The sequence below is a fragment of the Nematostella vectensis genome, chromosome 6 (assembly GCF_932526225.1).
Source record: "Nematostella vectensis chromosome 6, jaNemVect1.1, whole genome shotgun sequence".
NCBI classification, from domain to species: Eukaryota; Metazoa; Cnidaria; class Anthozoa; order Actiniaria; family Edwardsiidae; genus Nematostella; species Nematostella vectensis.
This window is the reverse complement of record NC_064039.1, coordinates 14822588-15110945: the sequence shown is the minus strand read 5'-3', so window position 1 is coordinate 15110945 and position 288358 is coordinate 14822588. Positions and strand designations below refer to the sequence as shown.

General features: G+C 40.4%; 17 protein-coding genes, 5 long non-coding RNA genes and 1 pseudogene across 33 annotated transcripts in view; 17 read left to right on the top strand and 6 right to left on the bottom strand.

The window, feature by feature from the left end:
• The window catches only part of LOC116619730 (ectonucleoside triphosphate diphosphohydrolase 8), a 15886-nt gene extending 14670 nt beyond the window's left edge, over positions 1-1216 (top strand). The window contains exon 10 of the mRNA XM_032384801.2: positions 64-1216. Within this exon, the coding sequence (XP_032240692.2) occupies positions 64-282 (219 nt within the window). The 3' untranslated portion in view covers positions 283-1216. The remainder of the gene's footprint in view (positions 1-63) is intronic.
• Positions 1217-1931: 715 nt separating this feature from the next.
• LOC116619718 (early growth response protein 1) lies at positions 1932-9979 on the top strand. The gene is made up of 2 exons (XM_032384768.2): positions 1932-1979; positions 7787-9979. Exon 2 carries the CDS (start codon positions 7877-7879, stop codon positions 9782-9784), a length of 1908 nt encoding a protein of 635 aa, XP_032240659.2. The 5' UTR covers positions 1932-1979; positions 7787-7876; the 3' UTR covers positions 9785-9979.
• Positions 9980-10666: 687 nt separating this feature from the next.
• Positions 10667-13858, top strand: LOC5515104 (isopentenyl phosphate kinase). Of its 2 annotated transcripts, XM_001635195.3 has the most exons (6): positions 10667-10899; positions 11059-11167; positions 11295-11354; positions 12099-12260; positions 12527-12611; positions 13156-13858. In XM_001635195.3, the coding sequence occupies exons 1-6, from the start codon at positions 10754-10756 to the stop codon at positions 13428-13430; spliced, it is 837 nt and encodes a 278-aa protein (XP_001635245.2). In that variant the 5' UTR covers positions 10667-10753; the 3' UTR covers positions 13431-13858. The 2 variants fall into 2 exon arrangements, with proteins under 2 accessions (XP_001635245.2, XP_048585011.1); XM_048729054.1 differs by lacking the exon at positions 12099-12260.
• Positions 13859-14381: 523 nt separating this feature from the next.
• Positions 14382-28776, bottom strand: LOC5515115 (UHRF1-binding protein 1-like). The gene is made up of 12 exons (XM_032384841.2): positions 28615-28776; positions 28317-28479; positions 25341-25379; positions 24899-24999; positions 24455-24722; positions 23512-24168; positions 22698-23040; positions 22240-22346; positions 21630-21710; positions 19376-19540; positions 18567-18737; positions 14382-18020 (listed from the first exon to the last, which is right to left on the bottom strand). Exons 1-12 carry the CDS (start codon positions 28656-28658, stop codon positions 15621-15623), a joined length of 4539 nt encoding a protein of 1512 aa, XP_032240732.2. The 5' UTR covers positions 28659-28776; the 3' UTR covers positions 14382-15620.
• Positions 28777-30567: 1791 nt separating this feature from the next.
• LOC125567949 lies at positions 30568-31671 on the bottom strand. The gene is made up of 2 exons (XR_007311924.1): positions 31369-31671; positions 30568-30781 (listed from the first exon to the last, which is right to left on the bottom strand). It is a non-coding gene; the product is annotated as an uncharacterized LOC125567949 (long non-coding RNA).
• A 2946-nt stretch (positions 31672-34617) lies between these two features.
• LOC5515108 (octopamine receptor beta-1R) lies at positions 34618-36671 on the top strand. The gene is made up of 2 exons (XM_001635196.3): positions 34618-34932; positions 35621-36671. Exons 1-2 carry the CDS (start codon positions 34618-34620, stop codon positions 36329-36331), a joined length of 1026 nt encoding a protein of 341 aa, XP_001635246.2. The 3' UTR covers positions 36332-36671.
• Positions 36672-37081: 410 nt separating this feature from the next.
• Positions 37082-45748, bottom strand: LOC5515116 (choline/ethanolamine kinase). The gene is made up of 9 exons (XM_032384844.2): positions 45606-45748; positions 43469-43703; positions 43245-43378; positions 41349-41456; positions 41185-41243; positions 40269-40474; positions 39930-40027; positions 38865-38946; positions 37082-38720 (listed from the first exon to the last, which is right to left on the bottom strand). Exons 1-9 carry the CDS (start codon positions 45746-45748, stop codon positions 38658-38660), a joined length of 1128 nt encoding a protein of 375 aa, XP_032240735.2. The 3' UTR covers positions 37082-38657.
• A 103-nt stretch (positions 45749-45851) lies between these two features.
• Positions 45852-53978, top strand: LOC5515153 (uroporphyrinogen-III synthase). The gene is made up of 9 exons (XM_032384846.2): positions 45852-46425; positions 47347-47455; positions 48687-48758; positions 49831-49905; positions 49986-50063; positions 52706-52789; positions 52957-53042; positions 53115-53210; positions 53575-53978. Exons 1-9 carry the CDS (start codon positions 46351-46353, stop codon positions 53692-53694), a joined length of 795 nt encoding a protein of 264 aa, XP_032240737.1. The 5' UTR covers positions 45852-46350; the 3' UTR covers positions 53695-53978.
• A 1315-nt stretch (positions 53979-55293) lies between these two features.
• On the top strand, positions 55294-104243 carry LOC5515157. Of its 3 annotated transcripts, XM_048728991.1 has the most exons (53): positions 55294-55435; positions 57237-57337; positions 57728-57786; positions 60961-61080; positions 70699-71010; positions 71273-71584; positions 72588-72932; positions 73108-73419; positions 73598-73921; positions 74283-74594; positions 76361-76464; positions 76859-77147; positions 77550-77746; positions 78684-78847; positions 79124-79296; positions 79488-79571; positions 80226-80422; positions 80727-80796; positions 80899-80991; positions 81108-81358; positions 81769-81880; positions 82029-82253; positions 82839-82958; positions 83439-83597; positions 84206-84328; positions 84718-84959; positions 85521-85617; positions 85878-85967; positions 86873-87135; positions 87598-87688; positions 87765-87944; positions 88113-88310; positions 88750-88884; positions 89422-89635; positions 89801-89943; positions 90611-90871; positions 91220-91485; positions 91694-91796; positions 92047-92391; positions 92893-92916; positions 93631-93736; positions 93880-93951; positions 94048-94119; positions 94202-94273; positions 94504-94569; positions 97531-97602; positions 98104-98175; positions 101034-101105; positions 101354-101431; positions 101835-102725; positions 102883-103037; positions 103461-103540; positions 103847-104243. In XM_048728991.1, the coding sequence occupies exons 4-53, from the start codon at positions 60984-60986 to the stop codon at positions 103907-103909; spliced, it is 8898 nt and encodes a 2965-aa protein (XP_048584948.1). In that variant the 5' UTR covers positions 55294-55435; positions 57237-57337; positions 57728-57786; positions 60961-60983; the 3' UTR covers positions 103910-104243. The 3 variants fall into 3 exon arrangements, with proteins under 3 accessions (XP_048584948.1, XP_048584950.1, XP_048584949.1); XM_048728993.1 differs by lacking the exon at positions 55294-55435 and having other exon boundaries at positions 56819-57337; positions 82839-82946; positions 83439-83522; XM_048728992.1 differs by lacking the exon at positions 55294-55435 and having other exon boundaries at positions 56819-57337; positions 83439-83522.
• On the bottom strand, positions 95636-97730 carry LOC116619745. The gene is made up of 3 exons (XR_004296828.2): positions 97632-97730; positions 96174-96347; positions 95636-96111 (listed from the first exon to the last, which is right to left on the bottom strand). It is a non-coding gene; the product is annotated as an uncharacterized LOC116619745 (long non-coding RNA).
• A 5757-nt stretch (positions 104244-110000) lies between the features above and the next one.
• On the top strand, positions 110001-145141 carry LOC5515158. 6 transcript variants are annotated; one of them, XM_048728493.1, is made up of 41 exons: positions 110003-110150; positions 112206-112369; positions 112751-112861; positions 112956-113016; positions 116188-116451; positions 117442-117843; positions 119537-119658; positions 119923-119981; positions 120054-120196; positions 120773-121072; positions 121817-121935; positions 122007-122065; positions 122521-122660; positions 123051-123332; positions 123704-123798; positions 123879-123937; positions 124298-124440; positions 124781-125074; positions 125546-125655; positions 125733-125791; positions 126313-126449; positions 126519-126818; positions 127060-127353; positions 128424-128723; positions 128868-129164; positions 129701-129994; positions 130376-130669; positions 131091-131531; positions 132154-132450; positions 132906-133205; positions 133527-133783; positions 134627-134872; positions 135265-135359; positions 141180-141336; positions 141621-141687; positions 142287-142466; positions 142799-142899; positions 143160-143346; positions 143919-144095; positions 144545-144580; positions 144980-145141. In XM_048728493.1, exons 3-41 carry the CDS (start codon positions 112841-112843, stop codon positions 145087-145089), a joined length of 7299 nt encoding a protein of 2432 aa, XP_048584450.1. In that variant the 5' UTR covers positions 110003-110150; positions 112206-112369; positions 112751-112840; the 3' UTR covers positions 145090-145141. The 6 variants fall into 6 exon arrangements, 5 of the variants coding, with proteins under 5 accessions (XP_048584450.1, XP_048584451.1, XP_048584447.1 ...); XM_048728494.1 differs by having other exon boundaries at positions 112206-112420; positions 117460-117843; XM_048728490.1 differs by having other exon boundaries at positions 112206-112420.
• On the bottom strand, positions 137106-139003 carry LOC5515159 (GTP-binding protein Di-Ras1). Its single transcript, XM_032384838.2, has one exon. It carries the CDS (start codon positions 138321-138323, stop codon positions 137694-137696), a length of 630 nt encoding a protein of 209 aa, XP_032240729.2. The 5' UTR covers positions 138324-139003; the 3' UTR covers positions 137106-137693.
• Positions 145142-146934: 1793 nt separating the features above from the next.
• Positions 146935-157685, top strand: LOC5515118 (gelsolin-like protein 1). Its single transcript, XM_048728496.1, has 15 exons — positions 146935-147084; positions 150299-150388; positions 150719-150811; positions 151971-152066; positions 152532-152626; positions 153059-153131; positions 153501-153593; positions 154004-154069; positions 154486-154522; positions 154589-154662; positions 154874-154908; positions 155038-155123; positions 155636-155727; positions 156037-156139; positions 156774-157685. The coding sequence occupies exons 1-14, from the start codon at positions 147004-147006 to the stop codon at positions 156124-156126; spliced, it is 1101 nt and encodes a 366-aa protein (XP_048584453.1). The 5' UTR covers positions 146935-147003; the 3' UTR covers positions 156127-156139; positions 156774-157685.
• Positions 157529-165480, top strand: LOC5515160 (gelsolin-like protein 2). The gene is made up of 14 exons (XM_048728495.1): positions 157529-157686; positions 159011-159100; positions 159403-159492; positions 160187-160282; positions 160497-160591; positions 161857-161929; positions 162664-162756; positions 162921-162986; positions 163154-163193; positions 163463-163536; positions 164029-164063; positions 164371-164456; positions 164962-165053; positions 165275-165480. The coding sequence occupies exons 1-14, from the start codon at positions 157606-157608 to the stop codon at positions 165362-165364; spliced, it is 1101 nt and encodes a 366-aa protein (XP_048584452.1). The 5' UTR covers positions 157529-157605; the 3' UTR covers positions 165365-165480.
• Positions 165481-172947: 7467 nt separating this feature from the next.
• On the top strand, positions 172948-174861 carry LOC116616249. The gene is made up of 3 exons (XR_007312023.1): positions 172948-173145; positions 173937-174017; positions 174817-174861. It is a non-coding gene; the product is annotated as an uncharacterized LOC116616249 (long non-coding RNA).
• A 440-nt stretch (positions 174862-175301) lies between these two features.
• LOC125567936 (neuropilin-2-like) lies at positions 175302-180057 on the top strand. Its single transcript, XM_048728986.1, has 7 exons — positions 175302-175329; positions 175379-175536; positions 176034-176174; positions 176651-176792; positions 177417-177690; positions 179291-179335; positions 179441-180057. Exons 1-7 carry the CDS (start codon positions 175302-175304, stop codon positions 179619-179621), a joined length of 969 nt encoding a protein of 322 aa, XP_048584943.1. The 3' UTR covers positions 179622-180057.
• A 2752-nt stretch (positions 180058-182809) lies between these two features.
• LOC5515162 lies at positions 182810-231105 on the top strand. Its single transcript, XM_048728985.1, has 50 exons — positions 182810-182836; positions 183099-183234; positions 184144-184454; positions 185056-185197; positions 188522-188823; positions 189105-189246; positions 189567-189724; positions 191579-191725; positions 192044-192182; positions 192287-192648; positions 194251-194389; positions 195698-195996; positions 196222-196360; positions 196781-197094; positions 199194-199338; positions 199631-199956; positions 200323-200452; positions 200812-201255; positions 201472-201635; positions 201959-202105; positions 203544-203682; positions 204105-204421; positions 205340-205478; positions 205793-205981; positions 207798-207904; positions 208072-208210; positions 208746-209047; positions 209854-209995; positions 210506-210801; positions 211762-211900; positions 212166-212470; positions 212989-213148; positions 213812-214110; positions 214358-214469; positions 214866-215209; positions 215336-215474; positions 215647-215966; positions 216756-216894; positions 217683-217877; positions 218200-220282; positions 220736-221327; positions 221566-221775; positions 222273-222398; positions 222832-223044; positions 224565-224816; positions 224976-225725; positions 225894-226124; positions 226400-227788; positions 228475-228643; positions 229024-231105. The coding sequence occupies exons 1-50, from the start codon at positions 182810-182812 to the stop codon at positions 230490-230492; spliced, it is 15519 nt and encodes a 5172-aa protein (XP_048584942.1). The 3' UTR covers positions 230493-231105.
• Positions 231106-233947: 2842 nt separating this feature from the next.
• Positions 233948-236522, top strand: LOC125568106. Its single transcript, XR_007312101.1, has 2 exons — positions 233948-234696; positions 235207-236522. It is a non-coding gene; the product is annotated as an uncharacterized LOC125568106 (long non-coding RNA).
• A 33-nt stretch (positions 236523-236555) lies between these two features.
• Positions 236556-237563, top strand: LOC125567935 (germ cell nuclear acidic protein-like). Its single transcript, XM_048728984.1, has 2 exons — positions 236556-236568; positions 236762-237563. The coding sequence occupies exons 1-2, from the start codon at positions 236556-236558 to the stop codon at positions 237382-237384; spliced, it is 636 nt and encodes a 211-aa protein (XP_048584941.1). The 3' UTR covers positions 237385-237563.
• Positions 237564-239160: 1597 nt separating this feature from the next.
• On the top strand, positions 239161-261242 carry LOC5515121 (tetratricopeptide repeat protein 17). The gene is made up of 15 exons (XM_048728836.1): positions 239161-239338; positions 241853-242154; positions 243949-244168; positions 244450-244559; positions 244755-244902; positions 245523-245662; positions 246102-246267; positions 246544-247418; positions 247948-248053; positions 248922-248975; positions 249090-249170; positions 249544-249663; positions 258883-258969; positions 259036-259092; positions 259810-261242. The coding sequence occupies exons 1-15, from the start codon at positions 239204-239206 to the stop codon at positions 259975-259977; spliced, it is 2769 nt and encodes a 922-aa protein (XP_048584793.1). The 5' UTR covers positions 239161-239203; the 3' UTR covers positions 259978-261242.
• A 1170-nt stretch (positions 261243-262412) lies between these two features.
• LOC5515122 (actin-binding LIM protein 2) lies at positions 262413-277641 on the top strand. Of its 4 annotated transcripts, XM_001635214.3 has the most exons (15): positions 262413-262572; positions 262718-262816; positions 264649-264832; positions 265213-265328; positions 266134-266175; positions 266312-266438; positions 266821-266914; positions 267181-267268; positions 267442-267560; positions 273788-273845; positions 273930-273943; positions 274573-274665; positions 275182-275226; positions 275588-275662; positions 276407-277641. In XM_001635214.3, the coding sequence occupies exons 1-15, from the start codon at positions 262569-262571 to the stop codon at positions 276518-276520; spliced, it is 1272 nt and encodes a 423-aa protein (XP_001635264.3). In that variant the 5' UTR covers positions 262413-262568; the 3' UTR covers positions 276521-277641. The 4 variants fall into 4 exon arrangements, with proteins under 4 accessions (XP_001635264.3, XP_048584794.1, XP_048584795.1 ...); XM_048728837.1 differs by lacking the exon at positions 266134-266175; XM_048728838.1 differs by lacking the exon at positions 274573-274665.
• On the top strand, positions 267806-272459 carry LOC116619707 (annotated as a pseudogene).
• Positions 274212-274604, bottom strand: LOC125567896. The gene is made up of 2 exons (XR_007311888.1): positions 274491-274604; positions 274212-274280 (listed from the first exon to the last, which is right to left on the bottom strand). It is a non-coding gene; the product is annotated as an uncharacterized LOC125567896 (long non-coding RNA).
• Positions 277642-288358: the final 10717 nt, after the last annotated feature.

The following is a 288358-nucleotide window of genomic DNA, read 5'->3' as shown; positions in this document are numbered from 1 at the left end:
ACATCATTTCTATTGTTTTGATTAAAATAAAGAAAAACTACTTCTACATGATTTCTCTTTCAGATCCACGGAAGGTCGTTAGGCTGGGCCCTGGGTTTCATGATCAATGCAACAAATCTACTCCCCATAAATGAACCAACCTATCGAGTGCAGACAGAAGCTTTTATGGCAGTAGTCATAGTTGCTGCAATTCTGATCAGTTTAGGAGTTCTCCTTGCTATCACGGCAACACGAAGGGCTGTCAATCGCAAAAAGATGTCCCCACGTGGCCTAGCAATTTAATTAACTTAAGTGATTAGGAAAACTAGTAAATTAATAATTGTGTCTTTGACAGCGGCATGGCCAGGATTTTTAACAGGAGGGGGCACAAAAGGGACTTTTACAGATAATGTCCCATACATTTACTGTATTTTTAGCTGCTTAAACGGAGGGGTAGGGGGGAGGGCCCCCGGCTACGCCCCTGGGTTTTGTGAGGTTATATCTTTGTACATCTTGATATAAAAAAAAATTTTGTTTCATAGATTTTATATAGTGCATCATCAATTTATTACACCTTTTTAATTGGATGGATTCCCAACGTAACCAACTTATTATAGCAGAAGGTTTTATAGAATATCATAAAATAGCATCAGATAGTAAAAGGTGGAGAAATATTGTTCTATGTAAGAACCAAGTAAGGTTAATATATTTGATATATTTAGCATCAAAATACTGTAGAAACATCATACACGGACATTAAAAAAAAATTAGAAATTGGAGGAAGCCACACCCCTACTGATCATTTCCTTAAAATTTGAGAAAATGTGAAATGGCCTCCTTGCCTGGGCCGTTATAAGTGATACAGCATTGATTAGGAACTGGTTTGTAGGCCAGTGGTGGCCTGTATTTGCGACCTTGACTGGACTCTCATCACATAATAGTTGTCTTTCATTACAACTGTTTATTTTTTTATTGTATAGGGTGAAAGCCCCTTAATAATTGTCTGCAGAGGACATTTCACCCCCCTTGAATTCCAAATGGAGTCCCAGATTTTTTTGGCATATGGCATTTTTTCCCTCCAGTAAATTATGGCTATGCACAAATTTTGGGTTCAAACTTTATTTCATGAATATGCTGTATCTGATCACCAGTAATCATTAACCATAATTTATAAAACTTCTTGTACTTACTTTAACTAGTTCTTTATTTTACAAAATGAATACTATCTACACCTGTATATTTTGTATTGATTTGTATGAACATGGAATAGGTTCCCCTCTTCCTTACAAATAACTAAATACAATTGTAGGAGAAAGTCAGAAATGGTTAACACAACTAAACGGCGGTTGTGATGGTGGTGTTTGGTTTGGGGTTTCGTGGGAGGGGTGTAACAATTTTGAAGAAACAAAGGAATTTTGAATGCGCTTTTGAAAGCTTTTCATATGAAAAATAAAACTCTAAAATAAGTTAGACATTTTTTTTTACATTCTACCTCCTGTGAGTCGTACAGAAATTGGTAGTTGTTTTTCTCGCTCACTGACAATCAACGATGGGAAATGGAATTAATTTGAATTCACTTATCACTAAAAAAGAACAAACATGCAAACAGTACACTAAGTGTACGTAACAGCAAACTGTACTAAAGACCCTTTGTTTTCCCTCATGGTGATGTCTCGAGTCGCGATCAGTGTAAATTCTTCCATTCACTGCCAACTCAATGCGTGGAACATGCGCTTCAAAAATGACCTAAGTCATAACAGATATGTTTTTCACTGGGACCTTTGTCCTTTTTTTGTCTCTTTTCTTGTTTCAATTCAGATCTTGAAGACGAAGGCGTTATGTTTAGAGCGGAGTACATTTTGTTAGGAAGGCGTGCGTGATGTCACGTGTCTGAACAATTGACAAGTCATTTTTGACCAATAAGATTGCCGCATGTAATGCAGACATGCTTTGCCTTCTTGAGGCCCTTGAAGTTTTAGAGACCGACGACGGACTTTGGGGTAAGTAGATTCTGTATCTTTAGTTTGTGTTCTCTTATTCTACCTATCTTTGCCGCTCTTGCCATACAAGAAGTCTAAGATCACTGGTGCAGCAAAGTCCCAATACATTTTCGACTCAGAACGACAACCCGAGATTTTCCTAAACTGATGCAATTCTAGCTCTCGTTTTCTTTCATCGTCAAAAAATCAGTGTTTCCCGTCCACGATTTCTTCGTACCCAGAGGTATAGATTTGTAATAGTTCTTGTTATAGATAGTCATTATAGTATCACAGAAAAAAACTTTTAGTAAAATTGATTAGTCGAGGTGACACGTTTGGTTTGCTGCAGTCAGCAAAGAAATGGTTTCTTAATAGCGAATTCTTGTTTGTAGCATTTTATAACATTTTACATTTTCCCACTAGATATATGGCCCTAGTTTCTTTGGTTTAAACGAGAGCTGTTCTGAGAAATTATCCGGCTGATTAAAAAACAAACCAGTAAACCCTCCGAGATCCGAGGCTCCTACAGCTCCTAGTCAAAAACACAAGTTGCACTTACATGGTCGACACGTTTCGACCCATTTTTCTCGAACTGTGTCTAATTTTCAGGTTTTGTGTCAGATAATTACAATATTTCCGCGTATGGCATGGTTCTGTGTGCAGAAGAGTTAAAGAAATATTGTACTATTGATTATGACTGTAGTATCATAGAACGAAAAAGGCCAACGTAGGTTTTGATCCCGCTTTTTTTCTTCTTCACCTGAGCTTTATTTTTGGTTGTTATTGGTAAACTTGATAATAGATAACCAAGTCCCGTGAAATATGTATAATAAGGGTGTAAATCTAGAATCTTTACAAAAATATACTAGCGTGTGTTTTGTGGAAAGTGCGCAATTTCAGATTAGAGAAAGAAGACAATTTCTTACAATGAACATCATTACAATGAACATCTCTTTTATTCCGGGATGATTTCCAAAACAGAAATAACGTGAGACCGAAATGCACATATACCCAGATTTTAGCTTTTTAATATTTTTTTCCCTTGATCATCCTTGCACTATGTATGGGCTCAGGGACGAAAAGCTCTATTTTCAATGAAAATGTCTATTTTCAATTTAGTCGCATTTGATATTTTGTTCACTATTACTGACTAAAAATTTTCCACCTTATTAGATGTGAAATGAGCTTATTTGAAGCGTCATGTTATGTTTTTCCGTCGTGTGGGTATGAATGTAAGTCATAGGGCGGGTCTCGTTACTAGTTTACTCACATGGATTTAAAATTGCTTGTTAGTAGTTTCTATTTTGTTATATTATATTCGTACTTTTTTCTTGTTAGAAAAAAGCATTAAAAGCATCTCCATATAATCGAATTTGAAAATAACCATTTTCCAGTCAACGCCCTCTGCGAGACTAAAACGCAAGACTTGTTCCAGTACCGCGCGGTTAAACCAGCCTGTATGTTTTAAAATGGCGGGCTTTTTACCGGCGAACTCTCACATTTTGGCGAATGCTAAGAAAACTGGCGCTTTTCTTTATGACTTCCTAATTATCAAACAAATCTGTCATCTTTTGTACAGTGTGGTTTTAGTGCTGTACAGTTAGTCAAAACAGCGACTGAAGTCAGTCAGCAGGCGCGTACACAGGGGGGTGCGCAGGGTGCGCGCGCACCCCCCCTTGGTGGCCAAAAAGTGGGTCATTTCTTATTATAAGGAATCCTCAAATGCTATGCATTGTCCATAGGATACCTATGACTGCGCACCCCCCCCCCCCCCCCATAGTCAATCCTGGGGTACTAGGCATGTTTAGATTGTGCTATTAAATTTGCTTGAAAAAAGTTGCTTGAAAATATAGCCAAAAGTTGCTCTAAAATTGCTAATATATCCAAAAGCTGCCGACAGAAATTAGAAAAGTTGCTCGCTCTTTAGAGTCGTTTGCTCTCGCTACAAGAATTGCAACGCAAACTATTACCTTTCTCCGCTACAAAATGCTAGGTGTATGGACCGCTTTTTCGTTGCCTGTTTTTTTCCTTCATTCTCGCGAATTTTACGTTTTCTAGAGATCGATGCGCTTGTGATGGGTTTAATGAGAGTTGCCCCAGCGTCCCTTGCAACCTCGATATAACCGCTGGATATTTAAACGCCCGTTATAATAGCCGCTGTCAAGGACAGCAGCTATTAAGGGGACTGTCCAGGGCCATTTTTAGATGAAATAACGAACTTTTTGATGGTTTGGATCGATTTTATACCAATTTGTTGCTCAAAAGTTCCAAGGAAGGCAAAAGTTGCCGCTGCTGGTCCTACGAAAAGTTGTCCAAAACGCCAAAAGTTGCTCAAAAGCCGAGCACAATCTAAATACGCCTACTGGGTACGCGCCTGTTTCGTAACTTGACTCGAACGATTCAACACAAACACTATGATTGTGTTTGTTTCCGCCATACCACGCGCATGCGCCTGCGTTATTCACCACTAATACAAAATAACAATCCTCGATTGTACTCGATTCGTGACCGTTGTGTTGACCGGTGTGGTTATAGAGAAGAGGGTGGATTCAGATTCCCTCAAAAGGTGAATATATAAGACATGGCAGGAGGTTAATCTGTGGGTTTTAGCTCCTAAAGGGGGTAAGGTGAGGGAGGCGGGGGGGGGGGGGGGGGGGGCAACCCCTCCTTACGACAGCTCACCAAATTCTAGTCCTGTCTGCATAGCATAATCATCACGGAAACCTGTGCAACTGCACCTCCTGAAAAAAAAAAAAAACAACGCCCAGAGTCAAGAGAAGCCATATTTCACAGGATACAAACTATAGTGAAACAGCATGACTTGCGCTAAGAGATTACGTGACTTTATGGGTGACAATTGCAACTGTACTAAATTCTGGACCTGTTTAATAGCAGAATCATCTCAGAAACCTGTGCAACTGTACTGAAAAAACGGCCAGAGTCACGAGAAGCCATAGTTCACGATACAAACTACGTAACAACTCTTTTCTGCTTGTCGCAGCATCTGCCTCATTTAACTTCTCGAATCGTAATTTTATTTCGCTAGATGATGCATGAGTTAGATGATATTTAAAAGATATAATTGTTGTTTAAATTCATACTATAAATACTCTTTCACCATAAAAAAATATTTAAAAACAGATCGTTACACAATATCATCGTGAAACAAGTTGATTGCTTTTATGTCATTACTGATGATAGAGAAATCAATGTTTTTTTAAATTGACAAAATTTCCCCTTCCTCCTGTTCGCAGATTCGAACGTCTCTCTATTTCGTGGCAAATAAATAGACGTTCGAGGCTCTGGAACCAGGGTATATGGTATAACTAGAAAAACTAGATGGTCTTCGTAGGCGTGGTGTAGACAAGGTATGAATGAACACAAGGTTGAAAAGGTATGTTAAACGCCTCTGTGAAACAGAGTGGTTGCGCTGACGTTTCGAGCGTTAGCCTTTCGTCGGAGCAAAAGATCCTACGAAGGGCTAACGCTCGAAACGTCAGCGCAACCACTCTGTTTCAGAGAGGCGTTTAACATACTTTTTCAACCTTGTGTTGATTCATAGCAGGGTATATGGTGTCTCCGGCGCGCGACGAAAACCTGCCCCAGGCGTCTGAAGTCTAAATAGTTTTCGAATCCGTTTTTGATGTGATGATACAAAAAGGACAGGGAATATGGATTTCTTAAACAATTTCCTCGAGCCTCGATCTTGAACAGGGCTGCACGTTTAACGAGTTTCAAAAATCGGAAATCACGTTTCACGATAAACTGACGACAACGATCAATCATTAATCGGAAATCACGATTCACGATTTTTAAAGAGCAACGATTCACGTTGATCAAATCTCGCCATTCACGAATACGTCGAAGGTAGCAATCACGGTTCAATATTTTAATTTGTCCTTTTCACGATTCACGATAAACAAAAACGGCCATTCACGGATCACGAATAACCCTTACCGCCCCTGCTTGAGTCAAGAAACGGCTAGAAGCGATAAAAATGAATCGAAACCATGTAACTGTACTATTTATGACATAGACGTGTTTAGCCACGTTTGGACCACAAAATCCTGCAACAATAGCAAATCCCGGGAAAGAAATATTATCAAAAAAAAAAGAGAATCTTTCTAAGAACGTCCAGCCTGAGATTTCACCATGTTAAGAACATGCCGATGCTCAGATAGTAGCCAAATTTTGCTTTATCAGTCCAGGCCCAGGGGGGGGGGGGGGGGGGGGGGGGGTGCAGGGGGAGCGAACGCATCCCCCCATAACAACCGAAGGTCCACTTTTGGTTCTCAATAGACATGTTATTTGCAGACAAAAATCAAAATCATAAGCTAGATCACTCTGGTATGTAGCCAGATCCGACAATAAACGTCCCGTAGAGATACTGCAAAGGCATAAAAAAAATCCTTTTTTGTTCTTTCGGAGGTGGTTAGATTTTTATCAGAGATTTCTCTCCTCGCCCTCCCCCCCCCCCCCCCCCGGGAAAAATTAGGTTCACTTTTTTGGATTTCGATAAATCCTGGGTATGGGCCTGCAGTTTGATGCGTTCTATAATTCAGAATCGAATTGTGTTTTAATAATAACAACCTTTTTTAAACGTTGATATACTGATATTGACCTTTTGTGTAAGTGTCTAATAATTCATAGGTGTAATATTTTATATATATACATTAAACATTAATCGACTGCTCCAAAAATAAGAACGACCCAGCCTCAACTGAAATTAGACTTTCTTATAAAAATGGTATAATTTTCCTCCATTTACCGAGTTTCCTTGTATCACTATTAATACACAATAGGTATAATGGGCTTGCTCTGCCATTCTCAGGCCACTTTCCCGGGACTATAAATAGCGTACATAGCACAATCACAGTGAAACAGGTCACGTAAGGTAAGACTAGCTTTATTGATGTGAAATCTTCTCGTATGAGCAATAAGCTATGAGATGCGAACAAAGAACGATATAATAGCACCTAATCATTGGGTTTGTGCTTTGCTAAAAAAAATAAACACACTAAGCATTTGCATAGTATCACTCTGTTTTTGACTTTTTGATGATCGTTGATGTTGCCATTTTGTGGTCGTAGCTGAAAGTAGAGCGTTATGAATGAGTATCATGCTCGGTTTCTGCTATAAATTCGCTTCGCATGCAGGAATGTGAATTTACTGATCTCCAAGCGTTGTTGGGCGAGGTTTAAAATTGCGTCATTTTAAAAGCTTTTCTTACGGTCTCTGTTCTGCTTGGTATGTCACCAACAGAAAGCCATTTATCTGCTTTGCAAAGTGTTTTGCTATCATTTTTTGAGCTTCTTTTTACATTTTAGCTTCTTTTTACATTTCTTATGATAAAAAAACTGGTATGTCGGCAATGTGCTTACGGTTACTCCATACTGAAATCCATTGCGTCAATATTTTTTTACTGTCGCGTTTTTAACAGTCGATAATATGTTTGAAACAATTCATGTTTGTTTGAATCGGGATTCCTTAAAAACACCAAAGACGCTTTGATATGGCCAGAGAACACGTAAAATGTGAAAATAAACACAATACTAAACTACATTTTTATTTTCAGTATTTTTTTCATTTTTCACTTTTTGTGTGTTTCGTAAAATGTTTACCGTAAGATCAATAGACACAAATACGGAGCTTTGGCTACCTGTGGTTATTTTAAAATCCATAAATCTTGTGTATTCTTTTCGAATTTTCCCTCTAACTGAATAACTTTGTTTTCTGAGTATTTCTTGGAAAAGGACGTATTAATTTGCTAATGCTATGATAAGTACTTAACAATACACCTTTTATTATCATTTTTAATTATTTTTCAGATTTTCAAGATCCTAAGCAACAGAGTTTAGCTGGTTAGACGTCATTTTTCGTGAGACGACTAGTTGGATAATATCGCACTCTTCCTAGAGATGAAGCCCAGCTTCAATGGCGTACCTGGGAGCCCCTTCTCTACCAAAGACCCCCTCCCCCCAGTTCTCTACAATCCCTGGGTTATACCCTTTCAAAACTCATCGAGCCAGGAAAACACCTTTTCACCAAAGGATGAAGAGACAGCTAATTCTACGGAATCTCTGATTGCTGGCCAGGAAGCGAGTGGTGGAGATGACGCTAAGGCGTCACCGGTGCTAGAAAGTCAACCTTTCTTTACCAAGTACACGTTTTCTCCAGACTCAAGCCCGCTGGTGACGCGCAGGTACCTAGAGATGAGTCAGGCTTCTAATGAATTCAAGATTCCACGGTATAAGTTCATCACTGAGGATCAAGCTAAGAGATGTAAAGACAAGACGGCAAGAGAAACCTATGCTCAAAGTCAAAGAAGCGATGAACTAAGTGGGCCTATTAAAGACCAAAAGAAGAAAATCAAGGACGCTGAGTTACCACTGAACTCCTTTACAGGATTTCAATGTGATCCAAGACTCACAACTACTTCCTGTGTGGATGTCGCTCATGCTCAGAGATTCAACCCGTTTAATATGTGGCAGCCAGACCTTTACGATGGTCGCCAAGGCTTGAAGCCCGGGGCCTCGTACTCTCCGGACGCTTACGTCTCTTCAGACACAACAAGCCAAGACACCAACGAGAAGGCACCCATGCACTACGGGCATGCGAACGCGAACGGTTCAACAGAAACCTACGTCATTCAAAAACCAACAACAAGTGTAACGGCACCTTACCCATCCGGGGCCATGGGGATGCAACGGCAAATACCATTTCTACCGTACCCGCTATACAATGGAGTCCTTGATCCTTACACAGCGGCCGTACATGGAGTCATCCCAACCCTCCCAAATCATCCATTGGGGCCTAATCCATATTACTGGATGAGAGACTCTAATCCAGCACAGATCGCCTCAATGCACCCTACTGCCATCCGCCCTAAGCCAATGCTGGATGTACATTCCTACTCCAGTCAAGGGTGTGGTTACATGTGGGCGTACCCCAGCGTCACGGCCATGTTCCGGGCGGCCAAACTCATCCCCTTTTCTAATGGAGAGGAGTACGAGATATGTAACCCGCCCACGGAGTATAAGAGATACGACAGTTTGAGTACTGAGGTGCACATGGGATCATCATTCGACCACAAGCAGAGGTATCATCCTCTTACCCACCCGGCCGACCCTCAATACTATACCGCGGAGCATACCTTGGCTAACGGCTTTACGCCAATAACCAATGGTCAGATGGAAAACGGAGGATACAGCTCTGAAGTGGGCGAGGCAGTGGTTGACGGTAGAATACTGGGCGATGGTCTTCCGATTCAGACTGTCGACGTGGATGAAATTGTAGATGTTGTGGGAAGTTCACGTGCACCTTCTGAGACCATGGAAAGTGCACCGCCTGTAAAGCCTTCGTCTGTGCATTCAGAATCAAACCGAGAGAATATCTGCGGTGTATGCGGTAAGAAGTATGCGCGCGCATTCACACTCAAAACCCACCAAAGAGTACATACTGGAGAAAAGCCATTCAAGTGTCCTATATGCGGGCGGCCTTTTGCACAGTCAAGCGGTCTGGAGTCACACAAACGCGTCCACACTGGACAGAAGCCTTACAAGTGCGAGGTATGCGAACGCGGTTTCTCTCATTCTTCAGCGGTAAAGAACCACATGCGCACGCACACAGGAGAGAAGCCCTTTCAGTGCCCCATTTGCAACAAGAAATTCGCTGATCAATCAACGGTCAAAAAGCACGAGCGTACACACACCGGCATCAAGCCGTTCACGTGCCCCGAGTGCGGGCTCAAGTTCACGCAGATCGGTAACATGAACAAGCACTTGAGGAAAAAGCATGAGGCCAAGGATGCCCTCAAAGAAAAATAAACACTAAAACACATAGGAACTCTCGTTGACGTTTTTAGCTGTTGCGTTTGTAAAGCGTCTTTAAATTCGGGATTTTCTTTTAATTACCCGGAGGGCAAGGTAATATTTTACACGCAGTTGTATTTTGCAAGCACATTTCTTTGGTGTAAATAGTTGTAAACAAAAAAGATTAAAGATTGAGTTTTTAAAAATGCATAAATATGCGATTCAATAACACAAATAAAAAAATAAATAAATGTCAGGCGCCCCCCCCCCCCCCCCCTCCACCCTTGGAGGCCAAAAAGTGGGTCATTTCTTATTAAGGAATCTTCGAAACTATTCTTTATCCATAAGACTGCGCACCTCTCCCCCTTCCTTTCCCCCTCGTACCAATGTTCTGGTATATATGTATATATATATATATATATATATATATATATATATATATATATATATATATATATATATAGTGTTGGTTTGAGAAAAATACAAACTACATAGGTTTCCCTACAGGTCTGTTTCGTGGTTGCCCACTCATCAGGGAAATCCCCTGATGAGTGGGCAACCACGAAACAGACCTGTAGGGAAACCTATGTAGTTTGTATTTTTCTCAAACCAACACTATACACCGCTCTACTTTCGAGTATTGAGCACTTTCTATGAAAGCCTTCAACCATCATTTATATATATATATATATATATATATATATATATATATATATATATATATATATATATATATATATATATATATATATATATATATATATTATTTTTTTTTCTTACTAGAATCGGTTTATCCATTTAATCGGTTTATTCATTTCACTTCTTCACGTTACTTTATTCCATCCTGATCTTTTTTGTCAGCCAGCGGCCTTACTTAGTCTTGGCCAGCGGAGTTACTCAAAAACAAACAAACAAACTGATCAAAACCACACTTGTTAGAGTTTGTTGCATCCATTGCAAAACTGCTGTAGATGAGCTGTTCTAATGCCGTTAGAGGTCGCCATCAAGCTAGGAGGATGTGCAATTACTGATAAGAATACATTTGAAACATTTGATCTTTCTTCTATCGAGGCAGCCGCCAAAGTCGTCTCGAAGCTAGTCGGGAAATGTGTACTCATTCATGGAGCCGGGTAAGTACGTTTTTCTAAGATACCCGAAGCCGGGGAGTAACGTATGCCCAAAACGGCTACCATTTATCAATCCAAAACAAAGAATAATTGTTAAGAACTTGGAAGGATTCTGATAAGCTTTAGAGCGACGCGCAATGGCCGGTTGTCTTCTGTTTGCAGGTCGTTCGGTCATTTCCAGGCCCATAAGTATGGGATAGCCAAAGGTCTTGGAGATGACCCCATACGCGGGAAAGCTGGTTTTGTGAAGACAAGGCTTTCTGTAACAAAGGTAAGCTCTTAATTTTACACTGCCCATTCTCATCTGCAATTCAGTTTCAACTTTTGTTATTTATTTTAAGACTTGAGTTTTCATTCATTTAGAATTGGCACAAATTGTACTATTGTTTTTTTAAAAGCTGTTGCATAAAGTGTGTGAGGTGTTCGTAGAGCAAGGGATTCCAGCAGTGGCTCTTTCTGTAAGTCATGTGATTTTATTCAGATGTAGCCAATAATTGATATCAATCTCTAAATGATTATCAGTTGATTGATATAAAAGGCCATTCCAGCTATAAGCATGCACACACTCACCATGGAAACCTACCTCAACTACTGGCATGCAGTGCACGCTTTGTTTGGTGCAAGCTTAAAAACGCGCGCGCTGCATTCTGGTAGTTGAGGTAGGTTTCTATGGTAATGTGTGCACAAACTAGCTGGAATAGCCTATTGATAATCAATATTCAGGTGAGTGAATTGATGGAAGAATCGATAGAATTAATAGAAATTAATAGCATTTATCAATTCATAACAATTGATAATCGAAATTCTAATTGAAAGAAATTGATTTTAGTGATCTAATAACATATAATCTAATAATCATATAACTTAATTGAAATAAAACGATAAGTAATTTATGTCTGGGATGCACCAAATGAATTGATAGTAATTGATAACAATTGATAACATGATACATGAAAGAGATGAAAAAAAAAAATGACTGGGGCAATTATATTATCTGAAATGGAATATATCCCACACAATAAATGCATTGCAATTTTATTATTGTCCTCAATCAGTGCCTGAATATAGCAATGAATAGCAGCTTTTGCTTAATACAAGCATCAATTATGCATTTGATTAGTGCTGATAGATCAATTTGATCGCCTTACAGAGCAATTTTTTGAGATACATGACCATATGTCTAAATGGTTTATATATTATAGCCATGTGGCTCTTGGAGGACATCTGGTGGTCATGTCACTTCATCAGCTGTCAATCAAATGATTGATTTACTGGAAGCTGGCTTTGTGCCAGTGATTCATGGTGATTGTGTGCTTGATAATCAAATTGGATGCTTCATTCTAAGTGGAGACAAAATTATAGAGGTAAACAATTTGTTGAAATGCATACTTAATGAAGACAATCTTGGCCTATCAACTTTGTAGTGAAATTTATTTAAATTTGTTCCTTATTCTTAGCAATTATTCATCTGACCAGATTTTTTTGGTGGGGTGGAGGGGGGGTTGGGGTTGATATATCGATGTCTAGCTCCTCTAACCTACCCCATTGTAAGAATGTTGGATCCACATCTGCATAAACAAAACATTTGGCTGTTATCATTAGGCTGATATGTACTGTGTTATTTTGTAAGCAAATTGTCAAGGAACAGAGACCCAACAGAGTAGTGTTCCTTACCAATGTTGATGGAGTATTCGACAGACCTCCCGAAAAACAAGGTAAAAACATATGGATGGGTGAAAAATAACCTACTTAACTTGTAGCTATGTTATATTGTGATACTAATCTAGAAAAACAATAAACAAAATAGGCAAAGTTAAAATAGTTGGAGGGAAAATGAGCGAAGTGAAAATAGGCGGAGTGCAGCCGCACCCCCAGCCCTGCAGTGATGAGGGGGGGCTCCCTGTATTTTCTCCATATTTTTTACAAACGTATTTCACCTCATATACCTCTGGGTGTGTACAAAATGAAGCCCCTCCCCCCCCCAAAAAAAAAAGAACAAACAAACAAAAATAAAACAAATTGGAATCTGAGCAAAATAATAATATGAAAAATTATCCTTTTTCACATTATTTGTCTTTGACAAGGGTCATGTTTTACCATTCCATGAGGTAAGAAAAATGAAGACCCTAATAACGAAGACACGCCCTTTTCAGACAGTGCCTCAGCCACTAATACAATATTAGCTTTGTCTGTGAGTAACATTTGCATGGGGCATTATGTTTTTTGTGTAACAACAGGTAAAATCCTTTACAATTACAGGTGCAAAGCTCCTTGATCATATTGGAATACTGGAGACGGGTGAGGTCAATGCATCGATAGGAACAAGCCTCGCCTTTCATGATGTGACAGGAGGGATAATGGGGAAGATTCAAACTGCAGTGAATATCATAAAGTCCACAAAGGGGCAAACTGGGGTATTTGTTACAAAAATAGGCTCACAAGGTTCTCATGATGCATGTATCAATGGAAGTGTTGAAAAAGGACAAGGGACCTCAATTGGTTTATGTGAAACAGCACAGGGGAAAAACAAGTAAAAATCTACTAAAAAAATTATGGGTTTTGCTACGAGAAGGTCATCAAAAGATGGGACATTAGATTTTGTGATTGCCAATAAGAATCTACTGACCAACTGGAAGTTGCTGTGTTTTACTGGGCCAGGTTACCAGATGATCTTAGTGAATGGGTTTACATGATTCATACTGGATGTATTTTTACCGCTTCTGGGGCAGAGGCTTGGAGGGTGGGGGGTTTCTGAACTGATTTGTATTTTTTTTACACAAACGCGCCATGTACATTTACCAAAATATGTCATGCATTACATGTATAAATTGATTGCTTGATAAAGGACAATATAATACTTTTTTAAACACAGGTACTCCCCTCCCCCCTTTCTCTCACTTCTGCCCCCCACAGGTACCCCAAGCTCACTGTGTGTATAAATAAATTATAGTTGTTCATGTTACGTTGTGTGTCATTGTTTACAGTAAACATGGGATTGAAATAAGCCGTTCACTTTACTACGAAATAAAATCCTAAAACTCTCAAAAATATTCTGACCTGACAGTGGAGTCCTAAATATGGTTTGGGTAAAGTTTCAAGCCATTTGGGCCGGCATTTCGAGAGTTACATCGTTCTGTTTCAACATGCAAGTTACAAATTTTGTTAAAAATTTAAAACAGCACTTTTCCAAAATGCAGTAGGCAAGATGCGAATTTAAGTGAGAAGTGTAGAAATCCGCTTGTAAGGCCTAACAGGATTGGCTAGATTATCTCATTGTTCCATTGTATTCTTCTCATTTTTTGTCTGTGTTGCATCAATCCAATGTGATATAATCTTCTGATAGCTTCTACATGACCCATTTAAGCTCAAACGGGTACTGCCACACCCCTAGATTCACTAAAGCATAACAATAGAGGGGGGGGGGGGGGGGGCTAGTATTTCACAGCAAGCAACCATTCCCACTCCCAAGTCAACAGTACTCTAAGCACAATAACCTGACTTTAATTCTCTTATAAATTTTTACAAACTATTTTGTTATCCCAATTGAACAGTAATTCCTAAGCTTAATATTTTATTCACAAACTAGAATCTTCTTTAATACAAAAATGACCACCTTTAAATAAAATATTGCTGTACCCTCTGTATTTCATTAAACTATGTAAAAATGATACCATACTCCTGTGATCCGTGATAACTTATTTCTTTGGGTCACATGACAGTCTATTTAAAATATTTGACTTTTCTTTATACAGCATTCTGCACCATGCAATCAAATATTCTAAGAATCTTTATCGAAAAATTGTATAGAGAGCGTAATGAAAATAATGACTCTAACAGGGGACTCTTGGTATGTTATCGGGGCCACAGGCAGGGGGCCTCATGACACCCCACTACATGGGAAGGTCATCTCTAATGAAGGAATATTGTGTATGATTGCAAGCTTGGACGAGCTACCTAAGAGAAATTGTTCAAGTGTTGACATACAGCCTGTCTCATTAAGCCTTTTTATATATATAAACAAATTTACAAAGTTCTGAAAAAGTCACTTGTCTCATTTTCAACTATTTAATTATTAATTAACATGCATAAGGAATTGTTTCACAGACATACACGTGACTAAAGTCTTGCATTAACACATTGAAAATTAAAGTAGTAAAATAACTTCCTTTATGGACAACGCTTTTATGAGGCCGACTGTATGCCTGAACAACAATAACAACAACAACAACAACAAAAAAACATCTGCTCTACTAAACAGAATAAACTTAAAGTTAACAAAAGCCAAGGACTGTGTTGTTACAGTTTTTCTCTTTACAAACGTAACCCTCAAAATTGACTGTTTTCCCAATTGGCGACCTTAAAAATGGTATTCTAAACTACATAGCCTGCGAAGCGGCTCAAGGGAATGGCCGTTACGCAGGCTATTCTAAATACGAGACACAACTAACGAATCTATCGTCAAAGTTTGGCTTAGTTAATTCCATTATGATTGACCAAATAAAAAAAAATCGCAAATGGCATGAATAGTTTTTTGGGTGTTGGCTTTCAAGAGGTAAGGTATTGGGATATCATTTCTTTGAAATTTGGGTGAAGGAGTGTAAAATCACTGTCCTGGGCACAAAAGCCATTCTACATGTTTCACTGAACATATTGGGTTAAAGGGTTCCTCATTTCATGTATAGTATGCTGTTTAAATGAAGCCAGACCACTAATGAACATCATGATCACCTCAGCGACTTATTTCTAGGTCCACCCCTACCGCTCTCATAAGCCTGCAATCTGGTGTGGAGTCGGTCTGTCTCGCGATTGGACAACGTGAGTTCCATCTGCAGCCTCTCTATTGTCTTCAGCAAAGCCTGCCTCTCCTCTTGTACTGCATGTAACGCAGCGCGCGACACAGACAACTGCGCCTTGACACTCTCACGCTCACTATCAACATCAGACCGAGAGGACACAGACTCGGCGATACTGGACTCGCTGGCAGTGCGGGATAACTGTCGGGACGACGGCTTCGGAGAGTTGCCCCGGAAACCCGTGACGGGGCCGGAAGATTCACGAATGTCTGCCGAACTAGTACTCAGTCCTCTCAAGTTGACGATGCCCTCGTGATTCCTGAAGATTGTCAAGTTCTCGATGTTGACGTTTATTGGAAGAGGCGGTAGGGCGGACAGAAGTCGCGGTGGCTTATCGTCACGTAGACTAACGCATGAGTTCTTCAGCTCAACATACAGAGGCATTTTAGGTGTGAGAACCTCGTCGTCAAAGCAGTCGCTTAAACTCTCAAGGTTGCTCATCAAGAATGAAGTGTTGATGTTCCCTGCTTGCACATGCGCAAAGCCGCGCTCACCAGCGGACTGGGCGAAACGCTCAGCCGCAGGCCCGAACTCCGCCCTTAGGGCAAGCACGGGATGACCTAATAGGGAGTGGTGAGTCGGGATTGAGTTTTCTCTGGCGGGTGACTTGGTGGACTTTTGATTCAGAAACTTCTCTATGTTCGCGTTTCCCCGTTCGTCGATTTTCAGCTCTTGTGCGATGAGTTTTACGGCCATATCTTCACCATCTAAATGAATCCCCAATTGAATATCCCCGCCCTCTGCGCTGAAAATCGACACGATTCGACCAGACCTAGCACTGCGGGCGCTGCTCTTCGCACTTGATTCAACGCTTGTTCCTAACTGACTACTTGCACTGCTTACGTCACTGTCCCTACGCCCGCGTGAAGTCCTGCCGCCAGAGGCCTCCGGGCCGGCATCTTCGCCCACCACTTCCTGGCCATCTTCTGGTGATACCTTTACAGCTGCACTTTCGAGTTTTCCAGGAATCACGACACCATCTGGCGACATGGTGTTATTCTCAAGATCTTGGTTTATTTCAGGTGTTATAGACCCTCCATCGGATACAAACCCAGGGTCAAGATAACTACTCAAACTGCTATCTGCCCTGGAAGGCCCATTAATCCCCGAGTCCGGACAAGGAGGGAGAATGAGGTTTAAACGTGCGCTCTTCGTGAGCAGGGAAAACGTGAGGCTTGTTTCGGGAGCGTCGTTAGTATCAGTAGGCGAGCTGTTTTTCTGACATTCGTACAAGAGCTGTTCCTTGAGTTTTTCTAGCATTTCCTGGAGACGAAATAGAAAAATGAGATGGAAATGTTCAAGTTGAATGACTACATTTGTTGGAATGTACGCTAGCACGCTCATATCTGCCATCTTAACCGCCTCGGACGGGTCATCGCTTAGACTCTCTTCGTCATATATGGACGGCCCCATTGGGTCACCTGGGGTCTGATCCGTGAAGTATCTGGGCTGGTCATTCGGAGGCAGTACACCTGCATCTTCGATCAGGACCCCGCCAATGAACCCCCCTTGAGTAGGAGTCAGTGGTGAGTCATCGACTGGAGTCAGCGCCTCGCAAAGCTGACCGTTCTGATTAGCAAAGTCCTGTTCGGGCTTGTTTGCACAGAGCGACAACTCTTCCCGAGAATCAATTGTATTGTCAGAGTTCTGGATGAAAATGTAGTCTTCCTGGCTGCTAGACGCTTGGGAGCTCAGAGATATGCTATCTGCTGGGTCTGACTTAACACTTGGCACAGATTCCGAGCTTCCAAGCCTTGTGAGGCCAACATCTTCAGGATGAGACCTCGGCGAGGACGGCAAGGAGTGGCTTTCACCATTAACAACGGCCCCTAAAGGGTCAATGTCAACAGATGTACCCTTTCTCTGAGCCAACTCTCGCTTGAGATTCGGACTCGAGTTGGACCATATGAAGTGGGGGGTTGTCAGAGGATCATGCGCGCGCTTGCAGCCAGGTGAGGAAGCCGCTGAATGAGGCTCTGACAACTGGCGCCGTTTCCCAGGATCCAGCTCGTGAGCGAGGGGAAAAGAGCTCGTCCTAGTTGCTACACTCATTTGCTTCGTCCCCGAAGCATTAAGAGGCTGGCGATTGGCTTGCTGGGCCGGGATTGGCCCGTTAGTCCGTGACGTCACATCGCCTGTTGGGCTGCCAGGTAACGGGGTACATATCCATAGTCTTACGGGCATAGCGTCTATAAAAGGCATTGGCCTATCCTTGTAGGAAGCGATGCCGAGGAAGTCAGCCCAAACTTGGTCCGCCGACATGCACCATACCTGAGAAAAACAAATATTCTGGTCAGATAATTATTGATTTGCATAATGGCTGGCTCTCAGACTCAAGCATCAAGTGTTGTCGTGGAAATTCGTTTCCCCGTGTAATCAATTTCCTTCGGTACTTTTTGCGTTTACTAGCACTTCATGCTACGTACAATCAATGCAACTCTCAACGATCAACGTTTTACAATCAAGTGACTATCAAGCGAATACGAATCAATTCATGCTAAACTATACAATCGTCTCCCTATTTATACCCTAATTTTACGCCCTTACAATCAATGGATAATACAGCGCTTTCTTTCATCTACCCACAAACGGGTATTTACTAAATAGTTTACATTCATTTCTTACTACGATCCATCGTGGTATTCACGTTCACAAGATTAAATCACTTCTTAATTCCCAGATAAGATAGGACAATAACACCTAATAATAACATACGTAATTTCCCTCACGCTATCTTGAGTCACGTAAAACTAATAAACTCTTAATCCCCGACAAGTATGTACGCAATCTCACTAAATAAAGTCGACGTGTGTGTACCTGGGAAGACCGGCAGTGGTCCGCGTGGTGCGAGTCGGTCTGCATCCCTTTCAGAAGACGCGCTATCTTCACTGGGTCATCTACTACGCCTGAGTCCTTGAGCCACGCCAGGTTGGGCAGCGGTCGCACGTCGTCCATATCGTTTGGGAAGCTGCCGTAGTCAGAGTACAGCTGAAAGTAGAAAACAAGCTTAATAAAAAAATCAATAAATTGCGAATATGTACTGATCAGCTGATTGGCAAGAGATGAAAAAGCAAAAGAGTGAAAACATCCGTTACCGTTTAGGTGTTAGTGACATTTAAGTTTAGCCTGAAAAAAATATGCTCTCCAAATGATAGGTGAAATCAAGAATAGCACACTAACAAACAGTGGTCGCAGTAAGGACGGGATACAGGGGGAGGGGTACTCCCTATATCCATTGGGGACGTATCTTTTAGGGTGTAAATTTGGAGCCTTGGGTATCTTTTAGGGGTGAAAATGAGAATGGCCAGATTTTTTTTTACCTCGGTATCTTTTAGGGTGCTGTTGTAGTCATCGCTCATCTAACATGTAGCTCATGAAAGAGCGTTAAAAGCTGTCAATCGGTGTTTTTAGATCACTAATTATTTACGTTTGTTTGAGGTATCGTTTAGGGGGTAAATTTATGTCTAACCACGCCCACTTTAGTATCTTTTAGGATTAAAATATAACCAGACCACGCCCACTTTAGCATCTTTTAGGGTTGTTTTCACCAATCCCGACGATGATCCCCTTCCGTTTGATATCGGAGACCCCCCACCCCCAGGGTATGTAGATGGGATGCTATTCACCTTAGATGCCGAAAACTTCTGTAGAATCATGAGGAGTTCGGTTTGCGAAGAATTCGCTCCAATGCGACTGTTAGTGAAGAACACTTGAGACATCTGTATCTGTAAGGCTTGTGGTCTGAGCTCACGGTACAGAGAGCAAGGGTCGGACGGGCATGGCAATATAATCTACAAGGTAATACACATGTTCCATGGACAAAACATTGTTAGGTTCACAGTATAGAGCAAGAGTCGGATGGAAATTGCAAGATTAAGAACACTTGAGGCATTTGTATCTGTTAGGCTTGTGTTTTGAGCTCATGATAAAGAGAGCAAGTATCTGATGGGTATGGCAACATTATGTACACTGCAATACTAATAGTCAGCGGACAGATAACAGGGCGGACAGAACAGGGTCGGGGTACAGGGAGCAAGGATTGGATGGGTATGGAAAAAATTATCTTCAGCGCAATACACATGGGCAAGTTAGCATACACACAGCTGACATAGCCTGGTGAGTAGCGAGCGTTTCTGTGGGGTTTCAGGGAAATGTAAGCTGAGCAAAAATTATAGCTGTGCTGAGAATGGGGATGAAGAGTGGGAAGGGAGGCAAAAGACACCTTTCTCTTTCTTCTCATTCTTCACGCGGACATACTCTTTGCTCGATTTTTACTTCTGTTGCTGCTTGGTATCTTTTCCGCTGAAACCTCACAGACTATTTGCTACGAAGGCTACAGACAGGAGTGTGTGGAGTTTAGGTGCAGCTAGAACAGGACTGAAACCCCTCCCACTTGGCTACCAAAAAGCATTTATTCATTATTGAAGATGTGCCAAATTGAAGACTTTTTCATGTAAAATCAATGCCCCTCATATGTTAAGGGTGTACTGACATTAGTGTTGCTCAGTAACGACGTTGCTACGCTGGTGGCGTTGAGCGCGCGCATATACATAACACGGAATTCGTCATTTCAAGCTTTCCTGAAGTAAAAGAAATAAAAATATGCGTTTCAAGTTCTCAAAAATTGACTTTAAGTTGATCTCATCCTTTCGGGTGATAATATTTCCAATATTTTGTAAAAACGAAGATTCAGCGAAGATTTAGTTAAGCCAACCTTTTTGAAGCCTAAGTTTTCAATTTTCACTACCTGCGCGCGCTGCAAACACCGAACGCTCGCGCACGCACTGAAAATTTTATTTCAAAGTAGCGCGCGCTGTATCAGAATTTTTAAAATACTTTCTCAATTTTCATCATGACATGACGGATATCGTTTCTTTGAAGTGTAAATACCACGAAACACTATTGGAATTTATTTTTAAACTTCACTTCAATTTCATAATGTGAGATATCAGTTTGTCTGAGCAGGCCGAATGAGCACGCGCGGGCTTTGTTTCCGGTTCTGCGTTTCCTAAAAAAAGCTTTTTTGTTATTTCAAAACGCAATATTCTTTCTGTATTCCTTTTTGTTAAATTCTCCTTCATATAGCCAAGCATGGATTAAGCGTTAATCTAACAGAAACCAAAATTATATCAAATAATCTGGATTTCAGGACCTTTGAAAAATCATAAAAAAACAATTACTCGATCATTTCTAAAACGCATGCTTGGCTTAATGTGCCCATCCCTCAAGATTCATAAAACCTATTCAATATTTGTTTTCGAGCAATTTCACTTAAAATATTTGCTTTTATCTGTATCTACGACGTCACATTATGATGTCACGGGGTAACGTCATCATAATAGTCAACTTGGCAAATATAAGACCCTTATGACTTTCTACAAGGCTTTTATGCTATATTCAATTTCCCTTAGCAACAGATGTCAGAACACCCTTAATTTATGTTTTATGTTGAGTACCATGCATAGAAAAGGATCAGGGGATGGCATTTCCCAGAGTGTGGCAACAGTGCTTTATTTAAAGAAATTACAAATGCACAGCAAGCACAGCACATCACAGCACACCTTAGATGGGGGGAAACTGTAATAGAGGTCAACCACATGTCCTAAAACATGACAATAAAGTCATGACCTGGGTGGTAGAAGAAACAAGCAATGTGAGAGACGTGTGTACAAGGTCAGTGGGGAATCTAGGCGAGGCAGGGTTGGCGACTTGGGAATTAGTGCAGGCAGGGGACAAAGGCTCAAGGAGGCAAGGCAGGGGGTAACAGCACAAGCTGTATAGCAGTCCGAGTAAGACCCTGTGTAATGTAATTTAGCTTATAGCTGAAATTCTGGATAAAGTCGGCCCAGCTTCCTTGTCGTCCTCCCCTCTTCTACTCACCCTTGGCATCAAGGCTTCAAAGCGGATATCCACATGACGAGGCTGGGTTGTCGGCTGCTGCTTCATACAGTCTGGTGTCTCCTGTCAAAAAGGCAGCTTATAAGCTCACACAACTCTGCCAAGTTATTATACTAACTAATTAAATATGTTAACAGGCCCGTACCCAGGGGGGGTCTGAACGCACCCCCCACAATGGCCGAAGGTCCACTTTCGGTTCTCAATAGACGTGCTATTTGTAGACAAAACTATAAAGCATGAGCTAGATCAGTCTGGTATATAGCCAAATCTGACAATGAACATCCCATAGCAATACTGCATAAAAAGGCATAAAAAGATCCTTTTTTGTTTTTGTTTTTCGGGGGTGTTCAGATTTTTATCAGAGAACTCCCCCCCCCTTCCCAGGAACAATTAGGTCCATTTATTTGGTTTTGGCACCCCCCAAGAAAAATCCTGGGTACGGGCCTGGTTAATTAACATATTGCATCATAAAAAATGTTTAATTTAATTGTTTATTTCTGTATATACTGTGACTTAACTATAAGCATAATTGTAATGATTAATAATAATAAAAAATAACACCTGTATGTGTAGTTAAAAGATAACAACTCACCCCTCCTCCAAGAATTGTAGTCATAAACCTGTTAAACCAGATACATGTTGTGACGTCCAGAGTTAGCTGAACTGGATTCATCTGGACAAACAGGTTTGGTGGGGGAACTATAACAATTCAAAATATAAGAAAATTCAGTATTGTTATGGTAATGCTAAGACAAAGGAAAGCCCTTCCATAATACAGTTAAATGTGTTAAATTTTTATTATGTGTTAAATCTTTATTTGAAAGCTGTGTCATTTACTAAGGCTAAAAACCTATATTCTTCCACATGATTTTTTTAGTAATTTTCTTTCAGCCCTGTAGCCAGAATCTTTCAGACCCATAGCCAAAAAAAATCAAAATCAGAAAATGCCACCTTCTGTGCCAACCCCTAGCTACTTCCTTGTGTTTGACCCCACAAATTAAGATAAACCATTGCATATTGTGAAATTATCCCATTTATCATGCTGCATACCTGGTGAGGTGATCTCTCCTGGGTAGTAATACTGGGTGTAGTCTATCTGGAATGCAGGCATATCAGTGGGGAGGTACAAAGCCTTCTTGTCTGATGACAGGAATGGATTTCCCTCATTGTGCTGGTTATATGTAGTCACTGGCATTACAGCAAACTCATCACAACGAATCAACATGCATGTTTCATACATGAACACAGGTCTCCTATGACCTGGGGTGGGTGCAATGCGCTGTGGACTCGAGGGCGGCGGTTGACGGGATGGTTTAGGACTGGGTGGGCCAGTTTGTCTTCGAGGGGATGGGGAACTTGGTGGCTTGAGTTGACCATCTACAGATGCTTGTCCCTAAATCATTGAAGAAAGAGAATGGATGTTTGTGTGCGAGTCAAAACATAGCTTAAGTTTTATTCTGCAGACACCCTTTCATTCATTTATTTTACAATCACAGTTAAATCCCAGTAATTTGATGCTTTGTGAGTAAATGATTGGTGGAGTAGAATTGGACGGCTCACGGATTGATGCTGCATTTCAGAACAACCATTATTTACATCAAATACACCTATTTCATAAAAAGTGTTTTCAGCAGGAAAGGCGAATGTCGATTGGCAAATGGCATTTCTACAGTATAACAGGAGAATCTGGATAAATTACACGATAGTCCAATAAAGACCAACAATTTATGGCTCTGCCATCCCTGGAGTTAATTTAAACCTTTGCACTTGGAAATAAATAATTCCTACAAGCACGCCTTGAGGTCCTCCAATTTGCAATTTGCACTTGTTACATTTTTTACTCATCAGATTGAATACCACTTACATTAGTACTTGGCTTGGGTGGTCTTGGAGGCATGGAGTCTTTCCTGTTCCTAATATTATTTCTAAATGTATTTAACAACTGATTGACCCAATAGGCACGGGAGAGAGATGCCTCATTATGGCACTCCCAGCTAGTCCTTGATGTGCCCGCTAAATGGTATGGGTAATAGTCTGTTGCTAGTTTGTTAATCCGTATTTGCATGGCCCCTCCGGACAAGGGATCAGATGGTGTAACTTCTGAAGAGTCGTCACTTAGATGAAGATCAATTCTTCCAGTTCTAAGGTGGTAAGAAGTTTCAAGTAAATCATGTTTTGAGAAAGGTGTAGTACTCTCTTTTTTATCAGGTCCATTTTGCAGATTGGATGACGAGTATTGAGCATGTGTGTGCTGTTGAGAGGCTTGGCTTGTGGGTGTGGTACTAGATGCCGGTTCTATTTGAGTCCTCCTGTTTTCTTCGATGGTTTTATTCACAGAGTTCATGAATTTCATCAGTGCTTGTAGCTGTGTCTGTGTCAACACCCATAAGATATCATCCAATAGAAGCTTCAAGCAAGCTGACAACACCGAACAATCCTCAATACGTTTCTTGATGGTGATGTGAAGTGATGATTGACTGGTTATTAACCGAATGGGAGCTGAATTTGTATTGCTGTTGTCCTGTTGACAAAAAAGGTATAATATGCACTCGAGGCTGTGTATCAAATTTCATCGGTCCAAGGCTGGACAGTAAACTCAACAAAGCACCAGTTCCTGTGAGAGCCATGTGGTTGTTTATACACAAACACAAACGGAAAACCCCAGTTTCCAAACCTGGATAATACACTTATTTGATTATCTAAAAATGGTAAACATAAAGCACTGAGATTAGTTCAAAGGAAATCTCACAGTGCAATCTTTCCTAAAAATGCTGGAAATAAAAGGCTAAAATTTCAGACATACACACCTGTTCTCGGGCGAAAGCATCAATTCTAAGTGTAGACCAAGTAATTTCTTTGAATGTGAGCACCTCCCCTTTAGTCTCATCCTTTAGGCGAGTATTTCTGAGATCATCTGGCTTCCAGTCTGGTGTTGTGCTCTGGACTATAAGCCTGGACATCTGAAAGTTTGCTGAGAACTCTGGGGCTTTGAATGAGACCAAGACTGAGTTGATTTGGACGTACATGCCATCCACAACTTTCTCAACAAAGCCATATTGGTTAGTGGCCTTCTCTCTGAAAGGTAACATATGGTTGTTTATTAATAAAAATCCAGTGAAAGATTTGTCAACAGAAAATTTTTTTTTGGCAATTATTAGTCAATTTTTTGGTGGAAAAAAAATTGACCAACATCATGTAAAAAGGGCTTGGATCATAAAGTCAAGGAAATTACTTTTTAAGCTGTCACTCACTTGTTTGGCTGAGGTGGTTGTTGAGTTGATGACTGGTTTGGAGAATGCTTTGATTCAGCAACAACAACTTGCTCTATATCTATCTGCACGCAGTCTAAGAACTAGAATGAAAACAGCACTCACAATATATACAGTGGGATCTTCATATTATGGACATCACTTATAAGTACAATAGACACTTTCCTAAGTCTGGATTTTAAGATTTCAAAGCAAACACTATACTGTAATAGCAACTCCAATAAGTAGATACCTCTTTTATTAAAATAACATTCTCACACATTGTCAATACGGAGGGAAGCCATTTGTTTACAGGTTCCAGATAGTAATTACAGTAGTTTTGATAAGGATAAAAGCTGAGTAGCAAATAATGGATAATGGATATAATGGATTAATGGATATCCTTTTACAAGGATTTTACGTTTTGCTTTAACCTTCCACCTACCAGGCATATAGGATCTGTTTTGAGTTTAGTCCAATGTATCTGCAGCAAAAAAAAAAAAAAAAAGAAATTAAAATTAGGAGAGAAATTGAATATTGCTGACATTACTATGGCTTATTGCAGGGGTGGATGGAGGAGTTCCAAAAAGGGGGGGCGAAGCAAGGTTTTCATGAAAGGGGGCAGATTCATTGCTCTGCTATGGATTTCCTTATATTTATATCTTATTATTTTTCAGTCAAACATCTGAAAATAGGGAGGGCTGGGACTCGCATGGCCCACCCCTAGATCAGCCCCTGCATTCTCTGGGAGCCGAGGCTCCTTGAGTATACTTGGGTATAAAAGCAAAGGAGGAGGATCTGAGAAAGTCTTAAATTCCATGCCCTTGAGTAACAAACCAAAATTTAACCAAGATCAACCCTGCACCCCAAAAAACATTCTATTTTCTTTTTCAAAGAACCAAAGTATACAGCAAAAAGAAGTGCAGAGATGAAAGTTTTTCATCCTCTCTCAAGTATAAATAAATACTTAGGGATCATGCAATTGCTACAGAGGTGTTTTTTTTTTTAAATATGGATAATATACAATTTGAACTTTATCAATGATACGTATGGCACTGTTTCCTAAACAGTCTGAGGTGGTAGGATTTGAGCTGATAACAAGAACAGGGCCCAACACTTTGTAAGAAAAGTTTTTGAGTAATTCTAAGGACATATCCTAGTCAATCTCTGCTAACAGTACTTTTGAGATTTGATTCTATAATAAGACAAACATTATTATTTTTTCTTTACAGTTAGAGCTGCCACCTCCAGAGGTCCATCTTTATCAAAACCTGTCAATATACATATAAATACATTTATAAAATAACACCTGAGTATCTTGCACGCTGATTGGTTGAGAGCTTCAAATGAGCTTGTCTGTTAAAAACAGTACAGACTGGCTTTTGACAGCAAGTAATGCTGGTAACTTGCCGACTTTTACAGACTCTTTTTTTTTTAAGTCCTCAGGGCAAGTGCAATTTGAGAATTTCGGAAAATGAACGAGTACAAAAAAATCTCAAATTGAACCAGAGAACTGTATGACAACTTATTAATAATTCACAGGTACAATAAAGGAAAATCAAGTTTTTGTTTAAAAAACAAACTCCATCCTCTGATCACAAGTCAGATTCGTATGTCACGAGAATTAGATTTTGACAATAAAATGAACACATCTCTTGATCTCTTTGATCATGGTATGTTGTGTCTTATAGTTTTTCTATAAAAGCAATAAAACACACATCCCGTGTCTTTCTAGGTCTTTTACAGACACTTGGGGAATGTTGGTCGAATTGATAAAAAACTTGAAAGTCAAGTTTTTTATCAATTTTCACAACATCCCCACATGGGATATGCGTTTTATCACTTAAATATAGCACAGTTTTGAGTTTTCAGAATATTTTTCGGGGTTTTCTGAATGTTTGTCAGTGTTTTTGATAATAGTGCCTGCAAGAATTATCGTTCTAAGTTGATGCAAAGCAGGTTGATGACGTCATAACCTTCAAGACTAATCAAAACATTCACCAAACAGATGTAGTAGCACCTTTAAAAGTATAGACAGCTTGAAAACAAAATTCAGAATTAAGCAAAACCTTTCCAGATTATTTGAATATTCAGCAAAAAAGGGAGTGTACAGGGAAGATAAAAACAAAACTACATACTGTATAATGTACTTTGTAATTATACAAATTTTCGGAAACACAAACAATTATCACATTGCAGGTGTACACATGCATTAGGGGTTAATGGTATACCAATATGTGCCCAGACAAGAAACACAATAATCAAGGTTCATTGGATAGTTTTGTTGAGATTCTATCATTGTCAAAAAAATATAATAATTTTCACTATACATACGAACTGAGAGAGGCAGGTGGATGGCTGGTGTTGGCTAGTTATCTTATCTGAGCTGTCACCAATTGTCAGATGTGACTTATTAACTTGAATAAAACACTGAATTCCTTTGCAAAGATTTTGTTATTTTTTGCCAATCATTTTCATACAAAAACAATTAAAGTACAGTCAAGTGAAACATACACTTAATAAAATAATACTAACAGTTTCGTAGACAAACATGTAATTGAAGTAAGCTAAGAGAAATATGCTTTTTTTTAGCAAGCAAGTGATCGGAGAAGTTCAAAATTACGGACTCTGGAATATTGCTAGCGTGACAGAGAGGAGTCGAGTTTGTAAACAAAAGCTATCTTTAGCAAACTCGTGATACACAAACTGGCAACAATTGAAATGTATGTGCACATAAACACAAGCAGTCTTTACAAACCATTGAATGAAACTTCGTGAATCATGAATAAAAAAAAAAGCCACGATTTCATTACAATTCATTTGATCACACGAAATATGAATGTGGTTTGCTTGACAGAGTAGAACACTCAGAATTATTTAAGTAAGTTACTTAGACAGAACATGTAAAAAAACGAAAATGTAAAAAAAGAGTAAGCTTATAATAAAATAGAATATTCAATGACACGGGTATACTCCCTACGTAGCATGATTCATAAATAGGGAGAAAAATTTGTGGAAAGCTTTCTTCAAGCCGATTAGTAAAACCCAAAGAGGGTCATCTTGACAAGTAACTTATTATAAGAGTACTAAAGTTCTTCAAGAAAAGGTTAAAACACTATGATATTACAAAGGCCAAAGCCGAGAAAATAAGGCAATATTTCGTCACCTAGGCAATGTTGAAGCCTTCCATTTAGAATGGAAACCAGTTCTTTTATTCTAAAGCAGAATATAACAGAATTATAATGAGACGTAAGCACTGAACAACTTTGCGGCGAAAACGCCACTACGGGAGCTGTCGAAAATAAATTAGTCGGAAAACCCCATGTTTCATATTTCAGTTGTTTTAGCCCTATATTCTAAAGAACAGGGCTATAATTCAATTTTAAAGAACGGTTTCATCTAAAATAAAATGTATACAAACCTTTGCTGAAATTTTATTACAATCGGCTTTGGTGATGCGAAGCCACGGGGGTAATTCTAACAAGTCGGAGAGAATCTTCTCGTCTAACTCAAGGTTGTGAAGCTCGCCTTCGCCCTTGAGGAACTTGACGCTAATCTTGTTGGGCGATAGGTTCTTCGTAAACCTTAAAATAAAGCAATCGTGGGTTTGAGAGGGCAAACTTAGCGCGAAACCATTTGACAACAAACATCAGGTTCATGTTACATATGGCATCGCATAACCATTTGTTGCAAACGGAATTATTTCACAGTGTTCAGACCTTGCAAGCTGTTTCGCGATCTGGTTCTTCACCAAACCAGACATTGTAAACTCCTATGAAATACGAGAATTGCCTTTGAATCTACACAAGGGAAGGATCGCCATTTTTCTACCGTGAACCCGTTGTTAATGAGATGCAAGTGCGCATGCGTGAATGATCAGGTTTGGACCCGGGACAATGATATCATTTTATGAGGGCGTCGCAAATTGACCTTGGTCACAATTCCCCCGCTTGTAATAGCTATAACTTTTAATTTAGATGGCAAAAGCTGCCATAAAGTAGTAAAAGGACTAATAATACGCCTTTTTGAGCGAGGGAATAGAAGTGTTCTTAAAATTGTACAGCAAAAATGGGCGCGGTTGAAAATTACGCCATTCTCTGGCCGGATTAACAGAGACATGAAACAGGCAAAAATAATCAGGACCCGAAATAAGCGACGCTTTCTGCTGGTTCTTATTAGGGGAGAGCTAACACGCCCTACCGGCTATCAAATTCTGAATTGTAAGGTGTTATTGAATAATGATATGTCTAAACGGGGTATGTTGTTTGTAAATCATTTGAAAACATCTACAAACAAAACTTTCGGATCAGTATATTCAGTATTCCCTAAATAAAAATCATTAAAAAGCTGTTGTTTATTTTTGGGTTTTCTTTATTTGCCATTCTTCTTTATTCGAGATCTAATTTATTTGACTCATTTTGCAACCTACAATTATACTGGGAGGAAGGCAATTCATAAATCGAGGTAATTAAATTGAATAATTGGCTTGTTTATCGATGGCTAATCAAAGGACAAGAAAACTTAGCGACATTTTTATAAGTAAATAGGTTTAGCTGGTTATCAATAAAGGGCGGATCGCAAGCAATATATTGAACTATATATTACCATTACGGGAAGTGGAGGGGGGGGGGGGAGGGGCAAGTGGGGAAAAATAATAAAGATAACGAGGAAAGCCGTCAGAACATATTAATCTCCACGCTAAAACAATAATTTATTTTGAACAACTCCTACCGTTACAACAATCACATTTTTTTTATAATAACAAAAAAATACTGAAATGATGGCTACGATGAATAATGATATACAATAGATAATGACAATGATGAAAGTGGACGGATGATTTAGATGATGATGACAATGATGACGATTATAATAAACAACAACTTTTTAATGGTTCTTAATTAGGGAATACTGAATATACTGATCCAAAGGTTTTGTTTTTAGATGATTTCAAATAATTTACAAACAACATACCCCGTTTAGACATATCATTATTCAATAACACCTTACAATTCAGAATTTAATAGCCGGTAGGGCGTGTTAGCTCTCCCCTAATTAGAACCAGCAAAAAGCGTCGCTTATTTCGGGTCCTGATTATTTTTGCCTGTTTCATGTCTCTGTTAATCCGGCCAGAGAATGGCGTAATTTTCAACCGCGCCGCGCGAACTGAGCAACTCAAGGATATTTCAACTCTAACTCGCCCTTTCAAATCTAGGCAAATGTATTACCGAATAAATCCTCTACAAATACTGCAACGCAAAAATAGATAATTTGCTGTTGTTAAGTATTGCCAGTGTCGTCTGAAATCTAATAACCTGTTAGCCGCGAATTATTGAGAATTCATAAAAAGGGGAATAAAACACATTGCGTAAAAAGAAAAGATGTGCGTCGTTGGGGAATTAAGGTATTTCAACCTAAATCAATCACAATTCTACCACCCTTGTCTTGTATTGCAAAATTTTATCGTTTCAATTTTTGTTAAATTTGAGGAAAAAAACGGCCAGGGCCATGGCAAGGGGTGGGGCACTGGGGGCACCTGCCTTTTCCAATATTTTTTAAAAATTATTAAGAAATAACCAAGTAGGGGCGTGGCTGTGCCCCCAATTGAATGTTTCTGTATTGTGCCCCCCCCTCAATCTTTCGAGGTCTACACGGCTATGAGTTCATAAAAATATGTAATAATTAATATTTAATATGTAATATTATAACAATATGACTCTAGACGAGTTTTTTTTAAAGCAATTCAAAAGGTTTTTGATACGCTACTCAATTATCAGCAGTGATAAACGATTGAGGCAGCTTTCCAATTGGGCGAAACTCAATAGAACCAATAAGGGCGGAAGTAAGCAAATTTGCGATATACAGATATAGACTTGTTTTCATAGACTGAAAATTAAATAAGAATTTTCGATTAGTAAATTGTATGTTGGATTTATTTAATGAAATTCGTTCAAGTTTAATAGACTGTCAGCGAAGAGAAAGGGGAAAAATTATAGATATTTGTTTATTATTTACATTGAATATTGTAACCGGATTCACCGTCGTATGAAACGTCCAGCCTGAAATTTCACGGATTTTAAGAACATGACGAGGCTCAGTTAGCAAATTTTTTTTTAGTTTTTAGTCCCTCTGCGGGTCTAAAATGCAGAATCAAATTGTGCTCACAGTAACAACCTTTTTATTGCTATTGATCATTAGCGTAATTCTCTTCCTAATAATTCATTTTTTTTTCTTATATACACTAAAATTTAAGAACATCGTTAAGAACCTATTCAGCCTTAAAATGTCCCAAAAATAAGAACGGCCCAGCCGTCAACTGAAAATTAGACGTTCTTATAAAAAAGTGTACTCGTTTTCCATAGTACAGTGCATGCTCGAAAAAAAAAAAAACATTGCGAATCCTCCTTGCCAATAACAGCACAGAAATCCCACAAAAAAATCAATCTTCTCTCACCAATGTACCAGATACTCACCCGAACAGCGCATGGAGCACTTGTAGTTTTTTCGAAATGTTTAAATTCATTGTTTTCCTCCAGCAACGTATTCCGAGTTTCTCATGTTGTTCGGTGATAATTGAATGAAATCCAACAAGGGCTTCTTGTTATAGCGGTGTGCAGATGCCGTGCCTTTCAAGCTCGCAGGCATTTATACTATCTACCAAAGCGAAGTAGCTGGGCTTGATGAAGAAATGGTGATAAATCGAGTGTTTCTGCCGAAAATGCAGACTTCCAATCTGTGGCGTGCTGTGGACAGGATTTCAATCTGCAGCTCTCCGATAGGAGGTTGTATTGCTAACCAAACCACTGTATGAATTATTAATAACATTCGTCCCGTTTGTAATCTGAGCGGGAATTCCTTGCAAAGCAAGGAGAGAAAGAGTTATTCACCCTACAGAAAGACAAAGTCAAGTGAAAAAAAAAATGTTTGCAACACCACATTTTCGGGCTTCTTGAAATTTTTTATACTTGTTCAAAATTTTGAAATTGATGTTGATATTGGGAATTGTAGTTAACTAAACTTAAAACTTCCTCTAGCGAGCCGCGAGTCACTTAAAACAAATTGAGATATTTAGATAAAGATCTTTTAAAGGCATAAGTCGTTAAAAAAAACCACCTCTTCCTTCAAACAAGAAAGGTATTGTCCTATTAAGCATAATTTCTACCTAAATATCAAACGCATCTACGCAAAACAATAAAGCAATATAAATATGTTACGGGGTAGAACCGGCAGGGGACAGACTACAGTAGATATGATAAAAAATAAAAAAAACAATAATAAAAAAAAAATGATTTTTTTTTAATCTATGCATGTTTTCGTGAGCATAATTGATCATTCGATTCTGTATTTGTCCGAAATAATATATGGCCTGTACGTGCCTTCGAGATAAAGTAAGAAAACTATCATAATTTTGATTTCATCATTATCATCACCACCATCATCACAATCATCTTCAATCATCGTTGTCGTCATCATCGCCACTACCACATCGTCGTTGCCCGTACCCAGGATTTTTCTTGGATGGGGACGAAATCCGAAAAAGTGGACCTAATTTTTCTGGGTGGGGAGGGGGGGGGGGGAGAGTGAGTTTTCTTATAAAAATCTGACCACCTCCGAATTAACAAAAAGGGATTTTTTTTATGCCTTTGCAGTATCTCCACAGATCGTTTATTGTCGGATTTGGCTACAAAAGTGTCTGACTTATGGATTAATGACATACCAATGTGATCTAGCTTATGCTTTATAGTTTTGTCGACAAATAGCACGTCTATTGAGAACCGACAGTGGACTTTCGGCCGTTGTAGTGGGGGGGCTGTTTGCACCCCCCCCCCCCCCCCCCTGAAAACGGGCCTGCTCGCCCCCATATCAATAGTGGGGTGACCTTCAACCCCGCTCGGTCAGTCTCTGGAGGCCTGGGTGAAAGGGCTTTTCGAGATAATCCGTTGGGACAATGTTTTATATGAACAAATACAAAGGAAAGAGCGATCCTTGCCTCCCGCCCGCCAGGAAAAGACCAACTAGCCAATGGCAATACCTTGTCATTATTATTAATCATCGTTGACATTGTATCCACGTTTATTGGACAACCATGCTGCGAAATGAGTCCGCCCACGTATTATTTTTTATATCTAATCGTCAAGAGGTGACATGCTAAGACAAGGAGTATGTATGGATAAAGCCTCCCCCGCAGGCGTCTCGGGTGTATTCAAGAAAGAGTGGGGCCTGGGTTAGTGAAAAAAGCCCCCTCTACTCTTCCTGTTCCGTTTTAACTCGCCACAGGAACCCCAATTCATAAAAAAATACAAAAACACTCGAGATGCCTGCGGGGAGGCTAGTGTGACATGACGGCGATTTGTCTATTTGTGGCACAACAGCAATTTAATGCCTGCCTAGCCATGAACAAGTGGCGGTACGTTACCGGTGATGTAACGGTGTGTCACGCACGTCACAGCATGTCGTAAATAATGTGATGCCAAAGACTGTCACGACTGTGTGATGTCTCATCACGGAAGTCTAATGATATGTCACGTCACGCCATGTCAATACATTTTGTATCACGTCACGGAAATCCAATGATATGTCGCTTCACATGTCTTTGCTGTTATGTGACGCATCACGCACATTTAAGCATGACACGCCACGTCATGTCAAAGCCAAGAGTTTGCACGTATTTTCTGGATTTCGGAGCCTGCTCAAATCTTTTTTTTTTTTAATTTTGTGCACGCTCCAACCCCCTCCCCCCCCGGCGCATCTGATAACGTCACGGGCATTATGCAACATCAGCACCGACCAAACCTCAAGACGATAATGCCTGGTGCACACTAGTGACATAATGGCATAAGCGCGTGCACCCTTATGTTCATATGTTTACCTGTGAATGGTTCGACATTTCGACATAAGCCCAACATAACGACAGGAACATTACGACATAAGAGAAAAAAAAAACAGGTTTTTCTATTATGTCATTATGTCCATGTCGTTATGTAGGGCTTAAAAGAGTGCGTGCGCCTATGTTGTTATGTCGTTATGCCACTAGTGTGCACTAGACATAAGCATGAACGTTATGAAGCTATCAATCGCGGCCCTCATCAGGTGTAAAGACCTGTTTTTGTTTGACATAAGTGAAAGCCCCATTGACCACAGACCACGGGGAGGATTATGCTCGTTTGACGGGGCTGAGAAGAGAACCCGAGAGTTTAAATTATGCGTAGACGCTACATGAACATCGATAGAGGCAACAAGTAGCGATACAAGATACAAGAAGGTAAGACGCAACGCGGGCATGCTAAGGAGTCTTTCTCTTATTCAATTTTTATTTCACAAGTCAAATAGCCCGATCTTTTCAACAAAAAAGTCTCATTGGAGGAGAAAATAGAGTTCTGAAGTAAGTATAAGGACCAAAGATTCGGTCAAGCTTTTAACTCGGGTGTTCATGTGTAACCCTCGGTGCTACCAAATGAAATGAGAATAAAACGTTCCCGGAAATATTTGGAGAATTGACGCAAAGAATCCACATGGGGCCAAACGGCTTTCAGAACCATAATTTTGCATTTTTGAAATAATACCAAGAATGTGTAATAGTGATTTATTCAATCAGCAGTATACCATGGCATATATTGGCACTCTTTAATCCACCCACAAGGTTCCTATTCCGCTCAGGCTAAGGTTAGTAGCTAACTGCCTAAATCCTCCATTTCATTTTTTGTTTCTTTTCAAGCACAGCCATGGACTACTCCTACAACTCATTAGACAACTCTTCTCATGTTGTATTCCTTGTTCGTCGCTCCAATGTAACGTTGAGGCCTGGAACCGACTCACAGTATTGGCTGCTGTCAATCTTCGTCCCCGAAGCTGTTGCCATAGTAGCGGGGAATATCCTGGTGCTAATGGCATTCCTGGGCTCACCCATACTGCGCAAGCGCAAGAATTTCCTACTCGTCAATCTTGCAGTGGCTGATGGGCTTGTTGGAATGGTTTCTATGGTGATTTTCCTGACAATCAACTTTGCGGGGAGTCGCAGCTTTTCAAGTTTTATGCTGGTGAGTAGAAAAAGCTAATAGAGTGGTTTTCAAAATCCCGTGCAACAAAATGTAATTCTTAAAGTGTAATAGTCAAGCCAGAACAAAAGAGAACAACTAAAAAAACTTAATAGCATTTCACGGGGTTTTGAAAAGCACTCTATATCCGCTTAGTTCGATCCTAAGTCTTGTACACGAACGATGAATACACACTTGTTTTCTCAAACTCTGAAAAATTTGCATTTATGAAGTAGGGCTTTTCGTGTGTTGGAAATACCTATTAAAAGGAACCAGGTATGCCGTGATACGGAAGCAGTTAAAGAAAATTACGGTTGGTCTCGCTATAGTCAATTAGAGAGAAGGCCCACAACGTCGGTGAGCTCCCTGTGGTCAGACCAGGCTAAAACACACAGATGGGGTCCCAAGTGGCCATTACTAGCTAGGCTACAAGGGCCATTTGATTACGCGCGCATGCATTTCTGGCCGGCTTTGCGTCCTGTTGGGGGCCGCATTTTATGCTATTTCACGTCCTAGTCAGGGCGCTACGCCGGCAAAAATCAGCGTGCGCGCGTTATAGAACGTGCTAGGCGGCGTCCTCTTTCCTGCGTCGTGGATGTGAAACGCCCTTATATATTCCCTTTCCTTTTTCTGTGTTCACTAGGTCTATAATCTGTTTACGCGGCAAGACGTGTTTTTTTGTGTTCACTAGGTATATAATCTGTTTACGGGGCAAGACGTGTTGTTTGGCAGCGCTTCCATCTTCGCCTTGACATCTGTAGCTTTGGAGCGTATGTACGCCACCATGTACCCGCTGAAGCATCGCGTGCTCAGTAGAAGAGCGTACTTCGCGTGTATAGCTGCAGTCTGGAGTCAAGCTTTATTATTATCTCTATTTGCTGTATTTACCAGCATGGAACTCTTCATGGCCTTCATGTTACCTTCAATTCTACTCTCACTTTTCACCGTATCAGTTTGCTATTCCCTTATATGGTATAGAATTGTACAAGCAGGCTCAATTAAAGGGCAGAACAGACAAACAGATGTCACGCAAGTGGTATCTCGTGAGCGTGACCGAAGATTGACTGTCACGCTAGTTATTATAACAGTGCTCAGTTTAATCACGTGGCTACCTTTTCAACTTCTGAATATTTTGTTAGGAGCTGGTTGCCAGTGCCCAGTATCCCACGTTGTTTTGTGGGTCACCAAGTTCTTGCAGTATGGAAATTCGATCGTCAACCCTGTTGTCTACGCGCTAAGAATGGCGGGATTTCGCAAAGTTTTACGGAAGCAGTTTGCCTGGGCAGCGGCTAAAAACGATATGCAAGTTCAGAGCCCGACCAGGCGCGAAGACAGGACTTCGACTACTGCCGTGCCAAGGGGAAGTAGGAAGGAGTCTGTGACGCAGGAACACGCCCTTTAACCAGCTAAGAACAGTTGGGTTGAAGTAGCGCGGTTTACGAGGTATCTAGAAAATGGGAGGTGAAGTAAGCGCCCCCCCCCACCCCCTGCGCCTCCCCGTCCACCGTCGACAAACGGCTTTGCGACTACGCAACAAGCCCGCATGTAAACATGGGTAAAAACCACTAAAGCGCACACCAAAATCATGTCTAATAAACAAGGTTTTTCTTTGCCTGATAACTTTCTCATTGTGTTGAATTCTTACTAGCTAAATAATCACTTAGTGACATGTACAGCACAGTGTGTTCAGTTTTGTTCTTGGTTTTGGGAGACTTGGGAGATTAAGATTTAAAACAGTTTAATTAAACCACCTTTAAACTGGTTAAAGTGCTGATGTGAATGCGGTATTAGACGCTCTACAGTGGCTAATATATGGAGCTAGGCGCTTCAGTGGGTTTTACCCATGCTTACATGCGAGCGTAGTCGCAAAGCCGGTTGACGACAACCTTTTGTCAAACGACTATATGTGAGTGCTTAGGGACACTCTCCTATCCCTAATAAGGGCATCCATTCTTTACTGAAACACATTTAGATAAGAACCACGGGTGCTGGAACCTCTCTGACACGGACACTCGGAAACTCATTCCATGAAGCAATGAGCAGTAGTCTCCAACGAATTCGTTGTGACCTCGTTCTGTTAGACATTTCGGGGGTAGAAGATCTCCATCAATCATCTAACTTTGGCTAAAGGTAACAACACACGAGATTAAATAACGTTATTTTCTTACTATAAAATTTGTTTTCACAAGTTTACATATAGCCTATCACGACTACAATTGCCGGTAAATAGTGTGTATTAAAGACATCCTCGCAAAACGTATTTATCATCTATTAAATGGTATTTAATTAAAATCCTTTAGAACCAGAACCCCCTACTTAGTTCCCACAAATCCATATATAATGTACCATGACTATGTATTATGTGTCAGTAACTCATGCATATAAAAACTCGGTTATACAAATTTACCATCTGCTACTACTGCCAATGCGCTTTATAGCGAAGAACAGCGAGACCATGAGAAGCGCGCAGAGAAGCTTGGGTAATAGTAAGAAGGGGGGGGGGTGACCCTTCTCTTGGACCATGGCCCTTTGCGCCATTTTCCTGTTTATTATAGTCTTCAGTAGCGGTTATAGGGGGAGGGTTTATGCCCCCCTTTACGCTGCTAAAGGAAATAGTTATGTTAAATAGATGGTGAGTGTTCTTCTAAATTGCACACCCCTACACATCTATTTTGCTGCGATTTTTTTTAACAACATGACCAATAAATGGTGAAGTTAGAGTAGCATTAAGTTGAAAAAGTATTTCTTGTTTTAGAAAAACCCTGATTAGTGCACATGCTCTTTTTAAAGCCAAATGTTAAAAGCCAAAAAAATAATCCCCACCCTTTGTCATTGAGAGCCCCTCCCTTCAGCGAAAAGCTAGATCCGTCCCTGGTCTTTTCTTTGTCCTTTATACTTAAGATGCCTGTGGCCCGGTATGTGCTACTATACTTGATATAAATGGTATTCTAAAGATTCTGGAACAGACTTGTACGTGATTCAGTTTGTCACTGATACCCCCTCCCTTCAGCGAAAAGCTAGATCCGTCCCTGGTCTTTTCTTTGTCCTTTATACTTAAGATACCTGTGGCCCGGTATGTGCTACTATACTTGATATAAATGGTATTCTAAAGATTCTGGAACAGACTTGTGCGTGATTCAGTGTGTCACTGTTGGCTACATCCTGAAAATTGAAATATCTTATCGTATTGAGAAACATAATTATCCATGGACTATTTTACAATTTAGCAATGAAATGGAAACATATTGTAGAATTTCACAATGGTTTAACAGGATGTAGTTCGTTATTGAAGAGTACGCCTTACGTGCATGAGTTTTTGCGGTACTAAAAGATCCTTGACAAAAGTCGGCTCCAGAACCGATGTTCTTTTTAAATATTTGTAAATATTTCTATCCCCTTAAAAAAGGTTCAATCTGCTAAAAGATTGTGTACGATTATGATGAACACATGGGTACACTGAATTGATAACTGAATTGTTTTTCGTGTGTCAGGGTTAAACAAAATTATAATATGGTTTAAATACTGTGATAAATATGTATTTCTCGGATAGTCACTCTCCCGGAAACTCTGGTTAAGGGGATTCCCAACCCCTGGAAATAAGACCATAACTTTCCCCATCCCCAACACCAGGATTTTCAATTTTCTCCATGTGGGGAAGTATGTGTGCTTTTTTCCCTTGGAATACCTGCCTAATCAAGTCGGATTATCTATATAATTCGAAGTATTAATTATTCCAAACCAAGTTTTTTCTTTTGTCTTCTGTATGAGTCGAATCTTGTGAAAGCGTATTCCTGAGCAAAAAAGGAAGACATTTCCATTAAACAACCTTAAAAAAACGGGTGGCCCAGTTGTGACATGATCAATTGCAGCCTTAAAACTATTACGTAGAAAGAGTCTATGTTCCCCTCCCCACAATTACGACATAACGAACTTACAAGATATCCAAATTCAATGTTCGACATCTTTGCTTGAACTACTGACCACATGCCCCAGAAAAAGTTCGATACCAAAGCAAATCTATGAAAAAAGGCATTCAAAATCATTAACATTAATAATTTGACTAAGTTAATTTCCCTCCCATGATACGCCTATCCCGTAACCATCAGTTGGAAGATAATAAAGATGATAACAACAGCACACATCTAGGCAGAGCCCTTCCACTGTAGTGGCAACCGAAAAAGGTTGACTGTTCGTTTTTTTCAGGAACCGGGAGATTTTATCTATTCCTTGAGTAACCCCACCCATCTCTTAGCAAAATCCGACTGTTATTAACATTGCATTTCATCAAACACTTCCAACAATTAGTAAAGTACGGTATCTTTGTATTTTATCAAGTACTGCCATCAGTGAGAATTCTATGATACCTTTGTACCTCAACAAGTACTGTCAACAGTGAGAATAGCACGCAGGAAGGAATGCTGACAATGAGTATTGCATGTTACCTTTGTACTTCATCAACTACTGTCAAGAGTGAGAATACTTCGTTACCTTTGTACTTCATCAAGTACTGCCACGAGTGAGAATACAACGTTACATCTGGACTTCATCAAGTACTGCCAACAGTGAGAATAGTACGTTACCTTTGTATTTCATAAAGTACTGCCAAGGGTGAGAATAGTACGTTACCTTTGTACTTCATCAAGTACTGCCAAGGGTGAGAATACTGCGTTACCTTTGTACTTCATCAAGTACTGCCAACAGTGAGATTACTACGTTACCTTTTTAATTTTTAAAGTACTGCCAACAGTGAGTATTGTACGTAACCTTTGTACTTCATCAAGCACTGCCTGCAGTGAGAATACTACGCTACCTTTATAATTTTTAAAGTACTGCCAACAGTGAGTACTGTACGTAACCTTTGTACTTCATCAAGCACTGCCAGCAGTGAGAATACTACGCTACCTTTATAATTTTTAAAGTACTGCCAACAGTGAGTACTGTGCGTTACCTTTTGTATTTCATTAAGTACTGCTAGCAGTGAGTAGGGCATACAGTATTACCTTTGTACTTCATCAAGTAACTCTTGTTCTTTAGGCGATATCTTATCCTGGCTGTGGCAATTCGTCTGCTCTCCTAGATACGTTCTTATGAATAGCAACTACACAAAGTAAAAGGTTAGAAAATTAAAAGGAAACCGTCTGGGACAAACGCCCTATCATTTGATATTATCATATCTCGCAAAAAAAACTAGCAGTACACTTAACTAAGGCCCAATCAAAATTAATACAGTAGTCTTCTAATGACCAATTAGCTGTAAGAACGACATATGTATGGTCTTTTAACTTATCCATTTTCCTTATCATTTCCTTTCATTTATCAGGTTTTCTACTGATACATACCTGCTGTTCTAAAGAGGGAAATAGCTCGGGATTATACAAGTAGTAGGGCGCCTCTTCGTGTTTGTAGTCCCACATCCATTCATTAAAATGGTTAGCGAGATCAAAGCCTCTGTAGTTGTACCCACAGTACTCATAGTCAATAAATAGCAAGTCATACTGCTGCTGTCCCTCATTATCCACGTCTCTTGGCACAGACAGAATATTACCTGAAAAAGTAGACAACTTTGGGTTAAGTCAGTATTGAGAAAATATGAGTTGATAGAGAAAAAGATGTTCACATGATTTTAACTCCCGTCTTCTTTGCATGCATGTTCAATTACAAAAACAGGGGGGAGGGGATTTAGTGAAATTATCATCTTTCGATAATGGGGATTTTATGTTGAGATTGGAAAATGGTTTACAAGAGGAAATAAACAAAATAAGAAACAATGTGACGGGAGAAGAAAATTCAATTGAAATTCTTTCCCAACAAATTACAAACAATAAAAATTCTAAAACGAAAATAAAAATTGAATTATTAAGTTTTTGCCTTTGCTTCAAATAACCAACCAAAAAATGGCTAAAAGGGATTGTCTAAAAAATTAGTTAGGCCACATTGTCACCAGTTTACTTCCGGAGGTCCGACGGAAACCTCAAAAGTCAAAAGACAAAATAATCTATTAGAATCCGAGATATTAAACAGGCCATCCGCTCTAAATTTTCAGTTACATCATCAAAGAAACTTCCAATAGACACACTGCTTTCAATTTTGTGAAATATTTTTCGTGTTTTCCGTTAAAAATCATAGGATATTGTTAAGTAATCGACCGGAAGTAAACTGGTGACAATGCGGCTTTAAGGCAGGTACACCCCTGCATGAACACTAAAAAACAGAAAGAAACAGATAAAAACAAACAAAACATTGTTGGTGTTATACCTTCCTGGATGTCTTGGTGGCAAAAGAGGATGGGTCCTGCTTTAGACTCTGCTATATTTCTATAACAAATAAAACAAGCAGATAAATGTGATGTGCAGAGAAGCGACCACAACTTATCTGACTTAACTTATTCATCTTATCTTAACATATTATGTTATCCATACCTCATAATCTTGTACTCATTATCTGCATCAAAGGTTTTAAAGAATTTCTTCAGCCTCAAAGCATCCTCACTATTTTCATTTGAAAATATTTCAGCATCTCTCATAAGGCTAGAAATAATAAAGAATGCTTACATTATTTATTACAATACATTGAAAATACATGATAATTTACCATTAACTAGGGTTTCACTAAATATCTGAGATGTAGACAGTAACAAGTGACTGTTGATTGAAGGCAAAATTATTGTGCTTGGGTTTCATTAGGTCCCAGAATCAGGTAGAACTGCCGACTTTCCACCGATTTAGTTGATCTAAATTTTATTTCAACTAATAAAATAAGATAACTTCCATCCCCTACTTAATCAATATCCACTGCCTCCTCTGAAACTTAATGAAACCCCTGTGTTGAAATGGAGAAAAAGTGTGTTTGTTACCATAAGAAAGAAATGGATGGCATTCCAAAAAAAACAATCTGATGGATTTTAAGGAGGCAACCTCACCAGTTTACTTCCAGTTGATTACGTAACAATCTTGTTTGTTTATTGTTTATTTATTTTACTATAATAATAATAATTGTTGTCATATACATATATTCTTATTTCAATTGGTAGGAGGACTAGACAAAACCTAACAGGCTTTTACAAGTAGTCCACCTTTCTAAAAGGATCATATAATTTTCATTAAAGGTATCAAATTAGCTACATGTACAATCATATAATTTCATGACAAATAAGTTTAAGTTATCTCGTATCACTGCACATATGCCAATGATTTTTAACTGGAAATGCAAAAGATATTTCAAAATTGTAAAAGCAATGTGTCTTATGGAAGTTAGGGCGGCTGGAATTTAGAGCGGATAGCCTGTTAAATTGGATTCTAATAGATTATTTTGTCTCTTGTCAGTTGAGGTTTCTGTTGGCCCTCTGGAAGCAAACTGGTGTGATTGCCACTTTAAGTGCAATCTCCAGGCATCGCGCATGCCAAAACAATACCCTTACTGTATATCTAAAGAAGATACATTTATTCTCCTACTTGGGCCAATTTATGTTGAACATTGAACTCAGCGAATAAAATATTTCTAACCTTAAAATTCAAAATTTTTAAAATGTTTCTACAGACCGTTGTGTTTTTTCATCAAAAAAGTTAAATGGCAGGCGATGATCAGCTAATAATTTGATTTGCTCTATCCCCTTTCTCCACTTAAAAAACACTTTGACCTCTGTCGAAACTTGCAGAATTTTCTGTTGCTACAGGTAAAAATTCATGTGGCAGTTATATACGTCTTTTGATATTTGAGCAGGAAAACATTGCTTTTTCCTGCCTAGACAAAATTAGCCCCGATCCCAGCACTTGTCTAATGCCCGGGCGTGTGTCAGCAGCGAGATAAGTTCAAAGAGAAGGTGAGCTGTCAATCAATCATGTCTCATACCAACATCACAAAATTGGCCGTAACTAGGCAGGTTTTGAACAATGGAATCGAGCGTTGTTTCACTCCCTTCTTATTTTATATAGAACCTAAATACGAAGATAGGGCTCTGGCTTGTCACGAACACTAAAGAGGCTATGGTTACACGGTACCGTTGTTCGAGACTTGAACTGTTGAAAACAACGATCGCTAGGGTTTTTAGACAAGAGAATAGAAATATAACAAGAGGCAACTAAAAGGATTTCGTTGACTCAGAGGGCAGGGGACATTTTGGATTATAAAGTTAGAAATATTTTATTCGCTAAGTTCAATGTTCAACATAAATTGGCCCAAATTGGGAATTTATTTTGTTTATTTTATAAAGAAATCGCTGACAAAGTATCCTAATTCCCTCGCTTAAGTCTAAAAAATTGTGGCCTGTGCTGTCTTTACTGTATTTGTTAGGGGTTGTATATGCATATGCATTGTACCTTTCACATCTTTCCCAAAACCACTTAGGATTTTTCCCCAGTGGTAAACTCAGACCATGAAATTCCCTCAACTTTCTTGCAATCTTAACAGAATTTTCTGCAGATCTTATCTCAGCTACAGTTAAAGATTTTGCCTAAAAAAGAATGTACGAGTTGAGAATAAGCAATAATGGGAGCAATCTACAGTTCAAGGACATCATATCATCATTTTCAAGGAAACTTACTTGTAAAAATTCTTCAAGCCGTCCTTCGGGAAAAATAGCATAAAGTTTAGGTGCAATCTTTTTCTCAGCAAGGAGAGCAAACACAACATTCTCTGCTACTAAAGAATGGATGTTACTTATTAGTTTTCCAACCAATCTTCCATATATTCTAAACAGAACTTTGCGAACTTCTTGTTTATTCTCAGCGAAGTGTTCTGGAAGGTTACAGATGAAAATCTCATTGGAGAGGCCACCACTGGAAAAAGAAAGGACACACAGAACTTGCTTAGAAATTTAATTGAGTTGCCACTGAGAATTGTTAATGAGAAAATATTGGCAGACCAATGACAGACCATGGTTACCATCTTACAACTACAGATAGCACAGCAAAATGTGGTAATCCATGCAAGTAAAATCCAGGAAAAAACAATTCTATATTGACAATACACCAAAAACTGGTATTGCCAAATTTTCGTCTCTATTAAGATTTCTTCAGGGCAGACTGAAAAAAAAAATCACTACAAAAAGCAGTTTTTTTTTACAAGAACAAAATGTGAATGCTATGGCCACCAATGCATTGTTGTCGTTTTTTTAAGAGTTCTGCAATAACAATCCCAAATCCCTTTTAATTAAAGTTAGCCAGCTAATGATTCAGCTATTGTTAATCTGCCGTTTTATTAATCATCCCATAGCATATACTGATATAACAATCACAGTTTCAGTAATTATTTTAATATAGAATAATATTTTATCAAGCGCTAAACAATATCAAGGAGGTTGACTTTAAAATGAAATTCTTTATTCAGCAGAATGACTGAAATAAAATTAGAATTTATCCTGAAATGCAAAAGAAAAAAACAATGACAAAAAACTTCACAACAGCAGATGAGAAATGGTCCTTAAAATTTCACAGTTTCCCTCGAAGCTTCATTTCTCGGCCAACTGTTTATTTTTCGTACCATTTCTCATCTTTGGACATTTTCCGCTGATGCCAGTGGCCAGAAGGGGTTATTTACTAAATAACAACAACCTCCGGGAAGCACCAAAAACTAAAAGCAATGAAATTGAAAATATCACATTAAGCCAGGAAAAAACCCACACAGGAGCAACTATAGAATACAACGCCAATTGGACTTTGCAACTTGATTTCTATAGAACGGCACAATAAATACAATACACATTAACAGATATATTTCTTCTAAGCATTCGTATAAAAATTAGGACACTTTTGTTAAAGGCCCATAAGCAACCAAGCCTTTATCAGATTGAGGCTCTATTTTAGTGCTACGCTAATATAGAAAGTCTACAAATTGTTTGAAACTTTTAAGAAACCACTTCTATTGTTGTTAAAATCGTGTCAAAATTGTCAATATGCGGCTCAATGTTTTAAATAGTTATTACTTTTACAATAAAATCTGGCAAATAATTTATCTAAGATTTATCTATATGCTGGCATTTATGCGATGTCATATGGAAGAAGTCTCACCACCAGGTAACCGGAAATTAAAGTATGTAAAAAGTTTGTGAAACTTGTATTAATCGTTCACTGACGTCCAAGAACAATACAGAATTCCTTTTGCATTTTATGAGTATATTTAACACAAGATAAGAACAATCTTCGCTTTTTTGCGTTTGCGTTTGTGTTGGTGCCAGTATCGGGAATCTTGTGCGTTTTGCGAGATAACAATCACAACGACTACAATGGAATTTGGGTTTAGTTTTCATGGAAGTCAAAGTTTTTCAGACTCTGAGGAACTCATTCACATATAGAGGGAATGAAAATATCAGGTTCGATTCAAAGGTAAGCCTCGATGTAACCCTGAAAATGCAACAGGAACAAAAAATATGTAGTAGTTTTGCAGTGAGTCGAATTTGCAAATCATAGCAACGAAATATACAATGTGGATTTCTTCACCAGCGAAAACAAGATGAAACACGTACCTTGAGTGTCGGTAGTGAATAATTATGCGTATTATAGTCCTCCAATCAAATCGCTCGCAAGACAATAGCGCTGTTTCAAAACAACAACTATCGCTTTGGTTGCCAATGGGGCTTTAAAGGAGGCATTAGCCTTTGTATGTGGCGTTGAATTTCTACAGTTTAGCCTTCTACTGTACTTACGATTTGCTTAGCCGGTATTTAAGAATATCCTACTTACGTGAGCACTTTAAAACCAAATTCATTCAGAGACACTTCACTCCAGCTTCCTCCAAGATATTCACCACAAAGTTTATGGGCCTGGATCTTACGTTCTTCCAAAGAAAAGACTTTACTTTTAGAAGAAGAAGGACTAGCCGCCATTGTTATGGTGTGCGCCTTGTACTTTGAACCAGGCCACCTATGCTGCACAGGAAACCCGTGACACATTCGGGTGCAAAGGTCGACAAGTAAGAGCGATAGTTAAAACAGAGACTTCTTGAGAAAAAAGAAGGAACGGAAATGATAACTTATCGGCAATATAAAAAACAGTTATGGATAGCTAAATGACATGCGTTTTGAACCAGTCGAATATACTACACAGGAATCCCATGAAACGAATTCCATGGAGAGTTGAGTAGCCGCGTGGTTAATATGACTATGATTACCGATTTCTAGCAAATGTATCCAGGAGATAAGATATTAATGTTTTGCGTTCCTTATCCTATACGACTCATGTTGTTTTAGGTCTTTGCCTTTGCCCCCTTTGCCCTTTCCTCCGGGAGCACCGGGTGCCCTGTGTATTCTCCCAGTCTTTGAGCCCGTTGTTGTCATTTGATTCAATTCATTTGATACTCCAATTATGTTGTCGTCCGCGAGTCGATATACCTCCAAGCAAGCATGAAACACAGTACAATGTAGAAGCAGTAAATCTTTCTGCTATTTGCTTTATATCCAAAGAGGATTGGTAAATTTGTTAGATCAGCATGGCGACCGAGTGTCCGTCCGTTCTCCTCTTGCGCTCATCTTCTGATGACCCTAAACAGGACAGGTACCACATGGTAAGTTCTGTCTATATTACGTTTTCCAGGTTTTATGAGGTGTTGTTTTGAGTTCGCGATTTATTAACAAAGATCCACGTAATAACCATTTCTAAAGAAGAAGAAGAAAAACCTTTCTGGCTCTATTTGTAAGGGACGGACCATACTTTCATCTGGGCTGAAAACAACCAGTCCAGGGGTGGGCGGTTTTTTGTTTGCTCGAATTTGTTTCGGTAGCTTCAGGTTTGCATGATGTTTGTTTCTTGCTGCACAAAGCTTTGTGGATGTAAGATCGGCCTGCACAAATTTTCTTTTTATATTTTTTCCTTGCAAGAATCTTTTTTGCTTTTGGGCACCCATCACTTTTCTACTGGGTCCATCCCTAAGTGCTAAATAAGTTTTTTTTTTTGCTGTTTATTTTGCTGCTAAAATCCTGATAGTGCACTATCAATAAAGTCACATGATCTCTCAGCACAAGTCCCCTATTGGTGGTAAAAAAATGGTTTCAGTTGATTATATTCACTCATGATCTTGTATGGGAAATAAAAGGCTGGTAAAAGTTTTGTTAGTTAGGGGTCGTCCACAACACAGATTCAAAAGTATCCGGATTAGTTTCGCTGAAAAGGCATCACTTGGTTCGGGTCCACACTATCGTTTTTGCAGCATTTTCGCCTGGATCCAGCCGTCCACACTAACACGGATTAAAACGTTTGAAAACACTGAAAGGTACATACAGGGTGACATCATTTCTATGGGTATGTGCATGCTCAAAGCAGCGGGCACCTGCGATATGACGCCATCGTTTTCATTTTGATACAGATTCGATGGTCCACTACCCCCCGCTATGTAGCAAATGACATAAAAGGTGTATGTGATCTTGAATTAATGATTTAGGATTTGGTATTAATCAAGATCACAAACATGTTTCTCTTTTTCAAACAGGAACTGAGAAGCCATGGTTTCCAGTGCACTTCAATCCCAGTGCTCTCTTTTGAATTTGAAAATCTTGACAAATTGGAGAAAATGCTGTCAGAGCCCACAGAATATGGAGGTACAGCTCTAATAAAGTATTTTTCCCTTTTTTCTTCACCACAAAAGGAAATCTATTTTTTAACCAAACCCCAAGGCACAGTAAAAGGGCGTAAGTGCTTCCCCCATTTTTCAAATAAATAGGAAATTGATTGTAACAGCAATTACCAATTACCATATTACTAGACAAGAAGAAAAAAACATTATCAGGTACCCCTAATTGCACAGGGAGCAGCAGTTTAGTTACCTTGATTTTGAGAAAAGCTCTGCAGAACTGTCCCAGCAACATATGTAACAAATACTATTTGTCTGTTTAAGGAAGTGTGGTACACATTTTGTGCTAAACAAGGGAGTGGTGAACAATTTTGTTTGAATATTTTTTTTATTAATGCACCACTGTTTCACAGAAACAGCGAATCATCTGTGTACAATGTCTCAGCTTGTTTAGCTTTCTATTTGCTGTTTCTAGTTGTTTAAGCATTAGGCTAGCATTGGCTTAGGTATTGGTGTTAGCATTGTCATTTTCTAACATTTAGCAAACTGTGCTTGCATGATTTCTATAGAACAGCGCAATAAATACAATGGAATTGCAAATAAATACAATGGATGCATAAATAAATACAATACAATGCTGGAATTCCACATACCCAATACCCAAGCCAATGCTAGCCCTAATGCTTAACTGTCAGGGACGGAGAATTCCAATGGAGAGAGGGGGGCAAAGGTTTCAAAAAAGGAGGTGGGGATAGTTTGATTGTTCTTCTGTGAATTTCGTTATATTTCTTGTTAATTTTAAGCCAAATATCTGAAAAAAGTGTGGAAGGGGTGGAGGTGATCTGTGTCTGACCTCCAAGCAAGGTGCCACAAGAAATCTGTTTAAAGTATAGAAGATATAAAAGATGTGGGGTAGATAAGCAGATAAGTAAGGAGAAGAGGAAAAGGGGCATGGAGAAAAGAAATGAGATAATACTTTTTGGTTCCTGAAAATACCTAACCCCATTTTTATAATGAAGCCCCTAAAAGAGAAATCCCCTCTGACATTGACACATACACCTGTCCTCAATGTTTTACTAGCCCATTTTTATTTTGGACTGACATTTATTTTCAATACATATACCCACTCCTCAGGCATTTTATGCCTCAACTATTGTCTATGTACAGCCATTTCTAGTTGCATGTCTCATGTAGCAAGGGCTGTCAGAATTTCTTTTTAGAACATAAAAACTGGTGGTGATAATTGCCATCATTTTTAGGCATCATCCTTACAAGTGCTAGAGGGGTTGAAGCCATGGAGAAGTGCATTGAAGAAAAGATATCCCTGTCTGGTGAGTTTTCTAGGCCTCCAATAATTTCTGCCCACTCTTAAAATCTTCAATCATTACATACCTAAAAAGTAACTATTACAAGGGCACCCAACGACCATTTTCAAATATCTGTTCGTAAGCAAGGTCACCTACGGATTTCAGGGTCGGCCTATAAAAGTCTACTTTTTTTGGAATTTGTATTTCTAGATCACCTATGTTTCTCCGGAAGAGAGCTGGATCACCTATGTTTTTTCAGAGTTGCTTTTGTTACCACCATCACCAATTTCGGGTACGAGATTCTTACGTCTGACATGCTTTAAAAAAAGGAACCCTCTAGTATTCTCGGGAGCAAGTATACAAGGGACATTAAATTTCCCTTAAGAATCTTAAAATCGCTAGGAGTTTCGAATGCCTTGGGATGAGTAACTAGATTTTTCGGATGGCTGTAATTTTGCCTAGAAAATCAGAACAGATAAAAAATATCTAGGAAAGCTCTATATTGTATAAAAATGACTGAAAACAAATAAAAACGGTATCTTAACTTATTTTAGGCTGGTTGTGAAATTATCGTCGTTGGGTGCCCTTGCTATTAGTTTTTATTTTTTAGCAGTCTGAGTGTACTGACTATGGCATCTAAAAAAAATTAAAAAAAAAATGGTGCAACATGTGAGATATAGTAGTTTGAGTAAAGACTTGATTGGTGAAACTTATTATAAGTTGCAAATTGCTGTCAATGGCCTCAATGAATTGTTATAAATTATGATCTCATGCATGAGCTCATTCAGTCATGTGCGATCTCATTTGAAATAGATAGGAGTGAGTGAGTGGGTGGGTGGGTTAGTGGGCGAGTGAGTGGGTGTGTGGGCGAGTAAGTGGGTGGGCGGGCGGATGAGCGAGTCAGTGAGTAAGTAAAATAAAGCTGGCCGTAAAAGGCCTGCGCCTCGAAAGCAGGTTAGCACTTATCCATGGATAAATATGGTTATCGAGACATTTGATTGGATAAGAACTTTTTTTATCTCTGGGTTAGCGTTAACCTGCTTTCTAGGAGCCTGGCCCTCGTCTTTTGTAGTAATTGAGTTTATTTTTACTCTAGTTTGGCAGGAATCATTCCAATTTCTATGGCAGAGGCTGCCTGTGTTTGTTGTGGGTCCAGCAACTTCTCAAGCAGGTACTGATTGTGTAATCTTTTATTTATGAAATCTTCTAATAACATGATTAATGACATTTATTTTACCATATCTTTATCAGCGAAGAAGAAGCTAGGCCTTGAGAGTGTTGGTCATCAGGCAGGAAGTGCAGAAATGCTAGCCCCCATGATACTAGAAGGTGAAGTGACTTTGTACAGTTAGAGAAATCTCATCATCCCTATTATCAGCATCTTTGGCATCATTGTTGCCTTAATCATTGTCACTGTAACCATTATCATCATTAACATTATACTGTCAATGAAATATAATGATGATGACATTGATATATCTTAGTTGTCATCATGACCTCACCTATCATTATCATTATATTCAACACCATCACCATCACCATGAATTTTGTAGGTCATTAAATGCCATCATTGCAGTGCTGGAACCAAAAGCATGGACATTTCTTAAGTGATTGCATACTTTCGAGGCCCTTCATCATCACTGCAACGAGTAGAATATTCAAAATATCTCCTGAATATGTTGTACAAATGAACTTGTTCTGTTCCTTTTTTTTTTCTAGACCTTAATACTTTAACCAACAACAACAGCAGTTTATTCGAACATTTGATAAACCAAACTCATATTTGCATTTGTATAGCATAAGCGCAGACATAACCACAAGGGGGTTATTTAGCTGTGAAAACCAGTCAACACAGCAATAAGCGCAAGCCAAAGTGAAAACGAAACACAAGGAAAATAAAAGAATAGCAAATTGATTATTCATGTTATGTGACTAAACTGGTCAATGAAATCCCGAACTTCTTGCTGGACCTTCAACCTTCATCCTTAACCCATTGACTCCTGACTATTTTTGAGCTGAATTTACAAAAAAACAGACTGAAAACAGTTTTATACATCCCGTCAAAGTCAAACACAGCTGCACCTAGTCAGCGGTATCCAAGCTTTCCAACAGTGCTTTGCGGTCCCCACTTTTAATCCCTCGTCGTTGTGCTGAAGCGAGCACAAGTTGATGGTTGCTTGTATTTTTCATGAAAAATACAGCTGTGAGCATATTAGGAGAGTGTCTCAGGACATCATGAAGCCTATTAGGGCATAATTGAGTGCTTTGCTTATGAATATTTGCAAGCAAAGGTGGATTCATGATGATTTTTTTCTTGTTTGGCTTTGCCTGGATGAGAAAATAATTTTCTAATGAATCACCACAGCTCTCCTAAATGCTGTCTTTTCTGAAATCAAATTGATTCCAGAATTGTTTACACTGCTATTCTGGGTCTGTATGACCTGGAATTGATTTGTTTGGCTTTGGGGTGAAAAGACTTAAAAACATCTGACTTTGGGGAGAGAAGTGTTGATTGGCCCTCCCCTCATGATTTTTTCCCTGGATCTCCCAGAATGCTTTGCAATCCGTAAAGGCATCCAAGTGGTCTTACAAGCCTTCAAGGAGTAGACATTGTGTTTTGATGCCATGGAAATGAACCTGGAGGATCAGAATAAAGGTATCTTTATACCTATATTTGTATATTTTTGTCTTGAACTGTGTTTGCTGATCTCTCTCCCTTGTGTGGTATTTTGAGCGTTTTATTGAGAGGGGTGATTCTGCTTTTCTTTCCTTGTTCGATTTGAAATTTGTCAAAGAACCTGTGCTATTATTTGGCTTAAGAGAAGTTGCCAACACCTTGGTTGGATGCATATCTTCAAGACCATTTATCCCTTAGACTGATGCCTGAGTATCTTCATCTTGTTGTGTTTATTTTGCATTTATGAATTTTTTGGGTTGTGGGTACTTCTCAAAGCCGGTACAGGCCGGTTGAGGGTTCAATGTGTTAAGATGGCGACCGAGTTTGAGGAAAAGTTTAGCGAAATAGTTAGAGCGTATCCAGTTCTTTATACCAAGAAATGCAAGGATTTCCAAGACCGCTAAAAGAAACGAAAAGCTTGAGAAGAGGTTACCCAAGAAAGGGGATAAAACAAGGTAAATTATTCTAGTTTTTATAAGTTTTTTTTACTCCTTGTTCTCCTAGAGAAGTTGCATTTGTTTGAATACATCCTTTTTATAAGAAGAAAAATCAGCTTTTCTAAGTCCGCCATATTGGATCAACTCACGTTATGGCATGGCACACAACTCGTTTTCTCTAAAAACAAAGCCCTTGTCCTTACGCTTATGCTTGCGCCACTAGTGAACACTAGCGAGACAGATTCATTTCAATGTAAGTTTCTGTCTGTCTCAGAAACTCAAACTTGATTCGATGCATCAAGTCTCTAAACTAAATCGGGGTCTGGGAAGAAAAATCTCATGTATGAAATAAAAGCTTTTGAAAGTGGAAAATGAGTAAGTACGCAGCTGCTTTGTCTCCTATTATCTTTGTTCTACAAAGGAGTTCTTTTGTCTCTATTCTTCTCGTTCTTTGTGTCGAGGTGCGGATATTGTTCATTTGCCCAGTCAACTTGCAGCTTGTAAGAGCTGCGTACTGACCCGAAAATGCTTGGAGACCCGCTCGTTTGTTATTTGATGCCTCGCTTGAATTCTCTAGTTGACCGATACTCGTCGGTAATTGTTGGAGTCCCTTGAAAGTATGCAAATACATTAGAACTGTCCATACTTTTAGTTCCAGCGCTGTAAATCCTTCTGCAAAATGAATTACTTTACAGCTGCCACGACTGACTTATCATAATTGTCATCATCCATTATTTAATTAGCAAACAAAGAAATAAACAATCAATATGTGGTGCAATCTATGTATGCCACAATAAGGCAATACTATGGCCATTCCCTGTTACTGTTCTAAACTTACCTGTCATTTCCACTTTAAGGTGCGCATCCCCAGACCAAGCCTTTTCTCTTTCCATGTGGTAACCTCAGAAAAGAAACCATTCCTACAGAAATGCAAAACGCAGGTGAGACCCAACACTGCTGGCTACGATATCGATAGTCAGGGACTGCATTGGTTTTCTGAGATGTCATGGTACCTCTTACTTCCTTAGTGCTGCAAAAAATGCATCATTATATAAGACATGCTAATGTTTACATGGTCTCATCCCTCTTTGGTACTCCTTGCTTTTAGGTGTCCCGTTGAAAGGCTTACAAGTCTATAAGACATGCAAGCACACAGAACTTGCTCAGAACCTCACATCTCACGTAGAGGAAAAGGTACTTAATATGTGATAACCTTTTATCGAGTATTACCAGTTTCCTAAACCTCAAACGTTTAATGGTTTGCAGGGTGTGCCATCAGTCATAGTATTTTTCAGCCCATCTGGTGTCCAATTTGTGCTATCATTGCTGACAGAAATATTTGGAGACTTTTCTGCTTTGAAGGTACGGTTTGCTGTGAATAAACACACCCTGAGAAAAAAGGCCACACCCTGAGAAAAAAGGCCACACTTCTGAAAAAAAATCTGGTCATCTTTTAGCCAGTCGGGGCCTTTATACCCCCCTTGGCCACCAAAACTTGGTGCTGTCGATAATATATGTCGATAATCGGTAGATAATATACCTATAAAATATAACATCTATTAGCATCTCGCTAGAAAATGCTTTGGCCATATCCATAATCACGGTACAAGACACTGCCAAGCATTAACACGCTGAGAAACTGTAAAGTTTGTTTACATTGTTTTAATGGTTAAAAAGTGCCATGTTATTCCCTTCTATCAACGTACACTTGACTTTCTGCCGTCAGCTTGTTGCGATTGGAGCGACTACGTCAGCAGCTATGATAAAGCACGGTCTTTCTGTGGCAGCAGTTGCCAAGCAACCATCTCCCAAGTCTTTGGCAGAGTGCATTAGTCAGTGCTTTTAGCCTCCTTCCATCCCCCTCTATTATCATGGTCTGTCTGTAGACTGATAATTAAAAGGAAACAATGATGTAGTGCGAAGCAGGTTAACAGAATAAGATGCATCATTTTAGTGTGCAGTATTTAGAAATATAATTGGTGAATACATTATTTAGTGGGATAGGTATAAGATTATTGTTTCATGTAGGGTTGACCTCGAATTAACCAACTTATTACATATATTATCATTAAGGGAAAGTAAAATGAAGTGAAATATGTAGCAACGCAAATAAATCTTTACTCGCTTGTACATTTGTTATTGTCGTATTGTAGTAATGGTATTTCTAGTTTTTTTCCCACTGTGATGTTAAAACTCAAATTCAAGTCTGAAGGTGGTGTTGGAAAGATTAATGTCTGATCGTTTTCTTGGACTAGAGATAAAAAAAAAGCCTTTAGCATATATGGGAGGGTGGATAAAAATGCAGTCTTTAAAATAAGTCTTTATACAAAAGGGTCAAGGAAATCCAATATAGCAATGAAAACATTATTTTTAATGCAAAGATATCTGGTGGCAGAGAGCTCATTTTTCCGAAAATTGTTCTCTTCGTTCTCTGTGCTTCACAAACAAGAAGATGATTTCATATGGCACTCGATACCCATTTGCGTCAAGAGGTAAAAAGATATTTTAACAATGTATAATACTAAGTATAACTACTTTCATAGTCACAACAATTAGATTTTTGCGTTTCAAAAAGAGATAGCATAGTTGACATCGGAAAACACTTTTAGAACATTGTTAGCTTAAAACTATTAAAAGAAAAAACGAACAAGATTTCAGATTTTTAAATTAGAATAACGCCCAATATACCACAATTTTGATAAATATTCAAAGAAAAGACGATAAAGAGATGAAAGGCCTGGAATAGTTGTACGTCTATTTTAACAGTGATAGACTATCTTATAAAAGAGTCTTGTCTGCTGCCTCACCTATCACAATAAACGTTAGTGCATTATCATACTCCGTACCCTTGAAGGAAGAAGCACTTTTCATTTTTCTGCTATAATTTAGTCTCTTACACTGCCGTAGTCCTAATTAGGCAGTCTCGTTTCTGATACCCGTATAGAGCGCCTGAAACATTACCATGGCGATGTTTCTCCTATTGTCTGTCGTCATTTATGTCTTTCGTTTTTGTTTCCAAATCTTTTAGTAAAGTGATTCAAAACGTTTTAGTGCAGTGTACTACGGTCCTGCGGTTTTTGCAGTCTGCATATCTATTCTCTACTATGATTTTGAGGAATTATACGCCTTCAAATAAGAATAAATAAGAATTGTCTTGTTCGTTTACCAGAGTATAAATATGGTTCACCAAAAACTGGTAGTCGACTCTGGAGTCGACTTCCGGATTTTGTTGAACCCTATTTTTAAATATGGTTGCACTCGGAGAATCCATGCATCGTAACACGCAGTGCTACATGGATATCAAATAAATTACCAAATAAGCGCAAAAATCTGGTTTTGTAAGCTGAAGCATTTATGTTTTTGTGCCTGTAGACATTAATAATTTTCAAAGACCAAAATTCAACCATTTATACGTTACCCATGAGCCACTGCTGGCTACGACACATGAGTTCTCGCGTGCAAAACATTATTTACAACAGGTGCATACAATTTTTTCCTAAAGGCAAAGCAATGTGCTTTTAGATTTACCGGGTTTCCTTGGCTGCTCGGACAGAACGCCAGGACGCCGTACGAATTGATCTTTTGAGGTAAAACTCGGTTTGACCCGGCAGCTATTCAAGGCCGTTCATCTCTTCATATTTTTTAATATTTATCCAAGTTATGGAGGTGGTTGTTCTAATTTGACAATCTCACAAATACCCCAGAAATCATCAACATCGGGTTGAAGGCTTATGCTGGCATTTTTCGTTGTTCTTGTTTTCGGCATCCGAGCGCATATTCCAGAGACGGGGTTGAACATGTAACTGCAACCCCGTGATAATTTATTTCTTTTTTCCACGACGCCTACGCAGACCACCAAGATTTTTTTCTGCAGCTTGTTTGACAATAATTTTACAGGTAAAACTAGGATTATATAAAAACACTTCTCACACATTAAAAAATATGAAATGGAAGTCAATTAATATACGTGATTAATATGAAAAAGATATTTTTGTTTATAATAACTGACTTCCTCTTATACCTGTGAGTAGTTGTTTTAGTATTCTGGTTTTACCTGTCCAATTACCATTATGACTTATTTTTTATTGGTTTTCTTTGTTTAAACTCCTTTTTGTCAAAATACTGTACTCTATTCCGGTTGCAACACTATTTTATTCCTATCTACCCATTTCTGTCCCCCTATTATCTCCCTTTACACGCATGACTCTCTCTATTCTCTTTGCTATAACAGCCGGTTTTACTCAAACTTATTGAATCACCATGTTTCGCTATGGTACTTGAATCATTTTACTATTCTGTTTATTGTGTTTCCCTTGCTTTAGTGTAGTCTACTGCGTCGTCGTTCGCGTCTCTATATAATATATTGTACCGTTCTTTGCCTCTGGCTTTGCTGAGCTTGTCGCTAAGTGACTATCACGAAATCGAGCCATAAGTACTTGTTTTGGTTTAAGCTAAAAGTGCATCGTTATTATGCTCGATATTGAAAGTGCCCGATAGGGAAAAAAAGGAACAAAATAAAACCTAAACGTTCAAAACGATCTTTGTAGCATCTTTCTTTGTTGATCTTCGATTCTACTTCATTATTCTTGGCATTTTCACATTTAATCTTAATTCTGCTTTCTGAAATTGATCAATAGGTTTACTCATTTTATAATTGTTATTTCTTTCACTTCCGTTTAACACCTCGCATATCGTTTTTCTTCTTTTTAATATTTCAACTGATCAAAATTAACTCTCCAGCGCATATTTGTGAAAATGGTTTGGTAAGACATTTCAAAATGATAACCATTTTAAATCAAACTTTATGTTTATGGATCAAACATTGGGCTGAGTCTGTTCTGAATTATTTCGATTGCATAACCACAAACAGGCGCGTACACAGGGGGGTCTTCAAAGTCTATGCTTTTTCTATACGATACCTACGACTACGCACCCCCCCCCCCCCCCCCCCCCCCTTAGCCAATCCTGGGTACGCACCTGACAAAGTAAAAGTGATTATTCTCTTCTATTTAAACATAGCAAAACTGGCTATCTTACCCTCCCCTCCCTCCCTATCCGAACCAGTAGTTTTATACGATCGTGCTATACAGATTTCTCACACTCCACGATAGAATTATGACAGGATGTTTCAATTAAGTTGTCATCTCTCAGCAATCCTGTTCTACTTGTTTTCCCAGGTGCGGAATTCCCTTAATATTTTAAGACTCTTATTTCCAATTCTTCCTAGTTCTTGATCTCAACAAATTTTATGAATAGCTCTAACGTCACCTCTTATTGACTGATGACTAAACATTTCATTGCTATCGAAACGCGCCAATTATAAATTGTGCGAGCAATCATTTTATTCCCTCCTGGGAAAAACGTTCTTTCCTACTGACTATGAGGCAGATATAAAGAAGTGATCGCAATAGATCGGTGTTTCAAGACAAACACATCGGTGTTTCTGCTGGTTGCAAGGCGACGTTGCGCTTTTCAGATCTTCGGTGTAGGTGAGTTTTTCTATTGCTTGTTTTTACTTATATTGGTGGTTATAGAAAATCTGTTGCCGACGTAATTCCGCGTGGTAAATGTGTGCATAGATCATGTTTCAAAGTCAGAAATGGGGTTTCACGTTTCACGGCTTCAAGAGCAATAGCAATCAGACTAACGCTTTGAGAGTTTCTTTAAATAAAGTTCCACAGCGTGCTAGTTTCGTTTGGTGCAAGGAAATGGAAAACTCCCCTTCGTTTCGCGAAGCATGGTAATAACGCGAGTCATGTTTAGATAATCCGTTAACAATATCATATCCCCATCCATCACAAACGAACAATATATCCACTCGATTATTCTTCTATACTTTAAATTGTAGTAATTTATTATTGTCATTTTGCCTTTTCAAGGTTGATACGGAAACTTGAAATCTTTTGCATAAATCCGTCAAGTGGCTTTTCCCTTTAAGGTAAGATTTGATTTGGTTTAACGCGAGTCGCTGTTCAAAAACTATACCACGATAGACATGATGTCTTTTTGCATATCGAATGGACTGGATAAAGAAGTGAACTGAGTGAACCAGAATTCCTTTTACACATTTTAATTTTTTTGACCCTATAAACTCTATTTTTATATCTACTTGATATTTGTCGCATTTCGAAATATTTAGTAAAAAGAAAGCGATTCACCGTTTTTTTTTTTCATAGAACCCTTTTTAAAAATTTATCTACCCTTACCTGACTGAGACAACTTTCTTTATGTCTGTTCGCAAGGAGCGGTGTCTCAGACCAAATCTGCTGATAACCAGCTCTTAAAGCTCACAAGACAATAATATAAAGAATATTGGATTTCCTGTTTTACTTCATTTCTCATTGCATCTACATTAGACCCAACTTCACCCTTTCTATTTATTTTTGATATAAAGATAAATGTGAGTACGGCTTAATTTAATTTCTCTTTTTGACATATTTTCTAAAAAAAAAGTTTAATTTAATCTTTAAATGAGCACTCAGAGAGTGGAGCTAAGTTAAATTTACACAAGCACGATAACTACAGCTTAGGAGAATACATATTGATATTTCGCTTTCAAGTTACAGTTTTATTGCTTATTCTTGTTCCTCCAACAAAGTTACCCATCTGTTTGAGGTCTGCGGTATAAAAGTCAATCTAGATATCTCATTGCCTGTGTACATTTTCATAGGAAACAAGGCTAGTCTTACAGTAGTTAGTGTAATAGCTAGGCTATAGCAATGGTGCTAGGGTTTTCCAAAGGTATCAACGCATGTCATTTTTTTCTTATCACCTGTCAGGCCCGTACCCTGGGGGGGGGGGGGGGGGGGGAAGGGTTCAGGGGGCTGCGTTCGTACCCGCTCAACGGCCGAAAGTCCAACCCGAACCCTCCCCTCAACGGCCGAAAGTCCAACCCGAACCCTCCCCTCAACGGCCGAAAGTCCAACCCGAACCCTCCCCTCAACGGCCGAAAGTCCAACCCGAACCCTCCCCACAACGGCCGAAAGTCCAACCCGAACCCTCCCCACAACGGCCGAAAGTCCAACCCGAACCCTCCCCACAATGGTCGAAAGTCCAACCCGAACCCTCCCCACAATGGCCGAAACTTCATCCCCAACCCTCCCCACAATAGCCGAAAGTCCAACCCGAACCCTCCCCACAACGGCCGAAAGTCCAACCCGAACCCTCCCCACAATGGCCGAAAGTCCATCCCCAACCCTCCCCACAATGGCCGAAAGTCCATCCCCAACCCTCTCCCCCCCCGGAAAAATTTGGTCCACTTTTTCGAATTTCGCACACCCAAGAAAAATCCGGGGTACGGGCTTGTCTATATCAAATGCCTGACCTTCGAAAATGACAAATTTGTCATGACTCTTTTTTCTGAAAATCGATAATAGTCGCAAAGCCACTAAGTCATTAAGGCAAGAAAACTCTAATAAAAAAAAAGCAAAGCTGCTTTCTTGGAACGTTCCTACAGAGTGCCATATGTTGTATGTCAAAATATATTTTTTATTAAGTCGAGTTATCACTCTGCGTGTCTTGGATTTGATCGAATATTTCAGTTGCCAATCAAGACAAATATAAGCGGCGAGGTGGTCCATATTGCCAAATCAACAACAATCAAATAGAAAATTCATTCAAATATGGATTTCAAGCTGTCATATAAAATAATTTGTCTACAAATTGTATATCGTGTGAATTTTGACCACAATTTGGGGTTTGGGCCGTTAACGTAAATCTGAAAGTCGAGTAGACCGACCATAAATGTCCTACAGAAATCCAAAACAAACTTCTAGTCTATAAGACATTACAGAAAGAGTACTTTTGCCGTTCCTCTTCACCTGTCTTTTATTTCATTCACTTTTTCAAAAAAGGCTAAACTGTGATGATTCACTCGTATTGCTCGAAACTGTAGGATCATAAATGAATAAATGCTAAATATTCTTTGATGATTTACATTTATTGGACATTAATGCAATACTCAGGGCAAGACGGGTTACAGACAGTTAACAGAGTGTTGCAGGTCAACCTTACTTGAAATAGTTTGATAATTATCTATTCCAGATAACGGCTGTACTGGAAAATCCATTTTTTGTGACCCGCATTGGCTCATGGGTAACGTATAAAATGGCTGAATCCATGCTCGAAGACCTCGGACTTCGAGCATGGGCTGAATCCTGGTCTCTGAAAGCCATGCCAGTGTTTACAGGCATATAAACAAGAATGCTTTCTGAGCCTGAATTTGTTTTTATTTATCCGCGTGCTTATATTTTTTATACCAGAAAAAAATGCTGATTACGGCAAATCTCCTACATATCGTATTTGAAATGGGTGCTCACCGCACCCACACTTAATTGTCACGTATTGTCAAAATGTTTATATTAAGCGCTTGTCGCATAATTAACACTTAAAAGGAAACTCTTTGGGTAACTTTGGAAAGTGTGGCGAAAAAAAGAATAGGAAACAGCTAGAGCAGAGTATCAGGGGATTTTATTTTTCGAAGCTGGTGATGGGGGGGGGGGGGGGGGGGGAGGGGCAAATAAAACTCTTTATCGCTTCATGGTATTGAAAGGGGACGATAAGAGGGCCTGAAACTTGGACTGAATTGGGAAGGGAACGAGTAAAAAAAAAAACAGAAAATCGAGTCACAAAAGTCACATTTTTGTGTTTGTTTCCAGAAATAGCAAGAGACAATAAGAGGCATTGAAGTTTAGTACAAAGCGTTTTGAATTGAAATCGTTGCATCATCTCTATTCTAATTTGATTCCATGTTCATAGTATATCTAGTAGCTATAAATATTTCATAGAAATATTTCATAAGTAAGTAGCTTCTATCAAGTAAGGGATTAGGTAGGTTTCTCACGTACACCAAGGTTAATTCTTACAGATCAAACTAACGGTGTCTTTGCCGGGAACCACTGCATGGCCAAAGAAATCTTAACCATACTGTTTAATCTTAACGAAAGTGTTTAAGATATTAGACCTCCCGTTATCACTTTTTCACAGCTAAACGTTAGAACTTCGATGGTAAACGTTTTCAATTAGTTATTGTCTAGAGTTTGGCTTGCATTATTAAGACTTTTTTTTCTATCATTATCCCCTCTCAAAATTGCTCACATCTGTGCGGTTTCAGGTCGGCGGTGGACTTGTCAAGCAATGACGGTCTTTCGCAAGTGTACGGCAGCTGCTCTTCTGGTCTTTGCCATTTTATCAACTTATTCATCAGCAACATCAAATATCTCTGATCTTAAAGGTAAACACTATTTTACTTATTGCTGCCTTCCTAAATTGTGCGGCAAGGCTTTATCCATGGTTGACAAAGCGTTCTCGCTTCTAGGCAATGGCGATGCCCTTGGGATGTATGAAATATAATCATCGCCTGTTTCGTCCTCTGTTTTAGAGAATCACCTTTGAATTTACCGACTTATATCTCGCAGAGATAGAATCTCTAAGCACCAAACAAGGAAAATTAGCGGTTTTTAAAATCAACAACCTTGATAAGAAACGAAAAAAAAAAAAAAGATGAAAAAGAAATTTGTCATTATTAATGTATTACTATTTTGATAGCATTGATCGTTTATTGACATACTGATTATACAGTCTTTGGTTTACCGGGTGTTTTCTAGGTTCGTCGTTTTTGAAAATAGCAAAAGAGTTTATTTTAAATAATGTCAATTTTCGAGTTATTTTCGAATACGGAATTTTGTAAACCGTCTTCTCGAGCTCCCAGTGATAACTGTCCTTGTGGTCGATTCCCAGCGTAATTATGATGATGATGATGTGTTTTTGTATGATGCATATAGTGGGGCTTTCGTTGTTTTCATATAGAGAAAGCCGATACCCATGTAGTTAATGTTGTATTTTGCCATATGGATTTGAGCAAAATATAATAATGTTTGTATTCCCTGATAGCAGACTGATTAAAACAAAGGTCTAAGGGTTTAAAGAGACTCCATTTATTTTAGCATATTAAAAGCATAGACACAGAGAGCCGAACATTTTGTTTTATATGAGTGTTTTTGTATTCTTACCGCATTTTTTTTGTTTTAAAGATTTAAACGGAATGGAAATGAAAGTCAATCCATCAAGATTTAAATGATTGGTGTCTGTTCATAACTAATGAGAAATCTAAAAAGACATTTAAGTGTCTTTGGAATTCAGTCTGTAGAATTACAAAATCTTCTGACATAAAAGTCCATATAAAAAGTATTTTGAAAATATTTGTGAAAAAAGGCTGCACCGACTTTTAAACACGGGCATTTTCAACATTACAAATGTTTTGTTTGTGAAAGATTTTGTAGATCCTTGGTCAGTTCATACGATTTCTGTGCTAAAACATGGTGATTCACATCTCAACCCGTTTAACAATCATAAAGTTTAGAATAGAAATGTCAAATAGAGTCAATTTCAAACAAACTTGCCTTACCAGATTTACTTAAATTCTTCTAAGCATATTATTTTAAATTGACTGCACAGAAAAAATCTATTTATTTAATTTTGGTTTTGTGCTTTTTATGTTCAGCTTGAAATGTTTAAATAGAAATCTTCCAAGATAAAGGCCAGGAAAGCCTGGTGATCACGGAAATCTGAAGGATAAAAGCAAAGCTGCCCATGAGTGTTTCAGTCTGTTTAGGTCATATTCTCCGGAGGAGCCCTGGCGTGCTTGTTCCAAATCAACCAGAAAATTTCTATGGCCAAGTGTGATGATTATTTTAATCCAAAAATAATTAAAACCTGGTTGGGGATATTTCCAACTGTCTAGTGCTGCTATTTTGATAAGTTTTTCTAATTGTCTTCTATTCTCGTCACAAGGCTGGCACACTCGTTTTTACTAATTTGCTTATCTTAACTTTCTCTCCATCTCTAAATATTTAACAATAAAGAACTAATAAATTATTCAAAAGCCAATCAGGTGATCGGATTTGATCACGAGGACTTTTATACAGCAGGAAACAGAGGCTTCGCAATACCTGGGCCTCTAACGCTGCATCAACTTAGCAGTCCTCCGATGAAAAGAAATATTTTGAATTCGCTCACTGTACAGAGCAGACGTTGTACACCAATTTCCAGGAAACCCTTACTCACTTTGTCGCATATTGTTGAAGTTGAAGTTGTGTTATATTTGCAAGTCGATTTTCTGATTGAACTCCACAAAATTAGTTTTTCAAATGAAGTTGTGTTATATTTGCAAGTCGATTTTCTGATTGAACTCCACAAAATTAGTTTTTCGAGCGAAGCGAGAGCCCATTCGAACCCCCCCCCCCCCCCCTGGGTATCTTCGAGAAGAATCCCAAGGCAAATGAAGTTGTGTTATATTTGCAAGTCGATTTTCTGATTGAACTCCACAAAATTGAACTCCACAAAATTAGTTTTTCGAGCGAAGCGAGAGCCCATTCGAACCCCCCCCCCCCCCCCCCCCTGGGTATCTTCGAGAAGAATCCCAAGGCAAATGAAGTTGTGTTATATTTGCAAGTCGATTTTCTGATTGAACTCCACAAAATTAGTTTTTCGAGCGAAGCGAGAGCCCATTCGAACCCCCCCCCCCCCCCCCCCCCCTGGGTATCTTCGAGAAGAATCCCAAGGCAAATGAAGTTGTGTTATATTTGCAAGTCGATTTTCTGATTGAACTCCACAAAATTAGTTTTTCGAGCGAAGCGAGAGCCCATTCGAACCCCCCCCCCCCCCCCCCCCTGGGTATCTTCGAGAAGAATCCCAAGGCAAATGAAGTTGTGTTATATTTGCAAGTCGATTTTCTGATTGAACTCCACAAAATTAGTTTTTCGAGCGAAGCGAGAGCCCATTTGAACCCCCCCCCCCCCCCCTGGGTATTGTGGCTGCTGCCCTGATGAGTGTAGGCACCCCCCCCCCCCCCCCCCTGGGTATTGTGACTACGGCCCTGGTGGCGGGGGGGACCCTCCAAGGGTTTGCGCGTGCATCCCTGGTACAGGTCCTCCCACAAGGAGGACAATCCCTCCTCTATTCTAGCTTTGACCTGCAAGTGTGGAGCTCTTCATTTCCAAACACATTACCCCACACTCACTTTGTTGTGAATTTTCTGGATTGGGAACATTAATACAGCAGAAACTACACCAGATCCTAAAAGCATGGCGAGGGAATTTAATTCTAGCAGGATTGAAAGGAATTTACTTTGTTAGAGTGATTTAAATAAAATTTCTCACAGTGTTTTATATATGAATACTAATGAAGACAAACAGAGCAAAAATAAGTCCAGAAATACACCGTAAAACAAGCAATCGATAAACGGACAATAATTTTCAAAAAATACCTGGGTATGCTTTCTCCGTTGGAGAAATAACGAAAATCCAAAAATGTATAGTTGTGTGTATCTTCGAGAAGAATCCCAAGGCAAATGAAGTTGTGTTATATTTGCAAGTCGATTTTCTGACATAGCGTGGGCTCACCAGGGATGGAGTCGTTGCGCTTTTTCGGTTGAAAAGAATTGCTATTGAATGATTTATAAGCTTTGAAGTACTGTTTAATAAACTCGCTACTGTTTTTATCGGTATTAAGTCCCTCCGGACTTTCGCCCCTTAGTGATCTTATAGAAACCAGATAAAAGCCAATAGCTCGTTTATTACACTGCACTTAAAGTCCTTATAACCTTTCACTTATAGCAATCTTAAAAAAAGCATAGATAAGCTTTCAAATGCTGAAAAGGAAGCAAGTTTGGTCGAAATTTGAATTTTCTAGCTTTGAACATTGTCGCTCTTTTTCATGGACGCGCAAAAGAGATTGGATCGAGGTTATCATTTCCTGTTTTGGCGGGAAAATATAAAACAACACACTTCACCGAAGTTTGTTAAAGTGCTTACAAGCAATACCATAAAATATTGACTAAGAGTTTTGAGAAGAAATGCTAAACATCATAAAAATCATTCAGTCACGTTACGCTATTCCCTGCTAGCAGAGGCTGGTCACTCCAGCCCAGCGAAATACAGAGAAAAGAGGCCTCTGCTAGCAGGGAAGTTACGCTAAGAAGCGACGAATAAAATTATTATCGCATGTCTTTGGTTTTTCCACTTAATACTCAAATTTTACATTGCGATTGTAGGTGCATTAACAATATCCCTGCAAGTACACACTCTTACAGATAGCTCACATATTATTCTATATTCTATATTCTAAATAATTTCTATCGGATTTACCCGTGATCATCTGATCATTTTCTCACAACATGCATGGAAAAAAATATGTCTAAAGTAAACTAAAAATAGGTACCCCATATAAAGACATCTTTGATATGCCGCGGCTTCTTGCAATTGTTTCAAACGTGTTGTTTTAGTAGCGGAGCTACTAAAACAACACGTTTGGAGCTCCGCTTTTAGGCAATGCCTAAATCTATTATTATCGAATGTATTAAACGGACATATCCCTACCCAAACCCCTGCAGCAACGTGTTAATTTCTCTCGCAATCCATTTCATTTTGTTTATTACAAAGGCTTTAGACAAAAGGCTTGGTATAGGAAATAAGCGTTGAAAAGAGTTGGCGCATTAGTGCCCACATTAAAAATCACTGCACGTAGTCTCGGGGAACCTTTTTTTTTCTGTTATAATTGTTAACTTAAAGCCGATTCATTGAAAAAGCCGTAAACCCTATAAATTAAAAGAAATTTAAAATAGTCAATTTGGTTCGTTGCCTGCAATGATAAAGGAGATATATCCTTCAAATAACTAAGGTGGCCTCTTCTTTTTAATGTTATTTTTCTTTTACGTATAAAATTGCAGAATAAACCATCCAAAACATAGCTTATTTTTTTATTTAACAACTTAAATAGTTGAAATTGACGCAATAATTGTAGGAAACTAATGCAAATAGAATTTGTTCTTGTTTTAAAGTTGCTAGGAGGACAAAATGATGGCTAGCGAAACTGTTTTATTAACCTAGTCACGAAATAAAAAAGGAAACACAGTTTGGGCAACAGTGTATATATGTATCTCAAGAACTATGCAAAATGTTCAACGTTCTATGCTAGCTAGCTTTTATTATTTTCTGTTTATTTTGTCTGTTTAAAATGCGATGATTGTTTGAGATTGTTTTGATACACATAGGTATCGCCACTTCGAAACACGTGACACATCTACGGTGTCACGTGCTTAAGTTTATTTACCATTTTATGTGTGTGAAATGTGCGCTACGTGCCAACTTTAATAACAGTAACTGCTTATTAAATCAGATCTCACAAAATAAGTGGGTTGTCTTCCCGATGTTTTATGAGCCAACAAAGCGCCCATAAAAAAGGCTTTTGGCCTCGAGCAGATAAGCGAATGAAATCGATCAGACGTTTGACATCAGCGACTGGTCAATGGGCTAAGACAAGTGGAGACTCATTAGTCGGCATCGGTTCTTTTACTACTCAAGGATTAATGTCCGCTTTTAACACATTTTTTTCACCAAGACCAGTATCACTGACCCTACGACAACAACTTACCATCTGCTTTTGTTATTTTTATAACAACCAGGGTATATATTTTTTTCACTTTGACCATCTAGTTGGTAGGCTCATTTGACTATGATTTGAAGGCAAAATGTTCTACCTAAAATCATACAAGTACATTTTTTGGGACGATATATTTCATTTTCATCATTGTTATTTTCTGGTTTGCTTACGCGCGCTAGTTCGTGAGCAGCGCGCCCTAATGGCTGTGTCGTCAGAAGCTTAAACTTTCTTCAAAACTTGCGTTTCGTTTGGCCAACCATGCCGCCATTTTAAGCTCCCGCACAATACCTATTCACTCAAAGAATCAATTCATCGGCTAATTCAAGAAAGTAATTGAGATGATTACAATTCTGCTTACAATAAAATATTACAAATAACCGATTGATTATCAATTGTAAACGATAATAAATTGTTGATCTAAATTCTTTAATGCATAGAAAATGGAACAATTTTGGACAATCTATTTCTACTGAGCCAAGATCATGGAGGTATATGTCTGAGAGTGATTCAGACTAGGTAGGAAAACTAGGCTGACAACCCCTCTCCGCTCAAGCAGTTGTGTCTATCCGCCCACATTTTCATATAAGCCGATTGTTACACATGTCTTGGAAATACGACAAATCGACAAGTTTACTTCTCACTACAAATGGTCGACCTGCGATATGTCCTTAGATTTCGTTTTGTCAATAAAGCCTATCTTCGGGTCTTTGTAGTGAATTTTAAAGGCATTTTAAATTTGGCAATTGCAAAATGTTTTTTACTCTGTAATTTTGAGGGGCTGGGAAACATAAAATATCCACTAAGTATATTGATTGAAAATTGCACAAATTTTTGTAATGTACAATAATACCTCCGCAATTTCTTTTGGGAGACCCTTAAAGCGCCGAGAGGGAGTTTACTTTGATCACAATAATCAAAAGTAATATATAGATTTAGGCACTGCCTAAAAGCGGAGCCAGCGTACAATCTATTTAAGCCATATTATAATAATCAATCAATCTTTTATTGAAAAGGAAAAGCCGAAGCCAGAGGCTTGTTAGGCTTAATACATATATGTATGTATATATGTAATGTGTGAGTGAAGCCATTCATAGAAGAGTTCGTGATGCACAGGTGTAGAGTTGGATATGTATAGGTATATTTTTTGTTGTTTAACCCGGGAAAACTTGTTTGGGTGTATTTTGAGGTATCATCGATTACGGAACATTGAAGAATTGAAAATGAATTATAGTTTTTATTTACAGCAAAATGGGTGCTTTTTTATTCTCTTTAACATTTAAAACCATATCAGCACACAACGCGTTTCTATACATTATCCTATTATTTTTGCCAGTAAATGTGGTCCATATTTGCCTACACTGTCCAAATTCCCTTTCTTCATTTCACATTGCACTACTTCTAGATTTTCTTGATTTTTATAATTTTCTCTCAGTTGAAGGGTAATAAAAGTTATTTGGTAGAAATTACAAATATTGGATAAACAGTTTTATCAACCTTCTTTACTCATGGCTTCTGGAATTACGCGCTTGTGCGGAAGCGCGTAATTTGGCTTTTTCCGCGTAATCCGCGTAATCCACAAATTTCCGCGTAATCCCGCGTAATTTGGCTAAATTTTGAAAGACAAAACATTTAGTTGCACAGCTGATGTGTTTTTTTAGGGTTCTTACCTCTATTTCTCGTAAAAAAAGAGAGATATTCTTCGTAAGAGTGCGATATTTCGAACTGAATTTCGAAAACAAATAAAATGACTAGGCGTTCTTTGCTAAACCGCGAAGGTCTAGGACTAATAATAAAATACCTTTTTAATTGGCTGGTGGCTATAGGTGGCTATATACTTTTTCAAGTTATTTTGTGCTTTCCTTCGGTACAAAATGTAGTTTGGGCGTAACAGTTGGTATTCCGTGTAATTTAGCGCGTAATTCAGTAAAGAATCCCGCAAAATTGTGATTTTTAAAGAAAAATGTATTGCAAAACCCCGCGTAGTTTAGCGCGTAATGATTGATTCTCCGCGTAATTTAGCAAAGAATCCCGCGTAATTTTGAGTTATTTTCCGCGTAATTCCAGAAGCCCTGTTTACTGGGTTGTTTTGGCTAATACTTTTTGAATTGACACTTTGTCTTGGGTGGATTGTACAAAACACTGACCCTCGATGAGGAGGTCCATGGACCCACTAGACCCCATATTGAAACATCATGGTTTCAAGGGTATGTTCACCTGGTATTTTTGTGTTAAAACATAAAATAGGGCTTGGTGTGGCATTACAAAAAGATGCAGTTTGTTAAAAAAAGGTAGCTATATTTTCATTTCACATCACTTCCATGTACAGTGCTAAATTATCTTTGAAATAATTGCATGAAAGGTCAAATGGTATTGCTGTTGATTTTTGCAAATATCATCTCAGATTCCTATGTATTGAGCTGTATTCATATCAGCTATTTGAAAAGTAGATTGCTCACAAAACCCTGTGCAGTTAATTAGTTCAAATTGAAACTTGATTTTTTTACTAGAAAACCCATTTAGTCCATTTGCAATAAGGGCCAATGTTGGTCAGTGTTTTGTACCAGCCACTTTGTCAAAGGGTGAACGAAATAAACCAATCTAACTTGTTTTCAAAGTTTCTGACTACTTTTAGTTTATTTTATTAGCCTGGTTCATTTTTTTTATAACAAGTTTTCATTTGTAACTATTATCTATCTTTTTGTTACTTAGCTGTATTAATGAATACATCCTGCCCTAGCATCATGCCTTTAAAGCTGGCAGCTGCTTGAGTTGGGATTCGACTGAAAAAAATTGGAGAACAGTGACAAAACGCTACGGAAGAATACTAATGATATAAATGTTATGCTGCACAAAACCTAATTGATAAACCTAAAATTAGAAGGTTCTTTAAAATATAACCTTGAATAGAAAATTAATATATGAAGTCTGTTTTTTAGGGGCTAATGAACCAGAGGTTGAATTGCCTTTTGACCTTTTTCTTAGGAAAAGCTGTAAGAGAAAAACTATAGGTATCGAACTAAATGCTCCCAACAAAAAGCTGTCTTTAGTTTTCTATGAAAATTGAAGAGATGGGGGTTTTGAGATGTTGTATGAAAACGTCATAAAAGAGCTGACAGAACTTAAATGTGATGAAAAATCTCCAGATAAGAAATCGTTTTTTATTTACAATTAAAAAGTTATCCCATAAAAAGCTTGATTAGTTCACTTCTTGAATGAATTAAAAGCAAAGAAATAACAACATTTTCTAAAACAAACGCGACGGTTGTTTACGAACAATCAATCGCACACTTTCTATCCTTTTTATGGGATAATGTATTGAAAAACTATCTGAATTACTAGTTAGGAACTAGGGAAAATAAAACATCAACATCCCATCACGGCTTTAACTGTTTGAGTGCTAGAAATATATCAATACACAAGAGTTTTTCATAGCCCTCGACGAAGTTTATAAAATTGACGTCTTACTTACCTTCTTTTTCCAAACCCATCCTTTGTCCTTCCGTCCATCATTTGTACGTCTTTTTATTATAAAAGTGTTAAGATGTGTCGGATTTCTTTCTTGGCTTTAGCCAAAACAAAAATAATGCAAAAACTTTATCAATTCACGGTGTCGGCCGCGAGTTAGAAGAGCAAAACGGGGGGAAAATTAGACGCAGGGTTGTGAGTGTAAATACACAAACACTAAAAACTAAATAATTGTAATTTTTGATGCAACTTTCGGGGTTTTATTAAGTATGTAGCATTCTCGGATAGTGCTAAAATATATTCTTGTATAATTATTTCACTGAGGTGGCGTTTTGCTAAGTTATTGCAAATCGTGCTGGCTCCACGGGCAGGCGGGCGACACCACAAAAAAACTGAGTCGCATAGTTATATATACCATTTCTCTATACATATAGAGCTTCGCGCGCGGCCTGCGGCCGAGCTGGCTCCGCTACAATTTCTTTATACCTATGTGTCGCCGCGCTGGCTCTGCTACTAACTCTTTAAAAAAGGCGAACTATATCCAGCTATAACAGAAGGATGGGTTGTTATGGGCTTCAAGTAATATATTTGAATTTTGCGTATTGTGCGATTCCGCTAGGCCCTGGCGCGTTTTGACTAGCTTTCCCTCTCTCGACTTTGTCTCGAGTCACCTTAACTTCAAATCTACAATCTGACGTCACGTTCTTAAAATCCTCCGCTTAAAATGCGGATTTTCATCAATTCAAAACTGTTACCTGAATCTTCTTCTATTCTTCTGTCTATTCTTCTGTCTATTCTTTTTTCTATCAGACTGAAATGTTATGGTCTAAAGTATTTTTATAGCTACAGAAAGGGATAATCTTTAATTGAAATAATCTTATTTTGTCAATCGCAGTCATGTTTTTAATTGCTATTATAGGTTATATTATAACACTTTTATTTTCAGGTATTATTCGTTTAGCTAGTAGTCATCGTACCCAAGGACGTTTAGAGCTTCTAGTAAACGGGACCTGGGGCACAGTCAGCGGCAATGTATCATGGGGCATCAAGGAAGCACGTGTTGCATGCCGGATGCTAGATTTGCCCAATGCTACACAAGCTGTAAGAGGGGGATTATTCGGACCAGGCGAAGGTCCTGTGTTGTTTAGTGAATTCCAGTGTACCGGGACCGAGCAATCTTTGTTAGACTGCCCTCGAGAAGATTCGATTGGTTGTGCCCATGCGCAAGATGCTGGTGTCGTTTGCGGGGATCCTAAAGGTGAATGCGTTTTTTTCGACGAAATATTAGCATTTCACAGCCCACAAAACTGCGAGAGTTTTAGCGAAATTAACTGAACTGAGATAGAAAAAAAATGTTGCCTAGAAGGTTTAGATGACTAGGAAATTTGGTAACGAAGAACGCTGTTCAGCAACAACGACAACGACAACAACTGGAACTTAATATGTTACATAAAGCGGGAATTTTGTAATTTTGTATGCATTTTATCATTCGGCATCTGAGTCTGGCCTTTACTCAACAGATGACGTTTTTCTGGTCGGGGGCCTCACGCCTAACCAGGGTAATGTCATTGTTCTATTAAATGGAACGTTCGGTGCTATCCATGGCGTCGGATGGGACAGAGAAGATGCTGACGTCGTTTGTAGGATGAAGGGTCTCCCACGTGCTAGCAATATCGTAAAAGAGGCGTTCTTTGGTGTGCAATATGGCATGCGCACACTACTGAACGATGTTCAGTGTTTGGGGAATGAAAGTTCCTTATTCGACTGCCCGATGAAGACAGAGGTCATTGAACACGGGCTTCCGGCGGGAGTGGTTTGCGGAAATCTGGAGGGTAGGTGTCGTTTGTTTTGCAGCGATTTACTAACTTAAAAATCCACAGACAAAAGCATCGGCTCACTGGGATTCAGAATCGTAATGCCTGGTGCACACTAGTGACATAACAACATAGGCGCGCGCACTGTTATGTTCATATGTTCAAGTGTAAATTGTTCGACATAAAGACATAAGCCCGACATAACGACATGGACATAACGACATAAGAAAAAAAAAACGTGTATTTTCTTTTATGTCATCATGTCCATGTCTTTATGTCGAAGTTAAAAGAGTGCGCGGCTATGTCGTAACACTAGTGTGCAGCAGGCTTAATCGTAATTCAACAAGCATTGGTACCGCGCTCTGGCTCTTCAAAGCTCTGGCCCGAGTTCGAATCACGACACTGATCCCGGGGTGTTTCCTATCTTCAGGGGCTCGTTTCTCGAAACACCCGAGAATTCTCGGGCCCGAAAACGATTTATTTCTTAAATTTGAAAAGCTGGCTAATCCTATAAAGTTTATGGTATGGTAAATGTGTTAAAATATCGTCAACCATCTTATTTTGCCACATAGATTCATGTGAAGGATGATTCTTTTTATAGATTTATAGATTTTGACTTTTCCCGAACTACTCGGGCCCGAAATTCACATGGCTTAAATATTAAGAAAGTTCTCGGGACTTTTCGGGTAACTTTTTGGCTCCAGCAAAATCTCAAAAATAGCCCTATGGAATACGAACCAAAGGAAGTTCAAACTGTTCTAAAACACGAAAGCGGTTCTCCAAAAGGAAAACATGCGAAATTTTTAGCAAAAATACAAAATAAAGTTTTCGGGCCCGAGAATTCTTGGGAGTTTCGAGAAACGGGCGCCAGGTCCTGATGCAATCTGGCGCAACTAGTGAGTCAGCTGACACTAAGGAAAATCGGAACAATAATGACTCGAAAATACGGGGGGAAGGATGCACGTCAGTATAACTTTGAGTTGATATTGTTCACCAGGCTGATTTTTTTTTCTTTTAACAGTGAAGCTCCAACTAGTCGGTGGTCGTACCCCTAGTGAGGGTGTGGTTGAAGTGGCTTTTGGACACACCCACGGATCTTACAACAAGACCTGGACCAGCCTCGCCATCACCAGCAGCTGGTCAATTAACAGCGCCCGGGTTGTCTGCCGAATGCTTGGATTCGCTGATGCATCTTTTGCTGTTGATGGAAGGATGTTTAACGACACCAGTGAAGGATATAATGCGATGATAACAGACGTCGATTGCACTGGAACAGAGACAGCAATTGGCGAATGTACATATCGGCTGGGCTTTCAAGCACTTAGCCGGAAGGTTGGCGTGATATGCGGTCAACGGAATAATACAGGTCTGTTGGCTAGTAGCTTTTTGTATCGTTGTTTAGTGTTACATATGAACTTCATAAGGGATAAGGCTACTTCGGCATTTGTGGTGCAGCCTCTTTAGTACATCCTTTGCACTCAAGTTTCTTACTGTTAAAAATACAGTGTAACATGTACTCAGTTATCATGTATAAATTCTAGTTCCAGTCCGTCTCATCAACGGCACATTACCTAGCTCTGGTCTCGTTCAGCTCAAGGTGTCTGGCACATGGGGTCCTGTTTGCGATATTACCTGGAATGTAAAACATGCGCGTGTTGTGTGCCGATTACTTGGATATCCGGACGCTTTTTCGGCCACTGTAGGGTCCGTTTTCGGACAAAGTTCTGGTATTGCAGTACTTGGGATTGTGAGGTGTCGCGGGGATGAGAGATCCCTTTTCGACTGTGATGGGTATGGCTTCACACCTTGTGACGGACGTGCCAATGCTGGAGTGTTTTGTGAAGAACCGGCAGGTAAAAATAGACTTTCTAACCATTCTTTTAGCTTAACCAATAATTATAGACGTTACTATATATGAGTGCCCGTTTCAAGCTTCTGACATCATATTGAGTTATTGTGTCTGCTGATTTGAGCGTTTTCTCGACTAGAGAGATTTATATTTTAGTAAAGTATTTCGATTGATTTTTTCAGTTCATCTTCGCCTAGTTGGCCGAGGCTCAACGGCGAACCAAGGACGACTAGAACTTTCCATTGCTGGAATAAATGGCACCGTTTGCAATTTAGGCTGGGATAGCCTGGATGCTAGTGTTGTATGTAGGATGCTGGGAAGAGGCAGCACAGGGTACCCGGTCAAAAATACTGCATTTGGGCCCGGAGATGGCGCGATTCTGCTGAGAAATGTGCGATGTGAAGGAAATGAGGTGAACTTGTTGTCATGCCTACATGACGTCATGGGGCGAGATACAGACTGCAATCACGATACTGATGTTGGTGTTGTATGTGGAGATACCGCTGGTAAGTTGTTCGCCGTCTTATTTTTCCTATTGAATTGAATGCAAATAGATCATAAAAGTCAATTTATGTTAGCCATGATACACGAGACAGGAAACGTGTAAAGGTTTTGTGTTAAACGCCTCTTGCTTTGCGTTTTATTGCGTATTCGTTTTCAGCCTTAATACTAGCTTCCCCCATTACCCCGCAATACCCCCCCACCCCACCCTCCTCCCGGAATTTCGAATTCCTCAAGTTCTCAAGATGGGTTGAAGGTGTGGGTCTTTTTCTGTTAACACAGAACAATTAAAAAGAAAAAAGATATAGCGATGGAAGGAAGGGTGAGTGCATTTTCCTCTTGTATCCACATTTTCTTTTTGTCTAGTGCGGCTTCTAAATGGGTCATCATGGAATAACGGACGGGTGCAAGTGCAAATAGATGGGATCTGGGGCGCTGCAATAGGTCCAAACTCTGCCTTAGCAAGCTTGACAGTGTGCCGCTGGCTTGGTGTACCAGGATTTTCTAATCCCGTTTTCGATCACGTGTATGGAGAAGATCCACGAACAGTGGGGCTTCTGGGAAACGTGTCATGTGACAACACTCAATTTCCCCCGACTTTGTTGGATTGTAGTTTTGAATATAAACCGCAAAATCGAGAACAAGCTGATATGTGTGTGGCTTGCGGACCTCCTACAGGTTTGTTTAATAAAGGCTATGGATTTCCCTGCTAGCAAAGGCCTCTTTTCTCTGTATTTCGCTGGGCTGGCGTTCGCGAGGAAAAGAGACCTCTGCCATGGGTCGAAACTGTTTTCGTTGCGCATGCGTGAGCGTTCCTAAGCGACCGCATGACGTGCCAAAACCCGTACCATCGCGCGAAAGCTGTCAAATGCTAATATTCTTTGCATGGGTTTAGTCGCAAATTATGAATCAAAATCCGGTTAGTTCTCCTCTTCGAAAAAAAGAAAACAACTGTTCAATTTCAGTCACCTAAAACGTCAATAAAATGATTGAACAGCAAACGCAGCAAAGACAAGTTTTGTCTTGTTTGTGGGATTAATTTCAAGACATCTGAGCAGGCGAGTTTCTTCAATGTAAATATCGCACAGTTGGACTCGAGGAAAATGTTACAAAACTTTTTGGTATACTTAGATTAGCTAATTCCAGAAGAATATGCAAAAGCTGTTAACGGAAGATTGACTAGTTAGCCAAAAGAGAGAAAATTCTGAATGATGATATGGCATTGAATGGCTTCTTTAAAAATTCGTCGCGTGATATTTCTACGGAGGACGGGGTTATTATCCCGCAGCGGATATACGCTTCACGCATGCGCTAGTCATGGTAGGCTCAAATAGTGGCCAGCAATTAATGAACGGAGCATGCTCTCTTGATCTCCCGTCCACGATCGTGGACGGCGGTTTGATCAAACGAACTTGCGACCTATGGCAGTGGCCTCTTTTCCTCGGAAACGCCAGCCCAGCGAAATACAAAGAATAGAGGCCTCTGCTAGCATGGAAACTATGGACTAGATTTAATATGCACTCTTACTTTTGTTTTTATATTAATTTAAAATCTATTAAAATATCTTTATCCATACATTATGTTTTGCATGCTCGAAGATCCAGCGTACTTTGCAGGCGCTCCCAAAGGTCAACTCTGCGTAATAGCTGCTGGAAAAGTTTGTAACAATTTTGAATTTCAGGAGATGCACTGCTGTGATTGGGTATGAAAAAGGCCCAATCACAGCAAAGCAGTGTTAACTTATAAATCTTAATTAACAAATGCTTTGCCTGTTGGATAGATCAAGTTACTTTGTTTTGCGCGAAATAAAAAACTCTGCCAGAACAATTGCTTGTGATTCAGTCGCGTTTAGTATATTTAGTATACTGAGACGAATATTTCTTGTGAAAAGTCGCCTGCTGAATCGACGGGTTGCAGCATGAAAAAACGTAAACAAAGGTTCAATTTTCCATATTTTGTCTACAACAGTGCTTCTTCCCAAAAGTTTAAACCAATTCAAACAAGACAACGATTTAGTGTGTACTGACCGAAGAAAAACATATTTCCCAATGTGGTATTTAAAGAAAGAAACTGTATTAATTTTACAACATCGACTGTCAGTTTCAAATTGGCTTAAGCTTCTGACTTGTCACGCCCCCTGAACTAGTCTTAATAGGACACTTTTCCAGCTGCTTTTACGCGGGTATGACCTGGGAGCTCCCGCAAAGTACGCTGGATCTTCGAGCATGTATTTTTATGCTATAGCTAGATTTTGCAAAGCTTTGGTCCCTCGAGCAAAGGCGTTGCTACTGCTACTGTTGTTGTTGTTGTTGTTGTTGTTGTTGTTGTTGTTGTTGTTGTTGTTGTTGTTGTTGTTGTTATTATTACTTCCCGCGAGGTGATGTAGCTATATTTTAACTTATTTTATTTAGTGTAAGATCACGAGAATCTTCTTATAATTTCAGCAAATGTGACAATCCTCGAATTGTCTGCGTCGTCGCCATTGAGTGCGGCTTCTATTGGGGTTCTGTTTGATAACAGCGAAAACACATGCTTCATTTTAGAAAGGGTAAGACTCAACCAAATGAATTAGATTATTTTAAATAAACATATTTCTCCCTTTTTTGTACCAGTAACTATAAGTAGGGAAATACACAACAAGGGAAGTGTCTCCAGCACCGCAACTACCACAGAACAGAAATGAGAAGAAGATTTAACCAACAGCAACATCTTCAACAACAGAGACAATAGCAACAACAACAACTGTACATACTGTACTGCACATAAAATAAGACAACAACAACATCAAAAACAACCACAGCAATAACCACAACAGTAACAACAACAAAACAGACAGCAGTTACAATAAAAATTACAACGCCAACAGCAGAGACAACAAACACAACTACAACAGCAACAGCAGCAGGTTAACTAAGATATTTCTTTTTTCGTTCCTTTCACAGCAAACAGACCCTTCAATTAACGTTCGCCTAGGGCGAGAGGTTTACATCCATAGTGTTTCGGTAACCTTTCCTTCTAAGAGTGACATAACGCCTGTGTTGCGTGTGCGCGCGCATCCATCGCACGGGGAAGACGCGCCCAGTGTATGCTACAGTGGTGTCAGTAGATTCTTTGTTACTGGTGGAATGCTGTATGTTTGTGATCCGCCTGTCTTTGGCCGGAATGTCTCGATTGAGATGTCTGGACATAACAAGGTTTTGTCTCTGTGTAGCCTGAACGTCTTTACGTTTGGTAAGTAACTAATAAAGCCACCTAGAATATTTGAGTCCCGTCGTACATTTGATATCTGACGGGTTGTTAAGGGAAACCCCTAATGTCCCAAATCCCTCGAGAAAGCCAAAATCTATAAAAAAAAAGGAACATGCAAGCCTTTGCTTAATGCCACTTCTAAATGTCACGCAGCAACTGGCAGCGAAAAAAAGTGTGCTACATAAACGCATATATGTGTCATGACCATAAAAGCTTTACAATGTAGTAATATCGTCAAAACCATTTTCACCACAAAGAAATTGCACACAAAGAGAGGCCAAGGTGAGTTTTAGACGTGGCGACCAAAAACTAAGGGGTACAACCCCTATCCTTTCCCCGGATCTTTATTTCTGAAAATTTGTAACGTTTTTTTTTTTGTTTCAGATAAAATCCGCGAATCACTAGGTGTCCTTCAGGAGCGATGGCCAAAGCAGTTGATTGACAGATCTGAAGGCCAGTTATTAAAGTACAACACTTTCCTGATCAGGAATCGGCCTGTGTCTGTGTTCATCACAAATGGATTTCCTGCACTCGCTCGTGATTACGATCTTGTGCCAATACGTGCGACAGCATACTTTCAGGTAGTATGGCAATGATGATGGTAATTTAGTTAACTTACGATGGTAATTTAGTTAAGTGACGATGTCAATAGCATAAATTCCGGTAGTATGGTAATTAAGTGACAATGTCAATAGCATCCTTTCAGGTAGTATGGTAATTAAATGGCGATGGCAATAGCGTACTTTCAGATAGTATTGTATTAAGTGACGATGTCAATAGCATACTTTAAGGTTGTATGGTAATTAAATGGCGATGGCAATAGCGTACTTTCAGATAGTATTGTATTAAGTGACGATGTCAATAGCATACTTTCAGTTAGTATGGTAATGTTTAAGTGACGATGTCAATAGCATACTTTCAGGTAGTATGGTTATTACTAAATGACGATGTCAATAGCATACATTCATGTAGTATGGTAATTTCTAAGTGACGACGTGATACTTTCAGGTATCATGGTAATCAAGTAACGATGTTAATAGGGTAAGCTTAGGGAGTGGTGATAGCGGTATTGTGTCAATAGCGTGCTTTCAGGTAATCATAGCTTACTCATATCACTCGAGCAATTTATCCTGGCAAGGTTTTGGTTCTTTAAACGTTATGAGCCCGATTTACGTAACGAATTTTTTAGTGCCGCAATAAAGTCTGTGCAAGTGAGTTTCAGTGTTGCAAATTGGAGCAGGAAAGAATGAGTCCGCATTGTCACCAGTTCACTTCCGGAGGTCGGACGGAAACCTCGACCATTAAAAGACAAAAGAATCTATTAGAATCCGAGATATTTAACATGCCATCCGCTCAAAATTATCAATCACATCCTCGAAGAAACTTGCAATAGATACACTGCTTTCAATATTTTGAAATATTTTTTTTGCGTTTTCCGTTAAAAATCGTCGGAGATTGTTGTGTAATCGGAACCGGAAGTAAACTGGTGACAATGCGGCTTTAAACTCTTTTCGACAGATTTCTGGCATGGAGGCTGGCCGTTATCATTTCCTGGTGAGTTGTGATGACGAGTGTGAAATGTGGCTTAGTGAGGTATCGGAAGAGGAGTTCCATTCTGATGTCACTTACGTGGATTACATCATCAAGGCTCAGCGCAGGTCTCCATTCAATGTGTTCAACAAGTAAGCCTCTCTATGCTTCACGTTAATGCTGTTTCGTATGATGATGAACGTTCAATACACGTTGTCGATACAGCTATTGGCATAAATGAATGTCATTTTAGCGTTAATGAACAACAAATGTACTAACTAGTAAGGTTTTTCTACTATATATTTAGTTAATAAGTTAATGACGTTATTAGCATATTTTATAAGAGACTGATGTCTCAACACTTATACTTGATATACTTTCCAGTAAATTATTTACGAGTCTTATTATTAACAATGATCTTTCCTTAGGTATCCAGAACAGACATCTAAAGCACAGTATCTTAGTCCTTGTCGGCTGTACTATCTGGAGGCATACCTTCTGCGAAGCCAGGAATCACACATGTCAATCAGAATTGCTCCAGAGTTTAGCGTGAGCGACCTGAGAGAGATACCGGCTCAACGCTTGTTTTGGACTGCTCCAGGTATATTAAACGTGGTCTATTATTACTCTCTTACCCCCGCAGTTAGTTTCTAAGAGTAAAGTTTGATGCATTTAAAAGTTTGACCGCTCAAGCAATTGCATGTGCGCAAAAAAGAAAAATTCAGCAGAACATGTTTGGAATCCTTTCACAACTGTTCCACTTACAGGGTTCTTTTGTAATTATCATTCAAGGGAAACGGGAGTTGCTCTTTCAGCTTAAGAATGTCACAGCTGGAGAAATTCAAGCTGAACTAGGATCCCCTATTGAACTGTCAGGTAAATCCATGGAAAGCACGTTAATCTATGCCATGCCTTTAACTGTCGTTAAGATTTATGGGATGTTTGGTCTGTGTTACTCGTGCAGTCGGTGTCCGTCGGGCTGTGTTGGTTGGGAAGCCTGTGTCGATTGGGCTTTGTCGGTCGGGCAGTAGTGTTAGTTGGGCTGTGTTGGTCGTACAGTCGGTATCAGTTGGACTGTGTCCGTCTGGCAGTCGGTGTCAGTTGGGTTGTGTTGGTTGGGAAGCCTGTGTCGATTGGGCTTTGTCGGTCGGGCAGTAGTGTCTGTTGGGCTGTGTTGGTCGTGCAGCCGGTATCAGTTGGGCTGTGTCAGTCATAGCAGTCGGTGTCAGTTGGGTTGTGTTGGTTGGGAATCCTGTGTCGATTGGGCTGTGTCGATCGGGCAGTAGTGTCAGTTGGGCTGTGTTGGTCGTGCAGTCGGTATCAGTTGGGCTGGGTCGGTCATTCAGTCGGTGTCAGTTGGACTGTGTTGGTTGGGAATCCTGTGTCGATTGGGCTGTATCGATCGGGCAGTAGTGTCAGTTGGGCTGTGTTGGTCGTGCAGTCGGTGTCAGTTGGGTTGTGTCGGTCCGGCTGGTGGTCGCTGACAGTTGGTTTCATCGTTACCATTATTTTACCTTTTTGCATTTTCAGCTTCGTATAGGTTTTGTTGTAAAGGCCTTTTCTGCCCGGAGTACGGCATCCATCTGTCGCTAACAGTGGGTCGTGATTATGGTGGCTCGTACTACCAGCAAGTCGTAGTGAACGAGAACTTGACCATCTCGTGTGAAACACGAGCGCTCCATGTCACGCTACCAGCTGTCTTCCTGCCAAGGGACTATGCCATTAGGGTAAGTATCACAGGGAATACTTCAATTATCAAGTTTTCTAATGAAAGTGAAATACAATATCTGTAAAACTATATGGATTGAAAGAAAGGATAAACTGAAAAAACAAAATCAGGAAACAGGTGAGTGCAACAGAACAGATAAAATTAATAGAATTTGAAATTGCCCGATGACGATGTCATGGCATTAAAGCAAATAATCAGGGAAGTTTGCTAGGAACCTTGTTTATATCAGGTATATATACATACACGTACGTACACGTATCTATATGATAAACATAAAACATTACTGTGTTCTACCTTCTTAGATTGTGTACAGCTTTCCCGCGGAGCTAAAAAGATCTCATCAACGTCATTTAGGGAATTTGAGAATATTGGGTGAGCGAAGGTTTTCTATCGTGACTTTACATTATATAACAACAGGATCCACTACCAGCATCAACCCCGAATTGACGTTTTTGGTGCATTTTTCTCTTACAGAACGAACTCTAACAGAGTGTAACTTTAGCAATGGTTTATGCGAGGGTTGGTTCATAAATGACAACCCAAGTTTTTGGGCACTAAACTCCACTGGTAAGATGCTTCTGTAGTAGTACAGGAATTCCCCTACAATTGAATTTTTCGTTCTGCGATAGGGTAAAACTGCCCAAGAACTTGCGTTTCTTACCTCGATTTTATCCTTTTTCCAGAAAAAGCTCTATATATGGAACGTGCAGGGACCGCAACATTGGGCTCTGGGACCATTCCTTGGATGCCATCAGACCAGGATGTGCAGATATGCCTAAACTTCGACTACAAACTCGCCAGCGATGATCATTCGAGTATTGAGGTGCTGTTAGTGAGATCTAGTAACGAAAGGGTGTTGTGGTCACTGCATGGTTTTCATGGAAACATGTGGAAACGCGGAAACGTTTCATGGCTGCAACAGAGAAACTCGCAGGTAACTGACTAGACCTTGCAGTAGGGATTCTCTAAAGGAAACAAAGGAACGAGGTTAAGGGGATTTGGGAGAAGAATCCTTGAAGGTAGAGGAAGAGGAAGTAAAAGAGAAGGTGAACGAGGGTGGAAGTAGTAGAGAATGGTGCTTTGAGGAGGAGTATGCGGTAGTGAAGGATCACCTGAAGTGGTAGAGGCGAGAAAATAAGAAAGAAAATGATATGGGTACACGTTCATTGGATTTAAGGAAAAGTTGACAAAAAGGACTAGAAATACTAGATATATGAGATATCCAGATTTGAATTTTTAGAGTCAGTACCTGAATATTTTATTATAGTACAATTTCTCATGTTAATTTTTTCTGTTATTCCAAACTGAAATTGAAGATCTATATGTGTTTTATTTTATTTACAGGTTGTGTTTTCTGGGAAAGCTGCAAGTAATGCCTCAGCGACCGGTATTGCAATACGTGATATCCAGATCACTACTGAGGATTGCCTCTGTACCCCGGTAATAGCAGAGCCAGGTGAGACACCGATTGCCAATAAGCTCGTAATAACTAGATATCTGCATTGGGATTTATCACCTATAGCAACAAATAACTGCCCTCTTTCGAAATAGCCCCCACCCTGTCGAGCATCTTCTAGATTTTGTTTCCTTTTTTTCTCGTACAGGCTACAAATGTTTAGACCATCTCTTCACGTGCAATAACGGAGAGTGCGTTACAAAGACGTCACGGTGTAATGGTATGCGTGACTCGTGTGTGGATGGATCAGACGAGAGCGGTTGCACATGTGGTCTGCATGAGTTCCAGTGCAGCTCCGGAGAATGCATAGAGGTTGCAACATTCTGTGACGGGAAGAAAGATTGTGGCGATAGATTTGACGAAACACATTGTGGTAAGTGAGCTTGGTATTTCTTAGTATTTCTTTTTGAGAAGGGACATTTTTACATCATTAACATTAAACGGATATCAGATCACAAAGTTCCACTGGTGTCTTGTTTATACGCCCTTCTTTTAATGTGCCGTTACAAATGCAAATGCATGAAACAGCCGACATTGAATATTTGCGCTTTCATGTGTGTTTAGGGCTAAGCTGTTTCCGATACCTAGTAGTAGCTTACATCCGGTAAAGTACAGTACTGGCTTAGATTGTCTATTTTTGTACTGCTTTTCCGTTGTATGTTTTTGTAAGCACGAGTAAACATTTGTTGTTGTTGTTTGTGTTTGCATGCATACGCGTTTGGAACAGCGCATTAAAATAATGGCATCAAAACTATGCCTTTATTTGTTCAGTATTTCCTTGCCTCATTTCCATTCCCTGTTCTTTCAACTTAGAAGCAGCTCGCGCTCATTTAAACATTCTCAAACAGTTTGTCCGGGATAATAATGTTACCGTGCTCAACTGATCCGGCCTGGAATTCTAAACACCTGTTTTAGCAAGGCGTAGAAGTCATCAAACTTTTTTTTATATATTTTCAAGGTTCTCCATGTCCGGAGGTCTCGTGCCCAGATGGAACTTGTATGACGTGGTCAGAGGCATGCTCCAATTCTGGGCGTGTTGCTTTCGACGACGACGACAACAACAATGGTGATGTTAAACGTATGGTGATGTTTAAAATGGGGAAAAACAGCCAGTAAAGATAAAAAACTAACTGATATAGATCACTAGGTAACAAATAATATGATCTCGGCTTAGTGCGTAACTAATCTTATGTTGGTCAGCTGACTCTTAATAATTGACGGGACTGCTTACGTCATTTTTCCAAAAGGGTTTTGCAGTCCCTAAGGTAAAGAGTCAGCAACAGCCGAAGCCTGGACTTGGCAGCTCTTGCCTGAGAAGTTAAACCCATACAACTAAGCTGCCTAAGCTATTGTTTATACTGCAGGTTTAATTTTCGATAATAGATGGTAGTTATTGATAAAACCACAGCATCTTGCTTTATTTCGGAGACTAAAAAATGATTTGGGCTTGGCGCTCATTTCCAAGCTATTTTCCAATTGAATAAACGAATCATTAAGCCTTCCCCACAGTTCTTTGAGCATTCATGATATTGTTTTATTCGTCCTTTTTTTGGTTCAGGAAGCTGCCCCGTGTCAAGTGTTGTTTGCGAGACACAGGGTCGGGACTCCGCGGAATCTCAGTCTTGCAACACCGCCAGAATACGTAAGCTCAGAATACGTAAGCTCAGGATACGTAAATCCAGAATACGTAATTTCAGAATACGTAAGTCCAGAACACGTAAGTCCAGAATACGTAAGTCCAGAATACTTAAGTCCAGAATACGTAAGTCCAGAATACTTAAGTCCAGAATACGTAAGTCCAGAATACTTAAGTCCAGAATACGTAAGCCCAGAATACTTAAGTCCAGAATACTTAAGTCCAGAATACGTAAGTCCAGAATACGTAAGTCCAGAATACGTAAGTCCAGAATACTTAAGTCCAGAATACGTAAGCCCAGAATACGTAATTTCAGAATACGTAAGTTCAGAATACGTAAGCCCAGAATACTTAAGTCAAGAATACGTAAGCCCAGAATACTTAAGTTCAGAATACTTAAGTCCAGAATACGTAAGTCCAGAATACGTAAGTCCAGAATACTTAAGTCCAGAATACGTTAGCCCAGAATATGTTAGTCCAAAAAACATAAGTCCAGAATACGCAAGTCTAAAATACGTAAGTCCAAGATGACTCAAGAACTATTATTGCGTCCAAGCTTATTGCGTCCAAGCTTAGCCAAGCTTATGTTGAATAACTAAAATATTCATCAAGGTTTACACACTCCTTGTCTTCCAAATGAAATTTGTATCTTAGATCAAACGGTTTGAAAAGCCTTTTATTTATTTCAGGTCACTGTGGGTTCGAAGATGCCCTTTGTGGGTTAAACAACCAGGGATGGACTCGAAAAGTCGCAAAGTTTTCTGCTTTGCATAAAATAGTCCCAGAGGACCACACTTTACTAACCCCTGAAGGTAAGCAGACCCTGTGACAGGGTTACATAGCGGGAAGAGCTTTTTTTAATGTTGGAAATATGCAATTTAGACCCTGAAACCGCTTGGCTGCCATTGCTAAATCCAAAGCCGCCAAGATTTTCTTAGTTGCTTTTGATAACTGAAAGCAGGATCATATTTATCGTAGTTGCTTTTGTTTACTGTATACAAGGTCATATTTATCTTAGTTGCTTTTGTTTACTGTATACAAGGTCATATTTATCTTAGTTGCTTTTGTTTACTGCATGCAGAGTCATGTTTATCTTAGTCGCTTCTGTTTGCTGCATGCAGAGTAATGTTTACCTTAGTTGCTTTTGTTTACTGCATGCAGAGTAATGTTTATCTTAGTTGCTTCTGTTTACTGCATGCAGGATCATATTTATTTTTGTGGTCAACGGACGGGCGAACCACGGGAAACCTAACGACTCGCTGGAGCTCTCGGTCCCAGTCCCTCTGTCTGCAGTTCTGGTATAAGCTGCGCGGGGACTCGTCTATCGCCGTCTACAAAGCTACAAACAACACCAAGAGCCTCGTTGCTGTGTGGTCCGAGGAGGCCTGGGGCTCTTGGAGATTTGCGCAGACGTCGCTTAATGATGATTTGTATATGTTCCAGGTATGTCAAGCGTATTTATATGATTTGTATATGTTCAGGGTTTGTCAAGGGTACTATTTATATGGTTTGTATATGTTCAGGGTTTGTCAAGGGTACTATCGATATTATTTTTATATGTTCAGAATTTGTCAAGGGTACTATTTATATGATTTGTATATGTTCACGGTATGTCAAGCGTAATATTTATATGATTTGTATAAGCTCAGGGTATGTTAAGCGTACTGTTGATATGATTTGTCTATGTTCAGAATATGTCAAAGGTACTATTGATAAAACCCCAATCTTTCTTCCTAGATGGCATGGTGAGGACAAATGCAACACTGGAATTTATATATTGGCAATATTTTCAACCGAAAAGGATGTCTTGCTGCTAGCTCTACTAGATCAGCTTTGAAGTCTTGCGTTAAGATATTCCCTTCGTATTCCTTCGTTAGCTCTCCGAAAGGATATTCCTGCCCAATTTTTAGTTTGAAAAGTTATCTTGAAATTTGAACGTTGTTTTCCTCTAAATTAAAAATAATAAAGGATTGACTGATCAACATTTTTAATAATATTCGGCAGGCGGTCATCGACGGAAGTGCGCTTGGCGACGAGTCAGTAATCGCTCTAGATGACCTTAACATTGCACATGGCAACTGCTCTACAATTATCAAGCAACGTTAGTCATTTAATTTTGTATTCAAGGTTAAATCGGTGTGAATTTCCTTTAAATTTTCAAATATCAAATCCCATGTAGCTCGGTTGATATTGAACCTTATCCAGAGATATTCTTTGTAAAGTGGTCGTTTCTTTTCGGCTCATACCACTGGTTTGTTGTTTGAAAGAGATAGAGTTTGGGTATTATCATCAACCGTCATCATTGCCGCTGATTTTCCAGATTTCTTGAATTAATCCAGAAATTTTATTGGCCATGTGTAGGATATCCCGGATGTTCTTTTAGTGACGACACTTGTGAGTGGAAAATGGGCCAAAACTGGAAGATCTACAAAGATTGGAAGAAACCACAAGGTATTGCCACATACAGGGCTGTTGTTAAAGTGCTTGGTTCATAAAGGTTGAAGGTACAGTAGAACCCCACCCCACCCCCCTGATGCGATCTCTGAAGGAAATCAAAATTTGCTCGTGTTAGCGGGGTCTCGAGTTAACGGATGCTCGTAGCTTAAAGTTTAATTAAAATCATGAACAAGTTATTGTTTTATTATAAAGGATGAGTAGCAGTATTCACTCAGAAATAGTAATAGTAAACCATCGAAATGAGAATTATCACCGATCGAGGCTTTTCAAAGAGAACAGAGAAAATATTCGATAACCGGGAACAAAAAAAAAAAAAGAAAAAAAGAAAAGAATGGTTTTAAGTTTGTGAAGAAGAAGAGATGACTCAAAGCCGCATTGTCACCAGTTTACTTCCGGAGGCGGGTGGGAAACCTCAACGGATTCGGACGCTATTTACGCTATTTAACAGGTCATCCGCTATAAATTATCAGTCACAGCCTCATTTCAATAGACGCATTGCTTTTATATTTTTGAAATATTTTTCGCGTTTTCCGTTTAAAATCATCGGAGATTGTTACGTTATCGACCGGAAGTTAACTGGTGACTGCGGCTTTAAAACTGGGAACGAATCTAATGGAAATCAATCTCCTCTCCAGTAAACGAAGAATTTGTTGCATTTGTTGTCGAAGTAACTTGGTTCTACCTTATCACTTTAATAACGCTTTATGTATTCTATTAATATGGCATCCAGTTGCACCACTAAATTTAACGTATAATCCTAACTGAACATATCATATTCGCTCATTTTATAGTATATAGCTTTCCTCTTCATAGTCGCATTTTAGTCTATTACCTGTAATATACATTATTTTTATTCCTTTTTTTTCTATTTTACTCGATGTAAATTGTCTATCTAATAGACCGTAATTCGTCCTACCTGTACTACGACGGCGCCAGCGAAAACGAATCCAACATAACCAGTCCGCAGTTCAATCCATTGGTCGATGGGTGGCGGTGCTTTGGAGTGTGGTTCTGGAGCGATCAGAAGTACTACAAGCGCTTGATTACCGTTCGACTGGTTTATAGTGACTCTGTGATTGCATCTTTGTGGAGCTATCGCTCTGTGGTTAATAACGGTGTATACGTGCAGTTGCCGATCCCGCACATTGACACTCTCGTTAAGGTAAGGCTTCTATTTATACAGATCATTAACATTTGTTTAAGTCTACTTGTGCATCTACGTTTTAACTTAATGGTAAAGCTTAATTTCTATATATTCGTACCACTATCACAGAAGTTCTCTAAACAATCGAAATTACAGATACTAATACCCCCAAAGCTACTGGTTGTTTGACAGTCGTCTAGAAACATATATTGCTGTTCTCAGTTCTACAGGTCTCTTTGAATCCTAGATTTATTTCTGAAGTCTTGCCGTTAAAGTTTGTTTGAACCATCTTTGTTGGATTGCTGGCAGAGCCAGTTCCCTTGACTACCAGACGAAGGATATTGTACTTAGGAAAAGTACCTCGCAGCATCATTGACCATTGTTAGGATGGATAGTCATTCCAATGTTGTTGCAATTTGCACGAGGCCTCGAATACTATACATTTCTTACGCGGACACTCTATATCTTCTCTTTCCTCAGATTTCCATAGTTGTACAGAAAAGTCAGGTTGGTCCAAAGATTGCCTTCAAGAATGCAACATTTACTAAGGAGGCGTGCAAACCCATCACACGTAAGTTGTTTCCCAAGCCTTCAGATTTGATCATTGCTTTTTTCTAAGCTCGAGTTCTTTCCGTTGCCGTCATTAGCTATCGCCGAGTGCTACGACTATGCGCTTCTAGACTCCGTTGAGCGGCGAGTCAACAATACAAACGGTACCAACTGTGACGATGACTTGAACGGCCACACCACGTGGTACCGGATCACAGGGGATGCCGGGAATCAAATGCCAACCGACTGTGTACCCAGAGGCCATTGTGGCTCAGCAGGTATTAGCCCCATTAAAAATGTTTATCTACTGAAATATTTTTTTTTGCCTGGTAAAATTTTGATTCTGGCTATAGCCTGCACAGCATTAGTTATCTTCATTAGTTATCATCATGAGTCATCATTATTTTAACCATCACCGTCACCATTTTGATCTGTGATACGCCAAGGCACAATCCATCTTGACGGAGAGCATCCTCGTGGTCTCTACGAGTTGTCGAAATTGGACTACTGCTTGTCCACCAATTCATGCTGTAGTGCCAGGGAAAATGTTATGGTCCGGAACTGTGGCTCCTATTTCGTCTACAAGGGCATCGTCATCGCAAAGAACGACTGCCCAGCTCAAGTGTGCACTGTTTTTAAGGAAAGTGAGTATTGCTTGTTAGATACTTGTTACCTTTACATCTGAACCTATGAACTAGAATGAAAAGATGTTTAAAGTGAGGCGCTGAACACTAGAAAAAGGTGAACTACCTCCATCTAGAGATCCTAAATCCTGACCCTTTTTGGCTTTTTGGCGATGGTCGATCTTCAAAGCTGTCGTCTTAAGAATCGGATCTCGAACAAATTCAAGATGCCAAGATGGTTTAAATTGTTAGGCGAAGATCATAGCATTATTGAAAGAAATGAGCAGCGCAGAACATAAAATGATCAACAACTAAGGTCTTTAGGGGGTCTAGTCTGCCTCTGGTTTTGCTTTTTACTTTGATATTTTTTTGTAGTTAGAGACGATTTTCCTTTAGTATGACGTTATACTAAATTAAAAAAAAAAAAACAAAAAAAACAATAGAACTCGTTCATTTTCAGTTACCCCTGTCCAAGACAGGTCCAGTGAATGGGAATCTTGGATGAGGGTGAACGATAGCACATTGTGGAGAACAAGGAGCGAGAACGATCTTACAGATTCCAGCAATCAAGATCTTGAGAATTGGACAGCCTCAAGTTAGTCACGCTACGTATACAATATTTGTATACAGTCGTTTGACAAAAGGTTGTCATCAACCGGCTTTGCGACTACGCGACAAGCGCGCATGTAAGCATGGGTAAAAACCACTGAAGCGCTTAGCTGCATATATTAGCCACTGCATAACTTCAGACTTAGACGGTGTAGCGGTGGCTAATATATGCAACTAGGCGCTTCAGTGGTTTTTACCCATGCTTACATGCGGGCTTGTTGCGTAGTCGCAAATCCGGTTGATGACAACCTTTTGTCAAACGACTGTATAAACACCTCTTTTATATGAACGCTCTGCCAGGTGCTGTGATGTACATTAAATAAAATAAGATGAAATAAGATTTGAATTTTGAGTATAGTAATAGTTTTATGTTTAGGGGCTCTAGATCAATAAAATAAGACAAAAACGTATTTAAAACATTTTTAAATTTGAAAGACCGAAGACTAGTAATCAGAGTATTTCAGTGTCGATTGTTGAGTTATCATCATTTCTCTCCAAGCGCGTTTTGAATTGCTTCCAACAGACTCTTCGCAAGTAGAGCTCCTTCCGGGTAGCAGTATTTACGTATCTTTTAAATGCTATCGAGCTGAAGTTGAAGAGATGACATTATGTCTTTGGGTGAAGATTTCTAACGTGACGCTCGATGTGGAATCCTATTCGCCAGTCAGTCACTTGGGCAACTATGGCCTTCGGATCATAGAGAACAGTTTAACTGTGCTCATAGCAAACGTTAGCAGGTAAATTTGCCCCTCTCCCCCTCTTTCCCAGAAAATGGCGTGCTTGTGGTAATTGAACGCGAAGGCGCTTTACCTCGGATTAGGCCCTTCCCCCCCCGGTCATTTGCCTACCCAATATAGAATGGGATGGACATTGATAAAGAAAGTTTTTTTGGTCTTTAATAGGTCGGTCAATGTTTCTCTGACTGGGGACACATGGTATCACGTGTGTTTCACGTGGAAGTCCTCCTGGGGCTTATGGCACTTGTTTCTTGACGGACAAATCGTTGGTCATGGCCAGCACCTCGCCGACATGGTCAAAGTTCATGGTAACTTTACTGTAAATTTACATAAGTACATAAGTTACATAACTACAAAAGTGTTTGCTCCCACTTGGGGTTGCAAAGTAACAGATTTAGTAGATACCTAGTTGAGATAAGGTTGCACTAAAAATATTGTGTGTCGTAACACAATATGCCTCAGTTTTTTATGAGGCTTTGAGCTTCAAGGCTTTCAGCAACAAGGATTTAGAACCATATATTTGTTTATGTTTTTTTATTGTAACCCTATTTGGAATCAGCGTATTATGGAATATAGCTGGATATGAGTTCAGCTGAAGTTTTTTTTATCTATTAAACTTGAATTTTATCATTCGACATTCATCTAGTGCTAATGAATTGTAACCGTAACTAAAACAATCGGCGCGGCTCATCTGCATTCATTGGCACCAGAAAATCATGGTTTATACGAATTTTTAACATAAATACACAGTAGAATCACAAAAACTCCCCGTATTGACGTGTGATATTATTAAGCAGTTACAATAACAATTTGGAGTAATTTACATTAGGAAAACTGTTATTATTATGAGGTGTTCTTGTGCTCGGTTATCCTTAGAGTTTAGTCCGACTGCACTTTCACTCTTGGCATGGTTCTAACTTTTCCCCGTCTTACGTAATTGCGTGGCAATATTCATACTATAGTTGATTTTGATAGAAGGCTATTCATCCATTGAAGGAAGAGGGAGCATGTCTCTGGTCACAAGATCCACTAACGGCATCCTAATACCGAAGGCTTCTGTGAAACTGACCGGGTTCAACATATGGCCAGTGGCTCTATCTGGGGATTTGATCGGCGCCATGTCGTACGCTTGCTTGGATGAGCATGGAACGTTTGTCTCTTGGTCATCGCTTTACGAGCAGCTTCAATCAAAGGAGGAAGTCAAAACCGAACCAGTAACCTGTCTACAACATGCAGGTGAGAACCGGTTCGATGACACGAAACGTCATGTTCCAGTGTTGTAAGCGAGGTAATACGGACTTTGTGCTACGACGACCGCTACGCCAAAACACATTGGAATAAGCATTGGAATATTCATAATCTTCTGTATAGATGATTATGAATATTCACATCATAATCATCTATATAGATGATTATGATGGTGATTAAGGTGATAATAAGACAACGGCTATACACGATAAAACATGACCGAAACCAAAACCAGGGTCAAATAATTGAGGAATTATTCAACAATGGCGAATATAGTCAAATTTTATTCTAGTGTTAACTCCTTTCCTGTGACTTTTTTATCCATTTATTATTCAGGTCCCTCCTTGTCGTTAATCAGCAAGATAAACACCAATGTTTCGGATTCTTTCGAGAGCCTGTGGTTCAATCGAACCCAAGGCACGAACGCTCAATGCTTGGCCTTCAAGTACAGGATCGTGTCAAATGAAAGAAGCAGCCTGATTCTGTACCAGACGATAGATTACCCTGGCATACCTGAACGCCCCGTCTGGATAGACTACGGGAATAACGACAAAGTTTGGAGAACTGGGAAAGTTTGGATACCGACTTCATCTGCGTACAAGGTGAGCCGACGGATGTCCACCAAAGGGGGGACGACCTGAGATAATTTTTAGAAATCAAAGAATTTTGTGATCTCTTCAATACATAAAAAACGAACAACAACAAAAACAACAAAACGTCCGTACCATATCCCATCATTTATCAGCAAAGCACCACAGTAATTAAAAACACTAAAATCATTTATAATGAAATGATGTATTTTGTTTTTAGATACGCGTTCAAGGCAATCTCTTCGATGACGGATTTGTGTCCATTTCTGGGATGTATTACAGCTCTGATTACTGCGACTTAACACCATCAACAGCCATGAAAGGTACTTTGGGTAGTACAAACTGCAAAAATACTCCATTACACTGACTGTTGGCGAACTTATGTAATTTATAAAGAAAAAGATTATCTTTGGAGCGTACAATGCCAAAGTTGTTCTTGCTCTTTATTTTTGAAGCAAAGCTACCCATTCCATTTATTTCTATACCGGAAACTCATGTTTAAGGCTAAAAAAAGGGTAATACTTACTACTCCCTCACAATGGCGTATCTAATGCAACCATTTCTCATTCACAGCCTGCAGAATTATAATGACTACACCTAGCGGAGAGATATTCTCGCCAAATTACCCCGGATATTACCCAGGATTCATGTCGTGCACATGGCGAATCAGTGTACCTGTTGGTAACGTGATCAGACTCACTTTTATCATGTTTGACCTTGAGGATGACCCCTTGTGCGCCCGCGATTTCTTAGAGCTCATGGACGGCGGCCAAGATTCGCGCATGAGCATTGGGCGGTTCTGCGGGAACCGTTATCCGCTGTCCATAATGACTGCTACCTCCAGGCTCAAGATTGTGTTTACATCTACCGCATTCTCAGGCCGCCAAGGATTCAGGCTACGCTATGATGCGGTTGTAGGTAACAAGGCATTATTTTTTTACAGCAATTTTCAAAAGAAATTCCCTTCCTTGGCCCTTTTCCTCGTTTTACAACGAGCCTCTCACGCATTTAGACCGAACAATATCAAAATCTCAACTCAGGATGTGAGGTATAGCGCAACGGCGTTCTTTTCATGTTCCGTTCTAAATGGAAATGCATGGAAGTGAAGAAACAATACACTTCCTTTTTTATTTGCACGTTGTATTTGCATTTGGAACGGAACATGAAAAGAATGGCGTATACCCTAGGCCTTACGGACTAAACGCACGAGGTGGGATTTCGTTAGAGCTTTTAGGTTAAAAAAAGAGAGTTCAGTGATACGAATGAGAGAGAGAAATAATAAAAATATGTTCCGTTTGCTCGGATCGGGCGCCATTTTGGATCGCAGTAAACACGTTTTCTGGGTATTCGAGCATGTCTTTTGTCATTCCATTATCCGAGAACACATTTATTTTCTTATCAAAATATTTGTTTTCTCAGATCACAAGCTGCACTGCATTGCAGGTATGTATGTCGTTCCGACTGTCATAGCGTAGAGAGGAGAGAGAGGCAGGGGATGCCGTCAGAATCAAGTATACCAAATATACAGACATTATTCAAATTTTTATTATTGTTTTTTAATTAATATGAGAAAACATGGATAACATGAATCATATACTTACATTGCTGGAGAGTTTATTTTTAAAATTCTTTAACCGTTCTTCAAAAAAAGCCTGATTCTTTCATGTAATATTTGATCTAGGAAGATTACTGGTGTATCTTATGATATAGATTTAGATATGACATAGATCTGGGACTATAGCTTAGATATTGGGCTATAGCTTAGATATTGGGCTATAGCTTAGATCTGGGAAGGGCGAGAACAAGGTAGTTATGATCGGATAACGGTCTTGAGAGTTCACTCCGAGCTTATGCTGATATCTGAACGCTAAACCTGCTTGCAGCCATATACCTATTTTTGCTATGGTTGCCATTTTGTTTTATGCTGGCCGCACGGGCAAGCTGGGTTGAGATGAAATTTCTTATGCTTAAAATCAAAGAGTGAATTCCTGCGAGCAGGCAGGATGACGCTCTGATGCATAATTAACCCTAAGTTTAGGCCATTATTGACAATATGTGATGACACTTCACGTTATTTGTTTCGGTCTTCAAGGACTAGTTGAATAGGGTAGTTAAATAAAGTTACAGTTTAGATCTCATGTCACTGCTTTCCAACAGACTGCCCACCAGAGATCACGTGTTATAGATCTACTAGCGGAGTCGTTGTCTACGGAACCACTTTGTTCGCGATCCCTAAGAGATTACCTGAGAGCACCGCGGTCGTGTAAGTACAGCTATGGTCTGTCTTCTGTTAAGTTCTGTTCCCCCCTCCCGCATCCCTCCTCCCCTTTTCCTTTCTTGGGGCCAGATCCTTTTTTGTTTAAACATGTAAATGTGTGAAGCTGTTAAACCCTTTTTTCTAAACAGCTTGTTTGCCAAAAACGACATTAATGACCTAAAGGCGACGGACTTTAGTGGCCTTCGAGAGATCAAATACCTGTAAGTAAATTATACAGATAATCATTTTCTTTGTCATCATTATCATTATTATCGCCGACCGCTATTTCATATATTTTTTCTTCTTATATTTTATAGTGATTTGAGCTGGAATAAGATACTTCGAGTCGACAAGAACGCTTTCAAATTGGCTTCAAATCTTCGTGTATTGTGAGCGAGAGTTGTTCTTATTTTTTCTTAGCAGCAAACCATTTTGAAAATTACGTAAGTTCTCTTCTGTTTGTGATTTTAGAAAACTGAACCACAATCCCATCAAGTTTATCGACCCTGAAGTCTTCCAATTCATGCCAAACCTACAGAAATTGTAAGTGGATGCGTGTCTCATAGCATGATCATTCATGATACATTAACTTCGTATAAATACTATTTTTGTCAGAGATATTGTTACATGCATTGTATAGGGGGAGGATGATCAGCAAAGTTTATATTATATTTCCTTTGAAGCATGATGTTTTTAATCCGTTTAATAAAATATTTTGTCACATATTGTATGACCATACAGGCTTAGTGCTATGTTTACCCTTTTGCTTTCAGAGATCTTGGGGAGATGGCGCTTTCTGCAGTCCCTAATGTCTCGTTCTTGATTAACCTTACAGTCCTGTATGTATTGTTTCCATAATAGTGATCCGTTGATCAATGTAACGTACTGTTCTGTCGGGACCTCATAGAGTATATCCAGTCGAATCTATTGTTTTGGAAATAGGTACATGAAAGGTACAAGATATGCCGCGAATCAGTTCGAGCGTGGTTAATATATTCATTCGAGTTCGAGTCGCCGAGTCGAATCGTGTCTTGAAATATATTATGTAAATAAGATAATAATTCACCCTTTCGGCGCTGGAAAGTCACGTGCGTTTTTACGGGGAACAACCCGCGAAAATTCAGACAAGTCAAGAAGCGTGTGCTTTCGTACGAACAAAATGGTGACAACAAAGCATTGTGCTCATGGCACCTGTAGAAATGAATTTAGATTCCTGCAGTTATGAAAGAAAAATTGCAATTGGGACCCTGTACTATTCTTCCATTTTGCCAGGAGAGAAAAGAAAAACAGGATATTTTATATATGCAGCTGGCATTTTGTCTACGAAAATGTCACCACAAAAGATGATCCTGATCCTATACCTTGCAGATGTCAATAAGGGAAGGGTAAGTTATTTATTTTTGGTTTAATTAGTTCCCGACGGCTAAGACTGATATTATTTTCATAAGTTGAACAAAAGAAATTTCAAGCGAAAGATGTGTTTGAGTGTAGGACAAAGAGAATTCACAAAACAGCAGCGAAAACCCTGAGGACACCCTGCAACGCTATTTGTCACCCTGCAACGCTATTTGTCACCAGATGCATGCTGTCGGTTAAGCGACACGCTGATTGGTTCATTCAAGCCACGCTGTCAAATTGAATTCGAATGTTGCATCTACGGATTCCTCTATCATCTCTCTGTTGCCGAAATGTGTAAAAACTTAGCCTTTTCTGGTAGAAAGAGTTTGTTTGGGAGGCCGAAAATCGCTGGGGACATGGATATATTTATATTCTGATCGCATGTCTCCGAAGCCTGCCTGCCTTTACTTCTTTTTATAGGTCAAGTAACGCGGAATCCCTCAACTGCTCAAACGTTAGAAACACCGCTTTTTCTTAATAAATACATCACAAAGCAATGAGAGTTTATTGTGACCTTTATTCTAAGATATAAGACAATTATAGGACAATTACAGGAGGTGATCAATAGTGAAAATATTCGAGCTAGTTACTGGGGTTTACTGGAGACTGACTGAGAGGTTGGTAAGCCTGTGGTGACACTCATTGCCAGACGTGTAAAAAAACATGCATCGGCTAGGGCATTATTAGATTTCAGGCCGTTGGTAGTTGAAGATTGCGACGATTTAATTTTTTCCCGCCGAGAACGTTGCCCGAACTACTGAATGATGTGTTTTCCGGGTGGAGAAAACTGTCCTTGCCGCACTTGAATGAGCCTTGAATGAGATCTTCAACCACTGATTACCTCTAATCTATCAAGGCTGCATTTTCTTGTTCAGATTTATCCGACTGGCGATGAAGCCGGTTTTCGCTGCTGTTTTGTGAAGGCAATTTATCTCTGTCCAACGCTCAAACACGCCTTTCGCTTGAAATTTCGTTCGTTCAACCTATGAAAATAACACTAGTGTTAGCCGTCGGGAACTAATTAAACCAAAAATAAATAACTTACCCTTCCCTTACTGACATCTGCAGGTATAGGATCAGGATTATCTTCTGTGGTGACATTTTCGTAGACAAAATGCCAGCTGCAAATATAAATATCCTTGCCACACTTGAATGAATTTCCGTCGTGTTTCCACCTCTTTATTCATTCTATTTATATTTCTCTGTTTCTTTTATTCTCCTGGAAAATGAAAGAATAGTACAGTGTCCCCATTACCATTTGTCTTTCATAACTCCAGGAATCTAGATTTATTTCTACAGGTGCCATGATACAATACGTTGTTGCCACCATTTTATTCGTACGAAGCACCCGCTTCTTGACTTGTCCGAACTTTCGCGGGTTGTTTACGATTTGTTGGACTTTGACCCCGTAAAACGCACGTGACTTTCTAGTGCCGAAAGGGTGAATTGATTCAAATTCAAACTTGTGCACAAAATCTGTAAGTGCGCCGTCTCACCCACAAAAAGCCGGGTCTCCTCTTAAAGAGCATGCGCTTTACGTACTGACCAACAATATGGCGAAGTTACAGAAGGCAAGACAAAATGACTTTTTGTTTGCTGGCCACAACGTGCCTGAAACGCGAATTTGTGCAACAAATGTGCCTATTTTAGGCTAAGCTCAAACGTTGTATTATCCATTAGCCGTATTCAATGCAAATGAATAAAGTCGATTGTTTAATCTTCATTTGCATGCATTTGCATTGAATACGGCTCATGGATGATACGACGTTTGAACTAAGCCTTAAATGTAACGGTAATTATTATATTTCCCTAGCTGCTCCCAGCAGCATTTATTATTTTTCAAAACGCACGCTCGCACGGGAAAATACATATCCCCGTGTTTTTTGTTCTGAGACAATAATGAAATATTATCAATAACTGGCAATCACTTCTTTCGTGCAAATTGCCAAAAAAAATTATGTAATTAATCACTTAAAAAGTATTGTCTCCTGAAAAATAGGCTCCGCCGCCACTGGAAATAAGCTCGAGTCGGACACGCGTTAGTTATTAAATTGATTCGGTCCAAGCTTGGTTCGACGTATGTATACGTAGCACTGTTGTTGGTTGAATTAAATGCCTTTTCTATGTAAGTGCAACCCAACAACTGCAATTTGAGAACGTTCTAGCCTAAGAAAAGAAAATATACATGAAGTTGCTTACGTCAGGGTTTATTCATCCCTTATAGTAAAAAAATAATAATTTATTTTACAACATAAAAAGTATATCAACAAAATTTAGAACAGTAAACCTCCAACATCAGCACAACATTTTAAGGGGGAGGTTTATGTTGCTATCTGCTTTTAAAAGATAATTTGTGCTTTCACAATTTGTAAGTGGCAGATCTTTGCATTTCTATGTCACAGGAGCCTTCGGCAGAATCTCATCTCGAACCTTCCAGAGAGTGCTCTGCAGACAAATGTGAACTTGACCTTTCTGTAAGTTATTGCTACTTTATTGTCTTTACCTTGATCTTTTTGTAAGCCTAACTCTGCAAAGGTCAGTGCGTAGATAAAGACGCGTTCGTCGTTATTGCTTTCCACCACATTGAAGTTTTGGTCTGACTGTTTGCGACAGAATTTGGCACGCTCCGACGCTTGAGTGACACATATGTCAAATTCAGCCAATCACGGCGCTGCGTTTGTGGGCGAACGCAGAGGATTCAAAAAGAGGGAGTTTTATTGCTTGCTCGCGTTTCTTCGCACCCTCGCCCCAGGCACCTCGGCCTTCGCGCGCACCACAGAACTCACAATATTAAAAAAAAAAAAAAAAACATTTACGAAGAAGCCCGAATGAGAGCCGGTTAGCATGCTACTGTTGACATGATTGTGGACATTCTTCCAATGCATATATGAGATGCTTTTATAAACTTTTGAGTTTGTGGGGAAAAATTGTTTTTTTCAGTCTTCAGTCGGAATAATAAATTTCCTATTCTTTAGGTATTTGCAAGACAATAGCATCAAAGAGATTCCTGATGGATTTTTTAAGAGTCTTAAGAAACTACGCGTTCTGTAAGTAGCTATGCTATAAATAGTTATGTACTAGTGAGATAAATCGTAATCCTATTATGATAATACTTTGGTATAAACACACCACATGATATTATTCTGGAATGGCAGTTATTCATCTGGCTGGAGTGGTATCTATTCTGCGATATGCGTCAATACATATCAAAGTATTTAAGTATAAAATAGTTTGAATTCAGTAAAACCAAAAGAGAAAACGATATCCTAAAGAAAACGCAAACAGAGTTTGTCTGAAAAAAAGCTAAAAAAGCGGCAATTGTCAATCTTCTATATTGTGTTACTTGAAGCCGCATTGTCACCAGTTTTCTTCCGGTCGATTACGTAACAATCTCCGATGATTTTTAACGGAAAACGCGAAAAATATTTCAAAATATTTAAAGCAGTGTGTTTATTGAAAGTTTCTTTGAGGATGCGGTTGATAATGTAGAGCGGATGGCCTATTTAACATCTCGTCTTTTAATCGATTTTTTGTTGAGGTTTCTGTCGGACCTCCGGAAGTAAACTGGTGACAATGCGGCTTTAACCCTATTCAGACCGGGCATTTTGGGGCTTCCTCTGACCAGAGGGAGGGCTCTTCCCCCCTGACAAAGAGGAACAAAATGATATATCGTGTTGCCATAGCAACACAATATGACGTCGTTATAACGCCATTTAATGACTCAAGGTTATAAATAGCACATCTTTCGATGTATATTTCTGTATGTCTTTTTTCGATGACCTTATTAACTTGCAGTAGACATATATTATTAGTGACACTGTTTCTATGAAAACAATATATGACACCTGTGACGTCATTGATTGGCATGGTACCTTTAATATGGAATAAGTTTGCAACTGGAGTCTTAACCCTTTCACTCCTGGGTACTTTTGAGCAACATTGTAAGAAAAAACAGACTGAAAACAGAAACCTCCCCCCCTATTTCAAGTCCAACACTACCAGTTAAGCTAAGCTACCGCTGACCCAACAAGACGGTATGCCTTGAAGTTTCCAACAATGCACTGCGGTGCCTTTTCTTTCTAGCGACGGCACTGCTACAGCTTGTTGCTTACAACAGTTTTGCTTGTAATTTGCTTAAAAATTACAGCTTTTTCACATCTGGAGAGTGCCTTAGGACATCATGAAGTCTTTTTGGGCATAATTAATGCTGTTCTTATGGATGTTTGCACGCTGAGGTTGATTCAATGGGATAATTCCTTGTCTGGGCTTCACCAAGTGAGAAAGGAATTTTCTGGTGAATGGCCTCATACTTTCCAATGTGGGCCATCTTTGCTACCCAACCTTATTCAAAAATTGTTTTCAGGCTTATTCTGGGTTCCTTGGACCTGGAAATGTTTTGTTTGGCTTCGGGGCAAAGAGACATAAAAAAACTGTTATGATTGTGGGGGAGGAGATTGCCCGCCTGTCTGTCAAGGTGTTTCCAAGACTCCCATGATGCAGTGCAGGCATGCAAAATAGGCTAAACATGGTGACTCGCTTCTAATGGAGGTTCTAGCATTGATTATTGTGACTTATTGCTGTAAAATGGGACCTGACGGAGCGCAATAAAGGTATCTATTTGTGACTTGATCTGTGTTTGCTTGTCTCTATTTGTAGTTCGGAATTTTTTGTCTTTTTTGGTAAGAAATGTTTCTAAGTTTAAGCATTTGTTTACGAATTGGTTAGAAATCAAGGTTGATATTTTGACAAAAAAGTCAATTCTATTACATTGCTTAGATGCGCTTTTGAAGGTCGTCTATGCCTTGGATGAATCTATGAGTATCCGGGTCTGGTGATGTTTAGTTTGCATTTTTGACGTTTTGGAGTTGGGCCTATATTTTACAGACGTCTCAGGGCGCTGTGGTAAAGAAAGACTTAATTAAAATAATAATTTAAATATCTTTCCCAAAAAATTTTTTTTCTACCTTTTTTTAAAATAGAGGAATATAAAAAGGATTTTGCCAAATTTAGATGTTAGTTTAAAAGAAACAGCGAATTATGTGACATCAGCATCCGCCATCTTGAATCCGCCATCTTGGATTTAATGAAAGTTATTTATTTTAATCAAAAAAAACTTGGTGGCAAACTCTAAAGCTTATTGACAATATTTAATCTTTGTTTCAAGTTTTATTTATGTTTCAGGTTGATATGAATGTTTTTTGCCATTTCTACAAGCAATTTTTCGAGAAGGTCAAAAATTGACAAACAAAAACCCCACCCCCCCCCCCCTAAAATAGAGATGTAAATTGTTATTGTGTTTTTTCAAAACTTGGTATAAAACGATTACATGACATGAATTTACGTTGAGCACGTCGTATTAATAATAGATCTTAACGACTTGAAGCGTTTTGCTTAATTTTTAATAAACCTATGTCTAAAACTTGGTTGCTATGGTTACCAGGGTACACATATCAAAATTTTGTTTAAAACCAAACTGATCCCAGATAAATTTTAGAATGTCTTCAAATTTCAATGCTCTAGCCCTACAAGTTCAAAAATTAAAAATAATTACAGATCAAAGGTGCTGGGGGCCTCAAACCCCCCCCCTCCCCCCCCCCCCCCCCACGGTGAGTATAAGGTTTAAGCTAAAAGCTCCCCTGAAATACTCTTTTAAGGTAGAAAGCCATCAATTGATACCCATTTTATTAAACAAACTAAGTTACAGCGGTAATTAACATGTATTTTGTTAGCCTGGAGCATCCAACCGCAATCTTTGCTGTTCTCTTGGTCGTTCTCCTGATATATAGAAACATAGTAACTTTGATAGAAATTATAAATACTTGACCAACAGAACTCTTAAGACTTTCTTTCCGAAACTAGATGTAAATCCCTAAAAGTCTTATAAAAGTATATTTTTTAACACAAGGTATTTGAGCGGAAACCAGATTAAAAGGTTAACCGAGCGGACGTTTAAAGGGCTAGCTTCCCTGGAAAGACTGTAAGTATTGTTGCCAATATTTCTTTAAAATTATCTATTATCTAGATGTTACCTTGATAACCTTCGAATTCTATTGTTTTCAGAGGGAAGCTTAGTAGCTTAGTTCTAAATTTCTCTGATGCATTAATGATGAGAAAGAATTGAGAAGCCAGAAGAATCTTTTGATTTTTTCTTAAAATTTCCCGCTAGAGAGAAAAATTGAAAAAAAAAAAAAAAATCTACGATCCTTTTTTATTTTTTTGTGTCAGGTATCTTGATAACAACCATCTTGTGGAGTCGGACGTTGATCAGGACGCATTTTCAGGTCTTCCAAGGCTGAAGTTTTTGTAAGTAGAGACAGACTGCTCTTGTTTGTTCTAGCGACGTGAAACATTCCATCTTATAACCCTTATTGTTAAGGATTTGAGCAGCTCTCTGATGCTGGGGTTTAATCCTTGGTGCACCTTGGTACTCGGTGCTAGGGAGCTCCTATTAGATTCCAAATCTTTTGCTAGAGATAGACATTCTGTTACTTCTAGATAGCTTTTTGCTACGTTGTTATAGCAAACTTCATATCTATGTATCTTACTAAGAAACGAATCAATCAAAATACGCAAATAGTCGTGTTTGTTACCCAGAGGATGAATATCGTTTACAAACAACAGGTAGTCGACTTTGACATACTTTCGTCTTTAGTAAGACAGCCCTAAAGAAGTTGACTTACTCAGAAACGACATATTCTGTTGCCAGGAAACTCGACAGCCTTGTGCTCTGTTGCTATGCAATGAAGGAGTCAGATGACCTCGTATGCGAGTCTCCAGGGAATCGCTTCTCGAGCTGCTCCGACCTCCTCAAGTACCCCACCCTCCAGGTATCCATTTGGATCATTGGCTTTCTGGCTCTCGTAGGGAACTTTTATGTCTTATTGTACTGGAATTTCCTGACCCCAGAAGACCATCACCATCGCGCTCACCCTAAAGCACGGGTCCAGTCATTCCTTTTAACCAATCTCGCCGTAGCAGATCTTCTGATGGGAGTCTACCTTTGGATTATCGCTATCCAAGGGGTTAGATGGACCGGAGAGTACTTTAGGTATGACGTGCAATGGCGTACCGGCATGCTATGCCAAGTGGCTGGTGCCATTTCCACCCTTTCCAGCGAAGTCTCCATCGTGATTATGTTAATTATAACTGCAGATAGACTGAATTGTATCGTGTTTGACATCCGCGCTCGTCCGCTGGGTATTAAGCCAGCCCGTGTTATCTGCGCATTTGTCTGGCTGCTATTCACAATTATGTCATTTCTACCGATGGTTTTTACATCTTATTTCTACGACAAGTCCGCTGCCCTGCCATATTTCGGACGTACATCTGTCTGTCTGCCACTTGCATTTTCGTCCGCTCGTCCACACGGCTGGGGCTATTCTTTCGCGATATTTATCGTGTTCAATAGCGCTGCGTTCTTGTTCATCCTGGTTGCGTATGTGTCGATCTTCTTGAGGGTGCGCACGTCTTCGCGCGCGGTGCGCTCCACGCTGAAGCGTGACTCAGCTCTGGCAGTTCGCGTGGCGCTGATCATCGTTACGGATTTCTGTTGCTGGATGCCAATTATCGTCATAAGCATCATGGCATTTCTTAACAAGTGAGTATTAGGCTGACAAAGCCCCGTAACCTTAGAAATAATACCTAAAATTAGCATATCGAGGCTTGGCCTGCGCTGGCCACCTCCAGTAATAAGAGAGGCACAATGTTCCGAGAGCACTGACAGCCTGATTAAACTATGATCTATTCCTATTCAGATTCCATGACCCGAGCCAAAGTGTGATGGCGTGGATAGCAGTATTCGTTCTTCCCATTAATTCATCTATCAACCCTCTTCTCTACACTCTCTCCAATCCACATGCCAGACAGACTCTCGCATTCTGGAAGCACTTCAGGATACGCTTTTGCAAAGGTGCGAATGTTATACGTTCTTATAATGCTACAGTGCCTTTTTGAACCTGTCTTACTGTTTCTTTTTCCTAAGCCTATTAAACATCATAGAGATATCGTGGTGCATGATTCTATGGGCTGCCAAAAGGCGTAGTATTCATAGATTAACTTTTGTCGTCTTCCGAGGTAATATTACAATATAGTTGATGTTCGCGGGCGTAAAAATGTTAATTTTAGTCCGAGCGCAGCGAGGGTTGAAATGAGCGCCGAGAAGGGCACAAAACATATTTACGCCCAAGAACATCAACTGCATTACTATTATTATAACTTTGAAGAGCATTCAGCGCAAAAACAAAAACATTTTTAATACTTCGGAAACCGCGGATAAATCGCGTGATATGTCTTTTTCATTGAAAGTTGTTATAAGTTGTTTTTTGTTTCGCAGTTCGATGCAGCAGCAGTGCGCCGGCGCCCCCCAACACTCCTGTCACCACCTTGAGCTCGACCCAGGCCCATACGCCTCAAGTACGTACAACCTCATCTCATGCCGCCTTCAACTTGTCTTATTGAATAGCCGAGCAAAATGCTGGGTCGAGGAACCAGGGCGTAGTAGCATTGTTCTACGATTTGAGGAATCTCGAACAACTGACTAATATTAGAATTTTTTCCTCTTTTTCTTGGGAAAGGTGGGGTAAAGGGGCAAAGCCATGCAGTCTACTGAACTAGAAAATTTGTATTTACATAGAAAATCTGCTTTGAATATTTGATTTTTTTTCTCTAGTCCAATTTTGTTACTTGTACAGCTCACAGGTGCATTTGTTTCTCTCACAGCTCAAAAGATTCACATTTTTTAGCGGTGATGTGAGGAGTCATGCTACAGAAACCAGGTTGTAGATATATAGGATGTAGATACAATGAAGAGGACGTTTTTAACGCCATTGAGACCAGGTTGTAGATATACCTTACTATACGGACCCCTTTTCACTATATGGACACCATGTAGTATTACTCTGGATATACTCACAAGAGGACGTTTATAAACGCCGTTAAAAACCAAGTTGCAAATATTACACAGTGCTATACAGCAGGCGCTATCCAAAAAAACAAAAATGCTGAAAAAAAAAAAGACTAAATGTCAGAACTCTATAAATTGTCGTCTGTAAATTTGTAAATATTTGGTTTTAGATATGTCCGATATAACCGAAATAAAGACCGATGTATAAATTAACAGCCCTGTTCGTGCGCTCTCTGTGGGTTTCCTGTGCTTGTAGATGAGCGCGGAAGAGTTGGAGGCCGGGAGATAACCCCCGTTTCGTCCCAGGGAACTCGTTCAAAACGCATGTGTCTAGAGGCAGACTGTATAGCACTTTCAAGCAAGTGCTAACAGACATGATAATACATCGACGAGTAAAAAAATTACATTATAACTTTCCCTTAGTACTACAAGAAGAAGGAAGTAAATATAAATTCAAGCTCTTAAGGTAGCCTCCTACGCTGCTCTTAGAGACCGCACTTCCCTAGGCAGCAACGCCGAAGAAACGCCGAAGAAACGCCGACATTTTGTTCCCGCTCAAAGGCCAATCCAAGCAAGTAACCCAGATATTTTAGATATACATTTATTATATACATACTGAGAAATACTCGGTGGAAACATATTCAGTAAACTATTGTTTGTTCACTGGTCTCAGCAAATCAGAGGCGCGAACGAAATTTTTTTTTACCGTGAAGAAAAGTCGTTCGCGGTTCTGATTGGACGAAGGACATTTTTTCACTGCACTTGAATGGCTTCAATCCCAGCGCATCAACGGGGTTCATAAAAATCGTACAAGCATTTTCCATTTAGTAATTTATTTATTTCACAGATGTCGAGATTTTAGATATTAAGGTGGCGCGCCGAGGTTGTTTTGGCTAAACAGCTTATATACTATGTTCCCTACAGAAGACTCATTTTCGGCGCGATTTTCGTAATTTTTTCGGATTTTATTAATACATCTATGCTTTATCAGTTTCCGCTAGATTCACTCTTCTTGGAAATCAAATTATTTTTTTTTGTCATGCAAGTTAGAAGGAAGCAATATTTTTATATTAAAATAAAAATCTCGAAATCTGCGCGATGAATTTTATTCTAAATTTACAGTAACACCTAACAATACTCCAACTTGAAGCACATGAATTTTTGGCTTAAAACTGACCTGTCAAACTTCGCGATTGATGAATCTTTATTTCACGCCAAAATTGTCCTCGCAATATTTGAAAAAAATAAATGCACTCTTGCCTACAAAGATCCATCCCCGAATTTACGCCCCCTGCTAAGTCCAAACCCTAAGGCAATTTGTGTGAGAGGGGCAAGAGGACCAGTGTTGCGCAAGAATAAATTTCAGATAGTAATTCGAGAGTATTTTTGTTAAGATAATTTGAAAACTAAAGAATTTTTCCTTTTCAACATTTTAGCGCAACCCGCTCATCTTCCAAACTATTACCCGACTCTATTGGTAAAATAGGCCTTACCGAAAGTACTTGCTTGATGTAGTTGTCGAACCTGCGTTTATGAGAAATTAGAATCAAAAGTTGAGTATCTGAACGCTCTTCAAACGAAACTCACGCTAGTGTCACACATGGTAAGCGACGATAGCTGCCTTGTTTGTTTCACATGTGACAAAGTTGCACGAGCGAAACTGAGACCCCGGGTTGTGCATTTCGTACAGATATCTCTATTCTGTGAGAACGCTTACTGTGAAGAAGTGAACGCTGAAAGAAACACTCTATACAGTCTAAAGTACCGAAGAATATAAAAATACTGCTACGGGTATATATTTTGAAGAGGTAATTTGTCAATTTATGAAAAACTATAGATAAGAATCATATAAAACACACATAACCCCCTCTCACTGAAAAAAAAAAACATTGTTATCAAAAAGTTTGCAATCTCGAAGTTTTTTTGACAGTTATTTCGCACGGTATTTTTTTACGTTTTTTAAATTTTTCACTGGACTTGTGGTTTTCAAGCCCCACACCCACCCCCGCTAGCCAGCATCCCTCTCTCTCTATGAGTAAAATGCGACTTAGAACATGACGGGTTTTTGTTTTGTACTTTACGTATTATTTATTTTAATGAATCGGAACGGGTGGAGTCTAGAAAAAGAGTTCAAAGGCGGTTGCATAACCAAATGGAATAGAATAGGGATCGGGATCTCAGTTTCGCTCGTGCAAATTTGTCACGTGAAACAAACAAGGCAGCTCGTCGATTCCCATGTGTGACGCTGGCGTGGGCTTCGTTTGAAGCGCGTTCATATCCTCAACTTTCGATTCTAGTTTCTCATAAACGCAGGTTTGACATGCAACTGCATTAAGTAAGTACTTTCGGTAAGGCCTATTTTAGCCATAGCGTCGGGTAATAGTTTAGAAGAGGCGCGGCTTGGGATCAAATGTTGAAAAGGAATAAATTATTTAGTTTTCAAATTATCTTAATAAAAATACTCTCGAATTGACCATCTGGAATTTATTCTTGTGCAACACTGGTCCTCTTGCCCCTCTCACACAAGTTGCCTTAGGGTGTGGACTTAGCAGGGGGCGTAAATTCGGGGATGGATCTTTGTAGGCAAGAGTGCATTTATTTTTTCAAAGATTGCGAGGACAATTTTTGCGTAAAATAAAGATTCATCAATCGCGAAGTTTAACAGGTCAGTTTTAAGCAAAAAAATTCGTGTGCTTCAAGCTGGAGTATTGTTAGGTGTTACTGTGAATTTAGAAAAAAAATCATCGCGCAGATTCCGATATTTTTATTTTAATATAAAAAAATGGCTTCCATTTACCTTGCATGAAAAAAATAATTTGATTTCCAAGAAGAGTGAATCAAGCAGAAACTGATAAAGCATAGATGTATTAATAAAATCTGAAAATTTACGAAAATAGCGCCGAAAATGAGTCTAATATAGGGAACTTAGTAAAAACTGTTTAGCCAAAGCAACCTCGGCGCGCCACCTTAAAAAGTGTAACTGGAGCTACTATCTCGTGCGTGACATTAGCGAGACAGATTCATTTCAATGTAAGTTTCTGTCTGTCTCCAACTGAACCGTCGGACAGCACAAACACGGAGCCTCTGCAGCCAAGTCTAATAAAATGTTATGTAATAAGCCTATTATAAATCTTTCAGTATGTATAGAATACTACATGGAAAGTGCTTTGTACAGTTCTTATTTACTCCTTGTTTTATATAAATAAAACATTTAATACTGCACAACTCGTGAATAAAAACCGTACGCGCGCACCTTCCATGTAGTATTCTCTATTATATCAATTAAATATCGTCAATAACATGTCAGACTTTATTCATAGATGAATATAAACAATAACAAAGGAGAAATTATTCGACATTCTTTAAGTTTTTACTACCCGGTGGCTGACTCGCCGCGACACCTGGTGCATGTCGTATCATTCAAATACTCACTTGTAGACTACTTTGTGCTTTAGCAATAAAATGAAGCAGTTTGTATTAAAGGGTGGATTGAATTTTGCTGTGTTCAAAGATGGTATGTGTCGAAGAGTGGACCAGCCCTCCCCTCCCCCCCCCCCCCCCACCCCCCCGCATGCGTAAGCATAGAGTTCCCCACTTCTTTTTAGCTACATGATATCTTCCGAGTTTGGATGTCCGACGATGTTTTAACTTGAGATATGAACATTTTGTTGTCGTCGTCAATGACGTCATACATCACGTGACCATTCTGTCTCACGTTATTGACACTCGCATGTCATCTTTCATGTTTGACAGCCTGACGATGTGTCTATCATGACAAATCTTTTTTGTTTATATTTTTTATTTTTAAATGACGTCATAGATGACGTCGCATCTCACGTGACCACCTGGTTGCACCCCCATGACACCTACATGACACCTACCAAGTTTAGATGTCCTACGATGTTTCTTTCATGAGATATCAGATAGTTTATTAAAAATGTGGCCTACCTTATTTCAAATGTGGCCGTTATAACAAATGTGGCAGGTTATTACAAATGTGGCCTCAACACCCCCCCCCCCCCCCCCCCTTGACGCATACAATGGCGAAACAACCACTGTTGTCGGCGAACTGGATTGTCGGCGAAACCACCTTATACCCTTTTACCTAGCCTCGTTCCTAGGCATCTCGTGACAGCCGTCTGTTGTATAACATTCTCTGCGATAAGCTGTCCCCGACGCCTGGCAAAACACTAGGCCTTATCTTGCAGGCCCGTACCCAGGATTTTTCTTGGGGGGTGCGAAATCTGAAAAAGTGGCCTAATTTTCCCGGGGGGGGGGGGGGGGAGGGAGGGAGTTCTCTCATAAAAATCCACCACCAAAAATGAAAATAACAAATAGGTTTTATTTTATGTCTTTGCAGTATCTCAACGGGGCGTTTTTTTTTTGGCTACATACCTGAGTGATCTAGCTTATGCTTTATAATTTTGTCTACAAATAGCACGTCTATTGAGAACCGAAAGTGGACCTTCGGCCGTTGTGCACCCCCCTGTGTACGGGCCTGTCTTGTCTTAGGGACTTTAATGCTCGAATTCGAATATTATTGTTATTGGATTGGTATAAAGCAACTATTCTTAGCTATGATTACATCGCTTATTATATACAAGATAAATCTAGCTGTGGCGGTAAACAAAAAAAATACTTCACGGATTAGACTTAATCATGTGGGTCTCGGACCGACTCGCAAACTATCACGTTAACTCGCTTTGTAAATCTACCAAAATCAGGCGCAGACGTAAATTATCTTAGTAGTGAGATATGTTGGAATTCATACTGTACTCGACTGATTTCATGCTGGAACGCTTGGAAAACAGTTTCCCTTAGAAGCCATAGACATCGCAACATCGTTCCATACAAGCCATAGACATGTCAATTTGCAGATATCGAGTGTTTTGCCAGGCTAAATGGCGATCTTTTGTCGTCGTCATTTCTGCGTGCTTGCTCAATCCTCGCTTCTATGGTGACATGGCGGACACAAAGTGTTCTTTTTAATTCCTTCTTCCTTTTTTTTATATAAAACTGTCGCTGCGCTTGTAAACAAATTTAGTCACATATCGAAGATGCAAACTCCGATCGCGTGCTTGATTATACGCACTATAATAGTAAAATTAGCTTATCCACTCGCACTCACGCTACAACTATGATATCTAATCTTTATCCAATTACATCTTTTTTTTCGTATTCAATATTACCACCTCCACATTCAAAGTAGTTATCACTATAGCGCTGCATTCTTTGGCAACAGGTTGCTGATGTATGTGCACTAGCCCTTATTAGAGTGTACTTATCGTATTAGTAGTGAGCCGTTAGGCCCGGCTGAAAATATAATTTTGTGGAGTAGACTGACATGACATAAGACACTTATATAACCGGCTTACACACAATGACTCGTGGCACTATTAGATTTAGGAACATCTATTGCGGTCTCATTTTTTGGGAAAATACAGTGATTAAGACAGATGATGATTATTTGTCCATTTTATTTTTGTATTGTCTTCTTAAACGTTTTGCATTTTCTACTGCAAGTATGATATTCCAACCTTTAGTCAATAGGTCCTTTTCTTTGGCAATATCACACTACAGAGCTGTTAATGGCGCGCGGCGCGCTGCGCCTGTTCGTGCCCCCAACCCCCGCAATTTTCAAATGACGATTAATCACTTCAACTGGCTTATTTTACCTTACAAAGCTAATTAGGCCGATACAAGGGGTATGTCGCACGAAGCAAACTCAATGAATGCTCATCACCCGCACTCGATCATATTAAGCCAATAAGAGCTACACATATCACTATTTTTCATCGTAGAGGATTTCTTTCCAATGGCAACTGTCATCATCACAGCAAAATCGCTTCTTCCGTTCTAATTGATGGTTGTTAATGCTAGATTAGGATTTCTCTGTATTGCTCATGTGTTTGTATATAGGCAATTAAAATGGGCTTAGTGCCAACGATTTAAAAAAGCGTTTTTATACAGGCGCTAATGAGTGATTAGTTATGTTTCCTCGTCACAAATTTTACGAACTACTGGAGTGAGAAATCGCTTTTTGTTAGTAATTATCAGACAGTATTGAGAGGACAAGCATCCAAACTTCAACAGACCGCTTACACTAGGAACTTACTCAAGGTAATCGCTTGCTAGGTCCGTCGTTCCTTTACTTTTTTCTGAATGATACATGGTATTTGTTTAAAGATATCTTAATCACGTTCTAATAATATCTAACGTAACTAAGCTACTTCAACCATACACAATATTAATGATATTTTTTTATGAAACGTATTAAGCATTATTGGGGCTAGACTTTATGCTTAAATCATTAGAAAAGCGCGATCAAAGAGAGCAACACTGTTTAATGACTGACAGGTAGAAGACGTTTTTGTGTCGTTTTAAAACAGAGAAACGTATAGCTTACTCATAAGGTTTATAAACTTGGTAATTTGACGTTTATTAAAGCTTAAAACATGAAAACGTTCCGAGTTTTTTTTCGTTTGTTTTAGGTTAAGAATTGACATCCGAGGTGGCTCTGCGATATCGTGCTTTAAATTTTTTTTTCTCAATCATGTTAAAAATGAAAGGGAAAAGTAATATGTAAAAAAGGGGCAAATAAAAAATTAAACTAGAAAATGAGATTTCCACGAAATAAATGACCCTAAACAATAGCGATACCCATCGTGGTGCCAAGCGTCCATCTATAACGAATGCTTGAATCGACCTTGCTTGCTGAATGTGCATACGTCGACTTCAACATGAAGATGTATATCTCCTATGAAACAGCAACAGAGCAATTTGTAAAAAGCAAGAAATTATAGAAAATTCACATTAGCGTTTGAAAATTCACATTAGAGTTTGAAGTACCTTTTAAGTTGTTTGTTTTTATTTTCGTTAGATGTTTTTGCCTAGGGGCTATTTCAATTTAAATACATAAGTGATCACTTTTTAACGAAGAAGGGGCTTGCCAGAGTTTAATCAATTTTCCTCCAAATACCCTTCAAGAAATACTCTTTGTTTAGGTTGTGCTCGAGATGGATTGTACAGAACTTCTTGTGATTACGATTAGGTGGATTTGCACTAAGCAAGCTTTTCGTGATATATCATTTTACTCATTATATCATTCCTTCTAGCATAAACTAGATATCGCGAGTAGAAACAGCAAATGCCTTGTGGCCATTCACCAAAAGTTTTATTCCACGTGTTGTACTATTTCCTACCTAAAGTCTCTAGCGTGTTGAGTTTTAAACATCGGGATTATCAGCCGGATTTATAAGCAACCCGCTCTTGTCATCACAGAATTAAAAAAAATGGTATCTACTTTCTTATTGCGAAAGATTGACCAATTGTGTCTTCAGCTGCAATCTCGTGTCGTCAATATCAATTTAAACCCTAAAATGATAGCCATAATGAGCGTCGGATTAAGCCTTTAGCCGTGTAAATGTATTTGAGTGAAGTACTATGGGTTTGCTCGAATACGAGACTCTATACAGCGGTATTAATCCCAAAGAAACACCATTGACTGAATGATTTACAAAAGGATAGTGTAAGTAGTGGATATTGGCACATGGATTTTGGCAAAGGTATAAAGTGTAGTCTAATATCACATACGCAACTCGTGCGCAAATCTAACAGGATTAACTCAAAAGCATGGGAATTATCGAGGATCTTTCTTTTCTCAAATATACACTATTTGATTGAAAGCTACTTTTCTTATTTTTAAGTTGCTTCTCTTCCCGCACGCTCAGCCCAAGCTTTTTAAATAATGATCACTTTGATACCACCATACACGTTCTATATATTATCCATTAGATCGTGACAGGACGAAATCTCGAACCATGTTACGTAAACAGGATTTATTTACGGGCTAAATATTTACGAAATTTATTAACGGCAAATTAGCTGTTCACTTGAACACATCAATAAATTGTTGTATAAAGACAGACATGAGTTTTCTAAATTTCGAAATCATTTCAGTGAAAAATATCTAGCATTACTTGAACACGTCACCATGAATTGTTTCAGATGATTCTTAAGAGTTTTTTGCATTGCATTTAAAGTTAGAATTTTCTAGATTTTGATGACGTTTTTTTATCTTTTTTTATATATATATTCTATCCTTTCAAATTTCTCAGATGTTATTCTTGGGTAAATAATTCAAGGTTTTCTTTTTATACCAAATTCTCTTTTTAGTAAAAAAGACTGCGATCCATGTTTTCTCTGTGACATCCTTCATCGAGTTCCGTATAATTGTCGACAAGCAGAGTTAACCTTGAATGAAACAACGCGATAACAAAATCAACCGGAGACGAGTTTCGCCGGCGAGTTTCGGCGTCCAGTGCCGATATACGACCAGGGTGAGCTGTTAATAAGATGCTTTACGGTTCTACTGCGACTCATATTCAATGGTGGGTTCTCTCTATGTTTATTTATTGCACACCCCGTAAGTGAATTTCATAAGTCTGAGAATAGTTAATGTAATATAAAAACAGAGACATTAGGGGTAACGTGATAAAATAGTACTTGGCTTGAGGTTTGTGTTGAGATCACATTTTCTTTTTGCGCTATTGAGCGCATTTAAACATGCAAAGAGCGCAGCCTGCGGGCTAAGTGCTGCATTATTCCACGAATTACAGTTTGTTAGTCTGTCAGACAATTTAATTCCGGCTGGTACTTTGTCCTCTTTAATTTTTAATTCAACGCTAAGCAGTGAGTGTTTACAAAATGATCGGTCGTAGAATTGCTGGTGTGGCTTGAAAGGACACGACGCAAGAAAACAGGAAATCAGAAAATACACTCTGAAGTGAGTAGAGACCAAATCATGGAGAATGCCTCCCTTGGCGATTAAGGTGAGGTTTTTGGGATTTTGAGAACATTGACAAAAAAGCAAATATTTATTTGTCTGTGCTTTTGCGCAATAACATTTTCATTGTTATTTCCCAGGTACTGGTAGCTGCTGTAGTTTCTATTTCAATAGTCGCGTCGACAAAGAACTTCTGTCCAGGTGTGTATATAGTATAATACTTCTAATAATTAGTACAGTTTTCACTCTGTAAAAGCCACCTCCGCGTTCTCGGTAAAAACGATCATTTTCATAGCCGCAGGGTTTAAAAAGTATCTAATATATTTCCCTATTTACTTCGAAACAACCGGTAATTTTGAATGTGCTGCTTGTTTCGCACGCTGCATAAAGACTGGATGCAGATTTTAAAAAAATTTGGGGTTTTATGAACTTTTGAATTAAAAGAAAGCTTATTAAACACTCGCTAGCTAGACATGGCGAATTTTAGCCCTATTACTACCAGTGGTCCAATTACAGCTCAGTAATTGGTGTTCCAAAGAAACAGTTTCCCATGCAGCAAAAATTGCATAAAGAATCGTGTAATTCCATTAATGTATTGGAATCAATTTTTCTATTTAACATTGCGTGTTTAATTCCCCATTTTTTTGTTTTCTATTGTGTAGTTGTTTTACGGGTGTCAAATCCCCTTTTTTGCGGTGCAGACTAATGCATTCATTAGCTTAGGCAACCTTAAATTTCCGTCATATATCTAAACTCCGGAAATGTGTCGAACTCCCCATATTCCAATCGTATCGATTCGGTTTAAAAGATATTCGTCATCAACCCTAATAGAATCCAAAAAGCAAGCTGTTGTCAGAAGGAACACTCAAAATCTCTTCATCAAGTTATAACGTCGAAATCTTCCGCCGCCGAGGTATCTTATGATAAAGCTTCTTAGTCAGTTTGCAGATTCAACGTGTGACGAAGTGACGAACGACAAAAAGCTATCCTATTTTTGACACTGTTATTAAACTCGTGGTATTACTATTTGCTTTTTGCTAATTTGTCCTCAATATTTCCACGCTGAGGTTGTTTGCTAGCCTATTAAGTGTGTCGGATATCGTATTCTTCAAGCTTCCATTTCTTCATATTTTTTCAAGATAAGGTAAAAGCTAAAAACATAGCAACAGCTTATCGAAAGGGACCGATACGCGCTTTAAAAAATCGCGGCAAATTTTTAAAGCTTTGTGTGATTATTTACCCAATAATATATTTATTTGCCGAATAAAACTAAAATAACAAGTAAATTAAGGACATGGACAGAAACTTACCATCCAGAACGAAATTCATCCTATTTTCTTTGCTTTGTAAAATCACGAAAAATTAAATATTGTTCAAAAGCAAAGGAAACGTCTTTTTACCGTCTTTTTATTATATTTCTTTTTATGCTATAATCGTGTTATAATAGAATAATTGAAAAAAAATCATGCTCTCTGAGACAGTCGTTCACTGAACTTCTTATAGGCTGGCGGTGAACTTATAACACTAGTAGCCATAATAGTTATTAATAGTATAATAGTATAATAGTTAATAGTATAATTTCTATTGGCAAAATGAGCTCTAGATCGCAACCAGCGTGCTTAGCGTCGGTTAACTGTAGGTCGTCGTGGTCTGATAAAGCGCCAATCGCGACCACGGCGAGCACATTCAAAACATAGCAATTCGAGACGCTCTTAGAAATTGCATATTCAAAAATTATAACCTCTGAAATGGTTTCAGACTCCACAGGAGTGTCAGCGTACATCGGCTTGATTTTTTCCTAGAGCTTCCTTGTGTAATATAAAACAAAATAAGCTTTGGTACCTTTTGGTAGATCAAAGTTGCCATAAATCATGAAAAAGTAGTAATTTTTGCCCAAATTGGGCAATTTCAGACAAATCAAGAGTCTTACAATTTTCAATATCTCAAGAAAAGATTATCTAACAAAAAAAAAAAACTTTTTTTGTTTCATATTTCAAAAGGAACCTTAATGCAAAAAAAAAATCAAACAAACATAAGCTAATACAACCTTACTATTTTAACTTTGCCATTCTTTGCTCCTGTCTTCAGGCTTGGTTGTTTGTACGTGCAACTTGGGGGACCTTTTGGGTGTTCAATAGGGGTATTTGTTTTTTTTTAATGGGTGCATTTGCGGTGGGGTTATTAGGATTATCTGATCCCACACTTAATCATAACTAGTAAATCACAGATAGATTCCCACAACCCAGGCTCATTATCAAGCTATCTAATTGAAGGCTTACGCCATCAGTATGGGAGACTTAACCGATAATTTCCTCATCAGAGTATAACTGCGCCAGTTTTAATGACTTTTTTTAAACCATTCAGGGTCTGCTTGTACCTTGTACCTTTTGTACCGTCCGTTACAAAAGAGTAAACGCCATGTTAGACGAGGCAATATTTCCTGCAACTTGCAATACAATATTTGTTGCGTTGCGAATAAAAAGAAAATTACGTGTGTAACATATTCTTTTTAGTTTTTGTTTGGCAGAGTATACTGTTGGCATGGCACGCCTGTTTCTTTAGGCCCAGGGGTCCTGAGTTCGAGCAGGGAGACTCGTGGTAGATCGGGCGGATTTGTATGCCAAGTTTGAGTATGAATAAAAAGCAGTGAACGAAAAGGAGGTGTAGTCGCTCCATTTCGCTGAGCATCTCGCTTTAAAAAAAGAAACGATTGTCCATTCAATATTGGATGGGCGGTGGTTATCGGTGTTAGTGCACAAATTTTCAATTTTCATTCATTCGTTTTCACTTTTATCCTACGCATTTTAAACCCTTAAAACATTTTTCAACCGCATGAATTGATATTTAAAAAGTTTTTCGAAATGCCTTAAATGTTGGCAGATTTTCCCGGCCATCGAGAATTAGTCAGGACGCAGGTAACTGCAGAAACGAGACCAGTGTTGTGCGTCTCTCTTTTCCAGCTTTAGCCACAATTACCCCTTCTCCCTATTCCCAAATTGCCCTTGCTCACAATAAGAGAGTAATGACTCTGTCGAAGAGTAACACACGCATGACAGTTCTATTATGCACATGTTAGGAAAAAATTATAACCGATTACACTTTAAAAACGATATCAAATAGCAGCTTATTTTGAGTTTGATAAAAAAATGCCAAAATTTGACTTGACGGAGTTTATACCTATGCCCTACTTTTGTAGTGTGCTTTTAATATTGTCTATATGCATTTTCTCGTTCAGGGTCATTCGCGGTTGTTTGTGTTTTTGACAAAATCAACGGTGGTTAGTTTAGGGCATAGCATGGCAAGATGGCCACGGTAGCGCGCGTCCTATGTAAGTGAATTGCAGTGCTAAATTCATTTTTTTCTGTTCCACAGAAAATGAAGTCGCACTATTGCCAGAGATTTTTCTGGCACAGTTCACAGCTCAGCACAACGTTACCAGTTTGGTAACACGCGGAACATGGTTTGAAATTCCTTCCCTCGAGACCTGTGCGAAATTCTGTGTGGAATTGTCGAAATCTAAAGCATTCGAGTGTGGAGCCTTTCAGTTTTCTGTCTCCGGGAAGTGTTTAATCCTGCCACATCTATGCAATGATGATTTACAGAAGGAGACTGGAACAAGATTGTATAGTCTAACAGGTGCTGTTATCCACATCCAGCCATTGTCAGTCTCTTCCAACATACAGGGGAAAATGAATAGGACATTTCTTGTATTTACTGGGAGTATTCATTGTCTTTCATAATATCCTTTGTAAAAGACAAACAACAATCCTGGCGACCAAAATATTGTTACTCTATTATTAAAGTTGTATTCATACTGTGCAACATGTCTGGGGAAAAATCTGCAAAAGTCCTTTTTTTTTTAGTTAGTTTTATATTTGGTCCTTTTAAAAGGATAGGCTTATTTGATATGATATTGAAATCTTTGGATGTAATAGATTGACTACATGGATTCTTCAAATTCTATTACGTAGCAGCCCATTCGCCTGGACTTTTAATAATAAATGCAAGCTTTTTAGACCATTTCGGTAATCTGAGAAATTACAGAAAAGAGTGTCAGGAATGCAAGGAAAGTAATGATATATTTGTAATTTTGTAAAATGAAAAGAAATCTTATCAAGCATTAGACGTAGCCGATGGCGCCAAGTTTATGCAATCTGGAAAATGAGTTAAACAAAAGTAAGAAATTACAAAGCTAGGAATCTAGACATGCGGTAAGATATAAATATTTGTGGATCCTAACTACGCTGAATTTTATATAAATCTAAAGTAAAGTAAAATTTTGGACACCATTTAATACATACAAATCAATGGCATTTCGCTATTCATCATATTTTGTAATGTGTAAATTATGCAAAATTATGCATAAGAAACGAATAACTAAATCTATTTAAACCATTTGCTTATATAAATACTTCGTTGCCTTAGAGTTTTTTCTTATTATTATTCCTTCTAACCTAATACGCTGAAATATGTAAAAAGCGCCCTAATTTGATGTCCTTGAAACCGAAATAATTTTCTGCTGTAATGTAATAAACTTTACAATTGTGCAGATTATCCAAAAAAAATGTAACCCAGTTAGTTATAGCTTTTGTGCCTTTTTTTATCATAGTTCTATTTTATCCATAGAAACTTTTCATCTTTTAGCGTTGAACGTCTCCGAGTCATGTGCTGGCAGATCAACAGACACGATAATGTCATCCTTAACTACTCAAACAGCAAGTACCATAGCAACAAGAACTCTAAACGTTTCCAAGGAAACAGTCAATCATCTAAGTACTGCATCAGCGCAAAGTACTTTAGAAAAACCAACCGTCACGGTTTCAGACAGAACAAGTAGCTCTGTTGGGATTACAACAGTGTTGAGCAAAACTGTTTCTAATTATTGGCTGTCAGCGTCCTCTGTTATGTCAAGGAGCCTTATAGTGAACTTAACAGCACCTGCTAGTGGCATCTCGTCGGCATCGAGAGACGCAATTACTCCATCCCCAACATTAATAGGATCCTTATCGGTGTCTGTCGGGCGTAAAGGTATGTATGATAGGCAAGGCGTGACTCGTGCCGCGACGAGCTATAGACTGGTAGTGTACTGTCAACTCGCTATCACGGACACCCCCGGGAGCTAAGTCTTGTGTTCGTAATACAGTCAACCCTCGCTATACGGACACCCTCGGGAACTTAGTCTAGTGTTCGTAATATAGTCAACCCTCGCTATTACGGACACCCCCGGGAGCTTAGTCTTGTGTTCGTAATACAGTCAACCCTCGCTATTACGGACACCCTCGGGACCTTAGTCTAGCGTTCGTAATACAGTCAACCTTCGCTATTACGGACACCCCCGGGAGCTTAGTCTTGTGTTCGTAATACAGTCAACCCTCGCTATTACGGACACCCTCGGGACCTTAGTCTAGCGTTCGTAATACAGTCAACCCTCGCTATCACGGACTCCCTCGGGACCTTAGCCTAGAGTTCGTAATACAGTCAACCCTCGCTATTACGGACACTCTCGGGAACTTAGTCTAGTGTTCGTAATATAGTCAACCCTCACTATTACGGACACCCCCGGGACCTTAGTCTTGTGTTCGTAATATAGTCAACCCTCGCTATTACGGACACCCTCGGGACCTTAGTCTAGCGTTCGTAATACAGTCAACACTCGCTATCACGGACACCCTCGGGAGCTTAGTCTAGTGTTCGTAATATAGTCAACCCTCGCTATCACGGACACCCTCGGGACCTTAGTCTAGTGTTCGTAATATAGTCAACCCTCGCTATTACGGACATCCTCGGGACCTTAGTCTAGCGTTCGTAACATAGCCAACCCTCTCTATTACGGACAGCCTCGGGAACTTAGTCTAGTGTCCGTAATACAGTCAACCCTCGCTATTATGGACACCCTCGGGACTGTTATAGCAAGGGTGTTGTAAAATGCAGGGAGCAGAACACAACAAACCCACAGTCAACCCTCGCTATTACGGACACCCTCGGGACTGTTATAGCAAGGGTGTTGTAAAATGCAGGGAGCAGAACACAACAAACCCACAGTCAACCCTCGCTATTACGGACACCCTCGGGACTGTTATAGCAAGGGTGTTGTAAAATGCAGGGAGCAGAACACAACAAACCCACAGTCAACCCTCGCTATCACGGACACCCTCGGGACCTTAGTCTAGCGTTCGTAATACAGTCAACCCTCACTATCACGGACACCCTCGGGACCTTAGTCTAGCGTTCGTAATACAGTAAACCCTAACTTTCACGGACACTTTTAGGACCTTAGTCTAGTGTGCCCCCCTCCCCCTTTGGCCATTTCTTATTAAGAAATATTCAAAAACTATGCTATTTTCATATGATACCTATGACTGCGAGCCCCCTCAGCCAATCCTGGGTACGCGCGTACAATCAACTCTCATTATTACGGATATCCACGCGTCCGTAATATAGTTACAAAATTACAGCAGTAGTACCCTTAAGCCTTTGTGGTTGTTGGTGAAGTGTCTTGCTTTCCGTACCTTTTATCAGGAACCCCAGGTACCGTAGATAAACTGTAGTGTGATGGGTTGACAATAGTCATGAAGTAACGTACAATGCACCGTCGTGCCATCTTCGGTGCATGCAGTGACTCTAAACCTTAGATAGGAACTGCATGTCAAATATCTAATTATAGACATTGCGCTTGTTTTTTATATTAACGTTTTCTTGTATTAATTGAATATCTCCATAGCCGAAATGCCGGGATACTCTATAATCGCTACATTACGGCTGCCTTATTTAACATGGGATATGGACCTCAGCAACTCTACCAGTAGTTTATTCATCAGCCAGAGTTCTTTTATCACTTCTAGCGTAAGTATACGCTCACTGTACCGATCTGTATGCCTTACGAATTGACTAGTATTCCATGACATGAGGACGGTATAGTGGCCCCTCTTCAAAATATCTGTCAGAAATTATTTAAAATAAGGTTTCCAATGTGAGGATAACAAACTTCACTTTTTTACAAGAACTTCCAATTTTTAGTTGAGGCTGAGCCGTTTGTATTTTTAAAATAATATTCAGTTTATATAAAAATATAAACTGGTGTGTTGATAATAATATTTCTTTTTGCAGGTTCAACACCTTTTTAGAAATATATCATCTTTTCAAGAAGCCATTTGTCACAGCTTTTGGTAATTCTAAGTAGCTATCATTTAGACTAGAATTTCCCTTCACTCTATTTACATGCTTTCTGTTTGTTTCAGGAATGTTTCCTCACAAGTATACAATAACCTCACCATCTTGTTTGCATCTGACGTCACGATGTCAGAGTACAATGTTTTGTATGGGGCGCTTTACAGAGATCATCGGATCAACGTACTTACAGTCATCCCAGTTCTCGATAACAGTAAGAGCTCCTTACTTTTTACTCGCTCTGAGGCTAAAAGTGTTAAAATATACTCTACTAAAAATGAACTTTATTGTACAAATAGCGCATGTATTTTTGGATAAACAGGGACGTTACATTGCTGGTTTAAACAAATCAAACAATTTCAATTCGATTTAGACTCGACCAGGTTAAATCTGTGCTATACCAAGGACGATTAGCTTTCAAAATTCATATATTTTATTTTTTCTGATGATTTGCTGGCTGGTAACCATGCCGCATGGTTGTGTGGTGTATGTCCCTAAACTGTTCCTTATAGCTATAGCGTTACTCCATCACAATAAAACTCTGTTGGTACAAAATAAAGGTTGACAAGGCAACTCGCAGGTCTTTGCAAGACAACGTCACTCAACAGCATAATGCTGTCCAGGAATGCTACGTTTAGATTCTTGAAATGGTGCTTTCTGCACTGGGGTTCAAAGCTGAAACTTATCTACCTGCCTGGTTTACAGATTCTTTTCGTTCGTTTTTTATAACATATAGTTATTTTTTGCTGTTTACTATGATTGTACAGGCTAATACTGATTGGCATTTCAGTTCCAGCTAAGCCTCCAGAGAATATAACTGTTGCCCTGACTACGTCAACTTCTGTCATGGTTATATGGTCTGCAAGTGCCCAAAGTTATCCAAAGCTTTTGGATGTGTGGGGATACAGGGTATTATACGGGGTACAAGGGCAAGGCATGAACCTTTCCTTGGTCGTTAATGCCACTACCAACAGCGCCCAGTTAACTGGCCTTGATGGGTCTACAAATTATACAATAGCAGTACAGACTGTCACTTCAAGAGGGTTTGGAACTCCAAGCCTTTGGGTTAACGCCACCACAAAGCAAGAGGGTCAGTTAGATATTTCCCAAATCATTCTAAAAACCAATACGGGTCGGATTGTGGGAAACCGTCTCTTTTAGCGTTGGATAGCCACCCCTCCCCTATCCTATCCCATTTGATAGCCATCCCCATGTCTACTTCCCACCCCCTCCCCCCATAAAAAGCAGGGACAGCAGTGGTACTAGCAGCCCCACCCCACCCCCCCAAAATGGTTTGTGTAGCATAACATAAGGTTGATTTCTCATGAGAGAGAAGTCAGCCATTTTAGCGACGTACATTTTGACGTAAAGAGGATGAAATGCTCCCTCCCTCGGCACTTTGTTTTTGGCAGAATGCATCCTGTATCGTTTTGACTAGACAAAGTCATCATCCCTTCCCAACCCTTCCCACCTCTCCCCAGTATTTTTGGCAGGTCAAATTGCCTTCCTTGGCTACTATAGTGCCACCCGGTCAAACCCGGCTTAAAACGTTTGCGCCATTGTTCCATCGCAGACTCTTAAAGAAGGCCAATTACGCCGCTATTTTATTGCTTCCGCTCAAAGCCGAGTGGCTCAAAGAATCCATTTCCATCGGCTAATTCAAGCGGGTAACCAAGATATTTCCAATCAAATATCATCAATAACGCTTAAGACTTCATTGGTAGAATGGCATTTTGAACTTTACTTGGAAATTAAACGTTGTATTTTCAATTATAAACAATAACAAAGGAGTGGTTGGTTGACATTCTTTAAGTTTGCTGTTTTTTGTCTTTAGGGATGATTCCTCAAGAAGTTCATGTTGTTCTGCACCTGTGGAATACTAGCTGGGTCTCTACCCTATCAAACAGTTCAAGTGCAGATTTTGTATCATTATCAAATCAAATTCAGAGAGAGGTCAGAATTTTGTTGTCACCATCTCTTGGAATTTAATTTCGAATTATTGAAATCACTCTTCTTTTTTTCAGATTTATATTTTGTACAAAAATAGTTCTTACATCGAGGAACTTATAATCAATGGATTCAGGTAAAGTTGTGGCCAGCCTTTGGTAAGATTCTTCTTTTCCCCTTTCGGTACACCTAATAATCAATTATAACAAATTCGCTGTTGTTTGATGCTTGATAACCCTAAACTCTTCCTTGCAGCACATGAGTAGTGATATAGAAATTCTTCCTTTCCCCTTTCGGTACACCTATCAATTATAACAAACTCGCTGTTGTTTCAGGCTTGATGACCCTAAACTCTTCCTTGCAGCACAGGAGTAGTGATGTAGAAATTCTTCTTTTCCCCTTTCGTTACACCTATCAATTATAACAAATTCGCTGTTGTTTCAGGCTTGATAACCCTAAACTCTTCCTTGCAGCACAGGAGTAGTGATGTAGAAATTCAGCAGACTAAAAGCTTTATGTGCATTATTAATTCATGATGCAACATTTTTTAAACGCATATTGTATTGGCTAATATAGTTTCTTTAATTTCAGTCCAATAGAAAATTCAAGCGTTTTAGTAATTTTTTATATCAAGCTTCATACAGAGGCAAACCAGTGGAGAATACTTTATGAGGCGCTGTACACCCGACAAATTCTCGGTAGCATTCCCCTACTGCCAGTCCGTGACACAAGTAAGAATATTTTCTCTTGCTTGTCTTGGTCTTGCGGCTTGCTTGTCTTGGTCTTGCTTGCTTGCATAATTCAACAATTATAAGTTATTTCAGAATTCGTACCACTTTTACTGTCATATATCGAACGGCAAATGAAAATCCAACGGTAAAGTTGCGGGGGGTCTTTTTACATGCTTTTACATGATTTGACCATCATTTTTCTAGTATTATAATGATCAGATAAACGTAATACCATACATGCACCACAAAAAGGGGAGAATAAAAGAATGAATCTCGACTACGATCTTTAGAAAATATCTTATTTCACATAATGTGAGGAATCGCAATTTTTTTCGTCGAATTCTATTTCAATTTTTTCCGGAAAATATAATCAGCGTTTTTTTTTTCTAGTACCTGGTAAACCTGCTGAAAATGTTACCGCAATGTCTCCGAGTCCAGACAGCCTATTAGTCACGTGGGATCACTCAAATTCCTCCCACTGCGGCTACGTGCTTTACTACCAGCTCAACACCTCGTCTGACGTCACTAACATCACCTTGAACGCCTCAACGACGGTCACCATGGTGAGGGGATTACATGGGCTCTCACAATACCAGATATGGTTAAGATCGATGACGTCCAGGGGGCTGGGAATACAGAGTAAGAAGATCGCCGCGACAACGCTCGAGAAATGTAAGTGATATCAAAAAACAACATTAATCTCCAGACCCACTATAACTGAGCCGTAACATGGGGTTGGACACTGATGGCACTTACTCCCCACCCCCCCCCACCCCCCCCCCCACCGGCAAATTCGATAAATACGGCATTTGAAAACCTTAAGTCAGTAGCTTTCTAGGAACCCGGCCCCATATAGTGAACCAACAGACATCTATTAGGTTGCGCGTGCTTGTGATAATAGTGTCCATAGTAAGAGTGTTCAATATTCGGTCATGGGATGGAATCTTTATCTAGTTTGAAATCTTCATAACAGTGTTTTTTTCCGGAATTCTATGGAATACAGCATTAACGAAAACAATAAACAATGTGTACATGTTTTTTAGACACCACCATCAATGTGACATTTGTCATTCTTGATATGAATTGGACAATGTTTACCAACAACTCGGCCCAAATCTGCGTACAGATTCATTCGAATGTAAGTATCTTTTTTTTAAGAAAAGCGATACATGGAAGAGTTATTATATACTTTAACCCGTTTTTGTGTGCTTTTTACAGGTCAGTTTGCTGTTCACCAATGACTCAATATTTGATGACGTCATTTGCAATTCGTTTAGGTGAATTAAATAAGATTATGAAATCCTTTCTTGCAAAAATAATGTCATATTGGCTTTGACTACCCTAGACTTTACAAAAGGGAGTTCTAAACGTAATAATAAATCATAAAAGATGCTACACTGAACTTATAACAAATAAAATAAACCCCTCAAATGTCCTCAAATGTCCCCTAAAAAATATTGCTTAAAAAGGGTGGTTTTATTGAACTCATGAAGTACTTCGAATTTATAACGTCTATCTCACAGCAACTTATAATTACACACTAACATACCCGCCTAAACCAGTAAAGTAACAAATGTAGTGTTAGGAGTTGCAAGCATATTGTTCCGTGTAACGTCTTCTCACCTTTGTACTTATAGGAACTCCAGTAGAGGTGTTCTTACAGATATTGGGGTCATCTTTGGACAGCAGGTTGGAATGGTTCAGTTTGCGTCTCTGTACTCCGCCCTGTATGAACATAGAGTGATCGGAATACTACGGATAGAGCCAATATCGGATAACAGTGAGTCATTTTCGATCTTTTAATTAATTTTACTAAGTTAACGTTTTCCATAGTTCCAGGAAGACCGCCTTTACGAAGATTACGTAACATGTTTTCCATAGTTCCAGGAAGACCGCCTTTAGGTAGATTACGTAACATGTTTCCATAGTTCCAGGAAGACCGCCTTTAGGTAGATTACGTAACATGTTTTTCATAGTTCCAGGAAGACCGCCTTTACGAAGATTACGTAACATGTTTTCCATAGTTCCAGGAAGACCGCCTTTAGGTAGATTACGTAACATGTTTTTCATAGTTCCAGGAAGACCGCCTTTAGGTAGATTACGTAACATGTTTTCCATAGTTCCAGGAAGACCGCCTTTAAGTATCACTGCGTCACCTTCAAGTACTACCAGCTTCAACGTTACCTGGCTACTCCCACAGCCACACGATTTCCTGGCGATAACTTTATTTCAGCTAACATACCAGTTAGCTGGGAGCACAGAAAACCAGACAGAAATTGTCTCACCAAATGCAACTGAAATTATCATTAAAGACCTTGAGAGATTCAGCTGGTATAGACTATGGATCACGCCGGTGACCGACAGGGGCCTGGGGATAGAAAGTGAACCTGTGCAAGCAAGAACCTTGGAAGATGGTAAGTGACGTATGAAAATAAGAATTCAAAGATTTCCTGGTGCAGATCATTAAAATCGTTTTTCTTTTCTTTTTCTCAATTGTATTTTCACATTCTTTTTCGTATAATTTCTGATTGTTTTATTATCTGATTGTTTTATAATCTATATTGCTATAGATATTCTGTTCTTTTAATCAGTCTCTATCAAAACCTTAGTTTCGTAGCTCATCACTATCTACTACTAGCCCTAAGTTTGTCTCCGGTTTTCAAAACACTGAGAATATGAGATTAATTACCTGAAGGAGTACTAATATGTCAGAAAAATGCTCTATTCCATAAAGACGCGCGGAAAATAGTAGATACAATTGTTCTATGTCTTTTTACTACGCGTTCGGAATTCGATGCCACAGCAGCTTTAGGTGAACTAGAGGCGAACGCTCTTCATGTTATCTTTTTAAAAAATAAAAAGTTTTTCATCCTTTTTTTTTTCAGTTGTTCCCCAAGAGCTGACTGTGCGATTTCCATTGCTTTCTTGGAACGCTAACCTGTCCGATAGTAAAAGCAAACAATTCGAAGACCTTTGTAAAGTGATGCAGGAAGATGTAAGAGAGTTATTTCAATGTTTCGTTCTTTCTCCATTTGATAAAAGTTCACTTATTCAAAGTTTGAAATCCTTTAGATGCTTGCGCTGTATTCGAACGACACCGAGTTTAGAAATTTGTTCTGCCAAGATTTCAGGTAAGAGGTCTGAATCGCTTATGAACGGCAGTATGCTTCACACTCTTATAAAAAGTTGATATCTTTTCGGGGGAACTTCAAGTGTTTTTGACGTTTGCCGGAGTGACAGTGTTTTTTTTTTTGCTATTTATATAGGAAGTGAACCTTACTTTACATATTATAATATAATGATCATTACGCACATGAGAAATAGCCATTACTTGTAACACGAATGCATCTGTTTTTCATACTTCAATAAAATATACCTAGCTTCATGTGCATTGCACATTTTTCCGTGGGAATTTATTCCGCGTCCGCGTCCGCGTCTGCGTTTCCGTTTCTTCTCTACCTTGGGATTTGATTTCTGTAGAATACTCAGGGGCTGCATGGCTCTCAAAGTCGTGAGGGTAATTGCCACAATCGATAAAGCGCTCGTGTCCACGAGTTTCAAGCCCAACGTGCGCTAGTTTTTCCGTGATGGTCTACAATATTCTTTATCTCGCACTTATATGAGATATTTCCAAAATTTCCTATGTTTGCAGGAATGCTAGTGTTGTGGCTGATTTGACTGTTGTGTATGGACAGAATGTTGGTATGAGCCAGTTTGCTACGTTGTATAATGCCTTGTACGTTGATGGCAAATTCTTCAACCTCACTGTGCTTCCTCTCGTCGACTCAGGTAAAAAAGCCTTTTTTATTGTGATATCTGTTCTAGTTATTTTCTTTTATTTGTTTGTCGCGTTTATAGTTCCAGGTAAACCTCCAGTAAATTTGACCGTGAGAGCTCTGAGCTCAACCTCACTAGAAGTCACGTGGGACTGCAGCGACTGTCATGATACGAACAACACCATTGCTTTTCTTGCCACTTATCGCGAGACACATGGCAACGAGAACGTCACGCGAGGAGTCACCGTGAACAAGACCGCTAGACTCGTCAATATCACGGGCCTGGAGCCCTTCACCGAGTACGCAGTCTGGGTGAATAGTGTGACTATCAGAGGGAATGGGATCCAGTCTGGTCCTGTTAACCAAACTACTCAGGAGGATGGTGAGCTTTTTATTGTAACCGCCACGATGGGCTATTTTCATGGGAAGGGATTTTAGCGTGAAAGAAAGGCTTTGTAGGTCATTTACGCCCGTCTTGAAATTTTGCTCGTTTACGATAAAATTGGAAGATGAACATTCCTGTCAAGTGGAATTGATAATTTGATGCAAACTGCTTGCGGTAATTTGGTGACAAAAATGCAAATAAGATGCAAGACGGCTTTACAAATACTTGTTTTCTCTAGTTCCTAGCCTCCCACCTTCGAACCTTCAGGCCTGGAACCTGAGCAGCACTAGCTTGAACATTTCGTGGGCGGCAGTGCCTTCTGGTAACCACCACGGAATACTCCTGGGCTATAACGTAACATACCGCCGCGCGGGGCATGCGAACCAAAGCCTTAACTACGTCAGGACTAACACGAGCAACGTCATGCTGACGTCATTGGAAAAATACACATGGTATGACGTACGGGTTGCGGCGTTTACACGAGTGGGGCCTGGGCCTGCTGTAAACGTCACTGTCAGGACGGATGAAGATAGTAAGTACCATCAGGTCACTGTTCACTTATGTACATTTAAAAGAATTTCCGCCATCTTGTATCCGCCATCTTGGATTCTTATGATTTTTACAAAAGAAAAAAAAATCTGTAATTATTCCAAAAAAATACTATTCGGATGCATGTATTACTGTTCATAGTAATGATAAATGCATAATATTAGCTTAAAAAGTGTCATCTAATATATCTAGTGACATTTTTAACAGATTTGAAAGAGCAAATTTAACCACCCCTCCCCCAAATATCCGAGGTAAAAAGTTTTTAGCGCTGTTTTGAAACTTGTCACCTAAACAAACTTATAAAGTCAAAAGAGGCATTTAAATCTGAGAAACAGGACCAAAATATAAAATATTCAATGCTTTTTAGTTCATATCAAACATATTCCCCATGGATAGTGTCCTTCGTTTGTATTGCCTTATATGGACAATGATGCCCATATTTAGAAGAGATAAAGTTAAACCGCTCCCTGATCTCCAGAAAACATGGTAACAAATGCTGATTCCTGTCAATTTGAGACTCGCGGCAAGAATTTGTCAAGAAAAAAATTGATCCCTTTGTCTAATCTTTATCTCACTAATCTTGAAAAGCCCTGAGACCCAGGCCTCCAACAGATTGACCGAGCAGGTTCGAAGGTCACCCAAATATTAATATGTTGGGAAACCTATGTGTGAAAAAACGGTTGCCATGGTAACATGGAGCGTCTTTTCGAAAATGGCATCAAAAAGTCCTCAGATAGATTTTAGGAAAAGTCACCAAGTTTTAGCCTCTTAGCTTCTATGGTTCAAAAGTTATAGCATATTTCCCGGAGTCTGGATAGGGATAACTTTATGTTAACTTATCTATAAATTTCAATAATTATATATTCTTTCTCCTGTGAAAAGAAATAGATTTGACAATTGAAAATCGTGAATTTGTGAGGAAGATGCTTATTCGAGTATTTTGGTAGTGGCCGAAAATTCATCACGCATCTTTTTTAATCAAAATGTATAGATAGTATCTTTTAAATTGTTCTGAATGAATGTCGCACCTGATTTGTCACGCTGTTCCTTTAGTTCCCAGCCTTCCACCAGCAAACATCACCGTTCACAATACCACCTCCACGAGCCTGCTAGTGTCCTGGGACCCAGTCCCATCAGGCTTTGCGCATGGAGTCGTCCTAGGTTACCGCGTCATGCATCGGCGGTTTAATTCCAATACATCGTACGGGGTGACCAACATAAGCTCTGGCACCCGTGAAACGGATCTGGTCGGGTTGGAAAAGTTCACAGTGTATGAGGTTCGAGTGCTGGCATTCACGAGGAAGGGAGATGGAGCCGTGAGCAACACAACAGACGCTCGCACGGACGAGGACGGTAAGGAGGACCTAGGACCTTTGTCTAATAAGGAGTATTATGTGTAAGTTCTCCTCGACGGCTCAAAATGCCTACATTTCTTTCCGTCTAAGTCTCTTCTGTCTGTCCGTCTGTCCCTTCTTATGTTTTTGGCGTATTTTTCAGTACCGAGCCTCGCTCCTGGTAACCTACAAGCCTACAACACAAGCTCAACTTCGCTCAACATCACCTGGAACCCAATACCATTCCCCTACGTCCATGGTATTTTGCGCGGTTACAGAGCAATGTACCGGGAAGAGAGTACCGCGAATGGCAGCTATAGTAACGTGACGTCATTGCAGAAACACGTGCTGATAACTGGCTTAAAGAAGTTCACGCGTTATTCTATACACGTGCTTGCGTTCACCGTAAAGGGTGATGGTGTTATGTCAGAAGCCGTCAACATCTCCACTGATGAAGACCGTGAGTAAAGTAAAAGAAATCGCCCGTTATAGAGGCGTCCCTTTAATATAGTTTCATTTATAGCGTTTGGCTAAAGAATTTTAAATCGGGATATAGGTGGCTGTTGAACAGAGGATGCCCGCGTAGTGGAGGTTCAGTTATAATGTACGTTTGACAGATTAGTTTTTTGGCTAAAAAACCGTCTACCAAGTCAACCCCACCACATGAGAATCTAGTTAAAACAGTTAAGAAATAAATAGTAAAGCAGAGTTTCGGAAAGTTTTCGTGAAGCTAAGCCATACCCGCTTGCAATAATGTTCTGTTTTTAAGTCGAGTGGAATCCCATTATTACAGGACGCCGCATTTTTATCTGAACAACGGTGGACGCCTTCCGGAAGCTCAATATTTTCCTTTTTTGTAACGTTCTCTTGAGCCGCATAAAAGTAGACGCATTTTCTCCAGCACGTGGCAGTGCGAAATCGTTCAAAACAAAAACCATCTGGTTCCCCTGTCGTCCAGTAATGTGTCCCCCTAATGTTGACTACTTATCTTATTAGGACCCAGTCTCGCCCCCGTCGGTCTCGCCGCCCAAAACACCAGCTCCACAAGCCTTCTTATCTACTGGGGCCCAGTCCCCTCGGGACACGTCCATGGAATATTGCGCGGTTACATTGTGTATTACACACGTGTCAACACCAGCAATACCAACTTTACTGCGGTAAACACCACCATCCACACTACCCTCTATGGTCTGATGAAATACACAAGATACAGGGTAACCGTCACGGCTTTTACGATAAAGGGAGAGGGACCGCTGGCCGACAACATTACGGTCTCGACAGATGAAGATGGTGAGTAAAACGCGTTTCGTATCCAAACAATTTCTCTTCTATCAGAATAACATGCTTCCGGAAACACATTGTTTAAGAAAAAAAACAATGTCATATCAAACATGCGTTGTATCTCCTCCAATTGGTCTATGGGAGACAGGGCCGAAGGCGCAAACTGCCTGTGGTAATAGAAAACGAGGTTCCTGGTGATTATTCAAAATGCGAAAAATAAAGTTTCCCAGAAAGCTTACGCGGAATTTCATGATTAAGACAATGTTTGAGGCATTATCTGCTTCTAAGGATTCGATTCTTTACTAAAAGATATTTAGAGTTTTTAGAAAATCCCCCAAGTTGTAACTGCAACTTGCATTGATAAACATTAAATCGTGTTTCTATTCCCAGTTCCCAGTCTTCCCCCGTCCAATATTCGTGCACATAACACCAGCTCTACAAGTCTACAAATAGAATGGGACCAAGTCCCTCTCGGCCACGTCCATGGAATTTTGCGTGGTTACCGGATATTTTACCGCGAGACGACCGGAAGTGATGTCTACCTCAATTTTACCACGGACACGAGGAAACTGGAGATTAAAGGCCTCAGGAGGTGGTGGTGGTATGACGTCAGAGTGCTGGCTTTCACCAACAAGGGCGATGGAGCTGTGTCGGAGAACGTCACCGTACGCACGGACGAAGATGGTAAGAACCAGCGAACACTCTACGCTCTATGAAAGAATGTATAAGTACTTATGATGTTAAATATCTAAATAACAAAGGTGTTAAGAAGAAACGTGCAACGACAAATCGTTAATGAATAGCAAGGAGGCATAATAGGAACACTGGCCATTTCCGATGAAACAGTACCTTCAACTTGAGCAACTTCGAGTAGTACAAGGCAAAAAACAGTGTGTACCAAGAAAAATTCCATGATTTTGCATAAGTTTAAGGTGTAGCATTGATATGTTGAAACTTTTAAAGATTTAAAATCGACCATATTTATAAAACAAAAATACAAAAACTATAATATAGAACTTAGGTCCAGTGCTATAACTAGGTCAATTACGTGTGAAAAAGATGGATAACTGTTGCCAAAAACAATATTTTACATTTCCTTTTCTAGTTCCCAGTTCTCCTCCACAAGGAGTCTTCTCCTACAACACCAGCTCCACCACAGTGAACGTCACTTGGTCTAACATCCCACATGGAAAGATACACGGCGTTTTGTTGGGATATCGCGTGTTTTACACAGCAGTTGCTCAGATGGAGCTCGTCTCTTATGGTATCGCTGCGAGAAGACGCCGCGATTTGCATACAGGGGGAGTGGTCTATCGTTATTTAGAAAACGGAATTCATAAGATACGGCGGGCAAATTCCAAGAATAGATCGATGGTGCGGTCACGCCGGTCTCTCGCTGACATGCGTAGTACACCTCCAACAAAGATGCATGTAGAATTGTCGAATCTACAAAAGTTTACCCAATACAGCATTAGAGCCTTGGGGTACACCCGTATCGGTGATGGAATGCCAAGCCCTTCTTTTATGGTTGCCACTGATGAGGATGGTTAGTACTTAAAGATTTCTGATACGATAGGCTATTATGAATATTGCTAACGAGATATGAAAAATTAAAATAGCGAATAAAATATCACTGAATCATGATGAAATCTGATCGAGCCGTTAGGGAAACTTGTCATCTATGAGAGAATCCCACAGAAATTTCTCACACGAAAATAATACAATTACATACAATTCGCAAAGCAAAGGAATGGAATTCACAAAAAGACAAAAAAAGGCACCTATAGGCAAACTATTTCTGATTGGTTTGATTTGTTTTGAGTGTCGCCTGTGTTTTAAGGAGTTCTTGACTTTGGAGGCTGTAACAATTGAAATTTCACTCTTTTCCACTCTATCAAAGCGGGCGTGAAAAATCAGCTATAGGATTCTATAAATAAGCGTCTCATTTCTATTTCTAAAGAATAAAGAATTGCAAGTGTTGAAGTTTTTAAACTGACAAGAGTTCTGGACATTCAACAAAGAAAAATGTTCAAAACAAGACTGTTACACCTGACGATATTTGACTTCTAAGCAATTAGCGCCAGCATTGCTGAGACCGTAGAAGTGTTGTGTTGCTTGTTTAAAGCTGCTTGTTGTGGTTGTTCAACGATTGGTATTTGTTCCTCTAGTTCCAAGTCAGGCCCCCACTAGCCTCTGGGGCTACTACACCGGTTCTACAAGCCTGCAAGTCCGATGGGGCGTTGTTCCACGAGGATACGTTCACGGCATACTAATGGGCTACCGCGTTAAGTACAGAGTGACCGGTGAGGCGGCCATCACTGTCTCGACAATGCCACCCGAGAGGGCCATTGTTGACTTAAAGGGTCTTAGAAAGTACACGGAATATACTATCACAGTCTTGGCCTTTACGCGGATCGGCGATGGAGTGGAATCTGGTCAGATCTATGTCAGGACCGACGAAGATAGTAAGACAAATTATGTATTGTAATATTTACTCTTTGTGTATCACAAACAATGTTTGGGTGACCTTCATATCCACTCGGCCAATCTCTTGGAGGCCTGAGTCTAAGGGATTTTCCAGATTAGTGAGATAAATATTTGACCAAGTTTATTTGACATGACAAGGGAAATTGTGACCAAGCGCATATTTGCTCAGCTGTATACACAAATATCGACTTCTCCACGCAGTACACATTCATTCGATGGAACTATTTGTGATGCCCCAATTAGGTCACCGAAGTCGCCTCAGGCGCGTACCCAGAGGAGGGTCGGAGGGGAATTTCGTGCGTCCAAGATGGCGGCATGATCGTAACCTCCAACGCACAGCAACTATGCAGACTACTACATGACACATGTGTCCGCGGGTTTTTTCTCCTAATGCTATGTATCTGACGGCATGATGGTATTCTTTTTTTACCAGTTCCCACGCAAGCTCCGCCATCTGCCAGCTCCATCGACAGAGACGGCCCCACGCATATCCCCATCACATGGTCTCCTGTCCACTCTGGCCAAATCCACGGCATATTGCAAGGCTACATGATCAACTATGCAATCATCAACATGGCGGATGAAGAGACCACGGGACCGACGTTCAGCAAGACAGTAGGCCCGGGTAGCACGTCGACGGTACTGAGTGGGCTGCAGAGTTTTGCGGTTTATGAAATAAAGATTGCTGCATTTACGCGGAAGGGACTGGGGCCCTGGCGAACCATAACCGGAAGTAAGTTAGATGTTGGTTTGCGCAATCCTTAAAATCCAGACTTCGAAGGCATTTGTTTTTATTTCTTTTGCCTTATGTGTTTCTTATTTAAAGACGTAATTATCTGAACCAGTGTGCAACAGTACACGCACAATAGCCATTGATGTTAAGCTCAAACATATAATACTTCATTCATTTTACGAAATTCTTCTCAATAGACGATGAAAGCTGGGAAAAAATCATTACAGATTAGTTACTTTCCGGTGGTGACCAAGGCCTCTTATATCTATAATATCATATATCTCCTACACTAATGTCCCTTCCGTCATTTAATTGTCTCAGGGACGTGTAACTGTTTACCCGAAATCAGGACAAACTGGTGGATACATCCCCCGTACGTGCGGCAAGACCACCCCACAACCAACATTACAAGCAAGGAGTACATTTCCCCGATATACGGGATAATCCCTCCGGTCATTAGCGCAGCGGTTAGGTCTTGTTGTAGGGACTGTCCCTTGCACCCTGACGCGTCACGTGTCAACTACGAAAAAGACAGCCATAATAATTCTGCCAAGAAGTCAGGGCTGCTTACAGTCAAGGTGTGTGTTTTTCATATGATTTGTGGCATTTCTCCTTGTCAAACGTTGTTGTTAAAATACACTCGATTGATTTTCTTGATGTATTTAACACGTGCCCCTGTAACCCATGCCCCTTAAACATACCCCTGCCTCGCCTTGACGATCGCACGCCCCTGCCGTAATCATGTCCCTGCCTCGCCTTGACGATCCCACGTCCCTGCCGTAATCATGTCCCTGCCTCGCCTTGACGATCCCAAGTCCCTGCCGTAATCACGTCCCTGCCGTAATCATGTCCCTGCCTCGCCTTGACGATCCCACGTCCCTGTCGTAATCATGTCCCTGCCTCGCCTTGACGATCCCACGTCCCTGCCGTAATCACGTCCCTGCCGTAATCCTGTCCCTGCCGTAATCATGTCCCTGTCGTAATCAGGTCACTGCCGTAATCATGTCCCTGCCGTAATCATGTCACTGCCGTAATCATGTCCATGCCGTAATCATGTCCCTGCCGTAATCATGTCCCTGCCGTAATCACGTCCCTGTCGTAATAATGTCCCTGCCGTAATCACGTACCTGACGTAATAATGTCCCTGCCGTAATCATGTCCCTGCCGTAATCATGTCTTTCATGGCTTTCTATGTCACGCTCATATTCACATCACTACCAACACCCTCATTAAATCCACACCCCTGTCTCACCCATGACCTTCTCACTCCCATACTCTTGTCACACCCATGCCCTTGTCAACCTTCCCTTCCTGCACACCCCCCTCCCCCCCTACACAACCATGTCCATATATCACTCATGCCCTAGCCCCTACTGCAAGTGCCCGATTTAAGCCAAACAAGATACTTCCTTCATCCTCAGGTGAACATTGACAACAGCAACTGCCTGCATTTTCCAATTAGCGGTATCAGCACGCAGGACAAGTACTACAGCCACGATGGCGAGTACGAGTTTGTGTCGATCATGGAGACAAACGGTGCGGCGTTTATCGTAGCCGACAAGCGGAAGATCCATAACGAAGTGTTTATGGCCATCTTGGGCTGCTGGCCGACGGCAGTATTTGTACTGGTGGCAGCTTACCTCTCAGGCATCGTCATGTGGATGGTGGTGAGTGGGTTGAATTAGAGTTGCAAGTTTCAATCCGGTGGCAATCTCTATTTTGGAATGTCAGATAATGTCATGTGGATTGCACGAGTGGGTGGCACTAGGGTCGCGAGTTGACGTCCTTTGAGGCTTATACAATATAATACAAGAATTTTTATTTATTGAGGGTAGCATATTAACTGAATTCTAACAGACATTAGCGCATCGATAAATGGGATGCTTTAAGAATTTTAAATCGCCGGCACTTTTGATGCATCCCAACTACTTTTATGCGTATGTTTGTGTTTCATCTCAGATATTGTCAAATAGTTGGTATTGTTGGTAATAGATGGTATTAGTTGATGCGAGATTTTGCTTTGAAAACATAAAACTAAAAAATACTACTCTTTCCCTAGGACGTCCGCTTCAACCCCGTTCACTTCCCGCGTAGTTTTATCGCTGGTTCCATGGAAGGATTTTGGTGGTCTTTTGCTACCATGACGACTGTCGGGTAAGTTTATTATGTTTATACTGACTTACCACCTGTTGTACTGGTGCGAAAGGCATAACAGGGCTCAAAATCAAGTGCCCCCGTGTGTGTATTATTAGTAAGCACTTTTTCTGAAAGTGGTCAATGCTAGGAGGTTAATTGCTTCCCCAGTGGATCTTTACGTCCCTCCCTGAAGTTCAGGCTTATAATGCAGTTGCCGAGACTGTTTAATGTACTTAGCGGGGTCGAAGTCACGAATTCCTTAATGGTGCGCTGTTTATTCATAACCTTCTTATATTAGTTATTGTACGGTTTTACGTTTTATATTCTTATTCGCCAAACCTCCATCGCGGGCCTGGAGACTTATGTGGCCACACGATGTATACGTGTTGTTATGAGAGGGTATGTGTTGTTATGATAGGGTATGTGTTGTTATGATAGGGTATGTGTTGTATGAGAGGGTATGTGTTGTTATGAGAGGGTATGTGTTGTTATAAGAGGGTATGTGTTGTTATGAGAGGGTATGTGTTGTTATAAGAGGGTATGTGTTGTTATAACAGGGTATGTGTTGTTATGAGAGGGTATGTGTTGTTATGAGAGGGTATGTGTTGTTATGAGAGGGTATGTGTTGTTATGAGAGGGTATGTGTTGTTATAAGAGGATATGTGTTGTTATGAGAGGGTATGTGTTGTTATGAGAAGGTATGTGTTGTTATGAAAGGATATGTGTTGTTATGAGAGGGTATGTGTTGTTATAAGAGGGTGTGTGTTGTTATGAGAGGGTATGTGTTGTTATGAGAGGGTATGTGTTGTTATAAGAGGGTATGTGTTGTTATGAGAGGGTATGTGTTGTTATGAGAGGGTATGTGTTGTTATGAGAGGGTATGTGTTGTTATGAGAGGGTATGTGTTGTTATGAGAGGGTATGTGTTGTTATGAGAGGGTTTTACTTCCAATATATTCGTCGATGCATGCCCTATTAAACGCCATGACCTCAATTAACCTTCATATAATTATGAAGTGCTTTGGAAAAATTGGCATCAAATAACTCAAGTAGGGTCTCCGAATGGCCCCCCGAATTTTCGATGTGCACGCATGCTCGCGCAATTTTTTCCGCCTAAAAATGCATAAAAAACGGGGTGCTCGCAAGCTCGCAAAAGACCATTTGGGGGCCCTTTAAGTACGTGTGAACACATTTTTAAAGACTTGACTGTCACCTTGGGTCCTAATTGAATTCCTTCCTTTGTTCAGTGAATTGTTTGAAAAGTTCTTGTTGACTGGTGGATCTTGCTTTTCGCTGGAGGTTTGGCTCGGTGACAAGGGAGGGGGTGGAGGACAATTATTTCTTGTTACATTTGATGTAACTGAGGCTTTCTGACTCAAACATTTGGCTTTGTGACTCTCACAGGTACAAATACCTAAGAAGGTATTTTCATTGATAAAATGTTCACCGGGTTGTTTCTAAAGAAGTACTGTTTCACTTTATGCCGGTACTCTTCTTCCTCCATTTTCTGGACACTTTGTTAAAAAATCGCAGCAAAAGAGATATGTAGGTGTGTGCACCTTAAAGGAATGCTCTTTATGGCATCTTTTCGCATAACAAATTCCTCTGGCAGCCGAAAGGTGAGCTTTTACCTCTAAAAACTAAACCCACCGTTGGTCACGATATGACATTTGAACGATTTCCGTTCAAAATCTGCAAGTGAAACATTTTGGCTGAAAGTGAAAGGTTCTCTCGTGCAAAATAGATCTGAGACCTTGCATGCTTGCATGATTTTTTGAATTCATTTATAGCTCATTTGTTCATATTTACAAAGAAAATATTTTTACATACTTTTTTGGGTATTTATCTATCACTTATAAAAAATTATACCATTAATTTTTTATATCCTTATGTTTTTAATTTAAAAAATTTGAGTCTAAAGATAAGAAGTTGTAATGATTTTATCAACGCACCTCAAGATCCACATCTTTTAAGAGGATACGTCCTCAGTTGCGCGTGGGAGTTTGCGTATGGGGCTTACGGGAGCTACGCTGCTTAGAGTGCGAATTATTGTTATTCATTTTATTATAGGTAACCGAGAGGACCATAACGCTTATGTTGTATTCAGACTAGATTCCGTCCTCTTATAGTAGAATATTGAACAAACCGTCGGCCATGTCAAATACTCGTGACACAATAACCCATTAAACTATAAGACGAATTGAATAAAGCCTATTATAGCCAGCAAAAATTCGTTGGACATGAAAAGAATTATTGCGTTGAAATAAACAATTCCTTAGCTTTTCACAAGACAAAAATATTGTATATCGTATGTCACACCCGCCCTTTAAAGCTACGGGCGATCTCCTCTTAATCATCGCTTTCGCCAACTCTTTCTGCTCCTGCGCACCGAGGATGCCTTCATCCTATTTCTTTCCTCGTCCGTCATAGCCTGCACAAGGCTAATTAGGCTATAAAAAATCCCGTCTACTCCTGCGTTAACCTTGGCGGAGACCTCAGCGTACATTCCCACTATCCGCGGCCTGTCATCCAGCTCACGTTGTGCCTGGGCGGCGGTGATTTCCCGGTCTGCACAGTCTGATTTATTTGCTACCATAATCACTGGAATTCGTCTTTTATGCGGCCCTAGACCACATTTAGTCTCGAGAATTTCATCAAGAGTGTCCAGGGCGGTCTGAAAAGACCTCGCGTCATTCATTGCATACATTACAACAAATCCCTCGCAGTACGATATAGCAAACTTCCGCATGACCGGAAAGCAGAAGCTACCTCCTGTATCGACTAGGCAAACGTTGTAATGCACCCCGTCTTGGTTTAAGGCGTGTATAATGTAGTCGTCTATCGTAGGAATGTGTTCATTTGTAAAGGGCTTCTTAAACAATGCCCGCATTAAGGAGGTTTTTCCGACTGCAGATCCTCCGAGGATTGCCATTTTGAAGTCCACTGGCGGAAGCCCACTCCCCATTTGTATATTCGACGTCATTTTTAACCGTTCAAATGTTTCTTGCCCTGTTGCTAATACCCTTAATTCACAAATCCAAGTATATTAACTCCCTCAAATGCTAGACTCCACTTTTTCCGTACCGTGTTGTCAGCAACGCAACTATCACCAGATTAACTGTACACTAGCTTGATAATCCAAGTTGATAAATAGAGGACTGACGAATTAGTGGAAGTCTCCCACCTCTAAAACAGTAGTTCTTCTCACTTGATAATAATAAGCGCAACGATTCGTGCCTTAGTAATCCCCTCAGCGCTGATCTTTGTACCGACCTTCAGATAATGATAATTCTTGCAATGGATGTCACTTTGCAAGCTTTGCTGAGATGAAATGTTTGTGCTTGTTGCTCCCTTGTGCTTCAAAACGTGCCAAATCCTGTCTTCGCTCAAATTACTCTACAAATTGCGCGTGACCTTTGCAAGTCGTCCTAAGTCCTCTCTTATCGAGATCGCTTTTTTTCTTGTCAAAATTCCGCGAATGATACACAAAGATTATTTATCTATCGATCAACCACAAGCGATCAGCATCTTGGAACTTCTCCTATCAACAACTCGAACGTTCACAAACCCCTTGAGCTAAGAGTTGTTCCAGCCATATTTGTATCTAAACATCCAGGGCGCTCTTACATTTATTACGCAGTTTTTGTGGGTTTTTCCTGCGTGGTTTCCCCTTAGTAGCTATAAATATATACAAGAATGACGTCGGCGTATTACTGGAAGCTCCTGCGTGACGTAATGTCGGTGTCACGCAATCGTGTCTGGATGCTTGTGGGAAAGGGAGAGTTGCGGTTTCACACCAAAAACAGCAATGTAGGAGGTTCCGTGCGTGACCTTCGATTACTAGAATACCAAAGGGTGCTTCTTGAGGGAGCATATCTAACCCGAATGCATAACACATGCTTTTAAGTATTGATAGATAAACTTTTATTCGCACAGCCGGCTTTCCTGTGTGTTTTCGTTGTACAGTATCCCTGTGGCGCAATGACACATATCAGTATGTATTATAACTCACGCGCCCCTTTCTATTGATTCGGCTTAACGGAAATATTTTCACCACGCTAGACACGTTCCGCTAATTATTTCGTTACTAAGTGGTAACATTAGTGGGGGTGGGGGGAGTTGGGGTAAGGGTGGGTGGTGGTTTAAGTGGGAGGGGTGGGTACTGGTTTCAGGGGGGACGGGTGGGTGGTGGTTCCAAATCCTATTTATACGCGGGGATTTTAACCTGTTCAACAAGTTTGTTGTCGGTTGCCAAACACGTTCCAAACTAAATTGTTTTTTCTAAAATACAAAATTTACTAGAATCTGAGAGAAGAAAAAAATAACAACTCAGGGTGAAATACTGTAAATCAGACATATAAAAATATGATATGAATATCTAGATTGATTTATGTTAACGAGAGCGGAGAATGTTTTGGTGTCCTTGCCAAACCGGGTAAATATAAGAGTAAAACCCTACATTTCACTATGAAATTGAGATTACTGTTTATTCCGAATTACGGACCTCAGCTATAAGCTCACCCTTCATTTCGAATTTCAGACCCCAGCTTTAAGCTCAGTCTTTATTCCGAATTTCGCACCTCAGCTTTGCGCTCACTCTTCATGCCGAATTTCGGACCCCACCGTTCATATATAAAAAGACATCCGCTTAGAAAAGTGGGGGCGCGCTGCCTCCCCCTGGCGCCCCCCCCTGCCCCTCCCCTTCCGCCTCCCCTGATACTGGATAGGATTCTAGAGTTCACATCTTCATACCACTTAGCAAAAGGCTGTTGATTTCGAGAGACTCAAAACAAGACAAGACAAAACGGCAAACTGATGCTCTCTGAGCTGTCCTTTTATTTGGCATCAAAGCTGTGAAGAGAATTTGCATCATTTGTGATTCAGAAAAATTAATAGTACTTACACCCCACTAGACCCTAATGAATTCGCTTTGAAAAGTAAAGTATTGTCGTAGCAAGAAGCCGTTAAGGAAACTCTTGAGTGATATATACATCTAAAACAATGATGAAACCGCACCCCTTCCCCCGAAGCTATGATTTATCTAATAATAACGCTCACATCAGTTTTCACGTCAGGAATAGTTAGCGCACCAAGCATAACGCGCAAAACGTGAACGAGGGAGGGTTAATCCTTGACATAACCACGCGTATGACCCTGCTTGCTTGAGCTCTATTAATTCTTCTATGTCATGAATGCTGATAGAGAGGAGGTTTTCCTTCCTTTTTTATAACCGCTGCATTAAATTAGCGTGTTTCCTTTCTTGTGTTACGAGTATCTGTGTGACCCAATGTCTGAAACATTCTTCATTGGTTACTGGCTTAGCATGGGGTGGCGGGGGAGAGGTTTTGATGTTTTCTTGAACTTTATGTTTCGAAGTATTATTGCTGTTCTGCCAAAAGCGTCTGGCTTTTTTCTCATTTTCTATCTCAATGAGGGGGGGGGGGGGGGGGGTGTGTCTTGTCTGATTTACTGTTAACGGGCGAAAGACGTTTGCCGGCTACGGTTATTTTTTCAGCAATTTTATTGGATCCCACGACGACTAGCTGAGGCGTATGAGACAACGATGTTCTCTCGCTGTTGCGGACGTAAAGCTCGAAATATATCTTCTTTCTCTTGGATTCGCTAAGGTGGATATAAAGCGGCGTATCCAGGATTTTAAACAGGAGGGGGGTGCCCAAAAGGGACTTTGAAGGCATTTTTGCGATGTATTTTAGATAATGTCTCGTACATTTACTGTATTTTTTGCTGCTAAAAGGGGTAGGGCCTAGGCCACCCGCCTCCTCCCCCGGCTACGCCCCTGGATAAAAGTTAATAATACTCACTACAACGCATCGTTTAGATATGGTGACCGCATCCCGAAGTCCGTGCCGGCGCGGATTTTTGCTCTGACGTGGACGTGGATGGGTATCGCGACGATTGCAGTCTTGACGAGTACCATCACCGCCTCGCTAATGAGCATGGTCTTCAAGAGTGACCTGATACTCTACGGCACGCCGGTATATATCACATAATATTTACCTCGCTAATGCATTCGTGTAGATATCACATGTTATTCATTGAATAAATGACATTATGACGAGTACCATCACCGCCTCGCTAATGGGCATGGTCTTCAATAGTGACCTCATACTCTACGTCACGCCGGTATACAGTATCACATAATATTTGCCTCACTCATTCCGGTAAATATCACATATTAATATCACACAGCTGTTGCTAAAATCGTGAAAACGGTATATTTATTATAAAAGTACTAACTTTTGCTTATTCATTTGCTAAGGTGGCTGCCATTGACAATTCTTCTGAATTCAAACTCGGAGTCAGACGAAATGCTATACTGAACGTCAGTAAGTCCTCTCCAACGTTTTTTTGCTCTTCTCCAACGTTTTTTTGCTCTTCTCCAACCTTTTTTCGCTTTTCTCCAACGTTTATCGCTCTTCTCCAACAACGATTATCGCTCTTCTCCAACAACGATTATCGCTCTTCTCCAATAACGTTTTTCGCTCTTCTCCAACAACGTTTTTTGCTCTTCTCCAACGTTTTTTTGCTCTTCTCCAACGTTTTTTTGCTCTTCTCCAACGTTTTTCGCTCTACACGTTATGGTTCTAGTTCTAAACTTGAATTTAGAGTTTAAAACCATATACGTACACTCTATTTTATGAGCCTTTTTAAAGAATGCCAGCCTGAGATTTAACCAAATTCTAAGAACATATCGAGGCTGCATGTTTTTTTAAATGATGCGTTATGACATACATAATTAGAAAGTGTGCTCCAAAGCGAAGTTTAAAAATAAGAACGGGCAAGTCTACTAAAAATTAGAGAACATTATTCTTATGTGAACGGAGCTTAATGAACTGATCACAACCTGAAAGAAACTATATAGCGTTTATTTTTCTTTGTGTTAAGACTGTAATCGATTTCCTACTTCCTCTCTGTTTCGTCTCAGACGGTCGCAAGTACGGCAATGTTCGTGAGATTTATGACGACTTACAGAGCGAGCGCATTCACGCTGCACTCATCGACTCGTACGCCACGGGCAGCGAGGAGCACCTGTTCAACAAGGAATGGCTGCGCGTCAAGGAAGTCATTAAGCCTATATTCAAGTCCAGCTATGGAGTAGTGTTAAGTAAGGTTGCTTAAGTTTGTTTCCAGCGTCTTTCGATTCCCGTCGCCATATTCACCATTGCGTGACTGCATTTGGGCCAAATTGCGAGTTTACAATGGTGGTGGGGCATTTTTCTAATACTCAGTTTGGACAGTTTTGCTGTCAGCTAAACGTTATCTACACATCCCTTTATAATTGCATAATGGTAATATTAAAAAAAAATTTGGATAAAAAAGACGGTTCTCTGATTATTTTAGACGAGAAATAGTAAAAGTTTTAGGGCTCGATAACTTTTCTTTCTGTCTATTGGTGTTTGCCTATATTAACAGTAATTGCTTGCCTTATGATTTCAGGCGGAGACGCGCGAAAGCTCGCCCGCTGTATGAGAGATCACGTGAACTCCGAGCGCAGCACTATATCCAAATTGGTGGAGAACAACGTCAAGCCTATAAAGGTAAGTGTGGTTGTGATATGAGGCGTCTAGGCTAGAGATATAGATTATGTGTGATAATAAAAATTCGTTGATTTGCGTGACGCATTTTTTTGCGAATGAAAACCTATAAATATATTGTATATTTATTAAAGTAGCGATTGATATTCACTTGAATCAAAGAAAAAAACTAATCCATCCTACAATATGGCGTTAAAGAAAATCAAAATAACCCAATACTTTTAATTTGATAAAATGTTCATAAACTCGATACTCTCTTACAGGCGAGTGGTGTCGCGCCCGCGATCAAGACCTCTGGCAGCCTGCTGACCTCTGAGTCAGACCTGTTTCTTCTCACCCTCAAGGTGCTGGGCGCGGCGCTCGGCGTCATCGTCTTTATTGCTCTTGTCTGGGAATTTGGCTATCGTCGCCGGCTACTGCGCAAGAAAGTGAGCAACTCAGAAAAACTCGGTAAGTCAAAAGTTCGGGTGTGTTGCTACATGGCCACATCCTCGGGGATCTCGCAGTCGACGGAAGTAAGAAGGGAGGGGAGGGTGAAAGAAAAGCGTGCTCGTTTCCGGTTCCTCTTGCTGATTCTGTCGGCCCATAGATATGGTATGGTCTAGAGGTAAAATGGCACTACCTGTCTTTCCTCTTTCATCCTTCTTCCAGCTGGTGGCAGGTATTTCCCACAATCGAGACACGAGGAACAGCTATTGACACTCGTCGCTATTAGCTTGTGTTTTGAGTTATGCTTTATGTAGGTGACCCTTTGGGAATTGTATTTCACAAATGACTCATGGATTACATAGATGCATCTATGCCAACTTTACTGTTAGAGAGTCAGCTGCCCAGTTCGTCAAAGTATCCAGTGTAAGAAAGCATTTATATCGGCTTTTGCGATACTTTCAATTAGTTTCTTTTAGATTTCTTAACATAATTCTGCTTCCAATGGAAACAATAAAAAGGAATGGTTTACTCTTTGATTTACTTATGTAGAACGCATCAATCAATATTTGGAACCATCATTATTGTCTTGACAGGACTAGAAAAGGCGTGGCCTATTTGGGTCAATCTCACAGCTGACGAAAAATATCGACTAATCAGAGAAGACTTGAGAAAGGACCTTAAAGATTTCTACGAGTCATTCAAAAGAACTTACGAGCGGTTGAAACTGAAGCACGCACTACAGCTAGAGGCACTGAAGCAACAGAAGAAAGGTATGTGGATGTAAACACGTGACTATTTTTGGTGACGGCCGCTGACACAGGGTGTCACGCACCCTTGGCGGCCAGAAAGTGGGTCATTTCTTATTGAAGGATAGTTAAATACTATCATTTTTTCATGATACCTCCCCCTCCGTGGCCTATCCCGGATACGCGCCCGTAAGATTTCCAGAGAATTCCTGTAGATGGAAGTTGTTATCCTACTTATATAATCTAAAGATTCCATCCGTGGCAGCACCCGATAAACGTCACATACAGGGGGGCCAATACTCGAAACTAATCACAAAACATTCATGTTGAGACATTCTTTCTGGGTATATTTTCCGTGAAGCACAATACATCTGTTGGGACAAATTGAATTTTGGTCGTCGAGGTCGTTTCTTTGGCACATACCTTATTACGATAATTAAACCTTCTTAATTTTATTGTTTTTCTTTTTGCAGGTGTTTATTCGTTCTCAGTTCACGAGTGGATTGGAGGTAAATACTTCTCCGTACATCCTCGGAAACCTAGGGTCTTTTTTGTCTTTCTGTTGCGAAAGAAAGAGACCCTGGAAAATCTAAGCCTCTGATAGGCTATACTAATGACAGCCATCGGTTTCGAAACCATAGAAACCAATTCGCCATTCTTACGTTTCGCGGAGGATTGGGTCGAGGTGATAAGCGAACTGTATGCTGGTATGATTTTTGGAGACGCAATTCGGCATGACAGAATAAGTCTACTTTTAATCCATTCCATAATCGGGTCTTTTCCCCGGTCTCTCTCTTAAGTAAAACGGAAAGACAGAAAATCCCTGGGATGTACCCGTATCTCTGTTAAGTTTACTCTCAACCACAGCATGATAACTGTCATATTAACCTTGCTCTTGTTGTACGTAGATCGTAGTGCGACATACGCCGTTACCAAAGACTGTGATGTGAATTCCATTCTGGATGGCCTTGACTTGTCCATGTTTGACAACAAGGATAGATGGGACGATAAAGTTTGACTCATGTAATGTAGCCTGCAGGCTAAACTACACAAGACAGAGGGGGGGGGGGGGGGGGGGGGGGCACAATACAGAAGGGTGAAGACAATATTTGGGACACAGCCACGCCCCTTCTGGTCATTTCCTTATATTTTTTTTCAAAATATTGGGGGTACACGTCCCCCCTGCTAAGAACCTGATGTACCGGCGTTATATCCTTAGCAACACGTGTTACAGACAAGCAAAGACCAAGGACTGTACTTTGCTCGGGCAGAGTTGGAGTCGAGGCATAATGGCACTATGACGTCAATCAATCATATCAATCAATGGCTGTCGTTTTTCTAAGTGGTCCAAAAGAGTCTGGGTCGGGCACGCGGGAGACCTGTGATATTCTAAAACGTTAAGGACTAGGCTCCATTTCCAAGATGGCTGCCAGCAAAATCGTAGAAAACACAAATTCCTGCAAGTTTACGTGAAAATTCTCGACTTACAAAGTTCTAGAGCGATATAAAAGCGAAAAAATGACTGAAGCGGACTTCCAAATATGGTATGTCATGCCTAATAAGGAAATGACCTAGTGAGCTAGAAAAACGACAGTTCTAAAACGATATAATGGACCTAGCTAAGGGCGGAGCTAAGGGTGACCCTATGGGTTCTATAGAACCAGCCTCCAAAATGTCAAAACAAGTCAAATGACAATAAATAATAAGCTTTTGTAAATAAAGAGCACAGATCCCATCGTCTGGTTTAAGGGTATAATAATCAGATACACTAAAGTATTTTTATACCGTTGTGCTTCAATATTTTTGCTACACTCGACTTTGCTGCCATTTGTAACTAAAAGAAATAATGCATGTGGTAGCCTATAAGGTGAGTTTGCACTTGTGAATAAAAATTATTTATCAATACAGCTTATATAATTATTATACAACTCTGTTAGGGTGGGGCAAAACTATCAAAATCGAATAAAAAGAAAATATAGTATACCTATACGCATGCTTTTTAAAGACATGATCCTAATCTGGACGCATCATTTTTTTTTTCGCTGCCCCCTCTCTCTATCGCTATCACCATGAGCAACACCATATGGCTCATGCTTTCCCATAGTGCTTTGCGGCTTCTTCAGTATCTCCACCTTTTTTGTCATATACAAAGCAAGGTTTTCTCTATAATATCACATATTTTGAAGTGTGCCCTAGCAATATTTTTCTGATAACCGTAGCTAATATTCTCTGGCTATAAGTTCCTATCACATTGGTGGTTAGTTCATTGCTTGGGCTGATGGCTGAGTATGTTGATGTTTCATCATTCACGTTAAACAGCCTCACTGTCAGCCAACATTTCGTAATCCTAGCAAAGTACCAGGTGTATACGAATCCTATTCCTTTAGGGAAATCAATGCAATACGTTCGATTGAACGCAGTTTTTAGCCGTACTTATAATGAACCGCAATGCCACATTCTACCCGGTTTTCAGGGGGGAGGCTTACGTTTGTAATTGACGCTTCGTTGACTTCGTTAATTAACTTATATGTAATAGTATTTGTGTCTAAAATTGTATTATTAAGATAAAGCTTATAATCTTTGCGAACAGAATTACACTCTCTGAACCAATCCAATCATTCCTTTAATTTCCGGTTAGTCAGTACTCACCGAGACATTCCACCTCGAAATATTTGGATGATCCACTGATCACGGCAAGCAATTAACAAACCAAATAATTGGTATTATACGGCAAGAGCAGAGCAAAGAGTAGTAATAATACACACAAATCAACTCTTCTCTGAGATCTTTTAGCGCTATATTTAGCTACTAACAAAGCATACTTAATTTTGCCACTCCCAGTTTAAACACTTTTAATCTTGTAAATTGATACAGCACAACCCGCATTTGGCACTCTCTAGCGAACACCGTGCATAAAGAACTGCAATTCACTATGTCTGGTCTCGTAAAAGCCAAGAAGTATGATTGGAAAGACTCCAATTTGGCTCTCTTCGGTTCCGACTTGGAGAAAAATGTAAGTAGTATTCCATTGTATCACCTAAATCGTTTATTTTTTGTCGATTTTTCACGCAATTGTCTTCAGACTGCAAGTCGGTAAAGGGCTCGCGTGAATCGGTTTTTATTTTTTACGATTTCTATTGCCGTCTTTAAAATTCTTATAAATATAAGAAAGACTCACTTTCTGAGATCGATAAAGTTTCAATTTCTTTAAAGAAATATTTCTTTATTTTTATTATGATTACCTATTCCCTAAATAATTTGTATTTTCGCGATGATTGAGAAAAGCAGCTTTCTAAAGAGTTAGGTTCCCCCAGGCTTCCATCACCAGTGTTTAACAGATTGTGGCCTTTGACCTCCGTGACTAGCAGGCCCTCCTATGTTTCTATCGCGCCGGCGAGAAACAAGACAAGGGCCTGATACAAGTACTGTTCGAATCGCATGTTCTCATGCCGGATTCCGGCATGGCTCCTGATTGGTAAAAAAACAAAGGGCACTCGAATGGGACGCGCTGATTGGCTCAGCTATATATAGTACCCTAGCCCGTCGACTGCTCGTTCTCAGAGTAATGGCGGACGCCAAAAGTGCTTTTGGCCTGGCGTTAGCAGAATTAGATAAATCGTTTTCTATAACATTTTTTAAAATGTATTTTCCTCTCCTTATTTTCTTCGGAAAAATTCCGCCTTATACTCAGGTTAGATATTCAAATGCATTGCCCATGCCGGTCATTGCTTGTGTTTATTTCTCATTGGTATCGTTTTTCGAAGCAAAGATCTACTAGTTATATCAAAGGCGTTGGATGTCATAGAAGCTGCTTAATACTACGGACATTATATGTAGTAGCTATCAAATTTTCAACAGACCAGGCGCCGAATATTTGAGAAATTTGTCTGTGAGAACACGAAGAATGCTTGGGGTTGTTTGCGCCACGTCCCGCGAGTTGTTAATTGAGTGAGCTTATCAAGTAATAGCATTTGTTTTCAAGCAGTGGTTTGTCTATTTAGAGGGAAAAGCCCGTAGTAAATTGGTGATGTGAATATCCTGTATTAATGTGTGGATCTGCAGTCATATACTTAAATCGTATATCTCCTGGGCCGTGAACTATCTTTGTGTTTGAAATCATTTAGCATAAAGTTACCCTCACCAGGGATCGTCGTTACTAAAATTATTACCCTTGCATGTAACACCAATGTATTTTTTTTTACATAAAATGCTGTTTATAATTTGATTTGGGCATTTAATTGTGCCACCACGCGAGTCATTGGAAAATTGACAGCCGACGTATTTCGACAGTGGCCTGAAAGGGGCTGCAGGCGTCGCGTTTAGTATTTGTGTCAGGCGTACTTTTATTTTCCCTCTCCAACTTTTGACAAATAAAATCGCCTGATACTCAGGCTACTAAAAAACTGGTAGAATTGATTGAAGAGGTATTTTTCACATATTTACTCGCTTAAAGCCTCCTTCGACTAGATGCTGCCCTCAAATAACTCCGAACTAGGGTCGTGTAACAGGTCTTAGAAGATTTTACCTGATTGGATTTATACACCACAGACAAAACTTTGGGAAACAAAACAATTAAACGGGAATACAATAGAACAATGAGGTAATCCAGCCAATCCTGTTAGGCCTTACGAGCGGCCTGCTACATGACTCCCTAACTAGGGTCCGGGAAGGGGTAAAAACGGGACCGGGACTTGCCTCGAGTCATTATGTAAAATTATATTTTTACGATTCGTCATAAAAGATAGAGCGTGCTGGGGTGTTTGACTTACCAGGTAGCACGAAGTCTAGGCAACGCGTTACATGACCCTAGCCTCGTCCCCAGCTTCTGACAGTCCTCTGGTATCAAACATTCTCTGCGATTAGCTGTCCCGGCCTTGCCTCGCAGGCTATCCCGGCCCCGAGCTCAGGGCGAGCGGAGAATCAAAAAGTGACGTCATTAACCGACAAGCCGCTCAGCCAATAGAAGCAAGGCTAACTTGACCAGGTTTACGAAGTAAACAGGTTAGGGCGTCGAAAAACAAAACACATTCCAGTAATTTAGAGAAGATTTCCTGTTTTGTTTTTTTTTAATCAGAATTCAGCCTAACAATGTCTTTTCCTACAGCCATCGGAAAAACTCTCGATGGCGGTCCAAATGAAATTCAGGAAAACTGAAAAAGTTGTTTTTTCAAGTGTTTCTCAAATTTAAAATTTACTTCGACCACCCCAAATGTGCTATATCTTAGGTTTAAATTCCAAATTCCTATTCACATCCAAATCCCCCCCCCCCCCCCCGAAGGATTCAGAATTTAGCCTAACAATGTCTTTTCCTACAGCCATCGGAGAAACTCTCGATGGCGGTCCAAATGAAATTCAGGAAAACTGAAAAAGTTGTTTTTTCAAGTGTTTCTCAAATTTAAAATTTACTTCGACCACCCCAAATGTGCTATATCTTAGGTTTAAATTCCAAATTCCTATTCACATCCAAATCCCCCCCCCCCCCCCCCCCCCGAAGGACACCAGGCAGCACTAGCACTATTTTGGTAGTTTCGAAATTGTTCGTCAAGGTTGGAACTGCCGTAATAGACCTATTTTATCTTAATGGCATCACGCGAGGCATAATTCCTAAAATGCGATGCTTTAGAAGGTGGCACAACCAGACTTTTAACTCAATGCGTAAAATCGTTTAAGTTAACCGTAACGCCCTTGGCATTTGTACAAAGCATGGGATTTTGTTATTTTCCAAGCTCATGCGCAAGCTCTAGTCTTATCTGCTGCAGTTGCTTTTTGCCTTGAGCAGAACTTATATAAACATATAAAGAGGGTACAGGATCTTGTATGTCTTCCTTGGTGGCCATACATGGCTAGTAGCTTTTGTCAAAATTCGGTAATAGCTTGAAGATTGTGTGATCTAAAATTAATAGCAAACCAGATTACCGAAATCCTTTGACAGTCAGTCTTGCACAAAACAGGGGGCGCAATGCAATTCATAGGACTAACCCTTTAAACGGATTTTGTCGTAAAAGGTCATTTTAACACAAACTGCAAATAATTATTGGATTTAGTGCCATTTTAACTCCAATAACATAGCCTCTTTGACAGCTAAAATTTGTTACTGCAAAACATCATGAATAATATCATCAATTCATACCAAAGGTTAGCCCTGCTTTTCTTGTACGACGAATCAGGTGAGAACGAACCCCCTGACGGTGAGCCAGCGTCTTAATTTGTTGTCATGGTAATCTTAGGTGAAGAAGGAGTCCGCTGAGGGTGAGCCCGCGTGGGAGGGCGCCGGAAAGGAGGTCGGAGTCCAGGTGTGGCGCATCGTCAAGTTCAAGGTACGCAAAGATTTATGGGACATTCTTCGCTTATTTCTTTAGGGTAGGTAGTATTGGCACCGCACCTCGCACATTTTGTGCACAAGTTGATTTTACAATCTGAAAAGAATTAAAATTTCGGGTCATGTAATATCATATGTTCCAGTCCACAGTCGGGTCCCACGATTTATACACAAACTAGTGTCTAAAGGAATGCTATAAGAAATGCAACATTATAGAAATACTTTTATGATGTCTAACTCAAAATTGTTTCTTCTTTTCAATATAATTTTTTCTTCATGTCGTAGTTTTTTTTTTATATTTTGTTTTATCAAAGGTCTTTTTCTGTAGGTTACACACTGGCCCAAGCAGGACTATGGACACTTCTACAACGGTGACTCCTACATCGTTCTGAACACCTACAAGAAGGATCCCAGCTCAGAGGCATGTGGTGTATATAAGACTGGCCCATGGGTAACGCTGGCCATATGTGTGTATATTAGACGGGTCCATGGTTAACACTGTACGTATGTGTGTATATAAAACGGGTCCATGGTTAACACTGGTCATATGTGTGTATATGAGACGGGCCTACGGTTAAAACTGGTCATATGTGTGTATATGAGACTGCCCCATGGTTAACACTGGTCATATGTGTGTATATAAGACTGGCCCATGGTTAACACTGGTAATATGTGTGTATATAAGACGGGCCCATAGGTAACACTGGTCGTATGTGTGTATAAGACTGGCCCATGGCTAACACTGGTCATATGTGGGTATATAAGACGGGCTCATAGTTAACACTGGTCATATGTGTGTATATAAGACGGGCCCATGGTTAACACTGGTCGTATGTGTGTATATAAGACTGGCCAATGGTTAACACTGGTCATGTGTGTGAATATAAGACGGGCCCAGGGTTAACACTGGTCATATGTGTGTATATAAGACGGGCCCATGGTTAACACTGGTCATATGTGTGTATATAAGACGGGCCCATGGTTAACACTGGTCATATGTGTGTATATAAGACGGGCCCATGGTTAACACTGGTCATATGTGTGTATATAAGACGGGCCCATGGGTAACACTGGTCGTATGTGTGTATAAGACTGGCCCATGGCTAACACTGGTCATATGTGTGTATATAAGACGGGCCCAGGGTTAACACTGGTCATATGTGTGTATATAAGACGGGCCCATGGTTAACACTGGTCATATGTGTGTATATAAGACGGGCCCATGGTTAACACTGGTTATATGTGTGTATATAAGACGGGCCCATGGTTAACAATGGTCATATGTGTGTATATAAGACGGGCCCAGGGTTAACACCTAAGGGAACTTGGCTGGCCCATTTGGCAGGCCCCGCGCTACTGTAGTGCCTTTGCCCAATCGATTAAAAGGTCCGAGGTACATGAGAAACAGTGTGAGCTAAAAAGGGGAAACCCAAGAGAAGATTGTCCAATAATTAGGGAAACGCTCCTATCAGGTTGACGGTTTCATAAAAACAAAATATTGTATTTATCAACATGATTAAACGTTATTATCCAGCCTTACGTGCCTATAGTAGTGTTTAACAATTATATCTACTCTGTAGGAGTTATCATACGACGTGCACTTCTGGATCGGAAGATTCTCAAGTCAAGACGAGTACGGCACTGCTGCGTACAAGACCGTAGAATTGGACCACTTTGTAAGTGAAGCTTCGATCAAACGTTCCACCCTTCAGCTTTCATTAAGCCTTGATCAAACGTTCCAAACTCCAGCTCTCACAGACAACTGTGTGAGTTACGCTTCGATCAAACGTTTTACTCTCTAGCTCTTACATCCCACTTTGTGAGTAAAGCCTCGATCAAACGTACCACCCTCCAGCTCTCATATACTACTTTGTGAGTTAAGCCTCGATCAAACGTTCCACTCTCTAGCTCTTACATACCACTTTGTGAGTTAAGCCTCGATGAAACATTCCACCCTTCAGCTCTCAAAGACCACTTTGTGAGTTAAGCCTCGATCACACGTTTCACTCTCAAAATGACACGATCAAGCCGGCAAAAGAGTTTGTGAGAGTCTAAATAGATCTTTTCCCTCTAGCTGATGGATGGTTGACCCCATGTTTCTTTCTCTTTTCTCTCGCCTCTAACAAGATCTTTTCCTCTAGCTGGATGATAAGCCCGTTGAGCATCGTGAGGTGGAAGGACACGAATCTACGCTTTTCAAAAGCTACTTTGACGCACTCATCACTCTAAAAGGAGGGTAAGGGATAAGCCAGTGTTGATTAAATACCCTGAGGGGGGGGGGGGGGGGGGGAGATTTTGACTCGGGACACCGTAAAATGTCAGACCTCCCCCCCCCCCTCCCGCTTCAGTGTTTTTTCTTTTTGCCCTCCCCCCAAATCATGATGATGATGACAATGATTGTCATGGTAGATGATTTATAGTGTTTAATGCTGCCGCTCCTGCCGCTGATGATAATAATGGTGATGACAATTCTAGTGCTGATTTTGATGACAATGATATGATAATGGGTTATGGTGGTGGTCATGCTAATATGAATGATCAGGTAAATGCTGATGGGGCTGATTCTGATGATAATGACACCACAGTGTTTATAGTCACCGACAATGGTGGTAACGGCCATGGTGAATAATGGTTAAAGATGTGATATCCTTTGATTTTATTGTTTTAGGGCGGAGACTGGATTCAGGAGAGTCAACCCGGAGGCATACAAGCCCCGCCTTTTGCACTTTTGCAAGAAGAACGTAAGCATCATAGCTTCCAGACGTCTTCACAATCCAGGCGTTTTCAAAATCCAGACATTTTCACAATCCAGACGTCTTCACATATCAGGCGTCTTTACAACCCAGGCGTCTTCACAATTCAGACATCTTCACAATCCAGGCGTCTTCACAATCCAGACATTTTCACATTTCAGGCGTCTTCACAATCGGCCAGACATCTTCACAATCAAGTTTAGGACTTGGGCATTGGACCATGATAATGTTATAACCCAAAGAAAAAGTGCTCTAAGCTTGAAATTAGTTAAAGGCGAATCGAACTAATAGAATATTTTTTTTCTTTGACTCAAGTTTTTTATCCTTATTTTATATATTCATTATCTTTTTTGGCAGAAAAAGATTGAGGTGACGGAGAAGAGTTTGAAGAGGGCCAACATGAACAACGGAGATGTGTTCATTGTTGACTTGGGTCTCACACTTTACCAGGTGAACACCACCCTTTTCAGTATGTATAATACACAGAAATACCAAATACACCTTTTGTGCACGTGTCCTGTTTGAGTCCTATTAGAATCCATATGAACCCATATGGAGTACTTCATAGATTACGACAGGTAAGGAATTTTGGAACAATCTCTTCCAAAAGATGTCAAGCGTTGGACTGTGAAGGAGAGGGTTTTTCATCTAATTGACTTTCATTATTATTTCCATTCCTAGCGATCAAGTAGCCAAATCATAACATCATGTGAAATGCCTTCTCTCTTTATGAAAGTCACAATGATACTCAGAAAACTAAAACAAGTGACCCCTAAACAGCCCCCTTTACGCTCAACCAAAGGTCACCTTTGAAAGCATTATATGGTTTATAAAAAAAAAATACATTTTTTTTGCTTTAGTGGAACGGCAGTCGCTGTAGCCCCGATGAAAAGTTCAGCGCTGCGCACTTCATGGACATTATCCAGGTATAAGATAAATCCCCGTTTACATGCTCGTAAAGCTGTAGAATTTGTTATCTTCTTTAATCCAAAATAAACTCCGTGTGGGGATGTTCGTTAGAGTGAATTGTCAGTAAAGTTGGAGTAATAATAATAATAATAATAATAATAATGATGATGATGATAGTGGTAGTATTAGTAGTAGTAGTAGTAATAATAATATTGGTGGTGCTGCTGATGATGATATGATGACGATAATATAAGATAATGATAATGATAATGATAATAAGGAGGAGGATATGATAATTAGATAATAACGATTATGATAATAATGATGATAATGAAGATTATGATAATAATGATTATAAGACGTTGAGAATAACCTACCAACCAACAATAATAACCACATACCAACATATTTATATTTACTTTCTTGATCCCAGTCCCAAAGAGCTGGAAAGCCAAAGACCAAGACTTTAGGTAAAAAAAAGCACTTTTTTCTAATATCAAATATTTCAATTTTAAAGTTCCAATTTTCCTTTACAGATCGGCAGACGGTTGAATATTTCAATGACAAGCTGGCTGCCGTCATTCCTGAAGGCAAACCAAAGAAGGACAAGGTGAGAATCCCAGGACATCTCGAGATTAGAGAGATGGGGCGGGGGGTATTACAAATGGAGGCGAGGGACCACCATGTTAGATATTTGAGCTTTCTGTGTCCTCACTGTAAACTTATACATTTCTTCTAAAATACAAGTCCAGTGAACCCGCCGCTGAGTGTCTTGTCTTATGCCAATCTGATATTATTTGTTTTATGGTGTCTATCTGCAGAAACCCGAGTCAAAACTTGAGAAGGTTTTGTCAAAGTAAGTCTTATAATTCACAAAACAGCTTAAAGCAAGGTTGGGGCACACTAACAAATTAACTTAGGGTGAGAATAACATTTGTTCTGGTTTGTACCTTGAACGACTTTTTCAACTCTTCTTTTGACACAGGTTGTCCGATGCGTCCGGACACTTGGTTTTCAGTGAGGTGTCACGTGGTTCTGCAGTCAAGCGAAGTCAGCTCAACACCAATGATGGTTGGTACCGGGGGTACGGGTAGTTAAGCCCCGCGCAAACAGTACGAATATCACGTTCTGTATCACGTTAACATCACGTTCTGTATCACGTCAATATCACGTCCTGGCTGAATAAAAAAAACAGGATTTGCGAGAAGGGAAGATAAGGGTTCTGGTGTGCAGCCATGGATACCATGTACATAAAGTCCAATGATTTGGCAATTTGTAATTATTTGACAGTTTTAATGATTTGACAATTAAACTAAGAAAAATTGGGCGCTTTCTTGCGGTCGAGCGGGGAGAGGATGGGGGGGGGGGGGGGACACACCTTTTTCCCATATAATGTAAGAATAGCCGGTAGTCCGACTATTTAGGTCTCAGATTTAACGGCTAGTGTGGATGAGTGCCTTGTGATCGTATCTGTGGTTTATTGTAGTCTTTATCATGAATGCTATTGACCATTGCTATGTGTAGAGCTCTAAGTGAGCTAGTGTCGATGATTATCTTATGATCGTATCTGTGGTTTATTGTAGTCTTCATCATGGATTCTGGCGACCATTGCTATGTGTGGAGCGGCAAGGGTTCCAGTGTTGACGAGCGGAGGAGGGCCATGGAATTCGCACACGTGAGTTGGCCATATCGAAATTTGGACATTTGAGCTATTTCCTATTTTTTTATATACATAAGTAAGAAAAAAAGTAGGAATTTACAAAAACACAACAACAAGAAATTTTGTTGGAAAGATACGTTACGGTGTAAGCCAAGAAAACACGAGCAAAAATACAACATTTTTTTTATTTGGTAAAGTACTGCAGTGTAGATGCGGCATCTAAACGAGTATAAAACGGCACTTTTAACAACTAGCAATGAAGGTAGGCGTAAGTGCAGTAACGGTAGCCAATGCGCTCATATCGTTGCCATACTATTTTTTCAGAATTACCTTATGAAGAGCGATAGCCCATTCCTTCCTATCACCTGTGTTGTCGAGGGGAACGAGACTGATGACTTTAACAAGGCCTTCTAGACGACGTGCGAAGGTACACATGGATAGTGTGGATCCATAATAAAGTCTGCTTTACACAGCACGATTTAGTCGTATGCAACTTGCCTAGGCTGATTTACACAGCACGATTTAGTCGTATGCAACTTGCCTAGGCTGATTTACACTCTGCTATTCAAGTTGCAGAGGTGTTGCAGGCAAGCGCATACCACTAAATCGTACTCTGTAAATAAGCCTTAAAAGGAAATGGGGACGGTTTGTGTTGGGGCACATCATTTAATCTTGTTTTGAAAGATGTAGTTTTTCTAGCTCGCTCGGTTAAATTCTTGAGGGAAGAGCTGTGGGTTACCTTTGATTTCTAGACAGATTTCTATCAATGTGTTCAAAACAAACATGGTTTTCGTTGATATATTTAAAACATTTCACAAGTTTGGTGGCTCCTAAATTATTTTTTTAAGAATATATCTGGGGCTTGCAGAAACACACGCTGGTTCAAATGTACATTCCCGAAAGACGATTGGGACTGACTTTTAAGCGTTTTAGTATTGTTGATGATATTTTCTATATTATATATCATCATTATTCGTCAATCTCCGGCAAACCGGTTCCCCCTCCTTCCCACTCCCCTTCAACTCAAAATACGGACAATAACAACGTTCTTCTCTTTCTAGTTCCAGCAGTCATAACAGCAAACGTTGCAAGTCTGGTTGTGCAGTGAAACATAAGTTAAATATAAACATTTTAGATTTTTGGTTGTAAAAAAAACAGTCTATCAAATGGAATAAAATAAACTCTGTTTAAGCGACGCCACAGATTTATCTCTATACACTGCTGATAACCGCAATATTCTACAGCGACAACTTCCTATTTAAATGTTCCAATGCTAAACCACCGAACTCCTAAAAAAGAGAAACCGCAGGTGACATGTTATCCATTTTACATCATGATCTCCTCGTAGATGAGAATCAGTCCTTTGGCTTCGCCGTTATTTTTCTGTACTCGTTTCGCTTTCTCCGCATCACGAGCGAGAAAGAAATTTCTACGAATAAGGGGAGAAAATCAGTTAAATCAGGGATTTTAAAACTACTCCTCGAAAGGGTCGAGTTTAATTCGACTTTAGTGGGGTAAATCTAACTCCTGATTGTTCGATATTATTTTCTGTTTCATGTTTACATGGCCTAAACAAAATTGTAAAGAACATAACCATAGCTAAGAGTAAGACTGAGCTAAGAGTCCTTAGAAAGCCAGAACTTAGGGATAAGATCTGAAACGAGCCCTCTGACTTGTTTTTTTGTGTGTGCCTTGTTGTGAAGCGCTCTGATTAGTATGTAAGTTTACGTGACGTGTAGTTGTGTGACTTGTTTACGTGACATGGAATATTTATTGACTTCCCATATATAGAGCGATACACGCCCATCTAATGATAAGTTATCGTATAAAAGCTGGACCTCGGTACTTGCAAGGTCACGTTTGAAGGCGTAGCTGCATTGGATTCGTTTAAAAATGTCTGGTCTCGTGAAAGCCAAGAAGTATGATTGGAAGGACTCCAATTTGGCCCTTTTCGGCTCCGACTTGGAGAAAAATGTAAGTGTGCAGTTAATATTTGAAATGATAATGAAGTTAGCTTTTGTTATTGGTGACATTTGCGAGAAATTTGTTTCGTTGTGAAGAAGTAAGCGATCTGAAGTTTCTTGTGAGAACATGACACAGTTGAAAGTGGCAAATATTTGAATTAACACGGCTAACTAGCGACACTAGCGAACATTTTTAAAAAAAAGTTTGATGTCGTGTCTTACTTGAGTCATAACAATTATCTAAAGGATAAATATCTTCTCTCGGTGAAGGTAGCTTCGAAAAAGATGTCTAATAATCTATGACCTAAGCCTATATATTCAGATTACAGCTACTTAAGCTAATGATGCCTCGGTAAATCATAAATGATTTTCACTTTAAAGACATGCTAGAATTCCTTTGGTGAAAAGATAATCGATTTGTCAAGCTGAATAATGCTAATTATGATAATTGCTACCGAACAGAGTGTTACTCGCTTTTTAAGCAATAAAATGTACTTTCCTTGATGCTTAAAACCAAATTTGAGCAAGGCTATGTAAATTTCTTTGAAGCGTATTATAAAAGCGTGATAGCGTTTTTGTGAGGAGCAAAAATATTCGTATTGTCGCAAAACCAAGTGTGAAATGAGGCAAATATTTGTCTATTTGCCCCCCGTGACAAAACAAAACCTCACACAATACAGCGGCGTAGCCAGGATTTTTAACAGGAATAAATTTACTGTTCTTAATTTTTTTTATGTTATTGGAACTAAACAATCAGAAATGAATCGATTAAGAGAAGTATAAAAGTTGATATGCCACTTGAGCACGATTTGAAAAAGACAAGTATAATAACAAAGCAATCAAATCGTTGGTGTGCAGTTCAAAATAAATTATGCCTTTTTTCGGTCAGGCCCCCTGCACGGCCCGATTCTGTGAACGAGAATTTGGTTAGATACGCAAAGTTTCGATATCTATTTCGCATATTATTGTCTTTTTTATTTTTGCATTAGAAATTATTTACTGTGATTTAACTGTGATAATAATTTCAATATACTCTGAACAATGATTGGAAGTAACAACTAGAACAATTGAGCAAAACACTCTCTGTTTAGATTAAGGGCCTGCTGTGAGATTCGTGCGTAAAAGCGAGGCTTTAGCTTTATTATTTATATATTTTTATATATTTATTATTATTATTATTATTATTATTATTATTATTATTATTATTATTATTATTATTATTATTATTATTATTATTATTATTATTATTATTATTATTATTATTATTGCATGTCGAGGTCAAAATCGCAACACTGCAATTATTTGCAATTTATTTGTTGTCATGGTGATCTTAGGTGAAGAAGGAGTCCGCTGAGGGTGAGCCCGCGTGGGAGGGCGCCGGAAAGGAGGTCGGAGTCCAAGTGTGGCGCATCGTCAAGTTTAAGGTACGCAAGGTTCCATGGGACACTTACTGTAGGCTCTCTATTAAGCTAGATTATAAATAGGAGATATGATTTCTGTTTTCGCCCTACATGTAACGCAAATCAAACGTTTATTAAAAGTGTATAGGTATCGAGGCATGACATAACAGAGCCTCTAGTGACTTTGTATAAGTTCTTTTATCTAAAATGCGCCAGCATTTCTGATCGTCAAGCCGGCTTGACTAAGGGTAGAGACATTAGGAGCCTTGATTTAGAATACGGCGCCGCACTTAGAAGTGTTTTGATCCAGTATGTGATCTCCTCAGGTGGAACACTGGCCAAAAGAAGACTACGGCAAATTTTTTAATGGAGATTCTTACATCGTCCTGAACACCTACAAGGAGCCTGGTACTGAGGTACAGCATTATCACTATCACCGCCACCACCATCATCAACAACAACATCACCATTATCAACACCACCATCATCGTCACCACCACCATCACCACCGCCACCACCATCATCAACAAAAACATCACCATTATCAACACCACCATCATCGCCACCACCATCATCATCACCATCATCAACAAAAACATCACCATTATCAACACCACCATCATCGCCACCACCATCATCATCACCATCACCATCATCGTCACCATCACCATCACCACCATCATCGTCACCACCACCATCACCACCATCATCGTCATACCACCACCATCACCATCATGGCCACCATCACCACCACCGTCATCATTGTCACCACCACCATGACCATCATCTTCGACAACAACATCAACAACACCACCATTATCACCACCACCGACCAACCTCGTCGTCGTCACCATCATCATCACCATTATCAGAATCAACACTATCAGACATCATTATTGTTATTGTGATCATCATCAACAGCAGAAACCACAAATGATCACGACAATAACGAAACAACAAAAAAACAAGGAATCACAACAAAAACTCCAATTTTTGCCTTTGCAATTTAAGGGATGGGATGACATTGTGCGAATTTAGTTCAGTGTTCGTAATGTGGCCCTTGGCGCTGTCATTATTGCCCATTTCTCTGATTACATCATTGCCTCACAGAATCTCTTGTACGACGTGCACTTTTGGATCGGAAAGTTTTCCTCTCAAGATGAATATGGAACAGCGGCGTACAAGACAGTGGAACTCGACCACTTTGTAAGTTAGCACGGTCTCGTAGCAAGGCACTAGCTGCACTTAAAAATGACTTAACATCAGATTTTTAACGTATGCTGAGTACTAAACGGAATAGGGTGAGAAATAAAAGAATCGCTCTATCTATTCTTTTTCAACTCCGCTGCTTTACCTTTTCACGAGTTTAACGCTAGCGTAAGCATCTTATTTTGTCTTATTTGTACTATTTCTGTTTCAGTTGAACGATGTACCCGTGCAGCACCGTGAAGTCGAGGGCCACGAGTCGCAATTGTTCAAGGGTTACTTCTCCACTCTTACCATCATGAAGGGAGGGTATGTTACACAGGGTGACCACAGCATAATATTCTCCACTCTTACCATCATGAAGGGAGGGTGTGTTACACAGGGTGACCACATCGTTATCTTCCCCACTCTAAACATCATGAAGAGAGGTTAAGGTTTACAGGGTGACCACATCGTAATCTTCTCCACTCTTACCATTAAGTTCCACAGGGTGACCACATCGTAATCTTCTCCACTCTTACCATTAAGGTCCACAGGGGGACCACATCGTAATCTTCTCCACTCTTAACATCATAAAGGGAGGTTAAGGTCCACAGGGTGACCACATCGTAATCTTCTCCACTCTTACCATCATAAATGGAGGTTATGGTCCACAGGGTGACCACATCGTAATCTTCTCAACTCTTTACATTATAAAGGGAGGTTAAGGTTCACAGGGTGACCACATCGTAATCTTCTCAACTCTTTACATCATAAAGGGAGGTTAGGGTCCACAGCGTGACCACATCGTCATCTTCTCAACTCTTACCATCATAAAGGGAGGTTTAGCTCCACAGGCTGACCACATCATAAAGGGAGGTTAGGGTCCACCATCTTGTACCGGTGTGATCATGTATGTAATCATGTACCTGTGTGGTCATGTACCTGTGTGGTCATGTACCTGTGTGATCATGTACCTGTGTGATCATGTACCTGTGTGATCATGTACCTGTGTGATCATGTACCTGTGTGATCGTGTACCTGTGTGATCGTGTACCTGTGTGGTCGTGTACCTGTGTGGTCGTGTACCTGTGTGGTCGTGTACCTGTGTGGTCGTGTACCTGTGTGGTCGTGTACCTGTGTGGTCGTGTACCTGTGTGGTCGTGTACCTGTGTGGTCGTGTACCTGTGTGGTCGTGTACCTGTGTGGTCGTGTACCTGTGTGGTCGTGTACATGTGTGGTCGTGTACCTGTGTGGTCGTGTACCTGTGTGGTCGTGTACCTGTGTGGTCGTGTACCTGTGTGGTCGTGTACCTGTGTGGTCGTGTACCTGTGTGGTCGTGTACCTGTGTGGTCGTGTACCTGTGTGGTCGTGTACCTGTGTGGTCGTGTACCTGTGTGGTCGTGTACCTGTGTGGTCGTGTACCTGTGTGGTCGTGTACCTGTGTGGTCGTGTACCTGTGTGGTCGTGTACCTGTGTGGTCATGCCCCTGTGTGGTCATGCCCCTGTGTATTTTCTGTTCTCTGCTCTCTCAAGTCATATAGAAACAATTTAATAACACCTGATGGATTTACTTACAGCGTTTTATTTTCTAGCGCTGATTCTGGATTCAAACACGTGTTACCCGAGGCTTATACACCACGCCTGTTTCACGTCTTTAAAGAAGGGGTAAATACTTGGTACTTAGTAAAGAAGGGGTAAATACTTGATACTTAGTAAAGTACAAGAAGGGGTAATTCCATTTATTTAAGAAATAGCATTTTTTTTGGAGAGAATACGTTGTTTTTTTTGCTCGTAGCTGCAGCTTTTGTACAAAGTTATATGGTTTTCTATTTATGGTCACAAAACTTCAACAAAGGAATGGCTTTGTATCTTTACATTCGGCGTGATGTGATAGGTGAGGCCTGAACACAGTTGTGGCTTTTTATTTTTTATTTTTTTTAATACAGCGAACTTTATGGGGGAATCATTTTTCAGTTTACCCCACACCTGAACCCCCCCTCCCCTCCCTCCTCAAAACGCAAATAGAACAACAGCCTCACTTGTGCCAGCTCCCTTTATGTTAACTGCATTTGCCAAATAATCTAGGAATATCCTTGACCAACCATCTTGCTGTTCTTAGCCATAAGAGTTGTTTTTCTAATAACTGTATATAATTTCCCTGTCTCGTTGTTGTTGTTGTCGTTACGTCTAATGTTTTCATTACTAATTGTTTTGTCTTTGCCCTGCCACATTGTGGAAAAGCCTTTATAAACAAACAAACAAACGAACGAACGAACGACAAACGAACGAACGAACGACAAACGAACGAACGAACGAACGAACGAACGAACGAACAAACGAACGAACGAACGAACAAACAAACAAACAAATAAATTAATATTCAATCATCTAACTTTCAGAAATGTGTCATAGTTCGACAAAAGCAGATGAAACGAACCAACATGTGTAATTCGGATGTGTTCATCGTTGACCTTGGCCTCGTCATCTACCAGGTAACAAAAGGAGGGGTTCCAGATTTTTTAACTTCTTGTATGCTAAAATTTATCCCTTTCTTATAATTCCAATTGAAATTAGTTTAGTTAACGGATAACTCGTAACCGAGATTGGTTCGCCACTGAATGAGAAAAAGTTTAACGCCAAATTCTGGTTTACGTAGTGGGTTGGATGCGACGCCAGTCCTTTCGAGAAAAACAAGGCAGCACAGTATATACAAGTAATCAAGGTAAGTGTCATAGGAAGATAGTGAAATACCAATATTTAGAAGATTGCTAGATAAGGCGTTTATTTCTCTATTCGAAAGTTTTTATTTATCCAAATTGGCGTCAAATCAGACTGTTTCAAATGTCGTCTTGTTCCAGTAGACGCTTTTTAACACTTTTGTCTTTTTAGGATGAACGCTCGGGTGGGGATATCAAGATACACCTTCTTGGTGAGTATTGTAGTGTTGATGATGAATGATGCTGTTGATAATGGCGGCGGTGTTGTTGTTTTTGTCGTCCTTGTATATTAATATATGTATATATATATATTGTCGTCCTTGGTTATCAGTAACCACTTAAATATATATTTTGTCGTCCTTGTTTATTAATATTAATATATTAATATATTAGTATATTTTTGCTTCAAAGGATATAAATTGCTGGGTATTAAAAGTAAAATAGTGGTACTCTGTTTTATCAAATGCTGTGTTTTATACAGAAAATCAAACGGTGGAGAACTTCAACCCTAAGCTGGCGAAAACTATACCGGAAGGAAAACCCAAGAAGGACAAGGTACAAGCACTACTGTCACTTCTAATAAAAGCAGAAATGGAGCAAATGGAGTAGCAAATCACTTGACGCCAAGAGGCAAAACTGAAAGGATGCCTCGACAAGATTTCAAGATTTTTAATTTCTCGATTTCAATTTTCTTGTATTCAATAAGCGCAAGCGGTACATTTTTTTACAAACTTTGGACGGAATATTTGATTTTGTATTTATTATCTTCATCAGCATTACCATCATCATCATCGTCGTCGTCGTCGACGATGTTCCTGTATTCTTGTACTGTGGCTCAAAAGGCTTAAGCTACGTCCGCTCTAGTATCGAAACACATGCCTGATGCCAGAGGAGTGCAGTAATCTCGATGGATTGAATTTCCAATTAGTACAACAGACTCAGTTCATGTACCTAAGATTTACATCACATTTGCATGAGGAGTCATTTATCTCAAGTAGTTTTAATTAAAAATTAACATTACCTTAAAATATTGTGATTGTTTTGTAGACTGATGCCCCACCTCCCGAGAAGGTTCTGAATAAGTAAGTACGTACTTGCACACGGCAAAATAAAGCTTCTACTCGTTTTTAACACATAATATAAAAAATTATTTGTGTAAAAATTGCGCGATTTCGCGTTTTGAAATTGTGTGCGTTATGATCTCAAATGGACGTTGTAAGGTTCAACACACGAACTCCTCTTGGACCATTAGAACCGCGCGCCTATCATCAGTATTGTTGTGAATTGTGTGATTATCGTTGTAAGGTTCAACACACGAACTCCTCTTGGACTATTAGAACCGCGCGCCTATCATCAGTATTGTTGTTAATTGTGTGATTATCGTTGTAGGGTGTCTGATGCCTCAGGAAGTCTGAACTGCGAGGAAGTCTCCCGCGGCTCGGCTATCTCCAGAAGTCAGCTTGATAGCAATGATGGTTAGTGGCGTGAATTTTGTCTAGATTTTGCTAGTATAGAACTCTGTTAATGCCCCCTGATTTGGAATCTCAGTTTATTAGAAGGCATAAACACTACTACTGATATCTTGACTTGCTGACATTTTTCCAAGATAAGGCCCCTATCAGAACAAGCCTTACAGTTCTGCGGTTGAGATCGTTACATCATCTATTCTAAAGTTACTATAGAAGCAATAAAATGTGAACATCTAATGAGACAGAAATTTAACACACTATACCTTAGAACTTCTTTCGTTCTGAGTAACTGTTACTTCAACGTCGCTCATTAATATAAAGACCTTAACAGAGCTTTAGAAGGCCTCGAAATATTGGGGTGCACGATACAGAAACAATTAAGAAAATATTGGGGTTTCAACCTCGCCTCTATTGGTAATTCTTTATATGTGTTTTAAACTGTTAAACATTGTTGGGAGACACGCCCTGGTGCCACACCCCCTGCTTAACACTTGTGAATTTGATCTCTTAGTGTTCCTCTTTGACACCGGTTGTCACTGTTATGTATGGGTCGGCGCTGGCGCTAGTATCGATGAGCGCGGCAAGGCGATGACTTATGCACACGTGAGTATTGGCAAGACGTGGCCACGGGCTCTAGATAGTTTACCGTCTAATAATGTCTTGTTAGTGTTTATCAAACCACGTATTCCCACCTTAACAGCATCGAGTATTTCACTTTTTTTATGTTGACTTTGATCAGAAAATAAGAAATGCATGTTCGAAAGTAAACTACAGCAAGCGAAGTTCACAACGTTGTATTTAAACACTTTCTTTCTTGGTTTCAGAACTATCTGGGGCAAACTGATCACCCATTCTTGCCTGTCACGGTTGTGGCCGAAGGCAAGGAGACCAATGACTTCAACAGTGCTTTCTAGACAGGTTTTGATTAAGATTTTTTGCGGAGCCCTTATTTCATGTTTTGTAGGTATTTCCCAATCAGGTTATTCCCACTAAAGAATAACTGAACTAATAAAAAAGACTTGACTCTAAATTTTATGGTTACTTTACAATCCATCAGACTTTTGTAGCAACATGCTTGAATTCTAGCATGTTGCTGAAGAAAAAAAAATATAAGATTTTTTTTCTTTGGACCTCTAATGCTGGATTTCGAAGGCGCAGAAAAAGCACATGCCTTAACTGATGTTGTCAGGGACTACAAAAGGGGAAGGTGAGGAAACCGTGAGCATGTGTAATCCAGTAGGATTTTCGTGATGAAAGCAAACCACACCTATCTAGTTTAGTTAAGAGGACCTTGACAAACACAAAAATTTTTTTCGGCAAATTTGTAACATGCACCGACCTGCTTTTTCCTCATGGCCCTCTACGTGCACATTTATAGAAAACATGCCTTTTGAATGTGGTCACTCGCGATTGTGCTGTGCCGAGAGATACAGCTCTTTTTTACTCCCTAAGCTTGGGAGTTTTTGGAGACAGTAGAATCTAATCTGCAACTACCATCAAAGTGTGATCAATCATTATCGCCATGGGGACTACATCTGCAGTGACATGACATTATTATAAATAGCTGAACTGATACTTTTGAAATCTTTGAGTGTCCAGAACCAAGGTGGTACTGACCATTTCCAATTTCCCGCGGAGAATTTTTGTAACGCCACACATGCACTTGGTGACTTTCCTTTTTGATGACTGGACGCAAACTATGAAATCATATTATAACCGTGGGAGGGCATATTAAACCACAGACCCATTGCATAGTGAGGGAGGAAGACTAAAAGTCCCCATGGCGATTGATTAGATTTTGATGGTAATGATCAGGCCCGTAGCCAGGATTTTGAGCGGGGTGGTTCGTTTTTTTCCATTTTAGCGGACCAAATTTCCGGTATATCCCTCTCCTCGCCTTATTACATTAGGCATGTTATTAATAGGGTACTATTTAACACATAACGATAATAAAGATAATTATTATGAAAAGATTATTATAGTCATTTTAAAGACATATTGATGTGCACGATATATCTCCAGCCAAACGTTATATATTTTTGTTTGCTCTGAGCGGGGGGTTCTTGAGGGGGGTTCGTCCGAACCCCCCCTTCCCCTGGCTACGGGCCTGATGATAGTGGTTTGTAGATTAGATGCTATTGTCTCCAAAAGATCCACAAGCTGGGGGTTAGGTTGAGAGAATGAATCAAAGTCCATGTCTCGTTGTCCGGAATGGAATAACGTGCGCATGTCCCCTAGTGCACCAGTCCACCCTATATACGATTCTGGCTCCTGACCAGAAATAGTAAAGTGTCCATTCTTGAGCTGTTGGCAGATCCATGTGTTAATAGTGATGTTAATGGCAATGCATTTTAATGAATAAAATCATGACCAACAATAATTCCATTAGCGTGATTAGCGTGATCAAACCTATTTCTCACTACGATCTAGGCACCGAATGTAAAGCCCGGTATGCTCTGTAACTCCGAAGAAGTGCTCCTCTCCCTCACACCTTAAGACTGATAGTCTTCCCCTCCTCCCTATTCCTACCCTCCACATGTCTCACCAGTGAGACTTCAATGTGGTTTCTCAATAGACAACAGGGGCGGATACAGGGGGGCGGGGGTGGATTGGGTGGATATCCACCCCCCACCCCCATGTTAGAGTGAAAAAAAAATTTGAATAAAAAATAAATGTCTGAGAGGGACGGGAAGTAAAAGAAATTGCCACACTTATATAAAAGGGTTACACGGTTGTGTCGTAAACGAGTAAACACAAAACTAAACATTCAAGCTACAGTATTTATGTCAAAACTTCCACCTTCCAAATGAGAGGAAATAGCCGCAGTTAGATGATAAGATAAACTAGCCAAAATATACAATTAAGTAACACAGGGTCGGGCTTCATCTTTACCTGTCAAGACTCGCTCTGTTGTGCCATGAGGAACTGTAATGGGACCCCACATGTCCCTAATTTATATTAATGACATGGGTGATGAGATCTCCTCAAAGCGGAGGTTATTCCCTGACGGTAGCCTTCTTTAATTGACGATCGGGTCTTCAGATAATGTCATCCAGCTGCGGAGCGGTCTTAGTTCTACGAGTGGTCGAACAAATGGCAGAATCCAAACATAGACAAATTACGTTCCTTCCTGTCACGAAGAAGAAAAATCCCGTCCCCCTATTAAATGGGTGGAAAACTAATCTGTTGTCAGTCACCCATATTTTGGTGTTGATGTGAGCAAACTGAAGCAAACACACCCAAAATATCACAGGAAAAGCTAATAGATAATTAAGTTTCATGAAATATATTCAGAAATATATGTCGAGATCAAGGGATACAAGATACTTGTCCGACCTCAACTTGAATACGCTTAGTACTGTCTGGTCACCTCACCAGGAATGTTTAGTTTTGTGTATACTCGTTTACGACACAACCGTGTTACTGCAAAGCTTGTCAAGCAGTATTTTCAATGATAGCAAACACAATAATAAAAAATAAGCTAAGAACATCCACTTTAATGTGAATTATGAATTAGAATGCTACCTTATAAACATAAAAAAATATTTCTCACCGAATACACTAACAAAACTGAGGGCAAGCAATCACGACATAGAAATAGAAAAAGTCAGGTACGAAAGACCCTATAAAAAAGTCGAACAAAGGCTATGTTGCCTGCCTACCAAATGAGGATATCGAAGATGAAGTGCATTTTATCCTTCGTTGCAAACAATACAATAAACTGCGCAACGATCTGTTTAACAATATTATACGTGTCTACCTTCTGGTCCGAGGACCGAAAAGCCAATATTATATTTTCACCGACAAATGACATAAATAATAATAGTTTATTTCAACTACCACTTTCGCAGGTAAACTGAATTACAGTGGTATGGTCATAACACATGACGAAGTTATTTGCCATAAATATCACTGGTAACGAACGGTTACAAACTCATTAAGCCTAGAGGTCCTTCCTTGAAGTGTATCAGTTCTCTGTGTACCCGATCTCAGAGAGTAGCCATGGCTTATTGTATCGCCTCTAGGAAAAACATGGCTCAGAGGAGTAGACGTTCTAGCTTTGGTCGCAAATGAGCGACATAGGCGATCCCGGCGCTCAGCAAGGGACCCGAGTCCAGAGCTGTGAAGGGCGGTGATATACTCGACCTGCGGAAAGATGATGCGCATCGCCCTTCTCTGAACTGTTTCAAGCATGTCTGAAAGATAGGCAAGAAGCCCAGCCCATACGGGCGCGGCATATTCAAGGACAGATCTAATTAGTGAACAGTATATGCGCACCAGATCATTGGGCTGGACACCAGCCTTCTTAAGTGATCGTAGCGCATAAAGGCGTTTGTTTGCCTTCTTAATGATAAAGTCGACATGCACATTCCATATGAGGTCGCTACTTAAATGAACCCCAAGAATCTTATAACTGTCCACTTTCTTTACAGGAGCTCCACAAATGTTCAATTGGACCGGGCTAGCTGGAATATACTGCAGGAAATTTATCTCTAGCTCCCTACATTTCTTAGGATTTAAACGCATACCACGACTTTCAGCAAAGGAACTAACATCATTTACGGCGTGTTGCAAATAGCTAGGACTGCAACGTGGTACTACTTCGAAGACGGTCTAGGTACTTCAGTCGCGTAGGCCAATTTGAAACTAGCCGATTAACTAAGATCACGAATAGCATGGGAGCTAGTTTGGTCCCCTGGGGGATTCCCCCACTAGTGCGCACGGGCGAAGACAATGAGCTGCCAATTCTAACATTTTGTGGCCTGTTACTAAGGAAGGAGCATAACCATCTAATTAAGACAGGGTGGACATTTAGAAAGCGCAGCTCATTCAGCAAGGAGTAGTGACCAACCAAATTAAACCCCTTGCTGAAATCAGCAAAGAAAATCCTAATGAAATTCCCACCCCTGTCAAGTGCAGCTAAGATAACATGTAGCATGTACACTAAGGCGTGCGTCGTACTTTTTCCACTAACTGAGAACTGCTCAAAGTCAAGTTTATCTAAGACATCAGTTCTAAGCAACTTCAGAGTAAACTCCTCATGGATCTTGGCTAATGGAGACGTCAGTGTTATTGGTCTGAGATCCTCTTTGACTTCTTTGGGGGGCGAGATCTTCGGCTCAGGAGTCACAATGGAGTGCTTGGGGCGCTCAAGGACTTTACCTTCGATCAGAGAGCTGTTATATAGGTCGGCGATGACAGGGGCCAACTCGAAGGCAAATTCCTTCCAGATACGGGACGGAATCAGGTCAGGGCCAGGAGATTTCTTTGCTTTGATTGAACGGAGGGCTGCAAAGGCTTGGTATTCAGTGACGAGGAATTCAGGCGGAACTGGGACTGAGGTCGCAAAGGCTTCTGGGACCAGGGGTGAAAAGTGAGAGGTCAAGCGACCCGAGTAGGGCGTTATGTGTACATGTTGCTTTGCCCTCCCTCAGAGCCTATGCATTGGAAGCCCTATGACTTAATAGTAATGTAATGAAAAGCATTCGTAGTCTTTGTTAAACCAAAACTGATGTAAACCATTTACAAAGTTCTAAAAAATAAAATATATATCTATCGACTATCAGTCTATAAATCTGACCACCCCCTAAAGAACAAAAAAGACTTGTTTTATGCCTCGGCAGTATCTCCACGGGACGTTTATTGTATGTCGGATTTGGCTACAAAAGAGTCTGACTTATGGATTGATGAAAGAGTGACCAAAGTGATCTAGCTTATGCTTAATAATTTTGTCTACAAAAATACAACGTCTATTGAGAACCGAAAGTGGACTCTCCGCCGTTGTGGGGGGCACCTGGGCCTGGGTGCTGTTGACCCAAACGATGAGAAAGTAAGCTTAGTTTTCAGCCTTCGACGGCAACAACAGAATGTTTGGTATGAAAACTTCACGGTTTTAAGGAATGAACCAGTTGTTGTGTTTTTGTTGTTGTTGGTTTTTCTTTTTTGTTGATTTAGTTTCTGCGCCAATAAGAAAAATAGTACGAAAGACGGCGATGTAACGAAATTTTTTTTTGAGTAGACGAAAACCAAAACAAGATGTAGAGATGAAAGAGAGCGCGTTCCCGCGATCACCTAGCGGCTATACTAATGAATGCGACACGTGACTCTTTGCGCATAACAATAGCAAAACCGTAGGCGAAGCCTGCTGGGGCAGTGAAATTTACAAACCATCGGATTTGTAAACAAAGACCGCGGCCGGAAAAGATCCGAAACTGCCCATGGGCAAGATGGTAGGATTCCAGCCCACTCAACAGCCAATCAGAGCGCGCGTACCATCGTAGCCATATAATAAATTAAGTTATATTATTAGTATTTTAATAATTTTTAATACTTTCACGTTCTGGCTGTTCAATATGTGTTAGTTTGTATAAAAGTGTTATATCCGTTTAGGCAGTGCCAAAATCTATGTATTATCATTAGTTTAATGCTTCTCTCAAGAATCTTCAAGCTTGGACGAGACAAGTTTCCGATAATCTAACATTTTAGATAATGTTGTTATACTCCTCATAGTCGCTTGAAAACCCCTAAAAACTTCCATATGCGTTATAATTCCAAACTTCGTAAATCATCCTTTATTAGTTATGTGGAACAATATGGCTGCCACTGAGTGACTTATATCCCGCCATGCTGATTGGTAGGTAAAGTAATAATGGATTATATAACGATTTTGGGTAATGTCCAATCTTAAGGTAATTCCCTTGAATTGCACTGCGCACCCCTTCTGCTCATAGTGGCGCGCGCTGTTTGTTCGAATTGTCCTGTATTTAGTGCGCGCGCGCGCCACAGTTGTACAAGAAAACACAGCAAAAGGCGCTCGTTTTTTACTTAAAACAGACAGAAAAATGAAGTCGGTTACCCCCATTTTTTATTTGCTCAAATAGTTAAATACAAACGTAAAAATGATATACTGAAAGAAGAAAAAAAGTTGGGTTGTAGAAGTTTTGTTATTTCTCTTAAAAGCCGTAAAAATGCCGTAAAAATGGGGGTAACCGACTTGGCGTAAAAATGAATATTGGCAAAAACAATGTCTTTTAGTGCGATCTCTTTAAATTTAATTTGTTTTGAACATTAGAAAATTATTGCTTAGGAGATCGGATTTTGGCAGCTCGACAAACAGAAGTTAATTTTCTAAAGACTATAGTCACTCTTTTTGAAAACTAAGAGTTCAGTAAAAACGCGGCAACTCTACGCCCCTCTGTTGTGAAAACGAGGTCGGTACCCCCATTTTTGTATTACATTTTTTTGAAAGCCCTTAACTTCAATATTGTTTATGCCAAGTTTAAAAAAATTCTGGGTTGTAGAAGTATTTCAAGGGAATTACCTTCATCATATAAATATACAAAATACTAATAGCAAAGCAAAAATGTCTTATAGCAAAAAAGATTCCCAAGACACCCTAGCCAAGTTCTGCGCACCTGATAGAAAATATAGAAAATATTCTACAATTCAAACTGCCCCTGCCATTTAATATTGCATGATATCATAATGATAGAAATGAATCGCATCCCTAATAATACATGAACTCTTTAAATATCTTAATTTTCCCTGAAATATTTGAAGCTATAGAAATGAAAATAAAATGAAATAATGTTCATGAAAATCAGCCTGTCGCGGGTGATTATTCAGGGTCTATTTTTCAAAATAAAAATAATATCTCATTAGCATATAAAAACATACAAAAACGTCACATCCTTTTCCAAGAAACAGCTTGATGCAAAGTGATAAGTACTTTAAAGATCTTTCCAAAATATGCCAATTACACGCCCTTTAATCCAACCTCTCTATCAGTATAGAGCAATTATACAAAATGCCCTTTTATGTATGGTACTACCATAAAGCACTACACCCGCGTATTCTTATACCTAGAATTCTCAAGAAGATTCTTATAAATCGAGGTATCTTTAATTCAGTTTTTGTTAATTGGTCTTTATATTTTCATATACAACATACTTTAACAGTCACTATTCTTGCTGACAATGCTGACAATTTCTTGCTGAATTTCTTGCTGACAATGCTGGACACAACATATAAGCCCATATTGTATTTAATTACGGTTTGTAACCGTAAATCATGTTCTAAATTGTCTTTACATATTTTTATAGGTTTTACCAAAATTTTGTTAACCACATTTGAGTTATTTTCTAAAAAAGGAGTTATTTTTCCTCACCAGGCTGATTAGGTTCTCAACAAATAGGTCCTTTTACTTCAGCCTGTAGATTCTTAATTTCTAGGTTCTTATAGGCGTTTGTTTACTGTATATTGTAATTTGTGCTACAATAACTTTTCAAAACAATAAAATAATAATTTTTTTTAAAGATTTTTTTAGATTCCCAATACTTGCTGAATATTATGATGGTATAAGTATGTTTGTATTTTTAGTAAGCATGTTTGTACTCTAAATAAGCATGTTTGTATGTTGTTTATTTTGTTGCGGCGTTCTCAAGGAATACAGTAGTACGTATAAGTGTTGCGTACTCCATAGGGTAGCTCTATTCACACGTCAGTCGAACCGTTGTCTATTCTGATATAAAGTCACTGACAGGTGATTTAAGACCTCAAGAGTTATTACCAATATCGCCCAACTAGGTCGTGCAAATAATCTAGTATCGGTGGCTTAATAGAAATATGCTTCCATTTCGTAGGAATTCTGGAAATTCTGGAACACGGAGAACTAAAGACATGCATTAAACAAAAGGTAATATAAGTTAAGTAGATAATCTTTTTATTTAATCGATGGTAAAGTTTATCAGTTTATTCTATATTTTATACAGAGAAATAAGCAAAATAATTTGGGTTTTTTTTCGTTCGCACTGAACATTTTTTAGATTTAACTTACTTAATTAGACTGTTTAAACAGTAAAACTAACGGCTAATAAAAGCCCTTGTTATTACTAGTTACTATCAGTGATCTAAGGCCCAAACGGCGTTATGTCATCTGTACCACAATTTACCCTTCCTTTATTATTATTTTTTTTTTTTATCGGAAATAGATATTTTTATTAAGTTCTTCCAACACTGCCGTCTAGCGTGAATTTGATCAGATTTTTATATCTTATTGCTCTTATTTCAAACTTCATTAAAAGTAGTAAAAAATAATGATAAAATGAATACTTTTAACTTTCAAAACGTCGTACCTGTTATGGGGCTAGTTGCGCTCACATATATTCAAGTAAAGTAGTTTAAAAACTACTTAACTTGAATGCTCACATATACTCAAGTAAACTAGTTTAAAAACTACTCAACTTGAATATATGTGAGCGCCACTAGCCAAAACAGGTACAGCATAGACTTTCATTCATTTTATCCCTTTCCTTGAGCATAATCAATAATTAAAAACCATTAAAAGATGTAAATTTAGTTCTTTAAAAACTTGAAGAAAACAAAGATATAATAATAAAAAAGAATACTTTTTTTACTGTTGTTTGGCAGTTCGCATGTACAGTTTGCTATAATTCTCTCTCTTATTACGCGTTTTATGTCTCGCAGATGGGCGTATTGTTAGGCATTCTTGAGGACCAGCCAATGGAGAAAAAGGTGCAAATCTTGCTGATTGTTTTGCTTGTTTTGGTGAGTATAATGGGTCGGGGTGGATGCATGTAGCAAGACAATATCTATATGTAATACTAAATTAACCTGTCAAGCAAAGGAATAGGGAAGAGGTTTTTCACTACCCACGTTGCTAAAATTCCCTTTAGGAATTTCAAACAAGTAAAGTGTAGGCCGTTGTAACACCAGACAGGGAAGAAAGATGTCTTTTGCTCTTCAAATAGATGACATATGTTTATGCAGCTCCTGCTAACCTGTGATATATTTTCACGTGAAACGCCCCCTTACCAAAAAACCTCCCACGAGTGTTTCTCCGGGATACAAATACAGCTTGCAGTGCTTTGCAAAATGTTTTTAATGCTCGCGGCCCTTGATGCGTTGATCGCTTGTAGTGCCCGAATGATTACCATCGGATAAAAGGATATTCTCGTTCTCTCGTTTCTTCCTTTTTCTTTTGCGTGGCTTCACTGCTAGTAATAACTATTGACGCAAAGAGATATTACAAAACAAGCAAATTCTGTTATTAATCTCTGCATCATGCTCCGGCAAAATAATTTATCAAAGAATATCTCGATGCTCGCTTATAAGCATAAAAAGAGCTCGATGCATGAACATTTTAATACAGCCATCTAGCACATCTATGTTTGGTAAACAAACTTTTTGTTCATAAAGCCGCAGCACAATGAAATATTTAAAATTAAAACAAAGTCCATAAAAGCTCCGCTAATATTTCAGCTTCAAAAATAATATGTTTAGTTATTAAAGCCAGTCCAAAATAATGTAGGAAACAAACTTATTGCGATTTTATTTTTATTTCTAGATAACAAGTGCGCCGGCTGCAAATCGTAAGTAAAAATCAACTAACAAAAAACTTTATAGAAAAAACTATGTATTCTACGTACAACAACAATACTTCTAAATCCTTCTTACAAAGGAGACCGCTTTGAGCTACTATTGCTTTAATTAGATATCTTTTGAAGACCAGACATTAAAGGATTTTGCCGTGCCATGGCCGAAGACTATCGGAGGACGATATGAGTACCACATTGGTCTAATGCAACCTACAAAACGGCTACCAAGGACAGAAACCACGGAACACAGAAACTTGTTGCACCATATAAATCTGCTCACCAAAAACCAACGCCTTCCTACAATTTCTTTATGTGCTTTTGTAATGATACCCTTCCTCCAGAATTATGTTGTTATTTTGTAAACATCTCCTTGTAGTTAATCATTTTATTATCTTTTTTTATGTAAATTTTTTGTTGCTTTCTTTCCCCTGTTAAAAAAAGGATAAACATCCGGATGCCTGTCTTACTCAGTAACGTGTCAAGTAACGATTTCTAGATTCCAGTCCAGACATTATTTCTATGCTTTTTCAGCTTGTGACGAGCCTCTAGGAGTGTCGAGAGGTGATGCTGTTCTAAAATCAAATTCCGCAGAGTATGGGGGCTCGCCTGATAAGGGCGCCCTGGACAAAGCTTCGTCTAGTCCAGGTGCATGGTGCACACATATAGGCAGCCTCGAGGGCTACTTGCAGGTGCTACGAATTAATGGTTTACTATTCTTTACACAACTTAACAACCGATAATGGCAGCTCCATAAAAATTAAAAAGTATATCGATGTTGTCTTTATTACCTTTTGTTGTCGCCGCGTGTGACGCTCCCTGCTTTGGCTGTTGTGAATGTTGAGTTTGTGTTGTTACTATTTAATAATTATGATTACGACGACAGGTGGTGGTGATTATGATGATGGTGTTTATGATGATGGTGATTATGATGTCGATGAAGATGATAACGACTACACTGGCTATGATGATGATGTGCTGCTGTTGCTGCTGCCTCTGATAATGATGATGATGATAATAATAATTATGATGATGATGATGGTGGTGGTGACGGTGAAGTCGTTGTTGTTGGTGGTGGTGCTCGTGATGGTGATGATGATGATGACGATGATGATGATGATGGTGGTGGTGGTAGTGGCGAAGATACAGAATTACAAACATCAGTAAATACTATTGGTATCCGTTTTAGGTTGACCTTCCTGCCATCAACCTTGTCACAGGTGTAGCAACTCAAGGTGCACCCAACGGTTGGAAAGTGCTCGAATATGTTCTTACGTTTAGTTTAGACGAAACCGAATGGTGGCAATATATGGAAGACAGCAAAATAAAAGTAGGTTCACTTTTTATCACGAATAACCTTAAAATACAATGTTTTTCAGCTAGGTGTATGAAGAAGCACAAAGGGGAACATTGAGGGCGTTCATGAGCAAATTTCATTTTCATAATCTCTTGATTTGCTCATTTTGCAATTATAATTTCGCACTCAGTGAAGCCCGTAAAATATTTCATCCCCCTCGAATTGACCTCTGTGTGCAAACTCCAATAAGCAACATCATTCACTGCTTTCCAATGCCCTACGGTACTTCGTGTCGGCTGTATTTTTAGCAAATTTGCTAATTAGCTAAAAATTAGCAAACTTTTGGCAAGCAAGCGCTGAGCTTTATGGAAAACCGTAGAACACATTTTTTGTATCAATGCGTGGAGACACGTTCATTCTTATCTTAAATTTTGCCATAATTTGATTGAGATACGTTTCTGCGCCATTTCCGCTTGTCTAAAGAATCTACTATCTTGTGTTTTTTGCAGCATTTTTCAGGAAACAACGGGTCCTCCCTTCACGCGGTGCGCACTAATCTGACAGCCCCAGTACGTGCACGACTCGTCCGATTCTGGCCCTGGAGGTCAGAAGGGAATCCTTGCATGAGGGTGGAAGTGTATGGATGTTCTGGTAAGAGTCTCTCATGGTGGCTATATGCCCGACAGTCGGGAAAGGTCCTCAATTGACTAATGCCCGACAGTTTTTAATTTATTTGAATAGCACTTAACTGACCACTTCTCTATTTGTCCTTGCAGTGGTAACACAATTTTTTTATTGTGTGGTTCAGTGAGAGGACGGTCTTTTACTTTTAAGTAAAACTTAAATGCAGAAATAATAGATTTGGGAGAAAATATAAATTCCTTTTGAAGGCCTCAGGAAAATGCAGGAATAGGAGTTTTCGCCATTCTCGGAAACCCAGTGGTATTTTCCTCTAACGTATAATTAGCAAGAAAAATAGCCTCTAGTGGATAGTAAGTAACGAACCTTGTGAAAAAGCCGCCACCAAAAGATCTTATCCTTTCTCACAACGATTGAACACTCAATGAGAAATTAAAAGGTTTTTGATGTTGTAGTTGGACATTGAAAAGCAAGCTTTTCCCCCTCCTTGGCCGCCATTTTGGATCCCTATTTTCCGCTCTGCCATCTGATTAGCTAATTCGTGCGTCAAAAATAGCCTGATCCTGGAAAAGGCCGTTGTTTGTGTGTTATTTTATTATCATAAGAATATTTTTACTTTAAAAATGAAACGATTAGCTTGCAGTGACAAATTCGGTGTGGAAGATGGCAGGATTCCAGACCTCAATATGTCAAGCTCTTCCGCAAGAGGGCCTGGCTTTGAGGCGTATCGCGGGCGACTCAATAATCTCAATGGAAACGGCTCATGGTGCGCCAATATGTCGCTTCCAAACAACCAGCAATATCTGCGAATCGACCTCGGCGAAGTGCGGGAAGTGTCGGCAGTTGAGACCCAGGGGAATCCATTCCCGGATGTTTACCATTTGGATACTATCAGGGAGGTTAACTGCAGGTATAATGTTGTCGATAAGGAGACGAGAATTAAAGTTACTGGACTCGTATCACAATTTGGTCATAGCATAAGTGTTTAAAAAGTTATATAGGCTTTATTTTTTTTATATGATATGTGCACGGCTTATTCGGCTCTCTCTCGCTCTAAATTTTCAAAGAGCGGGAAAAGAAAAACGAAGAAAAAAACTTGCCATAACAGCGTTCTCATTATTTTCTTATACAACCGCAAAATTAATTATCACTAACTATGAAACAAACATAATCTAGATAAGATGGTAAGATTACAAGCCAAATTTTCGACAAAACTTAATAAATGAAGGAATGAAGAATTTAGCATGCCATCTTACTGATGATAAAACCCACTAAAAATTAATCGATGGCCCCGCTGCACTAGGCTCACCATAAAAGAAAAGAAAAACGGCAAAGAACTGTACAGGACCCGAAATAATCCCAGGACCCGAAACGATACCGTGACCCGAAACGATCCCCAGGAGTCCCCGAAATGAACCCCAAATGTTCCCCAACTGATCCCGGGAGCCGAAACGATCCCCAGGAGTCCTGAAATAAACCCCAAGGAATTGCAGTAATGGACAAACAAAAGAAAAGTGGATGATTTAGCTTTCAGCTTTAAGGACATGTGAAACATTTTAGCGTTGTTTGTGTTACTATCAGGAAATTAATGCGACTGCGCGGGAATTCCCGTGATAGTAATTTGAACCAGGCATCGATATTATTTTACATAATAAGCAATAAACGAAAGCCTCAAGATAACGCGTGCTTCTTTTGTTGTAAGCGAAATGTTTTAATGTAATTTGTTTGCATGTTTGTTTGTATTCGGTGAATAAGACCCATCATGAGATCGCGCAGGTTGTACGCACGACTACAATAGATTCGAGAAAACATAAGGAAATTAAAAACTCACATAATATTGATTTCAACAAAAGCTACAACGGTAATAAAAGGGTTTTTCGAGTGCAGTACTCAGTTTGACCTTTTCTCGGAATTCGGAAAATCGGCCAAACCTGCTGCATAAAATGTGTCGGTAAATATTCGCTCAAGTGAACATGGATTTCGTGGTGAAATACACGTTTGGTTGTCAAATGAATATAGATTTAAAGGCTATATGTTTATGCTTTCAGTAGAAATCAAAAGTTGTGTATTTGTTTGACTCTGTTTTAAGTTTTTTAGAAATAGAGTGACTGGAAACCCTTAATGATGCTTTAAGAATTGCAAATGATTTCTTCTACTTTCCTTTAGAGTCCATTAACGCAATTCCTTGGGGTTGATTTCGGGGACTTCTCGGTATCGTTTCGGGAACCGGAATCAGTTGGGGTACTTTTGGGGATCATTTCGGGTCCTGGGATCGTTTCGAATCCCGGGATCATTTCGGGCCCTGTACAGAACCTCTATAAGTGCCTCCAAACACGGTGCAGGGGTAGCCGACTGGGAGGGGCAGGGAGCGCAACATTTTCACAACATCTGCCAGCACTCTCCCAAATACTATTTTTATTAAGACAATTTTTGCAAATACGGGCTGCTCCCATGGTACTTTTTTTATCGCATGTAGCAAATAAGATTACATGAATTTATTTGTATTTCAGCAGTGAAAACGTGACCGGTAGTTTGCCAAGTGCAGACAATTCAAGGTATTAATATTATTCTTATGATAAAAATGTTTTTCTTATATCATAAAGAACGAGGCCATTCTGTTCTCTAATAACGATACTTCATTCCCGATTTGTTTCTTGAAGCTTGTGTAATGTTACCGAACGCCACTATCGGGGAGCTTGGGTAAAACGATATTACTTGGACTACAGTCTAGACGGTATAGAATGGAAACATTACCGCGAGTCAAGAGCACAAACGGTTCGTACATCTGTTACTTTGTTCTTCGGTCCATTTCCCATACCAAACTTTCCTCACATTATCTAAGCGTTACTTTTAGTTTAATTTACCCAACCTACCTACCTCATTCTCAACTCCAGAATTTTGTGAAGCAGTGTTTTTATTACCGTAACACTATTCACTTTACATCACCTCACCCCAACTCACCTCACTTTACATATACATCTCCTCATCTCTCACATATTACATACCTCGCCATACCGCCACTTACCTCACACATACATCCCCTCATCTCTAACATATTACATTACCTCAACCTACTCCACCTCAACTCACCTATTACATTTCCTCAACCTACTTCACCTCAACTCACCTAATACATTACCTTAACCTACTTCACCTCAACTCCCCTTTTACATTACCTTAACCTACTTCACCTCAACTCACAAATTACATTACCTTAACCTACTTCACCTCACCTCACATATTGCATTACCTCAACCTACTTCACCTCAACTCACCTATTACATTACCTTAACCTACTTCACCTCACCTCACATATTGCATTACCTCAACCTACTTCACCTCAACTCACCTATTACATTACCTTAACTAATTTACCTCAACATACCTGAATCTACTTCACCTCAACTCACCTATTGCATTACCTTAACCTACTTCACCTCAACTCACCTATTGCATTACCTTAACCTACTTCACCTCAACTCACCTATTACATTACCTTAACCTACTTCACCTCAACATACCCATTACATTACCTTAACCCACTTCATTTTAACTCACCTATTACATTACCTTAACCTACTTCACCTCAACTCACCTATTGCATTACCTTAACCTACTTCACCTCAACTCACCTATTACATTACCTTAACCTACTTCACCTCAACTCACCTATTACATTACCTTAACCTACTTCACCTCAACTCACCTATTACATTACCTTAACCTACTTCACCTCAACTCACCTATTGCATTACCTTAACCTACTTCACCTCAACTCACCTATTGCATTACCTTAACCTACTTCACCTCAACTCACCTATTGCATTACCTTAACCTACTTCACCTCAACTCCCCTTTTACATTACCTTAACCTACTTCACCTCAACTCACAAATTACATTACCTTAACCTACTTCACCTCACCTCACATATTGCATTACCTCAACCTACTTCACCTCAACTCACCTATTACATTACCTTAACCTACTTCACCTCACCTCACATATTGCATTACCTCAACCTACTTCACCTCAACTCACCTATTACATTACCTTAACTAATTTACCTCAACATACCTGAATCTACTTCACCTCAACTCACCTATTGCATTACCTTAACCTACTTCACCTCAGCTCACCTATTGCATTACCTTAACCTACTTCACCTCAACTCACCTATTACATTACCTTAACCTACTTCACCTCAACATACCCATTACATTACCTTAACCCACTTCATTTTAACTCACCTATTACATTACCTTAACCTACTTCACCTCAACTCACCTATTGCATTACCTTAACCTACTTCACCTCAACTCACCTATTACATTACCTTAACCTACTTCACCTCAACTCACCTATTGCATAACCTTAACCTACTTCACCTTAACTCACCTATTACATTACCTTAACCTACTTCACCTCAACTCACCTATTGCATTACCTTAACCTACTTCACCTCAACTCACCTATTGCATTACCTTAACCTACTTCACCTCAACTCACCTATTGCATTACCTTAACCTACTTCACCTCAACTCACCTATTACATTACCTTAACCTGCTTCACCTCAACTCACCTATTACATTACCTTAACCTACTTCACCTCAACTCACATATTACATTACCTTAACCTACTTCACCTCAACTCACCTATTGCATTACCTCAACCTACTTCACCTCAACATGCCCATTCCATTACCTTAACTACTTCACTTCAACTCACGCATTACATTACCTTAACTAATTTATCTCTACATACCTGAATCTACTTCACCTCACCTCACCTATTGCATTACCTTAACCTACTTCATTTGAACTCACCTATTACATTAGCTTAACCTACTTCACCTCAACTCACCTATTACATTACCGTAACCTACTTCACCTCACCTCACATATTGCATTACCTTAACCTACTTCACCTCAACATGCCCATTACATTACCTTAACCCACTTCATTTGAACTCACCTATTACATTAGCTTAACCTACTTCACCTCAACTCACCTATTACATTACCTTAACCTACTTCACCTCACCTCACATATTGCATTACCTTAACCTACTTCACCTCAACATGCCCATTACATTACCTTAACCCACTTCATTTGAACTCACCTATTACATTAGCTTAACCTACTTCACCTCAACTCACCTATTACATTACCTTAACCTACTTCACCTCACCTCACATATTGCATTACCTTAACCTACTTCACCTCAACATGCCCATTACATTACCTTAACCCACTTCATTTTAACTCACCTATTACATTAGCTTAACCTACTTCACCTCAACTCACCTATTACATTACCTTAACCTACTTCACCTCACCTCACATGTTGCATTACCTCAACCTACTTCACCTCAACATGCCCATTACATTACCTTAACCTACTTCATTTTAACTCACCTATTACATTAGCTTAACCTACTTCACTTTAACTCACCAATTACATTACCTTAACTAATTTATCTCAACATACCTGAATCTACTTCACCTCAACTTACCTATTCCATTACCTTAACCTACTTCACCTCAACTCACCTATTGCATTACCTTAACCTACTTCACCTCAACTCACCTATTACATTACCTCAACCTACTTCACCTCAACATACCCATTACATTACCTTAACCTACTTCATTTCAACTCACCTATTACATTAGCTTAACCTACTTCACCTCAACTCACCTATTGCATTACCTTAACCTACTTCAACTCAACTCACCTATTACATTACCTTAATCACTTCACTTCAACTCACCTAAACTCGAGTCACCAGATCACACCAAACCTTTTCTTATATGATCTCAAATTCGAATCACCTGACCTTGCATCTTCTTATTCGCCTAAAAAACTATTTTCATCCACACAGCGATTTTTGGGAAACACTGACTCAAACGGCACTGTGCTAAATCACCTGAAGGAATTAAAGGCGCGGTTCATTTCCATAAGACCTGAACAATACTCGAACTTGATCTGCCTGCGAGTGGAAATACGAGGATGCGAACGTAAGAAAATGTCGCCTTATTATCTTAAGTCAATAGTAATATATATATATATATATATAGATATCTACATATATAAAACGATAAATATGTAAAACGATATTACTTGGACTACAGTCTAGTATGTATGTATATATATATATATAATATATATTGACAAAAATAATGGATGCCAAATGTCTACGTATAAAATGTTATCTGTATTCTAGGTTGTAATTAGTCAATCTTAAATTATTCAAATTCGAATCACCTGACCTTGCATCTTCTTATTCGCCTAAAAAACTATTTTCATCCACACAGCGATTTTTGGGAAACACTGACTCAAACGGCACTGTGCTAAATCACCTGAAGGAATTAAAGGCGCGGTTCATTTCCATAAGACCTGAACAATACTCGAACTTGATCTGCCTGCGAGTGGAAATACGAGGATGCGAACGTAAGAAAATGTCGCCTTATTATCTTAAGTCAATAGTAATATATATATATATATATATAGATATCTACATATATAAAACGATAAATATGTAAAACGATATTACTTGGACTACAGTCTAGTATGTATGTATATATATATATATAATATATATTGACAAAAATAATGGATGCCAAATGTCTACGTATAAAATGTTATCTGTATTCTAGGTTGTAATTAGTCAATCTTAAATTATTCTAAAATCTATATGAAAACGTAAAATGGAATCTTCGTAATGTACAAAGGGTAATTTGTGCTATGGTTCGTGACTAACTCTAAAAAGCATCCTAACCATAAAAAAGCCTAAACAATCGGGATTGAGGTCTTCCAACAGGCAATTTGAAAAGAGAAGAAGGGGCTGAGGAATTATAGGACTGTCGGGACTATATTGCGAAAAGTTGTTTTTTTAAGAAATGTCTTTGAACATTTTGAAGTGCGTAAATACCTAAGTTTTAAACAATCAATTGGATGCACATACACATTTCAATATAGGTTGCCATCGCCAACGACGAAAGGCCATTTCCAAATGGCCCAAGCGACGGAAAGGTGCTTATGGGTATTATATATTTTCTGAAAATAAAGGTGGTAAAAAAACTAAAGCGATATCAGAACCATATATTAATTACATTTATTGCATAGTTGCGTGTTTTATTTTAATTTTTCTGAATTTTCTGAAATATTATTCGAACAATGGGTCCTTTCGGGCGAACTGCTATTTGCCAATCTCCATTTGAACGTCGAAGGTGTATATACCATACCGGGTCCATGCGGGCAATGAATTTTATTTATGAAGTATCTGTAGCACAGCTCCCCCATCTCTTTTTTTAGGGTCCTGCACGACCCCTTATAATTGCGCTTTAATTTTGACCACAGCCTGTACTGGCGATATTGGGATAAGTCACGGTCGCATTCCTGACGGCCAGCTCTCCTCCTCTTCGGCCGCGGGACTATGCCACGCTGCCAAGTATGCTCGCCTGATGAACCCAACTCGCGCGTGGTGCGCCTCCCCAGACGACCCCGCGCCGTACCTACAGATCGACCTCTACTCTACGCACCGTGTCCGTTATATCGAGACCCAGGGCCAGATAATAAACGGCTCGGGCCTTTGGGTGGCGTCATACTATTTACAGTTTACCGTGGACGGCGAGAGGTGGTACAACTACACGAGAAACGGGACGTTACAGGTAAGTAGCCAAATAGTGGGATATATCAGCACACAATGCAGTGCCTTAAAATGGTATATTTAGACCGAATAATAAATGTGGACGCAACTGCAATAAAACAAAACCCCGGTGTCTTTTTATTTCTCTTTTCCACACACATTTTTGTGTAAGTAAAGATCTAGCATTAGATGCACTCATAAAAGAATGTTGTTCAGTGGCTGAGTTCCCAGTTAACGATATTTTTTTCTTTTACGCAAATGTTCAAACTCTTTAATATCAAGATTCCAATAATGAGTAAAACTGAATTATAGTAAAATTAGTCGTTTCACGACCTCGCACTATTCTCAGACGATAAATGGATTTGAACTCTCAGCAGTCGTGCAACAACGAATTCGGATATGAAGGGATTATAGGATGCTTTTACGGACCTTCTGTGTCACGTCAGTCTTCTGGTTATTATGGTCATTCAGCGTATGTTGAATATAGATGTGTTGAAAGCTTAGAAAAATTAAGGCAATGTCAATTAACTGTAGCAAGCATCCTTAAATAGGACATTGTAACAATAACATATTGCTTGATGTATACATGTAGATGGAATAATTCGATCCCTTTTTATTCTCAGATTTTTACTGGTAACTCGGACGGGAAAGGGAGAGTAAGAAGTACACTGCTCGTACCAATAGTCGCGGTATATATCCGCGTGCGTCCAATCACATGGCAAGGACAAACGGCCTGCATGAGATTCGAGTTAATTGGGTGCAAAGGTAAATGCCGCATGTATTTTTTTGGGGGCAGAAATTATTGCTTGTATGGCTATTTTGGGTATTAACGATTGTGAGAGTGCTGAAAAAGAGTCTGTCTCCAGTATTGTATTCTCATCTGTATTATATTAAGTCTAAATTTTTGCTATTGCCCTCATTTCTTTGCATGTAACTTGAAATCCAGAGCTCATGACTCACATAGGATTAATTTTCAATTAACTAGCCTACTCACAGGCGCTTACCCGGTGTCTTACATTAGGTATTTCGCTATACCCCCTTCGTCACTTTTTTATTTATTTATTCAATTTCCACTAGTTATACTGGAGCTAGGCTCCAAATCAGGTTCCCCCTTGAGTGTTTTGTTACTAAGAATTGTAAGGACCGTCACTGGGGTTCTTTTACGTCCCTTCGGTTCAGGTTAATGTAGTGCAGCTTGAGAGACGGGACCTCCGGCTTAGTGTCCTTATCCAAGAAAACAGGAAACACGGGAGAATAACTTCAACTCACTTATGACTAAAAATCGAATCAAGGCAGGAACCCGGAAAAAAATCCCCAGTTTGAGCCAGGATTCAAACCTGGGACGACCTGAGCGGTGAGAGGCCGAAGCGCTAACACACTAGGCCACCCGTGCTTCCGTTTGTCACTCGTGCCAAACCAGCGCGGTCAATAACAAGATTGCAGCCAAGACTCGGCGCATATCGGAACAAACTAACGTAAATCACCTGGTAAATACCTGCGAGCAGGCTAACAAGTTACCCATTAACCAATCAACTGTCCTTTTCCGGTCTCGAGAATTACCCATAGAGACCAGGCATCAAGCCAATTTTCAAGCAATGTGGTTTAAACAACTGCACAGCCGCCATATGATAAAGGGTGGTGGGATAGTTAAAGACTAATACTTTTTCTTAGCTATTGCAGCGTACCCTGACTTTTGAGGCCATTTCCTTGCTCTTTGTAGCGTCTGAAGCAAGCTTTGCATCCGCACGCATCTTTTGATTATCCTGGTCAATAAGTAACCAGAAAGGCCACAGGGCGATTCCATTGAACTTCTGAAATTTCCTTAGGAACGGTCAGTGTTGATTCGTTTGGCTATATCAGAAGTAGTCAGTTTTTTCAAAATATTGATGCAACGTTTGCTTATAGTAAACCTTACATTGTCTGTGTAATCTTCCATTTTGATATTCTAGCATGCATTCCTTGTAAGATTCTAGAACCTAACCAGCTCAATCATGCGTCATTTGGATACGAACAACATATTCTACATCCTGCAGTAATGAAATTAGAACACTTCGATCATGAGTCGTTTGTGGACTAGACGCATGAGGGTAACGACGTTTTGGTGATGGATGGCAAAGCTAGGCAAATCGCCCTTGTTTCAAAGTAAAATGCACTATGACGTTTGTGGTAAAGACATTCAGTGGATTTAGTCCTTCCTATCTACAAGGTATAGCCAACCAGTGGATTAAGTCCTTTCTATCTACAAGGTATAGCCAACCAGTAGATTAAGTCCTTCCTATCTGCAAGGTAAAACCAACCATTGAATTATGTCCTTCCTATTTGCAAGGTTAAGCCAAACAGTAGATTAAGTCCTTCCTATCTGCAAGGTAAAACCAACCATTGAATTAAGTCCTTCCTATCTGCAAGGTAAAACCAACCATTGAATTAAGTCCTTCCTATTTGCAAGGTAAAGCCAACCAGTGAATTAAGTCCTTCCTATTTGCAAGGTAAAACCAACCATTGAATTAAGTCCTTCCTATTTGCAAGGTAAAACCAACCAGTGAATTAAGTCCTTCCTATCTGCAAGGCAAAACCAACCATTGAATTAAGTCCTTCCTATTTGCAAGGTAAAGCCAACCATTGAATTAAGTCCTTCCTATTTGCAAGGTAAAGCCAACCATTGAATTAAGTCCTTCCTATTTGCAAGGTAAAACCAACCAGTGAATTAAGTCCTTCCTATCTGCAAGGCAAAACCAACCATTGAATTAAGTCCTTCCTATTTGCAAGGTAAAGCCAACCATTGAATTAAGTCCTTCCTATCTGCAAGGTAAAACTAACCAGTGAATTAAGTCCTTCCTATTTGCAAGGTAAAACCAACCAGTGAATTAAGTCCTTCCTATCTTCAAGGTAAAACCAACCATTGAATTAAGTCCTTCCTATCTGCAAGGTAAAACCAACCATTGAATTAAGTCCTTCCTATTTGCAAGGTGAAGCCAACCAGTGAATTAAGTCCTTCCTATCTCCAAGTCAGCAGATTGTGGTGCCCAACTGGGAAACATCATAAGATGTAGACGTCCTTCCTGGGTTTCCCCAAGGCTCCGTGTTGGGGCCATGTCTCTTTCTCTATTATATTAAGGATCTCCCAGACAATCTGGCCTCTGTGAGATCCGTACAAAACAATACGATCGTATGATTTACCACCAATTCTACCGAGGAAGCCCAAAATATTGCAACAGGACCTAGACACAAACTAGCCTTGTAAACAAGGAATCGTAAGGGTAGGACGAAAGTAAAAAATCCAAGTTTTCACGGTACTCGCAATATACCTACGAGTGACTATCACACCTGACTTGAAGTAGAACACAGATAATCAGTAGCATGTGCAACAAACTTAACAACACACTCGGTTTTATTCGGCTAAACCCGAGAATAGGCTCCCCCTGTGGATGTAGGCTTACTTTGCTCCAGTGCGTCAATCGCTTGAGTATGCGTGTATTGTATGTGTGACCCATTTACAAAGACAAACATAAGCAGAATAGAGAAGGTACAACGTCGCACATCGAGATTCGTGCTTCATGGCAAAATTCACTATGGCCTTGTTGCCACTGATGGCCTTTCAACAGTCCTTTCGATGGATAGAGTTTAAGAACATATGAATAACCTAATCTATACAAAGTGCTTCCCTCACGAACGAACTACCATGTGGAACTATTCTTTGCTCGGACCATCAGAGATTGGAACTGTCTTCCAGAGGCCACTGCAAGGAAAGCCATTTTTTACGCTTTTAAACGAAGCAAGTGAACTATTATTTCATTTATTTATGTACCTTTTACTTATTATGTTATTTTTTTACTTTGTTGACGTTGTTCCCATAAGTATTCCCGCGTAGAAGGAGATGGGAAAAATTTGGAAGATAAAGAAAACAAAGGTAGATAAAGGTTTTACTGTCTAGAGATCCTTATTCGCCATGGCTCAATAAGCCAGTATCTCAAAAGCCATGGTAAGCTGCATTGCCGAAGAAAGCATAACCATAAACACAATACATCTATTCACTAAAATATTCTAGCTCAATGTATATTTATTACTCCCAACCTGTTTTCTAATTATCAGAATGCTCTGAGCCGCTAGGGATGGAAAGTGGTGAGATAGCAGACAGCGAAATAATAGCAAGCTCATGGAATACTGGTCAAAATTATTTGAGTGTGCGCCCAGGGCCGACAAACACTGCATGGATCCCTAGTATGTATGGGCGTCGACGTATGTACCTAAGAGTGGACCTCGGGCCAGGCTTAGCCATTATCAACGGGATTGCCACACAGGGTTACGCAACTTATAGGGCAGTGACTTACGCTTTGTCGTATAGTTTGGACAAAGTGCATTGGAGGGATCACACTGAATATGGACTTAAAAGGGTATGTTTTAGAGTTTACTTACCCAGAAGCTGGGTACTGGTTATTGCTGAAGTAAGCTTTTAAAGTGAGTGTTAAGTTTTGTTGATATTAATGTCGTGTTGGATAACCTTCAGCACACCACATTGTAGGTTGGGGAGAAGACACTCATTTATACATCCATCCTTGGTTGGAATTGATTTATAAACTCTAACTTAATCACTATAAATTTTTCCTAGTAACAATCCTGGTAAGTGTCATTTTCGAGTGTCGCTTCTTACATATTGTTGTTCCTCCCTGACTAGATATTCCAAGGCAATACTGAGCAATACAGCACAGTGCGTCATAATTTTCGTATGAACGTCACTACGCGTTACGTTGAGCTAACAGTGATGACCTGCTATTTCTACTTTCCTGGCATCAGAATGGAGTTGTACGGTTGCAGAGGTATGCTAGGGCCTATTTAACTTATTCCTGCAATGATCACAATTGAAAATGTTAGATGAAAATTATCATCAAACTTGGCTCTTGGTCGTTATTTTAAGAATGCTAGAAGGGATGAGAACCATAGCGCAATGGTAACTTTAGCGGGAACCAATGGATGTTGGGCTATTTAAAAGTAAAGACTGTCGTCTGATGGCAATATTTGGGGAGGTAGAAAATCCTATGAAAGTCCTCTGAAAAAAATTCCCAATTTGTTTAATTTTAAAAAAGTATAATACTTTTTGAAAATGCGGACTGGGTAAACGATTTAGACATGTTTGCAGTTTGTGAAAGAGCACTTGGCATGGCAAGCAAATCGATTCCAGACTCTTCTATCACGGCATCCTCCTCCGCCTCTGGTTACAACGCTGCCGAGGGTCGTCTGTACGGACAGTCCGCCTGGTGCTCAGGATCGAACGTGATTGCCAAGGAGTACCTAATGGTAATCACACATTGCTGTTTCTATGTAATTTCGTCTGATGAAAAGTGTAGCGACTATGAATGTTTAGAAATCAAAGATATCAAATGCAATGATTGAACTGAATTGTGAACAGCGGGCAAAATCAAACGCAGCCGAGCACTCGATTTCATTCTATTTTGAATCAATCATCAAAGCAAGTCAAATGCAAGTGAAATTTCGGAAAATATTATTGTCCATTTACATTAGATAGTATATCAAACATACATGATTCTTTATTTGTGGTTTTTGTTGTTTGAAAGTCTATATAAGCGAGCGAATACCTCCACGATGCGCTTTGTCGCATCGAAGGTCTTGTTGTTTATCAAAGAAAGAACAGACAAACTCGCATTGTAATCTTGCTTTGTATACGGCTTAAAGCCGCTCGAATAGTCCACTTATTGCAACTACAGTGAAGCCGAAAGATTCAGATTCAGTATAGATAAATATTTCTGTGTTGGGTCTATTAATTCGGAGTTTATTATCGAGCGAGAACGCTACTACTTTTTTGCTCTACTTCTTTTGCTTTTTCGAATTTTCAATTCTCGAATTCGAAAAAGCCTTCAAACTTTCCAAATAGGTTTGTTTGTTGGTTAACTTTAATTTCTTTTACTACTTCAATTTAATCGGATAATGTTACAAACCAACTCGCCACCAGTGGCAAGTTTAGGTGGTGGCGAGTTTTCCCGATACCGTGGGTATATCTCCGATATACGTAAGTTGACCTGTCAAATTGTTCTGTCAAGTTGATCTGTTTCGTCTTTGTGAGATGATTTTTGAGCTGGTCTTTGTGAGATGATGTGTGAGTTGATCCATAAATTGATCTGATGACCTGCACGTAGCTAGCCTCTCTCGCAGGCGTTTTTAGGCAGGCGTCGCTCGCCCCCCCCCCCCTGCACCGAGCAGGGTTTTGTGTTCCCAGCGATTGACCAATAAGGAGGAGCATTCCAATTTCTGGAAGGCTGGACTTTTTACCCTGATTACTTCGCACGTAAACATGGCCGAGCGTTTGCTTCAGTATGCTTACTGTACCAAAATTGGATCTCTTCCAGGCCGAATTAATATCGCAGTTTGTAAGGAAGAAGTGCGATGTATTCTTCAACCTTTTCACAGGCTCTCCGAACTTGAATTAGCAAAGAATAGCCGAGTAATGAACGTTTATCGTTGCCGCACAAGACAAAAAAGGCAATGTTTTAGTGCAGGTTTGGCGACTCGTTGATATTTTGTGTATTTTGTTGTATAGTCGTGTGTTCGGAGTTTTTGACGATCAAGTTGTAATAAACGCAATTCGTAGGCTTTAAATTTACTCTACAAATTAAATAAAGGAAGACTCAAACACAAATTTATATGGTCTATATTTTAATTAGTTTTCACGTATTAGCAGTAGTCCTTTGGTTTTGTTCTTTTCTTGGTGTTGACATTGGAGACGATGTCAATGAAGGCGCGATAAACGTAGAGCGCAAATTGAATGCTTGTTGCACTAACTTATCTCCAAAATATTAAGGCAGCTCTACTCAATCACTAACTCACTGATGCTCAGAATCGACGGGTTTCTTCGGAGTTTTGGCCATAAACTACACATATTTGTTAGTTATAACTAGTTCCAACTTTAGAAATTCATCCCAACTTGACTACAGCACGATTTTGATTGGCTAATATATGACAATACATTGAAACTGATTGGGTATTGAAGCAATTCAGAAAACAATGGCAACACAAAACCCTGCTCGGTGCAGCAGGCGTTTGTGGAGGGGGAGCGAGCGACGCCTGCGAGGGATGCTAACCTGTACGTTGATCTGTAGCTCATTAAAATGATCTATGGGAAAATCTGTTCTGCAGGTAGACTTGATTACCCTAATAACAGTGACAGGGTTCGCTATGCAGGGCCTCGGTGTAAATGGTCCAAGAATTACTTCTTACAGTGTGGCAACAAAGGTTGTGTCAACAACAGATTGGGAATATATCATGGATTATCACGCAGGCCAGGTGAGTTGAGTCGGTAAAATGCAGTCGATTTACCAGGCAGCAAACCAAGAGTATGTGTAAGATAAAATTAATGAATCGCTAAACAGTGACAAAATTTCTTACCTTATTGCTATCTCAGCTATACTGGCGCTAGTTTCAGACAAATGTTGTTCGCGATTTTTTTCTTAGTCTTGTTATCAAACGAATGTAGCGGTGCGCAGCAATGTTAGCGCTATTTGCGCGGCGCTTAGCCATCTTAGCTTGTATATGCCCATTGCGTGGTACTGCTAGCGAAAGGTGCCAATGTTAAATACATGAACCCACTCTTTTTTTTTTCAGAGATTTGAAGGTCCATATGCCTCCGAGACTGTTCATTTAGCTCGGCCAAGACGCCCTACAATAGCTCGCTACGTCAAGTTCCTCGTCATGGCATTCTTCTCTAAGATCTGCGCGCGGGTAGAAATATACGGAAGAGAAGGTACCTCCTAGAAATTTTATGGTGAAACCCACACCTCTCCATTTTCCTCGAGGTGGCGTTCTGACCCACTTCTCCATATGTATATTTTGCCTGTGTTTGTTTAGTTTCTCCATGTGAGAATCCTTCTGACCGAGGTGCAACAGCGGAGATTGGCATGAGATCAGGGAACATCAACAGCTCCCGCATAACGGCGTCTTCCTCCCTGGGGGCAGACTATCAGCCACACTACGGAAGACTTGGCACTTACCTAGGCAACGGAGCTTGGTGTGCCCTCAATCAAGATGTTCGGCAGTATCTTCAAGTCGACCTTGAAGTACCGTATAGAATCATGGGATTCTCAACTCAAGGAAAACACCGTATGTCCGACGACACGATTGGTCATGCCTGGGTGACGTCATACAATGTGGCAATCAGCTCACACGGTTATATTTGGAAACATATCCATAATAGCAACAATACCACTCTGGTAAGATCTGTAACATTGCATTGTCAATGGTATTCTGCGTTTGTTATATTGAGTCAGAATTGCGATGTTTTCTTATAGAGAAAAAAATACATTTCTTTATACTGATGAACTCTTGAAACACCAGCAACAATCTAAACTAGAGCCTTAAGTCTCAAGTAAAATAATTCTTTAATCGAAACATCAAATTATGAAAATTTTACATCGAAAAGGAAAAAAAAAACAGTTGGCAATAAAGCAAAGCTTTTCTTTAATGCCTAATATAGACAGATAAAAAGATCGATTCCGTGTTTTGTACGTTCTAACGAAAAAGTTACCCGACAGAGCCATTAATTTCTAAAATTGTATTATCTTGGAGTCACTACCGAATACAGTCCTGTAGCCAGATTCAAAATTTTACCGAGGCAAAGCAAGCGACTGGATGATAAATCCAACAAAAGCAGGTGTTTTATCTCATATTTTTCAATTGTGAAACACTAAACATCAAGATTTTACCGAGGCAAAGCAAGCCACTGGATGATAAATCCAACAAAAGCAGGTGTTTTATCTCATATTTTTCAATTGTGAAACACTAAACATCAAGATTTTACAGAGGCAAAGCAAGCCACTGGATGATAAATCCAACAAAAGCAGGTGTTTTATCTCATATTTTTCAATTGTGAAACACTAAACATCAAAATTTTACCGAGGCAAAGCAAGCCACTGGATGATAAATCCAACAAAATCAGGTGTTTTATCTCATACTTTTCAATTGTGAAACACTAAACATCAAAATTTTACCGAGGCAAAGCAAGCCACTGGATGATAAATTCAACAAAAGCAGGTGTTTTATCTCATATTTTTCAATTGTGAAACACTAAACATCAAAATTTTACCGACTGGCGAGTGTCTCACGTGCCTCTTGCTGTACGGCCCTGGAATAATTCATGTCGTTACTGGACACGATTAATTACGATGTACCACAATGTCACGGCAAAAAATTTTTCATCACGGCAAATTTTTTTTCTTCACTGCAAAACCCTATTATCGCACGGCAAAACTTTATTATCTCACGGCAAAACATTATTTTCTTCACGGAAAAACATTACTATCTCACGGCAAAACTTATTATCTCACGGTAAAACTTTATTATTTCACGGCAAAACTTTATTTTCTTCACGGCAAAACTTTATTATCTCACGGTAAAACTTTATTATCTCACGGCAAAACTTTATTTCTTCACGGTAAAACTTATTTCTTCACCATAAAATTTTGCCGTGAAAAAAAAAATTGCCGTGCCCTTGTGGGCCACCGTAATACGGCCTGTTTGATTATCAAAAAAAAAAATAGTCTGGGTCAAATGTAACAGCGTCCTGGAGTCTTTTTTCTATCGTCCCTTATGTCGATTTTTGATTTTTGATTTCGAAAGATCGTTGTAAGACATAGACAGCCGTGCATTATACCCTCTAAAAGGCGAAAATAATCGAAATGGCGTCTGCTTAAAGTACTAAGATGAGCAACAAACTAATTTGTGTATTTTGGGTCAACTTACTCAACAAGGTTTCTGTGCCTTGCAGATATTTCATCCTTGTAAACGCATTCCTCAAAGGTTTCGGTTCCTTGCAGGTATTTGCAGGCAACACCATCTCTAACCTGACTGTTAAGCACTTGCTAGCGTCTCCTGTTGTGGGTCGTCTTGTGAGATTCCTTCCAACAACGTGGCACAACCGCATTTGTATGCGGGTCGAGATCTGTGGATGTAAAGGTGAGCAAACAATCGCTTTCCATATATAAATGAGATTTAAAAAAATGGATAACCATTATATTGGTAGTATACAAAATGATAAAGGTGCCTGCAATTGGTGTAAATGAAGTTTTTTGTTGGAATCGATACAAGTTCTCTTAAATAGCCAGCTTTAATGTGTAATCTTGTATGCGATCAAATTTATGTGCACTGGAACAGCTAATGTCCATTCTATTCCGTATGGTAAATGATCCATATCAAACTAAGTGATAAGAACAAACGTTCAACCCGTCACTAATCAAAAGTATTAGAAAATATTAAGGCGCGTACACAGGGGGAGGGGGGTGACGTTGTGTGGATGCAAGTTTTTCCGTCATCTTAATATCTCAACCTGGTAGTTAACTAATTATTCAACTTCAGGAAAGAAAATGAGCTTCAATTTTCAAAGTTTTGTAGAAAATTCAAATTATAATCAAATTATATCTCCTTTTCAGAATTTGAAAGTTTTTCGTCTATGCTCTTCTTCGGCTAAATTGCCATAATTAAACGTTAATATATAGATTTTTAGGCACTGACAAAAGCGGAGTCGACATTTTAGAGATAATGTATCTTTTAATTCTGAAACTCTTAATGCTCTGCTATAAAAGAAGGTCTGAGTAACAAGAAGATTCATATTTTTTTTTCATTCAAGCATTCCCCCATGCTATAGGGTGGTGGCTTGTTTCTTATACCCTTGCGTGTTAAGTTTTGTGTTTACTCGCTTTACACCATTTCGTTTTTTTGCCATTTCTATAGTGACGAAGACGAAACTCAACTTACAAAATATGTTTGCAAGGGCGTAGCCACGGGGCTGGCCTAGGGCCTCCCATTTTAGAATCCAAAAATACATTAAATGTATGAGACATTATCTAAAATGCAGGAGAAAATGCATTGAAAGTCCCTTCTGGGACCCTTCTGTTAAAAATCCTGGCTACGCCGCTGCTTTAAGTATACATGAAAATACCATGTGCATTGTGGTAAGTCAGATTTCAACCAAACAGCAGAAGAAAAGGCGCTTGATACAAAAGATTGATCGAACATGATGATTACGGGGGGTTATAAGAAATTCCATTACGGCAATCACCATAACTAAAATTAAGGGGGTAATTCATCATACTTTAAAACAAGGAAAGAAAATGATTAAGGAGATAAAGTATTGATTTGTTTTTTTGGTGAGTCGTTTTGCAAAGTTTTTGCAAACTTTGCTGGTTGTACGGGCAGGCGGGCGACGACACAGGGTACCCGCGCGATGACAAAAAAAAAATGTGTTGTTGCTTTTCTTATTCACAGTTTGCGATGAGCCCCTCGGGATGGAAAACTCGAAAATCAAAGCAAATGACATAGAAGGACACACATGGACAAGAAATCGGGAGCCATATAGAGCGCGGCTAAATTACCGGGGCCAGTTCTGGTATTACCATGGATACTCCCCTCTCTTGTATATACGAGTTAAACTTGGGCCAATGGCAAAGAAAGTCACCGGAATTGCGACTGAGGGCGATCATGAAAAATGGGTTACCCTCTATAGCATTTCTTATAGCCTTAAAGAATCTTCCTGGGTGGACTACCACGAAAATGGGAAATTAAAGGTATGTTATTGAATCGGTATAGTAAAAATTGTAAGTTTAGTTGGTGAGTAAAAGTTAGGTAGTTAAAAGTGCGATGGATTGGGAGGTAGGAAGGTCGAGAGAAACGTACTGTACGTAGTTGGGTGATTGCGTGTGTAGTTGATGAGGGTCGTTAAGATGGTGAATTAATTAAGCTGGTAGGAATTGTGGTTTGGGTATCTTAACTTCTTTCAAACTTCTTTGCAGATCTTTGAAGGAAACACGGAGAGCTTTTCAGTGGTGAAGCACATTTTTGCAAACCCCTTTAAGGCAAAATATTTCAAAGTCAATATCAAAGGAACCTTTGGATCTTTGGCGTTTAGAATGGAAATCTATGGCTGCAGAGGTATGTTTAAAGTGAGACGTTGCTGCATATGGCTGCTTCGGAAGGGTTGAAAAAGGATTTCAATAGGAAGGAATTCTTACAAAAGGTTCCCAGCGAGAGTGGTTTAGCTCTACAAAAGAAACACTGTGGTCTGTCCTCTAAAAGATAGGCAGATGACGTCACAGCGTGTCATGAACGAAAAAGACGTAGTCGAAGTCGCAGTAGAGAACAGGCGCATAAAAATAGATCTATGTGTTTTACACATCAATAAAAATGTTTTCTTACGTGATTTAGTTTTGGAGAGCGCGCGCCCATGCTGACGCCAAGTGCGTGTGTCCTCTTGTAACACATGGTCCCTCGACCAATCAGAGCGCGGGATTTACGAGTGTCGCTCCAATACGCCCTTTTGTTAAGTAAACGTATTTTAATTATCTGTTACAGCATGCTTCGACCCGATCGGTCTGGAAAACGAACAAAACTTCCCAGATTTAGTGTTTGACGCAAGCAGTTCCGACGCGATCGGTGGCTACCATCCGTATATGGCGAGGCTGGGTACGCATGCGCACAATAAATCTTGGTGCGCGGCAAAGGCGGGTTCATCAGAATGGCTGAGTGTCAGTCTTCCACGTCCTTATCCTATCACAGGCTTGGCTGTTAAAGGCAATGAGGACACTGATGAGTGGATCAAAATTGTCAAAATCAAGTACACCGACGACAACATTCATTGGTACTATCATAAGGAGATAAACAATGAGGTAAATAATAATTATGACTATAATTGAATTAGTTTGCGGACATTATAAAGCAACAAAATGGTATTTGGCTAGTTTTTGGCCCAGCATCTAGGGAGAAATGGTCAATTAATTAGTTGAGGGATAGGGTCAGCATTGCTAAAAATTCAAAAATAAAATATGGACTTTAATAAAGACGTACATTTTAGCACTAAAACATAAGCTCTGAATTTTTCTTCGACTGCGTTCACAATAGAAACACTGACGACATTACTACTAGCAAAAAAAAAAAACAGATATCGTGCTATCATGTGAAAGGAAAGATAGAGAACTTTCGTTGTTGGATTTGACGGGGGTGCTCGACAGCATAATCGAACGTTTCGAGTTACTGGGCCACCATTTAGCGTGAGACACCCTAAAAGATAGCAGAATCGGAAAAATCCTAAAAACACCCCCTAAACGATATCAGTTGGTAAAAATTTTATACCCTAAAAGATAGGTAGAGCACCCCCGTCCACTTTTCTGGAGAGTCACCCCCCCCCCCCCCCCTCGGGATCGTCTTGGCCCCAGAATAAGAAAGGTGCTGTTGTGACTATCGTGGCAGTAAAACATGAAGTATAAAACACCCTTTTTTGTTGAATTTTCGTCGAACTTGTACTGTCGTATCTGAATAAAATGCTTTCGTTGCCCAAAGATAAGAGATAGATGATGAAGTGAAATCTTTATCGGACAACCGTCCTATCGTAGTTGTATCGTTCTATCGTGGCCCAAAATAGAAGAGTGGCGTTTTATGCTGCTTCGAAATTTCTTTTCGAGTATAGTGCTGTCATGGAAATTAAAAATAAAGTGAATAAATTACAAATCAAAGATATGACTTTTTTGCCGTTCGCGTAAACCAGAGGGGATATACTATTTTGCAGTTGATAATTTTATCGGACAATCGTATGCCATATACTACACCCTTGTCAATTGTTATGAGCCCGAAAGAGGAGGTGAGAAGCATTTATTGGTGCTGTAGCCCCGAAATAAACGATAGTACTGTCTTCTTGTAATATGAGAAAACAATGCTTGCATACTCGGAATTTAGAAGTCGCGATAGGATTTTGCTGTTTAAAACATTACCTTATTCGTGGGGAATTGGGGGTGTTTTCGCGACTGATAAACGAGGACGGCTGCAAAGGAAAATATAATATGTTTATAAGCGGCCAACCTCGGCCGCCTCGCCCAAGCAATAAAACTGGAAACATACTGTTCGATACTGGAGCGTTGTTTCCCTTCTTTATTTCATCTAGAACCTGCATTCGAAGTTAAGTTCGTAGAGGGCTCAGCGCGCCTCTCTACGAACACTCAAGAGGCTATTGTTACACAGTTGTACCTTTCAAATGTTTCGAGAGTTAAAAAACAACGATCGCTAGGGTTTTCAGACAAGAGAATTGGAAATAATAAGAGTCAAATACAAAAAGATTTCGCAATCAGGAAGCAGGATACATTTCGCGTTATAAATTTAGAAATATCTTATTTGCTAGTTATTTATTCGAGTACAATATCCAACACACATCGGGGATTGTTGTTCCCGTATCGTAGTTCCCGTGGTTAGACTTATTTATCAGTGCCGTATCAGGCCTCGAAATATTGGGGAGCACAATATAGAAACAGGGGGCAAGCCATACCTACGCCTGACGCCTACCGGTCATTTCCTCATATATATTTGTGAAAATATTTGGGCATTGCCCTTAGTGCCCCACCCCCTACTACAGTCCTGTTTACTGTATGGCAGGAAATAGTCCTGCCTCAGAGGAGAACATCGCCTCCTTTGATGTCTTGTCCCGATCGGTGAATTGGTCACGTTGCGCAAACACTTAGGTCGTCCTCTTGGCTCTGTAACTTTCCACGGACATATGTGAGTTTTTTAGCTTAACCTACACACAGACGTCCTTGGCGCCTCGATAGTGCGATAGGGCCCTAATAGTGTAATGTTATGGGAGTGTGGCACTCTCTCCTCAAGTTTTGATGGAATTTTGCAGGCCGAGTAAGGCCAGACTAAGAAATAAAACACTTGTCCTTTTATCAATCATAAAAAAGGTATATAACATCATTCATGCAATTGCTTTAATTTCCTCAAGCAATTTACAAGCAACGAAGATAGCACAGCAATCAAATTTATCTACTTCAGTGAAGCAATAGTCGTGAAAAGGCTCTTTATCTTCACATTCTCGTGGAAGGGCAACCGGGGCTGTCTGAAACTAGAACTTTACACATGCAATCAAGGTGAGTCACCATTTATTTTCTTGAGCTAAAGCTAACCACCCAGTGATGCAAACCTTCTCTAGGGGGAGAGGGGGGTGGGGGTGAGAGGTGAACGGAAAGTATCAAGTTGAGGTTCTTGTTATGAACATGATAAGCGCTCTGCGCCTTCGAATCAATTCATGAATTTAAAAATGGCGTAGAATAAATGCAAATTTTTTTATACCTCTCAATCAATGAAAGTACGTTTTTAAGAAAATGCCTTGTGGGTCGCACCCTTAAATGTGCTCCATTTTTATTTCATTTTTAAACCCAGATTGCATGGATGAAATTCCTCTATATAAGTACGGCCCCAAAACGACAGAGATGACGGCCTCCAGCTACTTCGGGCCAGGCTTTGAGCCATACCTCGGCTCTTTGCGTCACGCAAGTGAACTGAAGGGCTGGTGTGCAGGCTCGGACATGGGCCAGCAGTTTTTGCAATACAGCTTCAAGGTAGCCAATAAGATAACAGGGATCAGTACTGAAGGACAGATTACATCACCGCGCGATGGCAATGCATCATGGGTGAGCCGGTACAGGGTTGAGTATAGTCTGGATGGGAGAACATGGAGTAACTACACGGAGCGAGGACAAGTTAAGGTATTGCAATGCACTAGCACGATTAATCTATACTTTTTGCCGTTATTTATATATGAGCATTAAAAAAGAAGCTAAAGAGTAAACCATTTTTATCAATAATTTTGTCACTCATTGTCTGAATTAAGTCAGAAGTCGTTTATATAGTGTTTTATAGCTTTATCGAGATTGACTTTAAGGGTGGCAAATTCCTTTTGCCGTTTATACTGTATACCTTGTGTCACCCATAAATGTAAGAACAACTGTAAATGTAAGAACATGTCGCCCATAAATGTAAGAACAACCGTACCTTAAGTGTTCCAAAAAATGCCTATAAATATATCTAGTATCCGTACCCGCCCAAAACAATAGACCTTTTTTCTTTTTTAGGTATTCGAAACTGTGTATGGGAACTCTGTGTTTGTACCTAACAGCGAAGTCACGGCACGCTACGTTAAAATAGTTCCCATGACATGGACCGCCTTGATTTGCTTGAAAGCAGTAGTCTATGGCTGTGCAGGTCGGTATCTATGGACTATTTGCTATATTTAATTTCATTTTTTTTTACATTTTACATATCAATAATTATGATAGTAATAAATAGACAAATGACATGCAATACATATACAACACGACGATACAACACAAAACAAATGCAAGGAGTTGGTCCATGAAATACTGAAATACTTGAACTACTCAAACGATGTCTATCTTTGGGATGGGGAACTTGTCATGTAATTGTAACACCATAAATCAAACAGTCGAGTACATCGAGTTCTGTCTTTTTGTTTGGTCTAACCTTATATAAACTACAACGAGTTCTATGTTTTTTATTGTTTGTTCTGACCCAAATTCATCGAGTCCTTTTTTCATTTGCAGAGTGTTCCGCTGCTCTTGGTATGGAAAGTCACGAGATTTCGAATATCAAATCGTCCAGTTGGCAATCATACCAGGGACCTAGCGAGGGAAGACTACACTTCACAGGGGGCTTTACGGCTTCGCAGGCAGGCTTCAATACACAAGTATACTTACAAGTCTATATTAACCACGGAAGGAGGCGAAAGGTGACCGCCGTCGCCGTCCAACCCACCTACCTTGCAAATAGTTGGGTCTATAGTTACTACATATCCTATAGCCCGCGTGGAAAGCATTGGTATGACTACGCGGAAGGTGGGAGAACCAGAATATTTAGTGGCTTTCGGGACAGATCCACTGCTGTCAAGTCTGTATTTGCTCGGCCAGTCATATTAAGAGTTATTCGATTCAACCCTATAACGTGGTCAGTAAATCCTGCTCTTCGAGTGGAGCTTTACGGGTGTAAAGGTAGGTATTTATAGAAATTAATATTGTCATTGTCATTGTCATTGTCAATACCATTACCATCATCGGTAATCCATCTTTTTATTAATGAATAATCCCGCAGCATAACATCCTGCGTTGGTTCTGGGCCCATCCTGCCCTGCAGAAATGAGATGTTACGTGGTTTTTCAATTGATAGTCTGAATTAACAGAATAGCTGAATATTGTTTTTCACAACAGTTTGCGAGTCTCCCCTTGGGATGCAGTCGGGCGCAATCCCCAACTCGTCCATCACCGCCACAGGCTTTATGGCGGGACACGAGCCTGGGAAAGGGAGACTGGGCTCGACCTCCATGTGGTGTGCCGGAAGTGTTTTTCCGAATCGAGAAAGGTCGTACTTACAGGTTTGTTCGATTGTAACATATCGCCAAGAGATATCTATTGCCTAACTAAGAGTGAATATTCGCTGCTTAACTTGCATATTCACTTAGGAGCATTGAGTTAATTAACCTCTGAAACTCTTATCGATACATTGCATATTAAATTGAAATATTTTGACATATGAGATATACTATTTTTCCTAATAATTGTTTTCTTCCTACTTGAAGGCACATCAAAGATAAACTGCTAACATTCGTTAACACATTCGTTACCAATTATTTAAAGATATGAAGAAGAAATAGGAACAAACTTTTTCAGCATGTCTATATCATCACATTTCCTCCAGATTGATCTGAGTCAGCTGACTGAGATTACAGCCATCGAGACCCAGGGGGACATCGGCACTGGAAAGCGAGTTCAAAGGGTGTATCTCTCACACAGCAAAGACGGGATGTGGTGGGAATTCTACCATGATAGTGGTCCAGACTTAAAGGTTGGTTAGCAAGATCTTATTTTGCAGGTAAAAAGTTCGCTTAATCCATTTCACTTCGCAAACTGGAGACCTCTATCGAGCGGGCGCTACTAAGGATGCGGCTTGTTAGCCGGCTCTCATTTTGAGTTGTTTGGAATTGTTTTTACTGGGATACCTGTGGTAGCCCAGTCATAAAATGCAACTGTTTTTTTTTTCTGTCGTCTCGCGATTTGCACAATGCAATTCCCAAGAACCCTTGCGCCACAGGCGATACTTCTTATTTTAGTGCATTGGTTGCGACCTTACTGAAGCCTTTTTCTTACACGAAGTATCTAGCCTACTGTTCTACGTCATCGCAACGCCTAGTTACCAGAATCCTATTGCATAATTTGAAACTGTGTCATGGCCGCCATTTTGAATTTGAGATCCCAGCTCTCAGATCCTTGTTATTTGTGCAGTTGAAGGCCCGATTCGCGATTTAATAACTGTATATTTTACCATAGCCTCAATTTCTACCAAGTTATTTTGGAAAATCATCTCAGCTTAGATTGGTTTCGCTGTATTTACTCGTGTAAACATTTGCGACCCGAGTGCGAGACACGCGGCTCGAGATAAGAATTAAGTTAAGTGCTGACTGCTTTAGACTCATACAGCTTGCTTCAAGACGTAATTAAATGTGCTCTGGACACTCATGAATGGACTCGAGGTATTTACCTTGATTGCTTAATCTATTTTGAAGTGGAAGTAGTTTGAAACAATTGATGGAAATCGTCTCCTACAAATCGTTTTATTATTTCCCTAAAATACCTTTATCCCTCATTGAATGTCATTTTATTTTTATGGAACAATTAAAATAAAATCTAGAGATTTGTAATATTTTTGTAGTCTTGTTGATCTTGAAAATATGTTTATGCTCTATAAATTTCAATCAAGTCTGGATATTCTATAGCCCTCTCATTTGACTTCAAAATAAATAAATGTTATAGCACATTGAGGGCAGTGAACCAAAGAAATTTTTAAGAAATAACAATTTTAAAACGTATTTTCAGCTTTCCTTGATCTTATTTCGGTGCTAACTCTGATGTGAGGATAGTATTTGAAGATAGGGCAATCAGCCGTGTCTTCTTTCATGGAGCACACCTCGAGTCCACCCCACACCTGAAGAGTGTAGGGCCCCAAGCAGTGTTGTGATATGGCATTTACAATAAAAAAAACAAGATTATATATATTTTTCATTATATCCAAAGTAGGCTGTAAAATCTGTCATACATGTCAAACAAACAAGTTGCAGATCTCAGGTATCCCAGTCAACCCTGCGCGCAGGTTCTAGTTTTCTTTAAAACATTGGGAACCCTGTGCAGCAAATGGCACTGGATAGATTTGCCCGCCAGGGCCCCTCATCCCCTCGGCCCCTCAGGGCCGCGTATAATGAAACTAAGTTGCTTGGATTGTTCCTTAGTGGTTCAACGTGAACTGGCATGGCCCAGAGGCAACGATGATAGAGCTAAGAAGTGGATTTGCTACTCGTTATCTCAGAATCCTCCCGAGCCACTGGAATATCGACGCATGTATGAGGGTTGAGCTCAGAGGCTGTCCAGGTACGCAGCACCCAGTGAGCACGTACACGTGCAATCGGATTAGATTATAAGATGAGAAAACTGACACCTTACAACAGTGACATTCATCGATTTCAATAACGTTTAAAAATATGGTGATTCAACTAATCATCAATATTTGTTTTCGTCTTTGTTACACTTTTAAAACTTTATCTAAGCTATGCGATGAGGCAGTAAAACATAATGGAATGGAATGTGCATCATCCGATAAAAATCTGTGATCTCCGAACCGCCTTTTGCATTTTATCACTAAAAATTGGTAACTATCACATTAACTATATCACTATCATCATATAGTAATTGCCATCATCACTATCGTGAATCATCGTCTCACCATCAAAACCATCATTCAAGCATTGCTACCACTATTACTACACTATGTACCACTTTCCACGTGTTTTTAGTTGTTGCCAATTGCAAGCAACCCCTTGTTGAGACTTCTAGAGTCGGCAATCAATCTATGGCAGCATCAAGCTGGCTTGGACCAGAATTCAAACCATGGTTTGGTCGGCTCAACTCCAACATGGGGGGTGGGGCCTGGTGTGCACGTCATAACAACGTGACGCAATATCTTCAAGTCAGCCTGCCGTCGTTGCACAGCATTTCAGAGGTTGTAATTCAAGGGAAGGGAAGAGACCAGGAGGCCTGGGTCACGCACGTGAAGGTGGAATACAGTCAAGGAGATGACGTATGGGCTGTTCACGAAGAAAATGACACTAACGTACGTTTCATATATTGATTCGTTACACTTCGGTTATTATCTTGCACTATATGTGTCAAGAAGTTTAATTTTAGGTACTTCAAACTCTATTTGTCTCTTTCATTCAGTCCATATTTTAACATATCTAAATCTTATCTAAGTCAATTTCAAAAATTCACAACAGCCGTAGCAGGAGATGGGGGCCGAGTATTCAACAAAAATGTGGCTGTGCGCCAGGTGGATCCAGGTGGACGTTACTAGGACGGGCTTTTCTTGGATTTCAGATTTCGATTTCAGTCCGGGATTGAGAAGAGTTTACTTCATTATATATTGTGTTTTATATAAAAGATCACTCCTTATTGTTAGTAGTTTTATATATTTACTTATGACGATAAAAAAGCCTTTGATGAAAACAAAATACCAAAGAAACAGCAAAAGATATCGAAAGATTTGATTGAATTCGTAGCACTATGTAAACACACAGGATGAAGACTTCTTAACTGCTCTATTACAATGCCTGCCAATAATACCCAGATATTTCACTGTCTGAAAACCATGGTCGTACAACCAATAAAAAAACGATAATTATCGGGAAAAAAAAAACGAAAATCCAAGAATGCATCGTTCCGGGAGTGTTGTTGTGAAAAAGAATCAGAAACGAAATGAATTTGTGGTTTGCTCAAACGTATTTTGCTTTGTCATTTTTCCGATACAGCACGAAATGAGAAATAATCTTGCTATATTTTTATCGTTTTAAAGGAAGTCGCCTCATAGTAATCTAAAAGCCTGATTAAATCCAATAGCTCATTAATTAAAAACACTCCTTTTTTAAGTTAAATGTTGGCAAAGCATAAAAGCAATTTAAAACAAAGCATAAAGAAATTAATGAAAACACTTAAGGCTGTTTACATTATATGTTGTTGTTTTGGTTGATAACAGGTGTTCAGTGGCTGCAGTGACGGACACACAGCATCTGTCATCGCATTCTCACTTCCATTTTTCGCCAAGACACTTCGCATCCGTCCTGTTCATTGGCAACACCACATTTGCATAAGGATGGAGCTAAAAGGATGCTCAGGTCAGTGAGTCAGTGAGTCAGTGAGTCTGTCTGTCTGTCTGTCTGTCTGTCTGTCTGTCTGTCTGTCTGTCTGTCTGTCTGTCTGTCTGTCTGTCTGTCTGTCTGTCTGTCTGTCTGTCTGTCTGTCTGTCTGTCTGTCTGTCTGTCTGTCTGTCTGTCTGTCTGTCTGTCTGTCTGTCTGTCTGTCTGTCTGTCTGTCTGTCTGTCTGTCTGTCTGTCTGTCTGTCTGTCTGTCTGTCTGTCTGTCTGTCTGTCTGTCTGTCTGTCTGTCTGTCTGTCTGTCTGTCTGTCTAAAAGTGTACATATATTTCCAGTTACCCGAAATGCTATTGGAATGGAATCTTTTGAACATCCCAACAACAAAATCACCGCCTCCTCCTATACCCGCTACCAGCTTCCATACGATGGCCGGCTATACCACACAAACCACTGGCGACCAACAACAAACAATGGCGAGGAGTTCCTACAAGTTTCCATACACCCATACGGAAAAATCTTAACAGGTATAAGTTTTAAGACACTATAGATATACACTATTAATTATGTAGTGTTGCAACCAAAGTAAAAAAAATACATTAAAACCCGTAGACCAGGCATCTTTTGCTAAATAATTGTAGCACTTTTCAAGTTATATATATTCCAATCTTAAAAGTTTATCCCCCAAACAACAGCGCGAGTCAAGCGATACTTTTGAATCGAAACAAACACAATCGAAACAAACACAATCATATTATCAATCCAACAGTAATTCCAGCAAGTGATAAAAGATGGCGTAAAATGTCGTATAAATGCTTTGAAGTCATCCATATATCCACACATTTCGACCTTAACAATAAAGCTCACAAATTCAGCTTCAACTTCAAACTTTGCAAAAGGAGCAAAATCGCCCTTCATCTAGACGTGGTAACAATTTTCAGCGAGAAACACAAATTTCTCCCGTTTTTTTAAAGATGTTTTTCCATTTTCTCATTGTAAATATCATAAATATCACAGTAAAACAGCTGTAAATATCATACATATCACAGTAAAACAGCTGTAAATATCATACATATCACAGTAAAACAGCTGTAAATATCATAAATATCACAGTAAAACAGCTGTAAAAATTCCTACTTTTAGATGCAGGCCCGTACGCAGGGGGGTGCAAGGGGTGCGAACGCACCCCACCCCCCCCACACACCCCACACAATTGCCGAAAGTCCACTTTCGGTTCTCAATAGACGTGCTATTAATAAAATGAAACTATAAAGCTTAACATAGATCAATCCGGTATGTAGCCAAATCCGACAATAAACTTTCCGTGGAGGTCCTGCAAAGGCATAAAAAAAGATTAGTCAAATTCAGACTCCCTACCTTCCCCTTCCCCCCTGGAAAAATTAGGTCCACTTTCGAATTTCGCACCTCCCCAATCAAAATCCTGGGAACGGGCCTTAGATGGTAGCATTTTTTCTGTGAACGATTTGATTGGCAGTATGTTCATCATTCTTCAAAACGTCTTTCTCGAGATGTTCAGATTGTTATAGTCGATTAAAAGCAAGGGCGGCACCACGAAATAACGTTATATTTCACAGGCGTGATCCTTGAAATCCGATTTAGTTATTACAGCATATTTTAGAGGAGTCTAAACATTTTCACATTTACTATAGTCGCTTTTTTCAAACTTCGACCTTCGATTAACCCCAATTATTCCGCAATCGGTTTGGATTTTACCTTGCATTACAATAAACTCCAAATCTAGGATCTTTCATAAGAATTTGAAAAAAAATAAAAAAAAAAACGCGCAAAAAGTGATGGTATGGGAGCGGTTTGAAAATGCTTGTTTTTTTGGGGAAAGCAGTCTTTTTGAATTGACGCGAGCCACCTTGACCGGTAATAGAGTCTCTCGAGCCCAGCGCATCCATGTAATGACCAGAAAAATAAATGAAATCTTGCTTCATCTAAAACATCCAAACTTCATAATGACATCACATTACAGCATAGAAATGGCTTGCAAAACGCCTGTTTCCTCGCACCGCCGCTTACATCTACACCAATCCAGAGTTTCGATCCGTCCAGAAGTAAAGCTTGAAATCACTGCTAAAACATTGCAGAAAGTAATCAGCCGTGGATTTTTCAAAGGGAAGATTCGAGGATTGGAAAAGGATAACAAGAATAGTTGTTCAATTAACTAAACCACAACTACACAGAAATAATAGATGGATACAAAACAAAGATATTCTCCAACATGACGCATAAATGTATGTAATATTTTTGTACTTTTATGATCGGCACATAGTGACGGGCCCTTTCTTGTATAACTAATAACTGTTTTTTTTACAGGGATCGCTGTTCAGGGGGGAATTTACGGCTTTGTTACTCGCTTTACCCTACAATTCAGCATGGACGCTAAAGAGTGGTTTCCGTACAAGGAAAACGGCCAAATAAAGGTTAGTCGGTGGGTCAGTCATTCGTTTTGGCATCATTTTTATGGACATGCCGATCAATGAATAAGGACTTCAACACTGTTTGTTTAATTACGCGCGATCTAACTGTTATGAAAAGTATTATTCACAGTAGCGAATCGATAAAATTGTTTATTTTCTATTTGGTGCAGTACTTTGTGGCAAACAAAGACAAGAACGGAGTCCAGCAAATAAACTTGTCAATCAACCTTACCGCTGGGCACATCAGGATAACACCCAGGCAGTGGTTTGGCTTCTCAGCACTCCGAATCGAGCTTTATGGTCACGATGGTAAGTGATATAAATACAGTGCTCCTGTTCTAAAGTCGCGTAAACACCTGGCTTATAAAACCACCCACAGTGTATGGCTGAAGGCCTGATATTCTGGGGCGGCGGAGTGGTCTCAAAAGTGGGGGGAAGGGGCGGAAGTGACCAGGGGATGGTATTGGAGTGATTGTGGCTATGATGGGGGGGGGGGGGGGGGGGAACCTGGGATAGACATAGAGTACACATCTCACCAAGTCCCCCTGCCCCCTGCCCCTCCCCGTCCACCGCCCCTGATGGTGTAGGATGTAACAAACAGGTCTTTGCAATTTGTCCCACTTTACGCTCGGACTCAAATGATATGTATCACGCTTGTGCTCGTGCATTCATGGCGCCACTTCTTACCTAACTGGCGAAGTTCGAATATGTAGCTCGTTACAATACTGTGCTCGCACGATAGCCGTTCAATGTCTGCGTATACAAATTGCTAATGGCGCGCGTTGCATCCCCTCCCCCTCCTTCCCCTCGACTGAAAAAAAGTAAAATAAAAACATTTGTTTAGGGTGCATGATGCTGATCGGTGTCTCTAATCTCCCAAATGAATCATTTTCCGCGTCAAGTTCCCTTCCCGGGCAGGAGCCTTGGGAGGTGAAGCTTGAGGGAAACTCCTGGTGTCCTTCGACGTCGAGCAATGACGAATACCTAGACATAGATCTACTGCACGTATTTGTTATCAGTGGTTTCGGTACTAAAGGCCACCCATCTGGTCTGAAGTGGCTGGAATTGTTTCGTCTTGAGTATAAAGAAACCAAAGAGAATGGCTGGACGAGATACGCTACCACAAGCAATACAGCAGTAGTTGATGTGAGTAACGCAAGTGCTAATCAGCACTAAGATACCCTTAAACAAACCAATACAAAAGTAGTTGATGCAATTTTAAAATAGTAAACGCAAAAGCCGTTTAGGCATCAATATAGGCATTTTGTGAATATGCGGTATATTGGTTCTTCGTGAGAGGTGTAAACGTGAATTTCGTTTTGTAATACGCAGCTCCGAAAGAAGGTACAACATGTTTGTTTGTTTGTTTTTCAAGCTGAAAACATAATGGAACCCCGATATAACATAATGGCACCTATAAATTATTATATAGTTATATCTTAATATTTCAAAGCTCTCAATATAACGATATTTTTGTTAACTTAAAAAATCGTCAAATGGAGAAACATTCATCTTCATTCATGCTCTAGAATTAATAAGTTTGCGGCAGAAATTCCGGGATGTATGCCGGTATTACTAAGACAACCCAAATTGTCTCGCGCAAAGTGACAACAAGCATACGCAAGCAGTTGCAATAGCCAATCAGAAATCAGTATTAATTTAACTAATTTAAATTGCTGCCACAAAAGTTTTTTGTTTAAGGATTTTGCTGCTCGTATTACCGTATCTCTATCCATGAAACGAAGGAAAGAGTCGTAATGATATGCGCGGTTTTTTTAATATGTTGCGCAAAACAAGTTTACATCATTATACCCGTTTTCAGTCACAAGTGCACTTGTGCCTTACAATGTCGTTATATCGAGATTCCATTCTAAACATTTACCTTTTAACGTAAAAATTTCAGGTTATACTTTCAACGTATAATCTTGTACAAATAATTATTTTACTACCAGATACATATAACGTCCGCCGATACACGAACTTCCAGCTTAAAAACCCGTCTCTTCGAGAAACTTGAGGCAAGGTTTTTGAGAATCTTCACTGTCCGTTACCAAGAATACCCATGTCTACGAGTTGAGGTGTACGGATGCTTAGGTAGGAGACTTAGATACATTTAATAGCGGCATATTGCCCCACATTACTTAGTACACATGGCGCATTTCAATTCACACCATTTAAAACAACACTATATGTAACTGTAGGTAAAAGAAACAAAAGTAGTTATCCGATAGTGATATACCTTAGTTGTTGTGTTTGATTTTTCTTATCCTGGACACGCCCCTAGTATGAAAACTCACTTAACCGCAAGTATCAATGACAAAAGGCTGTGTGACATAAACGCTCCCGCTGCTTGAGTCGCCCCTATGGAGACATTCCAGTAGTTATCAAATATTAGGCCGCTGCTACATGACTATACTATAGTGTATTATAATTAGAGATTACGTGTCCAGATGTCTTGAATGCCGTTGCATTAAACCCAAACTTTCAATATTTCAAACTAACCTCATAGTTAAGAACTTTTTGTCTGAAAGAATTGCTAGAAAAGAGTATATCTGATGATGTTATTAGGCTGTTATTAAAAATTGCGTATTTTTTATTATTCAGCACGAAGTTTTAAAGTGGGTCTGTCCAACTACATGATTCAAGACGAGGCTATGACAGCGTCAAGCTACATGGACCCCTACACGCGTCCAGAGATGGCACGACTGCACACGGCCCGGGGGCATGGTGCATGGTGCGCGAATATGAGTGACATTAGGCCATACCTACAGATAGACTTAAGGTCTCAATACGACATTGGCTTCATCGCGATCCAAGGCCAGAGAAACAAAGAGGCTTGGGTGGAGCAGTTCAAGATCTCCTACCGTCAGCTAGATCAGGACTGGATAACATACGATAAGGTATGTACGAGACCTCAGGACTGGATAACTTACGATAAGATACGAGAACTCCGGACTGGATAAATTATGATAAGGTACGAGACCTCAGGACTGGATAAACTACGATCAGGTACGAGACCTCAGGACTGGATAACTTACAATAAGGTACGAGACCTCGGGATTGGATAACTTACGATAAGGTACGAGACCTCAGGTCTGGATAACTTACGATAAGGTACGAGTCCTCACGAATGGATAACTTACGATAAGGTACGAGACCTCAGGACTGGAAAACTTACGATAAGGTACCAGACATCAGGACTGGATAACTTACGATAAGGTACGAGATCTCAGGACTGGATAACTTAAGATAAGGTACGAGCGAGACATCAGGACTGGATAAACTACGATAAGGTACGAGACCCCAGGACTTAATAACTTCCGATAGGGTACGAGACATCAGGACTGAATAACTTACGATAAGGAACGAGACATCAGGACTGGATAACTTCCGATGAGGTACAAGTCCTCAGGACTAAATAACTTACGACTACGCGACCTCAGGAATGGATAACTTACGATAACGTACGAGACCTCTGGACTGGTTAAACTACGATAAGATAGAAGACCTCAGGACTGGATAACTAACGATAAGGTACGAGACATTTTGAATAAATAGCTTATCATAAATGACATCAAGTCTGTATAACTAATTTTAAGGTACGAGACATTGGGACTGGATACCTGACGATGTCCTGACACTCTTAATGGAGATCGTGCTTGATCCACAAGAATGTGCTTGCCTTGCGCTTTTAGCAAACTCAGGAAATATTGTCAAAAAAACACTGGTCCACATAGGTATATTCTTAACTGGTCACTAGCTACTTTTACCACTTTTTAAAACTACTTTAAACTCTAACCACTCGGAACTTCTAAAACCGAGATGCTAAAAGCTATGCAAACATTTGTTTTGTTTTTTAGACTTTTTCAGGAAACAACGATAGCAACTCTGTCGTGAAGCATTCTTTTAAAGCTTCTGTGTGGGTGCAGCTGTTACGAGTCCATCCTATAAAATGGAAAGTCAAAGCTTGTTTGAGACTAGAGATCTATGGGTCTAAAGGTAGGATGCTCTTAAACAAAATGTTTATAATCAATAAAACGATTTTTTGACTTAGTTTATAGGGTAATTCACATAGTAAGATTGGACACTTAAATCATCTAGGAGGAGTGATTTATTGCATCAAACAACAAAATTGCTCCTCTAATATACAATTGGGTTAGTTACAATATTTTATGAAATTAATTACTTACAGTTTTTTCATCTTTGATAAATGAATACTACTATTATTATTGTCATTTGCTATATATTGCCATTTTCATGGAAGTTGAACGAGATGGAGCCAGTGCACTTGGAATGGAGAACGGGAGGATTCCAGACGCTAACATCACTGCAGGGTTGTGGGATGGGAACCATCCGCCTCGTTATGGTCGTCTTATGGGTAGCAGTACTTGGTTTGATAGCCGAACTAATGAACCGCAATATCTTATGGTCGATTTGGGACTTGATGGAGCTGTGGTAACGGCCGTTGCATCACAAGGATATTACCAGCATAACGTGCGCGAATACAGCTTACACTTTAGTCCAGATGGCGTCACATGGGTGCAATATATAAAAAGAGAACACAAAAAGGTACGCTTGCTGAAATTTGCATAATTTGATTTAGTTATTATAGATTATTTTATTAAATGTTTCTGTTGTTTATATTGTTATTGCTTTTGTTTCTGTTGTTACTTTTAATGTTTTTTGTTGCTGCAGCCGTTGTTGTTGTCGACGTTGTTGATGTTGCTGCTGTGCTGTTATTGTGGTTGTTTTTGTTGCTGCTGTTGTTGTTATTGTTAATTTTTATTTTGCTGCTGTTGTTATTTTTGATCCATAATTTTCTAGCGAATAAACAATCTAACCCTTCGAAATAATAACTTAACGACCCCACAAGATTATCCATTCTTCCGTCGGAATTTTTTGAATTTTGTTTTCTGGAACCACACATTACAACTTTTTGAAGGTAGCAATTTATTTTTGGGAAGGAGAAAGGAATTCCTTTACCAAAATAGATAGTAGAATTAATAAGCTGCTAGAATAATTAAAAAGTCTAACAAACTAGAACATCGTGTTGCATGGGAGCTATCCATCACTTGTTTCTTTTTCAGATTTTCGAGGGAAATCAAGCTTTAGATCCTGACAGAATAGTCAAGCACACTCTTGAAAAACCGGTGCAAACTAGATATGTTAAAGTCAGAGTCAAAAAAATAGCAGTACGGGAACATTATAATGACGTAGCAATGAAGCTGGAGCTCTATGGATCCTATGGTAAGCGGCTCTCTAACTCAATGTATGTTTTCGTAGCGATTTAGGGTGGGATCAATATGATTCAGTTGGCAACTGAATGACACTCGCCGCTAGATTTCGTCTATACTCGCTGGAATAACTTATCCAACGAGATTCTTAGTTATTCGCTGATTGAGAGAAGTGGTTTATTTGGAGAGGGCGCTTTGAGGGGACATCGAATAACTATGGTAGACTCGCTTATTTCCAATTTACATGATGTATAGAATGAGTAATTTATAGTCACTGTTTATATCTCTATTCTGCAGTGACAGTATATCGCAAAACGCTATAGGTAACAAACAAGCAAATTTAACTCCATCTGGTTTTAAATTATAATTTCAAAGGTATTATGCCCCGGAAAATGTTATTTGTATTTCACATGGATTTTGGCAATATGTTATGTTATTGTAATGATGTTAGTCATAGACAAACATGAAAAAAGGGCTCGTACCCTCTGTGAGAAACGTACTCTATGGGTTAAAATAAATGAAATTGTAATAAACAATAACGGTAAAAATCCGAACGTTAAATGTCTATGAAGCATGCGCCTTTGTTCCAAACTATGGTCAATGAATGATGCTTGGAAATCTTAAATTTTTATTATAATTCACTTATCCATTCACTTATTCATCCTTATCCTTGTAGTGTGCAATTCAAGTATCTTATTTTCAAACTCAACTTATGCGGCACCTGGTGTAAGCTATACAATCAAGCACTCAGTTGGGATATTAACCCAGAATGCATCACTGGCCAACAGCATCACGTGGTGCGCAGAATTTAACGACAGCAGACAGTTCTTGCAGCTTGAATTCTCGCGGGAAGTGCACGTATCTGGTATAAACACGCGCTACTATGGATCAAAGACGCTGTTCTTTACTTTACACTACGCTAAGCAAAGCCAGGGCTTCACGGCCTACCGTAACCCAAGAGATCTGGTACCAACGGTAAGAACAATGAAAATAGAAATGTGGCTGTTTAATGTTTTAGTAGCGGTAATCGAATGTTCTCACTAATGACTGGATGAATAAAAGTACTTGTGCATGCAGTTTTTTGGTTACAATATAAGTGACAATTAGTGAAGTGTGTAAGCTCTGTGTCACTGAAGCTGTTACCGCAAGCTCTTTTGATAGCTACGCTACGCGAAGCATTACATCCTTAGATATATATAAAAAATATATTGTTATATTTCAGATGTTCTCTTCTGGCCACCATGGGTTGTTCAAGAGGTTTATTGCAAAATCTATCAAAATCATTCCACTTTTCAAGGATTCATTATGCTTTGATTTTGACATAATGGGGTGCGGTAAGTCGCTCTTTACATAACCAACCATTAAAAATTCATTAAATCTTAACTGCCAATGGCTCTTTTGTTCCTTTATACGCCAGCATCCGGCTCATATGCCGCTGAATGCCCTCTTGGAAAGTATCTTCATCAGCATAATATATTAACCATAGATATGTCAAATATATCTCAGCATTGCAAATATCTGACATCATAGTTACATATATGTCATTATGCCACTTATATCTTTGTTCGATAAAGGTGATCGCATGGACTTTTTTTGACAAAAGCCATGTTTACCCCTCCCCCTATCTCATACGTTTTGTCCATTCTATCCGGAAAACGGCAGTGTTCTGCTTTTAGGCAGTGCCTAAATACCTACATATTTTGGTGTTCGTTTGTGATAATCTTTAACAGAAGCCACGCACAAGTTGGGGATGGAAAGTCATAGGATCAAAGATGACTCAATCTCCGCAAGCTCTTTCCTTTCCCGCCAAACCTTCCATGCAGTGCAAAACAAGATCTTCCCGGCATCCTACGCGCGACTGGACTCGGACACAGTCTACCGCGCCTGGTGTGCTGGTGCACAGGATACCCAACAGTACCTGCAGATAGACCTAAAGTACACACATCAAGTTGTTGCTATAGTTACTCAAGGACAACATAGGACCGGGCATGAGTCATGGGTGACCGAGTACTCCGTGTCATATTCCCAGAACATGGAAAGCTGGGAATGGTATGCCGAGAATGAAGGGACCAGGGTATGTACTACACGCATGCGATAAAGCAAAAAAAAATTCAGACCAGAAATGATGCTATTTGATTATTATTTTTGTGGTGTTTTATCGATCATCTCCAGTTTCATTTTCTTTTATCATATTTTTTAGAAGTTGAAAGGAAACCAAAATGCTCATCGCATAGTCACAAGAGAGTTAAGCCCTCCAATCACAGCACGTCATGTCAGAATTCATCCGATTCTCTGGATCGGGTCTATTTGCATGCGAGTGGAACCGATTGGAAATCCAGGTAATGAAAATATTTCTAGATCTGGTGGAATTGCCAAATATCTCAGTTTAAAATTAACCATAACAATAGTAGGGAAAGTGAAAAACAATTAAAAACTTTTCAGTCAAATAGTTATAATATGATCACATTAGCCCGTACCTAATCTTTTCATTATTTTTTTTTATAAATAAAGTGTGCTTTAGGCCTCTTGGTATCAGCAATGGATTGATCCCAGACTCTGCCATGACATCTGCCAACGCAACTCTTGACTTGAGTTATGCACGCCCATGGTATGGTAGGCTTCATATCTTGAGGGATTACGGAGCTTGGTGCGCTTCTAGCAAAGACACAAAGCGTATGCTGCAGATAGACCTGGGCGAGATAATGATTATCTCTGGCGTCGCAACGCAAGGAAGACATAGTCCGTACCAGGACTACGTCACAAGTTATTCTTTGTTGCACAGTTTTGACGGGCTGACCTGGACAAACTACACGGAAAATGGGACGGCAAAGGTGGGACTAACTCAAAGTTTTATTTCCTAACCGTGCGTAGTAGGCTAAAGTTGGAGAGTGGCGCGATAGCTCAGTGGTACGAACTTCGTGTCTCAAGCATAAGGTCCTTTTGAGAAACAACCCCAAGGGTTAGGTGTAAAGAACCTGCCTCTCTAATTGGGGACTGTCAGGTCGGATGTCCCGTCTCTCACCGAACTTTATTAACCGGTATTGGGTAACAAAAAAAAAAACGCGGGGAACTCTGGACCGTGGTACAATCTTCAGTGACAATGCTAAACACACTAACTCACTCATGATTGTGAGCGGTCCATATCTACTCACTGACGACTAAAGTTACATGTGAAGCGCATTTGGTCATGACCCGCAAAGTTCGCTGTAGGGATCTTAAAAAAAATATTTTTTAAATATTTCCTTTAAAGTTATAGCCTATCTGTAGCGAATAGTACAGGACTTGACAGCCATAGAATGGCAAATGAAGACCGTCCATACGGTTTTTGTTGTTTATAAAATAATTATTGCTCTCGCAATCAATTATTTCTCACGCCATAATGGTTTTTGTCTTTAATTACGAAGAACCCATTCGTGACATAGAAATAATTGTAAAATATTTCTCATAAGGCTTGCTTTAATTCTTGGTAGTTATGTAAATCATGTGTTATTTTGTTGTAGCATTCAGTCGAGCCTAAGCATTTAAAACTAGTGCAGAGAAATATTAATAATATTGATATATAACTTAATATAACTTTGTATCACTTAACTTAATTGATCTCTTATTGATGCACATTTCAGGCTTTTCAAGGCAACGTTGATCAGTTCGAAGTCGTTTCTCACGCTCTCTCTACGAACATCACTGCGCGTTTTATCCGATTCCATATTCTGACATGGAAGAACAAGCCATGCATGAGAGTAGAGCTCATCGGCTGCAATGGTAAAGCTAGAGCTACTTTTCTTTTTAAGCCCCGTGCAAACTGCGCCAGCACATGCCAGCATTGCTGGCGGATTCTTGCTCGATCAGCCAGCATAAAAAAATATCATTTTCTTCTTTCGGGGGTGGTGAGATATTTATCAGAAAACCCTCTTCCCCAGAAAACTAGGGCATTTTTTTCGGATTTCGCACCCCCCTCCCCCCTCCCAAGAAAAATTCCTGGGTACGGGCCTGCGAAGGGCAGACCTCACGGTAGAAATAGTCAGTTTCCCACGAACTAGAGACGCATAAATCACTGAAAGCATCGGTTTTAACCAATTTCTTGAAATACTAGTGGAAATCCCTTGGATCGTAGAAAATAACAATACGAAACCTTGTGAATTCTTCATAACTCCGCTTCTTTGAGGCTCCCACTGTCTTCATGCGCCCTTCTCTGTCCAGGGGGCAACGGGGAGCTTGAAACTGGACTCTTTTGCTTTGTTAATATTGAAGAAGGCTAATGTCTGTTTTTTACTGAACCTGGTTTATCACTCTAAAATATGTGCTATAGTAGTTGTGCATACTGTTGCTCAAAATTGTTTTGGCAAACTGTAACTCTGTGCTTACTTCAATACCAGCGTGGACAAAGTTTAAGAACACTTGCCGTGTTATATCACCCAAATATTATTCTAGTATTACTAATATTAGTCTAGTATTACCTGGTAATTGCACAATAGACAAAACATGATTGGCCATTCTTACAGTTCGATTATTGCTTTGAATTTACAAAACTCTGTTTTTTTTTCAATTAGTACCAGCTCCTCTCGCTCAAAATGGCGGATACACTAACTTCACTTCCTGGTCCGAATGCCCAGTAAGTTGCGGGGGTGGTGTTCAGAAGAGAACAAGGAGCTGCACCAATCCTGAGCCGAGCAACAATGGCACTGACTGCAAGCTTCTTGGACCAAGCATCGAGACACGCACATGCAATATTCATCTTTGTCCAGGTACAGATTGGGGGGGGGGGGGGCTGTGGACATGGGGTGGGTTAGTGCCACAAAACACACGAACGGGCAACAGTGATCACGCTTTAAAGAAAGTTAACCATGCAGCCAACTTATGCTCATTCCAAATATCGATACAAATCCACCACTTTTATCCTCATCGGCAAGTTTAAGCAAGTACTAAAGTACAGTAGCTTTCATCAAAATATTGTTTGAATAACAGACTTAAATGGCTTGGATGTTTATTCTTGCTTTCCTGGAAAATAGACCGTTGGGATTGGCATTCGGCGTTAACGTATTAAAACTTGTCTTTTCTTTGTTGCAGCTCAAAACATTATATACCCAATGTATATCCCCACAGAAAGGCCATTTGAGATTATTCAAGAGAATTGCGATGGATCACGCTATACGGTTTATAGCGTGGATATATCTACGACAAACACAACTGGATGCAGTGTTAATCACGTCTTTTCATATCCGGGTATCTACAGTGTGAGAGTTGTGCGTGAAAATCACTTGCCAACTCGACGGATTATATACTCACAGAGACCTATATCGGGCCTGGTTTTCTTGAATGCAAGTAAAGCCGTGGAAATCGGGAAAGTCTTTCAAATGTTCTGGAAGTTTGATGTCGGCACTATGGTATCTGTGCAAGTTGAGTTCGGTGACAGCTCGCAGGCATTCAATGTTACAGCAAGCTCTAACCGGCCTTACACTGCTTTCCATGCGTATACCTATAAGGACGTCGGAGTTTTCGATATTTCCATACTTGCGTTCAACTACGTAAGCAATCAGTCCATTAATACAACTGCTATCATCGAGTTTCCAATATCTATTCAAAATATTTCGTTACTAAACCATGGACGTTTTGATAGAATATACCAGCTAGACCTGATTAGCGTAAATCTTACGGTCAATGGTTCCAATCCTCATGTGGACTTCTTTATGGGCAATGGAGACAAAATTATTCATCAAGAAACTTTATTGCTAACATACAAATACCCTCTTCCTGGTGTGTATACCATTCTTGCATCGGTATACAATAACGTCAGCATAGTAAATATATCAATTGATGCGGAGGTGAACAGAATCATACCCTTATTAGAAACAATTCTTACCATTCACCCTACGGTACATTTGCAAGATACGTTGATTTATTTTAATGCCTTTGCTGCCAATCCATATGAGTGCGTGTGGTACTTTGGGGATGGGAACCGAACAACAGTCTCCTCATTACAAAATATTACCGTTATTCCATACACCTACAAATTGGCTGGGGCATACGATGTAACCATTAACTGCTCTAACAACCTCGGACGAGTGGTCACAAGGTCATTGGCTGTTGTACAAAAGAAAATTGAAGTCCCCCAGCTCACCAGTGACTCACCTCGTGAAATCAACGAAACAATGACGTTTACTTTAACAGCGTCTGAGTTCGGGACCAATTCATGTTATGTGGCGGATATCGGAAACGGTACCGTGGTGGGTTATGGGAAAAGTCATTGCCTTGCTAGATTCTCGGACGTGACATTCGAAGATGAAGCTGGACCGTTTAACTTTGGACACATTTACCAGGAAGCCAAAGTGTACGTCACCAAACTGACAGCCTGGAATTTAGTATCAGAGTTCATCATTTATGGTCGTGTAGTAGCCCTGAAGATTCCTTGTAACTATCCAAACACAAGTATCACAAATATTGGACATGATGAAAGCACTTCTACAACATTGAGTCGCTTAGTTACTTGGACTTTTAAAACGGTAACAACTATTGACTGCAAAGCAACTCAGTTAAGAGACTATATGTGGACCATTCAAAAAGTGTCGCCTAATCCTAAAGAACCCGCATCCGCTCTAGGCACTCGGGACATTCTTGTTATCAAACCTAGAACTCTAGACTATGGCTTGTACATAATCAATTTTAACGTTTCTATGCGAAATCAAGAAGGGATATATAAAAGCGATGAGGGATACCTAAAGGTCGTGCCTACACCACTTGAGGCTATCATTAGTGGAGGAAAAAGTTTAGTGAGAGGCTTTGACACTGTCGTGACATTCGATTCGTCGCCTTCTTATGATCCGGACTATGACGGAACTTCCGACTTTGCTTATTACTGGTATTGTTATAACAAAAATAGAACGATTTCAGCCGATATCGCGACACTTTCTAAGGGACAACCACTGGAAGACTCACCAAATTTCAGCGTTGAACGATTTTGTAACGCATCCTATGCTGACCGTTTTTTGAAGGCTTCTGGTTCGGTACAGCTACAGACGGGGAGGTTAAGGATAAACCAGACCTACGTGGTGATACTTGTACTAAGCCGAACAATATTCGGAGTTGCAAGGCGTTCTTTGACGTCGCAAGAGATGAAAGTTGTGCCGGGGAATCCACCAGCCATTGAAATCAGGTATCAAGTATTATATGAGAGTAGTATATTGGCCACTCAAAATTGAAGTCCGAAAAAATCTAACTTAATTTATTGAATAGAATTGGCTTGCCAATGCTGGATTGATATCAAGGATGACTTGCTTAATAATAGGCAAGAAATGAAAAAACGAGTTTAGGTTATACTTGTTCAAAGGGGTTATGTCATTTCGCCATCTAGTTTACGAATAGAGTTTTTAGCTTCCTCTTGGCGACGACCGGGTCAACTCAATGAATCAGCATGTCTGATGGAGGACCATGACCAACCTTCTTTTTTCACCTCCATTTCCTCCTCTTCCTAAGTTGCAGGTTGTTGACCCACGAAAACTTCATGACGCTACCCTTTTAATCGTGATCTGGATCTATAAATTGCATAAAAATATATTAACAGTAAAATCAATAAGTTGAATGTTATGTCTTCTTTATTTTTTTTCAGATGTGTCAGTAATTGCAGAGCAAAGCTATCACCAAGTGAAAAATCTACCTTTGAAGGATCAATTGATGAGAGTATCAGAACAAATCCTGTCACCTATTCATGGCAATTATTTGAAGAACATACAAATCAAGCATCGTTAGTCCAAGTAAAACATATAAAGAATATTTCAGCTACAGGGACAAACCAAAAGTTCATCGTCCTGCGTAAGGATACCCTCAAGGGTGGTCAAACTTATCGCCTTATTTTGACAGGTCGTATGTACGGAAGGGCAGATGGGCGGTCTGAGTTTGTCTTTACCGTCAATTTACCGCCAAGGCACGGTACTTGCGCTATCGATAAGGACACAGGTTATGCTAATATAACAGAGTACACCTTATCGTGCACTGGCTGGCAAGACACTGATGTACCTCTCAACTTTGAGTTCAGTTATCGAAGTATGTACGGACTGGCAACAGTGGTGTATTATGGGGAGCGCAACACTGTAGTTACTAAGTTGCCTGTTGGAACACCTAGCACAAACTTTACCATCGATGTGCTCGTGAACATAGCTGATTGTCTAGGCTCTTTTACTACATTCTATCTCACAACACAGGTAAGTAAGTTTAAGCAGACTAATGTTTAGAAAAAAAATGAATATGCAAGTGTTGGTTCTTGGAACCTGTAAAATTATCAATAAAAAAGCTGGCCCAAAAATAAGGACTTACAAGCACCAACATAATATAAGTAATATGGAAGCAAGATCAAGGCGCCAATGCACTTCTTCTCCTTGATTAAATGGTTTAATGGGCATTTTAATGAACTTAAGAACTGATTATTCATATCATTCTCAGGTGTTGCTTCCCCCTGAGAAGAAAGACCAAGCAAGTAACGACATTTTACAGATGTTTGAGGGAGACAACAACAAGTTCAAGAATCTTATGAAAGACGGGAAAATACAAGAAGTGACGCAGGAAATAAACTCTTTGACGTCAATACTCAATGTCATCGCAACAGAGACTGGGAAGAACGCCAGTGAAGATGAAAGATCAGCCCGACAAAAGGTACATCCATTTAAGGAAGTACTACCTCATTAGTACTCTCTATCTAAAAATAATACAATACACCAAAAACTGGAATTCGGCTCTGCCAAATTTTTGTCTTTACTAAGACTTCTTCAGGGTATTCATTGTTCTTACAAGACCACGACAGCTTGGGCTTTTTTTCTCTATCTAAAAAGGTATAGCCACTAAAAAAGTACTATTTTTTTAAGTACTCTCTATCTCAAAAGCTAAAGCCACTCCTCAAAGAGGTACTATCTCTTATCAAGTAATCTAAACTTTCTCAGAGCGTTGGTGGTCATTAGAATACTTCCAATAGAAGAACATTGTTAGAAACCTATTCAATACGGATGATTGACGGTATCGTGGTTTTGCTCCTTCGATTTGTCGCTTATTTGTGTTTTTGTCGATCTAAAATAAAGCGGCTTTGTGGTTTTGCCATTGACTCATTAATGTCTAATAGTTAAAATTCTTCAACTTTATACACATATTTTGTACAGACCAGAAGTTTGATTATTGACATGCTGGTCAAGGAGGAGGCCAAGACGCTGTCTGCTATCAAACAGATAGGCTCGACCGTCGCCCAGACCTCTGCGATTAAGGAAGAGGTTGATATCACAACACAGGTAAGAAGACATCAAAACGCGCCAGCGTCTTAACCTAAAACGGTCAATTATTGCACAAGTGCGGCCTTGTCAAAACCTGAGTTGTATACTTTTAAATAAACTATAAGTAATAAGATATTTAATTTTGGAGGATCGTTTCTGAATAATGTTGCAGTTTCAACACTGCAAAGTGGATTTGAAGGTCCGGATTAAAAGATGAACATAAGATGACACAATTTCCTGATTAAATCCAGTGGCGGATCTAGGGATGCCCCCCCCCCCCCCCCTTCCCCATATTTTCAGATATTTGGTTTAAAACTAACAAGAAACATAGAGAAATTCACGGAAGAACAATGAACCCGGGTCCCTCTTTCTTAAAAGTCCTGCTTCGCCCCCCCACCCCCTTTCTTGAACTTCTGGATCCGGCCCTAAAATCCTAATATTCTTTTGATAGCTGAAGGTTCTTGATGCTGCTGGAGCAATGAGAGACGTCATGCTTTCCAAGCTTAATGAGACTGATGTTTCAACCAATGCTCTCGAAGACGTGGGAGTCATCCTTGTGTTTTGTATTGGAAACGTCATAACGGCTGCGGGGGACTCAGCACGAGTCTACGGAGAGCCGTCTGCCAAAGACTCTGGCAAGCTTGACGCTAACCGGACGTCTACGGTAATATGCTTCCCTTCAGTGCCTCTTCAGATCTACTAGATCTCTTCCATTTTGTTTTCTTTCGGATTTCAAGAATAGACTTAGACTTTGTTTTGTTTTAATGTCCTTCGTAAGGACAAAAGAAACAACGCAAAATATCCTCAACAACTTGTTAAACACCGGCTCGCTGCAGTCGTAGTCAAGTGACCTTACCGCTATACCATCGTTCCTTTCTTGACTTGACTTGACAACGTGGCCAAAACCTTTTTGCTACCCTGTCAAATTTCAGCGTACTCTTTTCGAAAAATAAAAGTAAAATACCTGCCATAATTAATCACGCTACTGTCATACAATTTGTTTTATGTATGTTCACATTCTAGAAAGGCGCAAAATCGTTACTCGATTAGTGGGAAGGTGTGTGTTTTTGTACGAGTTATGTTTGTGAAAGAATTGTGCAAAAAAACAACTTGTCAAAATTTATCCTCTTTTTCTTGCCCTGCGAACTATTACAAACAAAGACCCTGCTAACAGAGGGTTATCTCTTGTGTTTCTTGGACTTAAAAGTTGCAGTTTTGGCTAGTCGCTCTTTCAGCACAAATTCAAACAAACAACGCGAAAACCCAGAGACGCGAATCGGCAAGTACTAAAACAAAGATAATTAAAAGCTTTGCCAGAATTTTCCTTGTTTTGTTAGCAAACTAACAACTTGAATTGGACTGAACCGTAAAAGATCTATTGACGTCGATGACGAAGGCGCATGCGCACGTTCAACCCACATGGAAAACTTTTCTGACAAAACTAGCTTATATATATTTAACGGCTAGACAAATAATGGTTGTAGTGGTCACAGGTCGATATTGAAACTCTTTCATAGTACTAAACTTTAACCGAAAGTTTAAAATCGGAAGTTTCTGATGTAAGGATTACTGTGCTGCTAAAGCACAGGAAGACCACAAAAAGTTTACGATTGATCGATCCGACGATTGAGTGACACAGAAGTCCCCCCAAACTCTCTTGCAAGCATTATGTTAAAAAGTAAAAATTGTATTCTCTATTAAAATTATGATTAGCCTGAAACATTGAGCGGAAGCATAAAAAGGCGGCGTAATTAATTGGCCATCTTTGATATGAATTTCATTTTATTATTATTAAATTATGAATTTTATTTTATTTACACAATGTGTACGTTTATTTTGCCGTCATATATTTGGGATGAGTTTACAGAAAGGGCGCTCATTATTCAACGGCCTGATTCAATCTTTTCAAAACTCTAAAACGCTTGTGACTAGTCCGCATCGTTTTGCTGTCGAGTTGTTTAAAAAAATATGTACACTTCTTACTGATGATTGTATTATACACACAGCTCATTTATTATAGTTACACACGTGGAATTACATTCAAAATACACGCAGAAAACGCACATACTACCAGCAAAGTACAAGCTCATCAACGCGTCCATTCCGTCCGTGTAAATGCTACCATACTTGCTAGCTGTATTGTAGTTTATTTGTTGTGTCCGTTTTTTTTCTATTCTCTCTTAGGCAAGAGCAATATCGCGTAACGCAACTCTAATGATCAACGAAATATCCATGCACCTGTTGTCATTAAAAGTCCCCGGGGAGGAGTCTTTGCGAGTAATCACGCCATCTGTGGGTATCGTGTTGAATCGTTGCTATCCTGAAGATGTCGGCGATTTACCCTTGGGTGATGGCGATGCGAGCGTTCACCTCCCTCGAGCAACTGCGATGATAGGCAATGATACTCTTGAAAGAAGCGGTCATATTGACACACAGGTATGGTCATCAAAGTACAGATTGCTTTGTCCAAATATTATACACACAATCATCACAATTTATTGAAAAACAATAAAAAAGCACACGAATCCTATTTTTTTTTGCACAAACACAGACTACTTATTTAGTAAATTGGAAACATCCTTCTTGTTATTTCAGATGATTCGGTTTAACGAAAACCCACACACTTACGACCAAACAGGCGAAAGTATCAAATCGGAAGTTGTGAGCGTGGACATAAGAGATGAGAACAACACCGTGCTTTACATCTCGAATCTAACAACGCCAATCAACCTCTACATCCCGCGCTCACCTCCAGAAAATCTTGAAACTGACGAAAACATGTTTGTTTCAAAGAAGAACGGTAGCATGAAATATCATTCGTACTTTTTGAGAGCGGAAGATCTTCCAGTCAGTATGCGAGTATTCGCGGGATCACACAGTAGCTTTGAAGTATATCTAAAACCAAAAGAGCGGCCTGTGGTGGGATCAGACGACGTCATCGTTAGACTTCCAGACTATTCAACATGTAAGACAAACCTTAATACGGACAATACAACTAGTACACTGGAATGTGAAGCCGACCCATATACATTTTTCCTGGATGATAGTCTGATCACAGAGCCCGGGTTGTTTTTTATCGGTTTGCGCCATTTTATGGCAGAGGAGGAGAGCAGTAAACGAATCAGACGAGATTGTGGGAGAAGTTCTCGAGAAAGGCGCTCGTGCTTGATGTATAAGGACCCACCACCGAGGCCCACGCAGACACAGGTACAAGGAGAAAGATTAGTGACGGTTATGCCCGTTTTTGATGAATCACACGACGTTAGGTACACCATCGACAGGTTCCAATCCTCCTGCAAGTACTGGGACACCAAAAAGGAGGTTTGGAGAACCGACGGTTGCAAGGTAAGGGCACAGATCATTTAGAAATCAAATGGACGCCATAAGCTTTTTGTACGTCAAGACATCAAACACACCATTCAGTTATTGCACAGTATTGCAGTATTGCACTTCAATTGTTGAGAGTGCTCTGCTGTTTCGGAAGATTCTTACCTTTCTTTTACTTTATTCCAGGTTGGCAATCTGACCAAGCTCAATAAAATCCACTGTATCTGTGACCATCTCACAGCATTTGGAGGGGGTCTGCTCGTAGCACCAAATCCTATTGACTTCGACAAGGTTTGGGCTGGCTTCAAGAACATCTCCGACAATCTTGCAGTTGTTGTGACCATTGCTACGGGTTTTGGTCTCTACATTGTGCTTGCACTATGGGCGCGTAGAAAAGACAAGGGAGATATGGAAAAGGTAAAATTAATAGTGCTGTAGATATGTATCTGCAATTAAGATTTACGTTTACAAAATTAAAGAAAGATTGCCAAAATTCTGGATCTATCATTTGTGTTAGACGTCTGTTTGCAGACAGGATGACTTTCTGTTTTAGTCGCACGATTTTGTCCGCAAGCCCGTTATTACAAATATGTTTTTTTCCTTTTTTCTTCTTGCCCCCCAAAAAACAGGCTACAACCCTTTATGTTAGGAGTTTTCTAAAAAAATATTCACATCTCTAGTTTCATTTTCAGAGCGGTTTTTCAACTGTTGAAACCGATACACCTTTTGGAGAGCATCTCTACGAGCTGTCCATTCATACGGGTTCTTGGAGAGGGTCTTCAACTACTGCCAAGGTGTTTATCAATATTTTCGGTGAGCAGGGACAAAGCGGACCACTTGCCCTGAAAGATGAAGAAAAACAGCTCTTCACAGAAGGGGCAGTCAACACCTTCGTCGTCCCCTTGAACAAAAGCCTTGGCCCACTACTCTACATACGTATCTGGCACGATATGTCTGGTTATGACTCATCCTGGTATCTCAACTTTGTTATTGCGAGAGAAATAGAGACAAATGCCAACTGGATATTTATGTGTGACCGATGGCTAGCCTTAGAAAAGGATGATGGAATGGTGGACCGTGTTCTTTTAGTCAGCACAGATAAAGATTTAAAGACATTCAAAACCTTGTTCAATACAAAAGTATCCACTGACCTTTTCGATGGTCATCTCTGGATGTCGGTTGTGAAGAAGCCGCCAAAAAGTTCTTTTACTCGAGTGCAACGATTGACATGTTGTATGTCTCTACTTTATACAACGATGATGACAGGTGCGATGTTTTATAATGTTGGTGGTGTGAAAGATAACTCTACCATATCACTTGGACCTTTAACGTTTAGTGTTCGTCAATTGATGATCGGAATCCAAAGCAGTTTTATCGCTCTCCCAGGAAATATGATTGTTATTCAAATATTTAGAAACCTAAAGCCACAGGAAGTACAAAGCGAAGTTAACAACAGCGCAATATCTAAAAAAGATAATTTAAAAAACGCCAGCGAAAAGCAAAGCAATTCAGAAGAGGATAAACCAAATGGAAAGAAGGTATGCCTGGATGAACTGCCTCATTGGTTATTGTACATTGCATGGACATTGTGCATTTCTATGACATTAGTGTCGGCGACCATCACTCTCTTCTACAGCATGATGTGGGGTAAAGATATTTCTAATCAATGGCTTTCATCTATGCTTGTATCCTTCTTTCAAGACGCTTTCGTAACACAACCCATCAAAGTCTGTGCAATTGCGGTGTTTGTCGCCGCTGTTCTTAAAACACTGCCAAAGGATTTCAGCGAATTCAAGCAACGAGATAAGAAACATAAATCACCAATTGGCAGTTGCAGCAGTATGAAGTCCCAAGAGCAAAAGGATACGATTGGAAAGAAATCAGCAATGGATCTCCCTGACCCTGTCACGATAGAAAAAGCAAGAAAGTTCAAATTGAAGGAGACTCAAATGTTTGGAATCATGTCAAGTATATCCCTGCACATTGTTTTTCTCACGCTATTGGTTGTTGTTGGCTACAACTCACGTGACCCTATGTCGTATAACCAGATGAAAGTAATCGAGGATGGCATTAGTAAAACGGTAAGCTTGGTCTTGGTACAGGCAGGTGTGTTTATTATTCTTTACGATATCGCTCGATAAAGAATTTCATTTCTTTTATATAAACCGCAGTGGCCGAAAGCAGGGGTGGTGGGGGGGGGGGGGGGGGTGGATTAGGTGGGTATCCACCTCCCTTTTTGAGTAAAAACAAATTGAAAAGGGACGGGAGGTTCTTTATGTGCCTTCGCCTGCTTGACTTTGCTGACGCGACAAATCCAATTCAAGTATTATAAGATCTATGTAGTGACCCGACAAGAACCACTGTATCAGTTAAAAGCCGTCTATCCGGCCATTATCCACCCCCCATTTGGAAATCCTGGATCCGCCCCTGACCGGTAGATGGGGCTGGGGTTTAGTTGTCTGTCGTACTGCAAAGAATAACCACCCTTTACGAAATGATTGCTTCTTAATATGAGCCGTCATGGGAGGAAGGAGGTATCTCTGCGTTATAGTTAAACTAATGTACAAATATTTTTTAGCGTTAGCCCGGTAACTAGCGAAGGATAACCTTCTGGAGGGCCTCTTGAATCCGCAGGAGAGCTCCTCTTATTTCATAACCGAAAGCTAGCGGCCTTGAGAACTCGTTGGATCTAAAATATAGCATTTAAGCTAAAGCATACATATTATCTCTTTTTCATTTGATTTCCTCTAACATTTGTTTTGTTAAGGTCGTCAACATTAAAGGATTCTGGGGATATGTAGGTGATATTGTTTTACCTTTCGCCTTCAATGAGCGTGGCTACAACGGCTTGCCACGGCACAAGGAGGGGGTCACTGCTGATACCAATCTGTTTATGATTGGGATGCCACGGTTTCGCCAACTGAGGGTAAAGAGAGGTATGTCACACCATGTATGTCACAGTATGTATGCCATACTATGTACTGTATGTCACAGCTTATATGTCACAACATAACGGTGGTACTTATAATGATGGTCCTCCCTTTTAACTCCAAAATGACGATTACGACTACACGAAAGTTCTTACTTCAAGCAAAAACATGGTGATGTTGATAATGGTGTTTATAGTATGTCCTACTCTGCTCTGGCATTTATGTTTAAAAATATAATCAAAAGGCATGATAGTGCGCGTCTTATCGTTTCAAATACTAAATATATGATAGTGATAACAGATTCTTATTATCCGGGACTTGAAAAACAAAATAAGCATCACTTACCTGTCGCTGCTTATACTGATTTGATATTTCTACTATTTCAGAGAAATGTGAACGTGAAATCACTGCCCTGTGGTGTTACGACGCCTATTCTGCATTCAACGAAGAGAAATCTTATTTCCTTCCTGGCTGGCGCACGAGGACCAACCTGAGCTTCACAGAGTGCCCCGAACCGTGGCGTCACAAGGACTTCATCGAGCTTAACACGGTTCCTTACTGGGGCAATCTAGGTTGGTACGGCGGAGGTGGTTATACTGCCGATCTGGGATATAACATCATTCAAGCGCAAGGAATCGTCAAAGACCTTGTTCGCAACAATTGGTTGGATCAGCAGACTCGCGCTACATTTATCGAGTTCACGGTGTTTAACGCACAAGTAAACTTGTTTAGTGTCACGACGTTTTTACTTGAGAGTTTAGGCACGGGAGGAGGGTTCTCACTTCTGAAAATTGACACATTCCGTCTCCACCCACATGTTGGCTCAGGACAGACATTGGTTATCCTCTGTGAGCTAGCAGTTGTTGTCGTGACCATTATTCTTGCCTACAGCAACATTAAGAAGATTTACCAGACACGAATGGAGTTCTTCAAGATAACGTGGAACATAGTGCAACTTGTGGTCATAGGTCTGACGCTGTCAGCGGTTGTACTATTCGTGATTAGATTAATTGACACTCAGAGAACTATCCTAAACTTGCAAGAAAACCCATTTGTATTTGTCAGCTTCCACTACGCCACTAAATGGGCTGAACTGAACACGTACATAGTGGCCATCGTGATTTTCCTATCAACTTTACGGCTACTGTATTTGATGAGCTTCAATCGTCATATCACCGTGTTGTACCACAGTGTGTCTAAATCATTGAAGAGTCTTGGTTTCTTAGCAGTGGAATCAGTCATCCTCTATGGAGCATTTGCAATATTCGCTTACGTGGTATTTGGCCCTCAGCTTGATGGATTTGGAACATTCATGCAGACTTGTCAAGCACTATTTGCGATGATGCTTGGGAAAGGCTACTACACTGAGCTTTCAAGAGTTGACACAATACTAGGGCCTCTATTTTTCTCTTTCTTTACGGTCAGTATGATGTTCTTCATGTTGAACATGTTCGTCGCTGTGCTGATGGAGCCGTACGAGGAAGCAAAGCAGGAATTCACCGGTGACAGAGCTGAGTTTGAAATGGCAACGTTCATGCTTGATAGGTTCAAGGTGTTCATTGGTATCGGCAAGCCCCCTGGGGACCCATGGCGGGACTCTTACGACCTTCTCCATCAATCACGTCCCAGTTATTTGACATTTAGCGATCAATTAAAACACATGTTAAGGAAATTAGACGATAGTGCTTGTTGTGCGGAAGAAATAATAAGCCGTATATCTATCATTTCTGATGTAATTTCTGTCGAATCTTTTACTTTTTCATGGTATCTCAACGTTGAGGTCCTTACCGAGTCAGTGTCCTCAGAAGTACTAGATTTATATTTATGCGCGCTTTTCATGTCTGAGGATGTATGAATTTGATAGTCAGGCAAACACCTCAGAATACACGACCGCTTCCCTTAGTCTCCCAGAGACCTTTTAATTATTGCAAGGTTACAGCATTCATCCTTTTAAGGCCATATCATTCTAGTGTTTCCTAATGGTCCAGTTTTTCAATACTGTAAATTACGACTTTTGATATCAATGAAAACGTAGACGATTACACTCTTTGTTTATAAGAACGTCTAATTTTCAGTTAAGGCTGGGGCGTTCTTATTTATGGAGATTTTAAAGGCTAAAATATGTTCTTGTTCTTCAAATTACACTAATGATCAATAGCAATAATAAGGCTGTTACTTATGAGCACAATTTGATTATACATTTTAGAACGCATCAGGACTAAAAAAGATTTTCCTCTATCTGAGCCTCGGCATTTCTAAGCATGATCTTTAAATTTGGTGAAATCTCAGGCTGGACGTTCTTATAAAAAAACGTTCTTATAAAAAAAAGAGTGTATTTGCACTTACAATTAATACAGAACAGAACAATATCAGTAGGCCATGTAGACATCGAGCTTTACTTGTTTTAGTTTATTAAGCACTACTTTTATGCAGTTACTGTGTTGAAATACATTTTGTCAACTCAAAAACAAATCACGTTTTGATTACAGCTTTGGCTAATTTATTAACTTTCACTCCTGGGTACTTTTGAGCAAAATTGTAAGAAAAACAGACTGAAAACAGAACCCCCCCCCCCCCCCCCCCCCCCCTTTTTAAGTCCAACACTACCAGTTAAGTTAAGCTACCGCTGACCCAAGACGGTATGCCTTGAAGTTTCCAACAATGCACTGCGGTGCCTTTTCTTTCTAGCGACGGCACTGTACAGCCTGTTGGCAACAGTTTTGCTTGTAATTTGCTTAAAAATTACAGCTTTTTCACATCTGGAGAGTGCCTTAGGACATCATGAAGTCTTTTTGGGCATAATTAATGCTGTTCTTATGGATGTTTGCACGCTGAGGTAATTCAATGGGATAATTCCTTGTTTGGGTTTTACCGAATGAGAAATGGATTTTCTAGTGAATGACCTAAAACTCTCCAATGTGGAGGAACACTGTAGTGTGAACTCGCCCTGCTTGTGAGCCGCCCGAACGGCATTGTGGGTGTTGGTTTGAGACCTCGTGGAATGAGCTGGTGTGTATTAAAGTTAAAGTTTGTTAAGAGAGAGAGAGAGAGAGAGAGAGAGAGAGAGAGAGAGAGAGAGAGAGAGAGAGAGAGAGAGAGAGAGAGAGAGAGAGAGAGAGAGAGAGAGAGAGAGAGAAAGAGAGAGAGAGAGAGAGAGAGAGAGAGAGAGAGAGAGAGAGAGAGAGAGAGAGAGAGAGAGAGAGAGAGAGAGAGAGAGAGAGAGAGAGAGAGAGAGAGAGAGAGAGAGAGAGAGAGAGAGAGAGAGAGAGAGAGAGAGAGAGAGAGATGAGTTCGCCTGTACCGGTGCCTGATGTCTGGCGAAATTATCTGGGTCAGCTTTTGTGGCCTATGTGGAACAGACCGATGAAGTAAAAAAGGCTCAACTTGCTTTGAAGAAGGCGTTAGAAACAGTCTTAGCGCCGCCGAAAAAGAGACGGCTTCACCGTTATCTCTTCAGGACGAGGGTGCGCAAAGCAACAGAGGAAATAGACCGAGGTTTGCGTTCGCCCTCAAGGATGTATGCAGGAAAGCCTACCCTAAACTCTCAGAGGAGATGGTAGAGGAAATTTCTGGGAATAAATTTACCGAAGGACTTGGAGATTTATGCGTAGCCGTTGGGGAGATCAAATCGATTGACTCTGAAGCTCTTGCGACGGCAAAAACGACTCGAGGCTTGTAGACCTGAGTCAAATGCTGCGAACGCCATACTCGAATCCAACTGACTGCAGTGCGCGCCCGACTTCGTGCATGAACGTGGTTTTTCGCTGAGCGAAAGTGTACTCAAAAGCTCCGGGCTTATAATCGAAATGTTACTTCCTGTATCAACTAAATGTAACCGTCGGAACTTGACATTTACCGTGCGGTTACGAAAAATGTAGAAAACAAATGCAATACTGAAGGCAAAACTATCAGGTTCTGACACCAGCAAAAAAGTAGGCAAAATTAAATGGAATGAAACGAAAACGATCGAGCGAAAAGCAACGTGAGAACGAATACATGATGCAAGGCATGGACTTATAAGGATTTATTAACAAATTAAATAATACATTTTAAGTGATAAAAAAACATAGTCAAATCCCGAGAAAAGGTAACCTAAACCAAAGGCTAATTTTAAAAACAAAGTACTTACAACCGGTAAATCAAAACTGAACACAACTGGCATGCCAGGCCCGTACGGACAGCGCTCTAAGCTTGTAGCTTATCTCTGCTGACAGTCTTCCCTGAGCAACTGCATTTCTCGCTCCCGCATCACGCTTCGCAAGCAATACGTCTCCTTTTGCTCAACGGTACTAAAAAACTACTAACAAATACTGTAAAAACAGCCGCTTTTATATTCGCTTGGGGACGCGCATTTTTCTAGGGACGCTAACATTTACTACCGTTCAAATTACTCAGCGTCCATTGTCCTGTCAAATTTAGAAACTAATCTTCCTGGGAAATGGTAAAAGGACGCTAAACTTAAGTCAATTATCACTACCAAGCTATTGATACTAATCTAAAGGAATTTGAAACATGTTGAAAGTAAATTCCTAAACGTGTACGGATCGAATTAGAATCACGTTTGAGAAACAATCCGTAAAATAAGTAAAACAATTATAATCGCAATCTAAAAATCGCTTACTTAAAATCTTTGCAAAATCTAAAATAACCCAAAATATCACCCGGTCAGATGCACTTTTACTTCCGAGGGATGCGTCGTTTTTTTCTTTTTGGGCTTCCCTGAATTCGGTGGTATTGGGGGTGTGCCCGGGGGCTTGGCGTTTTGGTTGTGAGATCTCACTTTACAGTTTGAACTAATATGACTTGGTTTCCCACATGAATAACAGGTTAAATTTTGCCAGCAGTACTTAGCAATATGTCCTCTCTTCCCACATTCGAAACAGGTTAAAGGAGGCTTGTTAGGTGTTACTTCACTCACCGTTCAGGCGGGGAGAATTAAGCTTTGAATCAAGAAATTGATTTGACTATGAAGTTGGGACAGTGTGTTTACTCACACAAATTTTGTGTGGCAACAGTAGTTTCAGATCTGATTTTGGGATTTGACTTTTTAAAGAAGAATTCTGCGGTGATTAATATGAACACAAATGAATTGTGCCTTGATGGAGACAAGGTGAAACTTGGAATTCAGTGCCAAGTACAATCTATCGAGTCTGTATACCGTATTCAGCTGATAGATAAAGTGAAGTGATTGTAAGTGGGAAGGTGAACATTGCGAATGATGATTTAACCAAGAGTTAAATCGGTGTTTGTGATTCAGATATTTCATGTTTTTCAGATATCCTGGTAGCCCAAGCTGTAGTCACCCTAGAGAAGAAAGGTACCTTTCCAGTTCGTGCAGCAAATCTTGCAGAAGAACCTGTGACGTTAACAGAGGGTCAACACATTGCAAATGTAATTCCAGTAAACCTAGTTGTGGATATTAATGATGTCAATAAAGTCAGTGATTCAGTAGATGATTATTATTCGTGGTTAAAGTCTGTAAATTTGGAACATTTGACGGCGGAAGAAAAAGGCAAAGTAAATCAACTTTTAGGAGCAAACAAAGAAGTTTTTTTTCTAAATCTGCATATGATCTTGGGAAAACGGATGTGCTGAAGCATAAAATTGACATTGGTGGGGCAAAACCTGTTAAATGTAGGAGCTATCGCTATTCCCCTAGAGAGCGTCAAATTATAGAAGATGAGGTGAAAAGGCTTAGGGAGGCAGGGATTGTTGAAGACAGTATTTCCCCGTGGGCGTTCCCAATAGTTTTGGCTAAGAGGAAAGACGGGTCGCCACGTCTGTGTGTGGACTTTCGTAAACTGAACAATTTGACAGTTAAATGTGCCCAACCCCTCCCAGTGTTTAAGGAAGTACTCCAGTCTCTTGAAGGTGTTAAGTATTTTTCTACTCTAGATTTGAGAAGTTGTTTCTATCAGATTCCCTTGAACGAGAATGACCATGAGAAGACGGCATTCACCACTGGTCAACGCCTGATGCAGTTAACCGTCCTCCCTATGTGATCATGCAACAGCCCAGCCTCGTTCCAGTGTATGATGACTCTTTCGCTAGCTCCAATGGTAGGTGTTGAATGTTACGCCTATATCGACGGTATTATCACCTGGGGTTCCACCCTTGAGGAGGCATTAGAGCGACTAAGTAAGATTTTCACCCAGTTTAAGATGCATAATTTGAATATTAACCCTAAGAAATGTCAGTTCTTTAGGAAAGAGGTGAAATGGTTGGGTCACCATATTTCACAGCAAGTTATCAGACCATCAGAAGATAAAATGCTGGCAATTCATGATTATCCAAAGCCCCAATCAACAAAAGATCTGAGAGCCTACCTAGGCCTAATCAACTATTATCGCTGATTCCCACCCAACTTAGCAGAGGTATCACAACCACTTTGGGAAATTGTAAATTCAGGAGATGCTAAGTTCAAATGGCGAGACATTCATGATAAAGCCTTTTCGCAGACCAAGAATCTGCTTACCGGTCCCCCTTTGCTTGCATTGCCAGATTTCAAGCGCCCATTTGTTGTTGACTCAGATTCATCAGCCACTGGCGTTGGTGCTTTCTTATCTCAGGTTGATGACAAGGGAAATGAACGAGTTGTAGAGTATGCAAGTAGAGCTTTAACTAAGGCAGAGCCGAAGTACGGAATCACGGATAGAGAAGCCATATATTTATGGACAGCATGTCACATTTCGCGTAGATCATAACCCCCTGGCTCAACTTAAGAAAATGCCAGACCCAACTCATCGCAGAGCTAGATGGCTGGACAAATTAGAAACTCTTGATTATGAGATATCATACAGAACAGGGAAACATCATTTAAAATGCAGATGCATTATCAACAGCATTTAATCAGGAGGATGTTTCAGCCATAGAGTTGGATGATGAAATTAACATAAGACAGCGGCAAGAGAAAGACCCCAACCTGAGGGAAATCATCGAAAGAACATTGTCGAGTAAGCGTTTAACCAAAGAGGATATTTCTAGTAGACCAACCCAATTTAGTTGCTATGGAAACAAATGAATTATTTAAAGATAGTCAATGGAGTATTGTTTCGAGTTGTTGGTGATAATAGACAGGTAGTTATACCAGAATCAATGATTCCACAAATACTGCACTGGAATCATGATGATAAAGGGCACTTAGGATTCCACCGCACGTACACTAGAATTCAGAGAATTTATTATTGGCCGGCGATGCATGATGATATTTCTAAGCACTGTAAACAGTGTGATCAGTGTTGCAGGTTGAAGGGACCACCACGTACGCTAAGGGCACCTCTGAAGTCTATCAACACTGATGACCTTTAACCATTCAGTATGATTGGTGTGGATATCACAGGCCTCTTACCAGAGTCAGCACAGGGTAACAAGTACATTTAAGTTATTATTGATTTCAAGACCAGGTATGTTCAAGCATGTTCCCAGATGATAATGCAGGGACAGTTGCAAAACTTTTGACAGCTAATTGGGTCCTAGTTTATGGAGTCTCAGAAGTTTTGTTAACTGATCAGGGTCCAAATTTTGACAGTGAGTTAATGGAAGAAGTCACCAAAATCCTAGGAGTTGAGAAGCGCAGAACAACTGCATACCATCATCAATGTAACTGTCTATGTGAACGACAGATGCGCACAGTCAAGACCATGCTTGCTTCACATTGTGAGAAAGATCATAGAACATGGGACATATTCTTGCAGGCAGATATTTTTGCCTATAATACATCCCTTCAAGCATCACTCAGGATGACACCTTGAACAAGTGTTTGGTCATGTACCAAGGAATGAGGATATAGTTAGACTTGGCAGAGGAACCTTAGTGTTTATTACTCAGAACAGATCTAACTTTGCAAATGCATTGATTCGTAAGCTTCATGAGGCATCCCAGAATTTAAAGAAAGCTAAATAACGTGAGAAGCGGTATTATGATCAACGGGTGTCTCCGACTCCATACGCTGTGGGAGATTTCGTCTATTTGAAGGCCACACCCAAGTCATGTTAACCTAAGTGAATAACAGCAAAACTGAGTGCCAAAGGGACTGGACCGTATAAAGTTTTAGACATTATTGAGCCTGATGTGATTTTGGATCATCCTAAAGGCCCAACTGTTGTTCATCACAATCGTGTTAAGCTTGTTTTTATGATGATGAGGACTCTACCCCTGAGGAGCCTGATGATGAGGACTCTACCCTTGAGGAGCCTGATGATGAGGACTCTACCCCTGAGGACCCTGATGATAAGGACTCTACCCCTGAGGAGCCTGATGATGAGGACTCTACCCCTGAGGAGCCTGATGATGAGGACTCTACCCCTGAGGAGCCTGATAATGTGGACTCTACCCCTGAGGAGCCTGATGATGAGGACTCTACCCCTGAGGACCCTGATGATGAGGACTCTACCCCTGAGGAGCCTGATGATGAGGACTCTACCCCTGAGGAGCCTGATGATGAGGACTCTACCCCTGAGGAGCCTGATGATGTGGACTCTACTTCTGAGGAGCCTGATGATGAGGACTCTACCCCTGAGGAGCCTGATGATGAGGACTCTACCCCTGAGGAGCCTGATGATGTGGACTCTACTTCTGAGGAGCCTGATGATGAGGACTCTACCCCTGAGGAGCCTGATGATGGTGATCCTACCCCAGTGGAACTTGATGCTAGTGCAGATACGGGTCATGTGATCACAAGGAGTGGTCGTACGGTTAGGCCACCTACTCACTTGAAGGACTATGTTACAGACTTTTCAATTTTCTAGAAATGTTAATTTTCATATAGTGTTATTTTGCATGCGAAATGTTAGGTGGGGAGAGATGTAGTGTGAACTCGCCCTGCATTATGGGAGTTGATATGCAAGTCCGCACGGCATTGTGGGTGTTGGTTTGAGAATTCGTGGAATGAGTTGGTGTGTATTAAAGCTTGTTGTTGTGTTTGGAAGCGTTCTCCTCTCTCGCCTGGTATTCGGCCACCACAACATCTTTTCTACCAGGGGCTCATAACTAGGGGCAATCATCTGTATTATATAAGTGTCACGGCGTTTTCGAGGATCAGGCTATTTTTAGACGCGCGCGCACGAACGGGCCAATCAGCTACGTTGACGTTGGTCGCGCGCGTAAGAATATTTTTTTATCCATCATCCGCCGGGTTTTTTTTTTGTTTACCAAAAAAATGCAAGCTAGAATTTAAAGTCGTAGGTAGGGTTGGATTCATATAAAAGAAGACAGCAACAAAAGTCAAAGTACCGAAGAGAGAACATAGCTTTTTTGTCTGAGACTGCGCGTGCAGTTGAGCTCAGCTAAAACGTCAACACCAAGGTCAAATCTGATTGGCTCATCCGCGCGTCTTAAAATAGCCTGATCCTAGGAAACGCCGTGACAGTTATATAGTACAAGAATGTGGGGAAGTTGATTGCCCCTACTTATGAGCCCCTGCTTCTACCTAACCTTATTCAAAAATTGTTTTCAGGCTTATTCTGGGTTCCTTGGACCTGGAAATGTTTTGTTTGGCGTTGGGGCAAAGAGACTGTTGATAAAAAAAACTGGGATAAAAAAAGCTGTTATGATTATGGGAGAGGAGTTTTCCCGCCTCTGTCGAGGTGTTTCCAAGTCTCCCACGATGCAGTGCAGGCATGCAATAGGGACTAAACATGGCAGCAACACGCTCCTAATGAAGGTCTTAGGATTGATTATTGTGGCTGATGGATGTAAAAAGGGACCTGACGGAGCGCAATGAAGGTATCTATTTGTGCCTTCTGAGCCGTGTGAACGAGTGCTGACCGTCTATGTTTGGTTGTTTCTATTTGTAGTTCAGAATTGTTGGAAGAAATGTTGCTGAGACTTAGGGAGCGGTCATTTACTGGTGAGGGGGGGGGGGGGGGCTGGCAAATTTGTATGGGGAGGGATCACATTTTTTCGGGCGCCAAAAAAATTTTTTTTATAAATAGATTTTGAGATCTCCTCTCATGGGTGACAGACAAAACTGCACGTTCTAATCAGTTTAACAAAATGAATACTTCAAAATGTTGCAAAACCTAGACTCAAATGTCTTTGTTAAATTTGTCCACGACGTAGTCGTTTTTTAGCGACACCGGCATTTGTTGTTTATCTCTGTGCCATTCTTAAATTAGTGTTGCAAATTTTTCGGCCTCCCATTAGGTGGGGGGAGGGGGGGGGGGGCGGTCACGAATTTTGGGCTTGGATTTGATGGGGGATCGCGATTTTTTAGCCTAGGGTTTTGCAAAAATCCCAAACCCCCCACCCCCCTGTAATTGATGACCTCTCCCTAAGCATTTGTTTACGAATTGGTCGGAAATCAAGGTTTGATATTTTGACAATGGAGTCAATTCTTTTACATTACTTGGATGCGCTTTTGAAGGTCGTCTATGCCTTGGATAAATCCTTGAGTATCCGGGTCTGGCGATGTTTATTTTGCATTTATGACGTTTGGAGTTGTATTTTACGGGCGTATGGGGGCGATATAGTAGTAATGAAAGTGATATCAGCAGCCGACTTCCTCTACCTACTCAATCAAAGATGCGCGGGGTCCTGGGATCTAGCAAACGCTGGGAATGATCCAAGATGGCGGCGTTTTATCCTTGGGATAGTTGGCGGGGTTTATTAATTCTATGTGTTTTTTTTATCTTATTGAGCTCCCATCCCTGCTCTGCGGTAACGCACTGGGTGGTCACAGAAAATGGTCGCATCGAACAGCAGGTTTGTTTGCAGATCTTGTCCCCGATCGTTTATTCAGCAGTCGAGGAGGTGTACTTGTGTTTAATTATGTATGTAACAGTGTGATGCGCGTTCGATTTTGATTTTGATTTTTTGATATTACTTTGATTCTAGACGCTTAGCTTTAATTGGAACGATTGATGAATAAGATAACTGATAACCAAGAAAGCTAAAGCTATCTTTTTATTTTTGCTGCGATACTGGTGCACTGGGAATCCGGTGGTGGAATAATTTAAGTTACTTGCTTCAGTCATTATTTTTATTTGCTTCAACATGAAACTTGAGGCATTAACAGCGAGTATATCTCCTCCCCCAACACACGGTACAGACTTAGGGTAAACAAGGGGGGGGGGGCAAATGACCAAATGCAACTTGCACATTGCACCACCAAATAACTATAATAAAAAAAACCCTGATGTTTTGATATTAAAAATAGTTTTTATTTGATCATGTTATAACACTGATGTTTGCACACCTGCCTTGGAAAACCCTGTCTAACCCCTGCCACTATCAAGTGTACTTTGCAGTAACATAGTTGCCAAAGTGCTGAGTGTTACAAATAGGCTTAACAACTCTGGTTGCACCTGTGATTTCAGATTGTAGCCATGCTCCAAAATGTCCCTCCTCATAGGCTAACTGATAGGAGCAACATCTTTATATTTCCCAACAAATGAGAAGCATGTCTTGTTGTCTCTGCGGTCAGACAGACGCTTGAGATCTGCAGGGCTTCTCGAAATCTAAGATCCAGCACGATACGCACTAGGAAATACACTAGAAATTTCAAGATCATATCAAGATTAGACAGGTTCTTACAAGAGACCATGATGTAACAGAACGAATCCCCCGTATTAGGGTATGTTTCAATGATGACATCCGTAAAAACTATTTTTAGAACAAGCAGTTATTTTTTGATACGTCTCTGATTGGTTAGCGCTCATGTTTCCTAGCAACAAGAGTCTTACGCGCGATCACATCTTGAGCTATGTGATCCGGCAAGGATGTTTCGGAAATCTTTTTGACCGAAAATACCTTCCTTTTTTACGAACGCTGTAAAAATGATCTTCTATAGAGTACGCTGGAGCCAATGAACCATTTCTGGGACATTGAAATGCATAAAGTGCGTGATTTTAGGCTCTGGGATCAACTTCCCCAGTAAAAGTTTTCACTGCTGATTCACAAATTACTTATAACACAACAATCAATCATAAATCTGTGTTTACAAAACACAATTCTCTTTCAATTCCCTTTTAATGAAAAAGATACATCCAGAGCTTAATACCATTATATTCACACTGATATTACAAATAAAAGATTTCAAGTCTTTATAATGAAGTAGATCTTATTCCAGTGACAAGGGTTTCTTGAGTGACATGATTTCTGAACATTTGCGTGAAAAATTCATCTAAAAATGTTATAAATCAAAGAAAAATAAAGGCCTTCTTGTATTAAAATGCATAACATAGACTATGAGAATGCCTAGGTATTCTATCTCACCGAATTGCAGAGAAAGAACTTTTTAGGAGTCTGCACGATGCATCTTGAATGAACTCCAAATTCGCCGTCTCCCCGGCGTCTTCCCGTTCAATTATTTATATAACATTTAGATAACTGAACATTAGATAACTTAACAGATAACCTTAACAGATAACCTTAACAGATAACAGGACACCACCCCATGAGTAGCATTGTGATCATGAGCCTTGAAGAGAAGCTAAAAGGATAAAAACAGGTAGCGAACGAAGTAAAGAAGTGCATAGGGAAAAAATTTGGTGTGAAATTGTACTAGCCCGTGGTGCCCATAACCAAATATGGCGCGACAAACCATGTATGGATGCTATGATTGGCAAGCTCGCGCAATCTAAAAATAGCTTTCTTGGACGTTATCATGGGCCACAGGGATTCGTTCTCTTATATCATGGTCTCTTGGTTCTTATAGATTGGATTACCTTTGAAAAATCATGCTGTTTAGGTTCTTAAAAATTGGTATTTTATTTTTTTCATACACAATGAGAAATAACAGTCACTATAACAATAACAATCAATGCTAAACACATTATATAGCCCTTGTTGTATTAAACTACAGCATGCAAAGCAAAAAAAATTTTTTAAAGTATCATTTCTTTCTTGTTATCAACTATAATTCAGAATTTTGACAAAACATTTCATTGATCTATAATAAGAACCTATTCTTCCCCACCAGGCTAGTTAGAATCATATAAGATGTGTGCTTGAAATTCTACATTTCAACCTGTAGGTTTGAAGGTTGGTAGGTTTTGAAGAATCTTTAGGTTCTTATACATGGGTGTCTTCTGTATACTTGTATCATTTTTGCATTTAGTTTCAATTTTGTAATTTATGTGTCACAATCTTTGATCTTGATTATAAGGAAATGAGATTCATGTATAGTTTACATTAGGAAGAGATGCCTTTTCGACCATTTATTATTTTTCTTGTACAAAATTTCCACACTCAAATAAGCATTTTTTTTTTCTCCAGGCAAGCTCTGTTTTTATAATGAATAGGCCATATGATTTGGTGGCTTTTATGACGAAGGAGCAAGAGGTCAAAAAGGCAAAAAAAGATCAGGAACATGAAGAAGTGTATAAAAACTTCCATCATCAGAAGCTTGTTAACCATGGAACAATGAAAGAGGAGTCTGAGATTGTCACAGATTCTGATGAGGATCAAGCTAAAGAGTTCTTTGCAAAGGATCCATTCTGCAACAAAGTAAAATATCGAGTGACAGAGTTGAGCATTGATCTACTGAATGTGGTTCCATTTGCAAAGAAAGGGATCAAGTAAGTGAATGTAAATAACAGCAAAATTAAATCAAATATTATGTGACTATGAATGCTGATGCTTGGTAAAGGGTCACTACACCACCCTCTCTCAATGTGGTGTTTGTACCACCAGTACCAGGCCATTTTATACCACTACAATTTCAGAAAAATGTTCGAATCGATACTAAACGAGTAAGCAAAGCCTTAAAAAAATCAAAAAAAGTATGGTATGTTTAGATTTTATTTTGATTATTTTTAGAGTTATACGCTGCAGCCTTAACCCTCTTACAAAGAATGCGGTATGCATAGTCCTAATATATAGATTTAGGCAGTGCCTAAAAGGGGAGCTCCAAACAGCCAAATCTTTGCTTCATTTCCGCTTAATAATTTAAGAAATTTTAAATATTATTATTATATTTCTGTTTTTGACGATTTCAACGATTTCACAAATCATGCGCCCAATTTGTTAAACCCCTTTCCCCCACATAACAGGTTTAGCTGTCATACATGTTTCGGCATCAGGGTAGTTTTTTTTAAGTGACGTCATCGATGATGTCACGCATCACGTGACCATATCTGGTCACCGCTCTTGACACATACATGACACCTACCAAGTTTGGTTGTTATACAATGTTTCTTTCACGAGATTTGAATGTTTTCTACATTGATGACTTCACAATCATGTGACCATATTGGAGCACCCCCTTGACGCCAACATGGCACATACCAAGATTGGTTGTCATAATGTTTCGTTCATGAGATAAGGATATTTTTGTTCTAATGAAATTGGAATAATTTTGCTTAAAGTGATGTCATCGATGACGTCACAAATCACGTGACCATATCTGTGCACCCCCCTTGACACCAACATTACACCTGCCGAGTTTGGTTGTGAAACAATGTTTTTTAGAAGAGATATGAATGTTTTTGCTTTTCATTACATTTTTTTGCTTTTAGTGTCGTCATTGATGATGACATGAACACATGACCATATTGTTGCACCCCCATGACACCTACATGGCATTTACCGAGTTTAGTTGCCATACAATGTTTTCTTCGTGAAATATAAATATTTTTTATTTTGATGACATCAGCATATTTTTGCTTCTAGTGACATCATGGATGATGTCACAAGCACATACATGACACATATGTTTAATTGTCATAAGATGTTTCGTTTAGGAGATATGAATATAGATATGATATCAGAATAGTTTTGCTTAGCGTGACGTCATCGATGACGTCACACAACACATGACCATATTGTTGCATCCCCCTACACCTACAGAGTTTGGTTGCCATACAGTGTTTTCTCGTGAAATATAAATATTTTTTATTTTGATGGCGTCAGCATATTTTGCTTCTAGTGACATCATTGATAACGTGATGTCACTAGTATTCTCCCGTGTTTCCAGTCTTCGCAGATACTGTTAGGACATTAAACCAGAGGCATGTCTCTTCAAGCTGCACTACACTAAGAACCTGAACCAAAGGGACATAAAAGAACCACTGGGGATGCAATAACCCTCTCCCAGTGACAGTACTTACAATGCTCACTAACAATAAACTCAATGGGGTACTCTAACTTAGTCTCAGGGCCCACAGCCTGCCTCTTCCTTTTTTCTGCTGTACTGTTCTTCTCCATGTCCTCCTTGGTAGACCCCCCCCCGCCCCTCCCATGTGTGCCCATGGGAGTCAAACACATTTTTTTGCATATTAGTTGTCTAACTTTGTCAGTGGCTATGGTAGCACATATAGCATACTATACTAAGCATTGGAAACATAACATACTAACTGTGCTTTGTTTTTCAGCATTGAAGATCATGTTAACCTTAAAGGAAAGGCTCCATGTTTGCATGTCCCCATGTGTAAAGAGCTCACAACCGTGTCTCTGCTATCTTTTGACCATTTGGAGGGTGTGAATCGGCGCCAGAGGATCCCTCGGGTCAAGGATATGGGTGTGACTGAGGTGATACCACCTGGTATGAGTGTCGAGGAGTGGGGATCTAGACTAAAGCTTGCACTTGACAAGGTACTCACACAACCAAGGATGAATAGAAATTCTAGAAGAAAAGGGAAAAGACTAATGCTTCAAAAACAAAGCGCTTGTTTGATGCTACTGTTTTCTCTTTTATATATTTTTTCTATATATTTTTTTATTCAAGTCTAACTCTAATTGCACAGATGAGAGTTTTATATTGATTTTATTTAACTTATATGAAAAAGATATATGTACTGTACAGTGTTGTATATGATATGGATAATAGGATAATATTTTTAAGTTTAAATTTTATTTTTTAATTAAATTTTTAGAATTCTACTTCCTGGTTGCTCTTGAATTTAGCTGCTCTTTACTGGCGCCATCATGGAAGTACCTACCAGACCATCAATTGTTTAAGAAGTGCTCTTTATCATTCTCCATGGTAGGTGACCAACAGACAGACAAACGGACGGACAGACTTATGGCAAAAAACAGACAGACTTTTTAGATGTATTTGTAATGCTAAGTTTGGTGTGTATTGTTAAAATCTTTAAATGCTACTATAATGAGAGAGGAATATTTTTAGAGATGATTCCCTTCAAATATAATGTAATGCATTGGAATTGTTTGTTTTTAGGAACCATCGTGATGTAGCTCTCACAAGCTTGGGAGTTGTCCTCCACAAAGCCAACCGCACGTTGGATGCCCTGGTGCTATTGCACTCCTCTTTAGAAATCACACAAGAAGTCAGCAAGCACTGTTATGTCCTTGGCATTATGTATAGTGTAAGCATGTATACTACAATATAAGGTATCTGCATGTACAGTGAAAGCATCCATTGCAACATTAGCCTCTGCTAAATGCAATTATACCATTTAAAGATTTTAAAAAGATTAAAGAGTACACTATAAGGTATCTGCATGTATAGTGTAAGTATGTATATTAAAGTATAAGTTCTCTGTATGCAAAATGTGTGTTTTGTTGTCATATTGTGTTGTGTTGCAATCAAAGCTATAAGGTTAAGTAATGATTACTGTAGATCAATGTAAACTCCAAAAGATTAGACTTTCTCTTAAAATTCAAACTACCCCATATTTGGCAATATGGACTGAGTTTATTTTTTAAAGCATTATACAGGTCTGTAGTGGGGGGTGGGGCACTGGTGCCCAATAATTAGACAAATGGATGGAAATAAGCATGGCTGTGCCCCCTGCCCTATATTTTGTTAATGTTGTATTGTGCCCCCAAATAGGCCTGAGGCAACCTTCCCGCTGCAGCTCTGTTGTATATGTACCCTTTAAGATGTACCCATCAAGTTTGATAATTCTAATGATGACCTTAACAGTATCTCAATCAATACCTTGCTAAAAAAAAAACTTATTTTGGTGTCTAAATATTTTGACAGGCTTTAAAGATGTTTGATATGGCAGAGATGTGTTTTCGATATGTCACAACTGTTGAACCAAGTGCTTCTGTGGCGAAGAAGTGGTTAAAAGCCGTTCAGTGTGAGAAGAGATTTCAGTGTACAAAGCAAGAAAGAAAAAGGTAAGTAAACATATGTATTTTTTTTATAATTTTAATTAAATCGGTAACTTATTTTCATTTCTCTGTTTTTTTCCCCTCAAAATCATATTTTTTTCTAATTGCTAGAGGAGGGTTGAGCTTAAATTACCTTTTCTCTGCTTTAGCTATTCACCCATAAAAAATACCCCTCAAGAATGTATTTTTCAAACAAGCAATACATGACTAGGAGTAAAACAGTAAATGTATAGAGAACTCAGAGCATGTTATTTTTAACTTTTAAATGGTGGTATGCAGTAGAACAACAAATATTCTTAATACTCGTTACGCTAACTGCGATACCCTGGGTACCGGAGGGTGGTTCTAAAAATGCTTAATCAAGCTATCCTTTACTGGAACCTGCATTGAGTGGCAAATTTAAGGCGCCATCACAATTGATGAATAATTGATACTAAAATCTTAGATCAGCCTTCCAAAAAAAGACAGTGGAATGCAACCATGAAGACCTCAGTAAGGAAGAACAAGGTGCCGCAGCCTTATTGGAGATACCGTACTACTTTTATAAAGCACAGTTGGAAAAACTATGGCATAGTGTTCACAGTAATAGTAAGACATGGGCATTGAACAAGGTAAGCTATTTGCTGAACAAGAGGGTTAGGTCTCCCCCTCACTCCCCCTTTGAAGTGAACATTTTTAGAAGAAATGTAGATCCTGAGTACACATCTGTACCCATGCGATGTACTAGTCTTATTTATGCTATAACTTAAGCCATGTTGAATGCCAAATAGACATCAAAAAGGCAGTGAGTTAGAAGTTCTAACGTTACTCTACTTTTCATTAGAAACAATCTAATCATTGATTATACAAACCAAAAATTCATAGGTATTATTTACCTATTTTCTCAGGAAAATAATAAAAACATGAAAATGAAGAAAAATGGCAAAGCAACAGAAGGCATTAACAGCAAGGAAAATCAGGATAACAAAGCACAGGCGAAAAAGAACACCAAGAACCCTGACAAAGATGCACTGAGAGAAACAGATGAAATCAAACCCAGAAATGATTTGGAGAAAGGTCTATTCGGAGATCAAGCAAACACAGCTAGAGAAAGTGATTTGTCTTTGGAAGAGAAGAAGACCCAAAATACAGAGGAAAATAAGGAGCCAAAGGTACAGTTAGTTACTCCTGAAGAAATGAAGCGCTATTTAGACAAAGCTCGTGATACCATCGCACGCATACGTGAGTCGATGGGTGATGATAAGGCTGGCAAAGATGACTGTAATGCTGAAGACAAAATTAGTGAAAATCATAAGCAGCAAACAAATGATGAAAACGATAAGGAATCTCGTGCAAGAAGGGGTACTGAAGGTAAAAGTGCTTCAGATAATGAGAAAGATTTAAGCAGGAGTGCCAAATCAAAAAACACAAAAAGCAAATCTAAAAAGAAGGAAGATGATGCAGTCAAACCCAGCTCAAGCCCTAAATCACCCGTAAATAAGTCATCCGCCAATAAAGGGAGTACAGAATCCAATCTAGTAATGAAAAATACTGATGACGAGAAAGAGGTTAGGAAACAAGTGAATAGTACCCCATCCCAAGAGATTAAAAAGTCTCAGGCAAGTGATAAAAGATCTGCTGGCATACAGAAAGCCCTTGGTGGGAGCAAATCAAAGCTGGACCCAAAGGAGGACGAGTGCACCAATGTTGAAGGAATCGAGGGGTTGATGCTCAAGAATAAGAGATTTAGCGCTTGGGTGAACTTGGAGCACAGAGGGGTTGAGTGAGTATTTGATTGTACCTTTTTGATATATCCTTTTTGCATAGCCAGGAGTGGGTAAAGGTGCCCTCGTTACCTCCTTCGCCCTCAAATGCTGTCTGGTAACCTAGAGATTAGAAAATCACTAAAAACTTATCTGGTTTTCAAAAAGCTTTTGTGATTCTTCTCAACCACCGTAGTAGTTGTTGTTGTTGTTGTTTGAGCTCGAGTAAGTTAGCCAAAATGTTAGATTTAAGCCCTGATTTTCCTATTAGATATCTGTCAACCCTTAGTCACTCCCAAGGCGAGGCACTTATTCAGAGAAGGCGCAAAGTCTGTTAACTGTCTTCTGACAAATCGCAAGCAAGAATTTGGGTACTGGAACTTGCTTTAGCACATGTCCCTCTCTGAATATCTCACATGTGATTGGTCAGAACAAACATTCCATACAGATTTCAACGACTACTCCTGGCATACTTGATGGACCATAGTACCCGCTTGATAGTTGATTTTAATTGAAGAAGACGTTCTAAAATGTAGCTTTACTTGATAGTATATCCAAGCATGTTGACTTCAAAGAGCAGTTGAAAGGTTTTCCCACCCCTCCGCTATGTCGAGCCAAGATTCGTGCTGGGGCCTGGTCACTAGATCACCTCGAGGTAACTTGTAAAAAACATTATACTGTGTTACCCCTTTTACAATGCGACGCACGCTACCGTGGCCACCTTGACAAAGGCCAATAAGTAAGCCAGAACGCGCTATCTAACTGGCTCTAACATCACCAGCCAGCGGAAATCCGTTTGTGCACATTTAAACATGACGGGAACATCCTAGTTATAAAGTTGATAATTGGCCATTCCATCTATAAGCTTGCGCATGCACTCATGGGCACCTGCCTCAACTACTTAAAGGCGTCCGCTGCATTCTGGTAGTTGGGGTAGGTTTCTATTGTAATGCGCGCTCAAGCTGGAAAGGCCTATTGACAAACTTTTAAAAAAGTTCGACAACATCTGAATCAATTAATTTCGGCACGGCACTAATCACGGCTGCACCCGTCGTGCTGCACGGCAAAGGAACGACACCGATTCGAACGTCGAGCTTTTGATATGCCAAATCACTACATTTTTTATTTTGTGCAATAGAAACTCCACATCAAGTCAATTTTTACTACACGAAACCTATTGAGCGCGTCTTATTTAGTGCGACGTCTAAATCAACATTGATTCCAATGTATTTGTATCGATACAAATAGACAATTAGATTGGGCACGGCACAAGCGCGACGTAGAATCGGAGCTAACGAGAACTCTCGCTACCCTGCTAGCGGAGGTTTCTTGCTGTTTGTTTCTAGCAGATCATTTAAACAAAAACGCGAAAGAGCATGGGCGACACGAATAAGTAAACAGCTAGAAACAAACAGGAGAAAAACTCTGCGAGCAGGGTAATTTCTCTTGTTTTTTGTTTCCATGACAGGTTCACTGTCCTGATTATATTCAATTAGCCCATCTTTTTTTTTTCTTTCTTACAGGGTATTAGGAAAGTGGAAAAACAGAGTCTTGATCCTGAAATAGGAATGGCACAGGTACAAATCTCACAAAGTAGCAATATTTTACACCCTTACCCAATAAAATAATTTCAGATAAAATAGCTTAATGTCTACTTAGTTAATGTTGTTGTTGTTGTTGTTGTTTCGAAGACATTGCTTGCACACGATCCTCACAGCCCAAACAAGAGGATACAAGACATGGGTACTCATATCAGCCGAGCACTAGAAAAGGTACTTTTGTAGAATTGATCACTAACGGAGAGGGATTTCAATGAACATCGACGTCTTTGCCGCATGGTACGCAAACGTGCATTGAAATTCAACTAAATAGCCCTTCCCATTAAGCGTGCACCCCCACCCCCCACGCCCAAATTTTATTTGGGAAGTGTATTTTGCCCCTCTGTAATTATATTTTCTTTCGTCCCTTGGTCAAAAAATACATAACAAATGAGCCCTGTCTGATGATACCTTCTATTATTCATTTTCCTTATTTCGGCGGAGCAATACTGGTCCCCCTGTGGTGAGCGGGGAAAATAACGTTAAAGGTGAGAACTGCCTTCTCACGTCAAACAATGCACCTCTGACGTCATCATGTCCATTGCAGGATCCGACATCTTGGGTGGCGCTAAATTTAGCGTCACTGTTCTGGAGGATCATAGGTGACACTGCAGAAGCGGTCCAATGCCTGCGACTCGCGATATCTCACTCTAAAGATAAACACCGGGTAGGTCAAAGATAAACACCGGGTAGGTCAAGGATAAACACCGGGTAGGTCAAAGAGAAACACCGGGTAGGTCAATATGCACCGTCTTATTCCCCGTGTTGTTCTGTGTTAGGACGTGGCGCTGGTATATACACCATCTTATTCCCCGTGTTGTTCTGTTTTCAGGACGTGGCGCTTGTATATACACCATCTTATTCCCCGTGTTGTTCTGTGTTTAGGACGTGGCGCTTGTATATACACCATCTCATTCCCCGGGTTGTTTTGTGTTTAGGACGTGGCGCTGGTATATACACCATCTTATTCCCCGTGTTGTTCTGTGTTTAGGACGTGGCGCTTGTATATACACCATCTTATTCCCCGTGTTGTTCTGTGTTTAGGACGTGGCGCTGGTATATACACCATCTTATCCCCCGTGTTGTTCTGTGTTTAGGACGTGGCGCTGGTATAAACACCATCTTATTCCCCGTGTTGTTCTGTGTTTAGGACGTGGCGCTTGTATATACACCATCTTATTCCCCGTGTTGTTCTGTGTTTAGGACGTGGCGCTTGTATATACACCATCTTATTCCCCGTGTTGTTCTGTGTTTAGGACGTGGCGCTTGTATATACACCATCTTATTCCCCGTGTTGTTCTGTGTTTAGGACGTGGCGCTTGTATATACACCATCTTATTCCCCGTGTTGTTCTGTTTTCAGGACGTGGCGCTTGTATATACACCATCTTATTCCCCGTGTTGTTCTGTGTTTAGGACGTGGCGCTTGTATATACACCATCTTATTCCCCGTGTTGTTCTGTGTTTAGGACGTGGCGCTGGTATATACACCATCTTATTTCCCGTGTTGTTCTGTTTTCAGGACGTGGCGCTTGTATATACACCATCTTATTCCCCGTGTTGTTCTGTGTTTAGGACGTGGCGCTTGTATATACACCATCTTATTCCCCGTGTTGTTTTGTGTTTAGGACGTGGCGCTGGTATATACACCATCTTATTCCCCGTGTTGTTCTGTGTCAGGACGTGGCGCTGGTATATACACCATCTTATTCCCCGTGTTGTTCTGTGTTTAGGACGTGGCGCTGGTATATACACCATCTTATTCCCCGTGTTGTTCTGTGTTAGGACGTGGCACTTGTATATACACCATCTTATTCCCCGTGTTGTTCTGTGTTTAGGACGTGGCGCTTGTATATACACCATCTTTTTCCCCGTGTTGTTCTGTGTTTAGGACGTGGCGCTTGTATATACACCATCTTATTCCCCGTGTTGTTCTGTGTTTAGGACGTGGCGCTTGTATATACACCATCTTATTCCCCGTGTTGTTCTGTGTTAGGACGTGGCGCTTGTATATACACCATCTTATTCCCCGTGTTGTTTTGTGTTTAGGACGTGGCGCTGGTATATACACCATCTTATTCCCCGTGTTGTTCTGTGTTTAGGACGTGGCGCTTGTATAAACACCATCTTATTCCCCGTGTTGTTCTGTGTTTAGGACGTGGCGCTGGTATATACACCATCTTATTCCCCGTGTTGTTCTGTGTTTAGGACGTGGCGCTTGTATATACACCATCTTATTCCCCGTGTTGTTCTGTGTCTAGGACGTGGCGCTTGTATATACACCATCTTATTCCCCGTGTTGTTCTGTGTTTAGGACGTGGCGCTTGTATATGCACCATCTTATTCCCCGTGTTGTTCTGTGTTTAGGACGTGGCGCTTGTATATGCACCATCTTATTCCCCGTGTTGTTCTGTGTCTAGGACGTGGCGCTTGTATATACACCATCTTATTCCCCGTGTTGTTCTGTGTTTAGGACGTGGCGCTTGTATATACACCATCTTATTCCCCGTGTTGTTCTGTGTTAGGACGTGGCGCTTGTATATACACCATCTTATTCCCCGTGTTGTTCTGTGTTTAGGACGTGTCGCTTGTATATGCACCATCTTATTCCCCGTGTTGTTCTGTGTTTAGGACGTGGCGCTGGTATATACACCATCTTATTCCCCGTGTTGTTCTGTGTTTACGACGTGGCGCTTGTATATGCACCATCTTATTCCCCGTGTTGTTCTGTGTTTAGGACGTGGCGCTTGTATATACACCATCTTATTCCCCGTGTTGTTCTGTGTTTAGGACGTGGCGCTTGTATATACACCATCTTATTCCCCGTGTTGTTCTGTGTTTAGGACGTGTCGCTTGTATATACACCATCTTATTCCCCGTGTTGTTCTGTGTTTAGGACGTGGCGCTGGTATATACACCATCTTATCCCCCGTGTTGTTCTGTGTTTAGGACGTGGCGCTGGTATAAACACCATCTTATTCCCCGTGTTGTTCTGTGTTTAGGACGTGGCGCTTGTATATACACCATCTTATTCCCCGTGTTGTTCTGTGTTTAGGACGGGGCGCTTGTATATACACCATCTTATTCCCCGTGCTGTTCTGTGTTAGGACGTGGCGCTTGTATATACACCATCTTATTCCCCGTGTTGTTCTGTGTTTAGGACGTGGCGCTTGTATATACACCATCTTATTCCCCGTGTTGTTCTGTGTTTAGGACGTGGCGCTTGTATATACACCATCTTATTCCCCGTGTTGTTCTGTGTTTAGGACGTGGCGCTGGTATATACACCATCTTATTCCCCGTGTTGTTCTGTGTTAGGACGTGGCGCTTGTATATACACCAACTTATTCCCCGTGTTGTTCTGTGTTAGGACGTGGCGCTTGTATATACACCATCTTATTCCCCGTGTTGTTCTGTGTTTAGGACGTGGCGCTTGTATATGCACCATCTTATTCCCCGTGTTGTTCTGTGTTTAGGACGTGGCGCTTGTATATGCACCATCTTATTCCCCGTGTTGTTCTGTGTTTAGGACGTGGCGCTTGTATATACACCATCTTATTCCCCGTGTTGTTCTGTGTTTAGGACGTGGCGCTTGTATATACACCATCTTATTCCCCGTGTTGTTCTGTGTTTAGGACGTGGCGCTTGTATATGCTCCATCTTATTCCCCGTGTTGTTCTGTGTTTAGGACGTGGCGCTTGTATATACACCATCTTATTCCCCGTGTTGTTCTGTGTTTAGGACGTGGCGCTTGTATATACACCATCTTATTCCCCGTGTTGTTCTGTGTTTAGGACGTGGCGCTGGTATATACACCATCTTATTCCCCGTGTTGTTCTGTGTTTAGGACGTGGCGCTTGTATATACACCATCTTATTCCCCGTGTTGTTCTGTGTTTAGGACGTGGCGCTTGTATATACACCATCTTATTCCCCGTGTTGTTCTGTGTTAAGGACGTGGCGCTTGTATATACACCATCTTATTCCCCGTGTTGTTCTGTGTTAGGACGTGGCGCTTGTATATACACCATCTTATTCCCCGTGTTGTTCTGTGTTTAGGACGTGGCGCTTGTATATACACCATCTTATTCCCCGTGTTGTTCTGTGTTAGGACGTGGCGCTTGTATATACACCATCTTATTCCCCGTGTTGTTCTGTGTTTAGGACGTGGCGCTTGTATATACACCATCTTATTCCCCGTGTTGTTCTGTGTTTAGGACGTGGCGCTGGTATATACACCATCTTATTCCCCGTGTTGTTCTGTGTTAGGACGTGGCGCTTGTATATGCGTTATCTTATTCCCCGTGTTGTTCTGTGTTTAGGACGTGGCGCTTGTATATTCACCATCTTATTGCTCGTGTTGTTCTGTGTTTAGGACGTGGCGCTGGTATAAACACCATCTTATTCCCCGTGTTGTTCTGTGTTTAGGACGTGGCGCTTGTATATACACCATCTTATTCCCCGTGTTGTTCTGTGTTTAGGACGTGGCGCTTGTATATACACCATCTTTTTCCCCGTGTTGTTCTGTGTTTAGGACGTGGCGCTTGTATATACACCATCTTATTCCCCGTGTTGTTCTGTGTTTAGGACGTGGCGCTGGTATAAACACCATCTTATTCCCCGTGTTGTTCTGTGTTTAGGACGTGGCGCTTGTATATACACCATCTTATTCCCCGTGTTGTTCTGTGTTTAGGACGTGGCGCTTGTATATACACCATCTTATTCCCCGTGTTGTTCTGTGTTTAGGACGTGGCGCTTGTATATACACCATCTTATTCCCCGTGTTGTTTTGTGTTTTATTACGTGGCGCTGGTATATACACCATCTTATTCCCCGTGTTGTTCTGTGTTTAGGACGTGGCGCTTGTATATACACCATCTTATTCCCCGTGTTGTTCTGTGTTTAGGACGTGGCGCTTGTATATGCTCCATCTTATTCCCCGTGTTGTTCTGTGTTTAGGACGTGGCGCTTGTATATACACCATCTTATTCCCCGTGTTGTTCTGTGTTTAGGACGTGGCGCTTGTATATACACCATCTTATTCCCCGTGTTGTTCTGTGTTTAGGACGTGGCGCTGGTATATACACCATCTTATTCCCCGTGTTGTTCTGTGTTTAGGACGTGGCGCTTGTATATACACCATCTTATTCCCCGTGTTGTTCTGTGTTTAGGACGTGGCGCTTGTATATACACCATCTTATTCCCCGTGTTGTTCTGTGTTAAGGACGTGGCGCTTGTATATACACCATCTTATTCCCCGTGTTGTTCTGTGTTTAGGACGTGGCGCTGGTATATACACCATCTTATTCCCCGTGTTGTTCTGTGTTTAGGACGTGGCGCTGGTATATACACCATCTTATTCCCCGTGTTGTTCTGTGTTAGGACGTGGCGCTTGTATATACACCATCTTATTCCCCGTGTTGTTCTGTGTTTAGGACGTGGCGCTTGTATATACACCATCTTTTTCCCCGTGTTGTTCTGTGTTTAGGACGTGGCGCTTGTATATACACCATCTTATTCCCCGTGTTGTTCTGTGTTTAGGACGTGGCGCTTGTATATACACCATCTTATTCCCCGTGTTGTTCTGTGTTTAGGACGTGGCGCTTGTATATACACCATCTTATTCCCCGTGTTGTTCTGTGTTTAGGACGTGGCGCTTGTATATACACCATCTTATTCCCCGTGTTGTTCTGTGTTTAGGACGTGGCGCTGGTATATACACCATCTTATTCCCCGTGTTGTTCTGTGTTTAGGACGTGGCGCTTGTATATACACCATCTTATTCCCCGTGTTGTTCTGTGTTTAGGACGTGGCGCTTGTATATACACCATCTTATTCCCCGTGTTGTTCTGTGTTAAGGACGTGGCGCTTGTATATACACCATCTTATTCCCCGTGTTGTTCTGTGTTTAGGACGTGGCGCTGGTATATACACCATCTTATTCCCCGTGTTGTTCTGTGTTTAGGACGTGGCGCTTGTATATACACCATCTTATTCCCCGTGTTTTTCTGTGTTTAGGACGTGGCGCTTGTATATACACCATCTTATTCCCCGTGTTGTTCTGTGTTTAGGACGTGGCGCTTGTATAAACACTATCTTATTCCCCGTGTTGTTCTGTGTTTAAGACGTGGCGCTTGTATATACACCATCTTATTCCCCGTGTTGTTCTGTGTTTAGGACGTGGCGCTGGTATATACACCATCTTATTCCCCGTGTTGTTCTGTGTTAGGACGTGGCGCTTGTATATGCGTTATCTTATTCCCCGTGTTGTTCTGTGTTTAGGACGTGGCGCTTGTATATTCACCATCTTATTGCTCGTGTTGTTCTGTGTTTAGGACGTGGCGCTGGTATAAACACCATCTTATTCCCCGTGTTGTTCTGTGTTTAGGACGTGGCGCTTGTATAAACACCATCTTATTCCCCGTGTTGTTCTGTGTTTAGGACGTGGCGCTGGTATATACACCATCTTATTCCCCGTGTTGTTCTGTGTTTAGGACGTGGCGCTTGTATATACACCATCTTATTCCCCGTGTTGTTCTGTGTCTAGGACGTGGCGCTTGTATATACACCATCTTATTCCCCGTGTTGTTCTGTGTTTAGGACGTGGCGCTTGTATATACACCATCTTATTCCCCGTGTTGTTCTGTGTTTAGGACGTGGCGCTGGTATATACACCATCTTATTCCCCGTGTTGTTCTGTGTTTAGGACGTGGCGCTTGTATATACACCATCTTATTCCCCGTGTTGTTCTGTGTTTAGGACGTGGCGCTGGTATATACACCATCTTATTCCCCGTGTTGTTCTGTGTTTAGGACGTGGCGCTTGTATATACACCATCTTATTCCCCGTGTTTTTCTGTGTTTAGGACGTGGCGCTTGTATATACACCATCTTATTCCCCGTGTTGTTCTGTGTTTAGGACGTGGCGCTTGTATAAACACTATCTTATTCCCCGTGTTGTTCTGTGTTTAAGACGTGGCGCTTGTATATACACCATCTTATTCCCCGTGTTGTTCTGTGTTTAGGACGTGGCGCTGGTATATACACCATCTTATTCCCCGTGTTGTTCTGTGTTAGGACGTGGCGCTTGTATATGCGTTATCTTATTCCCCGTGTTGTTCTGTGTTTAGGACGTGGCGCTTGTATATTCACCATCTTATTGCTCGTGTTGTTCTGTGTTTAGGACGTGGCGCTGGTATAAACACCATCTTATTCCCCGTGTTGTTCTGTGTTTAGGACGTGGCGCTTGTATATACACCATCTTATTCCCCGTGTTGTTCTGTGTTTAGGACGTGGCGCTTGTAATACACCATCTTATTCCCCGTGTTGTTCTGTGTTTAGGACGTGGCGCTTGTATATACACCATCTTATTCCCCGTGTTGTTCTGTGTTTAGGACGTGGCGCTTGTATATTCACCATCTTATTCCCCGTGTTGTTCTGTGTTTAGGACGTGGCGCTTGTATATTCACCATCTTATTGCTCGTGTTGTTCTGTGTTTAGGACGTGGCGCTTGTATATACACCATCTTATTCCCCGTGTTGTTCTGTGTTTAGGACGTGGCGCTTGTATATACACCATCTTTTTCCCCGTGTTGTTCTGTGTTTAGGACGTGGCGCTTGTATATACACCATCTTATTCCCCGTGTTGTTCTGTGTTTAGGACGTGGCGCTGGTATAAACACCATCTTATTCCCCGTGTTGTTCTGTGTTTAGGACGTGGCGCTTGTATATACACCATCTTATTCCCCGTGTTGTTCTGTGTTTAGGACGTGGCGCTTGTATATACACCATCTTATTCCCCGTGTTGTTCTGTGTTTAGGACGTGGCGCTTGTATATACACCATCTTATTCCCCGTGTTGTTTTGTGTTTTATTACGTGGCGCTGGTATATACACCATCTTATTCCCCGTGTTGTTCTGTGTTTAGGACGTGGCGCTTGTATATACACCATCTTATTCCCCGTGTTGTTCTGTGTTTAGGACGTGGCGCTTGTATATACACCATCTTATTCCCCGTGTTGTTCTGTGTTTAATACGTGGCGCTTGTATATACACCATCTTATTCCCCGTGTTGTTCTGTGTTTAGGACGTGGCGCTTGTATATACACCATCTTATTCCCCTGTGTTGTTCTGTGTTTAGGACGTGGCGCTTGTATATACACCATCTTTTTCCCCTGTGTTGTTCTGTGTTTAGGACGTGGCGCTTGTATATACACCATCTTATTCCCCGTGTTGTTCTGTGTTTAGGACGTGGCGCTTGTATATACACCATCTTATTCCCCGTGTTGTTCTGTGTTTAGGACGTGGCGCTGGTATAAACACCATCTTATTCCCCGTGTTGTTCTGTGTTTAGGACGTGGCGCTTGTATATACACCATCTTATTCCCCGTGTTGTTCTGTGTTTAGGACGTGGCGCTTGTATATACACCATCTTATTCCCCGTGTTGTTCTGTGTTTAGGACGTGGCGCTTGTATATACACCATCTTATTCCCCGTGTTGTTCTGTGTTTAGGACGTGGCGCTTGTATATACACCATCTTATTCCCCTGTGTTGTTCTGTGTTTAGGACGTGGCGCTTGTATATACACCATCTTTTTCCCCTGTGTTGTTCTGTGTTTAGGACGTGGCGCTTGTATATACACCATCTTATTCCCCGTGTTGTTCTGTGTTTAGGACGTGGCGCTTGTATATACACCATCTTATTCCCCGTGTTGTTCTGTGTTTAGGACGTGGCGCTGGTATAAACACCATCTTATTCCCCGTGTTGTTCTGTGTTTATTACGTGGCGCTTGTATATTCTCCATCTTATTCCCCGTGTTGTTCTGTGTTTAGGACGTGGGGCTTGTAATACACCTCCTTATTCCCCGTGTTGTTCTGTGTTTAGGACGTGGCGCTGGTATATACACCATCTTATTCCCCGTGTTGTTCTGTGTTTAGGACATGGCGCTTGTATATACACCATCTTTTTCCCCGTGTTGTTCTGTGTTTAGGACATGGCGCTTGTATATACACCATCTTTTTCCCCGTGTTGTTTTGTGTTTAGGACGTGGCGCTTGTATATACACCATCTTATTCCCCGTGTTGTTCTTTGTTTAGGACGTGGCGCTGGTATATACACCATCTTATTCCCCGTGTTTTTCTGTGTTTAGGACGTGGCGCTTGTATATACACCATCTTATTCCCCATGTTGTTCTGTGTTTAGGACGTGGCGCTTGTATATACACCATCTTATTCCCCGTGTTGTTCTGTGTTTAGGACGTGGCGCTTGTATATACACCATCTTATTCCCCGTGTTGTTCTGTGTTTAGGACGTGGCGCTTGTATAAACACCATCTTATTCCCCGTGTTGTTCTGTGTTTAGGACGTGGTGCTTGTATATACACCATCTTATTCTCCGTGTTGTTCTGTGTTTAGGACGTGGCGCTTGTATATACACCATCTTATTCCCCGTGTTGTTCTGTTTTCAGGACGTGGCGCTTGTATATACACCATCTTATTCCCCGTGTTGTTCTGTTTTCAGGACGTGGCGCTTGTATATACACCATCTTATTCCCCGTGTTGTTCTGTGTTTAGGACGTGGCGCTTGTATATACACCATCTTATTCCCCGTGTTGTTCTGTGCTTAGGACGTGGCGCTTGTATATACACCATCTTATTCCCCGTGTTGTTCTGTGTTTAGGACGTGGCGCTTGTATATACACCATCTTATTCCCCGTGTTGTTCTGTGTTTAGGACGTGGCGCTTGTATATTCACCATCTTATTGCTCGTGTTGTTCTGTGTTTAGGACGTGGCGCTTGTATATACACCATCTTATTGCCCGTGTTGTTCTGTGTTTAGGACGTGGCGCTTGTATATACACCATCTTATTCCCCGTGTTGTTCTGTTTTCAGGACGTGGCGCTAGTCAGCTTGGCAAGCATCCTCTTCAGGGCAGGTTACCTAGCGGACGCTAAGACCACATGTCTGCATGCTCTCAAGGTAAATGTGCGCGTGCGCTTATTAAGTCACCGCTGCTCGTGGACTAAGAACTCTCTCTGTCGACAGGTCTCACCTAACTCTCTTGTTGGTCACTTTACTCTGGCAAATATTCTTGTTGCGCAGGTAAAATATACTCATTTCTCTTGTGTTTGATGATTTTATTGTTTTTTTTTTTCAAGTTTTTGCGTTGATTGTGTTTTTGTTGTTGTTGCTATTATTTATTTATTTTTTTTTCCATTATTGCTATAGTTTTCTTATATATAGACTCTTATTGGTGTGTTGTATCACAAGAAAACATCCTCAGTCGTTTTTAACATTTAAAGCTCCTTTGTTATGACTGAACCACAGGTGTCTTACCTAAGTTCTTTCCCAGTGTTAACTTGAGACAAATTCATAGTGAAGTTGTTGTGGTTTTTGTTTGTTGTAACGGTCCCAAGACCACATTCAGCAACAACTTCCACAGCTAGGGATTTGCGGATATGCGAGGGATTAGGGTACTTCAATGTGTAATAAGAATGCTTCTCTAAAAGATCAAAATTACGTTAAGTTGATGTTTTTGACATGTGTACATGGCCATAGAATTTTGAATTCTTTCCATGCGAGGGATTAGGGTACTTCTTAGGAATGCTTCTCTAAAAGATCAAAATTACGTTAAGATGATGTTTTTGACATGTGTACATGGCCATAGAATTCTTAATTCTTTCCATGCGACCCTCTGCTATCTAGTTGCTATCTACGGTCTCACGCGCTCCCTGTGTGCCCGATCTCCGCGACGCCCTGGGTCCCCGAGGATGCGGTCCTGGTGTATTAAGACCACTTCTATTACACTTCTCTTCATAGAACAAAATCACAGAAGCAACCCAGCACTACCTTATAGTGCTGCAACTAGAGTCAGCATTCCGCCCAGCGGTAGAACGCCTGAGGATCATTCAGTGTATTATTTGGCGCCAACAGAAGCAACTCGAAAAGGAGGCGGAAGAACTGATGAAGCTTTTGACTGCCACATGAATATCTCGTGACAAGCCATGTGCAGGACACGTGATATCTGCTGGGTGTCGTGTGCCTAGCGTGATGTGGCACGTGCTGAGCACATCGTCCAAATGTCACGGGACTAGCATCATCGTCAGCAGTAACATTTTTTTAAATTTCATTATAGCCTAGAGTGCTGTTAAGGAATGTCAACGTACTCAAATTTGTTATAAGATAGCAGTCAAAGCAGCACGGCATGATTAAGTTCGGCGCGGCGCTGGGCATGGCTGGAACCATCGCGCTGCACGGCAAAAGCACGACATCTATTCGAACGTCGAGCTTTTGAAAGGCCGAATCGAATACCGTATTCATTTTGATTTTGTCGAGTTTAATTCTAACGTGCCGAACTCAATTGTTCAGACGTTGAACTGTTTATGTGCCCATTCGAATCAATTAGATTCGGCACGGCAGGAGAGCATCGTATGAATCAAATAACCTAATTTGGAATGAAAAAAACTCTCCTCTTCAACATACCAATCAACCCTGACTATATATTTTTGTATTTGGAAGTAGAAGGGTAGTGAAAATACAATACAATGAAATGCAATGCAATGCAATGCAATGCAATGCAATGCAATGCAATGCAATGCAATGCAATACAATACAGTGTCTCCAAGATAGAGATGTCTTTAATTATCTTGGTTGCACTTTGAGTATTAACAGGGGGGGGGGGGGGGGGGGGGGGGGCTTAACACATGCCGGAGCTGTAGGGTTCCAATAAATTTCAAATGGTTTCTGAGTTTGCGATGTTTTAGTTCAAGTGTGAACAATTTCTCACCCAGCTCGGCCTCCTGTTTGCCTAATGAACGCCCTTTAGCGGTCTAACGGCCTTCGTGAACAATGCCATCCGCACGGAACTGTAGCGTAACGATACTTGCTTGAAATGCCCCCCCCCCCCCCTCACCTCTAGAAATAGAAAGGGCATAGGAACTAAGCCCCATTTTTACCCGGTTTCAGCTACAGCGACTAGAAATTTGAAGGGGAATTATGGAAATGCCCATGTCTGATACGTACGCCTTGTGTGACAGTTCCACCTATTCAAGCTCAATTTGCGGTGAAGTGATGTATATATTGTGAAGAGAAACGTAGACTAAATAAAACGTTTGCCGCTATGCTTCAACTTGGAAAACGCGCATTTTTCAGAAACTAGGGCCACAGCCTCGAAGCGTCTGTTAACTAAGAAAAATAAACCCCTTTAGTGCCAGTGCAGATCTCTATATAAGAATAAAAACTAGTTATTGTAATCTTTTGCTTAAGTGTGCTTTTAATGGATTCCGCATTATCTTAAGTGGGTTCAATGAAGCGTAAGTACTCGCGAACACGCCGAATCACGAAATATTACCACAATTCTGTGCGAAAAAATAGCTTGATGGGATTTTTCCCGATTTGCCTGTTTTGGTGCTAACTTGACCGACCTACCTCCACTACGCACTACCGTACACTTTCTGAGTCTACGAAGAGCGACGAGAAATCGCTCGTGAAGGACAGCCAGAATGGACTAATTCCGGAACAATTTAACATCGGTATCGTATAGGCAGATGCAGAGAAATGTTCGGGGATGCTGGGATAAGCTGGTGCCGGTGGTTTTATTTTTGGTGGCAATGCAAATAATTCACGCGGGCTAACGGCTCTACCAGCATGCCCGGTGGCTAATGTTTTGGCTTCGCGCGTGGTGCAGGCTGGGTAGCGTCCTTATCGCGTGCGGGCTGACCAGGAGTGTACTCTATGTTTCCATCGATGCTCCCTAAACTGTTATTTTAAAATAAGCCATTATTCAGCCCTCATCCACCATCACAAGCCATCATCTACCCTCAACAGCTGTCATCTACCCTTCTCTGCCATCATCCACCATCACCATCCATCATCAACCCTCATCAGACCTCATCTTCCTTCATCAACCCTCATCAGCCCTTATCCGCCTACATCAGCCCTCCTCTTCCATCATCGACCCTAATCTGCCACCATTAACCATCATCATCCTTCATTAACCCTCGTCCACGTCATCTACCCTCATCAACACTCATCCAGCCCAGTTGATTAGAGTTGATAAGGGCTAATGAGGGCTGAACTTCTTCTTCCTGGTGAGCCCACCTACTTCAAGATGGAAGAATTTTGTTAGCAAAGGTGAGTTCTGTGAGCATAATGAGGGTAGATGAGGGCTGATGAGGGTAGATGAGAGCCTATGAGGGCTGATGATGGCCGATGAGGGAATATGAGGGCTGAAGTAGGTTGGTGATGGTGGATGAGGGCTGGTGGGGTAGTTGAGGGCTGATTAGGGTTGATGTTGGTTGATGATAGTAGATGAGGGTTGATGTCGCCAGATGAAGTCTTAGGGGAAGTAAGAGCATATGATAGCTGATGAAGGCGAGGGCAAATGGCTTATGTAAAGTATATATTAGGGTACATCCATAGCGTTCAGCCATGGAGTACATACCCTGAGCGTTTATCGGGGTCTCGACACGAGAAGACAGACAAACAAAAACAAAGCCTTGCCATTGTGACCTGTTTGCTTTCCGCTTTCGGACTGAAGGACCGCAATCTACACTAGCTGTACCCCACTGACGTATACCATGAGTAAGATACTCTTAATTGTTTTTTTGCATTTCATTCAAGAATGTTTTTTTTTTTTCGTGGGCGCTCACTGAAGGCGCGAATATCGCAGTCGATTGTGTTTTTTTGGTGTGCGGTAACTGTTATAATTAACGGTTTTATTATTTAGTTGCAGAGGTGTTGTGTAGAAAATGTACCAAGCCATGTTCTGGGGAGGCTTTGCTGCATGAAAATGCCTATTACCACGAGAATTGCTTGTGTTGCTCCGGTAAGCTAAATAATCCTTATCGAGAATCTCTTTGCTTCTTCGCCGGCGCTATGCGCTTCTATTCCGCCACTTAGGCTTGAAAAAATGGCCGTTTTAACAGGTAGCTCATCATTTTTTTATTTTGTTGAATGAGTACAAAAGTTCTTGCATAGCGGGTAGAATTTATGTAACTTCAAACATGACTCGACTGCTGTCAACCGAACAAAGCTTAGCAAACATGCTTCTAGTCACACAATCGTGTCAAGAGGAGAGCTTTTAACTTAATAAAATAAGCTATTTTTTTACAGTAATATCCTATTTATCACAAGCCTAGAGTTTATTTTTTTACTTGCAAGCTGTTAGTATTTTTTTTCGACGCATAAGAGTTTTATAGCTCTACAATCCTCAAATTTCAAACCTCCCTGTTTGGCGTTGTTCAATCAAGTGTAAATTAAGACCGTTCCGATTAGAAGTCTGATACAATTTGTCATTTGTAAAATCATTATACTTTTATTTGACTTTATTAAACTCTCAGCTCATTTATAAGTGTAATGTTTTCAGACTCAAGATACTATATGGCTTCTAAATATAACCAGTTTCCTGTTTTTGCGTGTTTATCCAAATCGCGTCTTTCTTGGCTTGCATGTCATTGTTGAGATATTTCAAATTCTCCGCAGTGGAGCGTGTGATGCCATGCGCTCCGTTCGGGCTAAAATACTTGAAGCATGTCTAGTATTTTGAAGTGTATCTAGCTTTTTGCCCTTTCCTGTTTTGATTATCTTAACCATTTGTTCTCCTACCAACCCTCTGATTTGACTTGTAATTCGATAACATCGTACTAGTAAATGATAGCATTGTTTTTCCTTATTAATTTTATCATGTTCTTCGATTTTATTCCAAATATACTAACTTGTGATGTTTTAAAGTTTTGCCTCTTTTGATAAACCATTCTGGGACACTTTGAGTAGTACGAAAAGCCATGTTTGTGCTAATTGTTTTCACAAATGTTCACTGTTTTACCTTGTTTATTGGCGCGGTTTCACGACATACGTAGGTACTTTAAATAACACTTAGTAATTGAATACCCACTCTAAAGTGTTAAAGAGTAATATGATATTTATAGCCCAAATGGATTGCAAGATATCATTGATTCAAGCCTGGCTAAATACTTTGTTTAAATGTAAAATAATGAAAATATACATAAACATTTTATGGACATTCTTTAGTGACCGTTAATCGGCTTCCATGCTTTATGATTGGCTAGTATTTGGGCTAATATCAATTAAATGGCACAGTGTTGGCCATTGTTCCCAGTTGGCAGCCTGTGACTAAGGCGTCCGTGATTATTAAGATTGCCTGGTGACTCATCAGCTCACTTTATTAGAATTATATGTTGCAAAGCAGTAAGGCAAATCGAATATATTTATCTGTTTATATCTTCCGTAGCCTGTGCAATAAGTGTGACATTTATTGATGAACATTGATATGAAAATAATATATGATTAATCAACATTTCAAATTGTAACACTAGTAAACATGCCTTTTAGTACATTGTTCATGATTGAGAACTGCAATTGATCAGATTATAAAGTGAATCCTCAACATAACGACTCTAAGATTAGCTATAGAGAGAAATTGTACCTATAGAAAATTTGAGTCAAAATAAAATTTTTGTAGGTATGTGTGTATGAATGTATGACAATATCAACATAAATAATAAACATTTTAACACTAGTAAAATGATATTGATTAGTTTCATTTCTTTAAAAAACAATTTTTGTTTTTCCATATTGTTTTATCTAGGTCCCAGTATACTATAGTTCCAATGGTTAACAATATGCTGTTTGTCTTAGTGTGTGGACAAGGTTTGAGATCCAAGCCATTCTATGTCATGGGGGAGCAGTATTACTGCAAGGATGACTACCAGAACCAGTATGGCAAAAAGTGTGACTCCTGCCAGCTGTACCTTGAAGGGGAGATTATTTCCATCCACGGGAAGAACTTCCACGAGGCATGCTTTGCTTGCAACTGCTGCAGGTACAGTAGATGATGAGAGGCATTCTGATTGGCCAAGAACATGGGGGGGAAGGGGTGTCCTGGGGCTTCATGTTTTCATGGACTTAATCAATTTGGTGCAGTTTTCTGGTTTTAGCTTTTCCCAGTTCCAAATTAATGTCCAATTTGTATTTTTTTATTTCTTATTCTTCTGATTTTTCCCATCTCGTTTACCCCCTCTAATTTTGCTTTACCATTTCTAACCCCCTGATTTCTCTCCATAATCAATGTAAACCAAACTATTGTATCCTGTTCTAGTTTGATCAAAATAAAAGATATCTATAAGAATAATTTGATTTGTTTACATGGAATAAATCAGTAGGATATTTCAAACAATGTCCTAATACCCTATTTCTCCACAGGCAGCCATTTCCTCCTAGTGAAAAGATTATCTTCACTGGGACAGACTATCTGTGCCAAACATGCAACAATGCCCCTAAGGCTCCAACAACCAAGGTGTCTTCTCCATACCTCCACAGTAAGTAATCAAATAGGAATCAGGGTAAAGTGATTTATAAGAGGGGCAGTGCATCTGGAAGGATAGGGGACAGGTTAAATTGAATGAAATTTCATTTCCAGAGCCCTAGCAGGTCATGTAAGATTAGGGGGACACAATACAGAAACATTAAGAAAATATTAGGAGGCACAGCTACACCCCTACTGGTCATTTCCTTATACATTAGTTTTTGAAAATATTGGGATGGGGGCACATGCATCCCCTGCTATGGCCCTGATGTGGCCCTGATGCCATGAAATATTAGTATCCTAACACTTTCTTAAAGAACTGTTTAATAATCATTATACAACTTCAAGTGTAATTATCTGACTTTTATTTGTCAACACTGTTCTTCTTTTTTGAGATTTCTTTCTATTTGCCTTAAATCAGCATTAATAAACTCATCACTCATGGATATCATTTTCAGATTCCTGAGATCTTAGTGTACTTTTAATGTCTACTTTTATAATTGCTACTTTTAAGGTCTTTAGGAGTAGACCTTAAGTGTGCATTATCTCATGATCTCATGATATTGCAGCAGGTAAAGCTCAGGCCTGTTGCACGGGTTTTGAGTGGGGGTGGCTTGTCTACCCATCTAGCGGACCATTTTTGCTAGGTAGCTTGCCCTAGCTTGCAGTGGTACTTAATATTCCTTCATGAGATCGACCTTCCAGTCGACCCCCTGGCTAAGGGCCTGAAGTTTGCTGTTTGTGAATTTATAAGGTTAGGTACCTAACTGACTTTCATCCATTGTAATCCCCTTCACCTCCCAAACCTTGTTTTCCAGCGGGTATGGTGTTGCCTCGTACCAATGGCATGGCAAATGTAGGCAAGTGATAATTCCTTACGGAGCCATACTATGTTTACTAACCACCATAACCCATGGACGAGCAGAACAGCTTCGACCAGCATCTATTTATTGCAGCTTTATTATTGTGTTGGTACTAATAGTTGTTTGCTTGCAGCCTGTGCTGGGTGTGGTGAGGCTATCAAGGGTAGCCAGGCGCTGCTGGCTCTGGAGAAGCAGTGGCATCTGTGGTGCTTCTCTTGCACTAAGTGCCACTGTCTGCTCTCTCTGGAGTACATGGGCATGTGAGTAGTGTTAATCTATTAACTGGAATAATACCAACACATTTTTTTTATAGTATTTATAAAACCTTTTCATATACATACACCTACATATACAACAGATTTGTTAATTAATGAATATACTGTAATATGTATGTATACTTTTTACATTTGTTTATTTTTCTATTTCCTATCATTTTTTAAATTTATTTTTTTAACATGCTACAGTCAAACATTGGGGGATAGTCATTAAAACACGCCTTGGACTGTGATATTTTTAATTTTCTGTAAATAGTTGATTCCGTGATAGCATACAGTACTTTCAGACAGACCAACAAGAACAGTAGATAGAGTGTCAGGCTTCGACCATTGTCCAAATGGTATAACTTACTCTTGTTTTAATCAGGGATGGCAAGCCATACTGTGAGAAGGACTACCAGGAACTGTTTGGTGTGACTTGTGCAGCCTGCAATGGCTACATCACAGGAAAAGTTCTGCAGGTATGCCACTACTATACAGCAGGAGGTTTTGAGAAAAGTAGGAATTTTGAAATACCGTAATGTACAGTATTTAAATTGTATGCACTTGCTGTTGTTAGGGCGTGCCTAAGAATTTTCCTGTTGGTTGGCTGGAGTTTTGGGCCAGCTAGCTCATACGCTTAAATATTTGTAAATTGATTGTTTAACTGGTACTTACCCATTTGAAGCCAGTGAAATTCACAGGGAATAATAATACTGTCTGTCACATGTGTGAAAACACTTTTTAGGCAGGGAACAAGCACTATCACCCGAAGTGCTCGCGCTGTGCCAGATGTAACAATATCTTTGGTGAAGGAGAGGAGATGTTTTTACAAGGTACACCATTTCTTTTGTGTCATGTTCACAAAAGGTCCTCAAGCTTTTCCAGTCCCACTACTAGTTCCAGTCTTTTCTGTGCATGCGGGTCTTAATCTATAATTTAAAAATTTTATATAATTTTTATAATAAAATAGCAGTTTTATATAATTCACTCTTCTCCTGGTTTTCAGGTAATGAGATCTGGCACCCAAAATGCAGCGATGAGGCTGCCTTGGAGGAGAAGATGCGACTAGAGCAAGCTGCCGCTCCTCAGCCACCACAGCGAACTGCTGCCAGCCGTGACTGGAAGGTGATGTGACTGGAAGTAATGCATTGAACTGCCACTAATAATCATGCTGAAAATCATGGTGTTGATGTTCATGGTGTTGATGGTCATGGTGATGATTGTCATGGTGATGAATGTCATGGTGATGATTGTCATGGTGATGATGGTCATGGTGATGATGGTCATGTGATGATGGTCATGGTGATGATGGTCATGGTGATGATGGTCATGGTGATGATTGTCATGGTGATGATGGTCATGGTGATGATGGTCATGGTGATGATGGTCATGGTGATGATGGTTATGGTGATGATGGTGACCGGAACTGATTTGGTGCCATTGTGTGACAAATTGTAAATAGTCATTTGATTCCATGATTGTAATATGAGAGGGGGTGTGTGAGAGGAGAGAGAGAAAAACGCGTGAAGACCACGAGACGAGACAAGCGAGGAAAGAGAGATAAGTGAACACTTTTTATACTTTTACTACTTGATTACAGAAGAATAAATATCAATCGAAACCTGAGATTTTAGTGTATAGGCAAGTTCCGTACATTAGTGGTGCCGTGACCAGTATTAAGAGAAAAAGTAGGATACGAACCAAGAGACAAACAACATTCCTTCGGGATAACTCAAACATGGGTGATCCGGAACCGAGAGAAAGTGTCGATACAGACCCAGAACTCGAACTTAACTATAAGATCGACAAAAAAATCGAGAAATTGACATTCTATTTAGAAGACACTGATGAATTGATAAATTCATGTGATTTTGAAGAGATGAAAATGACTAAAGAGCGTACAAGCCAAATTAATGCGCGATTAAACAGCTTGATTCTCGAATTACAAGAACTAAAATTAGATCTTGGGAAATATACCGTGCGAGCTATAAGGCAATGGAAGAAAGATACAAAGGATAGATATTCCATGCTATTAGACAACAGAGACAGGATGGTAAGGCGCATAGAGGAGGAAAACAAGAGAGAAATCCAGATGGCTGAGGCCGAGAAATATAAGTTGAAATTCGAGCAGGAAGAAAGATTACATAGAGAAGTCCAGCAGCGTGAGAAAGAGCTATGGGAGGAGAGGCTCCAAGCGGAAATTAGAGTTGCAGAAAAGAAGCTAGAAATAGAAAGCGCCGCAAAGGCCAGTGGTTCGAAATTGCCCGAGTTAAAAATAACACCTTTCAAAGGCACCGCTGAAGACTGGATAAGATTCGAAAATATGTTTATTTCCCAACTTGACAATAAAAAGATCTCAGCTGAGGAGAAGTTTGGCTATTTATTAGAGCTTGTTGAGCATAAGGTGCACGATCACCTTTCAAATCTCAAACCAGGAGAAGTGGGTTACAAAATAGCATGGAGCGTCTGAGGGAGGAATACGGGCAAACGAAAACCGTTGTGGCCGCACACGTCGACCAAGTATTAAACCTACCCAACCTACTTAAGAGTGGGGGACATGCAAAGGTACGCGAATTTTACGAAACACTAAGCAAAAGTCATGACGCATTGGAAACCCTAGGGGAAGGGAATATGCTTCGGGGTCTTTCCCTGTCCACCCTCAATAAGTTGCAAAAAATCCGAGCACACCTGGTACGAACCGACGAAGGGTGGGAGTCATTGGAAATGGGAGATGTCATCAAAGCCCTACAGAAGTGGCTAAAAAGGAATAAACCAGCTGAAGAAAGTGAAAGGGAACCGGGAGATAAGAGAAACGAGCGACATTATTTTAATCAAAAGGGCGTACCGCCCCAAACCCCTAAGGGACGGTGCATATTTTGGTGTCAAGAAGCTCATTGGGGGGACCTCTGTCCGGTCTATGATACACGCGAGAAACGCCGCAAGTTCTTCTCAGAGAATCGCCTATGTTTCAATTGCGGTCGAACTGGACATAGAGAGAACAAATGTAATGGGAGGGGCTGTTATAAGTGTAAGGCTAGGTACCACACAAGCCTGTGCAATGATAAACAACACAACGCAATGTTAAGTGGCTTCACGCCAACGAGTGACGAAAAAGCGATTATCCCAGTGGTAATAAAAGGACAGACATTTTGGGCGTATCTTGATACGGGGTCTGGGAGAAACTTTGTTTCGAGGGAGGTGATCAGAAAGCTAAATCTTATATCTGTACGACACGAGTCACGCCACATAGTGACAGCAATCGATGCCCGTATTTGAAATGAATTCCGTCGACGGAATTGCCCGCGAAAATCTAGAAGTCACTGGAAGTCAAATGGCCGATTTTACCACCATCAAGAGGCCGATCATAGCAGAGCTAAAGGCCAAACATGCCCACATGAGAGACAAATCGTTCTACCGAACCGCAAGTGAAGAGTACCCGATCCACGGGATTTTATCAGATGCATTTTACTGTAAAATACGAACCGAGCAGATAATCAAGGGTCAGCCAGACGATCCAGTGGTAGAGGGAACGACGTTTGGCTGGGTAGTCCACGGAGGGAAGAAGTACACCGATGGAAGGTGTATGTTTGTGCGCGAAACAAACGACTATGAGAGGCTATAATACGCTCTAGATGTGCTCGGCATCGAAGACAGGGGCGAAACTGACCAATCAGACGTGTACAGCGAGTTCCGCGAAAACATCTCAAGAACAGATGACGGAAGGTACGAAGTAAGCGTGCCGTGGGTGCCTGGAGCTAAGCTGGAGAACACGAATGAAGAGCCTAGTAGGAAGCGTTTACGAAATGTTGAAAGGAAGCTGAGAAATGACGTGGAACTACGGGAAGCCTATGAGAAGATTGTCCGCGACCAGCTACACGAGGGAATAATCGAGACCGTTATAGACAAATCGCGTGGTGACCGAATCTTCTATATGCCACACAAGCCAGTTGTTAGAGCCAACGCCCGAACGACAAAGGTACGAATGGTATTCGACGCCAGCTGCAAGCCACACCTACTAGCTAATAGTGTCAATATATGCATGCATACCGGTCCATCTCTTCAACCACTAATGTGGGACATCATGATACGAGCGCGCATGGCCCCACATGGGGCATGGCCTGATCCTCGGTGACCTGGAGAAAGCATTCTTACAGATTGCGATTAAGGAAGAAGATAGGGACGCCTTCAGGTTCCTCTTCAACATAAACGACAAAGAGCAACACTTCCGGTTCGCCCGTGTACCCTTCGGCGTAGAAGCGAGTCCATTCATGTTAGGAGCCACCATTCACCATCATCTTGACCGCCAACCCACCGAGCTAACGAACACAGTCAATGCACTCCGGGAGAACACATACGTCGATAACTTGATGCAGACGGGAAATGACGTAGACGAATTAAAAGAGTTCAGAGAAGAGGCGACTAGAATATTTGAGTCAGCTAAGTTCCCCGCACACAAGTGGGAGTCAGATTTGCAAGAGTTGGACACTGAACCAAACCCCAGCAAGATACTCGGACACGTCTGGGATAAGCGGGAAGATATCCTTGAGATACAGGCCGATGTAAGTGCACAAGAGAAGGATCCCGTGACAAAACGCGCCATACTGAGCAAGCTTAGTGGAGTCTACGATCCCTTAGGAATTATTTCGCCGACAACTGTTGAAGGCAAGCGGATTTACCGCGACGCGTGCAAAGAAAAAAGGGGCTGGAACGACGAAGTCAGTGAAAGTACCAAGAAAGCCTGGTTTAAGTGGACAGGCCAACTACGAAACGTCAAGATCCCAAGAAGCCTCGTGAGGGACCTTCGGAGAGTGAAAACAATTCATCTACATGTCTTCGCCGATGCCAGCAACGTAGCGTGTTCAGCTGTGTTGATAGCAATTGTCGAGGACACCACGGGAGTAGTAAAGGGGCTGCTTACATCTAAATCGAGAATATCCAAGCGCAACACCTCGATTCCCCGTCTTGAGTTAGTGAGTGGTCACATGGCGGCAAATATGGTCAAGAACGTGTGTGCTGCGCTCAAACGATGGCCGATTACTTCCGTTACAGCTTGGATGGACAGCCTAGTGGCGCTCTACTGGATTTGCAACCCAGGAAGACAGTGGAAGATCTTCGTGTCAAATAGAGTAAGGAAAATTGCTGAAATCACAAGCCTGTTAGTTTTGAAACGAGAACCCGATTACTGGAAGACACTGCGTGTAACTGCATGGGCCCAGCAATTTAAGGCCAACGCCCTTGCGAAAATGAGAAAAGAGAACAAACGCTAACAACGGATGACATCGCACAAGCAGAGGTTTGCTGGGTGAAGAGAGTCCAGAAATACGTACAGCCAGACCTACAAAGCCCTGGATGGGAAGTTGTAAAGGACGAGCAGAGTGGAGTCTTGAAGTGCAAAGGGAGAATCTCCGGTTATGAGCCAATCTACGTGGATGACAGAGCATTCGTAGACAAACTCGTTCAACACGTTCACCATCAAGTAAGTCATCTTGGCGTTGCAAACACGATGTCCGAGATTAGAGAGAAATGGTGGATTCCAAAACTGAGGTCAAGAGTGAAAAAGGTGATTAATGAATGCAATCTGTGTAAAGTGTTCAGAGCCAAGCCTTACGGTCCGAGCCCAACGGCTGATTTACCGAGTTTCTTCGTAGAAGGTGGGAGACCATTTGAGACAGTTGGAGTAGACGTCGCTGGACTGCCTGATTACAAACTAGCTAAAAACGGAAAGGGGAAGTGCATATCATCATATTCACGTGCGCGACGTCTAGAGCAGTACATCTTGAAGTGACGATATCTCAAACAGCGGAGGAGTTTCAGAGAAAGTTGAACGCATTCATCACCCGCCGCACCAGGCCTGTGCGCATCATATCAGACAACGCGTCAGTATTCAAGGCAACAGCGACTTGGATTAAGAAGATTCGGAAAAATGAAGTATTGCAAGATTATCTCGCAAAGCAAGGTATAAGGTGGCAATTCAATTTGTCGAGATCGCCATGGTGGGGAGGGATGTATGAGCGGCTAATTCGAGAGATAAAGAAGACCCTCTACAAGACTATGGGGAGGTTGAGTCTGCATTACGAACAGATGGAGGAAGTTGTCGTCGACATCGAGCGACATCTAAATAATCGACCACTCACATACGTAGAAAGTGACATCGGAGAAGACCACGTCCTCACCCCAAACATCATCATGTGGGGGCAGGATTCTCACATTCTTGAAGATATAGAGGTTGATGAAAACGTAGTCGGCAAACTGCATGCGCGACTAATGATGAAACGAGAGCAAGTTTGGCAGCGTTGGAGACTAGAGTACATCCACAGCTTGATGGAGAGTCACCGCGTCAAGAGGGGAGGCAACATCACTCCTGACATAGGAGAAGTCGTTCTTCTAGTTGGAGAAAGCAAAAACCAAGGCAAGTGGACGAAAGGAAAAGTAGTTGATCACGTGCGCGGCAGAGAAGGAATTGTGCGGGGCGTGTCTCTGCTTCACAAGGGCCATATCATTCAAAGGCCACTAACTCTCGTCTGCTCTCTAGAAATTAGAGCTGCGAGCAAGCAGATACCAGAGCGTGCGCGACCTGCAGCATCGGAGATAATCGTGAGGCCGACTCGAGGAGCAGCACGAGATGCGCGCGAAAAAGTCCGCGTCCTACTCGAAGATGACGAGTGAACTCGATGACAACACAGCATGAAGACTACGTTGTAATAGAGGAAAGTCAACGATGTAAATAATACGGGACTTATTCTACAAACTCTATACAGAAAGAGATTTTAAAGAGAAGAATAAATATCAACCGAAACCTGGGATTTTAGTGTATAGGCAAGTTCCGTACAATGGTCATGGTGATGATGGTCATGGTGATGATGGTCATGGTGATGATGGTCATGTGATGATGGTCATGGTGATGATGGTCATGTGATGGTGGTCATGTGATGGTGGTCATGTGATGATGGTCATGGTGATGATGGTCATGTGATGATGGTCATGGTGCTGATGGTCATGGTGATGATGGTCATGGTGTTGATGGTCATGGTGTTGATGGTCATGGTGTTGATGGTTAAGGTGATGATTGTCATGGTGTTGTAAGTCGTGGTGTTGATGATCATTGTGTTGATGATCATGGTAATGGTGGTCATGGTGATGATGATGGTGATTGTGATGTTGGCCTTTGGTTTCACATTCATGATAATGCTAGCGATGATGATGATGAGTATGATGGCACTGGTAGTGATAATCAAGCTGGTAAAGATGCTAGTTATTGTGAAGACTATATTAATGATGATGATGCAGGTGATGGTGATTATTGTACTTGTCATGAATGATATTTCTTATGATATAATTCCTGTTCCTTTTAGGACTCCAAGCCAGCTCGTCCACATTCTTACCACGATACTGCATCAGCCCTGCGAAACTGTAAGTGATATGCATTTACAAACGTTATATGCATAGAGTATGCATCAAATTTTTACTGAACTTATCATTTCCATCTTTCCTCAGACAATCCAGTCAAGGTATACACTCCATGGGGTCATGTCATGTCACTCGCCAAACACCAGGGTATCCCCCAGGGCTCTATACTTTACCATCCTGAAACTTTTTGTGTGTATTATGAATAGAAGTCTACTGTATGCAATATCTTGTGTGCTAATTACTGTACAGTATCCAGGGCCATTTTAGCTGGTCTCTAAGTTATGGGGATACCTATGTCTGCACTGGGCTTTGTAGGGCTTCCACTGAAAGTATTGCTAGTGGGAGCATTGTTTCGCCTGTTATATTCGCCCATTATCGCATGCACCTTATAGATAATTGTCAATACTCTTTCCTATGTTGTACCATTCTCGCATGCACCTTATAGATAATTGTCAATACTCTTTCCTGTGTTGTACCATTCTCGCATGCACCTTATGAATCATTGTCAATATTCTTTCCTATGTTGTACCATTCTCGCATGCACCTTATAGATCATTGTCAAGACTCTTTTCTATGTTGCACCATTCTCGCATGCGCCGTATAGATCATTGCCAAGACTTCCCTGTGTTGTACCATTCTCGCATGCACCATCCCAACTGATGTGGTTTCATTATTGCTTGCACTATCCTGAATCACTCTGTTATTGCACTCTGTCTTTGTTGCTTGCCAGGCCGGCGCTGTGTACCGAGGTGAAGACGGCGCTTTGGGTATTAAACCAAAAAAAGCTAGTGCGCCACGTATTCGCCGCTACAGCGATGAAAATGTATGTCTTCTAACTCACCAAGGAGCCACACATTTTTTGTCGCATACCAAGTTCTTGTGCCTAGCCGCTACATAAAATCATTACATCACGAGCAAAAACATAATTCATCGCATCCTTTCAAACACCAATTGCACCATATCTGGCACCAAGTTCTGCTCTGGTTTTTACTTTCTATTCAAGGCCCTTGCCACCCGTCTTGCTGTATAAAGATCACGGCACACACCTTCACTTGTCACCCGTCTTGCTGTAAAAAGATCACAGCACACACTTTCACTTGTCACCCGTCTTGCTGCATGAAGATCACAGCACACACCTTCACTTGCCACCCGTCTTGTGCATAAAGATCGCAGCACACACCTTCACTTGCCACCCCTCTTGTGTATAAAGATCACAGTACACACCTTCACTGCACTTGGGTGGCAGACCCGTGGCCTTTTTCCATTTTGTGGACCATGCTACTATAAAATGTGGGTTTTATTGAGGTTTTTAGATTATTAACATGTTAAAAACTCGCAGAAAGCTCCTTTGAATGCAAGCGCTGAAGTGCCACCGGCACCAATGGTAAGAAATCGTGTCCCACTTCACTCAAAACACTTCCACCTAGTAGAATGATAATTGTACCTTTCTTACCTTTCTGTTCTGCACCTGTCGACTAAATCTTACTTTAGTCCACCCCTTGAATGAATGGACCGTAAAATTTTGAAAGTGAACCTAAATAATACCCTGAATTTAGACCTTCTGAAATACTTTGCCGACTCATGTAAGGAAATCCTATTTTATTTTGTCCGCTCTTGGGAAATATTCTCATTAGCCGACAGATTTAATAACATTAACCTCTTTTGCCGAGGGTTTTCGTTAACAGAGAGTTGCATTTATGAATTTAATAATAAGTATGTCTGATGAACCCTGTTTGTGGTTGTAGGCATATTTCTCCTACGACGAGCTAGTCACTACTAACCCAAGACCGCCCAAGGGCGTGGATAAGACTAAACTAGAGGTAGGTGGCCCAACAGGACACACCCATTAGAAACAGCTCTCAAACTAATAATACAATAGCGACCTTAAGCAAGGACGACGACGACGGCTTGGGCAACAAGATCGAAAACTAGTAGCAATTGAAAAAGCAAAAAAAAAAAAAAAACAGATGGAAATAGACTAAGGACAATTTTCTTCTTTTTAGACAAAACGCATTTCCATGTGTCGCTATTGAATTCTCTCTCCTCTCATCGTTGACGTCACTACTTGACCCCCCTCCCCAAGGGCGATGGCTAATATCAGTTTGTTGTTGTATAAGTTACAGACGTACCTACCCTCTCCCCCAAGGGCGATGACTTATATCAGTTTGATGTTGTATAAGTTACAGACGTACTTACCCTCTCCCCCAAGGGCGATGACTAATATCAGTTTGATGTTGTATAAGTTACAGTCGTACCTACCCTCTCCCCCAAGGGCGATGGCTAATATCAGTTTGATGTTGTGTGTGTTACAGACGTACTTACCCTCTCCCCCAAGGGCGATGACTAATATCAGTTTGTTGTTGTATAAGTTACAGACGTACTTACCCTCTCCCCCAAGGGCGATGACTAATATCAGTTTGATGTTGTGTGTGTTACAGACGTACTTACCCTCTCCCCCAAGGGCGATGACTAATATCAGTTTGTTGTTGTATAAGTTACAGACGTACTTACCCTCTCTTCCAAGGGCGATGACTAATACTACTTTGATTTTATGTGTGTTACAGACGTACTTGACCGACGAGGAATTCATGAAGGTGTTCTCGGTGACTCGGTTTGAGTTCTATGCCATGCCAACATGGAAACGAAATAACATGAAGAAGAGCGTTGATCTTTTCTAGTTCAACTATTCACAGAAATACTACAAACTGTTAGTTGCGGATTTTAAAGGTTTCTATATCACCTCAAGAATCAGAGAGGTCTCAAGTAGAATTAGTATCGGAAGGGTTTAAGTGTTCTGTTTTTCTCGGGTTTCACTATTCTTTCTAAGTCTGATAAGCTTGTCGTGTTTTCGTCTGAATTTAGCATCTTAGGGTTGGAACCTCCGGGTTACGATATTATGCGACAGTCTTTGGATCCCAACAGCGCGATCTTACTTTTGGCGGAAAGAATACAGAACGGTGAAACCCTTCCAATTTATCATTTGGTTTTAAACTAGCATGCGTAACAATCCATATGAAACTTATGCAATACTATGCCAGTAACTGATAGACTAACACAATGTTCTCCTAGTATATACATCTTCATATGGTTCGTGCACTAACGCCCCGTGCAATCATATCAATCAGCATTGCCAGCAAAGTCTCGCCCTACTGACCACAAGACAAGGATATGACAAAAAAATACATTTTTTAACGAAAACACCCTGTTTTTATAAAAGCTAACAGCATACAACTCCAATCTCGTGTTGATTCATCTCCACAAGAAAAGGGTCACACTGGCAAACTACTCATACATCTCCGTCTCACTAGCAATGTTGCGGTTTGCAAGTTATTATGTTACCACCCAAATCTCCGAAACTTTGTTCAATATGTTGTTTTGTAGCACTGATGCTCCCACTGGGCAGTTAGAAATCAAGTAAGACAGGCCCGTACCCAGGGGAGGTGCAGGGGATGCGCACGCACCCCCCACAACGGCCGAAGGTCCACTTTCGCTTCTCAATAGACGTGCTATTAGGAGACAGAACTATAAAGCATAAGCTAGATCAGTCTGGTATTAGCCAAATCCGGCAATAAACATCCCGTGGAAAGGCATAGGCAAAGGCATTAAAAAAATCCTTTCTTTTGTTTTTTCGGGGGTGTTCAGATTTTCATCAGAGAACCCTCCCCCCCCCCCCCCCCCACCCCCCGGAAAAATTAGATTTCGGACCCCCTCCCAAGAAAAATCCTGGGTACGGGCCTGTAAGGTATTTTAATCATAACTCCAAATGTATTCTAATAATAAAATATATGTTAAAAACGTGCTTGACATTGGCTGAAGCTAGCATGCATTTTTCCTCAGGCACCTTACCAGTGCAGTTAGTGTGAAAGGAAAGCTCCTCCCACCCCTGCTCAAATTTGCAATTATAATCAGAACACTGCAACGCTTGCAGTCACAAATTATAAGCCTCCTGTAAAATTGCTTATCTCTGAGCCTAGGTCGGCTGGAATAAAACTATTTTTGTACAGGTAAAAAGACAGTTGTGAGATTGATATAGTAAGAGGTTGATATAATTAGTGATTCGCTGTCCACTCACGTTTTCGGTGCAAAATTTTTGCGCTATCAATATTCTAATGCATCTGCATAAATTATTCTCGCGCTGTGATGAAAATGCTCGTATTTTAGAGCACACAGCTTGTTTGGTACAGCATTATTTTACGATAGATGGAAGCATTTTAAGATGGACAACTCTAGGAGTGATATTTATTTTCGTTTAGAATATTTAATTTGAATTTAGCACTCAGAGCAATTGTCCTCTCATTGACGGCTGATTGATAACTGATTGTTCTTGAGCCCGGGGATGGGGGGAGCCTTCCCTTTTATAGCGGAACCTCGTGTTTAAAGGGAAAATTTCCATTCGGCTTAGTGAGAAAAATTTGTATTTTCACTGAGACACCTTGGATGGAAAGAGTGGCGTACACACTAAGGGGGCACACACAAAAAGCTAGATACGCATTAATGTAATCGTGACAGCATTGTGTCAAAATGTGTGTCCAGCCCGCTAACTAGTCCTCAACGGCCCCACGGGCTCACAGAACCAAGCTGGAAATCGAGCCTAGCAGCAAGAAGCTTTTAAGCTTCAAGTCCCTTCAACATAGGATCTTTATGGTACTGCAGGTGGTGTTTATAAATGATAGTAAGATTTTGATCAATTTGCGAGCTGAAGCTGTTGGCGTGACTGGCTTGTCTAAGCCCTAGGGAGTCTTTTAAGTTTGCCGCAAGGATGCGTGTGCCTGAGTGGTTGTCGAGGGGTATTTCGTCAAAGAACACTTGTCTGTTTAGTTCTCCGTTCGCACGTCTGGTCAGCCTACTGTTAACAATAAATTCCACATTATCTAAATCGCCAGCTAGAGCACGGAGATCGTCATTGATTTCTTTGATATGTCCATTCTTTTCTCTGTCTGTTGAAAATTCGATTATTCCTGACAGTGTCCTCCCCCCAAACATAGCAGCCCTCCCCCCCCCTCCCTCCCCGTTTGCATCACCTGTTTTTCTCACGTGTTTCGTGGACATGGGGGAAAAGAGGAACATTACCACCGGCAATTATAATCAGCCCGCTACTTAGTGAATATCTCATTAACAAAGGGTTTATATAGCCTAAAGATTCGACTGGTGATTCTTGAATAATGTCTGTGATGTTACAATTTCGCTTTTTCCATACAAGTTAAAAAACAGCAGATGCAGATATGTTTTTATGAAAACCTATTACTATGCGATCCACCCTCATATGCACGCCTATTCGCCTAGCAGCAGTGGCTCATTAGGGAATTAGAGATTCCTCGATGAAAAAGCTAATTACAGAAATACCCGCCAATTGACCAGTGGTTGACCTGGTCCCCCCTGCCTGAAACTCAAGTTGATTCATAATGTTTTTGCATCTCTTGGAGCGCGCCTAAAAGTGTTCGCGGCATTTTTCTGCCATCTAATAGGCAAATCACTTCGCTCATAAACAAAACATCCTTTCTTGGTCGCAAAACAAGATAACAGATGTGAAGTTGATTTTGCAGAGCTTTGAAGTCTCCTCGGAAGGCCCCAACTTCCTCGATCATCAACCGGTCTACGTGGATTTGGGCGTTTCTTGATATTGGACTTATGGTCAAAATGGTCAGCATGATTTCTACCCCTCCCCGTTACGGGTTTGCTGTTGTGAGAGGCTACTCTCATAAGAAATTTGATGAACACTTTTTCTTTTTTTACTTGATCTATAAGGTAAAACTAGAGTCAATATTGGCGCAGTGTAGCTTCAAATGACTGCAAATGAAATGCAAGTCAAATGCGGTTAACAACCACTACAAAACTAACCACTAGTCAAAATCAATTTAGTTAAAACCTCTATCAAGCACATACCCCGATGAAACTATCCATAGTAAGCGGGAGTGATCGTCCTATTTCGAGGGCATTAAATTCTACTAAATGCTATCCCTTAGGGGTGTTCAAAACTTTCCACTTGTGCTCCACGCTCTAGGGGATCATCACATGCTAATAACAACTGAACATGAATGTAGTCAGAAAAGAAATGTACTCGATGGTAGGAAAACTGAAAACGGTCTCTAATCAAACCATGAATATAAATATGTACTCATAAAAAATGAGCTGATGAGTGAGTCACGTTAAATTTAGCGCTAATTTCCAAAACATTTTTTTTTTATTGGTCACGTTTGCTTTGCCGCGTGCCAGTAACATAGGGGGTCACGTGGCACAGTTTTTTTCCCAACTGAGAGAGTTTTATAAACACGTTTTTCCTTGTTTATTGGCGGCTTAAGGTTCCTGAGTGCTCAGGATGGATAATGTGTTTATTTTGATGTGTGTTTATAGTGTTTTCTAAATTTTTGTTTCCCTTTACGTCTCAAAAGAACTACCGAGAGGACTCCTACCCCCGCTAAAGGCGTCTCGCTGAAATGCACGTGACCAAGTCTTATTTAACAGGCCGTGAAAAACAGAATCTCGTAGACGAAGCTTTGAAAGATAGCGACCAGGACTCCGTCGACGTTTTTCAAAAAGTGAACTCTAAAACAGCCTGCAAAGCAGCTGAATATTTCCGAAACGACACGGTGTGTATACCTACACAATGAGCTTGAGTCAATCATCGTACAAAAAGATCTTTGCTCATTTGTTGAAGAACAGAGACGTCAAAAAGAACGTTCACTGGTCGACACAACTAGAGGATGTCTGCTACTTTAATTCATGTGACATGCCAAACAACCTACAAAATGAAAAGTGTGATAAAAAGCAAACAGAGACAAGTTTGAGATGGAATAGAATTGAAGCTAGGTCCCCGAGAACAGGAAAACAAGTTTACCAAGGGAAGGAAAATTTACCCAAAGTCCATTTTAATGCGGAAGAATCGATCAGGGATTATGTAGATAGCTATGGGAATGATGAAAGACTGAACAGGTTGAAGTCACAACTTGGGGATGTATGCGCTAATGAGAGAAGGAATCTTATTAGAAAGAGGCTAATCGAGGAAGCAATTGAAGATTGGGTATAAAATTCGAAAACAAAGAGCACGTAAAACTCAACGAAGAGAAGGAGAAATTTCACAAACAGCGTGCGAGGGCGTTGAAATAAGACGAGACTGATCATTTGAATATATCTGTCATACGATGTGAAGTGGTTTGGGATTATACTTAAATCGCCTTGTTATACTTTAACAGGAAAACCGAGCTTGAAACAATAAGTGACAGTACAAAACTAGTTGATATTTCTTGCAATTTTGCAATTTGAATGTTTCGACATCTTTTCGAATCTTAGGTCTATTTAGTAAAACAGCTTCCAGTCGCTACACATGATCTAAATTTTGATACAGTGAATAAGATTTTACATATACTTTATTAGGAAATAAATAAAGAACAAATGTATGAGAGCAAAATTGTAGTGAGTGAGTCGAACTTTTCGTAAATGTGTTTCTGCTCATACGCAGTGGTAGAGTAATGATTTCAGCCAGCACGAGGCAAGTGGGACACTCGCCTTAGTACAATTTTGATGTTTTAGTGTTTCACGATTAAAAAGTATAAAATATAACACCTGATTCTGTTGGATTTATCATCCAGTGGCTTGCTTTGCCTCAGTAAAATTTTGAATCTGGCTACAGGCCTGGAGTTTATTCAAAATTTTAGTTGCTCTAATGCAAGTTTGAAGGGTTTCCAAAATAACGAACTTAAAAGGAGCTTTGTGAGCTTTAAGATAAGAGAATTGTTAACCACTTAAATACGGATGTATGATTACAACTAATGCTTCAAAGGGTCAGCGACTAAAAAATGCCCGAGGCATAAGTTGAAGCGACTTCAACTCATCAAACAGAACCATTTTTCAGACGAAGTAAAACAGATACTAATTCTCCCCTTCGGCCGTTTTTTATCCTGGTTGAGTTACAGCGAATATCTATAACTATAAAAAGCTCAAGTAAATCCTATATAAAAACTGGCAGGAGAAAATAATAGGAAAAATATATTTTATTTAGATATATGGCATTCTTTCTTTTTGCACATACTACTGTATTCATTGTATTCATCAAGGATTGATAGAATGTTATCGTGATTCAGATGGATTTAGTTCGAGGCAGACGGCAACAAACAAAAACCGGCTCGTAACAAAAACCAGATACAGAGGGCGGATCCCGGAGTTCAAAAAAGGGGGGCGAAGCAAGCCAGATTCATTGTTCTTCCGTGGATCTCCTTATATTTATTGTTCTTTCTGAACCAAATATCTGAAAAAAGTAGGGGGGGGGGGAGCTTATAGACAAACTGGGGAGTGATTATGCACAATTGATCTTATTTTTACTTTTCATACGATTCATTTCGTCACGATGTTCGTCTTACGGTTCTCTTAGTCTCTAATCGAGAACAATTTAGAATGTCCCCTTATTGCGATCATAGAAGTAATTAGATACTTCATTTTGAATGGCAATATGCCAGTTTAGTGTCTAGAGCCACTCCCGAGAGCCTTCAGCGTATGAAATCTCCTCTAGGTATACCTCTTTCGGGGGGACTTTGGATTTTCATAAACACCGAAACGCGTTTCGCGTAGATTAATAATTGCTAATTATCAATCTACGTTGGGACCACTTCACGTAGATAAATAATTAGCAATTATTAATCTACGCAAAACACACTCCGCGTTGGCCGTTCATAGAAACGCTTCGCGTAGATAAACTTTTACTAAAAGTTTATCTACGCAAAACAAACTTCGCGTAGATAAACTTTTACTAAAGTCAATCTACGCAAAACACACTTCGCGTAGATAAACAATTAGCAATCATCAATCCGCTGTCTATCGGCGGCAGCGGGCGGGGATCACGTAGATAAATAATTAGCAATCATCAACCCGCTGTCTAATGACACTCCGTAGGGTGGCGGGACTGGAACCACATGTTATGCCGAAGGCATACGCGCGCATAGGAACGGGAGCGCGAAGCGCACCCGCACCGCGCCCCGCCGCGCCCCCCAGCCTGCCGGAACGGCAAGGAACGGCAAGCGCTTGCCGTTCCGGCGGCGGTATGCCCCCAGCGCGGCTCCGCGCGGTAACATGCGGGAACCTTGCAATTAGACCCCCGTCTGTCCTGTAGTATACCGAGCGTTCGAAGGATGAAGTGCGGGAAAGATTACTGCGGGTGGCTAAAGGTCGGCCATGCAAACACGTGTGGCCGAAGGTGCATGGACACCTACTGCAAGGTGCAACTCCAAAGGCTCCGTAAGGGCAGCCCCCTCCCCGTGCCGTGCAGGATCTGCGGCATAGGGACGCAGTCGGAGACGCGGTTGTGCCGCCCCTGCGGAGCGAATCGTAATAATAATAATAATAATAATAATATCAGCATTTATATAGCGCCTCATCAATAATTGCCCTAGGCACTTTACAATTATATATCAATTAAATAAACATTACACAACTAAAAATTAAAAATCACCCTGACAATACATTGTGTCTAATAGGAAATGTTACATTTATAAAAATCGATATAATAATTAAAAAATATATAGATATATATGTATGTAATGTATAATTAACAGTGATATTAAAAAAAATGAATTTTAAACTAATTATAAATTAAATGCTTCTTTAAAAAGGTGAGTCTTAAGGCATTGCTTGAAAGTATTAAGATTTTGTATTGTCCTTAATTGAAATGGCAACTCATTCCATAGTTTAGGAGCCACAAACAGAAAGGCGCGGTCACCATAGGTCTTTAAATTGCCCCGTTCGACCTGAAGGTATATATGGTGGAGCTATTTCATTGAGAGATTTAAAAACGGTCAGTAAAACTTTAAAAATTATTCGGTACTTTACTGGTAACCAGTGGGGATCTTGCAGGATAGGTGTTACATGCTCAGTCTTTTTTGTTAAGCTGATAATACGTCTTGCAGGATAGGTGTTACATGCTCAGTCTTTTTTGTTAAGCTGATAATACGAGCAGCTGTGTTTTGAATAAGTTGTAATTTATGAATTTGGTAGTCAGGTAATCCATAAAGGAGGAATTGCAATAGTCTAGTTTTGAACTGATAAAGGCATGTATAAGCATTTCTGTGGAATTCTTGTCAAGGTACTTCCTAATTTTGCCAATATTTCTGAGGTGGAATCTTGCAGATTTACATACCGTTTTGAGATGATCTTCAAAAGAAAGATACTTATCAAGAATTACTCCCAGATTCCATGCAGCGGAGGCAGGTTTGATGATTTCATCAACCACCTTTACATGTTCAAGACTTGGAGCAGGACAGAACTTGGAGGAAAAAAGAATAAGTTCTGATTTATCATGATTTAGTTTTAGCCCATTATGCACCATCCAGGCATTGATCTCATGAACACAACATTCAACTTTAGTTTTAGCCATCAAAATTTCATCTTGTGAATTACCTCGAAAAGAAACGTAAAGTTGTGAATCATCCCAATCGTGTAGGGCAGAGGATGCGCGGCACCGAGAGGCGCGCTCGGGAACGGTTCGCACTCGTCCTGTCTGATATCGCAGCCCGCGATACGGGCAATTAGAGACTAGGTGGCACAAGGCATACCCAAACACCCGCCCCGCCGGTTGCGATACGGGCAATTAGAGACTGGGTGGCACAAGGCATACCCAAACACTCGCCCCGCCGGCTGTGATACGGGCAATTAGAAACTGGGTGGCACAAGGCATACCCAAACATGGACGCTTACATAGAGGAGATTCTCAATAGTATGCCTGACAAAGAGGCGCCCGCCGTACTGGCAGGGCTGGTCCAGAACATCCTGGACGAGGACATCCCCGGGGATGCCAAGCACGAGCTGCTTAAGCCGCTCATGCCGACGAGCTCGCGGCCAGAGGAAGTCTGGCGCGAGTTCGACCCATTGCTGGAGCAAAAGGGCCCAGAGGGCTTAGACCCCGAGAAGTACTATTCTCTCTTCGTCGGCGGCGCTCATCTTCGGTTTCCAAGCGTGGATGCCACTCTTCGGGGCCAAGACATAAGCGCCGGTGTTTACCAGGAGATACGAGATCTTGGTGGAGCAGGTGTTATTGCTCTAAAGCCGGTTATGCGGGGGGCCTGATATTAATGACGATGGCTCGGTGTGGTGGGTCTCGCACGAGCGAGAGTCTCTGCGGGCAAACGCAGTGTTGCCACCGGTGCTTGAGATGGTAGACCCCGACCGGCGTTACAGACTCTTTACGGTCGTTGGTAAGGCCCCCGCAGAGCCATTGGCACCAATCACAGAGGAGGGCGCTCGGAGCACAAGATTGGTGGGTCATTAGTCAAAAGAGGGGACCAAATCGCAGTCGGCGCCCTGGAAGGCATCGATGCGGGTATTTGGGAGAAACGAGAGTACCTCGTCTACATGAGATAAGAGCTTCGCCCTTTACCTGGGCAGAATGGTGAGCCTGGGCCAATGTTTGAGCGAAAAGGGGGTGACACCTTCGCTAACTGTGTTGTGAGTTATGTTGCCGACTTCTTGAGGAATCACGGCACCTCGCGCTCCCTCGGTCTAACCAAGACCCGAGGCAGGATCCCCGAGCGATTTGACAAGAAGCTGGCCACTACGGGATGCACCAAAGAAGACCTCTTTGAGATGGAAAAGAAGCTCAAGGTAAAGCTAGTAGCCGTGGACGCCCTGGGCAACGTTATGTGGGACTCGGGGAAGTACAAGACTAAGGCGAGGGTCACTATCCCTTGCCACAATAGCCACGCCTGGGCGGAGCTTCCGAACGAACCACCTGCGATCACGAGCGTCCACGGCCTAGACTTCGAGGCTGAGGGGGAGCTTCGTTCGTTATGTCAGGAGAAGGCAGCGCTTCGCGCTACCAGTGCCGCCACAAAAACGCGCGAGGCAAAAGTGCGAGAGGTGCTCATTCGCTTTATAAAAAGGGCGATCCCTAGAAGCGCGAGGATCTGGCTGTGCGGGCGCGTTATAGTCACGCACGAAGGCAAACTGTACCGATTGGGACAGGACGGAGCGGCTATCGACAGGGCGTTTACAGACGAGACAGGATATGACCCTCAATGGCTCCCTGATGATCACCCAGCCTACCAAGAGTACACCGAAGCTACGCACTCGATGGGCGGCGCAATAGGGTATCGCTTTAAGAAGTGGACCCAAAGAGAGAACATCAGGCCAACGCCTCTTAAATACAGGAACGTCTGGCGAGCGGCGCAGGTTGAGTCCAAAGTGTGGAATAGCAAGGAAAACTTAGGGGCGCAGCCTCATGCGCACATCGACATGCGTGCGGCGTACCTAGGATGCGAGGACAGCGTCTTCGGCGGCGCCTCGGACGCAATTGATTTGGTACGGAAATACGGCTTCCTACGAACGTGTATCGTATCGCGGATGTTGTGGGACGGCCATTGAGCGAGGTTCTTCAACTAACCGGGGTCATTCAGCTGACCGAGTGGGAGTTCTCTGAGGCCTGCCACCCCTACACTTCCGAGAGGGTAGGGCAGCACTTGGAACAAAACGAGGGCTGGATCACCACGCCAGAGCTCAAGGACCTGTTAGACTCGGGTGACCTAGTCATGGCCACGGCGAGGGAGGTGTTGTATAGCGTCGGAAAAAAAGGACTCCATCAAGTTCCCCCACTCCATCGCGTGCCGCCCCGGCGGCGAAGACTCGCAGTACCCTGAGGGTCGAGATCTCGCTGTCCGTTTCGTAGGCAAGTGCGCTCGCCATGGCGACGAGTCCTTGATCGTAGTCCGCGATCGTGAAGAAGCCGCGTATCTGACAAACCTCCTTGCGGGCACCGACCACTTACTTAACTTCGAGCATGCCGACGGGGCTCATCTGATCCAATACAAAGACGGAGTCTGGCGCTCACAATGGTACCATATCAGGGCCTTCGTCTTGGCGTACACAAACATAGCGTTGCGACGCATGTTGAGGCGAATCCCTCGCGGAGACGTCCTCCGAGTGTGCCACGCGGCCGTGTCAGGTAGTGTGTTGTGGCGACTATGGGCAGGTCCCGCCCTGGGGAGATAAAGAGGGGACAAGGGAACATCCGCCGGTTCGAGTCAGACTACCGCTGCCTGTGTGAAGACTGCGGAAAGCCGTACAGTACATGCGACTGCGGCTCTGCCGCGCCCTCCTCCAGGCTCCACGACATAAAGGACCGGATTTGGTGTCGGCCAGATTCCAAACAGCTTGAGGTGTTTCGAGAGGAGTGGGATGGGGTAGCGTTCGACGCGGCAATCGAGCAGACCCGCCCAAGCGATATGTGGGTGTGCTCGACCAACAGGATGGGGGCTCTTGTTCAGCAGCGATTGATAGAGCACCACAGGAAAAACTACCTCCGATTGCCAGCAACCATCCGCTTTGACCCCGATCCTAGCGTCGCGCATCGTTATCGCAAGCAAGGGCGGCCAGTGCCCGTGCCAGGCAAAAGGGGTGAGAAGGTTGACGCATACAAAGGCACGGTAGTCGAGGTTCCCCTCGACGCGGTCCTTAACGGGCTTCCCCTCGAGTGGAAATACTCGGGCTGGAGAACCGTCCACCGGGTGCAGGGCAAGACTATCCAGACTCCAAGACGTCTGTTTATCATAGACCACAGCTTAGAGGGCGTGCGGCACGCCGACCAGATAGTCTGCGTGATCCCCCCCGATAACACCCCCGGTGCCTTGGTTCCCACAGGACTGCAGGCTACGCCCAGTGAAGAGCTCATTATAGCGCGAATCAAGCGATACGCTATAGACGACAGGCAAAAGGGTCGCACAAAGTACACGGGATCGCACCCCGTTCTGACGGTAGACCACGTACTCGGCATGATTGCTGACGCGGAAAAGAAGTGCACGGTCTGTGGCACTCAGCTTCTGCTTCAGGGGTACACCAAGAGCCATCCCCAATGCTTCAGTATCGACCGGCTGGACGACAGTCAGGGTCACTACAAGTGGAATGTCACACTCACGTGCCTTAGCTGCAATAGAAGGCACAAGGGATGATCACGCTAGCGTGACGCTAGGCAACTGCGAACGCGTAAAGCCGTGCTTAGAGTACGCCGTGTAATACAACACTGGCTGTCCGGGCTCCATAACCCTCTTTAGTATTGGGTATGCCTTGCTTGTCCACCACGGGTCCGTTGCTCGCCGTCGGCCCTTGTCCTGGAGGTCTTCCTCGTTTACGGCGATGTACACCTCCTTTCCGACCTCTAAGGGGACCTCTAAAGGGGGCTTTTCGGCTTTGAGAGGCACGCGTCTCAGTTTTTTGGCGTCTTTAGGCGCAAAGCCAGTCATGCGAGTGTTCGTTGCGTTTATGTCTGAGATGACGATTGGCAAAGCGGTAACCCACTCGCGGTTTGTTTCGCCGGATGCAAGCTCCTTCGAGTACTGCGCACGAAATAGGCGCTGTGCCAGCCAGCGATGGAAAGACTCGGTGAAAGCTTGGCTCCTGTGGTGCCCTGGCTCAGCCCGTCGGACCTCCACCCCGTGGTCTGTTAGGAACTTTGTGGTAGCACCCTTGAACTCCGTGCCGTCATCAACCATGAGGACTTTAGGCCATGTGAGAGGTCCCTCTGCATAGATGTCAGCGAGTTCGCG

Excerpts from the sequence above, each read along its gene's own strand:
- LOC5515118 (XM_048728496.1), top strand. The coding sequence starts at position 147,004 with ATGTCTGGTCTCGTAAAAGCCAAGAAGTATGATTGGAAAGACTCCAAT. Across the intron at positions 147,085-150,298 it reads GTTCCGACTTGGAGAAAAAT|GTGAAGAAGGAGTCCGCTGA; the intron begins GTAAGTAGTATT and ends TGGTAATCTTAG. Across the intron at positions 152,627-153,058 it reads CTCATCACTCTAAAAGGAGG|GGCGGAGACTGGATTCAGGA; the intron begins GTAAGGGATAAG and ends TTATTGTTTTAG.
- LOC5515122 (XM_001635214.3), top strand. Across the intron at positions 266,915-267,180 it reads TCACAGGAAAAGTTCTGCAG|GCAGGGAACAAGCACTATCA; the intron begins GTATGCCACTAC and ends AACACTTTTTAG. Across the intron at positions 267,269-267,441 it reads AGAGGAGATGTTTTTACAAG|GTAATGAGATCTGGCACCCA; the intron begins GTACACCATTTC and ends CCTGGTTTTCAG.
- LOC125567936 (XM_048728986.1), top strand. The coding sequence starts at position 175,302 with ATGCCTGTCTTACTCAGTAACGTGTCAA. Across the intron at positions 175,330-175,378 it reads CTTACTCAGTAACGTGTCAA|CTTGTGACGAGCCTCTAGGA; the intron begins GTAACGATTTCT and ends ATGCTTTTTCAG. Across the intron at positions 177,691-179,290 it reads ATCAGGGAGGTTAACTGCAG|CAGTGAAAACGTGACCGGTA; the intron begins GTATAATGTTGT and ends TTTGTATTTCAG.
- LOC116619718 (XM_032384768.2), top strand. The coding sequence starts at position 7,877 with ATGAAGCCCAGCTTCAATGGCGTACCTGGGAGCCCCTTCTCTACCAAA.
- LOC5515157 (XM_048728991.1), top strand. The coding sequence starts at position 60,984 with ATGACGGTCTTTCGCAAGTGTACGGCAGCTGCTCTTCTGGTCTTTGCC. Across the intron at positions 71,011-71,272 it reads CGTTTGCGGGGATCCTAAAG|ATGACGTTTTTCTGGTCGGG; the intron begins GTGAATGCGTTT and ends TTTACTCAACAG. Across the intron at positions 73,420-73,597 it reads GTTTTGTGAAGAACCGGCAG|TTCATCTTCGCCTAGTTGGC; the intron begins GTAAAAATAGAC and ends TGATTTTTTCAG.
- LOC5515160 (XM_048728495.1), top strand. The coding sequence starts at position 157,606 with ATGTCTGGTCTCGTGAAAGCCAAGAAGTATGATTGGAAGGACTCCAAT. Across the intron at positions 157,687-159,010 it reads GCTCCGACTTGGAGAAAAAT|GTGAAGAAGGAGTCCGCTGA; the intron begins GTAAGTGTGCAG and ends TGGTGATCTTAG. Across the intron at positions 164,457-164,961 it reads TCAGCTTGATAGCAATGATG|TGTTCCTCTTTGACACCGGT; the intron begins GTTAGTGGCGTG and ends TTGATCTCTTAG.
- LOC5515104 (XM_001635195.3), top strand. The coding sequence starts at position 10,754 with ATGCCGTTAGAGGTCGCCATCAAGCTAGGAGGATGTGCAATTACTGAT. Across the intron at positions 10,900-11,058 it reads GTACTCATTCATGGAGCCGG|GTCGTTCGGTCATTTCCAGG; the intron begins GTAAGTACGTTT and ends TTCTGTTTGCAG. Across the intron at positions 11,355-12,098 it reads TTCCAGCAGTGGCTCTTTCT|CCATGTGGCTCTTGGAGGAC; the intron begins GTAAGTCATGTG and ends TATATATTATAG.
- LOC5515115 (XM_032384841.2), bottom strand. The coding sequence starts at position 28,658 with ATGTCTGGTTTGGTGAAGAACCAGATCGCGAAACAGCTTGCAAG. Across the intron at positions 25,000-25,340 it reads AAACAGATCCTATATGCCTG|TTCTTAGACTGCGTGCAGAT; the intron begins GTAGGTGGAAGG and ends TTTTCATTCTAG. Across the intron at positions 18,021-18,566 it reads ACCACTGCCGGTCTTCCCAG|GTATGGTGCATGTCGGCGGA; the intron begins GTACACACACGT and ends TGTTTTTCTCAG.
- LOC5515158 (XM_048728493.1), top strand. The coding sequence starts at position 112,841 with ATGCCTCCCTTGGCGATTAAG. Across the intron at positions 119,659-119,922 it reads GTTCTTTTATCACTTCTAGC|GTTCAACACCTTTTTAGAAA; the intron begins GTAAGTATACGC and ends TTCTTTTTGCAG. Across the intron at positions 121,936-122,006 it reads CAAATCAAATTCAGAGAGAG|ATTTATATTTTGTACAAAAA; the intron begins GTCAGAATTTTG and ends TCTTTTTTTCAG.
- LOC5515116 (XM_032384844.2), bottom strand. The coding sequence starts at position 45,748 with ATGGCGGCTAGTCCTTCTTCTTCTAAAAGTAAAGTCTTTTCTTTGGAA. Across the intron at positions 40,028-40,268 it reads TTCCCTCTTTAGAACAGCAG|TTGCTATTCATAAGAACGTA; the intron begins GTATGTATCAGT and ends TACTTTGTGTAG. Across the intron at positions 38,947-39,929 it reads TTACTTGATGAAGTACAAAG|ATTTGCTTTGGTATCGAACT; the intron begins GTAATACTGTAT and ends CTTTTTTCATAG.
- LOC5515159 (XM_032384838.2), bottom strand. The coding sequence starts at position 138,323 with ATGACGTCGAATATACAAATGGGGAGTGGGCTTCCGCCAGTGGACTTC.
- LOC5515121 (XM_048728836.1), top strand. The coding sequence starts at position 239,204 with ATGGCGGCGTTTTATCCTTGGGATAGTTGGCGGGGTTTATTAATTCTA. Across the intron at positions 242,155-243,948 it reads TTTGCAAAGAAAGGGATCAA|CATTGAAGATCATGTTAACC; the intron begins GTAAGTGAATGT and ends TTTGTTTTTCAG. Across the intron at positions 248,054-248,921 it reads GGTCACTAGATCACCTCGAG|GGTATTAGGAAAGTGGAAAA; the intron begins GTAACTTGTAAA and ends TCTTTCTTACAG.
- LOC5515153 (XM_032384846.2), top strand. The coding sequence starts at position 46,351 with ATGGCGACCGAGTGTCCGTCCGTTCTCCTCTTGCGCTCATCTTCTGAT. Across the intron at positions 48,759-49,830 it reads AGAAAAGATATCCCTGTCTG|TTTGGCAGGAATCATTCCAA; the intron begins GTGAGTTTTCTA and ends TTTTTACTCTAG. Across the intron at positions 50,064-52,705 it reads AGCCCCCATGATACTAGAAG|GTGCGCATCCCCAGACCAAG; the intron begins GTGAAGTGACTT and ends TTCCACTTTAAG.
- LOC5515108 (XM_001635196.3), top strand. The coding sequence starts at position 34,618 with ATGGACTACTCCTACAACTCATTAGACAACTCTTCTCATGTTGTATTC. Across the intron at positions 34,933-35,620 it reads GCTTTTCAAGTTTTATGCTG|GTATATAATCTGTTTACGGG; the intron begins GTGAGTAGAAAA and ends TGTGTTCACTAG.
- LOC5515162 (XM_048728985.1), top strand. The coding sequence starts at position 182,810 with ATGTCGCCTTATTATCTTAAGTCAATA. Across the intron at positions 200,453-200,811 it reads AGTAGTCTATGGCTGTGCAG|AGTGTTCCGCTGCTCTTGGT; the intron begins GTCGGTATCTAT and ends TTTCATTTGCAG. Across the intron at positions 227,789-228,474 it reads AGGATGGCATTAGTAAAACG|GTCGTCAACATTAAAGGATT; the intron begins GTAAGCTTGGTC and ends TGTTTTGTTAAG.